At 52.5% G+C, this 272,474-nt stretch overlaps 17 protein-coding genes, 4 long non-coding RNA genes, 1 other non-coding gene and 3 pseudogenes across 110 annotated transcripts; 15 read left to right on the top strand and 10 right to left on the bottom strand.

Moving 5' to 3' along the window:
• Positions 1-28,196: 28,196 nt before the first annotated feature.
• Positions 28,197-37,289, top strand: LOC147341038 (medium-wave-sensitive opsin 1). Its single transcript, XM_086389514.1, has 6 exons — positions 28,197-28,295; positions 28,716-29,012; positions 31,227-31,395; positions 32,760-32,925; positions 34,125-34,364; positions 37,179-37,289. The coding sequence occupies exons 1-6, from the start codon at positions 28,199-28,201 to the stop codon at positions 37,287-37,289; spliced, it is 1,080 nt and encodes a 359-aa protein (XP_086245640.1). The 5' UTR covers positions 28,197-28,198.
• A 256-nt stretch (positions 37,290-37,545) lies between these two features.
• Positions 37,546-45,148, bottom strand: TEX28 (testis expressed 28). Its single transcript, XM_086389513.1, has 3 exons — positions 44,409-45,148; positions 38,349-38,484; positions 37,546-38,065 (listed from the first exon to the last, which is right to left on the bottom strand). The coding sequence occupies exons 1-3, from the start codon at positions 45,146-45,148 to the stop codon at positions 37,712-37,714; spliced, it is 1,230 nt and encodes a 409-aa protein (XP_086245639.1). The 3' UTR covers positions 37,546-37,711.
• On the top strand, positions 39,019-42,453 carry LOC147341037 (small ribosomal subunit protein eS27 pseudogene; annotated as a pseudogene).
• Positions 45,149-53,518: 8,370 nt separating the features above from the next.
• On the top strand, positions 53,519-81,971 carry TKTL1 (transketolase like 1). 2 transcript variants are annotated; one of them, XM_086389511.1, is made up of 14 exons: positions 53,519-53,697; positions 58,146-58,263; positions 62,246-62,343; positions 63,620-63,811; positions 63,892-64,019; positions 65,220-65,413; positions 68,386-68,406; positions 69,138-69,302; positions 72,767-72,923; positions 74,385-74,515; positions 77,170-77,253; positions 79,482-79,578; positions 79,703-79,822; positions 81,054-81,971. In XM_086389511.1, exons 1-14 carry the CDS (start codon positions 53,564-53,566, stop codon positions 81,224-81,226), a joined length of 1,812 nt encoding a protein of 603 aa, XP_086245637.1. In that variant the 5' UTR covers positions 53,519-53,563; the 3' UTR covers positions 81,227-81,971. The 2 variants fall into 2 exon arrangements, with proteins under 2 accessions (XP_086245637.1, XP_086245638.1); XM_086389512.1 differs by lacking the exon at positions 68,386-68,406.
• Positions 81,972-84,830: 2,859 nt separating this feature from the next.
• On the top strand, positions 84,831-92,784 carry LOC147341034 (large ribosomal subunit protein P1 pseudogene; annotated as a pseudogene).
• Positions 92,785-94,409: 1,625 nt separating this feature from the next.
• Positions 94,410-96,691, top strand: LOC147341033 (uncharacterized). Its single transcript, XR_015159791.1, has 3 exons — positions 94,410-94,974; positions 95,165-95,270; positions 96,263-96,691. It is a non-coding gene; the product is annotated as an uncharacterized LOC147341033 (long non-coding RNA).
• A 4,632-nt stretch (positions 96,692-101,323) lies between these two features.
• On the bottom strand, positions 101,324-126,435 carry FLNA (filamin A). 4 transcript variants are annotated; one of them, XM_086389498.1, is made up of 48 exons: positions 126,321-126,435; positions 122,930-123,338; positions 119,627-119,875; positions 119,441-119,538; positions 119,171-119,318; positions 118,610-118,728; positions 118,438-118,515; positions 118,182-118,344; positions 117,905-118,105; positions 117,257-117,394; positions 117,048-117,171; positions 116,798-116,934; positions 116,503-116,696; positions 116,310-116,423; positions 116,074-116,217; positions 115,058-115,181; positions 114,814-114,974; positions 114,637-114,727; positions 114,372-114,541; positions 114,004-114,121; positions 113,650-113,912; positions 112,836-113,433; positions 112,576-112,749; positions 112,327-112,489; positions 112,089-112,249; positions 111,830-112,000; positions 111,329-111,452; positions 111,081-111,237; positions 110,286-110,475; positions 110,106-110,129; positions 107,643-107,890; positions 107,440-107,535; positions 107,154-107,256; positions 106,925-107,065; positions 106,690-106,818; positions 106,335-106,508; positions 106,078-106,239; positions 105,781-105,984; positions 105,552-105,704; positions 105,313-105,435; positions 104,926-105,192; positions 104,657-104,794; positions 104,375-104,490; positions 103,716-103,848; positions 102,812-102,988; positions 102,428-102,646; positions 102,139-102,342; positions 101,324-101,810 (listed from the first exon to the last, which is right to left on the bottom strand). In XM_086389498.1, exons 2-48 carry the CDS (start codon positions 123,300-123,302, stop codon positions 101,623-101,625), a joined length of 7,944 nt encoding a protein of 2,647 aa, XP_086245624.1. In that variant the 5' UTR covers positions 123,303-123,338; positions 126,321-126,435; the 3' UTR covers positions 101,324-101,622. The 4 variants fall into 4 exon arrangements, with proteins under 4 accessions (XP_086245624.1, XP_086245626.1, XP_086245625.1 ...); XM_086389500.1 differs by having other exon boundaries at positions 112,836-113,187; XM_086389499.1 differs by lacking the exon at positions 110,106-110,129.
• LOC147341031 (uncharacterized) lies at positions 125,612-127,498 on the top strand. Its single transcript, XR_015159790.1, has 3 exons — positions 125,612-125,741; positions 126,143-126,825; positions 127,367-127,498. It is a non-coding gene; the product is annotated as an uncharacterized LOC147341031 (long non-coding RNA).
• A 3,885-nt stretch (positions 127,499-131,383) lies between these two features.
• Positions 131,384-133,699, top strand: EMD (emerin). The gene is made up of 6 exons (XM_086389503.1): positions 131,384-131,604; positions 131,703-131,810; positions 131,978-132,055; positions 132,232-132,365; positions 132,841-132,887; positions 132,970-133,699. The coding sequence occupies exons 1-6, from the start codon at positions 131,523-131,525 to the stop codon at positions 133,304-133,306; spliced, it is 786 nt and encodes a 261-aa protein (XP_086245629.1). The 5' UTR covers positions 131,384-131,522; the 3' UTR covers positions 133,307-133,699.
• A 620-nt stretch (positions 133,700-134,319) lies between these two features.
• LOC147341029 (uncharacterized) lies at positions 134,320-142,406 on the bottom strand. Of its 13 annotated transcripts, none has more exons than XM_086389509.1 (5): positions 142,085-142,240; positions 141,858-141,922; positions 141,560-141,665; positions 141,090-141,216; positions 139,681-139,809 (listed from the first exon to the last, which is right to left on the bottom strand). In XM_086389509.1, exons 1-4 carry the CDS (start codon positions 142,097-142,099, stop codon positions 141,136-141,138), a joined length of 267 nt encoding a protein of 88 aa, XP_086245635.1. In that variant the 5' UTR covers positions 142,100-142,240; the 3' UTR covers positions 139,681-139,809; positions 141,090-141,135. The 13 variants fall into 13 exon arrangements, 7 of the variants coding, with proteins under 7 accessions (XP_086245630.1, XP_086245632.1, XP_086245633.1 ...); XR_015159785.1 differs by lacking the exons at positions 139,681-139,809; positions 142,085-142,240 and adding exons at positions 140,160-140,598; positions 142,290-142,406 and having other exon boundaries at positions 141,777-141,922; XR_015159784.1 differs by lacking the exon at positions 139,681-139,809 and adding an exon at positions 140,160-140,598 and having other exon boundaries at positions 141,777-141,922; positions 142,229-142,387.
• A 3,745-nt stretch (positions 142,407-146,151) lies between these two features.
• On the bottom strand, positions 146,152-149,600 carry LOC147341028 (large ribosomal subunit protein P1-like; annotated as a pseudogene).
• A 5,425-nt stretch (positions 149,601-155,025) lies between these two features.
• Positions 155,026-157,390, top strand: RPL10 (ribosomal protein L10). The gene is made up of 6 exons (XM_086389497.1): positions 155,026-155,072; positions 155,814-155,872; positions 155,971-156,078; positions 156,278-156,416; positions 156,942-157,104; positions 157,183-157,390. The coding sequence occupies exons 1-6, from the start codon at positions 155,050-155,052 to the stop codon at positions 157,333-157,335; spliced, it is 645 nt and encodes a 214-aa protein (XP_086245623.1). The 5' UTR covers positions 155,026-155,049; the 3' UTR covers positions 157,336-157,390.
• On the top strand, positions 156,762-156,896 carry LOC147341027 (small nucleolar RNA SNORA70). Its single transcript, XR_015159993.1, has one exon. It is a non-coding gene; the product is annotated as a small nucleolar RNA SNORA70 (small nucleolar RNA).
• A 706-nt stretch (positions 157,391-158,096) lies between the features above and the next one.
• On the bottom strand, positions 158,097-165,821 carry DNASE1L1 (deoxyribonuclease 1 like 1). Its single transcript, XM_086389496.1, has 8 exons — positions 165,682-165,821; positions 161,839-162,038; positions 161,390-161,478; positions 161,219-161,305; positions 160,067-160,167; positions 159,795-159,907; positions 159,465-159,713; positions 158,097-159,376 (listed from the first exon to the last, which is right to left on the bottom strand). Exons 3-8 carry the CDS (start codon positions 161,455-161,457, stop codon positions 159,230-159,232), a joined length of 765 nt encoding a protein of 254 aa, XP_086245622.1. The 5' UTR covers positions 161,458-161,478; positions 161,839-162,038; positions 165,682-165,821; the 3' UTR covers positions 158,097-159,229.
• Positions 165,822-165,868: 47 nt separating this feature from the next.
• Positions 165,869-166,560, top strand: LOC147341024 (uncharacterized). Its single transcript, XR_015159781.1, has 2 exons — positions 165,869-166,197; positions 166,415-166,560. It is a non-coding gene; the product is annotated as an uncharacterized LOC147341024 (long non-coding RNA).
• Positions 166,561-169,189: 2,629 nt separating this feature from the next.
• TAFAZZIN (tafazzin, phospholipid-lysophospholipid transacylase) lies at positions 169,190-177,472 on the top strand. Of its 50 annotated transcripts, none has more exons than XR_015159763.1 (13): positions 169,190-169,608; positions 169,765-169,924; positions 171,072-171,220; positions 171,367-171,452; positions 174,083-174,223; positions 174,681-174,774; positions 175,434-175,514; positions 175,622-175,663; positions 175,895-175,957; positions 176,118-176,170; positions 176,525-176,602; positions 176,715-176,813; positions 177,003-177,472. XR_015159763.1 is itself a non-coding variant. In XM_086389477.1 (11 exons), the coding sequence occupies exons 7-11, from the start codon at positions 175,457-175,459 to the stop codon at positions 177,209-177,211; spliced, it is 738 nt and encodes a 245-aa protein (XP_086245603.1). In that variant the 5' UTR covers positions 169,190-169,231; positions 169,765-169,893; positions 171,072-171,117; positions 171,367-171,452; positions 174,083-174,223; positions 174,681-174,774; positions 175,434-175,456; the 3' UTR covers positions 177,212-177,472. The 50 variants fall into 50 exon arrangements, 29 of the variants coding, with proteins under 29 accessions (XP_086245603.1, XP_086245597.1, XP_086245598.1 ...); XR_015159764.1 differs by having other exon boundaries at positions 176,982-177,472; XR_015159777.1 differs by lacking the exon at positions 171,072-171,220 and having other exon boundaries at positions 169,765-169,893.
• Positions 177,473-187,243: 9,771 nt separating this feature from the next.
• LOC147341022 (uncharacterized) lies at positions 187,244-192,530 on the bottom strand. 9 transcript variants are annotated; one of them, XR_015159756.1, is made up of 5 exons: positions 192,460-192,530; positions 191,893-192,091; positions 191,130-191,280; positions 189,847-189,948; positions 187,868-188,334 (listed from the first exon to the last, which is right to left on the bottom strand). It is a non-coding gene; the product is annotated as an uncharacterized LOC147341022 (long non-coding RNA). The 9 variants fall into 9 exon arrangements; XR_015159751.1 differs by lacking the exon at positions 187,868-188,334 and adding an exon at positions 188,876-189,141 and having other exon boundaries at positions 189,847-189,999; XR_015159753.1 differs by lacking the exon at positions 187,868-188,334 and adding an exon at positions 188,876-189,141.
• A 205-nt stretch (positions 192,531-192,735) lies between these two features.
• ATP6AP1 (ATPase H+ transporting accessory protein 1) lies at positions 192,736-200,526 on the top strand. The gene is made up of 10 exons (XM_086389460.1): positions 192,736-192,905; positions 193,125-193,251; positions 196,044-196,118; positions 196,385-196,578; positions 197,099-197,139; positions 197,881-197,966; positions 198,332-198,573; positions 199,053-199,100; positions 199,194-199,425; positions 199,638-200,526. The coding sequence occupies exons 1-10, from the start codon at positions 192,754-192,756 to the stop codon at positions 199,845-199,847; spliced, it is 1,407 nt and encodes a 468-aa protein (XP_086245586.1). The 5' UTR covers positions 192,736-192,753; the 3' UTR covers positions 199,848-200,526.
• A 614-nt stretch (positions 200,527-201,140) lies between these two features.
• GDI1 (GDP dissociation inhibitor 1) lies at positions 201,141-206,956 on the top strand. The gene is made up of 11 exons (XM_086389462.1): positions 201,141-201,271; positions 202,343-202,450; positions 202,608-202,707; positions 202,856-202,990; positions 203,458-203,656; positions 203,922-204,053; positions 204,581-204,680; positions 205,033-205,204; positions 205,508-205,652; positions 205,778-205,832; positions 205,923-206,956. Exons 1-11 carry the CDS (start codon positions 201,227-201,229, stop codon positions 206,073-206,075), a joined length of 1,344 nt encoding a protein of 447 aa, XP_086245588.1. The 5' UTR covers positions 201,141-201,226; the 3' UTR covers positions 206,076-206,956.
• A 780-nt stretch (positions 206,957-207,736) lies between these two features.
• FAM50A (family with sequence similarity 50 member A) lies at positions 207,737-213,516 on the top strand. Its single transcript, XM_086389459.1, has 13 exons — positions 207,737-207,944; positions 208,993-209,077; positions 209,176-209,275; positions 209,527-209,672; positions 211,282-211,358; positions 211,464-211,530; positions 211,671-211,732; positions 211,964-212,040; positions 212,317-212,371; positions 212,576-212,624; positions 212,718-212,788; positions 212,877-212,987; positions 213,097-213,516. Exons 1-13 carry the CDS (start codon positions 207,834-207,836, stop codon positions 213,103-213,105), a joined length of 1,020 nt encoding a protein of 339 aa, XP_086245585.1. The 5' UTR covers positions 207,737-207,833; the 3' UTR covers positions 213,106-213,516.
• Positions 213,517-221,117: 7,601 nt separating this feature from the next.
• Positions 221,118-237,463, top strand: PLXNA3 (plexin A3). Of its 5 annotated transcripts, none has more exons than XM_086389456.1 (33): positions 221,118-221,262; positions 223,030-223,650; positions 224,013-224,552; positions 225,149-225,331; positions 227,174-227,302; positions 227,373-227,473; positions 227,751-227,874; positions 227,959-228,115; positions 228,193-228,292; positions 228,445-228,559; positions 228,677-228,877; positions 229,055-229,151; positions 229,284-229,474; positions 229,554-229,699; positions 229,789-229,909; positions 230,014-230,150; positions 230,238-230,408; positions 230,786-230,879; positions 230,970-231,209; positions 231,288-231,431; positions 231,511-231,745; positions 231,832-231,974; positions 232,077-232,333; positions 232,440-232,506; positions 232,588-232,746; positions 232,841-233,000; positions 233,098-233,201; positions 233,398-233,494; positions 233,692-233,882; positions 234,187-234,356; positions 234,882-235,094; positions 235,303-235,453; positions 236,434-237,463. In XM_086389456.1, exons 2-33 carry the CDS (start codon positions 223,057-223,059, stop codon positions 236,527-236,529), a joined length of 5,628 nt encoding a protein of 1,875 aa, XP_086245582.1. In that variant the 5' UTR covers positions 221,118-221,262; positions 223,030-223,056; the 3' UTR covers positions 236,530-237,463. The 5 variants fall into 5 exon arrangements, with proteins under 5 accessions (XP_086245582.1, XP_086245580.1, XP_086245581.1 ...); XM_086389454.1 differs by having other exon boundaries at positions 221,142-221,262; positions 232,600-232,746; XM_086389453.1 differs by lacking the exon at positions 221,118-221,262 and adding an exon at positions 221,710-221,730.
• A 745-nt stretch (positions 237,464-238,208) lies between these two features.
• Positions 238,209-239,808, bottom strand: LAGE3 (L antigen family member 3). Its single transcript, XM_086389458.1, has 3 exons — positions 239,576-239,808; positions 239,123-239,251; positions 238,209-238,962 (listed from the first exon to the last, which is right to left on the bottom strand). Exons 1-3 carry the CDS (start codon positions 239,797-239,799, stop codon positions 238,848-238,850), a joined length of 468 nt encoding a protein of 155 aa, XP_086245584.1. The 5' UTR covers positions 239,800-239,808; the 3' UTR covers positions 238,209-238,847.
• Positions 239,809-247,907: 8,099 nt separating this feature from the next.
• On the bottom strand, positions 247,908-250,582 carry UBL4A (ubiquitin like 4A). 3 transcript variants are annotated; one of them, XM_086389444.1, is made up of 6 exons: positions 250,448-250,582; positions 250,189-250,294; positions 249,740-249,954; positions 249,526-249,632; positions 249,027-249,107; positions 247,908-248,073 (listed from the first exon to the last, which is right to left on the bottom strand). In XM_086389444.1, the coding sequence occupies exons 1-6, from the start codon at positions 250,493-250,495 to the stop codon at positions 247,962-247,964; spliced, it is 669 nt and encodes a 222-aa protein (XP_086245570.1). In that variant the 5' UTR covers positions 250,496-250,582; the 3' UTR covers positions 247,908-247,961. The 3 variants fall into 3 exon arrangements, 2 of the variants coding, with proteins under 2 accessions (XP_086245570.1, XP_086245568.1); XR_015159748.1 differs by lacking the exon at positions 249,027-249,107 and having other exon boundaries at positions 249,348-249,632; XM_086389442.1 differs by lacking the exon at positions 249,027-249,107.
• Positions 250,583-251,154: 572 nt separating this feature from the next.
• SLC10A3 (solute carrier family 10 member 3) lies at positions 251,155-254,920 on the bottom strand. Of its 4 annotated transcripts, none has more exons than XM_086389413.1 (2): positions 254,169-254,920; positions 251,155-253,055 (listed from the first exon to the last, which is right to left on the bottom strand). In XM_086389413.1, exons 1-2 carry the CDS (start codon positions 254,341-254,343, stop codon positions 251,398-251,400), a joined length of 1,833 nt encoding a protein of 610 aa, XP_086245539.1. In that variant the 5' UTR covers positions 254,344-254,920; the 3' UTR covers positions 251,155-251,397. The 4 variants fall into 4 exon arrangements, with proteins under 4 accessions (XP_086245539.1, XP_086245542.1, XP_086245541.1 ...); XM_086389416.1 differs by having other exon boundaries at positions 251,155-252,970; XM_086389415.1 differs by having other exon boundaries at positions 251,155-252,943.
• Positions 254,921-259,265: 4,345 nt separating this feature from the next.
• On the bottom strand, positions 259,266-267,705 carry FAM3A (FAM3 metabolism regulating signaling molecule A). Of its 7 annotated transcripts, none has more exons than XM_086389447.1 (10): positions 267,530-267,705; positions 267,054-267,196; positions 265,116-265,223; positions 264,505-264,528; positions 262,292-262,415; positions 262,148-262,206; positions 261,699-261,749; positions 261,038-261,122; positions 260,835-260,961; positions 259,266-259,898 (listed from the first exon to the last, which is right to left on the bottom strand). In XM_086389447.1, the coding sequence occupies exons 3-10, from the start codon at positions 265,207-265,209 to the stop codon at positions 259,803-259,805; spliced, it is 660 nt and encodes a 219-aa protein (XP_086245573.1). In that variant the 5' UTR covers positions 265,210-265,223; positions 267,054-267,196; positions 267,530-267,705; the 3' UTR covers positions 259,266-259,802. The 7 variants fall into 7 exon arrangements, 6 of the variants coding, with proteins under 6 accessions (XP_086245573.1, XP_086245572.1, XP_086245574.1 ...); XM_086389446.1 differs by having other exon boundaries at positions 267,124-267,196; XR_015159749.1 differs by lacking the exon at positions 261,038-261,122 and having other exon boundaries at positions 267,124-267,196.
• Between the last annotated feature and the right edge of the window lie 4,769 nt (positions 267,706-272,474).

Genomic DNA, 272,474 nt, shown 5'->3' with positions numbered 1-272,474 from the left:
TTATATTTCTCCCGGCAATCTTGATTCCAGCTTGTGCTTCTTCCAGCCCAGCGTTTTTCATGATGTACTCTGCATGTAAGTTAAATAAGCATGGTGACAATATACAGCCTTGACGTACTCCTTTCCTAATTTGGAACCAGTCCGTTTTTCCATGTCCAGTTCTAACTGTTGTTTCTTGACCTGCATATAGATTTCTCAGGAAGCAGGTCAGGCAGTCTGGTATTCCCATCTCTTTAAGAATTTTCCCCAGTTAGATGTGATCCATGCAGTCAAAGAAGTCAATGAAATAGTCAATGAAGTAGAAGTAGATGTTTTTCTGAAATTCTCTTGCTTTTTTCTATGATCCAACGGATGTTGACAGTTCAATCTCTGGTTCCTCTGCCTTTTCTAAATCCAGCTTGAACATCTGGAATTTCACAGTTCACATACTGTTGAAGCCTAGCTTGGAGAATTTAGAACATTACTTTGCTAATGTGTGAGATGTGTGCAATTGTACAGTAGTTTGAACATTCTTTGGCATTACCTTTCTTTGGGATTGGAGTGAAAACTGAGCTTTCTCAGCCCAGAATCCACAGCTGAGTTTTCCAAATTTGCTAGCATATTGAGTGCAGCACTTTCACAGCATCACCTTTTAGGATTTGAAATAGCTCAGCTAGAATTCCATCACCTCCACTAGTTTTGTTCATAGTGATGCCTCCCCAGGCCCACTTGACTCCAGGATGTCTGGCTCTAGATTAGTGGTCACACCATCATGGTTATCTGGGTCATTAAGAACTTTTTGTATAGTTCTTCTGTGTATTCTTGCCAGCTCTTCTTAATCTCTTCTGCTTCTGTTAGGTCCATACTATTTCTGTCCTTTGTTGCACCCATATTTGCATGAAATGTTCCCTTGGTATCTCTAATTTTCTTGAAGAGATCTCTAGTCTTTCCCATTCTATTGTTTTCCTCTATTCCTTTGCACTGATCACTTAGGAAGCCTTTCTTATCTCTCCTTGCTGTTCTTTGGAACTCTGCATTCAGATGGATATATCTTTCCTTTTCTCCTTTGCCTTTCACTTCTCTTCTATTCTTAGCTTTTTGTAAGGCCTCCTCAGACAACCATTGTACCTTTTTGCATTTCTTTTTCTTGGGGATGATCTTGATGACTGCCTCCTGTACAGTATCACGAACCTCCACCCATAGTTCTTCAGGCACTCTGTCTATCAGATCTAATGCATTGAATCTGTTTGTCACTTACACTGTATAATCATAAGGGATTTGATTTAGGTCATACCTGAATGGTCTAGTGGTTTTCCCTACTTTCTTCAATTTAAGTCTGAATTTTGCAATAAAGAGTTCATGATCAGAGGCACAGTCAATTCCAGTCTTGTTTTTGCTGACTGTATAGAGCTTCTCCATCTTCAGCTGCAAAGAGTATAATCAACCTGACTTCGGTATTGACCATCTGGTGACGTCCATGTGTAGAGTCATCTCTTGTGTTGTTGGAAGAGGGTGTTTGTTATGACCAGTGCGTTCTCCTGGCAAAACTCTGTTAGCCTTTGCCCTGCTTCATTCCAAGGCCAAAGTTGCCTGTTACTCCAGGTATCTCTTGACTTCCTACTTTTGCATTCCAGTTCCCCATGATGAAAAGGACATATTTTGGGGGTGTTAGTTCTCGAACGTCTTGTAGGTCTTCACAGAACCATTGAACTTCAGCTTTTTTTGGCATTAGTGGTTGGGGCATTGACTTGGATTACTGTGAAATTGAGTAGTTTGGCTTGGAAACGAACAGAGATCATTCTGTCGCTTTTGAGATTGCACCTAGTACTGTATTTCAGACTCTTGTTGACTATGAGGGCTACTCCATTTCTTCTAAGGGATTCTTGCCCTTAGATTTGCCCATCCTGGTCCATTTTAGTTCACTGATTCCTAAAATGTCAGTGTTCACTCTTGCCATCTCCTGTTGGACCACTTCCAATTTACTTTGATTCATGGATCTAACATTCCAGGTTCCTATGCAACATTGTTCTTTACAGCATCGGACTTTACTTCCATCACGAGTCATATCCACAACTGGGCGTTTTTTTTCACTTTGGCTCTGTCTCTTCATTCTTTCTGGAGTTATTTCTTCACTGATCTGCAGTAATATATTGGGCACCTACCGACCTGGGAAGTTCATCTTTCAGTGTCTTATCTTTTTGGCTTTTCATACTATTCATGCTCAAGACAAGAATACTGGAGTGGTTTGCCATTCCGTTCTCCAGTGGACCACATTTTGTCAGAACTCTCCACCATGACCCATCTTGGGTGGCCCTACACGGCATGGCTCATAGTTTCATTGAGTTAGACAAGGCTGTGATCCATGTGATCAGCTTGGTTAGCTTTCTGTGATTGTGATTTTCATTCTGTCTGCCATCTGATGGAGAAGGATAAGAGGCCTGTGGAAGCTTCCTGATGGGAGGGACTCACTGTTGTGGAATCTGGGTCTTCAATAATAATAATTACATAATTATCATTAAACAATATAGTCAAATAATAATTAAACAATTTAGTCAACAATCAAGTAGTAAACTTGATTGAACAACATTGGGCTATAGCTCTTCCTGAAAGATAAGGAAGTCAGCCCACTGGAAATTTCTCCCACCTCTTCTCCCTCTAACCCAGATTTCTTTTTCCGAATTAGTATTTCTGTAAAGTCACCCTTCCAGACACTGATGTTGCATTTGGTGCAACAGCTCCTGATCTTCATGGACTTCATACTCACCGTCCTTCTACAGAGTGTTTCCTTTCAGATAATCGCTCATTTCCAGAATGGGCTGATTAAACCTGAAGCAGTTACAAAGATGCCCCTGGTCCCCCTCCACCCTGTGGGCTCACCACTCCCATCCAGTTCACCCCTTAGATGTACCAGTTCATTTAAACAGCGTGTGCCTTGGCTGCACTCTTCAGAGAAGTGTGCACTCTCAGCTTCCCCCTTTCATAAATTAATAGAAAAAGCAACATTAGTGTCTGACAAAGGAGAATTCAGAGAATATGAATTGGGACCCCAAAAGTATCATTTTATGTCAATGAGGAGAGTACTTTGCCATCAAGAAGTCACTGTGAAGACTCTTTATGAGCAGCCCTTCACTGAAGCAGTTTCCCTGGTGGCTGGTGATTCCCTGGGATTTCCTGGTGGCTCAGCTGCTAAAGCATCTGCCCACAATGCGGGAGAGCTGGGTTCGATCCCTGGGTTGGGAATATCCCCTGGAGAAGGAAATGGCAACCCTCTCCAGTACTCTTGCCTTGAAAATTCCATGGATGGAGGAGCCATGGGCTCCACTTGAGCCACAGTCCATCGGGTCCAAAGAGTTGGACACAACTGAGCGACTTCACTTTCTTTCTTTTCACTGAAGCAGAGAAAGCACAATTTGCTGGAAATGCTTGATGAAGAAATGGGCAGGAATATAACAGCATTTTTCTTGGGGTGAGACAGAGAAAAGGCTTTGAGTTGGTGTTCATATTCTTTTAAAGGTTGATACAGTGGGTCCAGGCAGCAACAGGGGACAGGGCCCCAGGAAAATAAAGTGCCTTCCCTTCTCGGGTCCTAGAGACAGGATACTTGACCTGTGGGGCCACATGGGGAAACCCCAGGGTGGTCAGAAGTCAGACGAAGCTGTAGGTTAAGGCTGTTATTGGGGTCTCTGAGGGCAAGGCGGGACAGGATGAATAGCTGTGAACAGGGTGAAGACGAATGGCTGCTTTGGCTAGTCTTGGTGAGCTTTGGACTGAGGGTGGGGGTCTCTAGTCGCCTGGCAGCTGGCTTTGGGATGATGAGGGTGGAGGAATATTGCCTCCCAGGCTGTCGAAACAGATGCACGAGGCCTGGCACTAAATTGGTTTGCACATCTAAGACATACACCTGTCTGGGCCCTTTGCTATCTCAGGGAATTGGATGGCTCAGGGAAGGGCCATGTTTCCCCAGCCAGGATGTCAAAACTCCGTAATTTACAGAAACGTTATAAATATTTACAATAGCACACAGTCGGCTAAAACTCTCCTCCATGACATAGATATGGGCCTAACAGGGTAGACTACCGGAAGACATGTTTTCCTGGTTCCCAGGAGAAATTGACAAAAAGAGATCCCAGAGTATGCTTCAAAGGAAATTGGAAGCAATCACTTGAGTGTCCTGGGCTTGGAGAAGTCCTCCCCACCCACAGCTCCTACAATTGCCACTGCTGTGCTACTGTCCTGCTCCACACCTGGGCTCTGCACTTACTCCAGGTACCACCTCTTCCCAATGTTAGAGGACCGAGACACATGCTGAGTTTCATCCCCCCACCCAAAGGTACGTGCCACGGGGGCAAGGCTGCACCTTGTTCTGCACCCACCCTTGGCATTCAAACGTCAGTTGTTCCAACAGAGAAGCTCCCAAGACACACGTGCTTGTCTATTGCCTTTGCTATCCAGAGCAGGAAGGAAATAGCATCTTTGTCATATCATCACGGTAGGGTCCAGGCTCCCCAGAGATGGGAAGCTGGATAGAGCTGTGGTCTGGCCTCTGCTTCTCAGGGAGCTCCCTTTCAGAGATGCCAGTAGGCACGGTCACGAGTGACTACTGGGAAACAGGGCTCCCTGGTTGGGCACCTGGCAGGGCTGGGGTGGAGACCCAGGACCGCACGTGTCTGTCTTTTACATTTTTTTCCCCATCCAGGGTGGTGGCCTCCAGCCCCAGGACCTGGAGTTAGGCCTGACCCTCCTCCCGGGGCTCCTCCCCCATCAGTGCTTTGTTTCCCTATAGCTCTTGCCTTCTTCTGTTGGATTGACCTTCAGATCCCTGAGACGAGTAGGCAGGAGGGACATTTACGAGAACTTGCTGTGTCTGATGACATCTCTATCCTGCCTATTGGGCTACTTACACAGTTTGAGGTTGGAAATGATTCTACTCCGGCATCTAGAAGAATTTGTGCCTTAGCTCTGGTTTCAAGGGTTGCCCTTCTGAATCTTGAGTCTTTCTCGTGACTTCTGGACCCTCTCTCTGTAAACATGTTGACTCTTCCCTTTGTCCTCAGTGCTCTGAATAAAGCATCGGGGATGTTGCTTTGGCTAGTCTTGGCGAGGCCTGATTCCCCAGAGAAGACACTTGTAGACCCTGCCTAGGGGCCCCAATCTGGGTATAGAAGAAAAAGACCCTTGCCCTGTCCAGGTAGAATTTCACAACCCATTGACCCCTTGCTTGATCCTCTGACTTTGTTGTTGGCTAAGTCAGTTTCCACTCACCCACATGTTTTTTTTTTTCCTTTCTTTTTTATTTATTTATTTTAATTGGAAGCTAATTACTTTACAATATTGTAGTGCTTTTTGCCCTTCATTCACATGAATAAGCCACGGGTGTACATGTGTTCCCCATCTTGACCCTCCCTCCCACCTCCCTCCCCATCCCATCCCTCAGGGTCATCCCAGTGTACCAGCCCTGAGCGCCCTTTCTCATGCATTGAACCTGGACTGGCGATCTATTTCACATATGATAATATACATGTTTCAATGCTATTCTCTCAAATCATCCCACCCTCGCCTTCTCCCACAAAGTCCAAAAGTCTGTTCTTTACATTTGTGTCTCTTTTGCTGTCTTGCATATAGGGTCATCGTTATCATCTTTCTAAATTCCATATATATGTGTTAGTATACTGTATTATCACTCACATGTTTTCTCAGCTCACAAAATGTTGTTGCTGGGCCCTCAGACTCTGCCCTCCAGTTTTGTGGAGATTCATTGTTTTTTTTTTTTTCTCTCAAAAGTCTCTGGACTGTAGTTTACTGAAGGGCAGAATTAGATACAGACGTGCAGTCTGCTCTCTCAATCTGAAATTAAACTCTGTGCATTTTTATGTTCAGAGCGGCTTTATTGTAACAGTTCCAACTGGAAACATCTCAAACGTCCTTCAGAGTATGAATGAGAAGCCGACTGTGGTCTGTCACACAAGGGAATCCTGCTCAACAACAAAGAGGAAGGAAATACTGAAAGATGCAGCCACCTGGGTGAACCTCCAAGTAATCGTGCTGAGTGAAAGAAGCCAAGAGGAAAAAAAAAAAAAAGAGTCTATATTGTGAGTCCATTGATATGTTAATAAAACTCTAGAAAATGCAGAGAACAAACATACAGTGATAGAAAGCAGAGGCGGATTGTCCAGGGATTGGAGTGCTGCAGGGAGGGGATTTAGAGGGGGTGCAAGGAACTTTCGAAGTGATGGCTACACTCATCTTGATTGTGGTGCTTTCCCGGGTGTATATATGTGCCAAAATGTGCCATGTTGTCACTTTAAACAATATGCTTTTCATATGTAAGTTATACTTCAATAAAGCTACTTGAAATAAAGCATGGGAAATATGTTTTACACTGTAAAGAGCAATTCTGCAGTGAACACCTGGGTCAACACTTGGCGGCTCAGTCAGCCCTCTTTCCACATCTTGTCTTCATTTTTGCAATCATCACGTCCTCATTCTTCTTTAGACTGTTGCCTGCTAAAGAAGCTTCCCAAACAAAAGTTTCCCTTGGCCTATTTTGGGACTTTATGTGGATGGCATAATGCAGTATAGGTTAGTTTGTGTGTCTCTTCTTTCACTCGCCGTAATGTTTATGCGATTCACCCATGTTATTCAACCCAGCTATACTTAAATAATTGTCATTCCAATATGATCTTTCTATGTCTGAATACAGCACAGTTGATTTCTCTGTTCTACTGCTGATGGGCACTTACGTGCTTTCCAGTTTTTGCCCATGACAAGAGGCAAACGTTCTGTGAAAGTTCATCTTGGAGCCTGTGCCCAGCATGTCTCTCCACTGGGCACAGACAGTCACCGAGGGGAGACACCTGTACCAAGTTACGGTCCCAGCAGCGGTGTCAGAGCACTCCTGACACTTGGTGTCCCTTGCCCACTTGGCATTACTGTCAGAGCTGGGATTGTTCGTTCTTGCCCACCTGGTGCATAATTAATGGTATCTTCTTGTGGGTTTTCTGTCTTTCTTCCCCTCTGAAGAAGCAGAGGAATCTCAGGAAAAGACACCAGGGCAGGAGGGTGGGAGAAGCTTTGGGGGCCAGCGTGAGGTTGGAACCTTCACATGGGAGGTTCCCTTAGCCTGCCAACTCACACCCAGGAGTGCCTGAGCTCCTATGCATCCAATCAAGACCCCTATTTGGGGCACAGTTGTAGTAGGGGGGACTCTTGTCCTCATCGGAGTCCTCCTGGACAGTCTCCAGCCCACCAGAGAGTTCAAGAAGATACTTCTCCTGGGTTAGGACGAGGCTTTCTCTTCCATATGCATACCAGTGGGAAGAGTTTCCTGTGAAAGTTACCTGCTTCCAGAGGAAATGAACAAGCAAAGACACCGAGGTACTCAAAACCCCAGAGAACCCCTGTTCTGGTTGGTCTCAAAGAATCTCAGGACGCAAACCTTTGGAAGTGGAAGCTTCCACACCCGCAAGGCTATAAAAGTCCTGCTCCCTCGAGGTGAGGACACAGAAGAAACCGTGGGCTGGCTAAGAGCACTGGCAGGGTCCAGGCCACGTGCACACTCACAGCTCACCCCCAAGGGCTGGGCCTCTGAGCAAAAACCTCAGAGGAAGCTCCTGAGGTGGCTTTCCCGACAAGGACCAACGAAACGGAAAGAGACTGTTCTAAATCATCTACCGTCCGGCATTGCCATCAAGCAGGCTGGCAAGAAAACAGCTTTACTTATCATTCTATTCCCTCAAAAGAAAATCATGTATTCACAATTACTGTCCTATAAAGACGCGGTCAGTGTGCAGCCAAAACGAAGTGAGAAAAAGTTAACACCGTCCGCTCAAGTTGAAGTGATCATACAACAAAAACAGAATTTTGCGGGCTTTTGTTGTTTTGTGGTAGTAGCCAACTGCTTGAAATGTGTAATTTGTTGGCATTTCTGGTTGGTAAACCTATTCAGATCCTTAAGTGAATTCAAGAAGTTGATCTTGTGGGGACCACACCACATCATGTTTTTTTCTGTGCACAAGACAATTTCTAAATGCTCCAAAAGGAAAATAGAAACATTAATCAGTAAGATCATAGAATTTGAGGTGATTATATTCTAATAAGTTTTCAAAATCTATACCTAAACATATAAAACCAACTAGGCTCTTATAGTAAAAGTCTAAGCAGTAGGGTTTCCTCAATATGTGCTTTCTCTCTCTAAAAAAAGTTTTTGGAGGAGAGAAAATGGAAAACTGGATTTTTTTTTTCTGTAATTGTTGAAATATCCTGGTTGCTAAGTTACAGGATAAGGGAAAGGAAACACATATTACTATCAGGCCAAATGTTAACAGAGACCAAGAAGCTTCAGGAACCCCTTCCATATTAAACACACTTACCAATATGTCAAGGGCTTTAACAACATAAGAGAGATAAACGGGGCAGTGACCTTTGAGCCAAATTGGAATGGGAAAGCCAAGAGGTTTGCCTGCTCCACACACCTCCAGGGGCAATGACCAGGCTCCAACACTTGGGAGTCTTCTCAAGTTCCCACCAGTCATGGGATTCTAAGGCCATTTAACTGGGTGGCCTCAGGTTGCAAAGGCCCCAGTCACTGCATTCATCTCCAAATGACACAACCCTGTTTTAATCTTGTGATTAAAATGTTTGGACCCATGTATCAAGTCGTGACCTTACTTCTACTCCACTTGACAAAATAAAGCCAAGGGAATAATCTCAAACTCCTAGCTCCTTCAGTATTTCTATGCAAAGTAAATTCTTGAATAAATTGTTTTGTTAATTTTCATTTAAAAGATAGCTCTGTCTTCTCCCTAATTTTATCACAATACAAAATACCATGAAAACACTACATTTGGGTTTTTGCAAGATTTGAGATGTATTTATTAATTTTTTACAAGAAACTATTAAATGTAACTTCCTAAACTCCTGAGAGTTATCCTATAGATCAGATATGTTAGGACTTCTTAGACTAAATAGCTATGGTTCTGTAAATGTAAACACATGAGTTGAACTTAATTGAGTTAAAATAATGTGTTTTTTAACAATTGATCCTTTTAAATTTCCAACAATAGCAGTAATTATGTAACCCTACAAAGGTACTCTATTTTGTACAGTTAGTGATTCATTCATGAACTATGATTGTAGTTTGCTTCTATCTTGACCCACTATAATTTCTAAGGTTCCCTAATCCATTGACTTTGAGACCTTGGGTGAATAATAAATTGAGGTAATCAGCAAGTAATCTTTACCTGGACAATCTCCAAAGGAATTAAAATTCATAGAGACAGAGAATACAGAAGGACATGATCACTTTTTGCTGATACATTCTTGTCTGTGTATAAACAAAACTCCCTTCATGACACTCAAATTCAGAAAATTACTGTAGTATAAACATTGCTTTGAGCTCAGCACAGTGGTTTTCATTATACTCAAAACCTTAAAATCTTAATGGTTTAAAGACATTGCCACTGGAACATCTTTCACTGTCACTGTTTGTAAGTGTCAATTTGCATAATACATATAAAGTGTAATAAGTCAGTAAATGTTTTAAAAGCTTATGTATAATACAGTAGAGAAGCCTGAGCACGCAGAAGAGAAAGGGTCTTTAAGTAATCGATATCTTTTCAGCACAGGTATTCTACCGAGAGAGTGGAGTTTTTTGCATTGCCATGCTAGGCACTGAGAGCTCAAAATTCTGCTAGCAGAGGTGCTGTCCTGCTGCTCCTGGGTATGGTTATTTCAGAACTGAGGCCAATTATAAGTAAAGAAACAAGCAAACAGAACAAATAGCAAAGGACCATCCTTCACAGAGGAGCTAAAATTCTTACTGGTTATCGTGTTACTTTCTCCTGTGTGTTGTTATCAAATATTGTGACTCTGGTTACCCTGTCAAGGCCACGGGCATTTCTGGTTCCAGGGCGCCTGCTGTGCTCTTATCCAGCGATTGACCAGTCTCCTCTGACAGGGCCTGGAGAACAGCAAGGTTTGCCCCTTTGCCTGGCTTGAGTGACTCACCATACAGCACATGTGGGTAACGCAGGAGGCAGTGGGGGGGCGGGGTCCAGGAGAAATGAAGCCTGATCAGAATGCACCATATGTATATTCCTATGCCCATTTTGTTAATTGCTTTGGATTTGTTTTTGTAGGTCTTTTTTGCCTCTTCATTTGTTCTCTTGTGATTTGATGTCTATCTTTAGTGATATGTTTGGATTCATCTTTATTGTCTGTATATCTATTATAGATTTTTGTTTTGCAGTTACCATGAGGTTTTTGTACAACAATCTATATATATCTATATGTTATTGTTCTATCACATACATATATATCAGGGAAGCCCTATAAAAGTGAAAGTCACTCAGTTGTGTCCAACTCTTTGCAATCCCATGGACTATACAGAATCCTGTGAGATTCTCCAGGCCAGAATACTGGCCTGGAGAGTGGGTAGCTCTTCCCTTCTCCAGGGGCTCTTCCCAACCCAGGGATCAAACCCAGGTCTCCTGCACTGCAGGCAGATTCTTTACTAGCTGAGCCACCAGGGAAGCCCCTAAGTTGCTGATCTCTTAATTTCAAATGCATTTTAAAGACCCTGCATTTGTACTCATGAGTACTGGTTTTGATGTCATATTTTATGTCTGATTGTTTTGTGTATCCCTTAACTGCTTAAGACTTCCCTGGTGGCTCAGACGGTAAAGCATCTGCCTATAATGCGGGAGACCCGGGTTCAATCCCTGGATTGGGAAGATCTCCTAGGGAAGGAAATGGCAACCCACTTCAGTATTCTTGCCTGGAAAATCCCATAGATGGAGGAGCCTGGTAGGCTACAGTCCATGGTGTCACAGAGTCAGACACTACTGAGGGACTTCACTTTCTTTCACTTTAACTGCTTATTATGGATACGGATGATTTTACTACTATTGTCTTCTAACCTCCTACTAACTTTGTGTGTAGATGATTTCCTACCTTTCTGGTGTGTTTGCTTCTACCAGTGAGATTTTCCGTTTTGTCATCTTCTTGTTTCTGATTGTGGCCTTTTCTTTCTCACCTAAAGAAGTTCCTTTAACATCTGTCATAAAGCTGGTTGGTTGATGCTGAATCCTTTTAGCTTTTGATTTCTCCATCAAACCTGAACAAGAGCCTTGCTGGGTAGAGTATTCCTGGTTATAGGTTTTCCCCTTTGATCACTTTAAATATATCGTGCCACTCCCTTTCTGGCCTTCAGAGTTCCTGCTGAAAAATCAGCTGATAGCCTTTTGGGAGTTCCCTTGTATAGTATTTATTTTCCCTTGCTGCTTTTCATATTCTGTCTTTAATTTTTGTCATTTTGATTACAGTGTCTCTTGGTGTGTTTTTCCTTGGGTTTATCCTGCCTGGGACTCTCTGTGCTTCCTGGACTTGGGTACCTATTTCCTTTCCTAGGTTAGGGAAGTTTTTAGCTATTATCTCTTTAAATTTTTTCTCAGTCCCTTTCTCTCTCTCCTTCTTCTGCAATCCCCACAATGTGAATAGTAGTGTGCTTGATTTTCTCCCAGAGGTCTCTTAAACTGTCCTCATTTCTTTTCATTCTCTTTTCTGTTTGGTGGCAGTGATTTCCACTACATTACCTTAAATGTAAATGGACTAAACGCTCCAACCAAAACACACAGACTAACTGAATAGACAGAAAAACAGGACCATGTATATGCTGCCTACAAGAGACTCACTTTAAATCTAAAGATACATACAGAGTGAAAATAAAGGGATGGGAAAAGGTATTCTATGCAAATGGAAATCAAAAGAAAGCCAGAGTAGCAATACTTACATCAGACAAAGTGGGCTTGAAAATAAAGACTGTCATGAGAGATAAAGAAGGACACTACATAGTGATCAAAAGATCAATCCAAGCGGAAAGACATAATGACCATAAATATATATGCAGCCAACATAGAAGTACCATAATACACAAGGCAAACATTAACAGACGTAAAAAGGGAAATTGATACACCACAATAATAGTGGAGGATTTTATATTTTTGAAAATATCTAAATTATTATATACATAAATAAATTATGTCTTTAATAAAAAGACATGGGTTTGATCCCTGGGTTGGGAAGATCCCCTGGAGAAGGGAAAAGCTACTCACTCCAGTATTCTGGCCTGGAGAATTCTATGGACTCTATAGTCCATGGGGTTGCAAAGAGTTGGACACGACTGAGCAACTTTCACTTCACTTCAAAAAGGAATAAAATACTGCTTCATGCTACATTTTGGATGAATCTCAAAAGCATGATGCTCAGCGAAAGAAGCCAGACACAAAAGGCCACATATTGCATGATTCCAGTTAAATGGAATGTCCAGAACAGGCAAATCCATAGAGATGGAAAGTAAAATGGGAGGTTGCCAAGGGTTGAGGGGAGCAGGGAATGGCGAGTGACTGTTAACAGGCACTAGATTTCTGTTTGGGATGATGAAAGTGTTCTGGAATTAGACAGCAGTGATAGTTGTACAGCACTGTGAAGGTACTAAATGCCACTGAATTGTACACTTTCAGATGGTTAATTTTATGTTATATAAATTGCTCTTCAATAAAAACACTTAAAATATGTTTTGGCAATTGCCTAACTTCTTATAAAAATTTTTAAGATAAATTTTTAAATGCTCCTATTTTCATGCAAGAGCTGAGATAAGCAGTCAGCACAATGACTTTTATACCTGCTGAGAGATCATGCTCTGCTAAGTTGCTCAGTTGTGTCCCACTCTTTTGGGACTCCTGTTAGCTGTAGCCCACCAGGCTCCTCTGTCCATGGGACTTCCCAGGCAAGAATACTGGAGTGGGTAGCCATTCCCTTCTCCAGGGCATCTTCCCGACCCAGGGATCAAACCCGTGTCTCTTACATCTCCTGCATGGGCAGGTGGGTTCTTTACCATTAGTGCCACCTGGGAAGCCCATGGAGCATATTCCAAGGTTTAAAATTCCTTTGCTTATTAACAGTCTTAGGGATACACAAAATAGATTGTCAGGCCCAAGGTGGCTGGAAACACATGGCCCCACAAGACAGTATCATGTTGGGTATCCTGGCCAACTTTGAACAGTGTCTTCCTGGGTCTTGGGTTTTCTCTCAGATGTGGGCATGGGCAGCACTTCTCAGTGGATGGGCAGAGATGACCCCTGCAGTGGCTCCCATTCTGCACATCCTCCTGCAATACACCGGGACCACTCCTCCTCCCAAAAAGAGGCAGAGTCTCTTTCCCCTTCTCCTGACCAGGTCTGGCCCTGATACTTTCTTGACTAAAAGACTGTGGCAGAAGTCATACGGGGTGGCTTCCAGGCCTAAGCAGAAGAGACTTTGCAGTTTCTGTACTTACCCTCTTGGAATCCAATCCCATGGGGAAAAAAAGTTTGGGCTATTTTTCCTGAGAGGCCCCACATAGAGAAGACCCTGGAGAATGAGATGCCACGTGGAAGAGAATAATAAAACCCAGCGCAGCCAGAACCAACTGCCAGACATGGGACTGAGGCCATCTAGAATGCTTGGGCCTCCTTGGCTATGCACCCAGCTGAATCAAGTCACAAGAGGGATCCCAGCCAATACCATGTGGATGAAAGAACACCCCCCAGAGCTCAGCCAATACATCAACTCAGAAATAACAAATCACTGTGATTTCAGGGTAGCTCGGTAAGCACTAGAGAGCAGATAACACCTGAATCCAGCCCAAATCATCCAATGTATGTAAACTCCTGAGAACAACCAGAAACCATGTGATGAGCCCATGTCAAGCAAGAGGGGACAAAAGCTCAAGATTGCTAGGATCAACCCTGACCAGAAGCAAATGACTTCCTGAGGTGGGCTGCTGGCCAAAGACCCATGAGCAAGATGTAATTATCAAAAACGATCAGGGAACAAGTGAAATTGATGAGGAAGAACCAGTTGTCATAATCTGTCCTGGCATTTGGAGGGATTATCCTTGGTGTCCCTTTTGCTAATAGTCACACACTGAAACCTTTTCTTCTCGCTCTTTCTCTCATTCTCAATTAATAAGAGGTTACACCTGTGCAGATTGTACTTCACAGCCCATTGACAACAGGATCACGTTAGATTTCCCTGATGTCACCATGTGAACAGGAAGTACTACCATGGAGAAAATGTTCCAGAAAACCCGAAGATGATAACTATAGAGCCAGGTGCAGATTCACTGGATCCAATGTGGATTCAAAAGCCCACAATTGTCTTTTGATAGAGGAATTAGTCTTTTGATAGTGTATTAACCTTGACTTTTATCCATTTATATCTCTCTTACCCTTCTGACCCTGGACCCCTGCCTAAAGACATATCCTTCTCATATGCAAAATATTATTTATTTCATCCTGACAGCTCCCAAAGTCTTAACTGGTCCCAGCGCTGACTCAAAAGTCTGGAGTCCAAAGGTGAAGTGAAGTGAAAGTCACTCAGTCACGTCCAACTCTTTGGGACCCCATGGACTATAAGAATTCTCCAGGCCAGAATACTGGAGTGTGTAGCCTTTCCCTTCTCCAGGGGATCTTCCCAAACCAGGGATCAAACCCAGGTCTCCTGCATTGCAGGCAGAGTCTTTACCAGCTGAGCCACAAGGGAAGCCCAAGAATACTGGAGTGGGTAGCTTTTCCCTTCTCCAGAGGATCTTCCTGACCCAGGAATCGAACTGGGGTCTCCTGCATTGCAAGCGGATTCTGTACCAACTGAGCTACCAAAGCCACATGTAAATAGCATCTAAATGAGCTGTGTGTCAGACTCGATATCCAATTTGTCCCAAGGCAAACTCCTCTCCAGCTGGAAACTGCTAAAGGAAGCAAGTTCTGTGCTTCCAAAGTACAACCACAGGACAGGTAGAGGCTGGACACTGCCATTTCAAAAGGGAGACACCAGAAGGAAAGATCCGACAGGTCAAGAAGGTCTGGCAAAACATCAAACGCAAAGCCTCGAGTACCAGCTTCTTGACCCCAGTGTTCTGCCCACCAGATCCAGCCGAGCGGGAGCCCAGACTTCCAGACTTGCTGCAGGGTCCCTGTCCCCAGGGCTTAGCTGGGCACAGTCCACGCAGCAACTCTAATTGACCAGGGTCGGGTGCCCGCAGCTCTTCCGGGCTCCAGTCACATGCCCGTGGCGCAGCCAGTCTGAGGGCTCTGGAGATGCACCCAGTCCCACAGCTGCATTGGGTATATTCCCCAGGCTGAGGCCCTCTGCCTTGGTCTCTGGCCTGCCCCACCAGTTGGATGGAGATCATCTGGCCTGACAAAACCCAGACAATACCCTGCCCCCCCACCCCGCTGGCCTTGGATTGGAGCAGGTAGTGCTGAGATCCCTGAGTAGCCTTTGGGGTCCACCCCGGGTCTTAAAGAATCGTCACACTGTCCCATCTCATAAACTCTGAGAAGTCCCACGGCCTCCCTTCACTCCTTCCTGTCTCCGTCCCCTTCAGTTCCAGCTGGGGTGGCCACAGTCAAGCCAGTCTGCTCATCAAACGCTCGCTCAGCCACGCCTTTAGTACTCTCTGCAGAACACGTGTTCCCATTTTTTTGCACTATGGGAAGGCTGAGAATTTTCCAAAATGTTAAGTTCTGCTTCCCTTTGGATGAGTCATTCCATCTTTAAGTCATTTCTCTGTTTTCAGATTGGACAGTGAGCTTTCAAAGGAAGGCAAGCTGCACCTTCACCAAACATCCAATTTCACGCTCACACATTTGACCTTCTACAAAACACTAGAAGAGCATGAACCCGGGGTAGCCAAGTTCTTTGCCGTTTTCTAACAGAGAGGGCCTTTCTTCCTCACTTCTGTTCTTCAACCTCATCAGAATGACCTTTACCATCCACACCTTTACTAACATTCTTCTCACAACCCCTTAGGCCTTCCCTGGGAAGACCGAGGTTCTCCTCTTTAACTTCTGGGTCCTTGTCAGACTCACCTCCAAACTCTTCCAGCCTCTACTCCCAACAGGGTTCCAAAGCTGCTTCCACATTTTTAAGTATTTGTTACAGCAGCACCCCAACTATTCGTTAGCAATTTCCTGTCTTAGTCTGTTCAGGCCCCTGTGACAAAATACCATAGGCTGGAAGAGCTTATGAACCACAAACAGTGATTTCGCTCACTGATTTCCAGCACTAGGGGCTGGAAGTCAGAGATGAGGATATGAGCATGGTCAAGTGGGGGCCCTCTTTGGAATTTCAGACTTCTGGCTTTCTTCAGAAGGCAAAAGTATCATCACATGGCAAAAGTCTCTCTCAGACTTTTTTTTTTATGAGGGCATAGTCTCATTCACAAGGGTTCTGCCCTTATGATTTAATCAGTGTCCAAAGGCCTCACCTCCTAATACCAGCACATGGGCCAAAGTCAGCAAAGAACTTGACCAAAGGCAGTTGCCAAGGGTGTGCTGGGCCTCTTCCCAAGGGCCACCGGGCTTCAGAGGAAAGCAGTCATTTGCATCGGTCCATCCAAGGTGAGCCTCTGGATAAACTGAATTCATAATCACAACCTCACCAGAAATGTCACTTATAAGGTAAAGGGCAACTGATCAGATTCAGACATCCAGACTTAGAGAAGAAAGCTCAAATAGACCGGGCAGAAAATGGCCTGGGGCATCTCCTAAGATGTGGAAGTTCACAGCCTCACAGAGGAGCAAACAAGTCACTTCCCCAGAGAAATAGTGGCACCTTCCATTTGGCTCCCTGAATCAAAGACAGTAAAAACCTTTCCAGAACAATGAAAACAAAGCAGCAATCTCTCATTGAAGTGTGAATAAAAGGCAGAACAGACAAAAGGAACACACACAGTAACAGATAACATGAATACACACAATAAAACCACAGAGACCTGAGCTACAGCAAACAGTACTGTTAAAACGGCTTCTCCCTAGGCTTCTGTTTGGAATTTCATTCGTAACCAGGGTGGACAGTAAAAGGGAGTCATATTGCATACGCACATCTTGTTGATAATTTAATTGCATAAATATTGGGTAAGCTTTTGTCTGATTTCCACTGTTTGTGATAGTGAAAATGTTTTAAAATTTTAACTGGGCCACAAATGAGATTCGTGATCTCAATACCAAAAGAACAAGGAAGACTGTGCTAATGTACTAATGCCACTGACGTGTACACGGAGAAATGGTTATGATGGTAAATTCTGTCATGTGTGTTTTACCACAATTTTAAAACTGATTTTTTTTAATGAGAAAAAAAAAGACGAGATTTCTGGGTGCAGGGAGGAGTAGGGAGCAGCAAAACACCCGAACTCCTCTACTTTTAAAAGCGCAGAAACCCCCGCCACCCCCCAGTTCACACTCGTGGAACCAGGAGGCACAGACAACGGGCAAATGGAAGAATCTGTCGGACCAGAAGCCACGAGGGCGTGGCAGGGCAGCAGGGCGGCAGGAAGGGTCCCAGGCGTCCCCGGAGCGCACCAACCGGGATCCAGCCCCTCCGGAGCCGGCCCGATGCCGCGCGGGGAGCTCGGTGCGCGGACCCGAGGGGGCGCAGGACCGAACCTGAGCGGGGGTTGGAGGTGCAGAGGGCGGAAGCGACCCAGGCGGCCGCGCGCCAAGGCCTAGCCGCGGGGAGTGGCACAGCGGCGCCAGGAGAGGGCGCCCGAGAGCCGGCGCCGGGCCCAGAGCAGATCCCTTCCAGGACCCGCCTCCCGCCCCCGCCCCGGAGACCCCGCCCCTCGCCCCCATGGGGTCCCCGCACCGAGAGATAGGGGTTAGAAAAGCCAAGTCGATCCCACCCAGCGAAGCATTTTTGCACGCCAGTGCGGACTCGGAGGCTGGTACACATGCCACGGCTGTCAGCGGTTCCGTTCGATGCTCAAAGGGTCAGCGGTGTGGCCGCGGGCAGCCCCTCCCACGCCTTCCCGCCGGTTCCCCCAAGCTCAGCGCCCCATCGCTGCACGAGCTGGCGTTGGGGTTCCCCCTCCCACGGGACGTTCCTGCGAGATCAGACGCTTCCCCTGGGCCTCAGGTGGGCAGGGGCGGCTCCCACAAACCCCAGGCTCTGGCCCAACGCAGCTTCGAGCTCAGCCAGATGCCTGGTTGGCCTCTTTGCAGTGGTCGCAACCCGGACACCAACACTTTCGAAGGGACAGCGCCGCCCGCCGTCACAGACCCACAGAGATCTCAGTGCCAGCCATGTAATGACTACTTCGTGTTCTTTTTAGTCGCAGGGGAGTGGCTGAGCACTTCTCCCTTGATGGGGTACGCTGTTGCCAAAAGTCATAACAGGGGTGTTATGTCGTTGATGGCGTCATGAAGAATATATATATATTTTCATTTGTATTTGCATCACACACTTAAGCTCATCATTTCTTTTTTTTTTTTTTTTCATTCTTCCAATTTTATTTTATTTTTAAACTTTACATAATTGTATTAGTTTTGCCAAATATCAAAATGAATCCGCCACAGGTATACATGTGTTCCCCATCCCGAACCCTCCTCCCTCCTCCCTCCCCATACCATCCCTCTGGGCCGTCCCAGTGCACCAGCCCCAAGCATCCAGCATCATGCATCGAACCTGGACTGGCAACTCGTTTCCTACATGATATTTTACATGTTTCATTGCCATTCTCCCAAATCTTCCCACCCTCTCCCTCTCCCACAGAGTCCATAAGACTGTTCTATACATCAGTGTCTCTTTTGCTGTCTCGTACACCGGGTTATTGTTACCATCTTTCTAAATTCCATATATGTGCGTTAGTATACTGTATTTATGTTTTTCCTTCTGGCTTACTTCACTCTGTATAATAGGCTCCAGTTTCATCCACCTCATTAGAACTGATTCAAATGTATTCTTTTTAATGGCTGAGTAATACTCCATTGTGTATATGTACCACAGCTTTCTTATCCATTCATCTGCTGATGGACATCTAGGTTGCTTCCATGTCTTGGCTATTATAAACAATGCTGCGATGAACATTGGGGTACACGTGTCTCTTTCCCTTCTGGTTTCCTCAGTGTGTATGTCCAGCAGTGGGGTTGCTGGATCATAAGGCAGTTCTATTTCCAGTTTTTTAAGGAGTCTCCACACTGTTCTCCATAGTGGCTGTACTAGTTTGCATTCCCACCAACAGTGTAAGAGAGTTCCCTTTTCTCCACACCCTCTCCAGCATTTATTATTTGTAGACTTTTGGATCGCAGCCATTCTGACTGGTGTGAAATGGTACCTCATAGTGGTTTTGATTTGCATTTCTCTGATAATGAGTGATGTTGAGCATCTTTTCATGTGTTTGTTAGCCATCTGTATGTCTTTTTTGGAGAAATGTCTATTTAGTTCTTTGGCCCATTTTTTGATTGGGTCGTTTATTTTTCTGGAGTTGAGCTGTAGGAGTTGCTTGTATATTTTTGAGATTAGTTGTTTGTCGGTTGCTTCATTTGCTATTATTTTCTCCCATTCTGAAGGCTGTCTTTTCACCTTGCTAATAGTTTCCTTTGATGTGCAGAAGCTTTTAAGGTTAATTAGGTCCCATTTGTTTATTTTTGCTTTTATTTCCAATATTCTGGGAGGTGGGTCATAGAGGATCCTGCTGTGATGTATGTCGGAGAGTGTTTTGCCTATGTTCTCCTCTAGGAGTTTTATAGTTTCTGGTCTTACGTTTAGATCTTTAATCCATTTTGAGTTTATTTTTGTGTATGGTGTTAGAAAGTGGTCCAGTTTCATTCTTTTACAAGTGGTTGACCAGATTTCCCAGCACCACTTGTTAAAGAGATTGTCTTTAATCCATTGTATATTCTTGCCTCCTTTGTCAAAGATAAGGTGTCCATATGTGCGTGGATTTATCTCTGGGAAGCTCATCATTTCTAAATGTACAGTTCAGTAATGTTACATTTGGTGCAACCAGGGGCCATGAAACACTAACTCTACATCTGCCCTCCCCCAGCCCCTAGCCCCCCACCCTCCTACATTCTATCCCTGTGACTTTGACTACTCTAGGAATCTCATTTAAAAATGGAATCATGTCCTTTTGTAACTGGCTTTGGAGAATATGTCTTTTTCAAGGCTCTTTATATTCCAAACTAAATAGTTTAATTACAGTGGAAATTGCAGTTTAAGGCTTGCCTGTGAACTGGATTATAAGTATAGATCAGATTGGAAATAAAACACTTTTCTCTCCAAGTAAAAAGGAGAAAAATAAAATTTCAAATACAAGGAAGAAGAAACAAAGAAAGAAAAAGCAACAAAATCCCAACAGGTTTTTTGGAGTTAAATTCCATAACATTGGAAATAAACAAAGCTGTGTGTTTCTCCTCAGTGGCAGTCACAGCGAGCAGAATTGGGGGACAGAGGCATGGCAACTTTTAATCCATTCAAATTTCAGATATTTGCACCCAAACTTTTTAGGTATCCCTTGTTAATTCTGTTGTTGGGGTGGGAATAAAGACCTATGGATGAGCTGCAAAGGTGTGGGAATTACTGATGAAGGTGATACCAAAAAAGTCCTCCTCCAGCCAAAAATCAACTGAAGCCTTGTAGGGATGAGGAACAGAACAGAGGCAGTCCTAGTGGGGAGCTTTGAAGTTAGGGCTTCAGTGTCTTTATAGATACAGAGCTCTTCAGATTCCCTGTTTTCCTCTCAGGCTCATTTGGTTAATTTGTGTTTCTCTAGGAGTCTGTCCATTTCATCTAAATTTTCACATCCGTTGGGATCAAATTGTCAGCATGTCCGTCCTCTGGGTAACATCTGTGGGTTGAGATGGTGGCTTCTTGTCATTGCTCAGTTGGATTCCTGCCACTCAGACCTTCCCTCCACCAGCCACACCCCCACCGCCTTGACTTCTGGACTGTGGACCACTCCATCTTGGGCTTACTCAGTTCCCAAGCCTTGGAGCTGGCTTTGACTCCTCCCTTCCTTCACCGGCTTCCACCGCAGCCACTCAGAGACTCTGCAAGCCCTGCCTGTTGGTTGCCTTGACACTCTATCACCTGGATGCCCACAGGGCCTGTTACACAATACCCCTGCTACCTCCCTGGCCCCTAACACTCTCAGAACATCGACCAGAGGGAGTGTGTCATCATCTAAATCATTTTAGATGAAAGTGATTTTCACTTTCACTCCAAAAATCATAACATGCTCTGTATTTCATTCACAGTGAAAGCTAGCATGCTGAAAATGGCCTCCGAGACACACAGAGACACTGGCCCTCATTCCCTCTGTGATCTTCCATTTCCTAGGCCCCACTAGTTCACTCTGCTCCAGCTGCCCTGGTCTCCTTACTGTGCCTCTAACATACCAGGCACGCTCCTGCCCCAGGGCCTTTGCACTACTTCCGGGCTCTCTCCTGGGATGCCCTCCTCAGATCTCCACATGGCCCCCTCCCTCCTTTGAGACTTTGCTCACATGTCCCTTTCCCAAGAGAGTCCCACCATGATGCCCTATGAAAATGGACATCCATTCTCTCCCCACTCTCTACATTCCATTTGTTCTCTTTTTTATTTTAATTTTAATTTTTTTCCATTTGTTCTCTTGTTCCCGTCCTCCATCCTGCTTGACACAGCTTATTTCTTGCATCTAATGTTCATGTTGTATTGTTCCTGCCCTCAACGAGCAGGGCAGCTGCAAGAGGACTCTGTTTGTTCACCCAGAGCTGAGAACAGGGCCTGGCCACAAAACGCGCTTGCTGGGTAGCTGTGGAATGAACGGCTAGAACTTTTCAAGAGGATGACCTCATTCAGGCGTTACACCAAGTAAATGTTCTCCCTATGTTTCCAACGAGGACATGCACTCTAGAGATGGTGGCTGACTTGCTCAAGGTCCTGGAGGGTAGCCACAGAAAACAGATGCATTAGGAATGTGGGCCCGAGGTAAGCGTTTGCAGACTAGACTGATGAGGAACTTTTAGCTGGTTTGGGGTGAGGAAAATCTGATGGTTATCAGTTCTGAGATCTGCTGGAGAAGGGATAGGCTACCCACTGCAGTGTTCTTGGGCTTCCCTGGTGGCTCAAATGGTAAAGAATCTGCCTGCAATGCGGGAGACCTGGGTTCGATCCCTGGGTTGGGAAGATCCCCTGGAGAAGGGAAAGGCTACCCACTCCAGTATTCTGGCCTGGAAAATTCCATGGACTGTATAGTCCATGGGGTCGCAAAGAATCAGACACGACTGAGTGACTTTGACTTCACTCCACTATCAGGTCTGAGTGGAGCCATCGGGACTTGGTGGAATGGTCACAGAAATGGGGAAACAGCCCGCCCTTGTCTTTAGACTTCATATCCAAGGTCCCTGTTTACAGATATCTAAAGAGCTTAAGTTGGAAGAACTTTTCAACAGAAACAAAAATGGAAATGGAGTTATATTTCATCACATAAAAATCAAAATTCAATGTATATAAATCTTTGCCAAACACAAAGGCAATGGATGATCCTTGAAAATACTGTGCTAAGTGAGAGAAGGCAGACACAAGGACAGACCCCATATGACTCCACTTGTATGAGGTGCCTAGAGTTGTCAGACCCTAGACAGAGAGAGGGGGACGGGGGAGGGGGTGTTGGTGTCTAATGGGGACAGAGTTTCCACTGGGGAACATGGACAGTTCTGGGAATGGCCAGTGGGGATGGCCACACAGCCACATGAACGTACTTAATGCCATCAAACTGGACACTTAGAAATGGTCAAGATGCTAAATTTGATGTCATGTATATTTTATCACAGTTTTTTTTTAAAAAAAAAAAGGCCAAAGGCAAACGGCCAAAGGATTCCTTGCCATGTTGTGGTGGTGGCCACGGACTCTTCATGACTAAGCCCCTGGTCTACTGGCCAGAGCCAAGAGCGGAATCAAGGTGACAGCTCCCGAGGCTGCTAATCAGCACCCTGCATCGAGTCACTTCTCCATAGTCGGATTAGAGACAAGTCTGGCATCTCCTCTTCTAGCCTGGCCAGAGGGGCCCCAAGTGGGGCAAGGGCGGGAGGCCCAGGGCCCCGTGGAGGGCCTCGCCTTGGCCCAGGAGCCCCAATTTCCCCAAGCACTCAAGCCTCCTGCCTTGGCCCCTTCTCCTTCCTCCCAGGCCTCCTTCTCCAGCTGCTGCTCATTCACATTTTGGCCCCACCCTCCTGGTCTCCAGCTCCCTCCCAAGAACCCCGCCCCTTCTTTCCACCTTGGGTCTCATGCAGGACCCCAGTGAGCTTTCGCCAGGCCTCGGGGAGCACACGTGTGCACCCAAGTGCTAGAGGACTTTCCAGGGCAGTAATCTGCTTTTGGCTAAAACGGGACTTGATCTTCTGTTAGCCCTAATCATCAATTAGCACCCCCACTCTGCAGACGGTCGGTGAGGGGTTGTACAGGACTCACTGCTATCACCTCTGCTCCCTCTCCCCCTTCCCCAGGGTCTGGGGGCAGCAGGTGGGATGGATCAGCTCTGAGGCTCTGGCTGGAGGCTCCCCAGGCATGTCTGGATGTCCGGCTGAGATGGCACTTCACATTCACAAAGGGCTTCCCAATGGCATAGCAGCCCTGGGAGCACCCTCTCCCCCATCCAACTGGCAGCCCCCTGAGAGGGTGGGATGGGTGGGGGCAGGCAGGATGGGTCTTCTTCCTTTAGACAGAAGGTGAACCTGGCCTGAGATGGTGGGATCATCCCACCCAAGACCACCCAGCCTGTCCATGGCCTTGCTAGCAACAGGCAGTACTGCAGCCAGCACTCAGAGGGAGCACAGCTCTCACATTCTCTGATGTGCTGATTCTTTGACATGGGTGGGGACAGGCAGATTGAGCCCCCTGCAATCTAGGCCCGAGAGAAAAGCATGGCCTTGGAAGTTGGAAGAACCTGGGGTGGCGTTCTTGGGATCTGAGCTCGTTACATCAAGTGCCGTCGAACACACTCTGTTCATGCCGTGAACAAAAGCCCTGTCAGTTCTTTTGGGCATGTACTCAGGACAATTGCTGAGTCACATGGTAATTCTATTTTTCAATCTTTGGAATTGCCCAACTGTTTTCCACAGTCACTGTACCATCACCATCTAATTTTAGAATTATTTCATCACTGCCCAAGGCATCTCTTTCTCTAAGGAATCCCTCTCCATGCCCCTCCTCCCAGCCCCTGGCACCCACCAATCTGCTGTTTCTGTGGGCTTGTCTATTCTGGGCCTTCCACCATCTGAGATCGTTTGTGTCTGCTCCTTTCAGTTCACATCATCTTTTCGAGGTTCCTTCATGTTGTAACATGTGTCCCGATTTCATCCCTTGTTATGACTTTATAATATTCCAGTACGTGGATATACCACATTTGGTTGGGTGTCTATTCACCTGTTGATTTGACTTTGGGTCAGTTTGACCTCTTGTGAATGATGCTGCCCTGAGCGTGTGTATATGCCTTCTTGTGTGGAGACAGGCAAGGCTGGAGAATTGAGCGATTTCTAGGTAACTGGTGCCCCTGCCAAGTGCTCAGCCAGTGGCAGCCATACAGCAGTGGGTGCAATGGGACAGCGGAGGCAGCCTGTCTGGAACATTCTGCAGAGAGGTTCGCTTTTGAAGGCACGTCTAGAGGAAGTCCTAGTCAAGGGTAGTCCAAGGAAAGTTGTGAGTTCAGGGAAGGAGAGTTGGACAGGTGGGGCCTGTGGGCACCTTTGGGGGCTTCAGGATGGCTTCTAGGGGTCCTGGATGAGCTCCCTGGTGACCAGGGGAGCTGCAGCTCTTGGGGAGCAAGGTAGGAGGGGCAGGGAGAGCCGGATGGATGGTGGGATGTCCATCCCTTCCTGGGGAAGGAGTCCCAGTGGTCCAACTCGTATCCATCTGGGCCCCCAATGTGGCCTGACCCTCCAGAAGGCTCCAGGTCCTGGCCCAAGGCCCCCAAAGTTGCTTGGAGAGGAGCCGCTGTGAAAAGCAGGGCTGGGCTCTGGACTGAAAAGCCTGCTGCTTGGGCCTGCCTGGCCTAGAGCAGGTGCTGGACGGTAGAAAGGAAGAGAGGACAGGGAAACAGAAGCGAGGGCCTGCAGCAGCCCCCGCAGCACCCTGGCTTGGAGTTTGGCTCCCAGCAAATCCCTCTGAGCCACCCCCGTGGGCTCACCCAGGAGCCAGCAGGCCCAGCACTGGGGGAGGAGGAAGTCTAAGTCCCAGGCCCAATTAAGAGATCAGATGGTGAAGGGTTTGGGGGCTTTTAAGGTGAGGAGGCCTGGGCTGATCCCACAGGCTGGTATAAAGTGCTGTGGCCCCCCGGGCAGTGCCAGGGCTGGCGGGCATCAGGGACAGGGCTTTGCAGAGCCATGGCCCACGCGTGGGGCCCCCAAAGGCTTGCAGGTGGGCAGCCGCAGGCCAACTTTGAGGAGAGCACCCAGGGGAGCATCTTTACCTACACCAACAGCAACTCCACCAGAGGTGAGCAAGCAGGCTGGGTTGGACTGGCTGGAACAGCCCTCAGGGGACACAGGCCCAAGTGGCTGCGAACAGGGTGCTGGCTGGCCACCCATCCAGCCCAGAGAGCCTCTGTACCCCTTTGCTCCCCTTAGCTTTTATGATGCCATGAATGGGGGGGGGTACTTTCTGAATACAGAAAGAAAGAAAGAAAGTGAAGTCACTCAGTCATGTCCAACTCTTTGTGACCCCATGGACTGTAGCCCACACCAGGCTCCTCTGTCCATGGGATTCTCCAGGCAAGACTTACAGGAGTGGGTTGCCATTTCCTCCTTCAGGGGATCTTCCTGACCCAGGGATCGAACCCAGGTCTCCTGCATTGCAGGCAGACACTTTATCATCTGAGCCACCAGGGAAGCCCCTAAGGACACCATCATATCGAATGTGCATTTTTAAACCACATTGGCTTCACAGAGCCTCTGAGAATCCCCGTCCTAGACTGCTAGTGAGCGCTCATTGCCCTCAACCCCATTGCGTCTATGCAGGGGCTCTCTTCCTGGGGAGGGAACCCGGGCCTAACTCATCTTTGCGTCTCCCAAAGCCAAACGGAAATGGCCAGCAGGAGCAGGAGGCTCGGGTGGCCCAGAGCGGGGTGAGTGCCTTTGAGAGCCTAAGGATAGAAGAGACCACGGCGGTCGTCTTGTCCAAGCTCACCCTGGAGCCCTTGGCCCCTGGCGGCATGTGCTAGGGAAGAAGTTAGCTCGGCTCCTGAGGAAAGGTGCTTCAGCCGCACCAGACAGTAGAAAACTCTGTTGAGGCAGCTGGCATTCAGCCCTGGGCATGGCCCAGTCACAAGGTTTTGTCTGTCAGCCCGTCAGAGAGCTGAAGATGCCAATGACCCCCGGCCCCTAACTCCGCAGGTCCCTCCTTCCAACTGAAGACCTTCAGTTCCTTCAAATATGTCTCAGTTCAGTGCAGTTCAGTTGCTCAGTCCTGTCCGACTCTTTGCGACCCCATGGACTGCAGCACACCAGGCCTCCCTGTCCATCACCAACTCCCGGAGTTCACTCAGACTCATGTCCATTGAGTTGGTGATGCCATCCAGCCATCTCACCCTCTGTCATCCCCTTCTCCTCCCACCTTCAATCTTTCCCAGAATCAGGGTCTTTTCCAATGAGTCCATTCTTCCCATCAGGTGGCCAAAGGATTGGAGCTTCAGCTTCAGCATCAGTCCTACCAATGAATATTCAGGACTGATTTCCTTTAGGATGGACTGGTTGGATCTCCTTGCAGTCCAAGGGAAAAATGTCTCACTTGCCACAATTTCCAGAAGTCACACTGGCTCCTTGACACCCAGAGCAGGACCAGCAATAGGGTTCCCAAGCCAAACTGGTGGAGAACCGTGAAGTTCACATTGACCTGATGGTTTCCACCCCAGAATGTCCCTGATGGAGATCCAACAACGCTCTTCCTGGAGGCACCTGGGGCTTTGTCAATGCCCCAGATTTCCTTATTGTAAAAATTTTTTTTTTTTACAAAAATTCATGTGTCTAGCAAAATAGAAGGAGAGGATAATGGCACTGGGTACCCATCACTTGTCCCCTCCACTAGGGTGTCCGTCACTTCTCTTATTTCCTCTCTATCCTGCCCACTAACCACTCCTGCCAATTTCTGGAAGCAGATCCAAAACATCACATCGTTTCCTCTGTAAGTCTTCAGAAGGTAGCTCTAAGAAGAAAGGACTCTTTAAAAACATAAATGCAAAGTCATACTTTTAGAAGTTTTCCCTCAATGTCCTTGAAATTTATTTGTTGAAGAAAATGAGTTGATTGTTCCTGGACTGACCCATGCCCTTCTGCCCAACCCCCCTCCCCATCATCCTGTTTCCATCACTTAGTGGTTGAGTAATCTGCTAAAATGGTGGTGGCAGAAAGGTCCTTCCAACAAAGAAAGGTGTAGACCCACTGTCATAATAAAGGGGAGTTACTCCTCATTCTGTGTGTGTTGCTCCAGCTGCCATGACAAAGCACCACAGACTGGGTGGCTTAAGCAAAAGAAATTGATCATCTCCCAGTTCAGGAGGCCAGTGATCACGGGCTCGACAGGGTTGGCTCCTCCCGGTGGCTCTGAGGGACACTCTGTTCCAGGTCCCTCCTCTGGGTTATGGTGAGTGAGTGAAGTCGCTCAGTCATGTTTGACTCTTTGCAACTCCATGGACGGTGGCTACCAGGCTTCTCCATCCATGGGATTTTCCAGGCAAGAGTACCACAGTGGACTGCCATTTCCTTCTCCAGGGGATCTTCCCAACCCAGGGATCGAACCCAGGTCTCCTGCATTGCAGGCATATTCTTTACCAGCTGAGCCACCAGGGAAGCCCAAGAACACTGGCGTGGGTAGCCTATCCCTTCTACAGCAGAGGTCAGAGCTGATAACCATCAGATTTTCCTCACCCATCCAGGTGGCTAATCCCCCAAACCAGCCACCAGGGAACACCACCAGGGTTATGGTAGTCTCTGGTAATCCGTAGTATCCCTCCCCCAGTTTATGGTAGTCTCCAGCGATCCGTGGTATCCCTTCCCTGGGTTATAGTAGTCTCTGGTAATCCACGGTATCCCTCCCCCAGGTTATAATAATCTCTGGTAATCCATGGTATCCCTTGGCTATTGAAACACCACCCCGATCCTTACTTTCATTTTCACACGGCCATCTTCTCCTGAATGCATCTGTGTCCAAATTTTGCATTTTTGTAAGGACACAAGTCCTATTGGACTAGGCCCAGCCTAGCAACGTCATCAAAACTTGATCATCTCTGTACAAACCCTTTCTCTAAATAAGGTCACATTCTGAGGGAGTGGGGGTTATGATTCCCACATGCCTTTTTTTGGAAGGGACACAATCCAATCCATAGCAAAGGCCTTCAATCATTCATTCTTGGGGTACTAACTGTACATGCATGAGACACAGTCCAGTGAGGAAGACAGGACACGCACATGCACAGCTCCGATATGGAGTTAAATCTCAGCTGGGGAATCTGGAAAGGGTCCTGGAAGGTAAGGGCACAGAGCCAGACTGGATGGTATGAACCAGCTGAGGACCCGGGTATGAGGGAGACCATGAGCAAAGATCTGATGACAGAATGATGTGCAGGGCACACAGGCAACAGCACCAGGGTGCCAAGGGGCTTTCAGCGGAGCAGGAGCCAGCCAACCACACTCCAGGAGTGGGTGGGCAACTCAGACCAGGGAGCAATACCTGGCATGGATGATGCTTTGTTAAGTTCAAGGATGCCCATGCAGGTGTTTCCAGCAGGTCGTGGCCTTGGGTCTGAGAGACAGAATTGAGGGAAGGTTGCCTGCAGATGAACAAAGCTAAGGGGAAAGACCAGTTGCAAAGGCGAGGGCAGGTGTGGCCGTACAGGTGATGAAGCAGCTGCCCGAGTCCTCTGCTCACTCTGTACCTCCTGCCTCAAGATCCCTTTGAAGGCCCCAATTACCACATCGCTCCCAGATGGGTGTACCACCTCACCAGCGCCTGGATGGTCTTCGTGGTCATCGCGTCTGTCTTCACTAATGGGCTCGTGCTGGCAGCCACCATGAGGTTCAAGAAGCTCCGCCACCCTCTCAACTGGATCCTGGTCAACTTGGCCATTGCTGACCTGGCAGAGACCATCATCGCCAGCACCATCAGCGTTGTGAACCAGATGTATGGCTACTTTGTGCTGGGCCACCCCTTGTGTGTTGTGGAGGGCTACACTGTCTCCTTGTGTGGTAAGTCACCTGGGGGCCTGGGTTTGGGGGAGACCCAGCCTGCTGCACGTAACGGAGACCGTCATGTGGGCAAAATCACCAGAGGCAGCTGTGGGACGCAGGCTCAGCACATCTTTGAAGGGGGATGGACCTGCTGGGGAAGTTGGGCTGGGACCATTAGAGGTGTCTGCTCTGAAATAGACCTGACCTGGTGACATTCAGTTTGAGACCATATAGCTGGCATGGGCGGAGACAGACAGATCCACATAATCCCAGAACAGGGTGGCACAGGAGGCCTCTGGGCACCCCAAACGAGACTCCCACTCAAATCTGGGACACGTGCCCTTTCAGCTCACCTGTGTCAGTTTTTCCCTGGCAAGGAAGCAATTCCCAGGAGAGCTCCTGAGATATTGAAACTAGATCCTATGTCCCTTTCCCCAGCCCAATCGCTCACTTCTACATGGCTCGTGGCTCTGCTGAGATCTCCATTGGCTGCCAAGCCCCCGTGTTCGTTGCTCTGTGCTGTCGGGCATCTGGATAGTGAGAATATGGTGCCGTCAGTCCTTAGAGGACCGGGACCTGGAGGAGGCCGTGAGGGAGCTGGATGTTGGGTCAGAAGGACGCGAGGGCACTCACGCCAAGTGGGCGAGGAGGGTGGGGTGCCAACAGCTAGGCTGGTTGGGTGGCCGGAGGCTGGGTGGGCAGACAAGGGACGGAGGAGGCCCAGGATGGCAGGCTGAGATGGGGATGAGGGGATCGGAGGGGGAGACCGAGAGGAGGCTCGCCAATAGCTGGGAGGATGTGAGGAAACCAGGGCTGGCTGGCATCCACCACATGCTGAGCACTAGGCAAGGCTGGGGCATGCTGGGAGGCCAGGTCTGCTTGCCAGGGGCCTATGAAGAAGAGGACATGGACCCCTCGGGGGCACACACCCCCAGGAGAGAAGCAAGGGCTGCAGGGTTGCAGCTTGGCATCCACCGAAGATGACAAGGAGTCCAAGGGCCCCAGTGCTCAGCACGTGCACCCTGTCTCCAGGCCTCCAGCCATCAAAGCAGCAAAGGCTCGCAGCTGCCTCCCCCCAGTTTTAAGTCCCATGGCCACCTGCTCACATGCCTGGGTCCTTGGCACCCACATCTATGTTGGGTTTGTCTCACTGCCCTACAGTGATCTCCAATTTGGATTCTCAAGAGATGAGCCATAGAAAGACAATAGGATTAGCGGGGCAGGTGAGAGGGGACCTGGTCAGTGACCTGAGCCACTGGCGGTGTCACCTCTGCTCACTGACCTAACCAAGTTCAAACCCTGTGGACACCATGGGTAGCTCGTGCCAGGGCCCCCGAGTGGCTCCTCCATCCCGTCCATCCCACCTCTGTAACTGCTCAAGGTCTGCTCTCAGGTCACCAGTTTGGGGGGCCATAGAGTCCCAAGGAAGCCAATGATACTGAAATACGGTTATTGAAGTATGAAACATGACTTAATGACACAGTCCCTCATTCAAAGTGTTCATATTAAAAGTAGTTTGTAGAAGTATTCAGGACACCACTCCATGAAAGTATCAACTGTATCTGGCTGGAGAGCCCCTGAAAGGTCAACGTGGTAATGAATATAGTTGTCTTGGCAAATGCCTAGCACCTCTGTAAAGTGACAAGCCACAGGTGCTGCTAACGCTACTGCACTCGTGTTGGGAGTAAGGGAGGCCAAGTGTCCAGCAGACGTTGGTGGAAATGAACACATTGTTGCCCCATCCCAGCTCATGGAGCCCTGAATTCCACACACAGATTGCTGCCAGGTAGGCCGTGCTGAGAGGCCTGGGCTGAGGGCAGGCATGCCCACGGCTGGAGTGTGCCAGTCACCAGACACATCCTGTTTCCTGGCCTTGGCTGGGACAGTGGCACCTCAGTGTGGCCTCAGGGGTGTACGTGGCCATCAGGACTTGCATTGACAGTATCACGAGAAAGGCTGGTGGCCAGATAAAAGAGAGATGAGAAGCGAGGTGGGCCATGAGGCTGAACCAGAGCGGGCAAAGGGAGGCGGCTGCATGCACATCAGGGAAGGAACAGGGGACACAGGTGTTAGAGAAAGAAACTGACCAAGAGACCTGCTCCATGCACCCGAAAACACTTTTTGGAGAATCAGGTTTTGCAGGTAGGTGGGGGGGGGGGCGTGGGGGCGTTCTCCCTCTTGATCTTGTGAAGTGTTGACTCAAAGCCCTCCTATGTCTGCTCTGCCCCAAAGGGATCACCGGTCTCTGGTCCTTGGCCATCATCTCCTGGGAGAGGTGGATGGTGGTCTGCAAGCCCTTTGGCAACGTCAGATTTGATGCCAAGTTGGCCATCACAGGCATCGCCTTCTCCTGGATCTGGGCTGCTGTGTGGACGGCTCCGCCCATCTTTGGTTGGAGTAGGTGAGGAGGCGGGGGTGCCAGGAAGACAATGTGTGTAGAACAGGGCAAGGAGGGTCAAACTCGTCATTCACTTTGAGACCTTGGGGCAAATCACTATCTGTCTCTGGGCCTCTGTGGCCCCAGGAGTGAAGTGGAAGTAGACCTGACTCCTCCTGAGGGCCCTTCAAGCAGGCCAGGTCTGCAGCTGTATGACTCTGCCTGGCTGCCACGTGGGCACAGGCCCTCCAAGCCTCAGCAAAGGTCTGTTTCTCCCAGACAGGAGCAGCTCATGAGAGCTCAGAGAGGAACACTGCAGGCTCAGGCCATGGGCACACTGGATCACTGGGCACACAGAGTCTTACCCATTCTGTCCCAGGCCTCTTTCTTGCACCTGCTAAGGGGCCCCCTTTGCAGAGGCTCCTTGGGTCGCAGCTCACCAGTGTCCTCATCAGGTGGATTCTTTGGGAAAAGACCCGAATTTCCAAGGAAGCGGCTCTGATATTTGAGTGGGCAGGATGGGACAAGGCTGCTGCATTTCTGTCTTCTGGTGCAAGCTGGTGAACAAGTTCTTTCTTCGGGAAGCTTCCATCGTCATGGAGGCGAGGCTCTGTCTGTCACCCTCCTCATACCCCCATGCCCGCAATAGCTGGGATTGTTGAACACATGTTCATGTAATCCTCAGGGGCTCACAGCTGTTCTTAAGGCAAGAGGGTGCCCCACCTCCCCTTTGTAAAAAGAGAATGTGATGGGAATGATGAAAATGTTGTAGAACCAGATTGGTGATGGATGCACAACATCGTGAATGCACCAAACCTCCTAATTATGTGTAAAGAACAAAAGAAAGTAAAGTCACTCAGTCGTGTCCGACTCTTTGTGACCCCATGGACTGTAGCACACCAGGTGCCTCCATCCATGGAATTTTCTAGGCAAGAGTACTGGAGTGGGTTGCCATTTCCTTCTACAGGGGATCTTCCTGACCCAGGGTCTTCCTGACCCTTCCTGAACCTGGGTCTCCCGCATTGAGGGCAAATGCTTTACCGTCTGAGCCACCTATGTGTGTTTTACCACCAAAAAAAAAAAAAAAAAGAGGGGAAAATGAGATCAGAGATGGAGAAGGATTTACAGAAATCCTACCAAAGGCCCTCCTTTGAGGGGTGGTGATGAAAATGTCCTGGAAGCAGACAGGCGGCAGTTGCCCCATACCGTGTATGTCCTAGATGGCCCTGAACTGTTCACTGCAAAAAAAGTCAATTTGGGTAATGTGAATTTCACCACAATAATAATAAAAAAAAAGCCCAACAACCCTCAATCAAGTCATTGGGGTGCCAGGGTGGAGATCCTGGTCCCTGCCCATTTCAGCACGGGCTTCTGGCCCTTTTCTGCAGGTACTGGCCCCACGGCCTGAAGACTTCATGTGGCCCCGATGTGTTCAGCGGCAGCTCCTACCCAGGGGTGCAGTCGTACATGATCGTTCTCATGATCACGTGTTGCTTCATCCCACTCAGCGTCATCATCCTCTGCTACCTGCAAGTGTGGCTGGCCATCCGAGCGGTGAGCGCCTCACCCTCCTGGCTTCCCTCCTGCCTGCTGGATCATGCAGGCAGAGGGGAGCCACAGAGGACCGCACAGTCTGCTCTCTTGCCTCCAAACCAGACGTGAGGCTCCCTTGGCCCTGCCTGTACAGGGTGGGCAGGGATGACCCCCCTCTCTTCGTGGAGGGACCCAGAGCTGACCCCGGGGAGGGGGGTGGGGAGGAAAGCTAGCCACAGACAGCCAGATCCCAAAGTAAAACCTGCAAAGCAAGGGGTGTTTTCAAAAGGCTGCCACCCAAGGGCTCCCTTCAGGGGGCTGTCCAAGGGGTGCATTCACACCCTCCTCCCTGAGAAGCTGGTCCCCTCCCCTGCCACAGGGGTGCAGGAAATCAGAGCAAGGCAGGAGAAGGGCTTCTGAGAACTCTGCACTCCCCCGAGTTGCCCGAAACACCACACAGAAGTCGCGTCTTTGTCAATCAGCTTGGCCTGAAGGTGCCTCCGGGGCCTGGCACGCAGAGTCCGAGGCCTCTGGGGTGGTGACTTTCCTCTACAAAGCAGCTTGTGCCCACAATCGGCTCAGCACAGGCTGTCGCGGCTCTTTGTGGAGGGGAGGCCATCACGGCTGAGATAAGCTCCCCTCCCCCTGCCTTCAGCCTGTGATTTGCTCCCCCTTTTCGCTGCCCACCTCCACCCCCCATTGGCAGTCAGGGGTCAGAAGCAACCTAGCTGACCTCCACGGGTAGCCACACACAACTTGGGCCGGGCGAGTCATGAGCTGTGGAATCCGGGCTACAGGACACACACCCCAGCCATCAATCACCCTTGAGACCTGACCATGGGGCAGGGCGGTGGGGGCGGGGGGACACAATCTGATAGGGGACTAGGGGAGGCTGGAAACAGCCTCATTAGCTCCTTCCCCGCCTCCTGATGGGAACCAAGCGAAGCCAAGTGCATGGCAGGTGTTAGCCAAGTTCCGCTCAAAGCCTCTAAGAGCTCCCACAAGACCAGCCCTGGCCAGGCCAAGCACTCCCTTAGGTGGGAGTACTGGAGTGGGTGGCCATTTCCTTCTCCAGGGGATCTTCCCAACCCAGGGATCGAACCTGGGTCTCCCGCATTGTAGGCAGACACTTTACCATCTGAGCCACCAGGGAAGTCAGCAGCAGGGAATCTCCTGAGATACCCCTCACGGTCCCCAGGATGATTCTCCATCTCCCCCAGGTGGCAAAGCAGCAGAAAGAATCTGAGTCCACCCAGAAGGCGGAGAAGGAGGTAACCCGCATGGTGATGGTGATGATCTTCGCCTACTGTCTCTGCTGGGGGCCCTACACCTTCTTTGCCTGCTTTGCTGCTGCACACCCCGGCTACGCCTTCCACCCTCTGGTGGCTGCCCTGCCAGCCTACTTTGCCAAAAGTGCCACTATCTACAACCCCATTATCTATGTCTTCATGAACCGCCAGGTAAGGCACACAGTTGGCAGAGCAAACTGCAGATAGACCCTGGAAGAGCCCAGTGATGGCTCCCACCAGGAAGTGTGTCTGCAGGAAGCCTGAAAATGACCTCCGGGAAAATAACCCTGGGAGGCTTGGCACCAGTGACCCAGCCCCAGACAGCCGTCCCTCTGGATCCTTTTATGTTCTGGGCCTGACAGTGGGCACTTCCTGCAGGGCACTATGTGTGCATGCCCATCTCAATGGCTGGCCTTAGCTGAGCCTGGAGCTCAGACACCCTAGGATTACCAGAATGCATCTAGCATACAAAGTACCCTGGGCATGTGCGTCTTGATTTCATAGACACAACTCTTCTCGCGAACTTAATCTTTCCATATTCAAACCCCAATTCTGACAAGGACACAGAGGCCCTTCTTGCCTGTGCTGACTTTTGGCCTTCTTAACTTTGTGGGTCAGTCCAGGCAGGACATGCTGTGGTCTTGCCAGATGGCAGCCATCAGAAGCTGGCATATTGAGCCTCAGCACTAAACTGCCCATGACTCCCAGACTTCCTGCAAAATTACAGGTGACCATCATCTCTGAAGGGCCATTTGCCTTATTCTTCCTTGAATCCATCATGTCCACTCCACTAAGGTGTTGAGTAGATGTGATGTGGCTTGATAATCAGAAAGGTCTGCAGGTCAGAATACAACTCTTCCAGGGGCCTCGCATCTCACCATGGTAATGTTTAGGTTATCGAGTATAACCAACACCACTATGGAGTCCCAAGGACTTCACACCAAGAGCAGAGCTCACCCCTCGGCCCCCATTTCCTGTCTTTCCCATGGGTCTCTTCTGAGGTTTAGCTTTAACTTGCAGAATCCTAGGCCATCTTTGTCTTTTCTTGAGCTTTTCCACTCTCCCCTCTGGAACTCTCCCTCTTCTACCGCTGTCTGCATTCCCAGATTCTCCAGGCTTTCAAACTTTGCTTTCACCCTTTCCACACTGTTATCCCTTCCTGTTGCATTCAGAGAGAATTTTCTGGAATGGAGCTCCACAAGGACATGAAATGTTGCTCTTTTGATTCAATGCAGATACCCCAAAGACACATGGGTTCAGCGTGGGTGCTCAGTATGTAGATGCTGAATGCATGGCCAATGGATCCCTCAGCCTCGTCTGCTGGGTCTTCAGCTGAGTCTGTTCTGCTGCTCAGCCCAATTCTGGTGTTACTGACTTCAACAATTATGTTTTTGCTAGAGTTTTGATATTGGAGGTAGTCAAGAACAGGCCCCAAATATATAGGAAATGCCTCTGCTTTGTATTCTCAAAGCATTGTTGTTAACTCAGTCATGAGATATAATCTGGGAAATGCATACATCCCATTAGGGGTTCAGTAGCAAAGAGCAGAGGGCTTCCCTGGTAGCTCAGCTGGTAAAGAATCTGCCTGCAATGTGGGAGACCCCAGTTCAATTCCTGGGTCAGGAAGATCCCCTGGAGAAGGGATAGGCTACCCACTCCAGTATTCTTGGGCTTCCCTGATGGCTCAGACAGTAAAGAATCCGCCTGCAGTGCAGGAGAACTGGGTTCGATTTCTGGATTGGGAAGATCCCCTGAAGGGGCTCATGGCAACCCATTCTAGTATTCTGGCCTGGAGAATCCCCATGGACAGAGGAGCCTGGCGGGCTACAGTCAACGGGGTCGCCAAGAGTCGGACACAAATGAGCGACTAAGCACAGCACAGCACAGATCAGAGTCTTCCTGATGCCAGAAGACTCTTGGTTGAAGAGATGAGGTGGGCTCTTGCCTACCTAATCCTTACCTGGCCCCTTGTTGACAGACCAGAAACAAGACAACAGTCACTTTCCTTTTCACTAGAATGCCTCTGAGACTCTCCCAGACATTGGCTCCTTAGCTGGGATCATCTTTCGTCACTGTATATGTTTCGTGGGGCTGTCATAACAAAGTACCACAAGCTAGGAGTGTTCAAACAACAGAAATCTATTCTCTCTTGGTTTGAGATCGGGGTGTGGGCAGGGTTGGTTCTTTCTCCTAGGTCCTGACAGGTACCCATAACCTCTGGTGTTCCTCGAGTTGGAGATGAGTCCCTGTGATCTCTGCCCTTTACCTTCACATGGTGTTCTTCTGTGTCTGAATCCAAATTGCCTTCTTTTCCTGAGGACATCTGTTATTGGATGAGGCCCCACCCTACTCCAATATGACCTCATGATAATATGCACCTTAATCACATCTCTAAAGACTTATTTCCAAATAAGATCACAGTTACAGGCTCCAAGGATTAGGACTTGAACATATCTTTGTAGGAACACAATTTGGCCCACAGTAGTCACCATCAACTGGTCAATTAGATAACTCAGATAACTGAATAGTCAGGGATAGACTATCCACCTGTGCAAGGAGTAACTGGAGCCTTCCTCCATTCTCCTCGTAGATTCTGAATGTTTAAGCCGTCAGTTCAGTTCAGTTGCTCAGTCCTGTCCTACTCTTTGTGACCCCATGGACTGCAACACACCAGGCCTCCCTGTCCATCACCAACTGCCAGACTTCACTCAAACTCATGTCCATTGAGTTGGTGATGCCATCCAACCATCTCATCACCTGTCGTCCCCTTCTCCTGCCTTCGATCTTTCCCACCATCAGGGTCTTTTCCAATGAGTCAGTTCTTCTCATCAGGTAGCCAAAATATTGGAGTTTCAGCTTCAGGCCTCCTAAGCCATCAAGGTGACACATAAGGACTGCTATCCTCACAGGGCCCCTCCGTTGCATTTAGCCTAGCACACTGGCCCTACCTGCTCTGCTATTCAATAACCCTTTCTGTCCTGCCAGTTTCGAAACTGCATCTTGCAACTTTTTGGGAAGAAGGTGGACGACAGCTCTGAACTCTCCAGTGTTTCCAAAACAGAGGCGTCATCTGTTTCTTCGGTGTCACCTGCATGAGTCTCTGCCAGCCCCGAAAATGAAAATGCCTGCCTCTCACCTGAAAATGGAAAATGGAACCTGTCCCCACCTCCAGGGCTTTGGCCCCCATCCACCCCACCTCCCCACCCTTGCTTCTCCATCCCTGTGAAATAATCGTAGTTTCTCTTTGCCAAAAACAACCATGTCACAGGGGCTGCCACGGCCATTTGGGGGCAACCGAGCCTCTGGGCATTGGGTCACTGGGTCACGGGAGGGCACGCAGGGTAGAGAAGGGTGCAGTACTCCAGAGATGTTCATCTTTTATAAGCCTCCTGTCTGCAGGTGGGAAAGAGAAGTGTGAAGCAGGTGGGCATCACCGGGCTGCCAGGGATGAACCAGGAAAGGCAGAGCTGAGCAGTGGCCATCTGGAGAGGTGGGAGGAGCTAGCAAAGCCAGGCCCTTTAAGGCCCCTTGGGTGGAGGCCGAGAGGCCCTGGCAAACCATCTCCACCTGGAGGGGACCCAGGCCTGCCACTCTGGGGCAGAGATGGCGTGCCACTTCTGCCAGGCCAGGGTGCTGAGCCCAAGGAGCAGGAGCATGGTGCATGTGTGCAGGCGCAAGTGCAGCAGCAGGGGGCAGGCACAAGTGCCGGACAGCAGGACCAGGAGCACCGTGGCCAGCGTCAGCAGCAGGCTCGTCAAGTGGCACAGGATGTCCTGGGGCCAGCTCTGTGGGCGTTCTGTCAGCCCCAGCTGAGTCACCTGCTGCAGAGCCTTGAGCTTGCCCATGCGATTCTTGAAGGTATCCATGACCTCCTGCAGGAGGAAGACCATGAAGCTGGGACCCTGCGTCCCTGCTGCCCAGGAGCCAGAGAGTCGCAGATTGTGCCCAAGTTCCCAGATTGGCTAAGCCGGCCCCGGCCCCAGGAGAGGGCAGCGTGATCATAAAGACCAGGCGCTGCAGGGCACAGTGCCAGGCACGATCCCTTCCCTGGGCTCCGGGGGTGTCAGAGCAGACTCCCTCATCTTCTGCTGGCCTGGTCCCTATCACCACCTCCTTATCAGCCATTTCTCACAAAGGTCCCCCAGGGCTGCTCACCCAGATCTCCTTGGCTCTCTCACAGGACAGGTAGACGATTCTCTCCTTGGTGCAGGCCAGGTTCTGTTTGAGGTGGTAAATCTCGTCCACGTGCCCCTGTAGGTGCCCATTCACCTGTCCTTCCAGCAGCACTTGTCTTGGGAGCAAAAGACAGTGACAGGCCCTGAGCAACCCTGCTCAAAGCCACACTAGATGTGGCTTCAGAACACGCCTTCCTCCTCTCTCCTCAAGCTGCAGTCGAACCCTGACTCCTCCTCCAGGTCGGTCTCAGAACACCCCAGATGCACATCAGCCAGCCACACACACATACACACACACCAATATTCATGAATCTTTTATATATATAGTTACTCTTTTGTAATGGCTTTACAAAAATAGCAATATATGAGAAGTAGAAATAGAGATCTAAACTGCCTGTGTATGCCATTAAATTCCATATATATATATATATATATATATATATATATATATATATACACACACCCCCACCCCAGTGTTTCGTGTGCAGTAGCTCTTCCCTAAAAATCATCTGTTGATTATCAGGATGGAACAGTCTCAAAACTCCACATAACTGTATGACTCCATGGGTAGGAAATGTCCAGCATAAGCCAATCCGTAAAGACAGAGGAGGCTGGGGGAGGGAGGAGATGGGGAGTGACTGCTAGCGGGGATGGAGCTTCTGCTGGGAGGGGTGACAGGGCCCCGGACTGAGACAGTGGCGACTATGGCGCGGCTTTGTGAATGTGAGAAAAACAGTTTAAATGGGTGAATTGTATGGGATGTCAATTATATCTCAATAAAGCTGTTATTAAAACAGAAACCAAAATTGGATTGTGGTAACGGTTACACTGCTGCTGCTGCTAAGTCGCTTCAGTTGTGTCCGACTCTGTGCGACCCCATAGACGGCAGCTCACCAGGCTGCCCCGTCCCTGGGATTCTCCAGGCAAGAACACTGGAGTGGGTTGCCATTTCAACTAAGTAAATTTACTAAAGCTCATTGAAACATACGGTTAAAATGGTACATTTTATGGCATGTAAGTAATATCTCAGTAGACCTATCAAAAAAAAAACCACACAACATCACTACCTGTTGTTTACAGCCACATATTTAAGTAGCAAAAGTCTAAAAATATGTCTGGAAAAGCTAAGCGCCTAACAAGGATAGCAAGTGGGCAGAAGGGGGGAAGGTGAAGGGGAGAGTTTCAAGCAACTCATCTTTTAAGCTTTTATTTCTTAAATAAAATTTGAATATGTTAAGATTTGAGAAAGCTGGGGGTGGACAGATAACCTTGACCAAGTTATTCTCTGCTTTCCCTGGGTTTAGAATATTTCATGATGTCAAAAAACACTTTGAGGTCCCTCATTTGGGCACCAGCAAGGATGGGCCGGAAAGACACAGGCCAGGCAGCTTCCAGCTCTTTAAGGAAAACTGAGGAAGGCCTGACCAGAGCCAGGGTGACAATGCTGGATACCAGCGGGGGCCTGGAGTCCTGCAGAGAAGCAGAGGCAGGGATAGGAACTGGGAAGTGAGAAGTTCAGTTAGGTCCTGTTCAGGGACTTGACTGGCACGCCGTGGAGATGGTCCCCAGGCAGCTGAGAAGCTGAGACACTCATTTGTGGAAGCCAGTTCATCAAGAGTCAGTTCATGATGGTATTTCAAGGAATAGTCCATCAATCTCTGCCCTGTTCCCTGTTGACAAGAGATTGGTCTGACAACCTGACTAAGACTACCACCACAGAGAAGGGGAGAGAGTGGGGTGTCCACCCTGAAAGCAGATTCCCCCATGTCTGTCCTTCCATTCACATATGGGATGGAGCTGCAAGGACATTCAAGATATCTACCAGGTTCAAGTATATATTCATGAACATGTTCTTCATGAAGACAAAATTAGCAAGCAGATTCTTCATTAATGTATTTCTAAGAACAAATGACTATACTCTTACACACATTCTTGCAGAGACTGTTGAATAAGACAATATTAACATGTAAGGCTGTTCCCTCCATCTCCCCTTATCAGTGGGGCCACAGCAAGATCCTAGCTTGTGACACATCCCTCCCTTGGTCAAGGACTCCTCTCTGTCTGGCTCCTACAGCCACGGAGGTAGAAGCACCACCGTGCAAAATGCTCTTATGAGGGCAAAATGATGGTCAATCAAAACGCCCCTCAAATTCTTCCAAAGCTGTTAAGGCCACCCTGTCTGATAAAAATGGCCTCATACATCATTGCTGCTGCAGAAAAGTATATTCTTGTTCATAGCTGAGGATGGGCTTTGACAAACTGAGCTAGAACCTAACAGCCTGAAACATAGAGAAGTCTGAGATGGAGAGACTGAGGTGGGAAGGATGAAGCGGGCCAGATGGGGTAACCTGGTAGAGACAGAGCAACTCCTCCAAGCTCACGTGGTATATCACACACATCCTTAGAAGTGGAGGCAGCAGCAATGGTCACACACAGAGGAAAAGGGCATGTGAAGACAGAGCACAGGGAAGGGGAAGGTGCTGGCCTGGAAGACTGCAGTGACAAGGCCACAAGCTAAGGAAGCCAGCAGCCCCCGGAAGCTGGGAGAGGCTAGGAACAGATTTGCCCTTCCAGAAGGGATGCAGCCCTACCCACACGCTGACTTTGACTTCACTGTGCTGACCTCCAGAACTGAGAGAATCCATCTCTGTTGTTTGAAGCCACTAAGTTTGAGATACTTTGTTAGGACGGCCAGACGAAAGCCCTCCAACTGCATCTGGTGGGGAGAGAACAGGGACGCGGCTAAACAGCCCACCACACATGGCATGGCCTCCTACAACAGAGAATCACCTGGTCAAAAATGCCAGTAGTTTTGAGGTTGAAAAAAAAACTGCACTTTGGTGACACCATCTAGAGTTCCCTTCCACTAGGTGACACCTGAGTTTAGGAGCCTGAAACTTCTAAGACTGACCATACCACCAAATATTGGCAAGAGTGTGCAGCAACTCAAAGTCTCACAGACTCCTAATGGGAGTGTAAAATGGTACAATCATGCAGGAGACCTGGGTTGGGAAGGTTGATTCCTGGTTGGGAAGATCTTCTGGAGGAGGGCATGGCAACCCACTCTAGTATCCTTGCCTAGAGAATCCCATGGACAGAGGAGCCTGGAGGGCTACAGTCCATGGGGTTGCCAAGAGTTGGACATGACTGAGCGACTAAGCACAGCACATGCTGGAAAAGTTTCTTTAGATGTTGATTTGGCAATTTCACATACAAAAGCATATGTTCACAAAAAGACACGCATAGTGTTCACAGTAGCTCTACTCCTCACAGCCCCAACTGGTAGCAAATGAATGGGTCAATGCACTGCATTCACATCACAGAGCACTGCTGAACAAGAAGGAATGAGCCACTCCTGTGTGCAATGTGGATAAATCTCAAAATCATTACATTACGTGAAAGAAGACACAAAGTCTGATATAACATATGCTTCCATTTACATGAAATGTACCAGAACAGACAAATCCAGAGAGATGGAAAACAGATTGGTGGTTACCAGGGGCTGAGGGAAGGCAAATGGGGAGTGGCAGTGTCTCTTTCCAGAGTGATGAAAACGTTGCTGCTGCTGCTGCTGCTGCTGCTGCTGCTAAGTCGCTTCAGTCATGTTCAACTCTGTGCGACCCCATAGACGGCAGCCCACCAGGCTCCCCCGTCCCTGGGATTTTCCAGGCAAGAGTACTGGAGTGGGGTGCCATTGCCTTCTCCGATGAAAACGTTGGGGAACTATTATTGATAGATGTACTTTTCATTGCACAATACCGTGAATGCACTGAATGCCATTGTACACTTTAAAATCAGCAATTTAAGCCTTTCCAGCAGTAACAACCTCCCTATGAGAACATGCCTCTTAAAAGGATCTCCCTCATCTCTCTCCAGAAGACAATAGGAAACACAAGAAGAAGCATCTGGTGCAGAGCCTCAATTCCTATTTCATGGATGTGAAATGCCCAGGGTGTTATAAAATCATCACTGTCTTTAGCCATGCACAAACGGTAGTTTTGTGTGTTGGCTGCTCTACTGTCTTCCGCCAGCTTACAGGAGGAAAAGCCAGGCTTACAGAAGGCTACTCCTGCAGACGGAAGTAGCACTAAAAGTAACCTGTATCAAGAAGAATGGGAAACCATCCCCATAAACATGTTTTGGATAAAAAAATAAAATAAAATTAATAACTTTATGTTTTGTCAATTTTGTCTCAATTGAAAAATAAAATAGCCCTCTTGAAAGCAAATACATATAACCTGTGAGAAGTGTCACAGAACTCTCCAGTTTGAAACCTCAGTCTGTGACATACCAGAGAAGACGTGACAATTGCAGGGGCCTGGGTAGTGCCCAGCTGTGGACACCGGGTGACACTTCATTGAGCTGAACATATGCCCTTGTGCCTGAGACTCTGTTTCCCCATCTGTAAAGTGGGCGCTGAATGGTACAGGTGATCAATGCTACACGCTCCCTGTTGTCACTATGACTGCGTTGTCTTCTTCAGCCCATTCACCATTTCTCTCAAGAAATCTGAGTCCTATGGACCTGCTTTTTTGTTTTTAATGTATACTAATCAAGGTAGGCTAACTGCTATAGCCAATGACCAGAACATCTTGGTGGCTGAAGACGATGCCAGTTTATTTCACAGTTCACTCGTGGTGGTGTTGGTATGAGGAAGGTGCTGACTTAGAAGCGCAACCTTGCACAATTCCCACAGAGTTTTGTGAGGAGGTAGTTTGCTCTGCTCCCCAGTACAGCTGGCAGACACTAATATGCTGTGGGTTAAGAACTTTCTAGAGCACCACAGTCCCATTGGCCTAGGCAGTATGGAAACATACAAGGAAATGCACAACTGTCCTGAGTTCTGGTCTTGCTTTACATAAATCCAACCTTGAAAAGAGGACTATAAAGAAGGCTGAGCACCGAAGAATTGATGCTTTTGAACTGTGGTGCTGGAGAAGACTCTTGAGAGTCCCTTGGACTGCAAGGAGATCCAACCAGTCCATCCTAAAAGAGATCAGTCCTAAATATTCACTGGAAGGACTGATGATGAACCTGAAGCTCCAATACTTTGGCCACCTGATGCCAAGAACTGACTCATTGGAAAAGACCCTGATGCTGGGAAAGATTGAAGGCAGGAGGAGAAGGGGACGACAGAGGATGAGATGGTTGGATGACGTCACCAACTAGATGGACTTGAGTTTGAGCAAGCTCCAGGAGATGCTGAAGGACAGGGAAGCCTGGTGTGCTGCAGTTCATGGAGTTGCAAAGAGTTGGATGCAACAGCGATGGAACAACTACAATAACCTTGAAAAAGTCACCCCCCAAAAAAACCTGAATTGTGACTGGCTGCCTTACTTGACAGCAGGTTGCCCCTTCATACTCCTTTAACTGCCCTTCAGGGATTGGTCCAGCAGTGTCAGTGCAGGTAGGATTTCCCTATGCAAACAGAGGATGACTGCAGGGCTCAGAGGAGGGAGCTTGGCACCTATGAGGGTGGCTAGCACCCCAAGAAGGGCTCAGTAGAAATGGGGATGTCCTTGAGAGATTGAGTTTGCCTTTTTTTTCCTATTAGTGGACCCTAGTCTGGTCTTGAAAGTAAAAGTGAAAGTGTCAAGTTGCTCAGTCGTATTGGACTCTGTGACCCCATGGACTGTAGCCCATCAGGTCGTCTGTCCATGGGATTTCCCAGGCAAGAATACTGGAGTGGTTTGCCGTGCCCTTCTCCAGGGGATCTTCCCAAACCCAGGGATCAAACCCAGGTCACCCATATTGCAGGCCGTTTCTTTACTGTCTGAGCCACCAGGGAAGCCTCTTGGATGAATAAAATCAACCCACCGCACCAGGGGCTGAGGAGGAGAGAAAGCATTCCCTGGAAGGCAGTAATTTTTAGAACATATCACCCACGTGGGAGCTTATGCCTCAACTTAGCCATGAGCCCAGTTGATGGGGTCAGGGCAGACAAGGCAATTCCACTCATGTATCATCTGCCACTCCAAGAGGAACACTGATACCACCCCCGCCCTCCCCAGAGCCCAGGTGGCCAGGAGCTCCGCCTCACCTGGACTTTTCCTTCTGAAGGGACTCCAGCAATGCTTGCAGGTCAGTCAGATACTGCTCCCTGAGGCTCTGGTAGGACCCCTGCAGGCTCAAGTGGACCATCTTCACCTCTCTCAGCTCCTCCTTCATCTTCTGCCCCAGCAGGGCTCGTGGCTGGGCCCCACACTTGCTCTCCAAGGACCTCTGCTGCTGGCAGGCTGGGAAATGAGCCTGGAGAGGGACGTGTCTGATAACAGTGGACAGGTCGCTGGATGAGCAGTCTTCTCCACCTGGCCAGGGGGGCTCTGTACACAGAACCTTTTCACGGGGCTGCTTGCAGTTGTTGTCCAGGCTGCTTTTGGTCCCCAGCACTAAGTCCTTGGGCCTGCAGCCCTCCTCTAGCTCCTGCAGCTGCTGATGACACTGGCGGAGCCTTCGCTCAATCTGGGCGATGGTGGCAGAGGTTCGCTGGTTCACCTTCTCAAAGGCTTGCCGGATGTGGGGGGCCTGGTGCCGGTCGGCCTTGGATACCAGTTTGAGGTAGCCCACTGTGTTCTCATCGCGGCTGGCCTTCTCCACCCTCAGCTGCTCTGAGAGGTAGAGGATACAGTGCTTGATGCTGTCCTGTATGTTCCGGGTCAGCTCCCCATCTGAAAGGCTGGAGTGGCCACTGGGGCCATCCTCGCTGGATGACAGGGATCTGCAGGAGGGGACACTGGAGGAGAGGATGGTAGTTGGGCCCTTGGTGTATTCTGTCTGCATTGGGAGATAAGAATCACAAAACGGGTACTTCCATAAGAGGCAAACAATTGGAGAATCAGACTCATTGCTCCACCCTAAACAATACTTCCAGGTGTGAGCAGGTATTTACATGCCCTACATGCACTTCCATGTACATGCCTTCCATGTACTTACATGTGCAAAAACATGTGTGAGTACATGCAACACAGACTGGACATGCTTTATGGGCATGGCATACCTCACTGTGATCTCCAGGTGGCTAGCACACCCTCCACATCTGCCCTGTCTGTTCCTGAACTTCTCTTCAAAGATTTACCAGCTGTGAATCTCATTTTATAGAGAACTGTTATTGTGAAGCATGGAATAAACTCATTTCCCTCAACTCATACAGCTTGCTATATTGCTACTGCCAGGTGGACAGAAGGGAGAGGCATGGAGATTTGCAGCCTAACAGGTTGATTCCTTCACCTAATCATTCTTTGAACACATATTCCTGAGTCTGCCATGTGGAACAGAAGGCAGACACATTCTGTACTCTCATAGAGCTGACCATGCAGGGTGGATGGTTCTACTGTAACACAAAGGAGTCTCTTACATGGAAAGGGATAATAGTAAGCACACTGCCTTGGAGACAGAGCCCAGTTCAAATCCTGACACCACCACTCTGAGACCTTGAGCACTCAGAGGGTCAGATTTCTCACTTCTAAAATAAAATTGGCCATAACAGCATAACTGGAACACAGGAGACCAGGGCAGAGTAGACAGTGATGAACTAGGAGAGATAGGTATGATCAGGACAGGTGGAGCCTCTGTTCTGTCCCTACTTTTTAACTAAAAACACCTTCATGAATGTGTTTGATCTGAAAATGCTCTCCCAGTGGAGAGCCAGGAGTGATTATATTGTAATAGATATTTTGGTTCCGTGTATTTTATTCTATGCAAATTATACCTTAATCTTAAAAAAGAAATGTGATACCACTATGCACCGAGCAGAGTGGCAAAATTTAGACTAACAGTAATAAATCTCAGACAGGATATGAAACAACAGGAACCCTCCATCACTCCTGGTGGGAGAGTAAATGGTGTAAAACTTTGGGGAAAGCATTTGGTAATATCATGAAGTTGAAGACATGCATGCTGAATGGCCCAGGTACGCTCATGGCTTAGATGGTAAAGAATCTGCCTGCAATGCAGGAGACCCAGGTTTGATCCTTGGGTGGGGAAGATCCCCTGGAGAAAGGAATGGCAACCCACTCCAGCATTTCTGCCTGGAAAATTCCATGGATAGAGGAGCCTGGCAAGCTACAGGCCATGGGACCACCGCAAAGAGTCAGACACGACTGAGCGACTAACACACTAATGCTGAATGGCCTGGCAATTACATACTTAGATATACCCTTGAGAGGCAGGTACAATAATACTCCCAATAATCAACTGCTAGAAACAACCCACCTGGTCTATAGATCAAAGAATATGTAAGTGAACTGTAATATATTCAGTAATATACTACAGCAATGGCACTTCCCAGGTGGCACTAGTGGTAAAGAACCCACCTACCAATGTAGGAGACATAAGAGACATGAGTTCGATCCCTGGGTCGGGAAGATTCTCTGGAGGAGGGAATGGCAACCCACTACAGTATTCTTGCCTGGAGAATCCTATGGACAGAGGAGCCTGGCAGGCCGCAGTCCATGGGGTTACAAACAGTTGGACACGACTGAAGCAACTTGGCACGCACCCACGCATACAGCAATAAAAATAAACTACAGTCTTGAAAACATGAATGAACAAGTATAATGTTAAACAAAAGGAGTCAAACGCAGAAGAATCCATACAATATATGGCTCTATTCATATAAAGTTCAGTTCAGTTCAGTCACTCAGTCATGTCCGATTCTTTGCAACCCCATGTACTGTAGCATGCCAGGCTTCCCTGTCTATCACTAACTCCCAGATTTACTCAAACTCATGTCCACTGAGTCAGTGATGCCATCCAACCATCTCATCCTCTGTTTTCCCCGTCTCCTCCCACTTCATATCAAGTTCAAAAGCAGATAAAATGAAATGATGTTGTTCAGGGATGCATACAGAGGAAGTAAAGTTATAAAGAAACACATGGGCTTTAGTAGCATAATCATCAGGATAGTGGTTCCTGAAATTTCCACTAGAGCGAGAGAAGGAGATTGTGATTGGGAGAAACATGTGGAAGCTAGGGTGCTTGATCTGGGTGGCAGCTAAATGTGTGTTTACATTATCACTACTTCCTAAACTAAATGTTGAGGTTTTTGCACCTTTATATGCATATGCCAAATTTCACAATTTTTAAAAGTTTTTAAATGTTCAACACATGGCTTTAATAGTGGATTAGAAATGGCTTGAGAAACAATTAATAAATTGTAAAACAGAGCTAAAGAAAGCATCCAGAATGTAGCACAGAGGCACAAAGAAATAGAAAAACTGAAAATACCGAAAAATAGGACACACTGAAGACAGAATGAGAAAGTCTAACAAAAAAGTAACTGCCATGCCACAGGGAGAGGACAGCCTCAGGTAACAGCAAGACTTTAAGAGATAGTCACTAAGAACTTTCCAAAATTGATGAAAAACATAAATCCAAAAATCCAAGAAGCCCAAGATAAACCAAACAGGATAAAACACAAATATATACAAATCTAGACACAGATCTTAGAAGCAGCCAGATTTAAAAAGCTGATTACCTTTAAAACCATGACTTTTAGACTGAAAGCTGCCTTCTCAGTAGCATCAATGAAATCCAGAAGAGAGTTGAATAATATCTTCAATACACTGACAGAGTAACTGTCAAAGAGAAAAAAAATAGGTCACATTCAAAGAATCAGAAGCGAGAATGTTTTCCGACTTTTCAGTGAAGCACTAAGAATTAGAAAACATTGAAGCAATGCCTTCAAAATGTGGAGGGGAAACAATTTTCTCACCTAGAAGTCTACAACCAAACTGTCAATTTTCAGGTTAGACTAAAGATTTTTCCAGCATGAAAGAACTCAAATAGTTTACTTCCTCTGCATTCTTTTTTTTTTTTTTTTTCTGGAAGCTACTAGAGAAGATGTGCCACTAAAACCAGAGAAAAACCTAAGAAAGAAGTAGAGATGGGATCCATGAAACCGGGGTCTCAAGCCCAAAAAAAGTCAAGTGCAATCTCCAGGATGATGGAAGGGGAGACCAAGCTGGATGTGTGCCTGGAGGGCAAGTCAAAAGGCTCCAGGAAAGAGTGCTCCAAGTGAATGAAATCAATGGCATACTGTAGGACATCTTTCAGCAGCTTGCAAGGAGAGAGAGCCAGTTTGGGAAAGTACTGCCCTATGGTAAGTAGTAGAGAACAAGCAACACGGGGGTGGGGAGAAACAGTGTTAACTCTAAAGAAAACAAACTATCAAGACAGGGGACTTCCCTAGTGGTCCAGTGGCCAAGACTCCACACTCCCAATGCAGGGGGCCTCGGTTTGAGCCCTGGTCAGGGAACTAGACGCCCCCCCATACTGCAACTATTGACCCTGCAGAGTCAAATAAATAAATATTTTTTAAAATATATCAAGAGAGAAAGGAAAAATAATCAGGGTTGTCATAGACTTGATAATGTGAACACCAAGGAATGACCTAATGCAGATCATTGTATACTGTCTTGGGAGGATGGGGGTGGTGGAAGAGCTACATCATCATCTTTTATTCTAAGAATAGTCAGTAATTCCTAAAATCTAAAGAAATAGCACTATAAACAAGTTATTTAGAGAGTTGGAAGTAAATGCCAAAAGATACAGCTAAAAGGGATGAATATAGTTGATTCTGGGGAATAGATGGATGAATGTGGGTCAAGCAACAGATTGCTATTTTTGTAATAAACCTTATAGGGGAACCCTTTTCCTCTTTGAACCAGGGGTTGGCAAACTCTGGGCTGGTTTTGTACATGGATGAGCTAAGTATGGTTTTTACATTTAAATGGTTGAAAAAAATCAAAAGAAGGACATTTTCTGGCATGTGAAAATGATGTGAGGTTCAAATTTCAGTGTCCGAAGTGTTATTAGCACACAGCCACACTGGTTCACTTATATATAGTCTCTGACCAACTTTGTGTCATAACAAAGGTCCAGTTGAGCAGCTAAAACAAAGAACATGTGGCCTCAAATATTTACTATCTGGCCCTTTATAGAAACAGTTTGCTGATCCCTGCTTTAAACTATGTTCATACATACCACTAAATAAATGAAAGAACTAAGTATTTTTAAAGGAAGTAGGTAATACAGAAAATTAAAATTTGCTAATGACTTGTTCTATTGGGGAATTTTATAGATATCATATAAAACTCAAAATTGAGGTGACCTAAATTGGAAGGAAATCAAAAAAAAAGAGAGAATATAGGTATATATGTAGCTGGTTCACTTCACCGTACAGCATAACCTAACACCACACTGTAAAGCAACTATACCCCAATAAAAATTATTTAATTAACTCATTGACTACACTAAAGCCTTTGACTGTGTGGATCACAACAAACTGTGGGAAATTCTTAAAGAGATGGGAATACCAGACCACCTTACCTACCTCCTGAGAAACCTATATGCAGGTCAGAAAGTAACAGAACAGGACATGGATCAACAGACTGGTTCAAAATCAGGAAAGGAGTATTTCAAGGCTTTATATTGTCACCCTGCTTATTTAACTTTTATACAGAGTACCTCATGTAAAATGCCACACTGGATGAATCACAAGCTGGAATCAAGATTGCCAAGAGAAATACCAATAACCTGAGATATGCAGACGACACCACCCTAATGGCAGAAAGTTAAGAGGAACTAAAGAGCCTCTTGATGAAACTGAAAGAGGAGAGTGAAAAAGCTGGCTTAAAACTCAACATTCCAAAAACTAAGATCATGGCATCCGGTCCCATCACTACATGGCAAACAGATGGGGAAACAATGGAAACAGTAACAGACTTTATTTTGGGGGGCTCCAAAATCACTGCAGATGGTGACTGTAGCCATGAAATTAAAAGATGCTTGCTCCTTGTAAGAAAAGGTATGACCAATCTAGACAGCATATTAAAAAGCAGAGACATCACTTTTCTGACAAAGGTCCATACAGTCAAAGCTATGGTTTTTCCAGTAGTCATGTATGGATGTGAGAGTTGGACCATAAAGAAAGCTGAGCACCAAGGAATTGATGCTTTTGAACTGTGGTGTTGGAGAAGATTCTTGAGTGAGATCAAACAAGCCACTCCTAAAGGAAATCAATCCCGAATATTCATTGGAAGGACTGAAGCTGAAGCTCCAATACTTCGGCCACCTGATGTGAACAACTGACTCACTGGAAAAAGACCCTGATGCTGGGAAAGATTGAAGGCAGGAGGAGAAGGGGACGACAGAGGATGAGATGGTTGGATGGCATCACCGACTCAATGGGCATGAGTTTGAGCAAGCTCCGGTAGCTGGTGATGGACAGGGAGGCCTAGCATGCTGTAGTCCATGGGATTGCAAAGAGTCAGATATGACTGAGCAGCTGAAATGAACTGAACTGAACTGAGGGAGGCCTGGAATGCTACAGTCCATAGGGTACAAAGAGTCGGACACAACTGAGTGACTGAACAACAAAATGTAATTAGGAAAACTCAAAATTGAGAGAAGAATAGGTTGGTGAAAAAAAAATGCAAGGCCACTAGTGGAAAAAAGAGACAGGTACATAACATCCAAATAACCAAGGGAAGAAAGAAAGGAACTTGATTAATTCAAAAAGCAGAAGGAAAGGAGGAACAAAAATAAATGGGATACCAGAGTAAATATAAAATAGGATGGCAATAAGATGTGATTATCAGTGACTGTATATCATGTTCTCAAGACTAACACTCCATACTGTAAATATGTCAGTCCTCTACTTATTAATATATGAAAAATAAGTGAAAGTTACAGTCAGCCATGTCTGACTCTTTGTGACTCCATGGACTATACAGTCCACGGAATTCTCCAGGCCAGAATACTGGAGTGGGTAGCCTTTCCCTTCTCCAGCATTAATGTATAAATTTAATAAAATCCCAATTTAAAACCCAATGGGACTGTCTTATGAATCTTAGATTAGCTAATACCAAAATTTACTTGGAAGAGAAAATGAAAAACAGTAGCTAAGAAATTTTAAGAAAAATAAATAGTCTTGGGATATTATATGTGGCTATATATAAAATAAATTAAGTTAGAGTGCTACTTTACATTACAGAGACATCAGTGTCCCAACAAAGATCCATATAGTCAAAGCTATGATTTTTCTAGTAGTCATATACGGATGTGAGAGTTGGACCATAAAGAAGGCTGAGCACCAAAGAATTGATGCTTTCAAACTGTGGTGCCGGAACAGACTCTTAAGAGTCCCTTGGACAGCAAGGAGATCAAACCACTCAACCATAAAGGAAATCAACACTGAATAGTCATTGGAAGGACTGATGCTGAAGCTGAAGCCCCAATACTTCGCCCACCTGATGTGAAGAGCCAACTCATTAGAAAAAGACCCTGATGCTGGGGAAGACTGAGGGCAGAGGGAGAAGGGGGCGACAGAGGATGAGATGGTTGGATGGCATCACCAAGTCAATGGACACGAGTTTGAGCAAACTCCAGGAGATAGTGAAGAACAGGGAAGCCTGGCATATTGTGACTCATGGGGTCAAAAACAGCTGGACACGACTTAGTGACTAAACAACAACAGTAAGAAAGCCGAGACAGCATAGAGTACTAAACATAAAAATGAAACTAAAAAGGTATCAGAAGGACACAATAGGAAATGTTTTTGTAATCTTTGTGTGGAGAACATCTTTCTGAACAAGTCTCAAGCCAAAATGCCATAAAGGAAAAGATTTACATATTGTAAATGTACTACATTAATTTTTTTTTAAATCTATAAACCTTCTTATAGTGAAAGAAGTATAAAATTAAAAAGAAGCAACATTTCAGCTTGGTTCAAAACTTGCTCCTTAAAAATGAAGTATCTCCTGATAAACTTATTCAGCTCAGTTCAGTCGCTCAGTCGTGTCCGCCTCTTTGCAACCCCGTGGACTGCAGCAGCATGCCAGGCTTCCCTGTCCGTCACCAACTCCCTGAGCCTGCTCACATAAACTCATTAGGTGTTGCCAAAAAAAAAGTATCTCCATTAATATTTTTAAAAAGCAACAGATTAAAAGATCTGCAATACCTGTAAGAGACAAAGGACTAATCAACATAATATTTTTTAAATTCCTACGAATTAGGAAGCTAAAAATAATTTACCAAACATAAGAACAGTAAAGGGTTGTAACAGTCAATTCAGAAAGGATGAACTACGAATGCCAGTAAACGTACAAAAAAATGTACAACTGCAAGTAAATCAGGCAGACATGAAACGAATGATTAAAAACGGTTTTCTTATCCATCAGAAGGCTGGACATTAAAAATATAAACAATATTCATTGTTGACGGGGACCTGGGGAAAGGTGCACTCACATAACTGCGAATAGAATGACACAGAGGTTCTGGGTTTCACTGCGCCATTATCACTGCACGAAGCCTTTAACCCAGCAAGGACGTGGGTCCCTGGCCGCCTTTAGGGCCATTGTGGGAGCTCTCGGGAGAGCGGCAGGTTTGAACTAAGTGGCTGAAATAAGGGTGTGTTGGTGCAGAGAAGGTGCCAGGGGGACCACGAAAGAGCACCTCAGAGTCACAGGGACGAGCTCCGTGGCCTTGCTGATTGGGGCTTTCAGAAAGATGTAAAGTTAACGGGAGTCCCTTTGAGTCGTTGGACGCACAGCAGCTCAACGGTTTGGTGGGGTTTGAAGTACAGAAGTTTCTAGAAAAAGAAACGAGGTCCGTGCAGAAACGCCTTGCTGCCTTAAGACGCTCAGACCGCTTCACCTTTTGTGAACCGCGTTCCCCACCCCCGCTCCCCCTCGCCACCGCCGGACATTGGGCTTCTGTGGGGCTGGAGAGGGGGCAGCTGCCAACTGGAAAATTCCAGCGTGGCTTTTATCATAGTGTGAGAAAATGCACAAAACAAACTTAACCACTGTAACTCTTTTAAAGCTTGTGAAAGCACAGGTACTCCGTTATTCCAGTCAGCACGTATCGCAACCATCGCATCATCTAGTTCCAAAAATTGATTATCACCCCCCCCACCCCCCGCAAAGTAGACTCTGGTGCTGGTGCGGAGGAAGCTCTCTTTGAGTTGACAGGACAAGCGCAGATACAAAGGACTAATCTCAAGGTATCTCGAATAATGTGCAATATATGAAAGACAAATATTCAAAATCCGCGGGATTGGAGGGCGCGCGGAGGGAGCGGCGCGCGGAGGGAGCGGCGCGCGGAGGGAGCGGCGCGCGGAGGGAGCGGCGCGTTTGTACACCGCGCAGCACACTCCGCTGTATTTGCTCCTCAGACGCGGGCGTGTTCGCAGCTATGGCCGACGCTGAGGCGAGCGCCACGATGGCGGACGAAGCCAAACCTGACTCGAAGACTTTGCAGATTCTGCGGGACATGGCCAATCGCCTGCGCATCCATTCTATCAGGGCCACCTGCGCCTCGAGTTCTGGGTAAGGCGCCCTCGTCGAAGCTCGGGTCGTTGAGCGGCTCGCCCTGCGGGACGCCTGTGGAGAGAGTTGAGGGAGCTGTCGGGGGGCGGGGAGGGCTCGGTTGTGGAGGCCCCGTTTCATGCTCTCCGGGTTTGGCTGCCATATGCTCCGGCAGCCACCCCTCTCGGGCCCGTGGCCGGCCGACAGTGGCGGCCCGGGGCCTCCGGTCTCTCAGGTTAACGGAGAAGAGCCCGGACGCGACGGGCGGAGCGCGTGGCCCGGGCGGCTAGCATGGGAGCGGGAGCGGCCTGGCGCTGTTTGTGTGAGGAGTTGTCCTCGTCGCCAAGGCCTCGAACCCAGTAGATGGAGTTTGGAGAAATAAAGCTTAAAAGAAAGTGATGGGGGAGTAAGAATCCGAGCAAAGGGGAAACTGTTGCTTCTGCTGGTATTTTGTCGAAGATGTTTACGTCAATATTCATAAGAGATATTGCAGTTAGTTTTCTTGGAAGATATTTGTCTGCCTTTAGCATCGGTATAAGGGCTGTTCTGGCCCAGAGTGAGTTTTAACGTGTTCTCTTCAGGGTTTTTTTTTTTTTTTTTCCCTGGAAGAGTTGGAAGAGGATTGAGGATTCGGCAGTGAGGCCATCAGGTTCAAAGTTTTTCTTTGTCATGGAGCTTTTCCACTACTGATACAACTTCCGTATTGTAGATTTACTCAGATTTTCTCTTTGTGATTTAGTCTTCTTCGATTTTGTTTCTAGAAATTTCTAGGTTAAACGATTTATTGCCATACAATTGTTCGCAGTACTTGATAGTGCTTTTTATGTCTGTTGAATTGGTGGTTATAGCCTTACTTTCATTCCTGACATGAAATTAGTAATTTCGAATCTGATTTAGTACATTTAGTAATTTTCTTTTTCATTTATTCTAGTTAAAGGTTTGTTAATTTTGTTAATCTATTCAAAGAACCAACTTCTGTTTTGGTTCATTTTCTACATTGTTTTCCTAGTCTATTTGTTTCTGCTCTAGTATTTTATTACTTTTTCCATTTTAGTAGCTTTGATTTAGTTCTGCGTTTTTCAGTACGTTGTGAACTTAAGGGCTTCCCCTGGTGACTGCGACCGTAAAGAGCCTGCCTGCAATGCGCGAGACCCAGGTTAGATCCCTGGATCCGGAGGATCCTGTGGAGAAGGAAATGGCCTCCCACTCCAATATTCTTGCCTGGAAAATCCCATGGATGGAGGAGCCTGGCGGGCTACAGTCCATGGGGTCGCAAAAAGTCGGACAGGACTGAGCGAGCTCACTTTCTTTCACTGTGCACTTAGGTTTGTTTGTTTGTTTAGTTGTTTGTTTGTTTTTTTCCCTTGAGAGACTTTTTATTTATCTATTTATCGGCCTCACCGTGCAGCTTGCAAGATCTTACTTGCCGGACTGGGGATCGAACCAGGGCCCAGGGTAATGAAAGCGCCGAGTTCCAACGACTGCACCGCCAGGGGATTCCCAGAGATAGTTCTTTTTTAATGCAATCATTTATAGCTGTAAACTTCTCTCATCACTGCTTTTGCCACATCCCACAAATTTTGGTATAATGTGTATTTCATTTGTCTCTAAAAGTTCATCAGCTTTTCTTGCAATTTTTTCTTTGACCTATTCATTTAAGTACACTGTGGAGAATTTTTGTTGTTTTCTTTTAAAATTGAATTATAGTTGACTTGCAATATTAATGTCAGGTGTACAATACAGTGATTCAATATTTTTACAGATTATACTGCATATAAAGTTATTTTAAGAGTGTGTTGCCTAATTCCCACAAATGTGTAAGCTTTATCATTTTCCTTCTATTATTGACTTCTAACTTGACCCTGTCATGGAGATGTGTGTGGTTCTGGTTTTTTTTTTACACTTACATTTTGCTCCCTTCACCTTCTAAATTAATAATGGTTTACATTTTCTCAAGAGATCTCTAACAGGAGTATCCACTTAAGGGATACTTGAAAGCCAAGAGGTTTAACTCTCCATTTTCTGTATTGTGAAATTTGAAAGGGGAGATTAGTAATACCCATGAGCTGCACTTAAAATCTTACTCTTCTGACTTTTGGGGCATGGCAGGGCTCTATAGTGCCTGCCTGGACGCCCATGAAAGCTGCTTTTTTAAGAGCAAGGGTTGTTTCATTCTGTAAGGGCCTCAAGTTACTCCACCATGAGAAACTTCTCAGTCTGACCATTTACTTCCTAAAAGAAACTCACTTTAGGTAGTAGAATGCATTTTATTCATTGGGGTTTTTTAAAATTTTCTTTCCCAGTGTTATTGAGATGTAATTGAGCACACGGGGCTTCCCTGGTGGCTCAGCAGTAAAGAATATGCCTGCCAATGCAGGAGATGAGGGTTTGATCCATGGAGAAGGAAATAGCAACCCACTCAAGTATTCTTGCCTAGGAAATCCCATGGACAGAGGAGCCTGGCAGACTATAGTCCATGGGGTCACTCAGAGTGGGACACGACCTAGCAACTAAACAATTGAGCACACAGCATTAATATATTAGCATAATAATTTGATTTAAATATATTGTAAAATGATGACCACAGGTTTATTTACCATCCACCATCTCATAGATATAACGGAAAAGAAAAATGTTTTTTCCTTGTAATGAAAACTCTTAGGATCTACTCTTTCAACAACTAAAGTATATATCATACAGCAGTGTTAACTACAGTCATTTAGTTGTGTTTTACTTCCCATATCTGGAAGTTTGTAGCTTTTGACAACTTTATCCAATTCCAGCTCCCCCCAACCCCCACCTCTGGTAACCACAAATCCTATGATCTTCTATGAGTTCGGACGTTTGGTGTGGGTTTTTTGTTTGTTTTTAGAGTCTACATATAAGTGAGATAATACAATATTTGTTTTTCTCTGAGTTATTTCAGTTAGCATAATGTTCTCAGGGTCCATCTATGTTGTCACAAATGACAGAATTTCCTTTTTATGAGTGAATTATATTACATCATATATATATGTACCACATCTCGTTTATCCGCTCATCTTTTTTTAAAGAAATACTATATTTTATGTATTTATTTAGTTTTGGTGGCTCAGCATGTGGGATCATAGTTTCCTAACCAGGGAAATCCGCATTCATCTATCGGTGGACACTTAGGTTGTTTCCATGGCTTGGCTACTATAAATAATGCTGCTGTGAATGTAGGGGTGTAGATATCTGTTCCACATAGTGTTTTCATTTCCTTCAGATACATTCCCAGTAGTTGAATTGCTGGGTCATAAGGTAGGTTGTTTTTTTTGTTTGTTTTTTAAGATCCTCTTATTGTTTTCTATAGTGGCTGTTCTGGTTTACATTCCCACTGACAGTGCACAGGATTCCCTTTTATCCACATCCTTGCTAGCATTTGTTAGTTCACCTTTTTGATGATAGCCATTCTTACGAGTGTGAGGGGATATCTCATTGTGATTTTGACTTGCAATTTCCCTGATGATCAGTGATATTCAGTACCTTTTCATATGCATATTGGCTGTCTATTTTCTCTGGGAAAATGCCTATTCAGATCCATTGCCCATTTTTAATAGAATTTTTTGTTGTTTTGTTATGAAATTGTGTGAGCTTTTTATATATTTTGTATGTAAACACCTTATCGGATATGTGATTTGCAAATACTTTTGTCCCATTCAGGAGGTTGCCTCTGCATTTTGTTGATGGTTTCCTTTGCCGTCAAGAATTTGACTCAGTCCCACTTGGTTTATGTTTGTTGTTGTTTTATTGTTTTTGTTGCTTTTTTTGCTTTTGCTTTTAGTGTCAGATTCAAAAAATCCTCACCAAGACTCAGGTCGGTGCTTAGTGCCTATGTTTTCTTCTAGGATTTTTATGGTTTCCAGTGTTACATTTAAGTCTTAATCTATTTCAAGTTAATTTTTGTGAGTGGTATAAGATAGAGGTCCAGTTTCATGTTTTCACATGTGAATATCCAGTTTTTCCCTTACCGTTTGTTGAAGAGACTTGTTCTTTCTGCATTGAGTATTCTTGGCTCCCTTGTCAAAAGTTAGTTGACCACATAGGTGTGGGTTTATTTCTGCTTTGTGGAATTTCTGATTAATGATATCACAAATGAATTCAAGTGAAGTAACACTCAAATGTTTACAGAGTCATCAAGTGAACCTCCTCAAGTATGTCGGTGCTCCACTGATAGAAGGAGTCTAGTCTATGAGGCCTTGCTCTCTTCTGGGAGAGGAGTTGTGAGATTACTGGGCCTTAAAGCATTCTTAAAAGCTGTGAGCTTGGAGCGGGGGCCACTGAGTGCCTTAGAATCCCTTTCCCTTGACTGGATTCTTCTGGGGCTGGAAGAAATGACTGCTGCTTTTGGTTTGAGGAGACCATGTGTTGAAAGGCCTCCTTGTGCACTGTGTGTGTCCCTGGTGAGTCACTTGCCTGTGAGAAATGACCTGTGCCATGTCTTCCAGCCACCCCACATCATGCAGCAGTGCTGCTGAGATCATGTCTGTGCTGTTCTTCCACGTCATGAGGTATAAACAAGCGGACCCGAAGAACCCAGACAATGACCGTTTCATCCTCTCCAAGGTAAGCTGGCACAGGAACCTAGGGCCAGTTCAGATACTTGGTTCTTAAACTCATTTTAAAAGCCACCGTGTGTCAACAAGGCCTGAGATGGCCTCTGTTTATTGTTTTGGTTCTTCCCTCTTTGCTTCATGTCTTCATCTGTTTAGGTTGGGGTAACAAAACACCAGAGACTAGGTGGCTTATAAACAATAGAAATTTATTTCTCACAGTTCTGGGGGCCAGAAGTCTAAAATCAAGGCACTAACATGGTTGTGTTCTTGTGAGGGCCATCTTCCCAGTTACAGACTTCTCATTGTATCGTGCAGTGGAAGGAGAAACGGTTTCCCTTTTTATAAGGGCACTGACCCCACTCCTGAGTATTCTGCCCTCATGACCTAATCACTCCCCAAAGACCCCCACCTCCTTATACCATCACCTTCAGCTTCAGATTTTCAACATAAGAGATTTGGAAGGAGGGGCACAAACATTGAGACCATGGCAACTCATAAAGATCTAAAAGGTGTTCTAGCAGAAACTGCATAGTGGGAAGGATGACTTGCAGCAACTGGCAGCCCCTGTTTTCCTTTGGTACTTCACCTTAATTGATCTGGCACTAAGGCCCCCCTACCCAGAGTCATGCTCCTCCCATCCTGTGCCACCTGGGTAGAGGAGGGCAACATTGAGCTTGATTTGAAGGTACATCCTGCTCTGATCAGTCAGCTTTCTCTTCCATTTTTCTGCAGATCACCAGTAGGGAGTTTCTCATGAGTCTAGATATGGTAACCAGGTACCTCATGACATTGGAGGACAGGAAAGAAAAGGAATGTTAAAAACAAGATCAACCTAGGAGAACAAGCAGCTCTTTGATGCTATCTGAAGGTTTGCTGTGTTCTGAGCAAAGCATTCAGAACTTAACTGGTAGAACATCGTGTGCAAACAGAAACCCCAGATCTAGGCAGTGGAAAGTAAAGAGAAGGCAGAGTACGGGCAGAGAACCTGGAGCTGTAGTTAATGACCCTTGTCTTGGTGTCTAAAATGTAATCTCAAGTGAGGTTTGCCCAAGGATGAATTAAAGATGTGTAGAGGAAGAGAGATAAAGCAGACGAGTGCAATTAGTAATAGCTAATAAAATCTAGGTAAAGAATATGGGGAACTTCATTGTGTTCTTTTTACAACATTTCTGTAAGTTTAGATTTCCTTTATCATAAAAAGTGAATAGCTATAGATATATAAAGTATGACTGTTTAGAGCTCTAGTTTGGTTTTGGGGTTTTTTGTTTATTGGTTTTGGGTGGGGGGAGAGTGGCTGCAGCATTCAGAATCTTACTTCCCTGACCAGGGATTGAACCCACACCCTGAGCAGTGGAAGCGTAGAGTCTCAACTACTCGACCACCAGGGAAGTCCCTAGAGCTCTAGTTTTTAAAAAAAGGAAAGAGGGACTTCCCTGGTGGTCCAGTGGGTAAGACTCTGTGCTTCCACTGCAGGGGACTCAAGTTTGATCTCTGGTTGGGGAAATAGGATACCCCGTGCCATGGGACACAGGCAAATAGAAAGAGAGAGATGTGGGAATTCCCTGCAGTCCAGTGGTTAAGATTTGGTGTTTCCACTGCCAGGGGTGCAGGTTCGATCCCTAGTCCAGGAGATGGCTGCAAGCAGGACAGCATGGGCCCCCCAAAAATGCCTAGATTCTCTCATAACCACTGCTGTCATATAATCAGAGTCATTAGCCTTAGAGGTATAGAGTGACTTTCTGGCATGCAGTCATAGGCTGGACACTGGTTAGCTACCAATATTTGTGTGTGTGTCAGATTTATGCAGCAGATAAAGTTAGAAGAAAAGAGAAAACACTCAGGAGCATAGTCCATCTTGGCTCTGGTCGGGAATAGAGTAAATGGACTTGCTAGAGGCCAAGAAGCCAGGATCTTCATAATCCATGCTCCCAGGGCACAAGTGTCTACGCAGACAACTACAGATGGAGGCCACCTGCTAAGGCCTGGCCATGGCGCTGACTGAAGCGCTCAGATTCCCTTGGAGCCCTCATGGTGCTCATGATCCCTCCATCCACCACCCCGGCCTTAGTTTTTGTTTCACAAACTCTTTTGCTTTCTTCAGCGAAGCAGGCATGGGAAGTAACCAAAAAGCCTGTTTGTAAACTTGTTCTTGAAGTGTGCTTTGTGTCAGAACAAAGATGAGAAATGCTACCTGGAAGAGAAGACTTTCTTTTCTGGGTGCCCTTGGCACACTGAGTGCATCTTTATTTTTGGCCTTGGGCCGCCTCAGTTGTGTGTCCCCACGTGGTTTAGGAATTCTTGGAAAAGAAAAGGGAACCCATGGGAAGGGTGCTTCCACCACAGCAGACGTTGTGCTGATGCCCCGCCAGTCTCCTCAATCAATCCTACAGCCTCTTGCTGCCTGAGGGGGATTTCATCACCATCATACCCAGAAAGCAAAGCCTTGCGGGGGTGGTCTTACTCAATTCCCACATTAAACCTGGGGGAAGTGGAGTTGGCCTGAGCATAGAGCCCAGGCTTGGTCCAAGGGCATGCAAGGCACCTGGGAACCAGAGTTTGTTACAGGAGTAAACTAGGAGCTGTGGGGAAGAAGACAGAAAGGTTGTCCGGAGGGATTTCAGTGGGACAGTTGTCAGAGCTAGAGGTGCAAAACAGAAAAAGAGTGAGGGCACGAAGCACATGGAGGAAGGTCAGGAGCCCCAGGAGGAGCAGAACCATAGGGTGGATCAAGACAGGAGAGGGATTAGAGAACTCACAAGTACCATTCAGCCATCCTGTAGTGACAACACTAACCAGTCTATGCTTGAATGAAGCTGACATCTGAATGGAGGGAGGGGACAGAGAAGAAACTAACCCAGAAATAGCTAGCATGCCAGAGGGGCCAAGAATCCTAAATCCAAAGGAAGTGGAGGGGCAGGAAGTACTAGGTGAAAGAGATGGTCCAGGAAGGTCTTGGTTTTGACATTTGAGCTGAGAGTTGAAAGGAGTGAGCTGTGCCCCTACCTAGGCATAAGCACTGGGCACTCTGAGGGTAGAGGAAGGCACAAATGCTGAAGCCCTGAGTCAGGTGTGTGCCTGGTGCATTCAGAAGACAGCCAGGACACCAGGCACCTGGGGCAGCGGGGGAGAGAGTGGGAGGTGATGGGGGTCACTGCAAGAACCTGAGCTTTGTTTGACATTAGATGGCAAGACCTTGGACAGTTCTCCACGGCAATTGAGAAGCGGGCTTAGGTTTTAACATGCTCCGCCTGGTGGCTGTGTTGAGAATTGACTGTGGAACAGGGAAGTGGGGAGGCCACTGCAGCGACAGAGGAGAGAGAGGTTTGTGGACAGGAAGAGATGGTAGCAGTGGAAGCATTGACTAAGTTTGGTGTCTCTTTAGAAGCTTGGGAGTGGGGCCTCAGTGCAGCAAACCTTTGACACCACCTTCTCTCCATGGGACAGTGACAGCCTGTGTGTACAAGCAGTGTGGGGGGAAACAGTGGAGTGGTGCTGGAAAGGGATTTATTTCTAGCATGACCTTTTACATAACCCCTTCCCAAATCTCAGTTGACTTGAGTTTTACAAACCAGGGAAATAGAAGTCCTTAGTGTTTCTGATTCCTGTTTAAGAGCCTGTGTTCTTCAAAAACATTGAACATCTGGTTTGTATATGGCTAGATGAAAGGCCTTGCGAAAATGGCAAGGCTCATGCTTAGATGTTTTTTTTCTGGTTTGCTCTTGGGCTCTGCTTAGGCTGCCGTGTGGAGAAGATGCCCTCTTCTATGTTGTCAGAGCTGCAGTCAACCTCACCAGCTGCATAGATTCCCTGTGATTTCCTTGTCTTTGTAATATTGATCTGAGACTTGGGGTGCGTGTGGGTGTGGGGAAGAGTAATTCCCTTGCATTGTGGGAGGGGCCGCTGTGATGAGTAACCTTTGTTTGGAAGTTGGTCTGATACTCATGCCCTGCAGGTGCACCTAACCTAGGTTCATTTGGTCCCTTCTCCTACAGAGACTCTCATTTGTTGATGTGGCAACTGGATGGCTGGGACAAGGACTGGGGGCTGCGTGTGGGATGGCGTATACTGGCAAGTACTTTGACAAGGCCAGGTAAGACACTTACTCAGAAACCATTTAACTCTCCAACTATCCCACCCCTGGCACTTTGGCTTTGTTTATCATTTATTAGTTTGGAAATACAGTGATTTAAAAGTTCAGGTCACCAAGTATTCAAGCAATAAAAAGAAATTGTATTTCAGGAAACTGTTCTGGCATCTCTGGTTGGGTTCTAAGTGCTGCCTGCAGTATAGAAACTAGTTTGTTAGGATTGAAGTCTTTACCAAGATAGATATCTTCCTGTTTCCCATCTCTCAGTGAGCTTCACTATACAGTGAACAGATGTTGTGTTCGCCTTTCCATTTGGGACCCCTGTATGTTAATAATCAAAGGTCTCTTTTTGGAATGGTTCCACCTTCCGAAAGACTGATTCATGCCTTTATTATAAGGGTGTGTGTCTGGGTGCTGCTGATATAGAGCAGCAAAATGGGATGTCCCTGTTGTGTGGTAAGTCGCTCTTTAACAATTTCACTTACAGCATTTTTCTGTGCCAGCAGTGGAGAAAGCACAATAAAGTGCTTCCAGAGGAGCCACCTGGGCTGGAACCTGGGACTGAGGGGCCACAGACTCAGGTGCCCTGGGGGAACCATAGGACTAGAACATACACTCCATGGCGTGCTTTCTCTACTGCTGGGGCAGTTGCCCTGCTCCATTTCCCATAAGACTGTTGACCTTTTTCATCTCTCCTTTTTGCCTCTATTAGTCCCTGTTGTGTGGTTAATCACTTTTTTAAAAGTTCACTTACACCCTGGGGTCTGCATTATATTTTATTGGTATAAACATTTCATGTTTCTGCTGCAGAAGAGTTTAATATTTACAACAACATATGCTCCTGAAGTAGAATGTTTTGATTGTTATGATTATTATAAATAAATTTGTAAGATCAGAAATAGAAGGTGGATGTGCTTTAAAAAGAAGCTTACCAAGAAACTGTATATGTGAATGTTTGGGTGTTTAAGGGCCTTCTCTCCATTCCCTCTTGTTTATTGGACCTGGAGAAGTTGAAGAAGAACCTGGAAATAGTGTTTGCAGCTAGAATGAGAGAACTAGCCAAAGGTGCAGCCCATCTCATGAAGCCCAAGCTTTTAAAGCTGAGATTCCTCAGTTGTTGAGTTTGGGCAGCTTTGATAAGGGAAATTGTCTCATAGGAACCTGCTGATCTGAAGCACCTGCTTCATTCTCTTCCTCCGTTTCTCTTTGTGAAATGTACTTGTTCGAATGGCTCAGAGGAGCCCCAGGCAGGGTCCTAACCTCTCTTGACTTGCCCCAGCTACCGGGTGTTCTGCCTCGTGGGAGATGTCGAGTCTTGGGAAGGCTCCGTCTGGGAGGCCCTGGCCTTTGCATCCCACTACAGTCTGGACAATCTTGTGGCCATCTTTGATGTGAATCGCCTGACCCACAGCACCACTTTGCCTCTCGAGCACTCCATAGATGTCTATCAGAAGCGCTGCGAAGCCTTTGGGTAATTTTCCTATTTGGTGTCACCTTCTTTCTGGTCCTTCCCCCTTCGCCTTATAACCTGACTGCTGCTTCTGTTGACAGGTGGAATACTTTGGTAGTGGATGGCCGTGACGTGGAGGCACTGTGCCAGGTGTTCTGGCAGGCAGCTCAAATGAAGAACAAGCCCACAGCTGTGGTTGCCAAGACCTTCAAGGGCCGGGGCATTCCAAGTAAGGAAGTGTTGATTTTATGCTTAGAGTTGTCAGCCCCTGCACAGCACATGAGGCAGAAGGAGGCTGAGGCTCGCTGAGCAGACAGACAGCTGACTTCACGCACAGTGATTACACTTCTGACATGTGCCAGATGCTCTCGCTCTCTTTGATGCTTGTAGATAGCAGATCTGGTCAGGGCTGGGGAGGGGAAACCCAGACGCCCAGCAAGTGAGCACAAGGGAGCGGCTGGGAGGATAGTCCATCAGTTATCGGACCAGCAGGGAACCATCTCCACGGGGCATACTGAGTCAGAGAGGGTGTGTGAGCAGATACATAAATAGGAATGTATGCACATGCATGCGATGGCCTGTGCCCACGCTACCTGGGAGGACACACAGGCCGCTAGTAAAGTGGCCCCTCTGGGAAAGGCAGCTGCGGAACTGACGGGAGGAGGGGGGTTGAAAGTTGTAACTTCTTGCAGATTTCAAAGCGGACAACTAAAGTTGTTCATCTCCAGTATAAATAGTTGCAGTGGGAGTGATTTCTGGTGTGTTCTTAATACTAACTTTTTAGAAGAAAACTATTCTCTGATTTCTCCTCAAAATAGTCTTCTGGTATACTCAGTTCAATAAATGACTACTTGCCCAATTTGCTCCTGTAATAAACCTGGGTATTTCTTTGCCTCCACCTCTCCTTTATGTGCCCCCCACACACACCCCCACTCTGTCATCCATTCTAATTGATTCTGCTCCTAACATATGTCTCAAGTCTGTTCACTCCTCTCCACCTCTCTTGCCCAAGCCTGGTCTTCTCTCCCTCACTTCAGACTCCTCAAGCCAATCCTCATATGGCTGCCTTGGTGATCTTTCTACAACATGGATCTTATCAGTTACCTCTCCCATTTCCAAACCCTTCAGGAGTTTCCCATCTTGCTTTGGGCAAAACTCAAACTCTTTGTACCCACAGGATCCTCCCTGCCTGTCTCCAGCCTCGTCTCCCTCACCATTCCCTCCATTCACCAGCACATTGGCCAGTGGCCCCCTTAAGAGCCTCTCGGCCTTTGTCCAGGCTGTCTCCTGCCACCGCAGTACCATGTCAGGCCCCCTGTGCCAGGTTTTTACTCTGTGGCTGACATCTTTCCCTTTCAAATGTTTTTCAGATGACTAAACAGGGGCTCGTGAGTTACAGAATAAATGTCTTTTATCCATTGGGTTACAGGTGTTGAAGATGCAGAAAATTGGCACGGAAAGCCAATGCCAAAAGAAAGAGCAGATGCAATTATCAAATTAATTGAGAGCCAGATAGAGACCAACAAGAGTCTCGAACCAAAAGCCCCTATTGAAGACTCGCCTCAAATCAACATCTCAGTTATAGAAATGACCTCTCCACCTGATTATGAAATCAGTGATGTGGTAGGCAAACTGTTTTTTCTCTGCTTTTGCTAAATACAGAGGACTCTTGTTTACTCTGATTTCCCCAAATGAACCAATTCTTAGGTGGTGTGGCATTTAGCTAAAGGTTATAAACAACAAAGATGGATTTACCTTGTCTTTTAACTATTTTGATATTTATTCTTTGATTTCAAACCTAACTCGGGTCTGAACTTTCTTACCAGTCAGTCACTACTTACTTGCGTCCAGTGCTGTGCAGCTTTTGCTTGCTTCCTAAATTCAGTCTGTGGTCTGGCAGACCATTGTGCATGAAACTCCATGATTCTATGTAAACTTGAAGGACAGGGGCCTAGCTGGATTGATGTTTTGGGCTTAATCCCTGGATTACACAAGGAAGAGCACCAGTTCACTGAAGGCCAGTTCTTCAAAAAGGAAACAAATTAGGCATGAAACCCTGATTAACCCTTTCTGTTTTTATCATGATTTTTGTGTCCTGCCTTCTGGTGTATTACAGCAGATTCAAAATAGGCAGGCTCTTCACAACCTAAGGAAACAAGGTGGTGAGCCTGGGAGAAAGGAAATTTTTCTGACCCTTGTTTGTTTTCCTTATTTATTTGGGGACATTTTGAGTGTTACTTACGTTTTCTTAGCCTGGTAATATGGATTAATAATAAATGAATTGACTTTGAGAAATTAGAAAGCAAATTTAAAAGCAGAAGAAAGCTATTAATAAAAAGCACATATTAACAGAAGGTACTTTGGTAATATGTGTTAACACCAACTGTTCACACCCTTCAAAGTAGAAGTGCAACTCACAGGTATTTATCCTACAGAAATACCTGTGCAAGTGTGCAGAATAGAATAAATGTTGATTCCAGCATTGATTATGGTGAAGTGTTTATGTCTAGAAAATATGTTAGATTATTGGAACTTTTTGTTTCAAGTGTATATATTAATAGGAGAAATTAAGGACACAGGCCAGTTGATTAAAAAGTTAGTAAATTAAAGAACAAAAAGTCACATTAATAACCAAATCTAGGAGTTGGCTCTCTGAATTACTAAACAGTAGACAAGCCATTATCTAGTCTACTTAAAGAGATAAAAACTATAAATGAATAAAATTAGTTACTAGAGGAGATAAACACAAATTGAGAGAACATTCAGAGAATTTTGAGAAAACTACGCTAATTGGTTTGAAAACCTATTTTAAAAATGGACCTTCTTAAGGAATACATAAAATACCAAAGTTAAGTAAAAATACACAAAATGCTTAAGTAGGTCAGGGACTTCCCTGGCGATCCAGTGGTTAAGACCACACTCCCAAAGCAGGGAGCGTGGATTTGATTCCTAGTCAGGGAACTAAGGTGCTGCATGCTGCACAGTATGGCCACAAATAAAAATTTTTAAAAACACTTGAGATCAACAGCCATTAGGAAAATTTGAGAAAACTGTCTAGGAATTATACCTCCAAAGTACCAGGCTCAGTTAGTTACAAGAGTGATTTAATTTTAACCTTCAAGGGATAGATTAATTCCTCTGCTATTTCAAACCTTCTTGAATATGGAGAAGGTCATTTATGAAGCCAAAATGTTATAAAGCTAGCCCAAAGGAAGAAACTACAGGCCAGCCTCACTTAGGAATATTGATTTAAAAATTCTAAATAAGACATTGCAAAGAGTTGGACACGACTGAGTAACTGAACTGAACTAATGGAACTGAAATAAGACATTCACCAGCCTCAATTTCTTTAGTGCCTTAAAAGAAGTATCAGAATCAGTGAAATTCAAATTAGTAATGCAAATCATTCACCACTATTAAGAGAGGAGAAATTGTGGTCATTCACAATAAAAGACTCCATCCTGACAATGAGAAGGCAAGCCTGTTTGCAGGTGGTAGAGTTGTATGTCTGGAAAACTCAAAAGAGAATAGAAATCAGAATGAGTAAGAAAGGAAATAAGAAAATATGTTAGAAATAAGAGTCCAGAAAGAGAGCTTGTAGCTAAACTAATATATAATAAGGATTGATTGTTTTCTCGTATTAATACAATTGAGAGATTATTCCTTTTTACAATAGCAATAAAAAGTAAAATAACTATGAATAAATGTATACGGTCTATATTATATTAAGGTACTTACAAAACTATACCTTTAAAAGCTCACGTGCTCTGTGAGTAGACCATTCTCAAAAGGATACTTCACAACCCTATCATTTCCCTACCTCTGGAGAGAGGAACTGGGAGAGCAGGAGGAAGATGGCCTCTTCATTCAATATCCTTTCATAACTTGACTTTTGTACTCATCTATGTGAAGTGCCTGTTTTAAAAAAATATTTTTTAAGAGTGTTTAAATGAATGAACAAAGATAAATAAATGAAGAGGCAAACCTTATTTTTTTAATAACAGCTTTATTGAGGTAAAATTTTCTCTACAATATACCCATTTGAAGTGTATAATCCAGTGGTTTTTAGCATATGACAGAGTTGTGCAACTATTACCACACTGAATCTTACAGCATTTCAGTCATCCCATAGAGAAACACTATATTCACAAACATTACTCTCCATTCCCACCCAGCCCCTAGTAACTGCTAATTTACTTTCTGTGTCTGTGGATTTGCCTAATCCAGACATTTCATATAAATGAGATCATCTAATAGGTAAACTTTATGAGTCTGCTATTTATCCATTCATCTGTTGCTGCATATTTGGGTTATTTCTACCTTTTGGCTATTGTGAATAATGCTGCAATGAACATTAGTGTACAGCTTTTTGTGTATTTGTATTTTTCTCTTGGGTAATTACCTAGGAGTAGAGTTGCTGGATCATAATTGTAATTCTGTGTTTAACTCTTTGAGGGAATATCAGATCTGGGGGGTTTTTAATAGAAAAAATACAGTGAATATGTCAGTTCTCCCCCAGATTAATCCATGGGTTCAGTCCAGTCTCAAACAGTATGCTAATGGAATTATTTATTATTTGTATAATGATTCTGAAGTTCTCCGTTTTAACATTTACAGTGAGTATTATCATTTTTAAAAAATACTTATTTTTGTCTGTGCTGTATCTTCATTACACATGGCCTTTCTCTAGTTGTGGAGAGCAGGGACTACTCTCTAGTTGTGTTGTGCGGCTTCTCACACTGTGACTTCTCTAGTTGTAGAGCATGGGCTCTTGGGCACATGGGCTTCAGTAGTTGTGGTGCATGGGCTCAGTTGTTGCACAGCTGTGGAATCTCCCGGGAGCAGGGATTGAGCCAGTGTCCCCTGCATTGCAGGGCAGATTCTTAACCACTGGACCACCAGGGAAGCCCCTGTTACCAGCTTTATAATTAAAATAAGTCACAGAGGCATTTGCATGTTGGGAAATTTAAGTTTTTAATCAACTGTAAGAATGAGACAAGAATAAATTTATCTTTGGGAAATTGATACTCAAGTGAGCCAAGTATGGATGTAAGATTGGCTAGCAATCCTGTTGTTTTGGATTTTTTTCCCTTTTGGTCGCATGTGTGGCATGTGGGATCTTAGTTCCCTGATCAGGGCTTAAACCTGTGCCCCTGCATTGGGAGCGCAGAGTTTTAACCACTTGACCACCAGGGAAGTCTCAGCAGTCCTTTTTTATTACCCCAAAGGAGATTATTGGTGAATTACAAATTTGCTTTGTTCATTAAGGAGGATGACAATTCATAATTCTACCAAATTTCACCTTCCTTCTAAATGCATTCTAAGAAACTCTCCTGTTGACTTTCAGATAGCTACTCGGAAAGCATGTGGTTTGGCTCTGGCCAAGCTAGGCCATGCAAACGACAGAGTTATTGTGCTGGATGGTGATACCAAGAACTCCACCTTCTCTGACATATTCAAGAGAGAACACCCTGAGCGCTTCATCGAGTGTTTTATTGCTGAGCAAAACATGGTACGTGTGCTAGGAACATCACTTTGAGTCATCTCATTGACAAATGGTGACCCACTCAAGGAGGCCTGCCCCCCTTACAGTTTTTCTTTCCACTTATAAAGGTAAAGGAAGTGGAGGGAAAAAGTCTCCGGGGAAACAAGTAGAGAGCAGTCAGGAAGAGTGTGAGGGGTGGCTTCCAGGATTGCTGGGCCAGGCACGGTTAGATGGCTCCATACTCTCTCCAAAGAGTCTGTAAGCTGCAGCCATCTGACTTCAGGGCTCCTAATCTGAAGAATGCCTAGCTCCCTAGTAGCTCTAGGTGGCCCCTGGGATGTTGTAGGATTGCCTGGCTGTGGCCAGTAGGTACAGAACCTCAAGGAATTGTGGTCTGTCTCTCCACCTTGTATTATGGGGCCTAATATATCCTAGATATTTCAGTGTTCGTGCAAGTAAATGCCTTGACTTCTAAAGCTCTGCACCAGTGCAGAGGATAGCACACATTTACCCTCACATCACAGAGGTCAGAAACAGCACTGGCCAGAAATCTATGGGCCAGCAGGCCTCACGTGACCAGAGATATTTTGTTTGGAACAAATAGTATTTACAAATATTTTAAGTTAGTTGCCAGCTTTTTAAGGTCAGGAAATTTTTATATGGAATCCAGATTTCTGGATTTTTCTTAAATAATGGGAAGATCTGGCAACACTGGAACAACATTCCCTCCTTCCTGCCACCAGTTGACTGGAGTCAAGCAGGGGCCCTGTTTAAATGGGCATCCACAGCCATCTCGCCATGTCCCTGCCTCCTGCTGGCCTGCTCCTTTGTTCATGGTGCTTCCCTGGCCCTATCAGTGTTGGAATCTAAGCCCCTCTGTTCAGTAAAGCAGGTCACTGCAATTGTAAGGATATGAGCATTTTTCAGTGGGTCTCATTAACCTATTTCCATTTTGAATGGAAAAAAAAATACAACTCATATTTTTCTGAATTGAGCCTCAAAAAGTTTGCTTCCCTAGGCATTGATTCTTTCAACCAGCAACTGAAAAAAAAAAAAAACTAGTAAAGAAGCAGCCACCAAGTGAGTAGTGTCCTGTGCTGCCAGATAAAACTGGTGGCTACAGGGAGAGCATGACTAGGGCCAATCAGGAGCAAGCTCTCAGAAGAGGTGACATTTAAACTGAGACTTAAGTGACAAGGAGTCTGTCACACGCAGATCCAGGGACAGCATTCCCAGCAGAGCGCCCAGCTAGCTCTCCTGCATGCCCAGATTGGAGCTGTTCAGGGAGCAGGAGGAAGGGCCCGAGACTCTGGTATGGAGAAGAGCTTGTTGAGGGAAGTGGGGGAGTGGCAGGAGATGACAGCTTGGACCAGGACAGTAGCTGTGGGGTTGGGGAGATGCAGACTCATGCAGGGTAGATGACCGGGTGGAACCAAGGCTGGCAATAGGGCATAGGCCAGAGCACCTGGGAGACAGACAAGACTGGGGCAGGAATGGGTTTTGGGGGCACAGGAGCTCTCGGTGAGCCCTGAGGGGTTAGACTACCTCTTAGACTGGGGGTAGGGGTGCCAGGTAGGTCAGGATAGATCATTTATCTCCAAATGTGTTTGCTTTCCAAACCACTGAATGTCTTTTTCTAAGTAGATCTAAAAGCTTTAAGTTAACATCTAAATTTTTCGTTAAATTTTTTAAGTTCGCATCTAAATATATCCTTGGTATCTAGATTTAACTGATGCCGAGGATGTAACTTCCCATATATTGTAATTTGTGACAGTTGAATACTTAAATCATCCAGTTACACAAAGGCTTTCTTTGTCAGAAATTAAATGTTTTTCTGCTTGAACTCTTAATTCCATTCTACTTCTTACTCATGAAAGCCTTTTACTGATAATTCTGCAATAAACTATGCATATACATTGATGGTTTTTAAAATTTGTTTCCTACATCCACAGGCCTTAGAGCATTACCATTTTTTTCTTCTGGATTGAGCTATGGCTATAATTTTTAGCTTGTGTAGCAGTAGTTAAGTACATTTAGAGCTAGAATGAGGTAAGATTCAGAACAAAATCTATTTGTATTTAAATGATGTAAGTGCCAGAAAACCTTATTCAAGTAAATATGGTGCTGGAAAGAGTAAGAATTTTGTTGCGTCAACGTCATTCAGTTCATTTGAATCCTGTCCCAGCTGTAAGCCAAAAATCATACACAGTGATCTTTCATGTCCAGTTGTTTGTGGAAAATTATTTGTAAAGGATTGGCACTTCAGTTAGATTCTTTTTCAGTTTTGTTAGAAGAATTGGAAAACCCCTGACTTACGGAAGGATTTGTTGTCTAGTCTTTTGAGCTTTTTAGTTTTTCAAGGCTGCTGTGATTATTTCAAATTATTCTTTCTGTTTCTGGAGCTCTTACATTCCAGGATGTTGCCCCACTGAAGGAGCAACCCAAGGTGGGTGAGAGTATACCTTTTGGCAGTTAGTTGCTGGGAGGTGATTATCAGGGAGACAGTGGGAAGGAGGCCCTGGGCCCTTTCCCTAGCAGGCAGATGTGGGAGTCAAGGATCTTGATGTTGAGACCAGCCATAGCCATGCACCCTTTGAAAGGTCTTTGTTTACCTCCGAGATACTCATCTTCTAGTTTGAAGGCCACCAGGGTGTGTGAGCCTGGCTTTGCAGGAGAGGTGAGCAATAGAGAGACAGAGGAGACCTTAGCATCATGCAGATCAGAGTGACACCGTGGGACCCCATGCTGGTTCCCTGTGAAGGGGGCAGATGAGGAGGAGTGTGGCACTTAGTCCAGGCGCACCTCCTGGCAGATCCAGCTGGGGAGGGAGCAGCAACATCCAGTGAGGCAGGTGGTCCCTAGTGCTGGATGCACCTCAGAGGTCAGATGTGATGCAGAGGAACTCAGGTGACCTTTTACATTTGGCCCCTTCCAGGTCCCTCAAGGGGATGGTGGCCTAGATGAAGGAGAACGTGCAGAAAGTGGGAAATGAGAGAGTGTGCAAGGTTTTCCTGGGAAGGAGAACATGGACGAAGGGCAGGATCTGGAGCAGGAGTGCAAGGGGAAAGTGAGGGAGAAACTGAGGTGATGTGGGAAGGGAGGGGACAACTGCACGGTCAGAGAGCCCCTTGAGAAAACAGGAGAAAGATGAGATTCAGCAGGGTGGGGAGAGGGGACAGAGGCAGGGGACGAGGAGAGTGGGAAGGAGACCCACAAGGACTGCAGGGCAGCCTTGAGTGTCCCGAGGTTCCCCAGCTTGGATTTGAAGGAATAGGGCCAGCACTTCAGTTCCTCTCATTTCTGGCAGTGTTCAGGGGACATGGTGAATTTGCCAGGTTTGGGATTTTCCCAGGTAGGTGAGTGGAGGGAGGGTGTGGCGAGGTGAGGGGGTACGAAGGATAGGTGATCCTGAGAAGCATACACTCTACACTGGGAAACAGGAGGGGAAGTGGGCTCCAAGAGTATTCTGATTCACCTTCTTTGTGATGCAGGTGAGCGTGGCACTGGGATGTGTCACCCGTGGTCGCACCGTGGCTTTTGCTTGCACCTTCGCTGCCTTTTTAACCCGAGCATTTGATCAGATCCGGATGGGAGCCATCTCGCAAACCAACATCAATCTTATTGGGTCCCACTGTGGGGTGTCCATAGGTATGAGTTCTCAATGCCTTCGTCTTAATTGCCCCCCTCCTTTACAGAGAAAGATCAGTGTGTGAGCAGTTGAACTGCCCAACATAGAGTTCCGTGATACTAGTTTGATTATTTGTAACCTGTTTTTTTAAAAAGGCCATATTGTGTTTTAGAAGTTCCAGAAACTGGGTAACTTTTTAGCTGATCTTCTGGTATTACTGTAAAGTGCCTATTGTTTCAGTCATTGAGAAATACTTACCCTGAGTGCCTCTTCTGTGTCAAGCCACATACTGGGTAGTGATTTGGCCACTCTGGCATCACAGAATTCTTTCCTGCTGTTTGGTCGCCTCAGTCTGAGTTGGGACAAACAGCCTGCCAGGGCTCTGCTGGGATAAGCAGCCTGGTCAGGTAGAATGGGAAGCCTCAAGGAGCTCAACATCAGGGCATTAACTGTGGATGGGAAATGGGGGAGCCAGGAGGAGGATGGAGGTGTCCATTAGCACTGGATGGAAAATGGAACAAACCTGCAAGAGCCTGAGCAAAGACGTCAACATCACTGACGAAGGAGTCCCAAACTGCATGAAAAGCAAAACGCCAGTGCCCAGTGGTTTCTTGCCTAGGAAACATCTGGGAGTTGTGTTTGTGGAGGATAGCAATGGGGACTATAGAAAGATGGGGCACCTGACACGCCTGTGGCAGGGCAGGTCATCAAGGTAGATGTGACTGACAGCTGACCCTTGCTGCCAGAAGGCTGGAGGGGAGGGCTGGAACTGCACGTCTGGGTGTTGTCCCAGGGACTTCAGGGAGAGCTCAACTGGCAAAGGAGACTATGGGTGAGCCAGATTTAACGGAAGAGAGGAGGGCCTGCACAGGGGCCTCTCCTGGGGCTGGGTGCAAAGTCAGTTTTAAAGTCAGCCAAGTGGAAAAGTGGTTCTAAGTCCAACCCAGAAGAACTGGAGTTCTTTGGAGAGACAACAGTCCCAGGCCAGGCAGTGTCCATGGTGACAGTCTCCTTTCTAGCTGGAAGAGCTCGGACATCCTGGTGTACATTGGGTTACATGAAGTCCCTGAGTTCCAACAGTACCCCCAGGGCACCCCGAAGGTATGTTCTATAACGCTCAGCTACTTTAAAGGCCATGAGAAATGAGAGACCACTCGAGTCTGAAAACTTTCATCTCTTGATGGAAAAGAGCAGAGAAGAAACAACAGAGTCTGGAGGGACCCTCCTCAGAGAAGAGGACAGGGGCAGAGACCTGGTACTTGGAAGAGAGCACGGGTAACCTAGGGCAGCAGTACCAGTCACACTGAGTGCCAGATGCTGGCGAGGCTCGAGGCCAAGAAGTGGCTTCTGCTGTGTTGCTTGCAATGTCCATAGTGACTGCTGGGATTGTGGCCCCCATGGTAGGCAGCACAGTTGCTCATCCAGTGGAGGGCAGGCTCCTACTGGGGTCTCTTTGTTGGGCTATGGTTTTGCTTTCTCAGGTGAAGATGGCCCCTCCCAGATGGCCCTGGAAGACCTAGCCATGTTCCGAGCCATTCCAAACTGCACGATTTTCTATCCAAGTGATGCCATCTCGACAGAGCATGCTATTTTCCTGGCGGCCAATATCAAGGTATTTCTTAGAAAGCACTGGTGCAGACAAAAAATGTGTCTGGGCTCTGCTGCTAGTTTGGTTCTGATGGTTTGATATTACTTTTCTCATCACAAAGGTAATAGATATTTGTTACAGGTAATTTGGTGGCTCAGAGGTTAAATGGCACCCCACTCCAGTACTCTTGCCTGGAAAATCCCATGGACGGAGGAGCCTGGAAGGCTGCAGTCCATGGGGTCGCTGAGGGTTGGACACGACTGAGTGACTAACACACACACACACACACACACACACACACACACACGTAATTTGATCGCAGGCTTTTTTTGGCTGCACTGGGTCTTTGTTGCTGCACAGGTTTACTCTAGTTGTGGCAAATGGGGCCTACTTTCTAGTTGTGGTGTGCAGGATTTTCATTGTGATGGCTTCTCTTGTTGCAGAGCATGGGCTCTAGGGTGCACACGGGCTTCAGTAGTTGTGGCACATGGGCTTAGTCTCTCTGTGGCATGTGGGATCCTCCTGGTCCAGGGATCTAACCGTTGTCACCTGCACTGGCAGGCAAATTCTTAACCGCTGGACCACCAGGGAAGTCCTGTAGGATTCCCTTTAAATATAGAGCCATTACCCCAAAAAGGGTAATGGAAGCACGTAGAACATGAACACATTTGCATTGTAAAAAAGCAGTGCAGAACAAGGTCAAATTCCCAGCGACCTGTATGGGGTGGGACTTAGGTCAAGAAGAGGGGGAAACGGGGGGGGCTCTGGGACTCAGAGTCCTTGGCAGAGCCATGGGAGTGGGCTCCAGTGACAAGCCACCAGGTGCGGGTGTTAGACACAGCCTGTGTGACTGCCACCTCGTGATAGCCAGAAAGCTGGAGTTGTCAGCTGCAACTGCACATGAACCCTAGAATCCCCAGCCCTGGGGCCCACCCTCCTCAAAAACTGCTTAGAAGGGTAAGAGTCTGACTTCTGCCCTGCCTGCCCCTCCTGAAGTCTCACCCAGGGGCATCAGTTGGACACAACCTGGCTCCTGGCCAGAACCCAGCTGCAGGGGCTTCCCTGATGGCTCAGCGGGTAAAGAATCTGCCTGCAGTACAGGAGACACAGAACCCTGAAGCTGCAGGAAAAGTTAGGGAACAGAATCTTTACCTTTCCAAACTCTCCAGCTAGCAGTCACTGGACTCACCTCACCACTACCACCCCCCAGCTCTGCACACAACCCTGTGCACAGTTGAGATGGGTCATGCAACACACAGGTTCCATTCCTGGCATTTCCAACGTGTGTGACACATGAGTTTCTTTGACTTTTTTTTCTTTATTTTTTAACCTAAGTGAGCTCACACATGGTTCTGTACTTTTCTACTTGGTGTATCCTGGACATTGTCTGCACATACAGCACAAGCTCATGTGTGTTGCAGTATCTTATTTGTGGAAAGTTCAAAAGAAACATCAGAATAGAGGTTGCTTCTTGGGTGGGAGAGAGGCATGAGGGAACTTTCTGGGCAAGTACAAATGATCTCCAAACTGAGGAGACAGATACATGGTGTATAACTTGTCAGAATTCAGGGTGTGCTCCACTTAAGTAAATTTTACCTCCTAAAAATGTACTGAACAGAAGTAGTTCATAGTGTGTAAATGAACAAAAGGAAGCAGTGTTTCTAAATTAATGTATTAGTTTATCGTGTGTGATTTCAACAATTGGGTTCTCTGGTGGCACAGAGAATTCGCCATTTCCCCCTATCGGGATCTTCCCAATCCAGGAATTAAACCTGGGTCTCTTAGGTCTCCTGCACTGGGAGGCGGGTTCTTTACCACTAATGCCACATGGGAAGCCCCGTAGACAGAGGAGCCTGGTGGGCTACACAGTCCATGGGGTCACAGAGTTCAACATGACTTAGCATGCATGCACACAAATTAACAAATACTCTATAGATATTTGAGTATTTGTTTATAGTTCTATTTATATGTTCAAGGTGATGATGATGAAAAGAATTGACATCTTCTCATTGGAAGATGAGTAATTTTATGTTCTGGTATCTAAGGTATTTCTTTTTTTTTATTTTTTTTAAATTTTATTTTATTTTTAAACTTTACATAATTGTATTAGTTTTGCCAAACATCAAAATGAATCCGCCACAGGTATACATGTGTTCCCCATCCTGAACCCTCCTCCCTCCTCCCTCCCTGTACCATCCCTCTGGGTCGTCCCAGTGCTCTAGCCCCAAGCATCCGGTATCGTGCATCGAACCTGGACTGGCATCTCGTTTTAAGGTATTTCTAAGAATGAAGTATTATACACTGTTGCGACAAAAATTGTTTACCGTTATGTTTTAGGGTTTCTATTCAAGGTAAGTAAGAGCTCGTGCCCCGAGTTTACATTCTATTGAGACAGATCGGTGTGTATCTGAGGAAGCTTTCCCAAAGGGGTGAGCATGATAGCATGGAGAGCTTGTCACTGGGCATCCAGCAGCTTCCCTCACAGGCTTCTGCCTCCTGATCAGTAACACCTGACCTGTTGCCAGTGGTTAGAGACAGTTATCCCTCGCTCCAGAATGCACATTTTGTTTTTCGTACTAAGAATTGTTCAGTACTTCCCAGCTTCTTTTTAAGGTTTATTAGTTGGAAATTTAGTTTTATTTTCTAAACTGTGGCTCTGGTATTCATTTACACCCTAGGGGATGTGCTACATTCGAACCAGTCGGCCAGAAACTGCAATTATTTACACCCCACAAGAAAGCTTTCAGATTGGACAGGCCAAGGTAAGGCCTTAAGTTCTCCTGTATCTTCCAGTATTAGTTTGTGTTGGGAGCGCTGTTGTTTACAGCCAGAGTCAGGGGCCCCAACAGTTGAGGCTTCATTCTTCATTTGTTCTAGTTTTTTAAAAAAATCATATTTGCCTGCTTTTCTTCAGAAAGTAATATTCTGCCAGTGTCAGCCTAAACTTAACTTTTCTCCTTTCTGAAAGGAGTCTCTGTTGAACCCTTAAAGATAAATAACTTGAAGACTCTTGAGTTGCTTGGCTGTACGTTACCACAGACAACGTCAAGCTAAAAAAATGATAGAACCCATTTCAAATGAGTAGTAGATCTGTTAGGTTCTTGTTTTGCCCATTGGAGGCCAGGAATATAACAAACATGAACCGTCTTGCCTCTGGCCATCGTGTGGCCCTGAGGTTGGTTTTGTGGGATGTGGCCACAACCTTCAGGCCTGCTGGGTGCTTCCTATCTCCTGTGTCCTTGAGAAAGCCTTGGAAGCACAGATAGTTAGCAGCCATATTTTTTTTTTGCTAATGAATTAAATTTTTATTTTTTATTTATTTATTTTTTTGTACCCCAATGTTCATCGCAGCCATGTTTTGAAGATAAGGGCCAAAGAAGGGTAAGCAGCAAGCCCAGTCAGCAGCCTGCTGTCTGTGGGCCTGCCTTTCAGAGTTGTGCGTGCAGAAAGCCAATAGCATCTATGGAGAAAATACATGATTGTCCACCACCTAGAGGGCAGGCCTTAAGACGTTTGGGCATGTTTTCTTCCTGACTTTTTCTAGGTGTATATCTTAGTTGAGATCATGCTGTGTAGGACTGTTTTATGTCCTGCCTTTTATCTTATAAGCCTTTTAGAATACTCTTCTTAAGTATGTAAAAGAATGATAGTCACTCTTAAAGGAGCAATACATGACTTCCAACTTGATTGATAAGGACTAGGCTGCACCAGAATTCACAGTGGTAGTGTGCTCAGAATGAATAAATGAGCCCTGAATAGCTTTAGTGCCACAGGAGAGCAGGTATATTCAGAACAGTTCCAGCCCCCCATAGTTTCATTCCACTGAATGGAAAAGCTGAACTATTCACTTCAGTGTGAAGTACAGGTGCTATTGTTACATGGACTCCCACTCAAGGCCATCTGTTTGCCTCTGGGGGTGGCAGGGAGGGTGTCTCGCTGACAGTCATGTGGTTTTCAGAGTTTTCACATCTCTCTTGTCTTTTTTTCCCCATGATGTTTGTCCTATCCTGACAAAATGAAGTAAATTTCCTGATGTGAGTTAAATTATGTGTGACGATATGCATGGCATGAGTAATTCAAGGCTGGGTTTGCAAAGGGGCATATAGGGGTGTGTGTGTATATTTACATATACACATAAAAAGGCTAGGACATTCTTAAAGGATGGGGCAAGTGGTTTAAAGCCCTAAATATCTAGTCAGCAGTGGTGCTTATGCTACAGGGAAACCTATAGAGAGGAATGCAATGCAGACTAATTCCAGATGCCTTTGGTTGGGTGACTTTGAAAGAAACAAACCAATGGAAAACAGAGCAGAGAACCCTGTCTGCTTACAGACTAGCAAATGGTTGGGAACATGGGCTTTGAATTCATACGGGTCTGGCTGTTGGTCTCAACCCTGCCCTGGGCGAGTTCCTCCTGTTCTCAGGTTTGCTTTCCTCAGTCACAGAATGGGCCCACTAATGCATGGGCATCACAGGGCACTTGGGCATGCAGGGTGCTTGGCACAGAGCACCCCAAGATGCTCTCAAATAGCCCTCATTAGCACATTCATCATCAGAGTCCAATCTGCATGGATACCTCCAGAAAGAGGTCTAAGCAGTCCAGAGGTGGTGCCTTTTCAGATCCCTTGGTGGGGGTGAGTCCACACTGGAGCAAATGGGCTGTGGAATTTGCTTCTGGCCTTCTGCCTTTCACATTCCAGTTGGAAATCCACTTGCTTTGGTAAAGGGTCATTTTGCATACATACTGTAAAAGAACTTAGTGATTTGGCATTGTGAATCATGAGGAAAGGTAGACAAATTTGTTAAATAAACATGAAGTGGGGCTTATTAAAGAGAGCAGTCCTTATTGGTCAGTGTGCTGACTCAGCCTTTCGTATAGTGAACTATGAAGCACTGAAATTGGTAGGCTCGGGAGAGCAGACTGTCCTCCACTTTGAGATTGATTCTGTGTAGTAAGCGCAGCATTTTTGTTTTGTGGGTGCAACACCAGGTCATCCGTCAAAGTGTGAACGACAAGATTACGGTTGTCGGAGCTGGAATTACTTTGCACGAAGCCTTAGCTGCCGCTGATGATCTTTCCAAGCAAGGTCAGTTGGGGGTTGCTGAACACTGAAGTTTGGGCTGGAAGAGGTTGGGCTGCCTGTCTGCCCCAATGCATCTTTTTAGTCTAAGTCTGCTTGATACACTAAGCTGGTTATTGCTATTTTCCAGGTATTTCTCTCCGTGTCATTGACCTGTTTACTGTTAAACCTCTGGATGCTGCCACCATCATCTCCAATGCAAAAGCCACAGGTGGCCAGATTATCACAGTGGAGGATCACTACCCAGAAGGTGTGTGCAAGCCTTAGGGGGGACCATTTTGAAAGTCTGCTTTGGTGGAACATGTTTTGTTTTCCTTGACCAGAAGTATGCCATGACCACGGGCAGTCCCTCCAGCTGACCACTCACCCTGTATTACTTTCTCTTTGTAAGGGTGTGGGTGTAGGGTCTCTTGCCCATCTACACTAGCCAAGGGAGGTCCCATGTCCATCCTTGTCGATGTGTTTCAGCACAGTGTGCCCTGCCTGGTCCTTGGCTGGCTCAGTGGCAGTACAGAGGAATGTCTAACTTGGCATTGTGGCGGGATGGATCATAAGAAGCTTCACAGTTGCTCTTGTGTATTGACTGATTCATAGTTTGCCCCCTGCAAAAAATGCAGACAGTACCTTGCAAGCAGAGAACACAGCAAATGCAGGAAGTGTGACCAGCGAGAGGGGGCTGAGCAGTGTTCGGCCTGGGAAGGTCAGGTAGGGCAGAGGAGCGAGTGGGGAGCTTCATGTGTTCATGTGTCAGGGGCTCCAGAGCAAGCCCATGGTCTGCAGGGAAGCACTCTCCAAGGAAGGGGCACACACTGGGACCCCCAGGGGCAGAAGACACGGGTCAGGGGTGAAGACCCCCATGCCTTTGGTTCCCTCCCTCCTTTGGGGGGCCCCCAGCATGCTCCCTTAACTGGCAGCAACAGATGCCCCCCTGGAGACCTAGGGAACCCACTCGAGACTCATTGCCGTGAGTAGTATTAAGGGCTGATGGCTGCCAGGCACATGCCAAACTTCCCGACTCCCAGAGGAAAGCAGGTGAGCCCCATAAGTCACCCTGTGGTGCCAACAGCTGAGGCACAGAGACCACTCTTAGCAGTAGGGAAAGTGTCTCATTGATGTCAAGGACTCATACCAGCCTGCCTGGGCGCCACCCCCAGGCCAGCCTTGCATGCTGGCCTTTCTGAAGTCAGAAGCTAATTCTTGGGCTCCTGACAGGTTTGAGAATCTGAGCTCCACAGATCCTTGTGTCCATGGAGCCCCAGTGGAGATAACCCCTGCCATAAGTGGGGCTGGGAGCAATTTGAAGACTTGTACTTTTGAATGAGAACTCTTCTGGACAGTTAGGGAACAGTTGTTTATAAATCAGTGCCTAGTGAGAAACTTTTCTCCCTGGGAACCACCACATTCAAAGGTCTCTACATGATGGGGTTTTGAGGCTGACTAGCTGCTTCCAGAACATACCCTAATATCCCTTGCTTCTTCAGGTGGTATCGGGGAGGCCGTCTCTGCAGCCGTCTCCATGGAGCCTGACATCGTGGTCCATCAGCTGGCAGTGTCAGGGATCCCTCGGAGCGGGAAGCCCAGTGACCTGCTGGATATGTTTGGAATCAGTTCCAAACACATCATATGGGCTGTGGAACGAATTTTAATGAAATAGCTTAGCTGTTGGCTTTGACCAACAGACTGGCCTGTTTACCTTACCTTACGTTTATGCTTGTTGCCAAATGATTACTTAAATCTATGCTATTGTGCTTTATTCTTTTTAAAAATAATGCAAGTTAACTGCTTTCTTGTTAAGCCATAACTACATATAACACGTATAACTCTTACCTTTGAATCATTAAAGTGGATTATAAGATAAAGTCTGAAGTGACAGAATAGCTAACAAAACAACCACCTGATAGCAAGTTTTCTGATGAGACTAGAGATAACTGGGGTAGAGACCAATATAAGGTAACAGTTTCTTAAATGTGTGCATTTTCCTCATAAGTAAAAGAAAAAAATGTGAATTGTAGACTGCAGTCGCCCAAGTTGGGCAGTATTATACCACCATGCTGCCCACTGATGGCCCATGCATGAGGTCAGGTGCTACTATCCTACCTGCAGCCTTCCAGGTACTGTGTGACTGCAGTTGATGTGGAATTTCCTCTGGTGTTTGCCTTCATCCCTCTCCCATGCAGAGGCTGTGGAGCAGCAGTGAAAGCTCTTAGGATGTGCTGTACTGTTTGAAGTGACTGTTCTGTGAAGAGAGGACACGACTAGGTCTGACCTCCACACTCTGCTCTCTGGTCAGATCTCAGGAATGTCTTATTTACTCAGTGACCAAACCAAACTGTTAGCTCAATTGTACTCATCTACTGAGGATATTAAAGTTGACATTAATAAAGCAATGAAGAACTGGCTAGCTGTTTTGCTCTGTGCCTTGGATGTGTGATTTTGTTTCTCCTTGATAAAATCCTAAATAAGGAAGAAGCTGTTCTTTAAACCAGGAGAGAGATCCATGTCCCCAACAAGCCCTGGAAAGGGTAGTGGGCAGGAGGTGTACCACTAGAGGACAGTATTCAGCCTGAAAAGCCAGCCCTGAGCCAACTCCTTATTTTAGGTCAGAGCATTTAAACCATGTGGTTGGAATACAAGAGAATACCTGCCAGATAAATGAAGGATAGACCGGAGCTTCAAAACTAAAGTTGGCTGGATGTATCTGGAATGTCGTGGTCCTTATTTCTGTCATTCTCACTAACTGGTCATCAAGGGGTTTTTGTTCTAGAATGTGTGGTAGAGATGGAAGAACCAGTCTGCCACTGAGTTATTTGCAGAGCCTAGTCTTTCTGTTCCTGGCTTTTTAACTCACTAAGCTGGTTCCCTGGCCTGTAAAATTAGCATGATAGTATGCTTATTTCATAAAACTTCAAAAATTTTAAAAATAGTTGATGTAATTGATAGAAAATATATCAAATGTATCAAAATACAAAAATATTAAAAATACCAGGGACTTCCCTGATGGTCCAGTGGCTAAGACTGCACTCCCAATGCAAAGGGCCTGGGTTAAATCCCTGGTTGGGGAGCTAGAGCCCACATGCTGCAGTGCTGCAAGTAAGTCCTGGTGCAGGCAAGTAAATATTAAATAGTTGACATTTTTCTATAAAAATAACAGTTGATTACAGGGTCATATAGAAAATTGATAAAATGCAAATAATCAAAATTTTACCTCACTTAACTGGACATCTCACATTCCATGCAGTTCACCCATTGAAAGAATACAAGTTAGTGGTACTTAGCATACTCAGAGTTCTGTAACCATCACTGTGGTTCATTTTAGGACATTTGTATCACTCCAGAGAGAACTGCACCCCTGAGTAGTCCCCATTCACTGTCCCAGCCCCTGGTAACCACTCGTGTGTTTACTGTTTCTAGGGTTTTAACATATTCTGGACATTTTGTATGAATGGAATCACAGTATGTGACCTTTTTGTCTCCTAGCTTCTTAGCATAATGTATTTCAGGTTCATCTACATTAGAGCATGTTACAGAATTTCATTCTTTTTTATGGCCACAAAATAGTCCATCCTATGTATAGACTGTTTTGTCCATCGGTTTGTAGAAATCTGGATTTTTACTTTTTGTCTATTGTGAATAATGCTACGAACATTCCTTTTCAAGTTTGTGGATTATAGTTTTACTTACATTGCTACTGCTAAGTTGCTTCAGTCGTGTCCAACTCTGTGCGACCCCATAGATGGCAGCCCACCAGGCTCCTCTGTTCATGGGATTCTCTAGGCAAGAACACTGGAGTGGGTAGCCATTTCCTCCTCCAATGCATGAAAGTGAAAAGTGAAAGTGAAGTTGCTCAGTCGTGTCCAACACTTAGCGACCCCGTGGACTGCAGCCTACCAGCCTCCTCTGTCCGTGGGATTTTCCAGGCAAGAGTACTGTAGTGGGGTGCCATTGCCTTCTCCATTACTTGGTGTATATTGGGTGTATATATATTGGTGTATTATTGGGTGTATATAAAGCTAGGAGTTGCTGGGTCATGTGATAATTGTTTACTCTTTTGAATGTGTGTGTGTGTGGTTAAAGTAGATTCACCAGGGGTGAATGAAACTGACCATAATGATAACCATGACATCTGTAAAGCACTCTAAGGTAAAGCTGTTATGAACACACAAGCTAGGATGTGTGACCAGGCACTGTGCACCACACCAGCTTGTATTTAGATGTATAATGCCTGATTTGGTGATGTTCACAACAACAGTGCAGCAATGCACTGTTGAAGCCTAAATGGAGTTCCAAATACAATCCATGATAAAAACTCCATTCCAAAAGCCTGAGTTCAGGCCCCCACAGGAGTTGGGCAAGAACAGAAGAGCTGACTTTAGGAATAGGGGCTGGGAGGAGAGAGGATCATGTAGGGATGGGAGTGGCCCAGCTATACCTCCAGGGTGCAGAGTAGCTGAGGTGATAAGGGACAGGAATGCTGTCAACTGCTCTAGGTGCTTAAGTGTCTGAATGTCCCTTGATCTAGAGCCACAGACTCGGGTGACCCTGACGCATGATTCTAATCCACAGGTTGCCTACTTGTGTATGTAAAGGTGAACTAAAGTCACCCGTTTTGGCCTCAGTTTCATTTCTCAAAGGGGATGACAGTGCTGAGGGTGGGGACAGCTTCTCCCATAGGGCTGTGGCCAGGATTTTAGAAATGCCATATAAATGTCCCCACTGAAGGCTACCCTAGCTTGTGGCGCGTTCGTACTCCCCAGCAGTGGCCTCCAGTACGCACGCATGCACGCCCCAGCCACTTTCCAGCCTCTCTAGGATCGCCCAGGGCTCAGCAGAGAATCGGCCCCGCCTTCTCCCTCTCTGGCCAACCCTCTCCTCGGCAGCCTTGGCTGCTCCAACCTCCCCCACCTCCAACCCGCCTGTACCTACCCACCATTTGGCCACTGCCTGGCGAAGGCCTGCACCCCACCCGCCCCGCCGGCTCTCCGCACACCTTGCGCCCGCCTGCCCGGGGCCGACCAATCCGCGCAGCCTGGGCCATGTCATTGGGTTTTGTCCGGTCACTCACTGAGCCTTAGCCAATCAGCATCACAGGCACTGCCCTCGGGGGGTGGGGCCGCCCTGAAAGGGGTGAATATGATGGCGTGAGGCTGCAGCCTCGACCCCCGAAGCAGAGAGAGGCCTGCGGCGGCCTAGGTCCCCAGAAACAAACCGAATGACAGTGCTCCCAACCGAGAGCTGACGGCCCGCAGAGAGCAAGAGGTATGGCCCGAGAGAAGAGGAAGCTGAGGTTGGTTGAGGTAGTGGTGGACGGGCGGGGCCGGGGCATAGTGGCAGATATGCGTGAAGGTGCACAAAAGGCTGGTGGCAAAGGTGTGCAGCACAGCCCTCCTGGACATAAAAGGACAGAGAAAGTGATTCCACGTGGACAGTTGGGGTCTGGGAGCGGAGTCCTCCAGTTGGAGCACGCCCACCTACAGACATGCCTCCCCAAGGACAGCTTTACCAGCCACCAGAGAGAAGACAGGTACATTCTATCTCCCTACTGTGGCACAATACCTTGCTGGGCCATGCACAGGATGAGAAACGGGGTGCCTGACACTCAGTAATCCTGAAATGATCCCTACAGGGTTCCCTGCTTACTGAGAAGAACAGACAGAAAACTTGCAGGCCACTCAAGCAAGAAGGGAAGAGTGTAGTGGAGAGGTGCAGAGATGAAAGATGCCCCCACCCTCACTGTATCCCTGTCCCCTGGATCATGCAGTAATCGGACCCCACTTAGGGGTCTTAAAGGGCTTCCCTTTTGGCTCAGCTGGTAAAGAATACTCCTGCAATGCGGGAGATCTGGGTTTGATCCCTGGGCCAGGAAGATCGCCGGGAGAAGGGAAACGCTACCCACTCCAGTATTCTGGCCTGGATAATTCCATGGACAATATAGTCCGTGGGGTCGCAAAGAATTGGACACGACTAAGCGACTTTGACTTCACTCACTTCACTGTGGGTCTCGTGGCAACAGGACATGGTGGCAGAGGGTCTGGAGGACAATTGGTGTCCCCTTGCAAGGCATTGGCACCAGGTGAGGTAATGACACAGTCCGCAAAGGACAGAACACCAGCATCCCAGACACAGCTGGGCAAGCTACTTCCATCAGCAAGGGAGGCTCTGGGGGACGGGGGGCTTGCCGATTGTCAGCTTCCACTGAGGGCAACCAAATATCCCAAGTCTCAGTTTTAAGGCCCCACTCATCCACGCAGTGGAAGGCCACACAGGCGCTGGCCTGAAGCCCGATTCTGTGGGAGGTTGCTGAGGTGACCGCGCCCGGACCGGCCACTCGAGGAGCCCCTCGGATGGCTAGGGAGCCCGCACCCACACGAAGACAATTACCTGTGGTGAGCTGAGTGCCAGGCTGTGACAGTGCAGGAGTGGCTGAGAGGATCTACCCCACGCCCGAGGCCAGGGGCGGTGGCCAGGAGGAGCTACCCCACGTCCAAGGAGCGGTGGCTGTGCAGGCGCAGGAGGGCCTAGAGGAGCTACTTCATGTTCAAGGTCAGGAGGGGCGGTAGTGAGGAGATACCCCTCATCCAAGGTAAGGAGCAGTGGCTGTGCTTTGCTGGAGCAGCTGTGAAGAGATACCCCACGTCCAAGGTAAGAGAAACCCAAGTAAGACAGTAGATGTTGCAAGAGGGCATCAGAGGGCAGACACACTGAAACCATACTCACAGAAAACTAGTCAATCTAATCACATGGACCACAGCCTTGTCTAACTCAATGAAACTAAGCCATGCCCATGGGGCAACCCAAGACGGGTGGGTCATGGTGGAGAGGTCTGACAGAATGTGGTCCACTGGAGAAGGGAATGGCAAACCACTTCAGTATTCTTGCCTTGAGAACCCCATGAACAGTATGAAAAGGCAAAATGATAGGATACTGAAAGAGAAACTCCCCAGGTCAGTAGGTGCCCAATATGCTACTGGAGATCAGTGGAGAAATAACTCCAGAAAGAATGAAGGGATGGAGCCAAAGCAAAAACAATACCAGTTGTGGATGTGACTGGTGATAGAAGCAAGGTCCGATGCTGTAAAGAGCAATATTGCATAGGAACCTGGAATGTTAGGTCCATGAATCAAGGCAAATTGGAAGTGGTCAAACAGATGGCAAGAGTGAATATTGACATTCTAGGAATCAGCGAACTAAAATGTACTGGAATGGGTGAATTTAACTCAGATGACCATTATATCTACTACTGTGGGCAGGAATCCCTTAGAAGAAATGGAGTAGCCATCATGGTCAACAAAAGAGTCCGAAATGCAGTACTTGGATGCAATCTCAAAAACGACGGAATGATCTCTGTTCATTTCCAAGGCAAACCATTCAATGTCACAGTAATCCAAGCCTGTGCCCCAACCAGTAACATTGAAGAAGCTGAAGTTAAATGGCTAATGAAGACCTACAAGACCTTTTAGAACTAATACCCCCAAAAGATGTCCTTTTCATTATAGGGGACTGGAATGCAAAAGTAGTAAGTCAAGAAACACCTGGAGTAACAGGCAAATTTGGCCTTGGAATACGGAATGAAGCAGGGCAAAGGCTAATAGAGTTTTGCCAAGAGAATACACTGGTCATAGCAAACACCCTCTTCCAACAACACAAGAGCAGACTCTACACATGGACGTCACCAGATGGTCAACACCAAAATCAGACTGATTATATTCTTTGCAACCAAAGATGGAGAAGCTCTATACAGTCAGCAAAAACAAGATGGGGAGCTGTCTGTGGCTCAGATCATGAACTCCTTATTTCCAAATTCAGACTGAAATTGAAGAAAGTAGGGAAAACCACTAGACCATTCAGGTATGACCTAAACCAAATCCCTTATGATTATACAGTGGAAGTGACAAATAGATTTAAGGGACTAGATCTGATAGATAGAGTGCCTGATGAACTATGGACGGAGGTTCGTGACATTGTACAGGAGACAGAGATCAAGACCTTCGCCATGGAAAAGAAATGCAAAAAAAGCAAAATGGCTGTCTGGGGAGGCTTTACAAATAGCTGTGAAAAGAAGAGAAGTGAAAAGCAAAGGAGAAAAGGAAAGATATAAGCATCTGAATGCAGAGTTCCAAAGAATAGCAAGAAGAGATAAGAAAGCCTTCTTCAGCGATCAATGAAAAGAAATAGAGGAAAACAACAGAATGGGAAAGACTAGGGATCTCTTCAAGAAAATCAGAGATACCAAAGGAACATTTCATGCAAAGATGGGCTCGATAAAGGACAGAAATGGTATGGACCTAACAGAAGCAGAAGATATTAAGAAGAGATGGCAAGAATACACAGAAGAACTATACAAAAAAGATCTTCACGACCCAGATAATCACGATGGTGTGATCACTCACCTAGAGCCAGACATCCTGGAATGTGAAGTCCAGTGGGCCTTAGAAAGCATCACTACGAACAAAGCTAGTGGAGGTGATGGAATTCCAGTTGAGCTATTCCAAATCCTGAAAGATGATGCTGTGAAAGTGCTGCACTCAATATGCCAGCAAATTTGGAAAACTCAGCAGTGGCCACAGGACTGGAAAAGGTCAGTTTTCATTCCAATCCCAAAGAAAGGCAATGCCAAAGAATGCTCAAACTACCGCACAATTGCACTCTCTCACACGCTAGTAAAGTAATGCTCAAATTCTCCAAGCCAGGCTTCAGCAGTACGTGAATGGTGAACTTCCAGATGTTCAAGCTGGTTTTAGAAAAAGCAGAGGAATTTTTATCTCTGGTTAAGAGATCAAATTGCCAACATCTTCTGGATCATAGAAAAAGCAAGAGAGTTCCAGAAAAACATCTATTTCTGCTTTATTGACTATGCCAAAGCCTTTGACTGTGTGGGTCACAATAAACTATGGAAAATTCTGAAAGAGATGGGAACACTAGACCATCTGACCTGCCTCTTGAGAAACCTATATGCAGGTCAGGAAGCAACAGTTAGAACTGGACATGGAACGACAGACTGGTTCCAAATAGGAAAAGGAGTACGGCAAGGCTGTATATTGTCACCCTGCTCATTTAACTTACATGCAGAGTACATCATGAGAAACGCTGGGCTGGAAGAAGCACAAGCTGGAATCAAGATTTCCGGGAGAAATATCAATAACCTCAGATATGCAGATGACAGCACCCTTATGGCAGAAAATGAAGAGGAACTAAAAAGCCTCTTGATAAAAGTGAAAGAGAAGAGTGAAAAAGTTGGCTTCAAGCTCAACATTCAGAAAACTAAGATCATGGCATCTGGTCCCATCACTTCATGGGAAATAGATGGGGAAACAAGGGAAACAGTGTCAGATTTTATTTTTCTGGGCTCCAAAATCACTGCAGATGGTGACTGCAGCCATGAAATTAAAAGATGCTTACTCCTTGGAAGGAAAGTTATGACCAACCTAGATAGCATATTGAAAAGCAGAGACATTACTTTGCCAACAAAGGTCCGTCTAGTCAAGACTATGCTTTTTCCAGTAGTCATGTATGGATGTGAGAGTTGAACTGTGAAGAAAACTGAGCGCCGAAGAATTGATGCTTTTGAACTGTGGTGTTGGAGAAGACTCTTGAGAGTCCCTTGGGGAGATCAGTCCTGGGTGTTCATTGGAAGGAATGATGCTAAAGCTGAAACTCCAGTACTTTGGCCACCTCATGCGAAGAGTTGACTCATTGGAAAAGACTCTGATGCTGGGAGGGATTGGGGGCAGGAGGAGAAGGGGACGACAGAGGATGAGATGGCTAGATGGCATCACCAACTCGATGGACGTGAGTTTGAGTGCAGGAGTTGGTGATGGACAGGGAGGCCTGGTGTGCTGCAATTCATGGGGTTGCAAAGAGTCAGACAGGACTGAACAACTGAACTGAACTGAACTGACATCCACGCGGTGCCCCTGCCTTTCACCTAGGAAATGCAGAGAGGCTGGAAATTCAAGCAACCTGTGGATTCTGCAACTTACATGGTAGGATGCTGTGTTTGATTTCCAGCCCCGTCAACCCTGCAGGCACAGGGGAATTTGCAGGCTGCCATGGAAGAGCTGTGGCTGTCATCCTGTGACCTGAGCCGAGAGCTAAGGCAGGTGTCCTTGTCAGTTTCCTCCCAGGGACACTGCAGCCTTGGTTCCCGGCATTCCCTCCGTAACAGTTCAGGGTAGCAGCCGCTCTGGCTCCTCAGGCACTTGCTGCCCTTGGCCCTTCACCCCAGTCGAGCACAGGGACAGCATGGTGACTGCTGAGACCCCTGAAGGTCATGAGAGCCTCAAACACAGGTGGTCACTCAGGAGTGGCTCTGAGGGCTGAAGGCATGCAGCGAGTACAGGAAGCAGCTGCCACCCCAGACCCAGGGCAAGAAGGGAAGGGGTTGACGTCATTGGAAGCCCAGAAGCCAGGATGAGGGGCCACGAAGACTGGCCCATCTCTCCTCAGGGTCACTGCCTTGTCATCTTCCGAGTCATCTACCTGTGGTTTGATTCATCAGCTGAGATTTTTATTTCAAAGACTGGTTTTGTTTCTAATGTCTAAAGTTCTTTTTTTGTTTTCAAATCCACCTAGACTTTTAGAATTCATCTTATCTTTTTGATTCTTTCTTGTGTATCTACTTTTTAAAGTTAATTTTTAATTGGAGGATAATTGCTTTACAATACTGTGTCGTACATCAACATGGATCAGCCATAGGTATACATATGTCCCCCTCCCTCTTGAACCTCCCTCCCACCTCCCACCGTGTGTGTCTCTTTTGGTGTCTTGGAGGCCAGTGAAGATTGGGGGAGTTGCAGTAGCCTTTTATCACAGGAATGCAGATGACTGGTAAATATCCATGAGAACCGCTCCCTGATCTCATGAGAATTCAAAGGTACTCTCTGTTTCAAAGTCCTCCTGATTAGGCACAAGAGTACAGGTGTTTCTCTTTCTCACCTCCTTCCTTTATGGACTGGTCCAAGGCCCAGGGATAGTCACTGGGACTCACCTCTGATGCCTTCAGGACAAGCTGATGTGTGATATGATGCCCCAGGAACCTCCTTGGGAGCCAGATGGAAAGCGTAGGCTGCGAAAGAGCTTCCCTGAGAGCTCAGTTGGTAAAGAATCCACCTGCAATGCAGGAGACCTCAGTTTGATTCCTGGGTCGGGAAGATCCTCTAGAGAAGGGACAGGCTACCGAATCCAGTATTCTTGGGCTTCCCTAGTGGCTCAGGTGGTAAAGAATCCGCCTGCAATGTGGGAGACCGGGGTTTGATCCCTGGGTTGGGAAGATCCCTGGGAGAAGGGAAGAGCTACCCACTCTAGTATTCTGGCCCAGAGAATTCTGTGGACTGTACAGTCCATGGGGTCGCAAAGAGTTGGACACGACTAAGAGACTTTCACTTCACTTCACATCCTGCAAAAGGAGGTAGACTTAGAGGCCAGTGTCCTTATCCACCCCTCCCTCTGCTAGCTAGAGATTCAGAACAAGCTGCTCAAGTCTTCGTGTCCTCATTTGCTCATCTGGAGAAGGGGGTGACATGCTACCAACTTTCTAGGGCCTCCGCGAGGCTGGGATGGGTGAATCCAGGCCCATAGCAGACAGTCCCAGCCCTTACAGAAAATTATATCATCTGGCCTCTGACAGTGACACCCTGGGGATATAACAGGGCCACTCCTCTCTCTGAGGGACCTGCCAGCGTTCCATGAGGATGGGTGGTGTCTTCAACGTGAGATCACAGACCGGTCTTTAGCTGGCCCTCTGGGAGTCCTGAGTGGGAAGCCAGAGGTGAGGCGTCCCTTCTGGGAGCATTCACTCTGCCAGGAGCCCAGCAGTACAACCACAGTGCGGGGGGGTTTGGGGGGAGCCTCCCTCAGCCAGTGGTTTGCTGAAGCCCCACTGTCTGTGGCAGAGGGATGGAAGCCCCTGCTTGCAGATGATGGGGACCGGTCTTCTCACTCAGACGCATGCTGGGATGGACCCAGTTCCTTTTACAGCCTTGTCCCTCCTTCGTACCATGCAGGTGACCTTTCAAGAGCACTGGTTGTAGGTGGATTCTCGGTTCTTATCTGTGCTTTCCCCATGGATCTCGCTTGCTCACCGGTGGGCCACCTATGCATTTAAATATTATAAAACACTCTTCTCTGTACACGTTTCCTTGTCTTTTCCCCAACTGACCTGGCATCCCACGGGTGCAGGGGCTGGGTGTCTGATGGGCACTGGCCCCAGTCCCGGCCTACCTAGCCTGAGATCATAGGACACCCCCCCCACACACACACACACAGTAGTGGGGCCAGCAGACAGCAAGAATCAGCCAGCCTGGGTCCACGAAGCATTGGGTGTGGGAACTCGGAAATTCTGCCCCGAGTCACATGACTCTCCTCACTTGAGGCAGGACAACTTTGTGCCCAAGATACACAACCCAGAAATCATCAATCCAGAGTGTAATAATTTGGTCACATAAAATTGTGTAACTTCTTGACAGCCGAAACCAGCCAGCCTAGTCTTTTGAGACAAGAGACAGGAATCCCACAGCGGTACAGTGGTTAAGACTCCATGCTTCCACTGCAGGGGGCGGGCTCGAGTCAATTCTTGGTCTGGGAACTAAGATCTGGCATGCCATGCTGCGCAGCCAAAAAAGAGAGATCCTTTCTTCTGCGGCCCCTAAGGTGCTCGGTCCTTCTGAAAAGCCAAGGCTGTTTTGGCGTGAGGCCCTCACTTCATCTGGCAACTGGCACCGAGCCAGCAGCCCCACCGAGCACTCGCCCGCACTGTGGCCTCTGTCTTGGAACTTCTTTGCACCTACTCGGCCCTCATTCTGCCTAGTGAGGTGATGGTCACAGAGGATAAGATCAGTGCCCTCGTTAAAGCAGCCAGTGTAAATGTTGACTCTTTCTGGCCAGGCTTGTTTGTAAAGGCTTTGGCCAGTGTCAGCATCGGCAGCTTCATCTGCCATGTGGGGGCTGGTGGACCTGTCCCGACAAGTGGTGCTGCGCCACCATAAGGTCCTGCCCCCTCCACCACTGCTGCCCCAGCTGAGAAGAAAGTAGAACAAAGTAAAAAGAATCTGAAGACTCTGATGATGACATGAGCTTTGCTCTTTTTGACTAAACCTCTGTAGTAACTTCCCTGGTGGCTCAGATGGTAAAGTGTCTGCCTACAATATGGGAGACCCGGGTTCGATCCCTGGGTCAGGAAGATCTCCTGGAGAAGGAAATGGCAACCCTCTCCAGTACTCTTGCCTGGAAAATCCCATGGATGGAGGATCCTGGTAGGCTACAGTCCATGGAGTCGCAAAAAATCGGACACAACTGAGCAATTTCACTCACTTTAGTAACACATTCAATAAAAAGCTGAGCTCTTTAGAGAGAGACTGAGAGAAAATCTCTGCAACATATGGAACACAGGGCTAACAGCCCTGCTATATGCCGATCGGGGTCTTTTGGGGAGGCAACTGCTTAGTATCAATAAACATGGTAAATACCCATAGGTTTTGACCTGGCAGTTCCACTTAAAGATAATTATCCTAGCAGGAGATTTACACATCTTCAGAGCTGCTAACAAACAAATAAGAAGAACAATGGAAAAGGTAACACATGAGTTGGGGATTCCTTATGTAAATTATAGCACATGTGCTCCCTCCAGTACCTTGTGGCCAGAGATGACATGAGCTAGACTTTGTGTACTGAGAAGGAAGACTTTTGCAGATATATTACTGCTAGTTAAAATCACACTGAATATACAGGGTGTGTGTTTTTTTTAACCTGAGTGAGGAACTATGTAGGTGATCCCATAGAAGAATATAGTTAGAGGTGAGAAACAGAATTGTTAACAGTCTTGCCTAAAACAATGTTTTGTAAAAATCTTCAATTATGTGCTTTAAAAATATCCAGGGTGGTAAGGTAAAATGGTCCAGCCACAGTGGAATGCAAATTGGCAGTTTCTTCTAAGGCTAATCGTCCACTTCCTTAGGACACAGCACTTGCACTGCTGGGCATTCATGCCAAAGAAACGGAAAATTCTGACCACAGGAAATCCTGGATACAAATGTTCAAAGCAGATTTTTTCTAGAAACCTAAAAGTGGAAACAGGCAACAGTGGGTGAAGGCTTGAACAACTGTGGCTGACCCACACCAAGGAAGAAGGCTAGCAATACAAACTGACTGCTGAAACCAACTATTGATTGAGATGGATGGATCTCAAGGGCAGTGTGTGATTAAAAAAAGCACACCCCGTTATCAAATTGCATGCTTTCATTAATGTACTGACGTGTGTGTGTGTGTGTATGGCGAGGTATCCTGCATCCCAGCTCCCCATCCAGGACTCAAACCCAGGCCACCAGCAGTGGGAGTGTGGTGTCCTAAACACTGGCTCGCGCGCACACACGCACGGAGAACCCTGAGCAGCTTTCTGATGATACCAATGCCATCTCTTGGTGTGAGGGCCCACTGGCTACGCAACACGCTGATGCTGGGGCAACAACGGGAGGGGCATTTCCCTGTAACTTCCCGTGAACTTAATTCCTTCAGAATACAAGCTCACACCATAGGCACACCGCAGGGCTTGGCGTATACACATCGGATTACTCTGTACGTAATCCGTACGCGGACAGTCTGGATCTCCCCGCGGGAAAGTCCAGGGGCCCACAGCACGCCCGACTACGGACTGAGGAAAACGAGACCGACCAGACCGCTGGGCGGAAGGCGGAACTCACGCGACCGGCCTGCTCTGATTGGGCCACAGAGCTGCCCGTCAGAAAGAGGGACAGGCTTGCTTGGAGCTGGAGGGCGGGTCTTCTCAGGAGTCGAGTATGGTCATTGGTGAAGCCAGCCGGAAGAGGTGGGCAGGAAGGCGGTACGCCACGGCTTCCGGTGGGCGGCCTGAGGAGGGGAGCGAGAGGCGACGGCCGCGGGGACGCTCAGGGCGGGGCTCGAAGCACGGAAACGGCCCCTCGCTTCGTGTCCCCCCCCCCCCATCTCGGTGCACAGAAGCCTGCCCTCTGGGTCCTGGGCGGGGTCAAAGCCCCGCAGTTAGCTGGGTTGTGCGTCTTTTCCTGGGGAGAGGGCGAAGAGACGCCTCCCCAGAGTCCAGGGCCCTGGAGACCTTGGGGATTCCGTCGGGGCCCCACCCCCCACTCCCGGCTGGACCCCCCCCCTGCTGTACTGAGGGCGTCTGGCCCTCGAGATGGCCCAGGACAGTGTATTAGGGGCGCCCAAGGACCGTGTGAGCGGGGAGGGTGGGCGGCAACCCCGCCAATATGCCAAAGGGCAGGGTCAGGGGGTCTCCGCTTGGCCCCGCCCTCCAGTCCTGGCGTCTGAGGGCGGCCTTGCCTCGCGCTTCGGATGCCTTCCACCCTCCCAGGGTCTCGAATCTGGCCGCCTCCAGCCGCCCCCACCCATTGCCAGGCCCACCGTGTTCCACAGCCCGTGAGTGTGACTGGGATGATTCTCTGTGAAGCCCGGATCCTGCCCCCTTCCCCCCGCCCCACACGGAGTAACAAGGGAGAGGTGGGCAGAGCTGAGCCCAGTGCCCAGAAACGTGGAGTCGGCCAGGGGTGCCATGCTTCTGGAGGTGGGGAGGGCCCAAAGTAACAGTCTTCCCCCTGTCACTCGACAGGTGTGGCCCGCTGGGAGGGAATCTTGCCCAGGCACTCCTGTTCTCCAGGGCCGCCTATGGTTGCAGCCCTCAGTGCCTGCTGCCTGCCTTTTCCCTGGAGGTCAAGGTGAGTGAACCCAGCAGGGAGAGAAAGCTCCTGGCTTCACTAGCAGTGGATGTGATCAGAAACCATCCATCGTAAAAAAAAGAAAAGAAAGAAAGAAACTATCCATCCTGACGCTGGTTCTCACGCTGGAAGGGTCGTGAGAACACCTGGAGGGCTCAACTCAAAGCCGGGCCGCAGGGCCCCGCCCTAGAATCTCTGATCTTGCACATCTGGGGTGGGGCTTCAGCATTTGTGACTCCCACAAGCTCCCAGTGCTGCTGCCGCTGCTGGTCCAGAAACCCCACAGCAGTGCGGCTCTAGAGGCCTGAGACTCCTAGGTGTGTGCCCCCTGCCCTTCTCCTGGACTGGTTCTCTGCAGGGTCCCCGCAGGGCGGGGAAAAGCCAGGAGGCTGGTGGCTCTCGCGAGATCTGGGGCTTCCCATTGAGCAGTCCTCACCCTTCCCTGCCTGAAGCTGAAGGAGGGGGCTGTCCACAGCCCAGGCAGGATCAGGTGTCAGGTTTGTTGAGTTGCTCAACAGCTCCTCACTTGGGCTGATAACATCTGGACACGTAGGAGGGTGGGGCGAGATCAGATCCTGTGCCTGGGTGTGGGGATGGAGGAACTATCTGATGAGGCAGAGGAAAAAGGCCTACATGCTGAGGTCAGGGATGGGAAAGGAACATCGGCCCTAGGACCAAGTGTGGGTCTGGGGGAGCATGGAGACCCGAAGAGCTTCCCAGGTGGTGCTAGTGGCAAAGAACCCACCTTCCGATGCAGGAGATGTAAGGAGATGCGGGTTCAATCCTTGAGTTGGGAAGACCCGTGGAGGAGGGCATGGCAACCCACTGCAGGATTCTTGCCTGGAGAATCCCATGGACAGAGGAGCCGGTGGGCTACAGTCCACGGGGTTGTGAAGAGTCGGACATGACTGAAGCGACTTAGCACACACGCGCGGAGAGCAGCAAGGGGGTTGTCTGCCCAGGAACTGCCCTGACAGTTGTCTGGTCTGCAGGTGTGGTCAGCCTTCTCTCGCTGGTGGGAAGCCACTGCCTTTCCTGCCACACGTTCCTCACCAAGAGGATCTCCCAGCTCCTGGGTGATGCTGCCCAGACCTCCTCAATACCCAGCACCACCACCCACTTTGGCCAGACTTTGCCGAGGCTTGTCTGTCTTTGGCTCCAGGATGGCCCGCCATCCAGTTGGAGCCACAGATGAAAAGCAATGCCAGTGTCCAGCTGCCCCATGTGCCCAGAACCAGCAGCTCTGGAACCCCAGCCCCCGAGTACATTCTTGCAGTGGGATCATTTCGGGGGAGGGGGGTGGCACTTTGGTTGGCATTTTCCAAGGCCCTCTCCTGCACCCTTTTCCTTTGGGTCACTGGTCTTTTCTTATTGACTGGTTCAAGTTCTCTATACATTAATGATATGAGCCCTGAGTCACATCTTGGTACTATTTTTTGGCCCATTTTGTCACTTGTCTCTTGACTTTGTGGTTTGGGGTTTGCGTTTGACTAGGCAGACGATCTTAGAGTTTGTGTCATCAGACTTTCCAGGGTCTTCCTATTGGTTTCTGGGGTTTCTTGTCGGTTTGTTTGCTGCCAATTGACTTACGGTGATCTTCTCTATTTAAAGTCATCGTGTATAAATTACCCATTGCTGAATAACAAGGGTAAAAACCTGCCTGTCAACACAGGAGACAGAAGAGATGTGGGTTGCGAAGATCCCCTGGAGAAGGAAATGGCAACCCACTCTAGTACTCTTGCCTGGAGAATCCCATGGACAGAGGAGCCTGGCAGGCTACAGTCCATGGGGTCGCAAGGAGTCGGACACGACTGAAGTGACTTAGCATGCAACCATGTGTAGCAAATTACCCCAGATGTAGTGTAGTCCCTTAAAACAACCAGCACTGGTAATCTCCCAGGTGTCTGAAGGACAGAATTCTAGAAGGCCTGGCTGGGGCTTCTGGCCTGGGGTCCATCACAGGCTGCAGTCAAGGCTTCTCTGGGGCCACAGCCCTCTGGTCTGCCTGGGGTGTTGGGGTGGGAGATGGGTAGGCTCTGCTTCTGGAGGGTTCACGAGGCTGCGGCAGGGGATGGTCCCTCCCCACCAGGCCTCTCCACCGGGCTGCTCGAGTCAGGCCTTCCCCAGATCCAGTGATTTCAGAGAGACAGCGCAGCCCCGAGATGGAAGCCACAGTGTTTGTCTCATAACTCATCTCGAGGTGACACTCCCTCACCTCTGCTGTGATTTTATGGGTCACACTGGTCACCCTGTGGAGAAGAGAATGGTACCCACGTGGGCCTAGGTTCTTCACATTCGTGCCGCATGAGAAGGCTCCAAGGAGTGTCCCTGCCCCTGAGCCCAGGTGTGGGACTCCCGGGCTGCCCAGGCCCCTCAGGAATGTGTCCTTTGTGGAAGCAGGGGTGGCGGGTTGCAGCCCGGAACCGAGCCAGGCCAGGCGTGTGTTGTATAGGCAGAGTGGCTTTTCACCTTGAAATGGTTGCAGACCAAACACACAGAAAGCCAGAGAAACAGAGATCGTGTGATGATCCCAGCATGGCCCACAGAGCCCGCGGCGTGTGCCCTCTGCCCCTCCGCCCAGGAGTCTGCAGCCCGAAGGGCCATCCCAGCCAGTGGTGCAGCCCTGAGCACAGGCGCAGAAGCTTTCTCACCCTGGCAGCCTGTGCATGCCACGGCTGTGCAAGTGCACACTCAGGCCTGGGCCCCGTGCTCTCTGACCTCCGAGGTGTCCCCACCCTGTGGTCAGCCCTGCCTGCACCCCCTCCTTCCCAGGGGGCCCCCGTTGAGGGGGTGAAGGCTGATGAGCCCCTTTTCTTCAATGGCTGTGCCTGGTATCCCTGGGCTGGGCTGGTGCCAGCCTGGGGTGGCAGCTGAGTGTCCCTTTGGCCCCAGGAAGATGCTCCCGCTGTGCCCATGGGGGATGTGCCTGCTGCCCCACCTCCTGGCTGGGACTGAGATGGGACTTCCCGGTGACACGCTTGGTGGCTGTGAATGTGTCATGCAGCTTCTGTGGGTGGTGAGGGCTCCTCCTGTTGCCTCTTGCTTCTGGGCAGCGCTGGGGCCCTTGGCGACAGCTCCTGGCCCTGTCTGTGGCCACCACACTCTTCTCGAGCCTGATGACCATGGCCTCAGGAGAGCTGGGCTCTCTGTCTCCGTCCCCGGGCAGGAGCTGAGGCTGAGGCTGAGCTTGCAGGGCTCGTCCTCAGGGATCGTGGCCGTGACTCATGGGGACACCCCTCGGCCAGGATGTGGGGCCGCCGCAGGGTCCTGGGGTCCCCTGGAGAGGCTCAAGCCCCCTGCAGTCCCACACTCTTGGGCCCGCTGACTGTTCCCCTAAGTAGAGCTGCCTTGCAGCCCCTGAGCCCTGGGCACAAGGACCGACAAGGGGCCTCTGCCCTGCCATCTTTGCCCTCAGGGCTGCCTTCCTCAAGCATGCCCTCAGGCCCAGGGCTGCGTGGGCACTGTCCTCCCTCTCCTGCTGCCCAGGCGCTGTGGCTTGTGGAGCTCCTGCAGGTACCCACCTGGTGGACGGGCACAGTCTGGGCAGCGACCCGGCCCTGCCCCCCTGTCCGCCTGCCTCGGGCTTCACCCTTGTCCTCATCCTCCGCCCACTGGGCATGATGGTGCCTGACCTTTGGAGCTCAGGCATCTGGAGCAGCGCATCCTCTGCTGGTGCTGGGTCCAGGAGCAGTCCCCCTCATTCAGCCCCGCTCCCCAGGCTGTGGCCTCCCTGGGCTCATGGGGACCTTGCAGACGTCTGTGGCGAGTGGTGGAGCTGGCTGAGGCCAGCCTGACCTCTGAGCAGCATAGCGTGCCCCTGCCGGGTGCATAAGTCCTCCTGGGGGTGTCCATGGGCTGTGGAGGAGGCTGCTGTAGGTGGCGGGCCTTGTCCTCTGGGGACCTGTCCACAGCTGGGACATGGAGCTGGATGATAGACACACACAGCTTGGACATGGAACTGGATGATACACACAGACATGCAGATGCACACACACTCGAGTTCCTGGCGGCCAGTATCCATTACTCATGTTTGCTGACTGTGACTCGTCCACAGCTGGGACCTGGAGCTGGATCACACACACACACACACACACACACACACACACTCGAGTTCCTGGCGGCCAGCGGCCATCACTCCTCACATTCACTGACCTTGACTTATCGGCTGCTCCCCCTTTGGCTCACTGCCTCCATCAGGGTTCCAGCGGGGTGCCCGTCAGTGCCCTGGCCCTGCGCCCTGGAGTGGGGTGTGGCTGCCCAGACCAGGGGCCGTGCGGGACCTCCAAGGGTCTCTAGAGCTGTCACCGTCATTGAAATGCCGAGGCTCTCTCTCTGTGGGTGGCCGTCCCATCCTGAGGGGCGCTGTGCCCTTCACTTCATCTAGGTCCGGCCCACCCTCCTGGGGGAGCAGGCACCAGGGAGAGTGGGGGGTGGGGGGGGCCGGCTGTGGTGTTGGAGTGGTCAGCTCCCCCGTCCCCCTGACTCAGAGTAGACAGGACCTGTAGGATGTGGGGGCCACTCCCCACAGGGTGACCAGACACCCCCTCCCCAGGCTTAGTAGGGAAGAAGAGCCCCGGCGGGCGTCTGTGGCTGGACCCCTCCTCTGCTCCTGGGGACCAGGTCTCAGGCCGCTTGCCCCCAGCAGATGGGCTCCTGGTGCCATCTGTGTGTCCCCCTCTCCAGAAGCCCTCCAGAGGTGGCACCCTGTCTCACTCCCTCCTAACCCTGCCTGGTCAAGGCTCTAGCCTGGTCTGGGCCGTGGTCTCTCCTTGGGGCTGTCCTCAGGGTTGTTCCCCCTGCAGGTTCCAGCTTCTCCCCTTGCCGCCCTGTAGCCCTCATGACCGCCCGGGTGCAATGTGGCATCCAGGGAGGGGATAGGTCTCCTGGTTACACTCTCTTCTGGGGCCATTCTCCCTCCAGGGGCCCCCACCAAGCAGGCTTTGGAACACAGGATGGCAGGGAGGACTGTCTGCTCTTGGCAGGCTGGTCCAGGCAGGAGAATCTGGGTGAGTCTGGGTAGGGGAGTGGTGCCTGGTGAGCCGACAGAGGTGAGAAGGGGCTGATTGGGGGTGGGTCCCCTTCCCTGCCCCCACCCCAGAGTGGGACTTCTCCAGGCTTGCATCTGCCTCTTTTTGCCACCTTGTCCAGCTGAGCAGCTTCTAGAAGTGTTTCGTGTAGACCAGTGGCTGTACGCACTCTGCCTGCTCCCTCCATGGCAGAAGGGGCTGGGGGCTGGGTGAGCCCTTGATCTGGTCCTGTTCCTCTCTTTTCCTGAGCTCACGCTCATCACTGGGGTGGCTGAGAAGCAACTGCCGTGAACCCTGGGCTCATGCTGGCCCAGAAGGTGCTTCCAGAAAGGGGTATGGCTTCCAGGTGCCCCGTTGAGAGAGGAAGCCTGAAAGCTGAAGCCTTGGCTGGCTTTAACAGCCTTCCTGACCTGCAGACCCGGGGCGGGTTGTGTGCAGGTGGGAATTCTGAACAGCGATTCAGAACAGCACGCCAACGGGCTGAGATTGCCCTACCCTGCCGAGGGCACAGCCCACCCAGGCACACGAGGCCAGACAGGTGCGGGCTTGGAAGGACCTAGTGGATAGGCAGATGGTGGCTATGGGGCAGGGCTTTGAAGGTGTCCACCTGCTGCCACCTGCATGGCTTGGAGACAGCCCCTTACCAGGGGCTGGTGGCACATTTAAGATGCCTGGGTCATGGCCAGGAATCTCCTGGGATTTGGCCTTCTGTTTACCTGGCCCTCCCACCTGGCACGCAACCTCCTGTAGCCTGGCCAAGGCCTGGCCTTCCCCTGGGACAGCATCTGTTCCTGGTATGATCTGGGACAAGGACAACCATGTCAGGCTCGGTTCTCGGGGCACTAGACACCCCCTGGCCTGCATGGATCGGAACCCAGGGAGGCAGAGAGGAGGCGGAGTCCCCAGGTGCCCTCCAGGTGCTCAGGCAGCAGAGGGGGCTGGAGCAGAAGATCCCACAGCCTGTGGTCCGGGCCCGCACCTCCAGCCACCCTGTCAGCCCTCTTTGCCACAAAGCTTGAGTCATGCTCAGGAGAACGGAAGCAGAACTTTTATTCCTCTTGGCTAGGAGAGAGAACTAGCGGGCAGGTGTGCATGGCCCCCCCCTTCACCCCTTCCAGAACCAAAGAAGACAGGCAGGCTGCCTCTGCTCGCCTCTCTCCTTTGCCCACGTGGAGGCAGGTGAGCGCAGCACAGGGCAGGGTCAGGCTGCAGTGATGGGGTGGCCAGGGCTGGCCGGGGCTGGGGCAGGTGCTGCTTGGGTGGCGAGGGGCAGGCGCAGGGGCACTTCTCGTCCTGGGAGCTGGTGACTGGCAGGCGCACAGCACTCAGGGCACCAGGACTCGGTAGGGGCTGCCCGGGATGTGCTCGTCACCCCACTTGACCACCAGCGTGTACTCCCCCTTGTCCTTGAGCAGGTAGGACACACTGTAGAGCCTGCTGCCCACGTGTTTCACCAGGATCTCTTCACAGGGCGTCCGGGGCCCATGCACGCCCACCAGCAGCATGTTGTTGCCTGGGAGTGGGGGCCAGGGCTTCACTGCCATGCCCCAAGCCCCGTCCCATCAGTGGTGACTGCAGCGACCCGCTTTGTTCCTGCCCTGGGTCCTCCCCACCTTGCCTGTCTTGGAGTGACAGCCCTTCTTAAAAACAGCCAGCACCCCGTCCACCCAGAACAACCAAAGAACCTGCAGTTTCTCCAGGGCCCTGGAGGGCAGAGGAGCTAGCAGGGGGGCCCAGAAGGCCCCCAAAGAGGCCTTCCCACCCACTCTTTCCCAGGCATGGCCTCTCTGCTTTTCTCTCCAGCCTCCCATTTTTGGAAGGGCTGGGGCCCGCACACCCACCTGCTTTGCTGCAGTCCACCGTGAAGCTGCTCTTCTGGCCCATGTAGGCCTTGCTCAGCCCCACGCCTTTGGCCAGCACCTTGCTGGCATCAGTGGGACCCGGGCCTGGGGCACTGTGCTGGGGGATGGTGGCAGTCTTGGTCAGGGAGTCCACAAACACAGATGATGTCTCATGGAGGCTGTGGTTGCTGACGAGGCGGTGACCTGCAGGGCAGAGCAGTGGACAGCCAAGAGGTGGCAGGAGTGCCCGGCAATGGGGTGTGTAGCAGCCATCTGGCACCAGGCTCACCTGTGACTCTGGCCTTGAAGGGGCTGCCCGCAATGTGGTAGGGGCCGCCGTACTTGATGGAGATGAGGTAGCTGCCAGGTGCCATGGGAGTGTAGGTGACGCGGTAGCCCTCGGGGCACTCTTGGCAATCCATCTTCACCTTGGAAGGCCCGTCGATGGTGACTGAGAGGGCACCAGCGCCCGCATTGCTGGTGTTCACGATAAACTCAGCTGGGCTCCCTGAGGGCACGGGAAGGTAGGTACAGCTGGCCTGGCCCGTTGCCCCACCCCCACCCCCCAACAGAGTCTTGTCACCTCCACATGCCACCTGTTGTCACCGAGAGCTTGGAGGAGGGAACCCTAGTCGTTGTGTTCACACACCAGAAGCTGCCCACGCTGACCTACCTGTGATGCCGCCTTCCAAGCCAGCTCCATAAGCAGACACCAGGCCTGGGTCCCCTCCATGCCCAGGCTCCCCAACTCGGATCTTGAAGGGGCTCCCCGGGATGTGGGTGCCGTTGAACTTGACATCAATCAGGTAGATGCCATTCTCCCGTGGGATAAAGCGCACAGCGTACTTATCTGAGGAACAGAGAAGTAGGTGGTGGGCCTGGAGTCCCTCCTCCAAACTGAGCAAGTGGCACGTGCCCACCAGTGTGAGTCCAGCAGGTCTCAGGGCCCAGTTAGCTTCTTCTGGGAACTGTGCTGGGCACCTTAACCCTACTGCACAGAAATCTTGAAGCCCGAGGGACGAAGCTTTAGATGCCCAAGCTACTGATAGATGCCCAAGCTAGCTTTAATTGCTGCAGCATTTGGACTGAAGTCTTTTGTAAGCAAAACACCTGCCTCAATGCCTCCTTAGAAAGGCTACCCTGAATGCCATATCCACCACATGCTAACTGGGGCCCAGAGATAGGCAGGAACTTGCTCGAGGTCACACAGCCAGCAAGCGGCAGGACTCAGCCGTGGACTAGTCAAATTGAGCAGCTCCTCCCACCCCCAAGCCTTTCCGTGAGTTCCAGGCCCTGGCAGGCCCAACTGCTAGACTTGGGGGTCTCTCTTGTAAGAGATGGCAGGATCATGCCTCCAGAAGGCTTTGTCCTTTCTAGCAGCATGGCCACTGAGCCCAGTCCCCAAGGGCTTGGGTCCCAAGTAGGGGGCGGGAGGCCCAGGCCCTCTCTCGGCTGCTTGCAGATTGTGTCTTGCTTTACACTCTCAGCCTGCTTCCAGCCAGCAGGGCCGGCCCGGGGAGGCCCACTGCTCCCAGCAGTGCCCGGGTGGATGGCTGGATGGCCAGGCAGAGCCTCACCTTGGTCGATCTCGGTGACATAGCACTCCTCCAGGGCTCCTGAGGGGCTGTGCACCTTGGCATCGATTGCCCCCTTGGCCCCATTCAGGCTGACTGCAAAAGAGGCTGGCTGGTTGACCTTTAGCCCTGACTCCTGGAAGCACAGCAGATGTGGTTAGGATAGCGGAGGCTGGGGGTGGTGGGCAAGGGGAGGCTGGGCCCAGAAGCAGGAGGCCCAGGGGGAGGCACTTACCCATCTGGCGTCCAAGTGGGTTTAAAGAGGGAGAGCCAGTGCTTCTCGAGGGGCAGCAAGCTCCAGGCACACACCCCAAAACCCTAGCCCCACACGCTCCAGGCACACAGCGGGCAGGCAGGAAGCGGGGCGGCCCCCGGCCTGCAAGCAGCACTCAGCAGCCCTGGCAGGCGGCTGTCCCTCTTTAAACCTCAGCCCTAGTGCTCAAGGGGCACAGGCTTCTGTTCAAAGCCTTTAGACCTGAGACACGAGAAAAACTCCACGCGGCCGTCAGGGGTGCGTCCTGCCGACCCAGGCGTGGGCTGTTCCCGGCCAGAGCAGAAGCAGCCCGGCGCCCTGAGCTGGGCTGGCTGGGTCCCTGGACATAGGGGCTCTGGTCTGGCCGGGTGCAGGAGCCCCAGGCGGGCGGTTTCTCTCAGTGCCTCACCTGAAGACTAGAAACAGTAAGGCGGCGGGCGTCACCAGACGGAGAAGCCACAGGCACCACGAAAGGGCTATCGGGGATGTGCTCCTCGTTGAACTTGACTGACACCTCATAGTCACCTGGATGGGGAGCGAGAACAAGACGGCCATGCATGCCTTCCCCTGACAGCCCAAGAGGCCCTGGGACCTCAGGGTGTTGTGGGGGAGAAGGCAGGGCTGTCTGTGTAGACCCGGACGGGCACCCACCCCAAGGGGAAGCCTGCTGGCCCCAGCCAGACTGTAGTACCTGGCTCCTGGACCACGTAAGCCACGCCACAGGAGCCATCCTTGCGGTCCTCGAAGGAGATCTCGGCCTTGCTGGGGCCCTCGACAGCAATGGCCAGGCCCCCCGCGCCAGCTTCCCGGGTCCAAATGCTGAACTCGGCTGCAGGAAAGCAGAATGTGTCCTGATGAAGGGCTGTGCTCCCCCCAACCAGCAGGGGCTGCTGGAGACTTCCTCCCTCCCACTGCACCCCCAGCCAGGACCAGCCAGAGCCCCAAAGGAAGCAGGCCTACCTGGCACTCCAGCTTCAGCCCTTTCCAGGCCAGGGCCCCCGGCACGGACCTTGTGGGCTCCCCCTTCCCCCAGGGGCCCCACGGTGAACTGGAAAGGGCTCCCGGGCACGTGCTGGCCCTTGTACTTGACGCTGACCGTGTGCATGCCCATCTCAGCTGGCACAAAGCGGATGCAATAGGTATGGTTCTCCCCTTCCACAATCTCGGCCTCGTGGCTCTTGCCTGATGGGCTAGTCACCTGGGCTGTCATGTCCTGGATGCTAATTTCTGCAGGTGGGGGAACAGGCAGGTGAGTGGGAGACCCAGGCCACGCCTCTCTGTCCGGGGGCCCCGCAGGGCTGGTGCTTAGGCCTCCCTGGGACCCGCCCGGGCGGCCACGGCTCCCACCTGGGATCTTGAGGCTGAGGTCACAGTGACTGCCAACATTAGCCACCGATGGGGCCCGTCGCCTGCGCGTGATGCTCTCTTTCACACGCCCCTCGCCTGTCACCTTCACGGAGAAGGGGCTGCCTGCAGGAAGAAGGCACAACCCACACCCCAGACAGGTTACCCTCTGCTCGGGGCCCCCGGGGTGTGGCACGGAGAGTTGCCCAGCAGTGGGGGAGGCACATGGGTGCTGTACCCACCAGGCACGTGCTGGTCAGCAAACTTGATGTTGATGATATAGTTGCCAGGCTCCGTGGGGCAGTAGGTGACCCTGCATGTGCCATCCTCCAGGTCCTCTGTGTTGATGTCTACTTTGCTGGGACCCTCGATGGACAGGCTGAGCCCCCCATAGCCTGTGGGCGAGACAACCCTGAGCCGGGGGGCCAAGTATGATGGTCTGACCCCAGCTCCCAGATCCCTACCACCTACCTGCATCACGTGTATCAATGATAAACTCTGCTGGCTCAAAGGTGTGGCCTTCGTGGAGGCCCTGGCCCGAGACCCGCACACGGCTGGCATCCCCGATCTCCGATTGGCTGATCACCACCGGAATGGGGCTGCTTGCCACATGCTGCCCATTCTTCTTCACGTGCACCAGGTGTTCCCCTGTCTCCTTGGGCACGAATGAGATCCCTGGGCACAGGGCGGGGCTGTCAGCCAGAGAAAGATATACAACCCCCCCCACCTTCCCTCCCTCCCGTAAGGCCCTGCTGCCCAGCCTCTTACCCACGTGGCCGTTGCGCAGCCGCTTCAGCAGACAGGGTTCTTCCCGGCCCGAGGGGGGCACCACTGTGGCGGTCAGCAGGCTGAGGTCCGTCTCCGAGATGTTGATGGGGATGTCGGCGGCAGAGCCCACCTTCAGGTGGGACATGCGCATGGAGTCGTCACCTGGCAGGGGTCAGTCACTGTGTGTCCAGGCACCGGGAGGGAGACTGTCCCCACGCCAGCTGCCTCCTTTGTCACCGCTGCAGGCCGTCCCCTACCTGTGACCCTGGCAGTGAAGGGGCTGCCCGGGATATGCTGTTCGTTGTACTTGACCAGGATGCTGTAGTCACCAGGTAACACGGGCAGGTAGGAGACACTGCACGTCCCATCCTGGTTGTCGGTGCAGCTGATCTCTGCTTTGGAGGGGCCCTCAATGGCCAGGGACAAGCCCCCTGGAGAGAGTTGTGAATGAGGGTACGAACTGTGCCCGGGAACACTGCACCAACCGTGCAAGCGGAGGCCGGGGGTGGGGTGGGGAGCCCAGTTTGGGGAGCATCTCCCGTGTCCAGACCCCCCACCAGATGACGGCATCCCGCCCCAATCAGGCAGGTCAGGATGAGAGCTGCTGCTCACCCTCGCCCGCATCCTTGGTGTTGACGGTGAAGATAGCGGGCTTATTCACCACCCCATGGGTGAGGCCTGGCCCATAGGCTGTGACATGGCCACAGTTGACATAATCCACGTAGAACTGTAGGGGGCTGCCTGCAGCAGGAAGAGGGACCACATGGACCGGGGCCTCCCATCATCCCCCAGTCTGTCCCACAGCCCGCCCCCCTGGGAGGTGGTCCGGCATGCTGAGTGGACGTACCTGGGATGTGCATGTTGTCATAGCGGATATCCATCTCGTGCAGGCCGGCTTCACTGGGGGCGTAGCGCACAGTCACAGTGCCATCCTTGTTGTCGGTGATGGCGGGCTGTGCCACCTTGCCCGAGGGCATCCGCACCTCCCCTGCAGGGCAGGGGGGGCCTGGGTCAGGGCAGTCCATGGGCACCCTCCAGCCTCTGTGGCTCCCTAGCCCCTTCCCAGCTGCACTCACCAGTGACCTCGCCCTTCTTGATGGTGAAGGGGATGACAAGGTCAAAGGGCCTCAGGCTGCTCACATCTAGCCCGTTGACCCCCACCAGGGGCCTTTCTGGGGCCTGCGGGGGGCGGAGACACAGAAGGCCTGAGTGAGGAACTGGAGGGAAAAGGAGTCCCAAGTGGCAGGCTCCAGGGTCCCTCCTCGCAGATAGCGGAACAGGACCTCACGGGACACCCAGCCGGCCCATCCCCAAGTGTCCCCGAGGGCAGGGCAAGCTGGGAGGTGGCAGGGCAAGCCATACCCAGGTCTGCTGGCCCCCCTGGGCGTAGGTATATGGTGGTGCCAGCTGCTGAGGCCGTAATGAGGGCTGTGCCGTGGGCTGGTCTCCAGCCAGAGCCTGCAGAGCAAGGCACAGAGCTTGAGGCTGTCCAAACCCATGAGCCCCGTGAGGGCGGTGAGCCAGGTCCCTGCCCGGACCCCACCCCAGCCCCGGACCCTCCTGACCGTCACTTGGAAGGGACTGTTGGGCACGTGTTCACCACCGAAGCGCACGCAGATGACGTATTTGCCGGGCTGGGGAGCCGTGTAGAAGATGTCAAAGGTGCCATCCTCATTCTCGACCACGTCCACGTCCACCTCAGAGCCATCGGGGGTGCACACAGTACAGGTGACCTTGCCTTTGCCCGCTGCCTTGGTGTCCACAGTGATCACAGTCTCCTCCCCGATCTGGATGGTAGGGCCGATGCCAGCACCTGGTGGGGCAGGGTGGGTCCCCGAAGCGGGGGCCGGGGCATGAGCTCGGTGCTCAGGCCGCGGCCATCCACGTGTCAGCCGCCCAGGCCTCTTACTGCCAACCACCAAGCACAGCCAGGCCTCCCGCCCCCCAAGCTGGAATGGTGAGTGATTTCTCAGAAGGCAGGAAAGGTTCCCCTGAACCACCTCAAGCCCGGGAGTCCTGTCTCGGGGCGTATCCCCGCCACATGGGAAAAGCCCAATGGGTGGCACCCAGGAGTCTGAGAAGAAGAAGGGCCTGGAAAGCCCCGAAGCCACTGCCGGGGCCTAAGCATTTGCTGCCATCTCCCCTGCCAACTTGGCTTCAGCCAGTGGTGCCCTGGACCATGCTGACTGACAGCTGAGCCCCGGGCTGCCTTCACCCCTGTGGCCATGCCCTGGCCCTCAGTGCTGTGTGCGGACGCGGTGAGGCGGAGTCCTGCTGCAGCGTGGGGCATGTGACACTTGTTCCCCACCCCTGGGGCCTGAAGGTGCAATTGGAGTTTCCTGACAACTGAGAAGGCTCGCTCGACCGGAGGCTTGCAGAGAAGGGGCAGCCGGGCACGGCCTGGTGCAGGCAGGGAGCCGGGAGCAGGGAAGCAGGGAGGCAGGGGGGTTAGCACCCAGGCAGTGCAGCGCAGCAGAGGGGCCAGCGCCCAGGGGGCAGGGGGGCAGGGGGCCCAAGCCAGAACCATGGCTGCAAGGCGGTGAGAGCAGAGGGGAGGGACAGTGACGTTATGATCTGGGCTCAGCCATGGAGGCTCGGGGGGCTGGGGACCATGAGGCCTGGCAGCGAGTGCTTTCTGGAGCCCGGCCCCTGCCAGGGAAGCAGCTGGCAACACCGAACCCACCCTGGGGCCAAGTTCAAGGGGGTCCCCAGCCAGCCACTTGGCCGGCCCCTGAGCTGTCCTGTCCGCCAAGGGCGCCCACTTTGTGGGGCTCCAGAACTCTATGCCTGGACCCCCACCACCCACCCCGCCCTGGGAGGCCTCACCTCGCACACAGCCACACCTGCTCTCCCTGGCTTGGAACCTGGACCCACCATCTAGCAAGTGGCCTGGGCCCAAACCTCAGTTGGCCCCAACTACCTGCGCTCCCTGCCCAGCACCCAGCTCTTCAGCAGGTCTGGGCTGCTCCATCCTTGAAGCCCCCCACCCCTGCAATTTGGTTCTCCCCTCAAGCCCCACCCACCCACCAGCAGCCTAGCCCAAGCCAGCCTTGCAACTGATACCGAAGTGACTTCAGTTCCCCAACTGGGCTCTTTGCCTCCGCTGGCACATGGCGGCCAAGGTAAACCAAGACGGCTCTCTCAGCCCCAGTCTTGACCCTGCCCCTGGTCCCCAAGGTCCTACCCCCTGGCCCAGGCACACAGGCCTGTCATCTCAGACCCTGAGGCCCCCTGGACAGAGTCATCGAACCCCTGCCACCCTCTAGCTTTCTCCAGGGCCACCTTGGCCAAGGTCCAGGCCTCCAGCCTCCAGAGGCTCCCATGTGCTTGTGGCCTCTTGCTGGCATCCCTGGCTGGGGTGAGCCTCCCCTCCCAGGTCTGGTTGGGGACCATCTGAATAACGTCACTGCTGGGAGGGGCAGGGAGGGAGGGAGGCGGGAAGAGGGTGGGCCACTGAGTGCACTTTGGCACTCTGAGGCTGGGCCGGGCCCCACCATGCTGGCCGCCCAAGCAGTCAATGCTGGTGCTATGGCACTACCAGCCAGCCCCACCCACTCATGCACTGGCACCTCCCCCGGCCTGGGACGCGGAGGCCCCTGGGAGGTGGGGACAGGGGTCTGTGGATCCGGCTGGGGCTGGGGACTCCCGCTGCTTGGGGGAGACCCTGGACTCAGAAGGAGGAAGTGAAAAGAGACCGGGCCTGCTGCCCGCCCCCGAGACTGCCCCAGGGCGCCAAGATCCCCAGACCCCAGAGCCCCCAGGGGGGTGCCTCTAGGGATGCACCTCGCCCCAAAGCTCACAGCTGCAACCCGACTTCTCAGGTGGAAAAACAGAGGCCCAGAGAGGGGGAGGGCCGGAGCACTCATGCCCAGCTCCAGAGGCCTCCCTGGGCCCTAACCCTCCAGTTCCTCCCCTCTGTCCCTGCCAAGAGCTGCAGCTGGAACTGTCCTGGGAATCAGCCGGAAGAGGAAAGGAAGCTGCCCTCTGGGCAGAAGGGGCATTGGGAGTGGCCCCAGCAAGCAGCTTACCTAGCCCGTGACCTCCGATTGACACTGAGGTGAGAGGGCAGAGAGCAAGGAGAAAGGTCAGGTGAGTCACTCAAGGGGGCGGCCCCCACTCCCACACGCCGCCCCAAGCAGCGAGCCCTTGCACACAGGCACACCCAAGCCCCGTGCTGAGCGCCGTGGCTGCTGGCACGCTGGGCTCACCTGTGACGGTGCACTTGCTGGCATCTCCCGTGGGCACGGCGCGGACACGGTATGGGGAGAAGGGGATCTCGTCACCACCATACTTTATGAGGATAGTGTAGCGGCCTGTCACGTCTGGCACGTAGGCCACTGTGTACGTGCCGTCGTGGTTGTCTTGGATGTGTGTCTTCTTGGGCTTGCCCTCCGGGTCCTGTGTAGCAGAGCACAGAGTAGAACAGTTGGTCCAAGCTCACCCTGGCCCAGGATTCCCTCAGGCCCTCTCAGAGGACCAAGTGTCAAGCACTGCTGCTGCAGGGTCAGCCACCATGGCCCAAAATGGCTGCCTGCATCCACCACTGTCCTTTACTTACTTCCCCACGGGCAAGGTCCAAAAGGGAAGCCCCCAGTGACAGGCACGGCCAGGAAACTTGGCACCTATCCTGCTTTATCCCCACAAACACTTCTCAGCCCCAGTCCTCTACCCCAGGGCCAGCCCCAGCAGTAGGACAAGCTCCTCTGAAAGATCCCAGAGTCCCAGCCTTATACCTGGCCCTGGAGAATGTTACAGGCAAAATAGTTGAGGCACTAAGGGCTTTGGTGACATCAGAAGTGAGCAAGTATGTGTGTAGGGGAAGCCTGGGTCTGTGACCACCATCCTAGAGGCGGGGGCCAGGCTCCCAGGTGAGACCAGAGACCCAGACTGGCTCATCTGCCCCAGGCTGTGGACCTCAGGCCCGGGTCCCTCCCCTCCCCACCTGCCATGGACCCAGAGCTGCAAAACAGCAGGGCCAGGTGGCCCCCACATGGCCCACTCACCGTGATCTGGACAGCCAGCAGGCCCTCCCCAGCGTCCTTGGCATCAATAGTGAACTCCACAGGCAGGCTGGCAGGCACACCCGTGGTGTTGAGCCCTGGGCCACTGGCCTTGACCTTGCTGGCATCATGTGTAGGCAGCACCTTAACCTTGAAGGGGCTGTCGGGCCAGGATGTTGTGGGTGGTTAGGATGGCTCTTGGTGCCCAGGCCAGTGCCCCCTCCCCTAAGACAGAGGGCCCTGCTCCTTACCTGCGGGGTACCTCTTCGTCTCCATACAGCACTGAGATGCTGTAGGGCCCCTCACGGCTGGGCACATAGTTCACAGTCTGGGTGCCATCGGCATTGTCCACCACGTCCACCGGCTCCACCAGGCCTGACCCCAGTCCCAGAGACAGAGTCTCAGCTGGTGCTCTGGGTTCCTAGGCCCACTACACTAAAAAGCCGGATCTGAGCCATGTATACTCAGCCCCCACCCAGGCCTAGCCCTGCCCATCCCCAGGAACAGCCCTGAGCCTCTGTGACATGACACTAATCTGGGTACCACCTGGGCCCTTGCCCTCTCTCCTGCCCACCTCTGCTCAGTGGTCTATGTCCTTTTGGTCCCCTTCACCAGGTCACTGGCTCTGGTGTCACCTGCGGCTCCTCCGTCAACTGCCTGCCCACCTGCGTCCCACCCCAAGGTGTGCGAGACCCCCTCCCTCAGGGGACCAGGCCCTCCTGACCTGACCCCCACACCCCAGACACACTCACCTTTGGGCCCCTGCACTTTGACCTGCAGTGGGGCCATGCCAGCCTTGCTCGTGTCCACCTGGAAGGACTGAGGTAGGTTGGCACGGACCATGCCCGGGCTCAGGCCAGGCCCAGAGCATTTGACCTTGGACGCGTCTGTCACATCGTGCACAGGGACCTTGAAAGGACTGCCTGTGGGGGCCGAGAGGTGGCATTTCTGAGACAGGCTGGAGGGCAGGCAGGTGGCCCCAGCCAGGCCCCAGCTGACCTGATTCCTCACCTGGCACTTGGTGGCCGCCGTAAGTGACGTTAAGGCTGTAGGTGCCGGCCTCGTAGGGGACATACTCAACCGAGCAGCTGCCATCCTTGTTGTCCATGCAGGACATCTTGGCCTCAGAGGGGCCCTCAACAGCCAAGCCCAGGCCCCCTGTGCCAGCTCCCCTAGTCCAAACAGACAGCTCGTTATCCCGTGACTTCTAATGCCCACCGCGGCCCCTGCTTGTGGGGCTCTTGCCCACCTGGTCTCCACAGTGAACTTGTTGGGCTTGTTGGTGGTGCCGCTTTGGATGCCTGGCCCATGGACACGCACTCGGGAGGGGTCGCAGCCTTCAGTCACTGGCACCTGGAAGGGGCTGCTGGGCACAGGACTGCCGTCGTAGGTCACGTCCACAGAGTGGAGTCCTGCAGGAAGGCGGGCTGACTTAGAAGGGGCCCAGACTGCCCTGCCCCTTCACCCCCCACAGTCCCTCTGGCACCCCGACACGCACCCTCCTCATATGGCGTGTACTCCACTTTGTATGTGCCATCACCACAGTCCTGCACATAGGTCTCAGTCAGGTTGCCCGAGGGGTTGGCCACGCGAGCCTTGACGTGGGGCCCTCCAGTCTGCGTCAGAGCCCGGGCATCCACGCTGAACTCGGTGGTGGCTTCTCGGAAGACACCTGTGGGGGAGGGGATGTGAAGAGGAAGACGGGGGCTCCAGACACCCCAGTTCCCCCACCCCATGTCCCACGGCAGAGCCTCGCACCTTGACCCTCAATCCCGGGCCCATAGCACTGGATGCCCGAGGTATCCACTGCGGGCTCCACCTGCAGCTTGCTTGGGAAGTTGGGCACAGGCTGGCCGCCGTACTTGATGGTGACGGTGTAGGCTCCAGGGCACAGGGGGATGTAGGTGATGGTGTGCGTGCCGTCACCGTGGTCCTGGATGTGCACCTCGGCCGGCAGCCCTGCCTCGGAGCGGATCTCGATGGTCAGCTCCGCACTGCCCGCACTCGAGCAGTCCACATGGAACTGGCCGGCCTCCCCAGCCGTGGCCCGCTCCAGCCCGGGGCCTGAGCACTTGACCTTGGACGGGTCGAAGCAGGGAACCACGTGGGCCTTGAATGGGGAGCCGGGGATGTGGGTGTCAGCGAAGAGGATGTTGATGTTGTAGTCCCCAGGCTCAGTGGGCACATAGGACACAGAGCACGTGCCATCCCCGTTGTCCAGGCATTCGAGCTGAGCTTCACAAGGGCCTTCGACCGTCAGGCCCAGGCCGCCTGTGCCGGCACCCTTTGTGTCGATCGTGAAGCGGGCAGGAGACCCTGCACTGCCCCCCTGCAGCCCTGGCCCGAAGGCTTTCACCTAGGGGAGGAGGGGCGGGTCAGGAGCCCAAGCTGCACCAGCTCTCTGACCCTTGACCCTCAGACCCCAGCCTGACTCCATCTGTCTCTCTTCTTGTTCTGGCTTCCCTCCCCTACCAGGCGGGCACAGGCCCGAGCAGGGCCCTCGCTCAGAAGGACCAAGAGGAGGAGTAAGGTCCAAAGCAGACATGGGCTGTGGCCCCGGCACCCCCCTTACCTTGCTAGGCTTGGTGGGCGGCACGGCTTCCAGGGAAAAGGGGCTGCCAGGCACAGGTACGCCATCATAGGTCACCTCAACCTCATAGGGCCCCTCTTCACGGGGCACAAAGCGCACCACGCTGTTGTCAGCCCCGAGGCCTGGCTCCACCTTGCAGGGAACCGCTGCCCCTGAAGGGCCCACGATCTTCGACAGCACTTTGCCCTGGCCACCGGCGCCCTTGGACTTGACCGTGAACTCCTGGTCTTTGCCAACATCCACCTCTGTTGAAGCGATGGGGGGAAGACAGGACTGTGAGGCCGCTCAGACAGCCTGGGCATCGCCAGCGGCTGTGCCAGGGCCCCAGCAACTTACTTTCTCCCAGGCCGGACACCTTAATCTTGCTGAGGTCCAGGCTTGGAGACACCCCCACTGAGAAGGGGCTTTTGGGAATAGCATCACCTCCGTAAGTGACATTGATGCCCACTGGGCCCTGGGAGGGGTACAGAAGACAGGGTCAGAGGTCATGGCTGAGCGCCCCTGGCCCGTGCCTTCCCAACTCGGGCATGGGGGTTGGGGACACTGCACCCCCCAACTGCTGTGCCCACTCTGTCCCAGGTGAGAAACCAGAGTGGGCACAAAGTCTCTTGGAGCCAGCCACCCAGCCCACCATGTGAAGGGGCCCACAGGCTCAGCATGTGTACGGACAGGTGTGGCCACAGGGGGTCAAGAGAGCTGGCTACCTGCTGCACAGGCGTGTACTTGACGGTATAGGTGTTGTCATGATGGTCAATGATGTCCACGTCACGCACTGCATCCCCTTTGGCCGGCCCCGAGAACTGGACATCCAGCTTGCCTTTGCCGGCAGCTTTGGTGTTGACCGTGAAGTGGGTGGGTTTGCTAAGCTCGACCCCTGAGGAGACACAGCAACCATCTAGGGGCTCCTGCATGCGCATACACATACCCTGTTCGGGGCCCCGACCTCCCTACGCGGGGGGCCGTCCTCACCGGTGCGACTGAGGCCGGGACCTTCTGCCTTAACCTTGCTGGCATCATGGGAAGGCTCCACTTTGACCCGGATGGGGCTGGTGGGCGTAGCCTGCAAGGGGTGGGAGGAGAAGGGCTGAGAGGCGAGCAGCAACCCAACACTCAGCCATCTTTGGGGGCCAGGAGCAGCACACCCACCTGGTCAGCAAAGAGCACCATGATGGTGTAGCTGCCAGCTCCGCGGGGGGTGTACTTGACCGTGAAGGTGTCGTTGTCGTTGCGGATGATGTCGAAGTCGATGTCGGCCTCGGCAGGGCCCACCACACCCGGGGCACACTTGATGCCGATGCTGACATCACCTGCAATGGAGGAGGGCATGGGGCTGGGGACCTCACAGGGACGCTGCACCCACCGGCCACCCACTCCCAAGGCAGGGCATTACCCTGGCCAGCCTCCGTGCAGTCCACAGTGAAGTAGGTGGGCTCGTGAGCCTTGAGTCCTGTCTTTGCCACTCCTGGGCCGTACACCTTGACCTTGTTCGGGTGGCTGCCGGCACCCACATTCACCTGCAGGGCACAGGGGCAAGTGCAGGGTCACAACCAGCCCAGAGGACAGGCAGAGGCTTTCTGACCCACCGCCGTTGGGCACGCAGAGTGGTGCCACCACCCTTGGAAATCATTTGGTGGCCCCTCAAACACAAGCAGATTTCCCTGGTGGCTCAGACAGTAAAGTGTCTGCCTACAATGCTGGAGACCCGGGATCGATCCCTGGGTCGGGAAGATCTCTGGAGAAGGAAATGGCAACCCACTCCAGTATTATTGCCTGGAAAATTCCATGGACAGAGGAACCTGGTGGGCTACAGTCTGTGGGGTTGCAAAGAGTTGGACATGACTGAGCGACTTTCCTTTCCTTTTCTTTTCCGAACACAAGCAACCATATGATGCTGCAATTCCATTTTTTGGTGTCTATCCACCGAGAGACATGAGATCACTCGTCCCCTCTAGTCCCCTCTAACACCCATTCTGGACCATTCATAGCACAGCTCCTGCCAACCAGAAGGTGAAAAAACTCCCAAATGTCCATCAACAAATGACTGGAAACAGAAAACGTGGTCTATCCACGCAATGGTGTATCATCCAGCCATTGAAAGGCAAGAAGCAATGACTCACGGTATACAGGCCACAGGGGATACGAGTCCATCCCCACCCAGCCAGAAAGCAGAGACAGGAGAGGCTGCTTAGGCCAGGGCAGGGGGCCTTTGGAGGGTTGCCGACTTTCTTTAGGGGGTGGTGAAAACGGCCTCATCTTCCGTCATGGTAATGGCTTCACAACTCAGAACTCACCCAAAACCACCAAGTTGGATACTGGAAAGGGGTTGACTGTATGGCGTGCAAGTTTCATCAAACAGAGCTGTATCAAATGAAGCAGGGGCCCCAGGGAAGTGGGCTAAAGGCTCACCCGGAAGGGGCTGTTGGGGATGCTGACACCTCCCCAGGACACCATGGCCGTGTGCTTCACTGGCTTCCGGGGCACATAGGAGCAGCTGTAAGTGCCATTGCCATTGTCCTTGACCGTTGCCTCCACTGGGCAGCCCTCATTGTCCTGCAAAGTGGGCAGGAGCAAGAGGCCTCCTGGTCACTGCCTGGTCAGTGGGCACCTGCCCAGCCCACTCCTGGCACGGGGGAGCACCTCACCTGGACTTGGACCTTGAGAGGAGCCTTCCCGCCGTGCTTGGCATCCACTGTGAACTCTGCTGACTTGTTCACAGCCACGCCGGTCTTCTCCAATCCAGGCCCACGTGCCTTCACCTGATGGGAGGCCACCCAGTTCTCAGGGCAGAGTGCCGGCCCCCTCAGGCTCCCCCACCCAGTGGCACATGCTCTTTACCCTGTCTGGATGGAAATCCTGGGGCGCGTCGCGGATGTCGGCCATGAAGGGGCTGAGACGGATGTCCTCACTGTTGCACAGCACGTGCACCGCGTACTCACCAGCCTCCTGTGGCCAGTAGCGCACATCGCAGGAGCCATCGCCCTTGTCGTCACACTCGATCTTAGCCTGCGATGGGCCCTCCACCGAGAAGCCTGACAACAGCCGCCAGCTCATGAGGGCCCTGGATCCCCGGGAGGGTGGCCCTTGCTAGCCTCTGCCCCCGGAATACCCCCAATTGTAGCCACCTACTCACCCAGGGTGCCCACGTCGTCGCCAATGGCCTCCACGACAAAGTCTGCAGACTTGCCGACAACACCGCCCTCCAGCCCAGGGCCCCATGCCCGCACCTTCTGATTGCCGCACTCAGTGCCCACTTTCACCTCGAAGGGACTGCAAGGAGAGAGCCACCCAGGGAGTGCTGAAGGGCCCATCCTGGAAGGATGAGCCTAAGCCCTGCAGGGGAGGAGGCGTGCCACCTCTAAAGCGCTCATCCAGGGCCTCACCTGCGCCCAATATTTTGGCCACCCCACGTGATCGTGACAGTGTATGTGCCGGGGATCATGGGGTAATACTCGAAACCATAGACACCATCGCCCAGGTCCTTCTGCTTCACACGCTCTTCACCCTCTGTCAGAGACAAGGGGAAGCCTCAGGCCTGCTGAGCAGTGGCCAGGGGCTGGCATCACCCTACCCCAGCCACAAGCCAACTTACTGGGGCCCTTTACGGTGACCTTCAGCTCTCCGCTGCCCGCCCCCTTTGTGTACACTTTGAAGTCGGCCGTCTCCTTCACTCGCACACCCTTGGGCTGGAGACCCCGGCCGACAGCGCGGCAGGCACCTGGGTTACAAGCTGTGAGCAGAGGACTGGTTGAGCTGCTGGGAGCTAGTGCAGGGCGACCCCCTCCCTTGTCTCCCACCGGACTGGGCCGGTGGGCTGCCCGGGATGGTGAAGGCCATGTAAGAAAGAACCGGAAGAGACCGTGACCCAAGGACCTGGGGCCCAGGCCCAGACATGGTAGGCCTCCTTCCCTGTGCTCCATCCACACCAGCTCCCCCCGCAGACCCCACACCCAGCCCACCCACCCCCAACCCCCTAGGAAGACAGATCCAAGTACCGTTGACCCTGTGGGCAGAGCAGAGAGCAGCAGGTTTCTAGACAGCTGGAGCGAGCTCTTCCGAAGGTGAAAGCGTGGAGAGAGAGAGAGGGAGAAGGCGGGAGGAGGAGGAGGAGGCCCCAACAGTGGAAGCACAGATGTCCCGAGAGCCGGGGCAGGGCTGCAGCAGCACTTGCCTGGCTGCCCCCATCCAAGACCGCCCAGCTGGAGCTGTGCCCTGTGGAAGGCAGCTGGGGCTGGCCTACCTTGACCCACAGTGACTGTGTAGGGGCTGCGAGGGATGGGCACCCCGGCGAAAGTGACGTGCACCATGTGGACGCCCTCCACACTGGGCTGGTAGCTGCAGCGATACGTGCTGTCGCCCCGGGCCTCCAGCTGAGGCTCCACGGTACCCTTCTGGCCTGCTGGGTCCTGGATCACCACCTCCACCTCACCCATGCCCGCACCTGCTGGGAAGCAGCGGCTCAGCTTCCAGCCTCTCGTCCTCCCATGAGCCCGCTGGCCTCAGCACCCTCCACTCACCCGCCGTGAAGATCTCAAAGTAGGTGGTCTTGTTGGCAATGTTGCCGCTGGGCTCCAGGCCAGGGCCCTGGGCAGTCACTTTGCTGGCGTCTCCCTGGGACTTGTCCACGTACACCTCGAAGGGGCTCTTGGCAATGTGCTGGCCGGCAAAGAGCACGGTGACCTGTTCCCAGGAGGGGCAGGCCGTGAGGCCAGGGTTGGGGTCCCCCCTAGCCACAGCTTTTGCTCCCAGCCTCCCCTCAGGCTGAGGGCTCACCTTGTGAGTCCCCGTCACCTCGGGGACATACCAGACAGAGAAGGTACGGTTCTTGTCGTTATTGGCGGTCACCTTGGCCTAGGGTGGGAAGGAGCCCGTGAGTCTTCGTTCGGAGCAGCCCCGGGCACACGGAGGCCTGGTAATGCGAGGGCCTACCTGCAGGCTGCCTTACCTCCTCCTGGTGCCCAGCCGGGTCCTCCACGTATACCAGCACCTCTCCCTGCCCGGCGCTTCTGGTCTCCACCGTGAACTCTGCCCTCTTCTTTACCATGTTGCCTGTAGGCTCAATGCCTGCCCGGGAAGTGTGAGGAAGCCACGGGTTGGCCTCAGGGCCACCCCCTCACCTGCACGGGCTCAGCACCCCTCCCTATTCCCTTCTGAACTGGTCTCTCGTGGGACAGGCCTGGGCCTGTTTTCTAGAACGCTCGCTCAAGCGTGCCGGGGCTCAGGCTCCCGTCAGATAACCTGGCTGGGTCTCAAGTTCACTTACAGCAAAGTGGATGGGTCCTTACTCCCTAAACACACTCTGCCTTGGGTGGGTGTGACGTGGGGAACATCCAGCCAGTGGCTGCTTTTGATCAGCCCTGACCCACTCCTGTCTGACTTGCGGAGAGCAGTCAATAACCCTGCGGCCACGTGATGGAAGACTCCCAAGGAGCTGACATTTCTCAGAGGACGCGGCCCCACGGGGAGAAGGTGACCTCGCAGGAGCACTCCTGCCTGGCTCCCTCACCTGGCCCATAGGCTCGGGCTTTCTTCGGGTTGAGTTTGGGCCGCAGGGGAGCCCCTGGTTTCAGCTTGGCCTTGGGGAACTGGGACAGGTAGGTCATGACGGAGTGCTCATCCACGTTGGGGTCCACAATCTCCTCGGGGGTGATCACCTTCACAGACAGAGGGAGGAGCCAGTGGGCCTCCAAGCCTGGGGCTCCTGGGACACTCCACCTCTCCCCATGGGGATCTTGGCCCCCAAGCAGACCCCGCTGGCCAGGGTAGGGGGGCATACCTGAGGGATGCCCAGCCAGTCATCAGCTTGTTGCATGGCTTCCCGTGCATTGTTCACGGGCTTGCTGGCATCCCAGGAATCCCAGTCGGGGCACAGGCCTGCAGATGGAGGAAAGTCGTCTGTCTAGGGACCACGGGACCTCGCCAGAGGCTGTCCCCTTCACCCTCAACACCCGACACCCCTCACCCGGGGCACAGCTGTCGACCAGGGCGCCCAGGGCTCTGCCGCTCTGCCAGTCACGGCTGAAGTTGGTGATGGGCAGCTGTGGCAGCTTGTTCTGGATCCAGCCCAGCAGCCTCTGCTTGGGGGTCTGCTTCTTGGCCTCCTCGTCCTCCTCCTCATCCCACATGGGCATGGAGATGGAGTAGTGCAGGATCAGGGTCCAGATGAGGCCCAGGATCAACTTGAGGTTCCCGTCCACGATGGCCTTACTGTCTGCAAGGGCAACGAGTGGCAGCGCTGGGTGGGCACGGCCAACCCGGTGGGGGGGCCTGGGCACAGGCACAGACACATGCGCACACACGGCTTCGGGGGTGGGGTGTGGAAGCACACACACGGAACAGCAGGCCACTCCCAGGCACTGGCGAGTGTGGGAGACAGCACGCCCGAGGGAGGAGGAGGCCTCCATGAGGCAGGGTGGGGTGCAGGTGCCTGTGGGACCATCAAGGAGGTTCAAGGGTAAAACCCTTCCAGACGTGCAGTGCCAATACAGCACAATCAGGGGGGCTGCCAGAAGCCCTGAGGCCATGGGGGCCCAGAGAACAGACAGGCGACAGACCCAGGCTGTCGATCGGGGCCCCTGGGGCCCCGATCCCCAAAGACGGTTCCAGAGAGAGAGAGAGTGGGTGAGTGCTTTGCAGCCACCCAGGCCCCTCTCCAGAGGTCTCCAAGGAAGGGGCAGGGGAAACAGCTGGACCCTGGGGCCTTGATGCCAGGGCCCCTGGGCGGGCGCTGGGGAAGAGGAAGCCAAGCGGGGGTTGGGTTGGGAAATACAACTGCTGGCCCAGGGTGGGGGCGTGAATGACTGAGGCTGGGGAAGTTGGGCAAGGACCCTTTGGGTGGAGGGTGTGAACCCCTGCCGGCCCCCACTTCCTTTGTACTCACCCCTCCCCCGACAGAGCCAGGCTGGGGGTTGGGCCATTGGCCTGGTGTAGGGGAGGGGCTGAACACTGGCCCCAAGGAACCGGCGGTCTGGCCCTGACTCACTGGGGCCCAGCAGGGATGGCCTGCCAGCCGGGATGCCGAGCAGGACACATTCCAGGGGCCCCCTCACCCAGCCCGGGGGGGTGGGGCTGGGGTGGGGCCCGCCAGCCTGGGTTGGGTGCCCAGGGCCCCTCGCTTGGCGGGGGGTTGTGGGTGGGGTCCCAGAGTCCCGCTGTCTCAGCAGTAGGCTCAGCCACTGCCCGCCCTCCTCATCACTTAACAGGCCGCTGGGCTGCAGGCGGGTGGCCACCAAGCTCACCACAGGGGAAGTGGTTAGGGCAGGCACCCTGCACCCCATCACCATGGCAACCCCTCAGGGCCCCACCCAAGGCCCTTCTGGGTGTCAGTCTCAAGCTCTTGGGGACTGGGGCGTAGGGCTGGGCCTAAGAACACAGGAGGGCCGCTTATCTTTGGAATCCCTGCTGATGGGTTCCACTCACCCACTCCCCAATAATCAGGAGAAAATGCTTGTCCAGCAAGTCAACTGGGGGGTGGGGACCAGGCAGCCTCTGAACCCAGCAAGCTGCACCTCGAAGACCAGCTCAACACCACTCAGCAGAGTGGCCTCCCAGTTCTCAATGGGGGGCTCATCCCAGTCCTACACCACTGCCCCGCACTATTGCCAAGCGGCAGGACAGGGGGTCTCAGGCTCGGAGAAGACCAAGTACACGGGAGCACTTGCACTTTCCCACCAGGTTCCCATCCCCAGAACCCTGAGCCTGGAACCAGAGCCTCGGGAGGCCTGAGGTCCACCCAGACCCACGAGGGGACACACAAGGCCAAGCTCACCGGTCCTCCCGGGGCTGGGCCCTCCCCCTGGTCCATAGGAGGCTGGCCCAGGCCGTCCCATCCAACTCACAAAAGAGGGCGGGAAGGACTGGGCTAAGAGTTGAGAGACTGACTGGTTGGATGGCCCCGCCCCATCCCACCCCCTTTCCCCAGCCCCGGGCCAGCCTGCCCCCTCCTTCCCCTAATCACTGCTGCTTTCCAACATTTTTTTGCCTTATATGGCAAAGCTCTGGGAACTAGGCCTGCTCCAGCCAGCTCACAAGAGGAGGAGAAGAAGGGCGGGGGGGGGGGGGGGGGGGGGGGGGGGGGAGACCCCCCCCCAGACAACTGGGGTGTGGCTCGCCTCCCCACATCCGGTTGCCCCCCCCCCCAAGGCTCAAAGATGACTCAGCTTGGCTAGACTGAGTATGGGACTGGGGGGTGGGCCTCGGCCTAGACTTGCATTCCAGAAAAAGAGGTGGGGCCCTTGAGACCTGCTCAGAGTGATTGGGGGCACCTGAGTCTTGGTCCCTCACTTTCTCAGGCTCAGCGTGGACCAGGCCAGGGCTGCAGGGGCTGCTGGAAGTTCTCTTTGAATGCTGAAGAAAATAAAGCTGGTGCCCCTTCATTCCGTGTCTCACATCGCCGCCCCGCCCCCCCGCTCCAGGGCAAAGTCACCAGTTCTGGTGCCAATCCCTGTGTGGCTCCCATCTCGAGAGGTGCCTGGGAATGATGCGGTAGGCCTGGTCAGTGCCAGCCTCACCAGCCCAGTGACACGGACAGTGGGCTGGCAGTGAGCCCAGCACATGTTGGAGTACCTCCCAGGGAACTCCTGTATTCTAGATGCAGAAAAGCAAGTCCTACATAGAAGCAAGAGTTTGGCCCACAATCAACAGTAACTGGGTGTCTAAGCGACTACAAGCCAGCACCCAAACCTATCTCAGGTGCTGTTTGGCTAGCTATGGTCCTTTCTGGGCCCCGAGTTCCCAAAAGGAGATCTAAACTTGGAGCAATCTTCAGTTGAGGGGTCCTAGACAATGGAACCCACAAGCTCCAAGCCTCTGTTTAGGAACCACAACGGTGTTCGGAGGCCCAAGAGCCGTCTCCCAACTGCTATAGGAGGTGGAGAGTCCTGGCCTCCCCCTCGTTAGAGATGGGGCGCTGGGCGTACGGCCAGAGCTTGGCTAGTGCCCGCCGCACCGCCTTCCCACTCCCCCCCACCCCGTCCCGGCCCTCTCCCACCACGGGCGCAGCGGCAGGGGCGCGGCCTGTGGAGGATGTGAGCTCAGCCTGGGCGTGGGCCAGCCGGGGACCGGCGGGCGGGGGCGCGTAGCGGTCCGCACGCACCGCTGGCTTGCGAGCCTTTGTTCTCGAGGCCCGCACGCAGCTGGGTGGCCCCCGGGGCAGCGCCGCAGCTTAAGGGGATGTCTGCAAGGGGTCGGCTCAGGGAAGAGGGGAGGACGCGCGGAAACCCCCACCCTCGCCCCGCCAGCGCCACCGGGCGTCCGGCGCCCTCACCGATGGACACGAGCTTGATGCTCTCGCGGTCCAGGAACTCGAGCGCCACCGACACGTTCTCAAGCTGCATCTGGCGGAAGGTGGGCCTCTGGTTGTGCTTGCGGTGCATCTTCTTCTGGCTGAGCACCTCGAGCAGCGCGATAAGCCGCAGCCCGTCGCTCAGGTCCGTCTGCAGGTTGGCGATGCGCTTGCTCACGCACTTGAGGTGCTCGTTGCACCAGCGCGTGAACGTGTTCTGCTGGATCTTCTTCCACGGCGCATCCTCCGCCAGGTCCTTCTCGGTGGCCGGCATCTCGGCGTCTCGTGTGTCGGCACCGATGCCCAGAACCGCGCCCGCAGCGCTCTGGCCCGCCCGAGAGTGGGAGCTACTCATTTTGAGGCGCGAGGAGCCGATGGGCGGTGCTGCAGCCTAGACGAGGGGACGGCCCTTTAATTAAAGTCGCAGGCACCTCAGCGAGCGCAGGGCGAGGCAGACAGCTGAGGTTGCGCTGCGGTGAGAGCGAGCCCTTTAAATGCTGATGGAGGAGGGGCCAGGAGGCGGGGCCGCGGCGGGGTGGAGCTTTGGGGCCGCACCCGCCCCGCCCCTCCCCACCCGTTGGAATGCCCCCCTGAGTACCCCCGCCCCGGCTCTTTGACCCGACCCCCAGGCTCCGGGAAGGGTCGTAGGGCCCCGGAGCAGGCGAGGCTGCGAGGAAATGCTGAGGTCTCCCTCCCGCGCTGTAGGAAACGCTGCAGCGATGAAAGGCTGAGCAACGTCTAGAGCGGGGGACCGCTTGGCCTGCAGCGGGCACACCATACAAGGGACTTTCCTTCCCCAAGGCCCCTGCGGGGGGTGGCTCGCCCTCCGTGAGTCACGTGGACTCCGCTCGGTCCCCGCCGCCCCCTCTCCCCCAACCTCCGACGCTCGGGGGTCCCTGGCCGCGTCCCAGCCGGCCGCCTCGCCGGCAGCCAAGAGAAAGGGCCCGATCCGAAGGGGCGAGCCCTTGGAGAGCGCGGGTCCGGACTAGGCTCTGCTGCCCGCGCCGGGCGCGCGTGCGCCACGCCAGGGAAGCTCGTAGCCGCCCGACCCTAAGCCGCCCCCCAGACCCCCAGACCCCCTGCCCCAGCACGCCTTCCCGCTCTGCAGGATCCTGGCCTGCGCTCGCCGGTTCCCACCGCCTCCCTCCCTCCCCTCTGCACCCCAGAGGAAATGGGGCACTGGGCCAGGAGGCCATCAGCGCTCCAGGAGCCAGCAGCCTTGGAAGGGGCCCGGGCATGCCAATGGGCACTGGCACGGGGCGCCCTGTGATGCGATGCATGCAGAGATGGCGGGTGCCTGCCTCACCCACCGGCAGTCCACCCGAGGCGCGAGGGGCTTCCCCTCCATGGCTGGGATGGCCCCTGAACCCAGCGTGACCCAGAAGGCTGCCAGAGGGAACTGCCCCGGGCTTCCGATAATGTGCTCTGAGCACCTGGGTCTCAGTGGGCTTCAGGGTCGTGGGAGTGCAGAGGGAGCCTCCCGGGCAGGGGGGCCAGGGGACTGAGGGGGGCAAACCATGAAAGGCAGCCGGGGCCTGCCATGGAGCCAGGACTGGGCACTGGGGACCTATTCACTCAAAATACATTTTCTTGTAGATAACTGGAGACTATGGGGGGGGGGCGGTCACTGTGGGGATACTAAGACCAGCAAAGGCACAGAGGCAAGAGGCCTGTCGGGGACAGTCACTGCCACCCTCTTCAGTCTGGAGAAGCCAGCCTACCCGTGGCTTCGTCCCCAGAGTGGACTCACTTCCCTCGGTCCTGTGTACTTTCCCTCTGCAGGATGTTCCCTTCTTCACATCTTTTTTTTTTTTTTTTCCAGAAAAGCATGTCTCTGTCCCTCCTGCTTGGTACTTAGATCGAGCTTCCGACTAGCAGTACCTAAGTTCTCTGCTAAAGACCAGTGGGAAAGGAGCCCCTAGGTCAGCATGCCCAAATAAGGCCGACTCTCACAGCCCTGGGGACTGTGTCACCCACAGTAGGGCTGCAGTCAGCACCTGGCCTCCAGCATGCTCTCTTTGGGGCTGCCTGGCACCCCACACTGGTTTTTGCTCACCAGTGACATTTTTCAGTCTAAAGGCCTGACCACTTTAGACACACCTGTGCAAAACTCCACACCACAGTGTCTGGGGACTGGGATGGAGATGGGAGGGACAGCGGTAGAGGGGGACCCATGCAGACTCCTTCCTAGCAGGCCCCATCCAAGCAGAGATGAGAGCCATCCTTCTGTTCCCCTTGCCCCCCTGAAGAGCCAGTCCCCCAAGGAGAGAATCATACTGAGAATTCATTGTCACTCGACAAGTGCCATCCAGTTGGGTTATCTGTGTTCATTTCTTAATCTGCAGAGAGCAGGGAAACTGAGTCAGCGTCAGTAACTAGCAGCCAACTCCAGCAGAAAGGGGGACAGAAGCCTTGGCTGCCAGCCTTAGGCTTCTTCCCTATTTGGGGGGTGATAAGAGATGGGGCTGTAACGAGTTCTTGTCCCCAGGGGACACAGTATCACCACCAGGTGGCGCCCCATCCCAAAGCCCCCAGATCGGGCAGTCCCTGGAAGCCGAAATACAGCTCTTTCATATTTTCCCTTATTTGGAGTCGATTTCTTGGATGTTGTTAGACACACCCCGCCTCCCACCCCCACTCCTGCCCTCAGACCCCAAGCCAGGCCCTCCCACGGCTGGTGAAAGAGAGGCACAGGGTGGCAGGAGAGGCTGCCCAAGCCCAGGTGTGGCAGGCAGGCTGACAGCGCTCCAGTGCTGAATTCCCACCTTGACTGCACTGCTAGGAGCCCGTGCAGGTGGGTCTCCCAGAGGCCGTCACCTACTCCTCCTGGCCCAGGAATCGGGGCGGGGGGGGGGGGGGCGCTGGCCTTCACATCCTACCTGGTAGTGAACATCCAGTTCAGAGCCAACCTGGGACAGGGCCCAGCCTCGAATCTAGCCTGGCCAACCCCGTGTGCCCTTGCCCCAGTGGAGCGCAGCGGCCCGGAAGCCAGCCCCGCACCCCTACCCAAAGCAGCCACTGCCCAGAGCACTGATGTCAGGGAGGAACCGATGGTCGACCTCCCTCCTGGGGGCATATTGGCTGCAGTGTCTTTCCAGGTGGCCTCTCGCCCTGACCCCACACAACGTCCTGCTCTCAGAGCCCTGCCTTCCCGGACAGTCATGCAGTGACCTGTCCCCCGGTTCACCCTCCCAGGGCGCCCCCGTGGCTGTTGGGCTCTCACACTGCGGGGCCAGACCCGGATTCCCCAGGAAACCAGGGAAGGCGGCTGCAACACCACACCCCGGCTTGCACCTGGCCCCGGGCACCCCCCCACCAACGCCGTGAGCTGCCCGCCAACCGCTCCGCTGGGTGCCCGCCGCAGACGCCTCACCTGCTCTCCCTGCGGGCGGCCGGCGGCCGCGGGGTGGCGCCTGGCCGGTCTTCGAGCCCGCGCCGGGCGCCTCGGGGCTCTGCTGGCGTCCGCTGCGCGCCGGGCGCCTCCACGCGAATGGGCCGCTGCCGCCCGCCTTCTTGTTGGCCGCACCCCCGCCCCGCACCCGGCCCGACCCGGCCCGGCGAAAAAGCCTTAATTGGTAAAAATCACCCAGGAACGGGGCGGGGGGGCGGGGGGGACCCGCGGGGGCGCGCCGTGAGCTCAGGCGCCCGGGCAGCCGGCGACGCCCCCCCCACCCCCGTTGAGATGAGCTCACCCTCTGCCGACGGGGAGGGGCGGCCCGGAGGGTCTGCAGAACCCACGTCTCAGCCCAGCAGCAAAGGCCACCTCCTCCAGGGAGCTGCCCAGTCTTGCGCTGCCTCCCCACCTTTACCCCAAGCCTGAGGCTGATCGGGAAAGTTGGAGTCTACCTTGGAGTGGGAAGTGCAACAGGCCCTAGCAGGTATGCACTGAGCGCCTCCCACCTGAAAGTCTGCACGGGGGCAGGGACCTGAGCCCCAAGACAAGCCAACCAATGTCCCGGGCTGGCATGGGTTTGGCCCCTGCCCAGTGCCAGGCCTGGCCTGGAAGCAAGCAACAGAAACGGACTGAATTCTCAGCAGCACGGTTAGCTGCAGTCCTGAGGGCTGGGCATGGACGGTGGGGTGCAGCCGAGGAGCCAAGTTTCCGGGGAACTAGGTGGGCACAGCCACACCCTGGCACTGCCAGGATCCCTCTTCCTCTTCTGCGTGCCCATTTCCTGGTATTAACAGCTTCGTATTCAGCTCAAATGTCACTTCCTCGGGGAAAGCCACACAAAGCAGTGTCTTCTCACTGTGACCACAACCCTCAAGAAGAACTGCATCTTACATCCTGAGCCAATACTTGCAGGCACACACGCAGATCGACACAAATGGCTGAAATAAACGTTCCACCAAGTGAGACTGTCCCTTACCACCTGAAAAGAACTCTGATCTTTCTTCTTTTCTTCTACTTCATTAAAGGAGAAAAAGCAAAGAAGGGAGCTGCTGCTACTGCTAAGTCGCTTCAGTCGTGTCCAACTCTGTGTGACCCATAGACGGCAGCCCACCAGGCTCTGCTGTCCCTGGGATTCTCCAGGCAAGAACACTGGAGTGGGTTGCCATTTCCTTCTCCAAAAAGAAGGGAGGGAGGGAGGCAAAAAGGGAGAAGCAGGAAGGAACAGGGGGGAGGAAGGGAGAAGTGTGCTGTCACCTGCTAACGTGGTTTGATATCTACAGCTGCACACTAACAGGAAGGCACTGATTGCCCTCCAGGCTTCTCCGCAGCCACTGCTGCCCTTGTTGGCAATGACCTCTCCTCCTTGACCCCAGGTGAGATCGCCTAGCAGTGGCCTCGGTCTCTGTTTCTCCCCGCCCCATCTAGTGGGATCCACCCCTCCGCCTCTCACGGCAGTGGGTTATCCTCCCTTGATAGATGAGCAGCCTGAGTTTAGGTCCACAAGGTAGCTCATGGCCAAGGCTATCCTTCAAGGAGGGACACCCACCTGCCAGAGTTATTGCAATGGGAATCAGTGGTGCAATAGCTGGGGTAGCAGACAGGAAGTGATGGCTTCATGGCTGGATCTCAGGACCCCCCCGCCACCTCCGTTTTAATCCTCTCTTTACTCTCTCTCCCTCCACACCCCTGAGACACATGCAACTCAGAGTCTCTACTTTTCCAGGTCTGGGGGGAATGAAGGTTTATACAGCACCAGCTCTTCCCTGGTGAAAGATTTTAACAAAGGCTTTTGCTCCTTGTGTTGATGGAGAAGGAAATGACAATCCACTCCAGTATTCTTGCCTGGAAAATCCCATGGACGGAGGAGCCTGGCGGGCTACAGTCCATGGGGTCACAAGAGTTGGACACGACTTAGCAACTAAACCACCACCTTGTGTTGAAGATTCCACAAAAGCACTAAAAGCAGCTCCATTCCTGCTACCATGCCGACTGTCCCAAGGCAGACTGATGTGTCCTAGGACTGGAACACAAGGTGTCATCTGAGAGGCTTTTGGTTGGCTAACCAGTCCCTGCTATATATTGATTGTGACAACCTTCCACATGGTCATTTTCACACTAGTCACCATCTTACAACTTTTGTTACCATCTGAGCCATGTTTTAAAGCATTCGACTGCCAGGCAAAACCCAGAGGATCTTTAACATCCTTGAAGGGAAAAAGTAAGCTTTGTATTGTACCAAAGGACTTAGGTTCTGATCTTAAAACATTAATCACTCAGTGAATAATCGTCTCCTTGGACCTGTTGAGAAATGTATTCATGTTGATATTACTTTTCCTTACAATTTTTTGATGTTGCTAGGATCAGAAGTTACATAATCTATTGCTTAGAATCCTAGTCCTTAAAGGAGAAACTGTCTTCTTGTTACTGACTTGGAATTGGTGGCTTCCAAGCCCTTTTTGCCCCAGCTACAGTTGCAGAGAAATGCCTCCTTTTAACTCTGCCCGGGAGAAGGCAATGGCACCCCACTCCAGTACTCTTGCCTGGAAAATCCCATGGACGGAGGAGCCTGATAGGCTGCAGTTCATGGGGTCGCTGAGGGTCTGACACGACTGATGGACTTCACTTTCACTTTTCACTTTCATGCATTGGAGAAGGAAATGGCAACCCACTCCAGTGTTCTTGCCTGGAGAATCCCAGGGACGGGGGAGCCTGGTAGGCTGCAGTTCATGGGGTTGCTGAGGGTCGGACATGACTGATTGACTTCACTTTCACTTTTCACTTTCATGCATTGGAGAAGGAAATGGCAACCCACTCCAGTGTTCTTGCCTGGAGAATCCCAGGGACGGGGGAGCCTGGTGGGCTGCCATCTATGGGATCACACAGAGTCGGACACGACTGAAGTGACTTAGCAGTAGCAGTAGCAGCAACTCTGCCCACTCTTCCCAGGAAGACTCCCCTCAAGGCCCCAGATTTCCACTACCAGCTCCTCTGCTGACTCGGAATCCCCAGTGGGCCACGCTGTCCAGGTTATGACCCCGAGGGCTAGGTACTGGCTAGGGGAACATCCATGAATGAATTGCTGCACTGGGTGCCCCTGCATAAGTCCCCTCCTTCTCTGGGCCCCTAATTTCTCCTCAATGTGATGGTGGCGGTGCCAAGGGCCTCTCAGCTCTGATGGTCAAGGGCTTGCCTGGTTTCTGGTGGTTTGATACAGGTCTGCCTGCAGTGGGGCTGGCATAGGGTTCCAGGTGGGCTCGTGTGCAGGAGACTATCACAGGTCAGCCATGTGGTGCCATCTGTGGTGGGACCTCATAGTGGGGCAACTGGGGGAGAGGGAAATAAAAGGCAGAGGGCCAAGGCAGGTGCCGGGGAGGGGGTGCTCCCAGAGGAGAAGGCAAACTTAGAATTCCTTGACCTCATAAGGAAACGGCTTGGGTCTGTATGGGGCGGGGGTTGGCAAGGGGAGGCCGGCCTCCGGGACAGGGGCCAGCACTGCAAAAGAAGGCTTGAAGAGGTGCTGGGGAATCTGATCTGGCCCAAACTCCAAATTCCGTGAAGCTGGCTCTGAGGAGCCCAGAGCCCAAATGCCATCTCCCTCCCTGCTCGGAGATAAGCAGCAAGACCCTTGCCCTGCCTGGGGCATTGCCCCTCATCCGACCATGCATATGTGGGGCCCTCATATTTTGGGAGATGGAGAAAGCCTCATCTCTAAAACCTGGCCAACAGCAACCTTGTGGAGGGGCTTCGTATGTGGTTAAACCAGGACCCCATCTTCTCTCCACCCCATGAACGAACTTTCGCTGAGACCAAGGCTGTGATCCTCACCAACTGGGCAAGTCTACCAGCCTTCATCCCAGTTCCGGGAGAGGCACTTCAGTTTCCCCTCATTCCATTGGCTGGCTTTGTTAGAACGTGACTGTCATCTCCTTCCTAATTTCAGGGTCTTTCCTGACCAAGGCTCTCACCAACTCCCTGTGACAGGCCCCCCGCTGCCTTCCATGGTTTGCCCCCCTCAGTCCCCTGGCCCCCCTGCCCGGGAGGCCCCCTCTGCGCTCCCACGGCCCTGAAGCCCACTGAGACCCAGGTGCTCAGAGCACATTATCGGAAGCCCGGGGCAGTTCCCTCTGGCAGCCTTCTGGGTCACGCTGGGTTCAGGGGCCATCCCAGCCATGGAGGGGAAGCCCCTCGCGCCTCGGGTGGACTGCCGGTGGGTAAAGCAGGCACCCGCCATCTCTGCATGCATCGCATCACAGGGCGCCCCGTGCCAATGCCCATTGGCATGCCCGGGCCCCTTCCAAGGCTGCTGGCTCCTGGAGCGCTGGTGGCCTCCTAGCCCAGTGCCCCATTTCCTCTGAGGTGCAGGGGGGAGGGAGGGAGGTGGTGGGAACCGGCGGGCGCAGGCCAGGGTCCCGCAGAGTGGGAAGGCGTGCTGGGGCAGGGGGTCTGGGAGTCTGGGGGGCGGTTTAGGGTCAGGTGGCTACAGGCTTCCTTGGTGTGGCGCGCGCGCCCCAAGCGCGCAACAGCGCCTAGTCTGGACCCGTGCTCTCCAAGGGCTTGCCCCTTCGGATCGGGCCCCTTCTCGCAGCTGCCGGCGATGCGCCTGGCTGGGGCGCGGCCAGGGACCCCCAAGCGCCGGAGCAGAGGGGCAGTTGGGTCCGAGCGGAGTCCACGTGACTCAGGGAGGGCGAGCCCCGCCCAGCGCGCAGCTCCGCCGGGCTCCCACATCCTGGGCAGTTCCTGCTGGTTGCACGGCCACAGGCCCCGCCCCTCCACCCTTCTGACCCGAATAGCCGAGAGGGTGACGTCGCGGCTCGCGGGCCCCGCCCCGCTCCCAAGCCGGGGCGGGTCTAAGCTAGTTCCCGTCGCGCCCAGGCCCCGCCCCTCACTGGGGTCCAGCCCTAAATGCGCTAGCGTGTGACGTCTCTGGGCTCGCGAGCCCCGCCCCTCCCCGCCCGTTCCCAAGGCTCCACCAATCTGCGCTGGCAGCTCTCTGCGAGGCCCGGCCCCCGCTCCGCGCAGCGCGCGCTGCCCGCTGAGACCGCGACTGTGACGCGGGAGTGACGCGCGCGTAGCCGCTCCCGAGGCACTCCTGTTGCCCCCGCCGCGCTCCGAGGCCGTCGTCTCTCGGCCGGTGTTGCAAGGCCCAGGCCTCCCCCAGGCCTCCGCCGCCCGCTGCCCGCCATGGACGACTACGCAGCCCTGTCGGACTCCGAGCTGGCCGCCGTGCTGCGCCAGTACAACATCCCACACGGGCCCGTCGTCGGTACGCGGTGGACGGAGGGCGGGCCCGCTCCCCGCGCTTAGCCCCGCGGCCCCCTCCCGGCCCGCTCCCTGACCGCCCTGTGCCCCGCGTCTGATCAGGTTCCACTCGCAAGCTCTACGAAAAGAAAATCTTCGAGTATGAGTCCCAGAGGCGGAGGCTCTCGCCCCCGAGCTCGTCCGCATCCTCTTTCTCCTATCGGTTCTCGGGTGAGGCTCCCGTCCCAGGGCCCCGCCTGGCCGCCCTTGGGGACACGGTTTGGGGGACGCTAAGGAAGGGGTCGCGGGGGTGTGGCCAGGGCACTGGCTGGAAGGGGCGCGGGGGAAACGGGAGGGGACCCCTGTGGGCCAATGGTCCTAGCCCCTCCCCCATTCAGACTTAGATTCGGCGTCCGTGGACTCGGATATGTATGATCTGCCCAAGAAAGAGGACGCCTTACTTTACCAGAGCAAGGGTAAGGCAAGGGTGGGGTGGGCAGTCTGACACCTTCCTTCCAGTGTCAGCCAGAACCTGAGACCTCAACCCCAAGCGTCCTGCAGGCCCCCCCTCCCAGTGGGATTCAGATTAGGGCCATCGGGCCAGGTGGGGACACCATTGCCCCTTCTGCTACCGCTGCCCCCCCTTCCCAAGGCTATAATGATGACTACTATGAGGAGAGTTACTTGACCACCAGGACTTACGGGGAACCTGAGTCTATGGGCACATCCAAGGGCTTCCGCCAGCCCTCAGCTTCACTCTCAGATGCTGACCCCTTTCACCGCCAGGTGAGCTGAGTTGTCGGGCACCCTGTACTTGGGTACAACCTGAGGGGGTCCTCATGGGGTTTGGATGAGTCAAGGGGACCACTGGGCGCAAATGGTAGTTCAGAAACCTCTAGGGAGAGGTGGGGCCTGCAGACACCTGCCAGGTCAGGGCCTTTGCGAGGCGGGGGGGGGCGGGCTGTCAGAACTGTTTTGACTAATGTGCCCAGGACGTGCCCTAGCTCTGGTCTGGGATCTAGGTTTGAGCTCTTTTTGAGACTACTGGGATAGAAAGTAGGTTTCAGGCAGCTGGAACAAGTGGCACGGCCCTGCAGACATAAGGCTGAGGACCAAGAAGGGGGTCTGGAGGGTGGCAGGGCCCAGGCCTTTAAGCAGTGTTCAGAACAGGCTGGGAAGGGCAGTTTGGACTGAGGGTATGACCTGTCATACCTACATCAACCGTGACAATAGGTATCCTCACTCTGATTCACTTCTGTAGGTCCGTGATGACAATCTTTTCTCTTTGGAAGAGGAAGGCAAGGATCGGTGAGTATTAAGGCGAGCCAGGGGCTGGGGCTGATTCAGGGCTCAGGCTGTCCTGGTCTACCTGCTGCACTCTTTGCCTCAGGGAACGCCTCCTGTATGGCCAGGACAGTGCCTACCAGAACATCGCACACTACCGCCCTATTTCCAACATCTCCAGAAGCTCCCTGGGCCTGTCCTATTATCCCACATCCTCCTCCACCTCGAGTGTGTCCTCATCTTCATCTTCGGCCCCTTCGTGGCTCACCCGCAGAGCCATCCGGCCTGAAAAGCAGGCCCCTGGGGCTGCCGGCCTGGGCCAGGATCGCCAGGTCCCACTCTGGGGCCAGGTGCTGCTGTTCCTGGTCTTTGCTGCCTTCCTGCTCTTTGTTTACTACTTCATGCAGGCCGAGGATGGCAACCCCTTCTGGGCAGAGCCCTAAGGGTCTGACCTCGTACCTTGGAGGCCAGCTCCTCTTGGAAGCCCTGGCTGACTGCCTTATCAGTGTTTGTTGGGGGAGGGGGGTTGGGGCTTTTCTGTGTGTTCTAGCTTGGGGTTACCAGGACAGGGGCAATGTTTGCTGACCCCTGCCCTGTCCTGCCAGGGAGGCAGCAGGCCTGGGCCCTCCGCGGCATGGTGGGCCTGCTTCTGGATCCTCCTGGCCCTGCTTGCCTGTCACCCTTCGGGCCTAGGAGGGCAAGACCCTTCTCCTGGAGAGGAGAACATGGTTTTGGTCATCGCATGCCTCCTATTTGTCGTCACCTCATGGGGGGATTAACCAAAGGCCACCCTGAGTTTGTTTTCGTGGACACAATAAAAGACCATTTATTTTTAATGTGTGGGTTCTTCTCTTTAACATGGGGAGGGGTTGGGCTGCCCCCTGCTAAAGGTTTCCAGGCCTTGGGTCTCCAGAATTGCCATCCAACTTTGTCAGTTCATCCTTTTGTCCTCTGAGCCTGAGATAGGGATCATAGGCTACCCATAGACTCATTTATGTTCTGCTTTTGGTGCATGCTCCCTGACATGTTATCAGAAGCTCTTGTAAGTGCTTATAAAAAATAGTCACACAGAGAGCCCACTGGGAAACGCAGGTGAGGCTGCTTGCACCATGTCAGTTCTGGGTGTTTCAACTGGGACCAGCAGACACCAACCGTGGTGTCCAAGGGCAGAGTGATGGGAAGCAAACGAGGCATCTGCTTGATGGGCTGTTTCTGCTGGAAAGCTGGTTGTCTAATGACAGGGGAAGGCTTTCAGTCCTCTGAATGTTTCATCCCCTTTCAGTAAACCAGTTCCTCACCTGGGTATTACCCACAAGGTTTTCTGCTGTGGGCATTTCACAATTTTCACAGTTTACATGTGATTTTTAACATCTAGTTGGAGAAAGAAATGGTAACCCACTCCAGTATTCTTGCCTGGAGAATCCCATGGACAGAGGAGCCTGGCAGGCTGCAGTCCATGGGGTCGCTAAGAGTCTGACACGACTGAGCGACCATCACTCACTTAACATCAAGTGCTAAGGAAACCTGGGGTAGAATGGCACACTGTGCGCCTGGGCTCCACACTGCCTGTAGAGGGCAGTAAAGTCTGGAGAAGCAAGCACACAAAAGGGAAGCAGAGGCACCCGCCGGGCCACCATTGGGTGGGACCCTGGCACCTCAGCTCTGATGGGCTCCTTCCTACAGGTGGCAGGACTTGGCAGGGCCTGCCCTCTCACCTGCACATGCACCATGGGCTCCTGAGCCTTTGGGGCTCTCTGCTGTCTACAGCTGCTGGGTAAGCTCTGCTCAGGGCCAGGACTGGAACTTTTCTACCAAAGCTCCCGGACATTTCTTTTTACTGCATCCTAGTCTCTGCACTTTTGTGGGGTGGGGTGGGTGTTTTCTTAAAAGCAACAGGCTTTTTTTGTGCATTTCAAGTACACCAAAAAGAAATGGCTTCTCATATTCTCACCCCTCCCAGAGCCCCAGCCTCCCTCGTTTGCTGCTAGGCACTCCCACCTGACTCCTGTGGCACCCAGTCCACTGTGGCCGGGACACCCCTGGGCCCCCAGCATCTGTCTCATGCCATCCTAGACCAAGAGCTGAGACACGGATGCTCCGTGGTGGGCAGTGGGCATAGGCAGGAGGTGTGGCCTGCTGATCTGTGACCACAGGGCAGGTGGTCAAATCGGTGAACTGGAGGGGGGTGAACAAGGAGTCCCATCGTCAGGGCATCAGAACTCTGTAGGGGCATGGCGCAACATCTCATTTCAAGTGATCTCAAGTGCTCCTCCTGGGAGTGGCTGTGCAGCAGGAGCCCCACAAGGTCCTGGTGAAGAGGAGGGATTGCAGGGAGGAAGGGGAGAGAGATGGCATGGCCTCTGGACGAAATGGTCCCCTCCGGGCTTCAGACCCTCCATCTGCAGGACCGAGGGGGAGGCTAGATGTGCTTGGCAACCACTGCCATGTCTGAAGGAAGATGGAGTCGCCTCCCAGGTGACATAGTCTCCCCCTTTTATTTCCCATGGGTGACCACATCCATTGATCACCATGCACCAGACGGAGGGTTTCTGAGGGCCTTGCTTCAAAATCACTGCCCCAGGGCTCTGAGATACCTGCCCCCCAGAGAGCTCTCTTGAGGACTCTGGACCTCCCTCCAGACTCCCACCAGGCTTAGCCTTGCTTTCAAGGCCCTGGACCCCCATAAGGGTGCCTGAATGCCTTCAAGTGCTCTGGGCACCCCAGCCCAAAGCTTTGGAGGGCTCCGTGAGCCCCCAAGAGACCTCAATCTTCCAAGTCCCCACCTAGGGCTTTCCAGGGCTCTGAGACCAATCTCCAGGCTCTGCCTGGACCATGGGCTGCAGTGGTACTGGGAGCACAGCAGGGGGCAGCAGCTTCCTAGCGTGCAGGGCACCTCCTGCCATCTTAGGTACCACCAGAGTGGAGTCGGGGGATGGTGGTGGTGGTTGGCAGACATGGAGGAGCTCGGGAGGCCCTGAATGAGGCAACTGAGCTGGTAGCTTCGGACCCTGCCAAACAGCCTGAGCAGCATCCCTGGTGGAGCAGAGAGAGAAGTGCCCAGGAGGTATGGCAAGCAGGAGGAGCTCCTGATGCCACCATTGACATCGGCCGCACCCTCCCCCCGCCTCCTGGTCTAGTGGAAGTAGCAGACAGCATTCCACAATCTAGGACCACTCCCACCTTGACCACTCTACTGGGCTAGTCCCAGCACTGAAGAAGCAGCCATCCAAGAGTGGGTACAAGCCCGTGGGTCCACAAGGATGAACCTCCCCAAGGGACTCAAGAAAAGGAGGGTGTCACTGTTACTGCCCCTGGGGCTGGCCTTTGGCCTTAGGCTCAGCATACCCATGCCCTGGAAACTATCCCCAGCCCCTCCCCAGGGAAGGCAGGAAATCAGTGAAACAAATCAAGTCCTACCCAGAGAAGTCCCCTACCACTGGGGAGAGCCAGGTAGAGAGGTCCTCCCAGAAAGCCCCTTCTCACCTCTGCCGGCCCACCAGGCACCACTCCTCTACCCAGACTCACCCAGATTCTCCTGCCTGCTGCCTGGACCAGCCTGCCAAGAGCAGACAGTCCTCCCTGCCATCAGTCCTCCCTGCCATCCCGTGTCCCAAAGCCTGCTTGATGGGGGACCGGAAGGGGGAATGGCCCCAGAGGAGAGCATAACCAGACCTATCCCCTCCCTGGATGCCACATCACACCTGGGCGGTCATGACGCCCGCGGGGCGGCAAGGGGAGAAGCTGGAACCTGCAGGGGGAACAACCCTGAGGACAGCCCCAAGGAGATGCCACGGGCCAGACCAGGCCAGAGCCTCGACCAGGCAGGGGCAGGAGGGAGTGAGACAGGGTGCCACCTCTGGAGGGCTTCTGGAGAGGGAGACATGCAGATGGCACCAGGAGCTCATCTGCTGGGGGCAAGCGGCCTGAGACCTGGTCCCCAGGAGCAGAGGAGGGGTCCAGCCACAGACGCCCGCCGGGGCCCTTCTTCCCTACTAAGACTGGGGAGGGGGTGTCTGGTCACACTGTGGGGAGCGGCCCCCGCATCCTACAGGTCCTGTCTGCTCTGAGTCAGGGGGACGGGAGAGCTGACCACTCCCACAACAGAGCAGCCCCCCCCCCCGCCCCAGGGAACCCCTGCACCCCACTCTCCCTGGTGCCTGCTCCCCCAGGAGGGTGTGCCGGACCTAGATGAAGTGAGGGGCACAGCGCCCCTCAGGATGGGACGGCCACCCACAGAGAGAGAGCTTCGGCATTTCAATGACGGTGACAAAGCTCTAGAGACCCTTGGAGGTCCCGCACGGCCCCTGGTCTGGGCAGCCACACCACACTCCAGGGCGCAGGGCCAGGGCACTGACGGGCACCCCGCTGGAACCCTGATGGAGGCAGTGAGCCAAAGGGGGAGCAGCCGATAAGTCAAGGTCAGTGAATGTGAGGAGTGATGGACGCTGGCCTCCAGGAACTCGAGTGTGTGTGTGTGTGTGTGTGACCCAGTTCCAGGTCCCAGCTGTGGACGAGTCACAGTCAGCAAACATGAGTAATGGATACTGGCCGCCAGGAACTCGAGTGTGTGTGCATCTGCATGTCTGTGTGTATCATCCAGCTCCACGTCCCAGCTGTGGACAGGTCCCCAGAGGACAAGGCCCGCCACCTACAGCAGCCTCCTCCACAGCCCATGGACACCCCCAGGAGGACTTATGCACCCAGAAGGGGCACGCTGTGCTGCTCAGAGGTCAGGCTGGCCTCAGCCAGCTCCACCACTCGCCACAGACGTCTGCAAGGTCCCCATGAGCCCAGGGAGGCCACAGCCTGGGGAGCGGGGCTGAATGAGGGGGACTGCTCCCGGACCCAGCACCGGCGGAGGCTGGACTACTCCAGATGCCTGAGCTCCAAAGGTCAGGCACCATCATGCCCAGTGGGCGGAGGATGAGGACAAGGGTGAAGCCCGAGGCAGGCGGACAGTGAGGTGGGGCCGGGTCGCTGCCCAGTCTGTGCCCATCCACCAGGCAGGTACCTGCAGGAGCTCCGCGAGGCACAGAGGCCGGGCAGCAGGAGAGGGAGGACAGTGCCCACGCAGCCCTGGGCCTGAGGGCATGCTTGAGGAAGGCAGCCCTGAGGGCGAAGACGGCAGGGCAGAGGCCCCTTGTCGGTCCTTGTGCCCGGGGCTCAGGGGCTGCAAGGCGGCTCTACTTAGGGGAACAGTCAGCAGGCCCAAGAGTGTGGGACCGCTGGGGGGCTCAAGCCTCTCCAGGGGACCCCGGGACCCTGCGGCGGCCCCACATCCTGGCCGAGGGGTGTCCCCATGAGTCAGGGCCACGATCCCTGAGGACAGGCCCCGCAAGCTCAGCCTCAGCCTCAGCTTCTGCCCCGGGACGGAGACAGAGAACCCGGCTCTCCTGAGGCCATAGTCATCAGGCTCGAGAAGAGTGTGGTGGCCACGGACAGGGCCAGGAGCTGTCGCCAAGGGCCCCAGCGCTGCCCAGAAGCAAGAGGCAACAGGAGGAGCCCTCACCACCCACAGAAGCTGCATGACACATTCACAGCCACCAAGCGTGTCACCGGGAAGTCCCATCTCAGTCCCAGCCAGGAGGTGGGGCAGCAGGCACATCCCCCATGAGCACAGCGAGAGTGCCTTCCTGGGACCAAAGGGACACTCAGCTGCCACCCCAGGCTGGCACCAGCCCAGTCCAGGGATACCAGGCACAGCCATTGAAGAAAAGGGGCTCATCAGCCTTCACCCCCTCAACGGGGGCCCCCTGGGAAGGAGGGGTGCGGGCAGGGCTGACCACAGGGTGGGGACACCTCGGAGGTCAGAGAGCACGGGGCCCAGGCCTGAGTGTGCACTTGCACAGCCGTGGCATGCACAGGCTGCCAGAGTGAGAAAGCTTCTGCGCCCGTTCCCAGGACTGAAGCACTGGCTGGGACGGCCCTTCGGGCTGCAGACTCCTGGGCGGAGGGCAGAGGGCACACGCCGCGGGCTCTGTGGGCCATGCTGGGATCATCACACGATCTGTTTCTCTGGCTTTCCGTGTGTTTGGTCTGCAACCATTTCAAGGTGAAAAGCCACTCTCTGCCTGTACAACACATGCCTGGCCTGGCTCAGTTCTGGGCTGCAACCCGCCACCCCTGCTTCCACAAAGGACACATTCCTGAGGGGCCTGGGCAGCCCGGGAGTCCCACACCTGGGCTCAGGGGCAGGGACACTCCTTGGAGCCTTCTCATGCGGCACGAACGTGAAGAACCTAGGCCCACGTGGGTACCGTTCTCTTCTCCACGGGGTGACCAGTGTGACCCATAAAATCACAGCAGTGGTGAGGGAGTGTCACCTCGAGATGAGTTACAAGACAAACACTGTGGCTTCCATCTCGGGGCTGCTCTGTCTCTCTGAGATCGCTGGATCTGGGGAAGGCCTGACCCGAGCAGCCCGGTGGAGAGGCCCGGTGGAGAGGCCCGGTGGGGAGGGACCGTCCCCTGCCGCAGCCCCATGAACCCTCCAGAAGCAGAGCCTACCCCCCTCCCACCCCAACACCCCAGGCAGACCAGAGGGCTGTGGCCCCGGAGAAGCCTTGACTGCAACCTGTGATGGACCCCAGGCCAGAAGCCCCAGCCAGGCCTTCTAGAATTCTGTCCTTCAGACACCTGGGAGATTACCAGTGCTGGTTGTTTTAAGGGACTACACTACATCTGGGGTAATTTGCTACACATGGTTGCATGCTAAGTCACCTCAGTCGTGTCCGACTCCTTGCGACCCCATGGACTGTAGCCTGCCAGGCTCCTCTGTCCATGGGATTCTCCAGGCAAGAGTACTAGAGTGGGTTGCCATTTCCTTCTCCAGGGGATCTTCGCAACCCACATCTCTTCTGTCTCCTGTGTTGACAGGCAGGTTTTTACGCTACCTTCACCTGGGTAGCCCCTTGTTATTCAGCAATGGGTAATTTATACACGATGACTGTAAATAGAGAAGATCACTGTAAGTCAATTGGGAGCAAACAAACTGACAAGAAACCCCAGAAACCAATAGGAAGACCCTGGAAAGTCTGGTGACACAAACTCTAAGATCGTCTGCCTAGTCAAACGCAAACCCCAAACCACAAAGTCAAGAGACAAGTGACAAAGTGGGCCAAAAAATAGTACCAAGATGTGACTCAGGGCTCATATCATTAATGTATAGAGAACTTGAACCAGTCAATAAGAAAAGACCAGTGACCCAAAGGAAAAGGGTGCAGGAGAGGGCCTTGGAAAATGCCAACCAAAGCGCCACCCCACCGCCCTGAAATGACTCCAAGAATGTACTCGGGGGCTGGGGTTCCAGAGCTGCTGGTTCTGGGCACATGGGGCAGCTGGACACTGGCATTGCTTTTCTTTTTTTTTTTAAATAATATTTGTTTTTATTTATTTCTTTGACCGTGCTAGGTCTTAGTTGCAGCATGTGGGATCTACTTCCCTGACCAGGGATCGAACCCCTGGCCCCCTGCTTTGGGAGCATGGAGCCTTAGCCACTGGACCACCAGGGAAATCCCTGGCATTGCTTTTCATCTGTGGCTCCAACTGGATGGCGGGCCATCCTGGAGCCAAAGACAGACAAGCCTAGGCAACGACTGGCCAAAGAAGTGGGTGATGGCGCTGGGTGTTGAGGAGGTCTGGGCAGCATCACCCAGGAGCTGGGAGCTCCTCTTGGTGAGGAACGTGTGGCAGGAAAGGCAGTGGCTTCCCACCAGCGAGAGAAGGCTGACCACACCTGCAGACCAGACAACTGTCAGGGCAGTTCCTGGGCAGACAACCCCCTTGCTGCTCTCCGCGCGTGTGTGCTAAGTCGCTTCAGTCGTGTCTGACTCTTCACAACCCCGTGGACTGTAGCCCACCGGCTCCTCTGTCCATGGGATTCTCCAGGCAAGAATCCTGCAGTGGGTTGCCATGCCCTCCTCCACGGGTCTTCCCAACTCAAGGATTGAACCCACATCTCCTTACATCTCCTGCATCGGAAGGTGGGTTCTTTGCCACTAGCACCACCTGGGAAGCTCTTCGGGTCTCCATGCTCCCCCAGACCCACACTTGGTCCTAGGGCCGATGTTCCTTTCCCATCCCTGACCTCAGCATGTAGGCCTTTTTCCTCTGCCTCATCAGATAGTTCGTCCCCACACCCAGGCACAGGATCTGATCTCGCCCCACCCTCCTACGTGTCCAGATGTTATCAGCCCAAGTGAGGAGCTGTTGAGCAACTCAACAAACCTGACACCTGATCCTGCCTGGGCTGTGGATAGCCCCTCCTTCGGCTTCAGGCAGGGAAGGGTGAGGACTGCTCAATGGGAAGCCCCAGATCTCGCGAGAACCACCAGCCTCGTGGCTTTTCCCAGCCCTGCGGGAGAAGGGCAGGTGGCACACACCTAGGAGTCTCAGGCCTCTAGAGCAGCGCGCTTACTGTGGGGTTTCTAGACCAGCAGCGGCAGCAGCACTGGGAGCTTGTTGGAGTCACAAATGCTCAACCCCCACCTCAGATGTGCAAGATCAGAGATTCTAGGGCGGTGCCCTATGGTCTGGCTTTGAGTGAGCCCTCTAGGTGTTCTCACGACCCTTCCAGCATGAGAACCAGCGTCAGGATGGATGGTTTCTTTTTTTTTTTTTTTTAACGATGGATGGTTTCTGATCACATCCACTGCTAGTGAAGCCAGGAGCTTTCTCTCCCTGCTGGGTTCACTCACCTTGACCTCCAGGGAAGAGGCAGGCAGCAGGCACTGAGGGCTGCAACCATAGGCGGTCCTGGAGAACAGGAGTGCTTGGGCAAGATTCCCTCCCAGCGGGCCACACCTGTCGAGTGACAGGGGGAAGACTGTGTTACTTTGGGCCCTCCCCACCTCCAGAAGCATGGCACCCCTGGCCGACTCCACGTTTCTGGGCACTGGGCTCAGCTCTGCCCACCTCTCCCTTGTTACTCCGTGTGGGGCGGGGGGAAGGGGGCAGGATCCGGGCTTCACAGAGAATCATCCCAGTCACACTCACGGGCTGTGGAACACGGTGGGCCGGGCAATGGGTGGGAGCGGCTGGAGGCGGCCAGATTCGAGACCCTGGGAGGGTGGAAGGCATCAAGACCGCAGGTCAAGGCCGCCCTCAGACGCCAGGACTGGAGGGAGGGGCCAAGCGAAGACCCCCTGACCCTGCCCTTTGGCATATTGGCGGGGTTGCCGCCCACCCTCCCCACTCCCACGGTCCTTGGGCACCCCTAATACACTGTCCTGGGCCATCCGCCCTCAGTACAGCAGGGGGAGTCCTGCCGGGAGCAGGGGGTGGGGCCCCGACGGAATCCCCAAGGTCTCCAGGGCCCTGGGCTCTGGGGAGACGTCTCTTCGCCCTCTCCCCAGTAAAAGACGCACAACCCAGCTAACTGCGGGGCTTTGGCCCCGCCCAGGACCCAGAAGGCAGGCTGCTGTGCACCGAGATGGAGGTGGGGACGCGAAGCTGGGGGCCGTTTCCGTGCTTCGAGCCCCGCCCTGAGCGTCCCCGCGGCAGTCGCCTCTCGCTCCCCTCCTCAGGCCGCCCACCGGAAGCCGTGGCGTACCGCCTTCCTGCCCACCTCTTCCGGCTGGCTTCACCAATGACCATGCTCGATTCCTGAGAAGACCCGCCCTCCAGCTCCAAGCAAGCCTGTCCCTCTTTCTGACGGGCAGCTCTGTGACCCAATCATAGCAGGCCGATCGCGTAAGCTCCGCCTTCCGCCCAGCAGTCTGTCTCTTTTTCCTCAGTCCGTAGTCGGGCGTGCTGTGGGCCCCTGGACTTTCCGGCGGGGAGATCCAGACTGTCCGTGCAGAGTCACGCATAGAGTGATCCGATGTGTATACGCCAAGCCCTGCTGTGTGCCTTTGGTGTGAGCTTGTATTCTGAAGGAATTAAGTTCACGGGAAGTTACAGGGAAATGCCCCTCCCGTTGTTGCCCCAGCATCAGCTTGTTGCGTAGCCAGTGGACCGTCACACCAGGAGATGGCATTGGTACCATCGGAAAGCTGCTCAGGGTTCTCGGTGTGTGTGTGTGCGTGCGCGCCAGTGGTTAGGACACCGCACTCCCACTGCCGGTGGCCTGGGTTCGATTTCTGGTTGGGGAGCTGGGATGCAGCATGCCTCACCATGTGCTCGCTCGTGTGTGCGCACACACACGCACACACACACACACACACAGACGTCAGTACGTTAATGAAACCATGCACTTTGAAACCCGGGATGGGCCTTTGTTCCATCACACCCTGCCCTTAAGATCCATCCATCTCAATCAATAGTTGGTTTCAGCAGTCAGTTCTCAGTTTGTATTGCTAGCCTTCGTTGGTGTGGGTCAGCCACAGTTGTTCAAGCCTTCACCCACTGTTGCCTGTTTCCACTTTTAGGTTTCTAGAAAAAATCTGCTTTGAACATTTGTATCCAGGCTTTCCTGTGGTCAGAATTTTCCGTTTCTTTGGCATGAATGCCCAGCAGTGCAAGTGCTGTGTCCTAAGGAAGTGGACGATTAGCCTTAGAAGAAACTGCCAATTTGCGTTCCACTGTGGCTGGACCATTTTATCTTACCACCCTGGATATTTTTAAAGCACATAATTGAAGATTTTTACAAAACATTGTTTTAGGCAAGACTGTTAACAATTCTGTTTCTCACCTCTAACTATATTCTTCTATGGGATCACCTACATAGTTCCTCACTCAGGTTAAAAATACACACACCCTGTATATTCAGTGTGATTTTTAACTAGCAATAATATATCTGCAAAAGTCTTCCTTCTCAGTACACAAGTCTAGCTCATGTCATCTCTGGCCACAAGGTATTGAACAGAACACATGTACTATAGTTTACATAACAAATCCCCAACAGATGTATTATTACTTTTTCTGTACTTCTTGTTTGTTTGTTAGCACCTCTGAAGATTTGTAAATCTCCCTCCGGATGTTACCTTTAAGTGTAACTACCAGGTCAAAGCCATTTTGCTTTTTTGCATTTCTTTTCCATGGGGATGGTCTTGATGCCTGTCTGGGGAGGCCTTACAAATAGCTGTGAAAAGAAGAGAAGCAAAAAGCAAAGGGGAAAAGGAAAGATATAAGCATCTGAATGCAGAGTTCCGAAGAATAGCAAGAAGAGATAAGAAAGCCTTCTTCAGTGATCAGTGCAAAGAAATAGAGGAAAACAACAGAATGGGAAAAACTAGAGATCTCTTCAAGAAAATTAGAGATACCAAGGGGACATTTCATGCAAAGATGGGCTCGATAAAGGACAGAAATGGTATGGACCTAACAGAAGCAGAAGATATTAAGACCAGGTGGCAAGAATACACAGAAGAACTATACAAAAAAGATCTTCACGACCCAGATAATCACGATGGTGTGATCACTCACCTAGAGCCAGACATCCTGGAATGTGAAGTCAAGTGGGCCTTAGAAAGCATCACTGTGAACAAAGCTAGTGGAGGTGACGGAATTCCAGTTGAGCTATTTCAAATCCTGAAATATGATGCTGTGAAAGTGCTGCACTCAATATGCCAGCAAATTTGGAAAACTCAGCAGTGGCCACAGGACTGGAAAAGGTCAGTTTTCATTCCAATGCCAAAGAAAGGCAATGCCAAAGAATGCTCAAACTACTGCACAATTGCACTCATCTCACACGCTAGCAAAGTCATGCTCAAAATTCTCCAAGCCAGGCTTCAGCAATATGTGAACCGTGAACTTCCTGATGTTCAAGCTGGTTTTAGAAAAGGCAGAGGAACCAGAGATCAAATTGCCAACATCCGCTGGATCATCAAAAAAGCAAGAGAGTTCCAGAAAAACATCTATTTCTGCTTTATTGACTATGCCAAAGCCTTTCACTGTGTGGACCACAATAAACTGTGGAAAATTCTGAAAGAGATGGGAATACCAGACCACCTGACCTGCTTCTTGAGAAACCCCTATGCAGGTCAGGAAGCAACAGTTAGAACTGGACATGGAACAACAGACTGGTTCCAAATAGGAAAAGGAGTTCGTCAAGGCAGTATATTGCCACCCTGCTTATTTAACTTATTTGCAGAGTACATCATGAGAAATGCCAGGCTGGATGGATCACAAGCTGGAATCAAGACTGCTGGGAGAAATATCAATAACCTCAGATATGCAGATGACACCACCCTTATGGCAGAAAATGAAGAGGACCTAAAAAGTCTCTTGATGAAAGTGAAAGAGGAGAGTGAAAAAGTTGGCTTAAAGCTCAACATTCAGAAAACTAAGATCATGGCATCCGGTCCCATCACTTCATGGGAAATAGATGGGAAAACAGTGGAAACCGTGTCAGACTTTATTTTTTTGGGCTCCAAAATCACTGCAGATGGTGACTGCAGCCATGAAATTAAAAGACGCTTACTCCTTGGAAGGAAAGTTATGACCAACCTAGATAGCCTATTCAAAAGCAGAGACATTACTTTGCCAACAAAGGTCTGTCTAGTCAAGGCTATGCTTTTTCCTGTGGTCATGTATGGATGTGAGAGTTGGACTGTGAAGAAGGCTGAGTGCCGAAGAGCTGATGCTTTTGAACTGTGGTGTTGGAGAAGACTCTTGAGAGTCCCTTGGACTGCAAGGAGATCCAACCAGTCCATTCTGAAGGAGATCAGCCCTGGGATTTCTTTGGAAGGAATGATGCTAAAGCTGAAACTCCAGTACTTTGGCCACCTCATTCGAAGAGTTGACTCATTGGAAAAGACTCTGATGCTGGGAGGGATTGAGGGCAGGAGGAGAAGGGGACGACAGAGGATGAGATGGCTGGATGGCATCACTGACTCGATGGACGTGAGTCTGAGTGAACTCCGGGAGTTGGTGATGGACAGGGAGGCCTGGCGTGCTGTGATTCATGGCGTCGTGAAGAGTCGGACACGACTGAGTGACTAAACTGAACTGAACTGAACCAGGTCAAAACCTATGGCCATTTACCATGTTTATTGATACTAAGCAGTTTCCTCCCCAAAAGACCCTGATCGGCATATAGCAGGGCTGTTAGCCCTGTGTTCCACGTGTTGCAGAGATTTTCTCTCAGTCTCTCTCTAAAGAGCTCAGCTTTTTATTGAATGTGTTATTACTAAAGTGAGTGAAGTTGCTCAGTCGTGTCGATTTTTTGCGACTCCATGGACTGTAGCCTACCAGGATCCTCCATCCATGGGATTTTCCAGGCAAGAGTACTGGAGAGGGTTGCCATTTCCTTCTCCAGGGGATCTTCCTGACCCAGGGATCGAACCCGGGTCTCCCACATTGTAGGCAGACACTTTACCATCTGAGCCACCAGGGAAGTTACTACAGAGGTTTAGTCAAAAAGAGCAAAGCTCATGTCATCATCAGAGTCCTCAGATTCTTTTTACTTTGTTCTACTTTCTTCTCCTCAGCTGGGGCTGCAGTGGTGGAGGGGGCAGGACCTTATGGTGGCGCAGTACCAGTTGTCGGGACAAGTCCACCAGCCCCCACATGGCAGATGAAGCTGCCGATGCTGACACTAGCCAAAGCCTTTACAAACAAGGCTGGCCAGAAAGGGTCAACATTTACACTGGCTGCTTTAACGAGGGCACTGATCTTATCCTCTGTGACCATCACCTCACTAGGCAGAATGAGGGCCGAGTAGGTGCAAGGAAGCTCTGAGACAGAGGCCACAGTGTGGGCGAGTGCTCGGTGGGGCTGCTGGCTTGGTGCCAGTCGCCAGATGAAGTGAGGGCCTCACCCCAAAATGGCCTTGGCTTTTCAGAAGGACAGAGCAGCTTAGGGGCCGCGTAAGAAAGGATCTCTCTTTTTTGGCTGCGCAGCATGGCATGCCAGATCTTAGTTCCCAGACCAAGAATTGACTCGAGCCCGCCCCCTGCAGTGGAAGCATGGAGTCTTAACCACTGTACCGCTGTGGGATTCCTGTCTCTTGTCTCAAAAGACTAGGCCGGCTGGTTTCAGAAGTCGAGAAGTTACAAAATTTTATGTGACCAAATTATTACACTCTGGATTGATGATTTCTGGGTTGTGTATCTTGGGCACAAAGTTGTCCTGCCTCAAGTGAGGAGAGTCATGTGACTCGGGGCAGAATTTCTGAGTTCCCACACCCAATGCTTCGTGGACCCAGGCTGGCTGATTCTTGCTGTCTGCTGGCCCCACTACTGTGTGTGTGTGTGTGTGTGTGTGGGTGTCCTATGATCTCAGGCTAGGTAGGCCGGGACTGGGGCCAGTGCCTCTCAGACACCCAGCCTCTGCCCCCGTGGGATGCCAGGTCAGTTGGGGAAAAGACGAGGAAATGCGTACTGAGAAGAGTGTATTATATTATTTAAATGCATACGTGGCCCGCAGGTGAGCAAGCGAGATCCATGGGGAAAGCACAGATAAGAACCGAGAATCCACCTAAAACCAGTGCTCTTGAAAGGTCACCTGCATGGTACGAAGGAAGGACAAGGCTGTAAAAGGAACTGGGTCCATCCCAGCATGCGTCTGAGTGAGAAGACCGGTCCCCATCATCTGCAAGCAGGGGCTTCCATCCCTCTGCCACAGACAGTGGGGCTTCAGCAAACCACTGGCTGAGGGAGGCTCCCCCCACACCCCCAGCACTGTGGTTGTACTGCTGGGGTCCTGACAGAGCGGATGGTCCCAGAAGGGACGCCTAACCCCTGGCTTCCCACTCAGGACTCCCAGAGGGCCAGCTGAAGACCGGTCTGCGATCTCATGTTGAAGACACCACCCATCCTCATGGAACGCTGGCAGGTCCCTCAGAGAGAGGAGTGGCCCTGTTACGTCCCCAGGGCGTTACTGTCAGAGACCAGATGATATAATTTTCGGTAAGGGCTGGGAGTGTCTGCTACGTGCCTGGACTCATCCATCCCAGACATGTGGCGGCTCTAGGAAGTCGGTAGCATGTCACCCCCTTCTCCAGATGAGCAAATGAGGACACGAAGACTTGAGCAGCTTGTTCTAAATCTCTAGCTAGCAGAGGGAAGGGTGGATAGGGACATTGACCCATCCACTGACCTCCTTTTGCAGGCTGTAAAGTGAAGTGAAAGTCATTCAGTTGTGTCCAACTCTTTGTGACCCCATGGACCATACAGTCCATGGAATTATCTGGGCCAGAATACTGGAGTGGGTAGCCTTTCCTTTCACCAAGTGATCTTCCCAACCCAGTGATCAAACCCGGCTCTCCTGCATTGCAGGTGGGATTCTTTACCAGCTGAGCCACCAGGAAAGCCCAAGAATACTGGAGTGGGTAGCCTATCCCTTCTCCAGAGGATCTTCCCGACCCAGGAATCAAACTGAGGTCTCCTGCATTGCAGGTGGATTCTTTACCAACTGAGCTCTCAGGGAAGCCCTTTTGCAGGCTACACTCTCCATTTGGCTCCCAAGGAGGTTCCTGGGGCATTGTATCGCACATCAGCTTGTCTTGAAAGCATTGGAGGTGAGTCCCAGTGAATATCCCTGGGCCTTGGACCAGTTTATAAAGGAAGGAGGTGAGAAAGAGAAACACCTGTACTCTTGTGCCTAATCGGGGGGACTTTGAAACAGACTGACAGTACCTTTGAATTCTCATGAGATCAGGGAGCGGTTCTCATGGATATTTACCAGTCGTCTGCATTCCTGTGATAGAAGGCTACTGCAACTCCCCCAATCTTCACTGGCCTCCAAGACACCAAAAGAGACACACATGGTGGGATGTGGGAGGGAGGTTCAAGAGGGAGGGGGACGTATGTATACCTATGGCTGATTCATGTTGATGTACGACAGAAACCAACGCAGTATTGTAAAGCAATTATCCTCCAATTAAAAATGAACTTTAAAAAGTAGATACACAAGAAGGAATCATAAAGATAAGACGAATTCTAAAAGTCTAGGTGGATTTGAAAACCAACTTTAGACACTAGAAACAAAACCACAGTCTTTGAAATAAAAATTTCAACTGATGAATCAAACCACAGATAGACAGATGACTCAGAAGATGACAAGGCAGTGATGTGGAAGAGAGATGGGCTGGTCTTCGTGGCCCCTCATCCTGGGCGGGCTTCCAATGACATCAACCCCTTCCCTTCTTGCCCTGGGTCTGGGGTGGCAGCTGCTTCCTGTACTCGCTGCGTGCCTTCAGCCCTCTGAGCCATCCCTGAGTGATCACCTGGGCTCAAGGCTCCCATGACCTGTGGGGGTCTCAGCAGTCACCATGCTGCCCCTGCACTCGACTGGGGTGAAGGGCCAAGGGCAGCAAGTGCCCGAGGTGCCAGAGCGGCTGCTATCCTGAACTGTCATGGAGGGAACACCGGGAACCAAGGCTGGGCTGTGCGGTGACTGCAGTGTCCCTGGGAGGAAACTGACAAGGACACCTGCCTTAGCTCTCGGCTCAGGTCACAGGATGACAGCCACAGCTCTTCCATGGCAGCCTGCAAATTCCCCTGTGCCTGCAGGGCTGACGGGGCTGGAAATCAAACACAGCATTCCACCATGTCAGTTGCAGAATCCCCAGGTTGCCTGAATTCCCAGCCTCTCTGCATTTCCTAGGTGAAAGGCACAGTGCTATGTGAACGAGTGGGACCTTGAAACTGAGACTCAGGATATCTGGCTGCCCTCGGTGGAAGCTCACAATTGGCAAGCCCTCAGTCCCCCAGAGCCTCCCTTGCTGATGGAAGTAGCTTGTCCGGTCGTGTCTGGGAGGCTGGTGTTCTGTCCTTTGAGGACTGTGTCATTACCTCACCTGGTGCCGATGCCTTGCAAGGGGACACTGACTGTCCTCCAGACCCTCTGCCACCACATCCTGTTGCCATGAGACTTATAAGTGGGGTCCGATTACTGCATGATTGAGGGGACAGACACAAAGTCTGACACTTCAGGAAATAGCTCATACATCAATAAATATTTCCCAGACTTCACTGCTATCTACCAGCTTAACTTTATTTGGACATTTGTGGTAAGAGCTTCTCAGGGAGTTCGACTCAGTAGGTGAGCTGGGCCAGTCGATGAAGTGGATTAACTGATAGAGGCCTATTTACTAGAGGGTTCTGATTGAAAGCATCAGTATTAGGACATGCAGCTGCTGTGTAGTCTAGCACGCACTTCACATGGGTGGCTGACTGATACTTGGACCTACTGCTGACCTGCATTTCATAGGTTTTGATGCCAGAAGAGCCCTGACAGGAGGTGGAGGAAAGAATACAAAGGCTTCAGTACAGTTCAGTTCAGTCACCCAGTCGTGTCCGACTCTTTGCGACCCCATGGACTGCAGCATGCCAGGCTTCCCTGTCCATCACCAACACCAAGAGTTTGCTCAAGCTCATGTCCATCGAGTTGGTGATGCCATCTAACAATCTCATCCTCTGTCGTCCCTTTCTCCCGCCTTCAATCTTTCTGAGCATCAGGGTCTTTTCTAATGAGTCAGTTCTTTGCATCAGGTGGCCAAAGTACTAGAGCTTCATCTTTAGCATCAGTGCTTCCAATGAATATTCAGGACTGATTTCCTTTAGGATGGGCTGCTTGGATCTCCTTGCAGTCCAAGGGACTCTCAAGAGCCTTCTCCAACACCACAGTTCAAAAGCATCAATTGTTCAGTGCTCAGCCTTCTTTATGGTCCAACTCTCACAACCATACATGACTACTGCAAAAACCATAGCTTTGACTAGATGGACCTTTGTTGGCAAAGTAACATATCTGCTTTATAATATGCTGTCTAGGTTTGTTATAGCTTTTCTTCCAAGGTGCAATCATCTTTGAATTTCATGGCTGCAGTCACAATCTGTAGTGATTTTGGAGCCCTCTAAAATAAATTCTGTCACTGTTTCCATTGTTTCCCCATCTATTTGCCATAAAGTCTTGGGACCAGATGCCATGATCGTTGCTTTTTGAATGTTGAGTTTTAACCAGCTTTTTCACTTTCAACAAGAGGTTTTTCAGTTCCTCTTCGCTTTCTGCCATAAGGGTGGTGTCATCTGCATATCTGAAGTTACTGATATTTCTCCCGGCAATCTGGATTCCAGCTTCTGCTTCATCCAGCCTGGCATTTTGCTTGATGTACTCTGCATAGAAATTAAATAAGCAGGGTGACAATATACAGCCTTGATGCTGGATATTGACAATATATTCCTTTTCCAATTTGGAACTAGTCCATTGTTCTATGTCTGGTTCTAACTGTTGCTTCTTGAACTGCATACAGATTTCTCATGAGGCAGGTAATGTGGTCTGGTATCTCTATCTCTTTTAAAATTTTCCACAATTTGTTGTGATCCACACAGTCAAAGGCTTTAGTGTAGGCAATAAAGCAGAAGTAGATATTTTTCTGGAATTCTCTTGCTTTTTTGATGATCCAGTGGATGTTAGCAATTTGATCTCTGGTTCCTCTACCTTTTCTAAATCCAGCTTGAACATCTGGAAGTTTTCAGTTCACATGCTGTTGAAGCCTAGCTTGGAGAATTTTGAGCATTACTTTGCTAGTATGTGAGATGAATGAAATTGTGCAGTAGGTTGAACATTCTTTGGCATTGCCTTTCTTTGGCATTGGAATGAAAACTGACCTTTTGCAGTGCTGCAGCCCTGCTGAGTTTTCCACATTTGCTGGTGTATTGAATGCAGCACTTTCACAGCATCATCTTTTAGGACTGGAAATAGCTCACCTGGAATTCCATCACCTCCACTAGCTTTGTTCATAGTGATGCTTCCTAAGGCCCACTTCACTTTGTATTCCAGGATGTCTGGCTCTAGGTGAGTGATTGCATCATCATGCTTATCTGGGTCATTAAGACCTTTTTTGTACAGTTCTTCTGTGTATTCCTACCACCACTTCTTAGTCTTCTGCTTCTGTCAGGTCCATACCGCCTCTGTCCTTTATTGTGCCCACCTTGGCATGAAATGTTCCCTTGGTATCTCTGATTTTCTTGAAGAGATCTCTAGTCTTTCCCATCCTATTGCTTTCCTGTTTCCTTGCAGTGATATTGAGGAAGGCTTTCTTACCTCTCTTTGTTATTGTTTCAAACTCTGCATTCAGATGGGTTTATCTTTCCTTTTTTCCTTTGCCTTTCGCTTCTCTTCTTTTCACAGCTATTTGTAAGGCCTCCTCAGACACACATTTTGCCTTTGTGCATTTCTTTTTCTTGGGGATGGTCTCAATCACCGCCTACTGTACAATATCATGAACCTCCATCCATAGTTCTTCAGGCACTCTGTCTATTAGATACAACCCCTTAAATCTATTCATTTGTCACTTGTACTGTATAATTGTAAAGGATTTGTTAGGTCATACCTGAATGGTCTAGTGGTTTTCCCTACTTTCTTCAATTTAAGTCTGAATTTGGCAATAAGGAGTTCATAATCTGAGCCACAGTCAGCTCCGGTCTTGTTTCTGCTGACTGTATAGAGCTTCTCCATCTTTGGCTGCATTGCTAGCAAAGTAATGCTCAAAATTCTCCAAGCTAGGCTTCAACAGCACGTGAACCGAAAACTTCCAGATGTTCAAGCTGGATTTAGAAAAGGTAGAGGAACCAGAGATCAAATTGCTAACATCCACTGGATCATCAAAAAAGTAAGAGAATTCCAGAAAAACATCTACTTCTGCTTTATTGCCTATGCTAAAGCCTTTGTGTGGATCACAGCAAATTGTAGAAAATTGTTAAAGAGATGGAAATACCAGATCATCTTACCTGCCTCCTGAGAAATTTGCATGCCGGACAAGAAGCAACAGTTAGAACCAGACATGGAAAAACAGACTGTTTCTAAATTGGGAAAGGAGTACGTCAAGGCTGTATATTGTCACCTTGCTTATTTAACTTCTATGCAGAGTACTTCGTGTGAAATGCCCGGCTGGTGAAGCAGAAGCTGGAATCCAGATTTCCAGTAGAAATATCAATAACTTTAGATATGCAGATGACACCACCCTTATGTCAGAAAGCCAAGAGGAACTAAAGAGCCTCTTTGTGAATGTGAAAGAGGAGAGTGAAAAAGCTGGCTTAAAACTCATCATTCATAAAACAAAATTAATGGCATCCAGTTCCATCACTTCATGGCAAATAGATGGGATACGTTGGAAATAGTGACAGACTTTATTTTCTTGGGCTCTAAATCACTGCAGATGGTGACTGCAGCCATGAAATTAAGAGACATTTGCTCCTTGGAAAGGAAGCTATGACAAACCTAGACAGCATATTAAAAAGCAGAGACATCACTTTGCGACAAAAGTCCATATTGTCAAAGCTATGGTTTTTGCAGTGGTCATGTATGGATGTGAGAGTGGACCACAAAGAAGGCTGAGCACCGAACAATTGATGCTTTTGAACTGTGGTGCTGGAGAAGACTCTTGAGCGTTCCTTGGAGTCCAAGGAGACCCAACCAGTCAATCCTAAATGAAATCACTCCTGAATATTAATTGGAAGGGGTGATGCTGAAACTGAAGCTCGAATCCTTTCTCCTGATGCGAAGAGCCAACTCATTAGAAAAGACCCTGATGTTGGAAAAACAGGGCAGGAGAAGTGGGTGACAGAGAATTAGATGGTTGGTTAGCATCACTGACTCAGTGAACATGAGTTTGAGCAAACTCTCGGAGACAGTGGAGGACAGAGGAGCCTGGCATGCTGCATCCCATGGGTTTGCAAAGATTCAGACATAAGTAAGTGAACAGTATCAACTGTTCCAGCTCTGCCTGATGTATACTATACAACCCTAAATGTTCTAGTTCTCGGAGCCAAAAACCTGAGTTGAGCTGCCCCCACGGATAGTCATATCTCACCCCATTTCCAGAGGTAAGGCCTCTGGATGGAATGAGAGATCGTGTTTCCTGAGAAGGACCCCGTGCCACAGCTGGAAGTGCACACAACAAATCTTCCCACGCCTTCCTAGAGGACCCATGCACTAAAGTGACAGGTTGCCCTGGAGAAGAGGTGCGTCCCATCTGTCAAGCGACATGGGGACGCCTTCAAGACTTCCTTACTTTCCTGCGTCCTCACCTCTAGAAGGCTGGGCACCTCTGGCAGACGTTTAGATCCCTGGTGGTAGGAGCATTAGCTTTGCACACTTCTCTGGATATTATCCTTGGGTTGGTGGGGGAAGGATCCGTGCTTTATCTGTAAACATTTCAAAGGCACACTCAGGAGGTGCTGGAATTCAGTGGGCAGGGAACAGAAAGAACTACATCGGGGCTGTGTGTGTTTGGGGGCGGGGCGGCGGGGGCGGGGGGGCGGTGAGTACCAGATTCTGGGCCCCGGGAGTGTGGAAGATCCCAGGAGTACTGATCAAGGCAGCTCTCGGGGGCCAGGACTGGGGCGCAGCCCAGGACTGACAGTGTTCCTTTGCCATCTTAAGGGGATCACCAGCTTCCTTTCCCCTTCTCCAAGGCACCCTGCGGAGAACAACGTCTCATTTCTTGCAAGGGACAGGGTAGGCCTAACGGTGCTCAGGTGGGGTCTCCTGAGCTCTGGATCTTGGTGGCGGCTTTTCCTTGGCCTTTCTCGGAGGAAGGCGCAGACCACCTGGGGTCGGCGATGGACCCCTCTCCCGCCCTGGGTCTTCAGAGAAGGGAGACTTGGGTACTGCTCGCGGACAAGTGGGTTCAAGATTCTTCGTTTGGTGGGGGGCGGGGGCAGGGGCGGGCTTCCCGCTCGGCCTCCAGGTCGACAAAGGAATGCAGGCTGAGCCTCCAGCCGGGCGCATCCCCGCCGGGCTCTGGGGCACCGGGGGAGGCAGAGAGGGCTTGTCCCAGGCTCCGCGATGCCCGGGAACATGCGCGCGGCCGCCGTGAACCCCCACTTGAGGGTACTTCTTTCAACTCTAGGAACATAACGTCCTTCACAGTTACGGCAAAGCCTCGGGCAAGAGCTCTACGCCCAAGATGGCCAGCCGGAAGCTGGGTTCTCGCGCCGATGTGGCGAAGCCCCATTCGCCAGCTGGCTGCCCGCGGTTGGGAGCCCAGCCGCCTTCTCGGTCTGCGCATGTGCTCAGCTCCCACCGCACGCAGGCGCAGAGCATCGCTACATCTATGGTCCGGAAGTCTGATAGAGCGTCTACGCGCCCTCGCCTGGACTCTATGGTTCCTACGCGTGAAGATAGGCTGTCTATATAAGACCTGCGCAGGCGTGGGAGCGCCTCTTTCCCTTTGGCACGGTGAGTAGTCGCGGGCTCTGGTTTTGGCTGTGCTCTTGCCATTTCTGTCTCCTAGTTTAATACCTGTGTTCGACTTCTTTTCTGACTTTGTTTCATTGTAGCCACTGAAGATCCTGGTGTCGCCATGGGCCGCCGCCCCGCCCGGTGGTGAGTGCTACTCTATGTTTTTTCGCTGCTGGGAAGCGAGAGGGAGAGCCATTTAACCGTTAAAAGCAACAGTGGGGTGGGGTCTCCCTGGTGCGGCTTTTCTGTCCTGGGGACGGACTCTGCGTATTCCCTGAGACATTCCGGGTCACTTGAGGTCTTCCCCCATTTTGTTGTAGTGGTGGATTGACCCAATTTTGTATACAACGGCCCCAGTATAGGGGTACAAGCGATGTCTACCTTGTATCCCGCTCTCTGGACTTGAAAATTCGCCAGCTTAGTTTCCTCTTGGGGCCTCTGTGTACCATTCCCGTCTTATTTCCAGGCGACGTGTGATGTGGGCGCCTCGGATGCCAAGGGCAATCCCGGAAAAGTGGTTTCAGCTGCCTCGGCCCTACAGGGGGCGCCAGGAGCCCTTCACATGGCTTGGAGGCGAACTTAATGCCACGTGCTCCAAGGTCCATTTAGGTGGATGGGTTGAACTGTGCTATTTTATATTTAAACCGAGAAAGTGCGTTTCAGAATGTGAGCCTTAAAGCAACGTTTAAAGCAACAGGATCGAGGATGGTATTTTATTTTTTAATCTCCTGTCATGGGTAACTTGAGTTTTGGCTACATCTTGCTTTAGCGCCCATTTCCAGTAAATGAGACCAAGCTTGGAGATTAACATGTGTCAAGCTCTCAGCGTGCATGTTGTAGAGCTCGTTTATGAACCCTGGCTAACCTGAGTCGTTTTCCCTGCAGTTACCGGTATTGTAAGAACAAGCCGTACCCAAAGTCTCGCTTCTGCCGAGGTGTCCCTGGTAAGTAGGGGCAAAGCTCCCAAACTGGTTTGGGCCCGGTGACCTAGTTGCTCATGGAACTCCCACACTAAGCAAGGTTGTCTTGTCTTTTTTTCCAGATGCTAAGATTCGCATCTTCGACTTGGGGCGTAAGAAGGCCAAAGTGGATGAGTTCCCACTCTGTGGCCACATGGTGTCAGATGAGTATGAGCAGCTCTCCTCTGAAGGTGAGGCAGGCTTCCTTGTCAATGCTGCCCGGTTCCTTGTGTGTGCGCCCCCCCCACCCCAGCCAAACCTGGAAGTCACTGCACTGAAATGACCAGCTTATTAATCACAAGTGCCCAATCATTAGCCTCTTTGCTAAACTCATCCCACCAAGACAGAGAGCCATGGTTAATGCTTCTGTGGCATTTTGTCTTCCCATAGCCCTGGAGGCTGCCCGTATTTGTGCCAACAAGTACATGGTGAAAAGCTGTGGCAAAGATGGTTTTCACATCCGAGTGCGGCTCCACCCCTTCCATGTCATCCGCATCAACAAGATGTTGTCTTGTGCTGGAGCTGATAGGTGAGCTGGATCCTGAGACCTGTACTTTGGGCTTGATGATTTTGATCAACCAGGGCAGAGAGGTGGCCCCATAGAGATTGACCCACAGCAAAGCCAGGCCAAAGGGCTAGTAAGTGGACCTCAGTGGACACTGAACAACCCAGAGTCCAGAAAGAAGCTCAAAAGGCATCATGGCTCTGGGCAACATAGAGCAAGTTGCTCATGTGGGAATAGCTTCTATTTGCACCTGATGACATAATCTGCAAGCAAGCAGGTGGCTGGGGTAGTCATAGGTCAGTTGGCTTTCAGAGGAGCCCAATGGCACCTTGCAGGGACTCTAGCTAGTCTGTTTTTTGGTTCTCTTCTTCGCAGCCAATTAAGCCGACTGTGCTCTTTTCCCTATGGGGGCCCAGTGTGCAATGGCTGCAGATAGCAGCCTCCTTGGTAGTGTATGCAACCTGTTGCCTGTACAGGTTGCCCTAAGGGACCTTGGAGACAACTCTTTCTAGTGGGCATTCATGACTGGCCTGCTGTTTCCCAATCTAGACTCCAGACAGGTATGCGCGGTGCCTTTGGAAAGCCCCAGGGCACAGTGGCCAGGGTCCACATTGGCCAGGTCATAATGTCCATCCGCACCAAGCTGCAGAACAAGGAACATGTGATTGAAGCCCTCCGCCGGGCCAAGTTCAAGTTCCCTGGCCGCCAGAAGGTAAGGAGCATTGCAGCCTGGGTCTCCCCTTTGCTCCTGGCCTCAGGGCCCATGACTCAGTTGTTTGTCTCTCTGTAGATCCACATCTCTAAGAAGTGGGGATTTACCAAGTTCAACGCGGATGAATTTGAGAACATGGTGGCAGAAAAGCGACTCATCCCAGACGGCTGTGGGGTCAAATACATCCCTAATCGTGGTCCCCTGGACAAATGGCGGGCCCTGCACTCATGAGCATCAGTGCTGTCCCCTCCTTAATCATGCTCACCAATAAATGCTATTTCCTGTCCATCTGTCTTTGCATCTAGATTCATGGGGGGGTGGGGAACTGGAAGCCCCAAGGGTCACTGTCATTTCAGAAGACTGACAAGCCGGCCAGTTGACAGTAAGGCCAGTGAGGTACATGCCTTGACCCCAGGCAGTAGGTTCTGAAGTCCCCACACCTGTACGTGGAGCACTGAGAAGCACACACTCTGGATCATGGAAAAGGGCTTGTGGTCTAATGTTGGCCTCAGGCTGCTGTGGAACCTCACCAGACACAGCCCTGGAGGTGGGGTCGTCCAGTAAGCCCTAGAGTAAACATCTGTCCTGGGCCTAACTGCCTTTTCTTGGGTTTAGAGTTGTTGACAGACCTTGTTGCCATCCCCCATTCTAAGCCTAGCTCACCACCCCTTATAGGACTTAATTCCCAGGGCCACCACACCTGACATCAAGTTGCTAAGGTGGAAATGTTTAGTCTCTTAAGTTCAGTCTGACTCTTGTGACCTTGGAGGCTGTAGCCTGCCAGGCTCCTCTGTCCATGGGATCTCCCAGGCAAAAATACTGGAGGGGGTTGCCATGTCCTCCTCCAGAAGCTATTACCCCTCCAGTGGATTTTCCCAACCCAGGGATCAGACCCAGGTCTCCTGCATTGCAGGCAGATTCTTGACAAGATGAGCCACCCTTGTACCTCAACTAGATATTTCTAAATCACAGATAATTCACAATACAATGGCTCTGATGTCCAGATTTTTAACGAGGTCTGTTTTCTGGAAAAGGAAGGTGGGGAAGAGCTCTGTGCTGACAACACAGTAAATGGGGTCATTTAGTTAACTTTTGTTGTGTGTCCTTTTACCCCGTGAAGTCGTGTCCAACTCTTTGTGACCCCATGGACTATAGCCTACCAGGTTCCTCCATGGGATTTTCCAGGCAAGAATACTGGAGTGGGTTGTTATTTCCTCCTCCAGGAGATCGTCCCAACCCAGGGATTGAACCCAGGTCTCCCACATTGTAGGCAGCTTTACCATCTGAGCCACCAGGGAAGTCTTTACCCCCGTAGGACCACACATTTACAAAATATCTATAATGGTTGCATGATAACTGGTTTCTGTAGATACTTTGTGTGCATCTATAGCCTTGGCGACTTCTAGGCAGTGCTTGACCATACCCTGAATGGTAGGGGCCAAACTGCACTGTGGTTCTGAACATGGACTTGATCAGAGGTGTTATGGGATCTGGTTAAGTTACAATGAGTTTGACCGCTTGCTGTTTTCTTAACGTGTGTATGTCTGTGTATGAACTGCTGATCTCTACCCTTGTATCTCCTGTTGTTTTCTAGTTTGTGTGTGTGTGTGTGTGTGTGTGTGTGTATATATAAACTGCTGATCTCTACCCTTGTATCTCCTGGGGTCTTAATACTGTTTCCTAGGAGTCTTGTGTATGTTAAAGATGGCCTTTTGGCATGTCTGCTACACACATGTAATGTCTGTGTCATCTGGCTTTCTGTTCTTGGAGTGGATGGTTTTGTCAGGATAAAATCCTTTGATCTGTTGTGATTCCCTTCTCTTAGCCCTGCCCTTGAGCCAAGATCACCTCTACTGAGCCCCCTCACCCCCTAACCCAGCCTTTTGTCCTCATTCTTGACACTACCCAGGGGACAAGTGGCATGGGTCCAGCCCCAGGGCCCCACCTGCCTTTTCCACCTTCTGATGCCAGGCAGGCACAGGCCCGACCAGAGGACAAACCCAAAGCGAAGGCACACAGAGGGGTGGCACCAGGGCAGGCTGGGAGCAGGGCAGGGCTTTGAGTCCAGAAGACAGGACAGTCCTCACTTTGGGGCAGCAGGTTAGTTTCAGGCCACCAGGTGGTTTCAGGCCACCAGGCCCAGCTGGGGGGCTAGGAGGGGCAGCAGCAGTGACAGCCATAGAGTGGCCAGGCAGGGGGGCTGGACCCCATGCACTGCCCAGTTCAGCGCCAGGTCCACCTCCACAGGGTAGTGGTCACTGATGTTGAGAGCCTGGGGGCGGGCAGAGGGGAGACAAAGCATCAGTCTCAGGCCCGAGGGGCTTCCCGGGGAGCCCACTGCGGCCTCACCACTGCTTTACCTCCTGCTCAGTGAGCCCAAAGCTCTGGGGGAAGTCGAAGGCGGCCGCGCCACGCAGCAGGCTCTGGAGGTGCTCCCCGTGGAGCACGATGCGGTCATAGGTGCAGTGGGTGCTGGCCCGCACTGTAGTGTCCACGCCGTCGGCGATGGCCCAGTGGAAGCCAGCCTGAGTCCGAAGAACTAGGTCATCCAGGCGCTTTTTGGTCAGCGACGTGCAGTCAGCATTGAAGTCCCCGAGCAGGATCACATCCTGGAGATGCAGGCAGCCATCAGGCCCTGCCGCCTGGCTGCCCTGGCCCTCCTCCCTCCCACAGAATCGGCCCAGCCCTACCTTGGTCTGCCAGCGCCCGGAAGCATCCAGAAACACGTCATACAGGGCATTCAGCTCCGTCTCCACAGCCTTTGGAGTGGTGTGCAGTGGGACCAGCACGAGGCTGGGAAGAACTGCAAGACCCCAGGGACACAGGGCTCCCAGCCACTCCTGGCCCTCCCCAGCCCGGTCCTTGCTGGGTGACCGAGCCCCGCCACCTCCCTGGAAGAACCCTCCAGACCCCACTTACTGCTCCCCCATAGCGGGACCACCCTTCTACCCCCTCCTCTTACCCTTGCTGCGTAAAGAGAACCAGCACACAAAGGGCTCCCGGGTAAAGAGATCATCCTGATCATCGTACATGTAGGAGTCCCGGACCTCTGCCTCATGTGACCTGGTGGACCAGGGACAAGAAGCGGTGGCCCCATGTCACTGCTCTTGGTCTGCAACTGCCAATATCAGAGCTGGCACTCAGGGAGGGGGGCCTGCCACCAGCAGCTCATTTTATGGAAGCACAGCCTTCCAGCCCTTCTTTCTAGAACTTCTTTTAGATTGAGCTAGAATTCACTTACCATAAAGGCACCTTGTTTAACATGCACAGTTCAGTGGCAATGCACAAAGTTGTGCAACCATCACCACCATCAATTTCAGAATATTCTTAGCATGTCAAAGAAACATCACTCATGAGCAGTCTCTGTTCCCCTCCCTTTCAGCCCCTGATCTGTTTTCCATCTCTGCTGAACACGTCATGTGAATGAAATCAAATAATACGTAGTATTCTGTGACTGGTTCTTTCCCTTAGCACATGTGTCTCAGCTTCATCCGGGCTGCAGCGTGGCTGAGACTTCCTCCCTTCTTAGGCCAAATGATACTCCACTGTGTGGAGAGACCACCTTTCATTTACCCATTCATCGGGTGATGGACACTCAGATCAATTTCCACTCTGAGATGGTTAGGAGCGGGGCTGGTGTATGGGCAGGGCTCTGTTCCCCCATCATTTTGGACTGAGTTCTAGATATTATATAATTTCATCTATATAGAGGAGCAGGTCTCCATCTCCAACTGCCACCCTTGCCCTCTCAATCCTGACCCCCTCAGGCTGTCCTCCCAGGGATTGAGGGCTGTTTCCAGAAACTGTGTCTGCCCAGGACTCAAGACAGTTCCCCAGGGAGCTGCAACCAGTCACTCCCAAAGAGGGGGCCACCCTCGCCCTGAGCCCCAGTGGCTTCTGCAGGGGGGAGGCATGGGGTGCCCACATCTATGCTTCGGGAAGGAAGGTGTCCTGCTGGAGGGAAACATGGGCACCAAAGCTATCTGGGGTAGAGGATGGGAAGACCCAGGGATAAAACCTCTGATGAGAAGTACAATGTGAAGGTGAGGGCCACCCTTGGGGCTACTACACGGCACCAAGCGTCCAGGCCTCCTCGGTCTCCGTCTGTGCTCACCGGTAGAGATACACGTACTTCTCCTTGTATGTGCTGCGCCCCAGCAGGAGGCTGCTGTGGGAGGCGTAGGGCCCAGAGTCACCAAATCTGCCAGGAAAGGGGACCTGGGGTCAGCGACCCTGAGGCTCTCAGTGGGGGGCCCTCTGTTAAGACCCACAGAGCCCTCCTCACCGATTGAGTTCTCGAAGTAAGAGGGGGATGGCAGTGTCAGAAGAGTCCACCACCTCCTGCAGCACCATGATGTCACAGCGAGCCAGAATCTGCAGGAAACCAGGAAGGCTAGTCCGACTCAGGGCCAGCTGCCCAGGGAGAAGGGTGGTCTCTCTGGGGACCAGGCAGTGGCGTGGCCATGAGTGTCATAACACGCTGGCTGCAGACCCAAGAGAGCTATGAGGCTAGAAAAGCCCTGGGAGAAGATGGAATGCCATTGCCATCAACACTGCACCCATTTCACGGAGGAGGAGACTGAGGCCGACAGGGAAGGAAGGTGCTGCTCCACATTGCCACACCATGTCTCCTGATGTCCCCCTCTTCTCTGGGACATGCCCCTGGTCAGACAGGGCTAGGGGTTTTGGGTCATGGTCCTCAGGGGCCCAGCTTCCCTGCAGGGATGAACTGACCTTCACTACGGTGTCGAGCACAGGTTCCCTGGCCACCTTGGCAAGTGTCAGCCGCTGCGCATTGAAGGCACAGATGCGAAAGGTCTCAGCCCCACTGGCCAGGAGGAGGAGCAAGAGCAGAGCATGGCCGTGTATGGCCTTCTGGAACCCTCCAGAGGAATGCAGGTTGCCTCAGGTTCAGGTCCCAGTTGCGCACAGTTCTAGTCACAGAAGGACATGGTAATATGCAACAGAGAAAGTGATGCTCATCCTGCTACCCAGAACCAGCTTCCCTGTGCTGCCACCATCACACATGTCCTACCTTTCTTCCCTGAGGACACCTTCCAACATCAGCATGTATGTTGGAAGCTCTTTTTCAGCTTGTTCTTTTTCATTGGGATCAAATACACATAGCATCGAGTTTACCATCTGAACTATTTTTAAGTGCACAGTTCAGTGGCGTGAAGCACCTTCACCTTGTTGTGCAACCATCCCCACCATCCATCCCCAGAACTTCATCATCTCCCCAAACTGAAACTCTGTCCCCATTAAACAATAACCCTCCTTCCCTCCCCCAGCCCATGCCCCCCACCATCCTTACTTTCTGTTTCTAGGAATCTGGCTCCTCTAGGCAACTCATGCAAGTGGAGTCATACAGTAGCTGTCTGTTTGTGACTGTTTGATTTCACTGACCATACTGTCCTCATTTCATCCATGATGTAGCAGGTCTCAGAATGATCTTTTGAAATTCTAAATAACATTCCACTGGATGGATGGAGCACATTTTATCTATTCACCTATCCATAGACACTGGGTTGCTTCCACCTTTTGGCTACTGTCAATGATGCTATTGGGAACACGACTCTACAAATATCTCTTCAAGCTCCTACTTTCAATCCTCTTCATTAAGTACCCAGAAGTGAAATTGCTGGATCATGTAGATTCAAGGGATTAGATCTGATGACAGAGTGCCTGAAGAACTATGGATGGAGGTTCATAACATTGTACAAGAGACGGTGATCAAAACCATCCCCAAGAAAAAGAAATGCAAAAAGGCAAAATGTTTGTCTGAGGAGGCCTTACAAATAGCTGTGAAAAGAAGAAAAGGGAAAGGCAAAGGAGAAAAGGAAAAATATACCCATCTGAACGCAGAGTTCCAAAGAATAGCAAGGAGAGATAAGAAAGCCTTCCTCAGTGATCAATGCTAAGAAATAGAGGAAAACAATAGAATGGGAAAGACTAGAGATCTCTTCAAGAAAATTAGAGATACCAAGGGAACATTTCCTGCAAAGATGGGCACAATAGAGGACAGAAATGGTATGGACCTAACAGAAGCAGAAAATATTAAGAAGAGGTGGCAAGAATACACAGGAAAACTATACAAAAAAGATCTTAAAGACCCAGATAACCATGATGGTATGATCACTCACCTAGAGCCAGACATCCTGGAGTCCAAAGTCAAGTGGGCCTTAGGAAGCATCACTAAAAACAAAGCTAGTGGAGGTGATAGAATTCCAGGTGAGCTATTTCCAATCCTAAAAGATGATGCTGTGAAAGTGCTGCACTCAAAATGCCAGTAAATTTGAAAAACTCAGCAGTGGCCACAGGACTGGAAAAGGTCAGTTTTCAGTTTTCATTCCAATACCAAAGAATGTGCACACTACCACACAATTGCACTCATTTGTCATGCTAGCAAGGTCATGCTCAAAATCCTCCAAACTAGGCTTCAACAGTACATGAACTGAGAACTTACAGATATACAAGCTGGATTTAGAAAAGGCAGAGGAATCAGATATCAAATTGCCAACATCCATTGGGTCACAGAAAAAGCAGAATTCCAGAAAAATATCTATTCCTGCTTCACTGACTATGCTAAAGCCTGTGACTATGTGGATCACAACAAAGTGTGGAAAATTCTTATTTTGGAGAATTCTTAAAGAGATGGGAATATCAGACCACCTTACCTGCCTGCTGAGAAATCTGTGTGCAGGTCAAGAAGCAACAGTTAGAACCGGACATGGAACAATGGACTGGTTCCAGATTGGGAAAGGAGTATGGCAAGGCTGTATATTGTCACCCTACTTATGTAACTTTTATGCAGAGTGCATCATACAAAACGCTGGGCTGGATGAAGCACAAACTGGAATCAAGATTTCCAGGAGAAATGTCAATAACCTCAGATATGCAGATGACACCACCCTAATGGCAGAAAGCGAAGAGGAACTAAAGAGCTTCTTCATGAAAGTGAAAGAGGAGAGTGAAAAGCTGGCTTAAAACTCAGCATTCAAAAAATTAAGATCACGGCATCTGGTCCCATCACTTCATGGCAAATAGATGGGGAAACATGGAAATGGTGACAGATTTTATTTTCTCGGGCTCCAAAATCACTGCAGATGGTGACTGAAGCCATAAAATTCAAAGACACTTGCTCCTTGGAAGAAAAGCTAAGACCAACCTAGACAGCATATTAAAAAGCAGAGACATTACTTTGCCAACAAAGGTCAGTCTAGTCAAAGCTATGGTTTTTTGAGTAGTCATGTACCGATGTGAGAGTTGAACCATAAAGAAGGTTGAGTACTGAAGAATTGATGCTTTTGAACTGTGGTGTTGGAGAAGACTCTTGAGAGTCCCTTTGACTGCAAGGAGATCATACCAGTCAATCCTTAAGGAAATCAGTCCTAAATATTCATTGGAAGGACTGATGCTGAAGCCGAAGCTCCAATACTTTGGCCACCTCATGTAAAGAGTCGACTCATTGGAAAAGACCCTGATGCTGGGAAAGCTTGAAGGCAGGAGGAGAAGGGGACGACAGAGGATGAGATGGCTGGATGGCATCACTGACTCAACAGACATGAGTTTGTTTGAGCAAGCTCTGAGAGATAGTGAAGGACAGGGAAGCCTGGTATGCTGCAGACCATAGGATTGCAAAGAGTTGAACATGACTGAGCAACAACAACAAAATGGTAATTCTCTCTTTTTTTTTTTTGAGGAATGTCATACTATTTTCCACAGTGGCTGCCTCATCTTCCATTCCCACCAGCAGCACACCAGGGTTCAACCTTAGAGTTGATTCTACCTTTTCACCACCATCAGCAACCAGGAGGACCATCATTGTGCATTTCTTTCTCCCCAGCTGCCAGACATGATCTTTAAGACAAACTCCCAGCAGTATAATTGCTGGATTCAAGTTAGCCAGAGTCGTCTTCTTCTCTGCAGCCAAAGCCCACTTCCTGCTGGTGTCACCCTCACACAGCCATGTCAGTCCGTCTACTTCCCTCTGCCGGCTTTTCTCTGTTGCTTCTGTGACCTTCCTCCCTGGGCTCACTTTCTCCCTGGCTGGGTCCCCTGCCTGTTTCTCTCTAGCCACCTGCTAGAGTCACTCATGCTAGTTTGGGCTCCTTCCCCAGTGCCTATTCTGGGATGCCCATGGGTCTTTAGGCAGCCCTGGGCAGGCAAGGGCAAGCTTGGAGGCTCTGGGGCCACAGGCTCCCAGGAGGGCGTAGGGCAAGAAGAACTAGACAGTTTCTCCCCTCGGGGCTTCCCTGATAGCTCAGTTGGTAAAGAATCTGCCTGCAATGCAGAAGACCCTGGTTCGATCCCAGGATCGGGAAGATCCACTGGAGAAGGGATAGGCTACCCATGCCAGTATTCTGGAGAATGCTAGGAGAATTCCATGGACTACCATGGGGTCACAAAGAATCGGACACAACTGAGCGACTTCACTTTCACTTTGGCCTCAGCCCAAAGCTGGGTCTGGTCTCCCAATACCAGCCCTGAGCCCCAGCCCTGGAATTCTCTTCCCGTCTGGCCTTCCCAGGCTGGGCCCACTTTCTCCCTTCCCCTCCGGCCAGAGGGCGCCCATACCTGCGCAGACCAGGTCGTCTCTACAACTTTCTGTGCTGTGGGCTGATCGCGACAGCCCCCAGGGAATCGCAGCGCCGACCAAGACGGAAGGAGACAGCAGAGGAAGACGCCGCCAACAGGCTGACAACCCCGTCGAGGCCGGTTAGCCGGCCTCACCCTTCCGGCGGGCGGGCGCGGCCCTGGCTCCGCCTCGGCGGCGGAAGGGAGGGCAGCCCGCAGGCCTGGGAAGCGCTGACCCGGCCGCCCGCCTTCTCAGCAGACTCCGCCTTCCCCTCCCGCGAGGGACCGGGCGCCGCCGGCGGCGGAGGCTCTGAGGCGCCGGGCGAGCCGTGACTCAGAGCCGGTCCTGGGCCCGACCTGGAGCTCCTGGTGCACCGAGGGGAGCCCCGCGGCGAGCCTGGGCGCCCCCCAACCGCCCCACCCCCCCAGGACAAGAGCCTTCTCTTCAAGTCCTCGGGCCGCGCACTCCTAGGTTCTCTGCATGGCCGCAGGCGAGCGGACGCAGGAACGCGCAGTGTAGGTGGAGCCCAGGGCAGACCGCGAGGAGAGTCCCCGTGGGGGTCGCTGCTGGGACAAGTGGGCGACTCGCGCGGGTTCTGCGGCCCGGCGGTGGGTCCTCACTGGCTGTTTTGTAGTGCGGTCTTCCCCGCAACTACCCACTCATGGATTGGGGGTGGTGATGAGCAGAAGGTTTGAGCATTTTTAAATTTTTTGGCCTCGCCACACCTTGCAGGTACTTATTTCCCGGACCAAGGACGGAACCTGCGCCGAGTCCTAACCACTGGACCGCCAAGAAATTGCTGGGGAAATGTTTTTTAAATACATGAAGTCATGCTGTGCTTTAAAAAATAAAAAATAAAAATATTACTGCTTAAGGAATACAGGGACTCCAAGGGACTCTCAAGAGTCTTCTCCAACACCACAGTTTAAAAAAGCATCAATTCTTCCGCGCTCAGCTTTCTTTATAGTCCAACTCTCACATGCATACATGATTACTGGAAAAACCACAGGTTTGACTAGACGGATCTTTATTGGCAAAGGAATGTCTCTGCTTTTTAATATGCTGTCTAGGTTGGTCATTGCTTTTCTTCCAAGGAGCAAGTGTCTTTTAATTTCATGGCTGCAATCACCATCTGCAGGAATTTTGGAGCCTAAGAAAATAAAGTCTGTCACTGTTTCCATTGTTTCCCCATCTATTTGCCATTTAGTGATGGGACCGGATGCCATGATTTGAGTATTTTGAATGCTGAGTTTTAAGCCAGCTTTTTCACTCTCTTCTTTCACCTTTATCAAGAGGTTCTTTATTTCTTCTTCGCTTTCTGGCATTAGGTGTGGTGTCATCTGCATATCTGAGGTTATTGATATTTCTTGATTCCAGCTTGTGCTTCATCCAGCCTGGTATTTCACATGATGTACTCTGCATAAAAGTTAAATAAATGGGGTAACAATATACAGCTTTGACATACTCCTTTCCCAGTTTGGAACCCGTCCATTGTTCCATGTCCTGTTCTAATTGTTGCTTCTCGATGTGCATACATATTTTTCAGGAGGCAGGTCAGATGGTCTAGTATTCCCATCTCTTGAAGAATTTTCCACAGTTTGTTGTTGTGATCCACGCAGTCAAAGGCTTTGGTGTAGTCAATAAAGCAGAAGTTGATGTTTTTCCGGAACTCTCTTGCTTTTTGTATGATCCCATCAGATGGACATTTGATCTCTGGTTCCTCTCCCTTTTCTAAACCATGCTTAAACATCTGGAAGTTCTCAGTTCATGTACTGTTGAAGCCTCACTTGGAGAATTTTGAGCATTACTTTGCTAGCATGTGAGATGAGTGCAGTTGTGCGGTAGTTCGAACATTCTTTGCCATAGCCTTTCTTTTGGACTGGAATGAAAACTGATCTTTTCCAGTCCTGTGGCCACTGCTGAGTTTTCCAAATTTGCTGGCATATTGAGTGCAGCACTTTCACAGCATCATCTTTTAGGACTGGAAATAGCTCACCTGGAATTCCATCACCTCCACTAGCTTTGTTCGTAGTGATGCTTTCTAAGGCCCACTGGACTTCACATTCCAGGATATCTGGCTCTAGGTGAGTGATCATACCATCGTGGTTATCTGGGTCATTAAGATCTTTTTTGTATAGTTCTTCTGTGTATTCTTGCCACCTCTTCTTAATACCTTCTGCTTCTGTTAGGTCCATACCATTTCTGTCCTCTATTGTGCCCATCTTGGCAGGAAATGTTCCCTTGGTATCTTTAATTTTCTTGAAGGGATCTCTAGTCTTTCCCATTCTATTGTTTTCCTCTATTCCTTTGCATTGATCACTAAGGAAGGCTTTCTTATCTCTCCTTGCTATTCTTTGGAACTCTGCATTCAGATGGGTATATCTTTCCTTTTCTCCTTTGCCTTTTGCCTCTCTTCTTTTCTCAGCTATTTCTAAGGCCTCCTCAGACAAGTATTTTGCCTTTTTGCATTTCTTTTTCTTGGGGATGGTCTTAATCCCTGCCTCCTGTACAATGTCACAAGCCTCCGTCCATAGTTCTTCAGGCACTCTATCAGATCTAATCCCTTGAATCTATTGTCACTTCCACTGTACAATTGTAAGGGATTTGATGTAGGTCCTACCTGATTGGTCTAATGGTTTTCCCTACTTTCTTCAATTTAAGTCTGAATTTTGAAGTGTATGTAGATAATTATGTAAAATTACGTAGTGTAATAACATTACATATGGTACATTCATAAAATAATCTATATAATAAAAATGCTACAAAGTAGTTAATTCCATGTTAGATGAAATTAATGAAAATAAAGGGGACGGAGAAGGCGATGGCACCCCACTCCAGTACTCTTGCCTGGAAAATCCCATGGATGGAGGAGCCTGGTAGGCTGCAGTCCATGGGGTCGTGAAAAGTCAGACACCACTGAGCGACTTCACTTTCACTTTTCACTTTCACGCATTGGAGAAGGAAACGGCAACCCACTCCAGTGTTCTTGCCTGGAGAATCCCAGGGACGGGGTAGCCTGGTGGGCTGCCGTCTCAGGGGTCCCACAGAGTCGGACACGACTGAAGCGACTTAGCAGCAGCAGCAGGCCTTGTGGAACTTTCAGCTCGCCTGAGACCTTATCCGTATGTGGTGATCAGGTGGATGAAGGCAGCTTCTTAATTAATGTGTTCTTGACCTCTCACAAAAAAAGAAAAAAAAAAAAGAAAGGGGAAAAAACTAAAAGGGCTCTGCCAACCCTGACCTTGAGTGGCGTCAGATAAACGTGCCAGGCAGCACGTTAATCACGGAGACTTTTCCAAGGACGAACAAAGCAGACAAAAGGGAAGTGGACTTGGAAGGGGGGGCGGGGCTCGAGCCCCTCCTGCGCCGGAGCGTGGCGGGGCCGTGGCGTGGCGGGGCCAAGCCGCCCGTGAGCCTGTCATCGCTGCCATCCAGCGGCCTGAGCGCGTTTTGCGACAGTCGGCGGTCGAGCCCGGCGCCACCGCAGTCTCGCTTTCCGGCGGGTCCGCGGAGCTCGCGGCTACCGCCGCCATCAGTCCTGGGTCCTGGGTGCGCTCCCGGTTTCTTGGTTCTGGGACGGCTGGTGGGTGGCGCGAGAGCGAGGCCGGGGCTGGGCCCGGTTCAGGCCCGACCTGCGAGGTGATCTTGGTCGAGTGCCCTGTCGCGCCGGGCTGTGGCGCCCGTCCGTGGGCCTGTTTAGTGACTCGGCTCCCGAGCGGTTGAGGACGTAGACCTAGAGCGGCCCCTATAGGCTTGCCACAGGGCAAGGGGAGCGCCGGGCCGCTGGGGCTGTGGCGGAAGCTGGGTCGCGGGGGAGATGCCCCTCCACGTGAAATGGCCGTTCCCCGCGGTGCCGCCGCTCACCTGGACCCTGGCCAGCAGCGTCGTCATGGGCCTGGTGGGCACCTACAGCTGCTTCTGGACCAGTGAGTGGGCCCACAGCCGAGGCAGGGTCGGCCGCGTGGCTCCACGCCCAGCCAGAGTTGGGGTTCGGGGCGCTGGCAGGGGCTGGCTTGGTAGGGGGGAGCCCTGGGCCCCTGGGGAAAGAAGCCAAGATCCCTACCCTGCCCGTCTCCCCTCAGAGTGCATGAACCACCTCACCGTCCACAACAAGGAGGTGCTGTACGAGCTCATCGAGAACCGAGGCCCAGCCACACCCCTCATCACGGTCTCCAATCACCAGTCGTGCATGGATGACCCTCATCTCTGGGGTACACGGGCCAGCGTGCTCGGCTTGGGGAGGCAAGGAGGGAACCTGGGTCAGGGCCAAACAAGCAGAACAAACTCACAGGGCTCTTTGCCCAGCCCTGACACTCCTGTTTAAGGGGTGTCCTGCCCCAGGGATGAAAGTTTATTTTGTGGCCCCTTCAGCATTCTCCTAGGCAGTGTGATTGGGAGAGGGCCTCTGGAATTTGGGGGAAGTGAGATGACCACAGGGCAAGGTCTGACAGCTACTTTACTCTGAGCTATCAGGCCTGCGGGATCCTCCATTCTTTAAACTGTTGATGGTTCGGAAGAGCCTTGGGAATAAATCTGAGGAGCATAGGGTGTCCTGTCAAGGAAGCTCTGGGCTAGGGGCTAGAAGACCTGTGTTCTGGTTCCGGCTTTGCCCCAGACTGGGTTTGTAGCCTTCGACCAGCCTCACTGGGGAGTCTAGAAGTTCTGCTGTGCTGACTTCACAGGGAGTTGCTTAGCTCCAATAACCCAGGTGGCTGGCTACAGGGGTGTCCAGAGCTCCCACTGCTGGACGAGGACAGGGAGCTCATGGGGAGCCGTGTGGTCAATTCAGTCTTTCAGAGCACACACTTGCTGCTGGGCAGAAGATGGCCTGTAGGGTGCCAGAGGCAGATCCCAGGGACCAGGAGGAAGGTTTTAGTGCCATCCAGTCACCTGGACCAGGGTGGTGGCAGTGACAGTGGAGGAATAGTTAAAAGGATGTGCTGTGTGTGCATGCTTAGTCACTTCAGTCTTGTCTGACTCTTTGCGACCCCATGGACTGCAGTGCACCAGGCTCCTCTGTCCATGGGATTCTCTAGGCAAGAATACTGGAGTGGGTTGTCATGCCCTCTTCCAGGGGATCTTCCCCACCCAGGGATCGAACTCCCATCTCCTGCATTGCAAGTGGATTCTTTAATGCTGAGTCAGCAGGGATGGGCAGCATTAGCATATATCAGGGAGGTAGGCAGACCGGATGTGGTGACTACTAAGATATAGGGGGTGGAAGATGGAGGAGCCAGGAGAACTTGGGCGTTCAGCCGAAGGGTCTGGAAGATAGCTCTTTGGGCTATAGGGAAATGTCCTTGTCCCTCATTCCCTGAAACAGGGTGACAGAAAGTGGTGCCCCACTAGGTACAAGCTCAGTTGGGGCATGCAGCCTTCTCTCCTCCAGGGATCCTGAAACTCCGTCATATCTGGAACCTGAAGTTGATGCGTTGGTGAGGAGGAATGGATCCCCACGGTGGGCCCAGCAGGCCTTACCCATCTGCCCAGATTGGCCCTCCTCCTGGCCTGCTCAGGAGGTGGCCTCCAGCAGTCCAGGCAGGGCCTAGGGTGGGACCCCACTGGCCCTCCTGTGCCTCCATTCTGCATTGCCAATGCCATTAGGCAGCACGCTGGTGGGAGGAGGGTGGCAGGGAAGCAGGGTGCAGAGGAAGCCAGGGTGACTGCATCCGTCCCCACTCCAGGACCCCCACAGCTGCAGACATCTGCTTCACCAAGGAGCTGCACTCACACTTCTTCAGCTTGGGCAAGTGTGTGCCCGTGTGCCGAGGTGAGCTGCTCCTCTACGAGGGGCTGTTGGGCTGCTGGGTGCCGGGGACGCTTCTCTGACCCTTCCAGGGGCAGGGAGACTGGTGGCAGTGTCTCTGGTTCAGCTGCACTGGGAGTTGAGGGACTCCAGTGGGACAGGCCACCTGGGTGCCAGAGGCGGCTGCCTCACTCGCATGAGGCCCACCTCCATCATCTGGGAGGAGGGAGCAATGGTTTCTTGGAGAGCACCGATTTCCCTGTGAGTGTCGGAGGACTGGGTGTCCTGGGGCTCTGGCATTGGAGGTCAAGGAGACATTATCCACAGTTGCTTCTCCGGAGGCCGTTGCTAAGAGATGTACTGATGGCCATGTGGTGTCATCAGTCAGTGATGGTGGTGGCACGTGCCAGAGGCTATGAGTTTGTGAAAACAGGCTTCTGTGTCGAGTCATGTGACATGGAGTGATTACTTCGCACCTCTTGAAAGTTTCAAAAGGTCGGGGCCATTCGGATCCCCCTTCTCCAGAAAAAGGGGCTCGGAGAGAGAAAGCTGTGGGGCCAAGATCACAGGGCGAGAGGTGGCCAAGCCTGGATTCAAATCCAGCTTGCTTGTTCCTCTGGGGAAGTGGGATTTTTCCCAGCAGAGTATGAAAGGCAAGGCATCCTAGACCCAGGAAGCACGTAGCAAACCCCGGAAGGGTACGTGACCAAGGCAGAAAATGTAGGTTGCGGGCTGCCTGTGAAGCTTCTAGAACAGTCATGCTAAGAATTTGATGTGCTTTCTTGTGTGGTTAAGAGAGAGAGAGCCCCCGGGCTGCAGTGTACCTGGTGGACAGAATCGGGATTGAGTGGAGGCCGGGACCCTGGTTAGGGGCTGTCATGGTTCCTCTGGTGACAGGCCCTCTGGGGGTCACCACAGAGAGCCAGGGACCACGTGCTTTGGGCTGTGCTTTGGAGGTGGAGTTGCTAGGACTTGTTGATAGATTGCTTGTGGCCGAGGGTGGGGGGCAAGGAGAAGAAAACTCAACGATGACGCTAGGTGATGGCAGGTGCCAGGGAGCCACTGGGAGGATGGGACCAGGAACAAGCAGCAGGATGTTGAGAGACCCTGTCACCCTAGGAGGGAGCAATCCAGAGACAGTGTGATGTGCCATTCTGGAACTCTAAAAATCCTGGGAACTCTGGTGCAAACAAAGTCAGCCACACAGAAATGAGAGCATAGAGGGGGAGAGAAGAGACCAGGACAGCCCCTTACCACAGTGGAGACACAAGCCCCCAGTGCAGCAGGGAGCCAAACAGGGCTCCTGGCTATTGTGGAAGCTTCCCGTGACCCTGGAGAAGCCAATTCCCTGAACTGACAGCCATCGGAGCTGTGGGAGTGGTGGGGAGGGGCCCAGCAAGGGGGGCCACTCCTCCCAGAAGTTGGGGTATCAGGAGGAAGTAACCAGGGGGTGTTCGAGGTCAGGGGAACCTTATTGCTAGTAGTGGAAACAATAATGATGGTTTGGCTCAGTCGGAAAAGAATCTGCCTGCGATGCAGGAGATCCGGGTTCAATCCCTGCATTGGGAAGAGCCTCTGGAGAAGGAAATGGCAACCCACTCCAGTATTCTTTCCCGGAGAATCCCATGAACAGAGGAGCCTGGCAGGCTACAACCCATGGGGTCGCAAGAGTCAGACACGACTTGGCGACTAAACCATCACCATCCAATGAAAAGTTGCAGTGCCCACCCCTCAGGTCTGCAGACTTACTTACTCCCCAGAGACCCCTGCCTGGAACACTCTCTTTTTGCTGCATTTGGAGGCAACTTCATCTCCCCAAAACACAGGCAGAGGCCCCCGTGTCTTGGCAGTTGACCGTGGTATCCATCATGCGCTGCTCTGAGCGATGCTGATGCTGCTCAGGTACTCTGTCTTGAGTCTCAGTCCCTCCTTTCTGTGACCTCAGGGGCCTTCCGTGTCCACTTCTAGCCTTGTTCTTCTTTTTGACCTGTATCTACATTTTAGGGTACAATAAAAACAGCAAGTGCAGTCTTAATCCTAAGCACCTTCTGGTGAGAGAATGCGGGAAGGGACAAGCTGTCAAATGCATTGTTCGTGCAGTAAAGGCCTAACAATTGAAGCAAAGGAAGTATCCAGTATACTTTGCTTCTGTGTTCCAGAAAATTTCCTCCCCACCTCATGCTAGGACGTGAAGTATCAAAGTGATCTTGCACAAGCCATGCAAGTGAGTAGAAATAGCATTTGTAAAAGCTAAACATCCTGAAGGGTTGCTCCCCAAGCATAGAATTTTAAAATTTTGATCGCGAGCTGAAAGGCTGGTTCACACCAGTGGGTTTTTGTCAAGCAGGAGCCTGTGCCTCTGAAGCCCAGCCCTAGCAGGTCATGTGATCCCAAGTAGGGAACCTGCAGCTCTCACTCATGACACCCAGAGAAACTGCAGTGGGTGACTGCTTCCCAACTCCAGCCCCTGAGGGAGCTGCCAGGCCGTTCCCATGTGGATTGGGTTGAGACTCTTAGATCCCTATCTTGCACCTTCCAAAGACTTGGCCTTGCAAAGAACAGGTTGGAAGTCCATTTCTTAGGGCATCTGCCCAGGTAGTCTTACCATCCCTCTGTCTGTGTCTCCCTGTTTATTTTTCTTGGTCATGCCACAGGGCAAGCAAGATCTTACTTCCCTGACCAGGAATGCACCCGCACCCCCTGCAGTGGGTGGTGTGGAATCTCAGCCACTGGGCCACCAGGGAAGCCCCACTCTCCCCCTTTGTGTTGTGGCTCTCTACTCCTCACTTGATGAGGTAAGGATATTTACCCCTCTTTTTCAGCCTCCATCTTTCTCGGTCTCTGTCCACTCTCCAGACAGGCTTGACAAGCAAGGTCAAGGTTTTTACTGCGTGTGGTCACAGATTGTCCCCATGTGACTTCCAAGTCAAGAGCCAGCAGTCGTGTCTGGGTTATTGCTGACCGCTGGGCCACTTGGGGTCAGTGTCACAGTCTCGGGGCATCTCTGAGGCAGTGTTGCCAGCATTGGGGATGGCTCAGCCACAGCATTTTCCGTGTAGCAGATTTGACTTTTCCCCAACTCTCAGTGACACTGTGAGTCAAAGTCACTCGGTCGTGTCCAACTCTTTGCGACCCATGGACTATAAAGTCCATGGAATTCTCCAGGCCAGAATACTGGAGTGGGTAAGCCGTTCCCTTCTCCAGGGGAATCTTCCCAGCCCAGGGATCAAACCCAGGTCTCCCACATTGCAGGCGGATTCTTTACAAGGGCGACTCGAGTTTTCAAGGGGTGCCCTTTGAGGAAGAGGCCAGCAGGAGGGAGGGACGGCAGAGGCTGAGGACTCAGGTGAGGCTCAGAGGCCCCTGAGGGGTGCCTGTGGGAACTGGCCTGGAAGAGACCCTGGGGAAAGGCTTGCTATGCAGAACCCTGGGCCCCAGTGAGACTAGAGATCACAAATAGCCTTGCTTTGCTCCTGCAGCTTCCTCTGGGCCAGCGGCAGCCGCTGGGAGGCTTGCCCCTGGATTAGCTCGTCCCGAGGCTCCAAGAGCCCAACTGTGGAAGCGGGGGCAGGGAGGACAGTAATCGGTTTGGGGGTCCGAGAGGGCACACACTGCAGGTGTCTGACCACAGCCGGAGCTGCTCAGGGGACGCAGCTGTGCTTGGACTGACGGGCAGAAGACGGGGTCATAGATGGGTCGTAAGGAAGTAAGGGAAGTCACTCAGTTGTGGCTGACTCTTTGCGATCCCATGGACTGTAGCCCGCCAGGCTCCTCCATCCATGGAATTTTCTAGGCAAGAGTACTGGAGTGGGTTGCCATTTCCTTCTCCAGGGGATCTTCCCGACTCCGGGATCTTCCCAACCCAGGGATTGAACCCGAGTCTCCTGCGTTGCAAGCAGACGCTTTACCATCTGAGGTGTTCCGTGGACCAGGCCCTGAGGGTGAAGTGGAGGAGGGGGGTCCTGGGACAACCGAGACTGACGGAGGAGACTTTCTCATTGGCAGGAGATGGTGTCTACCAGAAGGGAATGGATTTCATTTTGGAGAAGCTCAACCACGGGGACTGGGTGCATATCTTCCCAGAAGGTCAGTGGCGCTAGCAGGGTTGCAACTCGCTCGAGGATCTGGATGGGACTGCCCTCTACCTCCTCCCAGTGGCCCCTAAGCCGCAACTCCATCCTCTCTCTTGACAGGGAAAGTGAACATGAGCTCCGAGTTCCTCCGCTTCAAGTGGGGTAAGAGCCATTGGTCCTTTCTGGCTGGGTGGGACCCGGGCATGTGGGGCGGATAACTGTGATCATTGCCACAGGAGGGGGACGGGCCCAGACCAAGGCCTGCCTGGAAGAGGAGATGGCCCAGGGCAGCTGCTTTGAATGGGGTTGCAGGAAGGGCAGGAGCGGCCCTGTCCACAGGCTGGCACCAAAACGCCGCTCATGCCAATGTTTCTGCCTCTTCCCCCCGGGCAGGAATAGGTCGCCTGATTGCCGAATGTCATCTCAATCCGATCATCCTGCCCCTGTGGCATGTCGGTGAGCCTACCTCTCGGGCCACTGCTGCAGCCCAGGGAGAAGGGCTTTGCACAGTGGTCTTGTGGGGTGGGTCTCCTCTGGGTGGTCGAGGCAGGGTGCCCAGACTGCCCCGCTCCACCTCCGACACCTGCACCCTGGCTCTCTGTCTGCTGTGCCGTAGGAATGAACGACGTCCTTCCTAACAGCCCACCCTACTTCCCCCGCTTTGGGCAGGTAGGTGGGGCCACCGATCATGTCTGTCTGTCTGTCTGTCTGCCCTCTGCCCTGTGACTCCCACGCGGCACCACTGAGCCCAGATTCAAGAGGGGCTGGGCTTGCAGCAGAGGGAACAGAGTGAAGCAGAGATGATGGGCGGTTTCCTGGCACCACGGCCAGGGCAAGGGGAGGATAGGGACGACTTGGGCATGGACCCCAGGACTGGCAGGGCCCTTGGATGTCACTGAGCCCAGTCACCCCATTTTAAAGAGGGAGGGTGGACCCAAGGGGGTACTCAGCATCTTAGCACTGGGGTTGTGGGCACCCCGCCCCCCGCTCCTGTCAATCCACTGGCGGCTGGTCTCCCCGCAGAAAATCACCGTGCTGATTGGCAAGCCCTTCAGTGCCAGGCCTGTGCTCGAACGGCTGCGGGCAGAGAACAAGTCAGCGGTGAGTTTCTCCCTGGGGCTGTCCTCGCCCGTCCCAGTGCCCTTGGCTTCCCCAGGCACCCCGGGTGAAGCTCCCTAAGGACTGCGTGGCAGCCCCAGTCCTTCGCCCTCAGGTGGAGATGCGCAAAGCCCTGACGGACTTCATCCAAGAGGAATTCCAGCGCCTGAAGAGCCAGGCGGAGCAGCTCCACAACCACCTGCAAGCCAGATAGGTGCCATCCCGCCTAGACCTGGGTCCAGCTGCCTTTTGGACTGGGAGGGGGGGCGAGGCCTGGGCCAGACACAGCTCTGGGACCCCTCCCAGCTCTCTCAGTGCCGCCTTTGGGTGCTGGGCTGGGGATGGACTGATGCTTGGAGCTCAGATATGGTCTTTTTGACAGATTGGTGCATAACCTTTCCAGGGTTCCCCCTCCGAGTGGGCGAGCATTGCAGCGCCTCTGGTTCTGCCACTGAAAGAAGGCTCTCAGCTGCTCCTCGCACTTGGCCACGCAGGGAGGAAAGACCTTTAGGCAGGGGCCCTGAGCTCTCTCACCTGCAAGCTGTTTGCTCCCAGAGCTGGGGACTGGAAAGAGGGCCTGATCCAGCTGGGCACTGGAAGGAGGAGCCCTGATCTCACCGCTTCCTCAGGGATAGCCATCAGCCATGTCTTTCTTCTGCCTGTGCTCCCTGCAGGCATGGGAGCCTCAGGCAGGGCCCAGCCCTGGGCTGCAAGTGGAAGAGCTGCCCTTTTCTATAAGGGGAGCCCAGTCCAATGGGGCCTAAGACCCGGACCCTCGCTGGGGCCCACTGTTCTTTCTGCCTCCCTGGCATCACTTGAATCCCCTGGTTGTCTTATAAACTATTAATAAAGGATTTGTGTTGTGCTCTTTTACCTCTGACCTCTCTGTAGGGGTGGGGCTTGGAGGTGACCCTCTGGACCAGAAGGCTGGCCCCTGAGAGCTCTGGGCACTTCAACAGCACTTAACTGGATGGGCTCTCAGTGGGCACCAGCCACTGAAGACTTCCATCCTTGTCTGAAATCCCCACGCAGCCTGACAACAGTAGGGCTTCATCTCATTCTGCAAATGGTGCAGTGTGAGGTTAATGGACTTGATTCAGAAACTAAAGTTTGCAAGGTAGGGAGAACCAAGTAGCAATTCAGTCCTCAGGCTGGTTCCCAAGGCAGAGGTGGTCTCTGAAGCTCCCAGTGAGCCGCCGCGAACTACACGTGCTGTGATGAGAAGTGGGAAGGGGGACAACTTGACTGAGTTTGGGGCTCTGGGTGGGAGAAAAGGTAGGAGGATCCAGGGTGGTGGCACTCCTGGCAGAAGGGAAATCCTCTTGAGAGAAAAGCCAGCTCTGTTTAGGGCTCCAGTTTGTCCACAGGTGGTGGTTCAGTTGTTAAGTTGTGTCTGACACTGTGACCCCATGGACTGCAGCACACTAGGCTTCCCTGTCCTTCACTGTCTCCCAGAATTTGCTCAAATTCATGTCCACTGAGTCAGTAATGCTATCCAACCATCTCACCATCTGCCACTCTCTTCTCCAGTCCTCAATCTTTCCCAGCATCAGGGTCTTTTCCAAAGAGTCGGCTCTTTGCATCAGGTGGCCAAAGTATTGGAACTTCAGCTTTAGCATCAGTCCATCCAATGAGTATTCAGGGTTGGTTTCCTTTAGGATTGACTGTTTCCTTTACTTTTTCCTTTACTTTTCCTTGACTACTTTTCCTTTAGGATTGACTATTTACTTTTTCCTTCACTTTTCCCTGACTTTTTTCCTTTAGGATCAAGTCCCTTGATCTTGCAGTCCAAGGGACTTTCAAGAGTCTTCTCCAGCACCACAATTCGAAAGCATCAGTTCTTCAGTGCTCAGCCTTCTTTGTGGTCCAACTTTCACATCTATGTATGACAACTGGAAAAACCACAGCTTTGACTATACAGACCTTTGTTGGCAAAGTGATGTCTCTGCTTTTTAATATGCTGTCTAGGTTGGTCATAGCTTTCCTTCCAAGGAGCAAGGATCTTTTAATTTCATGGCTGCAGTCACCATCTGCAGTGATTTTGGAGCCCCCCAAAATAAAGTCTGTCACTGCTTCCACGTTTTCTCCTATTTACCATGAAGTGATGGGACTAGGTGCCGTGATCTTAGTTTTTTGAATGTTGAGTTTTAAGCCAGTTTTTTCATTCTCTTTCACCCTCATGAAGAGGCTCTTTAGTTCCTCTTCACTTTCTGCCATTAGTGAAGTTCATTCACTCAGTTGGGTCTGACTCTTTGTGACCCCATGAACTGCAGCACGCCAGGCCTCCCTGTCCATCACCAACTCCCGGAGTTTACTCAAACTCTTGTCCATTGAGTCGGTAATGCCATCCAACCATCTCATCCTCTGCCGTCCCCTTCTCCTCCTGCCCTCAATCTTTCCCAGCATCAGGGTCTTTTCCAATGAGTCAGCTCTTCACATAAGGTGGCCAAAGTATTGGAGTTTCAGCTTCAATATCAGTCCTCCCAATGAACACACAGGACTGATCTGCTTTAGAATGGACTGGTTGGATCTCCTTGCAGTCCAAGGGACTCTCAAGAGTCTTCTCCAATACCACAGCTCAAAAGCATCAATTCTTCGGTGCTCAGCTTTCTTTATAGTCCAACTCTCACATCCATACATGACTACTGGAAAAACTATAGCCTTGACTAGACAGACCTTTGTGGACAAAGTAATGTCTTTGCTTTTTAATATGCTGTCTAGGTTGGTCATAACTTCCTTCCATAAGTCACCATCTGCAGTGATTTTAGAGCCCAAAAATATAAAGTCAGCCACTGTTTCCACTGTTTCCCCATCTATTTGCCATGAAGTGATGGGACTGGATACCATGATCTTAGTTTTCTGAATGTTGAGCTTTAAGCCAACTTTCTCACTCTCTTCTTTCACTTTCATCAAGAGTTTCTTTAGTTCTTCACTTTCTGTCATAAGGGTGGTGTCATCTGCATATCTGAGGTTAGCCATTAGTGACAGTTGGACCCTAAAGAAGGCTGAGCACCGAAGAATTGATGTCTTCAAGTTGTGGAGCTGGGAAGACTCTTCAGAGTTCCTTGGTCTTTGAGGAGATCAAGCCAGTCAATCTTAAAGGAAATCAACCCTGAATAGTCATTGAAAGGAATGATGTTGAAGCTGAAACTCCAATACATTGGCCACCTGATGTGAAGAGCCAACTCTCTGGAAAAGACCCTGATGCTGGGAAAAATTGAGGGCAGGAGGAGAAGGGGGTGACAGAAGATGAGATGGTTGGTTAGTACCACCAACTGAATGGACACGAGTTTTAAGAAACTCCAGGAGATAATGAAGGATAGGGAAGCCTGGCATGCTGTGGTCTATAGGGTTGCAAAGAGTTGGACATGACTTAGCAACTGAACAACAACAAGGGGAAAAAACATAAACCCTTGTAAACATTAAAAAAAAAAAGAACATAAACTCTTATGGCTCAGCTGGTAAAGAATCCACCTGCAACGTGAGAGACCTGGGTTGAATCCCTGGGTTGGGAAGATCACCTGGAAAGGGGAAAGGCTACCCTTTCTGGCCTGGAGAATCCCATGGACTGTATAGTCCATGGGGTCACCAACAGTCGGACACGACTGAGCAACTTTCACTTGTAGGAAAAAACAGACTGTCAGCCAGTTTGCATCTGCATAGGTCCAAATGTAACATCCCTTTTTCACGTATATATTTTATATTCATTTTGACAGACATCAACTATTTCATGAAGAGTTCCGATTTGATACCCTACATAAATGTTCCATTTTTCCACATGGTTGTGTTTTAAATTATTTATTAAATTAATTTTTGGTTGCACTGAGTCTTCATTGCTGCCAGAGCAGGTGGTTACTCTCTAGTGGTGGTGCATAAATTTCTCACTGTGGTGTTTTCTCTTGTTGTGGAGCACAGGCTCTTAGTGCATGACCTTCAGTTGTGGCTCAGTAGTTATGTCACATGGGCCTAGTTACTCTGCTGCACGTGGGATCTTCCCAGACCAGGCATCGAACCTGTGTCGCCTGCATTGGCAGGTGGATTCCTATCCACCATACCACCAAGGAAGTCTCGTTCAGTCTCAGAAAACTTGGAACAAAATGAGGTGAAAGTCAGCTTTTGGTTTTTCTATGTGGAGAGTCCTAATAGCAGAGAATAATGACAGTGTTGTTTCCTTCTTTACAAGTATTCTACTTTTGATTTCATTTGTCTAACTGCTTTGGTACCACTTCTAGCTTCTGGAACTGAAAGAATACCTGAAAGAATTTATACCCAAATTTTTGGAAACAAGGTTTTAGAAAGTTTCCCAGTTATAAGATCAACATGTATAAAAATCAGTTGTATTTACATACATTCACCAGCAATAAAAAAATTAGAAAGTATAGTTTAAGACACCATTTACAAAAATTACAAGGTAACTAGGAATCTCACAAAAGATGTGAAAGATCTACATAAGGAAAATCATAACATTTTATAGAAAGGTATTAAAGAAGACCCAAGTAAATGGAGAGTGATCCCATGCTCATGAGTAGGAATACTTGATATAGTAAATATGTCAGTTCTCCAGAATTAATCTACAGAATTACTCACAACAGCAAAAAGGAAACTCAAGGGTCCATCAACAGTTGAATGGGTAAATAAACTGGGGTCATACAAGGGAATATTATTCTCCATAAAAAGAAAGGAAATTCTGACATTGTGGCTGCATTGTGAATGAACCTTGAAAACATTACACTAAGCGAAATATGTCAAACACAAAAGACTACATGTAGTATATGATTCCATACATATGAGATCCCTAGAGTAGTCAAATTCATAGAGACAAAAAGTAGAATGGGTGACAGGGACTGGGGGAGGAGGGAATATATATATAGTGTTTAGTGAAGATAGTTTTAGTTTGTGGTAGATGAGAATGTTCTGGCAACGGATGGAGGTGATGGTTGTAGAACAATGTGAATGTGCTTCATGCCCCAGAACTGGACAGTTAAAAATGGTTACAATGGTAAAGTTTTATATCACTATTTTATCACAATAAATCTTTTAAATAAAAAATGGCTAAAAGGTAGACTTTGTTATATACATTTTACCACAACTTTAAGTAATCTAGCCAATATAATGAATTGATTTTAAAATCAATATGGACACACAATAGCCCAAGAAGAGCCTCTTGAAAAAAGGACATGGTGGGAGGATTTGCCTTTTTGGGTATCAAAGTTTATTGTGAAGTTATAATAATTCAGACAGGGTGGTACTCGAGAGACAAATTGATTAGTGGAATGGAACAGGGATCCAAAAACTGACCCACAGCTGTAAGCACACTTAATATAGAGCAAAATTGGTATTCCAAGACAGTGGGTAAAGGACATTCATCTCAAACAGTACTGGGACAATTGCAGCTCTCTTAAAGACACTTGATCCTTGCCTCACAACATACATGAAGAAAGTGAAAGGGTTAGTCACTCCGTCGTGTCCAACTCTTTGTGACCCCATGGACTGTAGCCTGCCAGGCTCCTGTGTCCATGGAATTCTCCAGGTTAGAATACTGGAGTGGGTTGCCATGCCCTTCTTCAGGGAATCTTCCCAACCCAAGGATTGAACCTGCATCTCTTGCATCTCCTGCATTGGCTGGTGGGCTCTTTACCACTCACACCACCTGGGAAGCCCCACAACGTACATGAATGCATGGAAAACAAAGACAACTTCTAGAAGATAACGTAGGCAAATATTTCCATAATCTAGGGGCAGGGAAAGGTTTCTTAAAGAGGATATTAAAAACATGAGGGATTCCCTGGTGACTCAGTGGTAAAGAATCTGCTTGCAATGCAAGAGACGCAGGAGATGCAGGTTTGATCCCTGGGTTGGGAAGATCCCCTAGAGGAGGAAACGGCAACCCAGTCCAGTATTCTCGCTGGAAATATGCCATGGACAGAGGAGCCTCACAGGCTACAGTCCATGGGGTCACAAAGAGTAGGACATGACTGAGGAACTGAGCACACACACAAAAAACATGAACCATCAAGAAAATGGTACATATCCCACATTGAAGGTCAGGAAGGGCGGCGGTGAGGAGATACCCCTCGTCCAAGGTAAGGAGCAATGGCTGCACTTTGCTGGAGCATCCATGAAGAGATACCCCACGCCCAAGGTAAGAGAAACCCAAATAAGATGGTAGGTGTTGCAAGAGGGCATCAGAGGGCAAACACACTGAAACCATACTCACAGAAAACTAGTCAATCTAATCACACTAGGACCACAGCCTTGTCTAACTCAATGAAACTAAGCCATGCCCATGGGGCAACCCAAGACAGGTGGGTCATGGTGGAGAAGTCTGACAGAATGTGGTCCACTGGAGAAGGGAATGGCAAACCACTTCAGTATTCTTGCCTTGAGAACCCCATGAACAGTATGAAAAGGCAAAATGATAGGATACTGAAAGAGAAACTCCCCAGGTCAGTAGGTGCCCAATATGCTACTGGAGATCAGTGGAGAAATAACTCCAGAAAGAACAAAGCGATGGAGCCAAAGCAAAAACAATACCCAGCTGTGGATGTGACTGGTGATAGAAGCAAGGTCCGATGCTGTAAAGAGCAATATTGCATAGGAACCTGGAATGTCAGGTCCATGAATCAAGGCAAATTGGAAGTGGTCAAACAAGAGATGGCAAGAGTGAACGTCAACATTCTAGGAATCAGCGAACTGAAATGGACTGGAATGGGTGAATTTAACTCAGATGACCATTATATCTACTACTGCGGGCAGGAATCCCTCAGAAGAAATGAAGTGGCCATCATGGTCAACAAAAGAGTCCAAAATGCAGTACTTGGATGCAATCTCAAAAACGACAGAATGATCTCTGTTCGTTTCCAAGGCAAACCATTCAATATCACAGTAATCCAAGTCTATGCCCCAACCAGTAACGCTGATGAAGCTGAAGCTGAACGGTTCGATGAAGACCTACAAGACCTTTTAGAACTAACACCCAAAAAAGATGTCCTTTTCATTATAGGGGACTGGAATGCAAAAGTAGGAAGTCAAGAAACACCTGGAGTAACAGGCAAATTTGGCCTTGGAATACGGAATGAAGCAGGGCAAAGACTAATAGAGTTTTGCCAAGAAAATGCACTGGTCATAACAAACACCCTCTTCCAACAACACAAGAGAAGACTCTACATGTGGACATCACCAGATGTTCAACACCAAAATCAGATTGATTATATTCTTTGCAGCCAAAGATGGAGAAGCTCTATACAGTCAGCAAAAACAAGACTGGGAGCTGACTGTGGCTCAGATCATGAACTCCTTATTGCCAAATTCAGACTGAAATTGAAGAAAGTAGGGAAAACCACTAGACCATTCAGGTATGACCTAAATCAAATCCCTTATGATTATACAGTGGAAGTGAGAAATAGATTTAAGGGCCTAGATCTGATAGATAGAGTGCCTGATGAACTATGGAATGAGGTTTGTGACATTGTACAGAACAGGGATCAAGACCATTCCCATAGAAGAGAAATGCAAAAAAGCAAAATGGCTGTCTGGGGAGGCCTTACAAATAGCTGTGAAAAGAAGAGAAGCGAAAAGCAAAGGAGAAAAGGAAAGATATAAGCATCTGAATGCAGAGTTCCAAAGAATAGCAAGAAGAGATAAGAAAGCCTTCTTCAGCGATCAATGAAAAGAAATAGAGGAAAACAACAGAATGGGAAAGACTAGGGATCTCTTCAAGAAAATCAGAGATACCAAAGGAACATTTCATGCAAAGATGGGCTCGATAAAGGACAGAAATGGTATGGACCTAACAGAAGCAGAAGATATTAAGAAGAGATGGCAAGAATACACAGAAGAACTGTACAAAAAAGATCTTCACAACCCAGATAATCACGATGGTGTGATCACTCACCTAGAGCCAGACATCCTGGAATGTGAAGTCAAGTGGGCCTTAGAAAGCATCACTACGAACAAAGCTAGTGGAGGTGATGGAATTCCAGTTGAGCTATTCCAAATCCTGAAAGATGATGCTGTGAAAGTGCTGCACTCAATATGCCAGCAAATTTGGAAAACTCATCAGTGGCCACAGGACTGGAAAAGGTCAGTTTTCATTCCAATCCCAAAGAAAGGCAATGCCAAAGAATGCTCAAACTACCGCACAATTGCACTCATCTCAAACGCTAGTAAAGTCATGCTCAAAATTCTCCAAGCCAGGCTTCAGCAATATGTGAACCGTGAACTTCCTGATGTTCAAGCTGGTTTTAGAAAAGGCAGAGGAACCAGAGATCAAATTGCCAACATCCTCTGGATCATAGAAAAAGCAAGAGAGTTCCAGAAAAACATCTATTTCTGCTTTATTGACTATGCCAAAGCCTTTGACTGTGTGGATCACAATAAACTGTGGAAAATTCTGAAAGAGATGGGAATACCAGACCACCTGATCTGCCTCTTGAGAAATTTGTATGCAGGTCAGGAAGCAACAGTTAGAACTGGACATGGAACAACAGACTGGTTCCAAATAGGAAAAGGAGTTCGTCAAGGCTGTATATTGTCACCCTGTTTATTTAACTTATATGCAGAGTACATCATGAGAAATGCTGGACTGGAAAAAACACAAACTGGAATCAAGATTGCCGGGAGAAATATCAATAACCTCAGATATGCAGATGACACCACCCTTATGGCAGAACGTGAAGAGGAACTAAAAAGCCTCTTGATGAAAGTGAAAGTGGAGAGTGAAAAAGTTGGCTTAAAGCTCAACATTCAGAAAATGAAGATCATGGCATCCGGTCCCACCACTTCATGGGAAATAGATGGGGTAACAGTGGAAACAGTGTCAGACTTTATTTTTCTGGGCTCCAAAATCACTGCAGATGGTGACTGCAGCCATGAAATTAAAAGACGCTTACTCCTTGGAAGGAAAGTTATGACCAACCTAGATAGCCTATTCAAAAGCAGAGACATTACTTTGCCAACAAAGGTTCGTCTAGTCAAGGCTATGGTTTTTCCTGTGGTCATGTATGGATGTGAGAGTTGGACTGTGAAGAAGGCTGAGCGCCAAAGAATTGATGCTTTTGAACTGTGGTGTTGGAGAAGACTCTTGAGAGTCCCTTGGACTGCAAGGAGATCCAACCAGTCCATTCTGAAGGAGATCAGCCCTGGGATTTCTTTGGAAGGAATGATGCTAAAGCTGAAACTCCAGTACTTTGGCCACCTCATGCGAAGAGTTGACTCATTGGAAAAGACTCCGATGCTGGGAGGGATTGGGGGCAGGAGGAGAAGGGGATGACAAAGGATGAGATGGCTGGATGGCATCACTGACTCGATGGACTTGAGTCTGAGTGAACTCCGGGAGTTGGTGATGGACAGGGAGGCCTGGCGTGCTGTGATTCATGGGGTCGTAAAGAGTCGGACACGCCTGAGCGACTGATCTGATCTCATCTTACTACAGTAAAATTAAGACATTCTGTTCATCAGAAGACATCATGAAGAAAGTGCAAGGGTGGGGGGGCTTCCTTGGTGGCTCAGTGAGTGGTAAGGAATCTGCCTGCAATGCAGGAAACTTGGGTCTGATCCCTGGGTTGGGAAGAGCCCCTGGAGAAGGGAAAGGCTACCCATCCTAGTATCCTGGTCTGGAGAATCTCACAAATAAATCACTATTTACCCAGTCCAGTATTCTGGCCTGGAGAATTCCATGGACTGTATAGTCCATGGAGTCATAAAGAGTCAGACATGACTGAGTGCCTTTCACTTCACTTCATCCACTATTTATCTATGGAGAATCCCATGGATAAATCACTAAGATGAAGATAAGCAATCCATAGAAAAATGGGAAGATTGGTGTGAGCAGGTATTTTATTGAAGAGGAAACTCAATGGCAGAGCTGAAAACATATATACTGTAAGAACTTCCTGTAATTGCATTAACAAAGCACAATAAACTGAAGTGTTAGTTGCTCAGTTGTGTCCAACTCTTTGCAACCCCATGAACTATAGACCGCCAGGCTCCTCTGTCCATGAAATTCTCTAGGCCAGAATACTGGAGTGGGTTGCCATTCCCTTCTGCAGGGGATCTTCCCAACACAGAGATTGAACCTGGGTCTCACACACTGCAGGCAGATTCTTTAGTGTTTGAGCCATCACAGAAGCCTGGACATGAATTTGCGGGGGACACTATTCAACCCAGTATATGCTAAGTTGCTTCAGTCGTGTCAGACTCTTTGCAACCCTATGGATTGTAGCCGGCCAGGCTTCATCTGTTCATGGGATTCTCCAGGCAAGAAAACTGGAGTGGGTTGCCATTTCCTGTTCCAGAGGATCTTCCTGACCCAGGGATTGAACTTGTGTCTCTTACGTCTCCTGCTTTGGCTGGTGGGTTCTTTACCACTAGCACCACCTGGGAAGCCCATTCAACCCAGTGTATATACCCTATGACCTGAGATACACACACACACACACACACACACACACACACCCCTATGGAAATACACATACATGTGCACCATTAGGCAAATATATGTTTGCAGCAACACTAGCTGTGGTAGCTAAAGTGGGAAAATACTCAAATATCCCTCAACAGAAGGGCTCAATGACTGGCAGAATATCTGTCCAGAGGAACAGCAGTCATGTGGCTATTAGGCAATGACTCACATTAACCTCCCAATTTTGAGCACAGAATCTAGACACAAATATAATACTGAATAATTCCACTTATACAAAGTCCCAATGAAGACAAAACAAAACCATTGTATTGAGAGATGCCTGCTTATCTGGTTCCATGGTCAGGATGTCTGTCCAAACTCATATATTGAAATCTAATGCCCTAATGGTATTTATTAGGAGGTGGGGGCCTGGGAGAGGTGCTCAGGTCATGAGCTCATGAAGGTGAAGTCCTCAAGATGGGATGAGTGTCTTCATCAAAGAGGCTCCAGTTTCTTCAGTCCTCCTACCCAGTGAGGATACAATGAGAAGTCTGCAACCTGGGAAGAAGACCCTCCCCCACGCTGATGGTACCTTGATCTCTGACGGCAAGCCTTGGTGAGCAATAAACTTTCGCTGTTTCTAAGTGCCACTGTCCGTGACACTTTGTCCCAGCACCCCAAACAGGCTGATACAATTGGTAAAGTTATGAAAAGCCAAGAGATGACCCCAAAAATCAGGTGCATGCTCACTGGTGGAAGGGAGAAGGAAGTGATGGGAGGGGGATGAGGATGTAGACATTTGAATTCTCGACTTGGGCGATGCCAAGGCAAAGTTTGCTTTGCTAAGTCATTGAGCTGGACATCTGGATTTCTCAACTTTTCTTTTTCAGTCACACAAGGACTGTGTGGGGGAAAGCAAGCCTGGGAGGACTGTGTGACGCCTGGGTGAGCGGGCTCAGGGTGTGGACTCCACTTTGCGGAGCACTCCAGGTGACAGGGGCTGCAGGAGTGAGGTGGTGGCCCCCTTCACCTGTCTCACAGCAAGTACAGCATGGAGCTCAGGGTTTTGTAAGCAACGTTCCATTGCCGAGTCACTTGTGGTGAGGGTGCTGAAAGATTCCCACAGGGGGCCTGTGGGTCTCCTGATACCCTGACCCTGCCACTTGCAGTGTGTCTCCTGGCCGGCAATGGGCAAGGAGGGGTGCTCCTAAACGGAAGGAGACGGAATCATTGTGAACAAGAGGACCGTCGACCATGGCCCCGGAGACATCTTGCATCTGTAGGTCATTAAGAGCCTCCCGGCAAACCAAGGGACAGTAAGAAGCACCAGCATCTGCCAAGGGAAGAGGAAAACCAGGCATTGGCTTTACTCCATGAGGATGCTCTGATGCTCCCTGTGTCCCCTGTGTGGGTCTATGAGCAGAATGATGCCATTTTGTCAAGCTCAAGTATCAGCAGACTGAGCACAAGACTGTTCAGGGGGGCATCCTGAAGTGGTCAACCTCTAAGAGAAAAAGGAATGATAAACAGCAAACTTAGGCTAGCAATTACTTCCAGGGGGCAGGGAGGGGCAGGAGAAAGGGATTTGGGGAGAACAATTTTTGCCCAGGACCTGGCAGCACTCTGTGAAGTCTGGGGCGGGTGATGGGGGCTCCTTTTATTATCTATTTCACATGCAATAATGTGATGTGTGTAACGTAAAGGTGATGCGTGTCTACACAACATAGGTAATCCACGCAGCACACAGATATTACACTGATTTGGCGATGTGTCCAATACTGTATTAAAAGAAGACACAGGGATGGTGAGGGCCCAGGTGGGTTTTCATGAATAAATGCTTTCACCCCCAAAACGAAGCCACAGACAGAAGGTACTCATGGGTGCTGTCAATATTTATTGAAGGACTCAGCTTAGATGTCACCTTGCGGTTGAAGCAGACTTAGGTGTGCCCCCTCTGTGTGCCTCCCTCCTGGCCCTGTGTGTCTCCCTTTTGAACATCCATCACCCTGGGCTGGGACCCCTCATGTCCCGTCTCCTGCAGATCAGATTGGGAACTTGAGGGGCAGAGTCTGAGTCCGACTCAGTGCCCGGCCCACAGCCACTGCTTCCAGAGGATTACCACTCCAGGGACCTGTGGGAACTGAGCAAAGAAGAAAAGCATCTGTGGGCCTCTGTAATGACGGGGAGCAGGAGACTGCTGGCCCACAAGGTCACACCTTTTGAGAAAATCTTTCCCTTCAAACTTGGACTTCAGTGATGCTGTGATGCCCTGTTTGGGCGCGGGGGGGGGATCCCTGTTTTTTTTCCCTTGGGGCACCAGGCTGAGCAGGATTGACAGACCAGGGGGATGCAACTGAGCCACCGGGCAGAGAGCGAGAGCAAGGACAGGGAAGGACTCGAGCATGTGGACTCTGGTCTCTCCCTTCCCCATCTGCTGGCGACCCTGGCTCTGATCTCTCACTTCAGATGCTCCCAGGGCCCCGGCCACCACGCCACCTGCTCGAACATCAGCCCCACATCAGTGCTGAGGCAGCGACCTCTGCAGTCTCTCTGGCTTTTTCCTCTGCCTCTCCATCACCTGGTCCAGCCCCATCACCTTCCTCCCAGACAAGGGCAGCAGCCTCTTGCTGGTCTCTGCTGCCACTCTCCCCACCTCATCTGTTCTGCTTCCACAGCCAAATCAGCCCTTTTAAACACAACTTAGATCATGGCCCTAAGCCTTCCAACCTCTCCTGGTCTTCTGGGGACACAGTGAGCTCCAGCAAAAACCTCTCCCTGAAGCTGACTCAGACGTTGCCACTGAGGGGCCCCACAAACAATCCAAAATTAACTGTCCCCAACTTACCTTATCTCCTAGTCCCCAACTCAGACGGATCCAAGAGCCACCTCCAGTCTCTGTCTTCCTCAACAATGGCAAGCCCACCTCCTTTCTTCAGTTCAACTGCCACTGTCATAGTTGAAGCCACATAGTTGAAGTGACAACCATGATTACAATCTCCTAAGCAGTTGATAAGTAGAGGTGATCAGTGGTCTGTCAGCTCTGTGGGGCTAGGAGGGGAGTCACATAGATTGAATTCTGCCAAGGAGATGGTATTTGAGGGGCAGGGATGGCAGCAGCAGTGGCTGGACACTGTCCTGATGTCCAGTCCCAAGTACCCACATCTTTGTAACCACAAACGGTGCTGCAAAAGCTCTCTTTATGTGCACTTGGCTGAGTATTTCTATTGAAAGTGAAAGTGAAGTCACTCAGTCGTGTCTGACTCTTTATGATCCCATGGACTGTAGCCTGCAAGGCTCCTCTGTCCATGGGATTTTCCAGGCAAGAACACTGGAGTGGGTTGCCATTTCCTTCTCCAGGGGATATTCCTGACCCAGGTATCAAACCCAGGTCTCCCACACTGCAGGCAGACTCTTCACCATCTGAGCCACCAGGGAAGCCCATTTCTATTGAATGGATCCCTAAGAGGGAAACCGCTTAGTTACAGGTCATACAGATTTCAGTTTGTTAGATGCTGCCAAATTATCCTCTAAAAACAGTTCGACCAGTTGATATTTTCACCACCGTGTAGGCAAGACTATTTCCCAACATCCTTGCTGGCAACGGGCATGATCAAACTTTTATCTCCCCATATTTTTTATTATGAAAAATTGCAAACATATAGTGTTTTAGTTTCCCAGGGCTGCTATAAGAGATTACCACAAACGGGCAGGCTTCAACCAACAGAAATTTATTCTCTCCCAGTTCTGGAGGCTAGAAGTCCAAAGTCAAGGTGTAAACAGGGCTGTGTTCCCTCTGAAAGCTCTAGGGAAGAATTTCTCCTTGTGTATTTGTTTCTGGTGGTTCCAGGAGCTCCTCAGTTTGTGGCTGCAAAACTCTGTCTCTACCATCGATTGGCCTTCCCTGTGTGTCTGTGTCAAAACTTCTCTCTTCTTAGGAGGATACTAGTCATTGGATTTAGGGCCCGCCCTACTCCAGCATGACCTTATTTGGATCACATCTGCAAAGATCTAATTTCCAAATGAAGTGACATTTACAAGTTCTGGATAGACATGAATTTTAGGGGGATACTCTTCAACCCAGTACATGTATCAATGTTAAAAAAAACAAAACAGCACCCATTTACTTACCCACTAGATTCCAATGGTCGCCAATATGAGAAATCAAAAATGGCACAGACAGAGACTTCCTCAGTGGTCCAGCAGTGGTCCAGAAGACTCCATGCTTCCAATGCAGGGGATTTGGGTTTGATCCCCGGTTGGGGAACTAATACACCACCTGCTGCATGGTATGGCAAAAAAAAAAAAAAAGAGGCATATAGCTAAAAAACATGACATTTTGATTCCACTTTTTTGACTTAGTATGAATAGATTGCTAGATTTCTTTTTTTTATTTCTAGATTCTAATTAAAAAAATAGATGTGCAACAAGCAACAAAGGTTTACTGTATACCATAGGTAACTATAGTCAATATTTTGTCAATATCACTAATGGAATACCTATAATGGAAAATTATCTGAAATATCTATAATGGAAAATAACCTAACAATAATAGATGTGTCTATTATAAAAATAACATATGTGTATAAGAACCACGTAGCTGTGCACCTGAAACATTCTAAGTGTTTTGTATGTGCTTTTGTAAACACACACACAATATATATATATATATATATATTAAGAAAAAAAAAAAGAGGCACAGAGAAAGATGAAAGTCTCCCAATTCATTTGAGGTGGTGTCTCACATCTTCTGGCTCTAGTTGTCTCTTTCCTCTCCTGAAGGCAAACTTCGAGAAAGGAACAATCAATGCTGCGTCTCCACTTCCTCACAATGACATCACTTTTAGCAAACTGGTGTTGCGAAGTACAAGAAAGTGTTCTGTCTTCATCTTACCTGCTTCCTGGTAGCAGTCGAGACTGACGTTGTTAATCATGGCGTCCTTGAAACTTCCCAGGGTTTTCCCCCTCCTCCTTGATGCTCCTCTCTGATCTCTCTTCTGATCCTCCTCCCTGCCCCTAGCAAGTGCTGGTGTTTCTCTGGACGCTCTCCTGGGCATCCTCTTCTTTCCTTACCTGTATAAGGGAGGGTCCAACTGCGGGAAAAAGAAAGCCCTCTTGCTATTCTAAGCATTCAGTTCAGTCGCTCAGTCGGGTCCGATTCTTTGCGACCCCATGGACTGCAGCACGCCAGGCCTCCCTATCCATCACCAACTCCCGGAGTTTACTCAAACTCATGTCCATCGAGTCGGTGATGCCATCCAACCATCTCATCCTCTGTCGTCCCCTTCTCCTCCCGCCTTCAGTCTTTCCCAGCATCAGGGTCTTTTCCAAAGGACTCAGTTCTTCGCATCAGGTGGCCAAATAACTGACTCATTGGAAAAGACCCTGATGCTTAAGTTTTAAAACAGGGAGACGGTAAGCCGTGAGTGCGGGGACAAGCGGAGCCCAACCCGCCCAGTACCTTCTGCTGGGTCCCACCCACCAGCATCCGCAGATTGGCAGGCGCGCTGTGGGAACCAAAGGAGCTCTGCCCCGCCCCCTTAACCATTTGTAGCGTGCGCGCCCGGAGAGACGTACAGCCAACCAGCGAAAAGGAGCAGCTGTGAGTGACAGCCACATCGTTCAATCACCTGAGAGTCTGGAGAGCCGTCTTGCGCCCGGACCAATGGCAGCTCAAGGCGGACTTTGGGCGGGGGCGTCGGTCACCTGATCCGCGGCGGCCGCGGTGGGTCCTGGCAGTACAGGCCGAGAGGTTATGATGGCGGCGACCGCGGCGGCTCAGGTGCGGGCGGGGACGCGGTGGGCTCCAGCGCTCTGCCGGATGCCATGGCTGCCGCTGATGCTGGTGGCGGCGGCAGCGGCGACGTCGGAGCAGCAGGTGCCGCTGGTGCTGTGGTCGAGTGACCGGTGAGCGGGGCGGGCTGCGCTGCGCGCCGCGGCGGTTGAGGGGCCCTAGCTCGACTCCGGAGCTGTCCTTGGCGGGGGCGGTGAGGCCCAGGGGGGGCTGTCCCTTGTTCGGAGGCCTGTAGCAAGGGCGCTGGCTCTGGGCCCCAGGCATCAAGCTGGGAGCCCACGGGCTTCGGATCTCAAGCCCCCGCTTGATAGCACCTCTCTATCCCCTGCCAGAGGCCTGTGGGCTCCTGCGGCCGACACCCACGAGGGCCATATCACCAGCGACATGCAGCTCTCCACCTACTTAGACCCCGCCCTGGAGCTGGGCCCCCGAAATGTGCTGCTGTTCCTGCAGGACAAGGTGCGCCTTCCCCAACCCTCTCTCCCTACGTCATTCAGGAGACAGCCCCCTCTCCCCCAGGACACTGAGGCCCATTCCCCGAGGGAAGCTGCAGTGACCTTGTCCAAACTGCAGAGAGGTGTGGTTCCTTCCTTAGGAAGGCCTGCGGGAGAATGTTCAGTGGGAATGGTGTGTGCCTGCTAAGTCGCTTCAGTCGTGTCTGATTCTTTGCTACTCTATGGGCTAATAGCCCGCCAGGCTCCTCTGTCCATGGGATTCTCTAGGCAAGAATACTGGAGTGGGTTGCCATGCCCTCCTCCAGGGGATCTTCCAAACCCCACTGATCAAACCTGGGTCTCCTGCATTGGCAGGCAGATTCTTCACAGTCTGAGCCACCAGGGATGCTCCTAGTCAAGAACAGTGGAGTGGGTTGCCATGCCTTCCTCCAAGGGATCTTCCCCACTCAGGGATAGAACCCACATCTCTTTAGGACACCTGGATTGGCAGGCGTTTTTTTTTTTTTTTTTTTAAACACTAGTGCCACCTGGGAAGACAAACAGCTAGCAGAGGATGGTTTCCATCCGTCTACCTCTGGGTTATGGGCACAACACCCTTCCACTGAGCCACTCAGCTGAGCATGGGAATGGTGAGGGCCCAGAAATGGCACCCACTTGATTGGGGGAAATAAGGGGTCAGAGGCCAGATGCTGATTGAGTACCAAACCCTTACCTGACTCACAACAAGGCAAGGATGATGAACCCTGTTTACAGATGAGAAGCCCAAGGATGGCAAGTGACTTGCCCAAGGTCACATAGCTATTGGGTGGCAGAGTTGTGATTCTGACTGTAATGATCGTAAGACAGAATGGAAGAATGATTGATCGCTTACTGAGTGCTTCATTCATACTAGCTGAGCTGATGTCATTATCTTGGTTTTACTGCCTAAGGAGCTAAGGGTTGTAGGATCAGCTGAAGTTCCATGGCTTGTGCAAGTCCCAGGTTATTCCAGCCTGAGTCTGTTGGACACCCCTCCCCCACTGTGATTTTGTGCTCATACCCAGCACACTGTTTACCCTCCCATCTGGGCATTTCTGGCCCTAAAGCAGGTATGCAGACCACAAGAAGATTCTAGGGCAGTGTAGGATTAGTGTTTGTGAGATTATTGAGCTTCTGCTTGTCTCTTCCTCATTGGTGGCCTGTTCGGGTCATTCCCTTTGTGGTCTTGCTCTGTGGGCAGAGGGTGGTAGCTGTGCTGGCCTGTAGTCCTTCCAGGAGGTGGTGAATAATGTAGTCAGACTGGAACTCAGTTCCAGTTCTATTGCTTACTGGCCTTTGGACATGTGAAATACTCTGCAAATACCAGTTTCCACATCTGTAAAAAGACACCACTGACATCAGAGGGCAGTGAGGAGCAATTCTGATAGTCCATGTAAAAGATCTGGCTGGCGCCCCCCCCACCCCCATCTGATGGCATTCACTCATTCATTCATTTGTCAAATATAGACTACCTACTCTGTGACAGGTATTGATTAAGTGCTGGGGACATAGCAATGAGCAGAATCACCCAAGCCCCTACTCCGAAGCAGCTAACACTCTTGTGAGGGTGAGAGGTTTACGTAAATGCTAAGTTGGTATGATATAACGTCAGCACTATAGTCCTTAGATAAGAAGGAAGCAGACTTGGGGACAGAGTGACTGGCAATGCTGTGTAACATAAAGAGGGAGCAGGCAAGTGCTCGCTGAGGAGGTGGTATTGAAGCAGAGATGTAAGCGGAGGTAGAGATGGAGCCATGTGGCTGGGGGAGGAAGGTATGCATTCCTGGCAGAGCAGCAGGTGCAAAGGGTGAGCCTGTGGAAGAGCTGGTGTGGCTGGAGTACAGTGAGTGAGAGAAAGGCTTAGGAGATGGTCAGTTGAGGAGCCTGGAGATGAGGGGGAAAGGGGTTGGTCGCAGTTCTAAAATGTGGCAGGAAGTCTTGGGTGATTTCGAACAGGGAGTGCACACAGGCTTTCTGAATGATAGCCTCGGCACCAGAGAGGCTCAGGATTCCTGCCCAGAAGGGCAAGGAGGCTGGGCAGGTGTGTATACTAAACACGATGACATCAGGGAAGCTGATTAAGATCACCTCTGGGCCTCCCTGGGAAAATACAGAGGAAGCTGGGAGTTGGAACGGAGGGCGAAAGTTGAAGGACATCCATAGGTTGTGGAGATTAGAAGGATGGGGGTCAGGGTGATTGTGGTCCAGAGTGCTCAGAAGCCTTCTGTGGTTGGTCCAGTGTGTTCTGAGATCTTCACCTCTGTCCCCTTCCACCAAAACTGGGGCGGGGAGGGGGGATTTCTCACCCTCCTTTGCAAAGGGTCCTGTGCAGACTGGACAAAGGCGGCTCCAGCTGTTGCAGCTGGCATGTAGGTTCTCTTTTTACTGGGCCTTCCGCCCCGGGGGCATGCAATCAGTGTTCTTAGCTGCTCCCAGCCCCCTCCCCACAGCTTCCCTCTTCTGTCCGAAGTTCCTCTTATCTCCAGGCAGGCCGTTGACTCTTACTCCTGAGGTTATCATGAGTCAGCTGCCCACACATTTTCTCCCAACCCCGTGACTGCCTTCCTTGTCTTCTTGCCCTGCTGAGAGGGTTGCTGGCGGAAAGAAAGAGAACCTTCCACACCCCTACCCCTAAAATGCACCCTCATGCTCCAGATCAAACCTGCCTCTAAATGAGATGTTGCTGGCCCTGCAGAAATGCCCAGGGCCAGTGTCTGCCCCCTGCCCTGGCCCCACATCTGTCCAACCTTCTGAGGCTGTTTCCCTCCCTTTTACTAGCTGAGCATTGAGGACTTCACAGCATATGGTGGCGTGTTTGGAAACAAGCAAGACAGCGCCTTTTCTAACCTGGAGGTAAGAGTCTACACCCAGCCGGTGACCCTGGAGGCCACCCCGTGCCTCCCTCCACCAGCATAATAGGAACTATCCCCTCAGGAACCAGAGACGTTGGCTTGATGGGGAAAGGCCAAGTGTCAGGGCCAGGAGTGTGGTGTGTTTTGTTTCTTACCTGGAGTGAGACCCGGTGTAGGTGTGGCTTGCTACCGAGGTCTGGGTAGCTGGCCGACCCTGGTCCCGTGGCCCCTTGCTAACTCATCTGCCTGTCTCCCCCCTGTTCCCAGAACGCCCTGGACCTGGCCCCCTCCTCTCTGGTGCTTCCTGCTGTTGACTGGTACGCGATCAGCACTCTGACCACTTACCTGCAGGAGAAGCTCGGGGCCAGCCCCCTGCACGTGGACTTGGCCACTCTCCAGGAACTGAAGCTCAATGCCAGCATCCCGGCCTTGCTGCTCATCCGCCTGCCCTACACAGCCAGGTATGGCTGGGCCTCTAGCCTCAGGGCCCAAGTTCTGGGGGCACAACTCTGTCCAGCCAAGCCGTCCTCCATTTAGCACCCTGAGGCCCTCCCAGAAGGCGTCTGTCTGGCCAGAAGAGGCAGGAAGGCCCTCCAGCCGGGTTGGGACTCAGGAGTCAGTGCCCAGCATCAAGCTAGGCCTCTCAGGCCTCCTGAGATGAGCCAGGCATGGGCCTCGCTAGCAGGGAACCAGCCTGCCTAGTGGGGACTGTTCATGGAGAGGTGGCAGGGACGTGACTGGGACTCTGGAGCTGGGGGAGAAGGCACAGGGGATTCCAGGCAGGGCCGCGAGGTGAGCAGAGGTCCTGGGAGGGGGGACTCGTGGTGGTGAGTGTGGCTCTTGGAGGCCCAGCTCGAGTGTTCTAAGTGGCGGGGCTATACCAGGGAATGCCAGGGCCTGGAGGGGCTTCAGGAGGCAGCCCAATGAGTGGCAGAGAGCCATCAGGATTTGGGCAGCTCGAACTTTATGTCTCTTCCCTAGCTCGGGTCTGATGGCACCGAAGGAAGTCCTCATGGGCAATGGTGAGTGGGGTCGGGGAAGGTGCACGGTTTCCATCTTTATCCAGCCCTTGGCCATGCGGAGCTGGCCCAGGTTCCTCAGCCCCTCTCCATTCCCAGGGGGCCTGGCTGCTTCTCCGAGCCCCTGGCAACTGGGCAAGATCCCTAGGCCTCGGCCCAAGCGTTGGATGCCCAGGGGCCTCCTCAGCACAGCCTGGAGCCAACTTCCACCCAGACAGCCTGCACCCTAGGGTCTGGGGGTTTAACACGCCAGCACTGTTTCAAACACCTGTTCTGAGAACTTGTCTCCCTTGCACTAGAGAGGACAGTTCTTCCTCCCAGAAAGGTCACCGGAAACTTGCCATGCTGGATTTGGTGTTTTCGGTAGCTGTCTGTCTTTCCTCTGTCCACGTGGGGGAGGCGGTGACTGGGGCCATGGTATCCCAGGGGAGGCCAGAAGCGGGGGGGATGATGAGAAGTGGCTGTTGAAACGGAAAATGCTACTGGGGGTTGATGGGAGCCGGCTCTTGGAGGGGCTCGGTGTCCCACATGGGGACATACTGGTTGCTAGGGTGAGAAGGGCTTCACAGTGGAGACATCTAGGGGTGCCCGCCTCCACAAGGTGATCTCACAGAGCGCCATCCAGAGAAGGCGCCCAGAGAGGGCATAGAAGGGTACAGCCTGCCTCTCCTGGCTTCTGCTGGGTACAGTGGCTGCGAGGGGCTGCCTCTGACCTGCGTTTCTGTTCTCCCCCTGGCCCCTCAGATGAGGTCATTGGGCAGGTGCTGAGCACACTCAAGTCAGAAGACATCCCCTACACGGCGGCCCTCACGGCGGTCCACCCTTCTAGGGTACGTGCCCATGCCCAGGGCTCCAGGAGGTGTGGTCGGGGAGCCTGGAGGGGGGCTGGTTCCTCTGGGCAGGTGTAGGGGTGGGGGGCATGGATGAGCCACAAAGTCAAGCAACCACTGCCCATCTCACCCCATTAGCCTTATGGGCTGGCATTTTCGGACATGAAGTCCAAGTGTTCTGAAGTTGCAAAGATTAGCAATGTCACAGAGGCTTAGGGGAAAGCTGCTCAAAGGAAGCTTTTGCATATGAGCATCACTGGTGGGACCAGAGATGGTGCTCAGTGGGGAGAGGAAGGGCAGGCTATCTGGTTCAGGGCTCGCCCCAAGGGCTGTTGAGAGAAGGTTTTGTGGGCTCTTGTCTGCAGGTGGCCCGCGATGTAGCCATGGTGACTGGGGGGCTGGGTCGCCAGCTGTTGCAGAGAACGGTGGTGCCGCCTACAATGAATGTCCCCGTGAGTTACAATGACAGTTACGACACCCGGATCCTCTTCTGGGCCCAAAACTTCTCAGTGGCATACGGGGAGCACTGGGAGGACCTGACCTCCCGCACCTTTGGGGTCCAGGACCTCAACCTGACTGGCTCCTTCTGGAACGACTCCGTTGCCAGGTGAGGGCAAAGTGCGTGCCCCTGCCTGGGTCTGTGTTGGGGGGCGTTCAGCGTGAAGACGCAGGTGGTGGTGTAGGGTGGGGCTGCTGCTCAGAGCTCTGCCTGCTCATGCCTTCTCATCCTTAGCTGGGGCCTTGGTTGTTAACAGTTCCTAATCACCCTGGATCCCAGTGCCACCCCCTTGGGCAGCCTCATGGCCCAGCCTGAGCACCTTAAGCAACTCCAAGAGGGAGTCTGGGGGTTCAGGGAACCCAGAGGAAGGAGCCCTCAGCTGGAGGTGGGGCACCTGTGTGCTACCCGGCTCCTGACTTGGAAAGGGATGGGGCCTCAGGTCTCCTATCTGTCAAGCTAGGGTGCTGGTTCTTTAGGTGGCTCTGCGGGAGGACCTGGTGCAGCTCAGGTAGAAGGAGACCTGAGGGCCTTGCTCAGAAGTGTTTTCAAGGCCATTCCAGAGTCTGAAAACCCCTCTTCCTCTGCAGGCTGGTGCTGACATATGACTCACTCTTTGGGACCATGGTGACATTCAAGTGAGTCTGAGAGGCAGGGGCAGGTGGGCTGCTGTGGCTCCAGCCTCTCCAGCTGCCTGACCCCGCTCCGCGGCGCACCCCCCCCCCCCCCAGGTTCATTCTGGCTAACAGCTACTACTCAGTGTCTGCCCGGCACTGGTTTACCTTGGAGAACCTGGAAATCCACAGCAACGGCTCCGTCGCCTACTTCAATGCCTCCCAGGTCACGGGGCCCAGCATTTATTCCTTCCACTGTGAGCATGTCAGCAGTGAAAACGAGGATGGCAACCTCCTTGTGCCTGACACGCAGCCCTCTCTTTGGCAGATGACTTTTCGGGACTTCCAGGTAGGAAGGGAGGAGGGACTGTGCCTGACAGTGGGGGAGCCCTGGCTGGAGGAGGGGTTCGGGGGGAGCAGAGGCCTGTGAAGGGTTTCTGGGTCCTTTCAGGTTTGGGCCTGGGAATGTAGTCCCATCCCCTTGCTGCTCTCTTCCCACCAGCTGGGGAACACTTACCTGGCCTCTCTGGGTGGGGCCATTCGGTGCTTTCTGTCCCTCAGATCCAGGCCTTCAATGTGACAGACAAGAAGTTCTCCTATGCTAGCGACTGTGCAGGCTTCTTCTCCCCGGGTATCTGGATGGGGTTGCTCACCTCCTTGTTCATGCTGTTCATCTTCACCTATGGCCTGCACATGATCCTCAGCCTCAAGACCATGGATCGCTTCGACGACCACAAGGGCCCCACCATCACTTTGACCCAGATCGTGTGATTCCACACCTGCGGGGGGGGGGGGGGTTGAGGGCGTGGCTGGGGTCCAGGTTGTCACCTCCCCATCAGAGGCCCACTGGGCAGGAAGGCTTCTCCCTCTTCCGCCATCCCACGACTCCCTGGCTCCCCCTAGCTTGTCAGGCTACCTGTTCAGCCTGCTGAGGGTCTTCCCTGGGCTGTCCACTCCCCACCACATCTCTCTCCACAAGGTGTATATATTTCTGCATAGACAGTAGACAGATCTCCCAGGCTTGATCATTATAAAGGTAGGGGCCGTTAGTTCTACAAAATCCACCCCGCTTCTCCTTATTTATTCTCATTTCTCCACTTTTGCTCCTTGCTGTTGATAGTGCTTTTGTGTAGCCAGTCCTCCCTTCCCAGGCTCTATGGGGTTCCTTGTAGCAGCCAGGAGCTGTTCCATTCCCTGAGTTTGGGGGGAGTGTGGAAGTACTATTTGTCTGTCCCGCTTAGCTGGCGTTATTGTTTTATTTTTTGGTGATGTGCTAACAATAAGGCGTACACTGGGGTTTATTCCTTTGGCCTAAGAAGGAAGGGACCTCCATGGCAGGTGGGCTGGGTGTGATCACGGGGTTTGGGACCTGTTCCTGTCGGGAGTACCCGGCAGGAGCCCCGGGGTGCTCGTGGTTTTCTTCCAAATAAAATAAAGACGGGTCGCCATGCTTGGGTTTCTTGTCACTCATTTCTGCGCTGGGCACAAGGGAGGATGCGCTTGGCTGAAGGCCGAGAGAGGAGGCCTGAGGATGGAGGGATGGAGGCTGCTTTTCCAGCGACCCAGCGGAGGCCGAGAGGGTCGTTCGCAAACTGGATTTCCCCCGGCCCCCGCCTTAGCGACTAGGGGAGGGCGGGGGCCTTCAGCGCCCGGGAGAGGGAGGCGGGGGAGACGGCCACGACAATAGTCGCCCCCACGTCCCCAGGGGCCCGCCTCGGGCTGCTGCAGCAGTGCGCACCCAGCCGGCGAGACCGCGCCGAGCTTCCCAGGGCGGGGCGCGCGAGGCTCCCGCGCACGGATCCCTGGCGGGTCTCAGCACCGTCTGCCAGGCCGCCCCGCCCCGCCCCGCCCCGCCTCACCGCCGTCTTTTCTAGGCCCTCGGCGAGGCGACGTGGCCAGCCGAATGGCGCGAGCGCTAGAGCCCGGGTCCCAGCAACCCTTCCCGGGAGGCAAGCGGGGACAGCAGGGCCCCTGGTCGGCGCAGCAGCGGCGGAGGGGAGGGGCCGGGACTCTTTGACGTGGCGGAGGGGTCGAGCGGCGCTGATGCGCCGCCATCTTTGGTCCACTGCGGCGGCGGCGGTGGCGGCGGCGGTGGCGGCTGTGGCGGAGGAGGAGGAGGAGCCGACGGGCGCTGACACCGAGGCCTGACCATGGACGAGGAATACGACGTGATTGTGCTGGGGACCGGACTCACCGTAAGTGCGGCCTCCGGGGTCCAGGGCGCCGCCTCTCTTTCTCCCTGGGATGCTGCAGCCCCCGGCCCCATCCTCCCATCAGTGCCTGCGCGGCGCTGTTCGGTCCCCAAAAAGACAGCCCCGTGCCCAACAACCGTGATGCGGCCTCCATCCCTGTCATGGCCGGTCTGCCAAGAAGCGGCCCCTTTTCTGGCTGTCTCTCTTGACCGATTCCCCGGGCCCGACCCCCGGCCCCTACCCAGGACCAACTTAACATCCCCTCTCATTTTGCGCTCATTCTGGCGGAGATGTGGTACAGGGACCTCCAGTCAGGTCGGGGCAGGGGGACTCGCCAGGGTGGGCTTTCATCCTGCCTCCCCAGGTTCTCAGGGGGCCCGAGGACCCAGGGAATGTTCCAGAAGGAGCCGCGGTGGGGACCGTGACCACATTCCCGCTACCCCACCCCGGTTTCCCATGGAGACCTCGGGGCTGAGGCGTATTTGTAGCCTTTGTCCTTGGGCTGGTGACAGTGACTGGTGAGGGTGTTTGCCCTCCCCCGAACCCTGTTGGACTGCTTCCCTGAGAGACGCCTCCCCCACAGTCGGGTGTGGAAGCCCCTACTGTGGCTGGGAAAGCTCAGGGTCAGGGGTTCCTCTTTGAGGAAAGCGGCCCAGGGTGGGGCCTGGGATTTCGGCACCATGCTAAGCCTTTCTTTACTTCCTTTTCGGGTCCTTTGCTTGTCCAGCTAGGCGATCCCTGTGTTTTTATCTGCCTTTTTGTGGGCTTCTACGTGGATAGGTGATTTTCTTGGCATCTTGGTTGCTTGAAGACCATCCATATGGCTGCTGGATATCCTTTTCCTTGTTCACCTTTTTACCCAGCAAGGTTATAAAAGGAAACCGTGGTCAAATGAAGGCGCCCCCCCCACCCAATTTCAGGCAGAGCGACCAGCCATAGATGCAAGGAGCTGTGTGTTGAGGCAGAGGCCCTTCAGGTTGACTCTCCCCTCAGGGTTGGAGTGGGGAACACGGTCAGGGCTGCTGGTGGGAATGTGGGCAGATGGGAGTGCAGTGAACATTGCCCCTCACTCAGGAATGTATCCTGTCGGGTATCATGTCTGTGAACGGGAAGAAGGTGCTGCACATGGACCGGAACCCCTACTATGGGGGCGAGAGCTCCTCCATCACCCCCCTGGAGGAGGTAGGCTGCTCCGGGCCTGGGCCTGTCCCTTGTTAACCTCTTGCATGGGGTGCTGAATGAAGCAGCTCCCCAGGTTTTCTGGGTGGGGGGCGGGGGCGGGAGGGGATTCCTTGAGATGCATCTTTCTGTCTCTCTCTTCCCCTTCCCCTGCCTGCAGCTGTATAAGCGTTTTCAGTTGCTGGAGGGGCCCCCTGAGACAATGGGCCGGGGCCGAGACTGGAACGTTGACTTGATCCCCAAATTCCTCATGGCCAATGGTGAGGGAGACGAAGGAGGTATTGTGGGGGGCAGGGTGATTGGGACAAGCAGAGAAGGGTCAGACTGCAGACCAGGGACAGACAGACCAGCTCGAGCTTGTGAAGGGAGCCATGCTGACCCTGTTGCCTTGCCCACACCACCCCGCAGGGCAGCTCGTGAAGATGCTACTGTATACAGAGGTGACACGCTACCTGGACTTCAAGGTGGTGGAGGGCAGCTTTGTCTACAAGGGGGGCAAGATCTACAAAGTACCATCTACTGAGACTGAAGCCTTGGCTTCCAGTGAGTGTGGGTCCCGTGAGCCAGGGAATCGAAGGGGGGGGTGGAAGAGGGGACAGCTATCGAGAGCAGGGTGGCCCTTGCTGCAGGTCATGTTTCTTGTGCAGTACCAAAAGCCCCTTGCTCTATCATCCCCCTGTGTGCACCCACTGGTTGCTAGGAGGGGAGTCCGAGTGTGAAGGGAATACGGTCTCCTGGACAGATTTCAGCTTTTGACAGGGGCTTCACCTAATCAGTGAAACATCCCCAATGTCAGAGCTGGGAGGGCCCTCAGAGGCTGTCCAGCCAGACTCACTGTTGGTACAGTTGAGGAAACAGGCCAATAAGCACAGAGGGGTTAATTGAAAATCACACAGTGGTCGGCAAGAGAACCCTGCTGGGAGTTAGGGCACCTGCTTGCTCTGCCTGCCTGGCAGGTGGAGAGGTTCACAGCCCGCACCTCAGTGGTGCTTTGCATGTGGCCCTCGCAGACCTGATGGGCATGTTTGAGAAACGGCGCTTCCGCAAGTTCCTGGTGTTCGTGGCAAACTTTGATGAGAACGACCCCAAGACCTTTGAGGGCGTCGACCCCCAGAACACCAGCATGCGTGACGTCTACCGGAAGTTTGACTTGGGCCAGGATGTCATTGACTTCACTGGCCATGCCCTGGCGCTCTACCGCACTGATGAGTGAGGGGAAACTGGCATGGCATATTACCCCTCAGCCGGCCCACACCCTGCCCTCCCCACTCCTGCCTGCTGCTCTCTTGGCTCACCCTGAGTACTTCCCGTACTCAGCTCTGGGCTCACTCACCTGTCACCTTTTCTGTCCCTTCCCTGCGTTTGACCCATGGTCTTTCCCAGGCCTGCAAGGGTGGGAAGGCTGGCCTGATGCCAGGGTGGGGTGCACTGGGCCTTCTGCTCTTGGAGCCTCTTCTGACCCTATTTCCCCCAGCTACCTGGACCAGCCATGTCTTGAGACCATCAACCGCATCAAGTTGTACAGCGAATCCCTGGCTCGGTATGGAAAGAGCCCGTATCTGTACCCACTCTATGGCCTTGGCGAGCTGCCCCAAGGCTTTGCAAGGTGAGGGCGTGGCTTCTGTTGGTTGGCAGTGGAGAAGGCTGAGGCCAACAATGGGAAGGGTCCCCTTGGGCATCTCCACTGTGTTTTGTTACTTTCCCACTGTGGGCTTAGTTTACTTCCCACCATCCTCGGGTGATGGCAGCCCAGTGGGACATTGAAGTGCAGAGATGAAGGACCACAGATAGGGCTCGTTTGGCTCCTAGCTGGAGTCAGATGGCACAAGGACTGGGCCTGTGGCCTTGAAACCTCCGGTCGGATTCTTCAGAGCCATTCATTCTATTCCCTGGGATGTTTCTCTGAGGAGCTACCCTCATAGTAGCCCTTTGCTCGAAATTTCTGGCATTAAGTGTAGAGAGGAGGGCCCCTTCCAGGTTCAGTCTTGAGGTCCTGGCAACAACAAAGCTTGGAAGAGCCCCCAGGTCTCCTGAGCTCTGCCTGCCTGAGGCCACCTTCTCCATGCCCTGTGCTGCCGGGCTGGTCCCCTTGTCTCCCAGGAGGCACCCTCATGGTTCCTCTCCCCACTGTAGATTGAGTGCCATCTACGGGGGGACGTACATGCTGAACAAACCAGTGGACGACATCATCATGGAGAATGGCAAGGTGGTGGGCGTGAAGTCCGAGGGCGAGGTGAGCCTTCCTGCTGCACAGGCGTGCTGGTCTGGGTGGGGCTCGGCCCATCCTTTGAGACCCTCTTCCCGGTCACCTTAGCTCTGCTGGGGCTCCTGCAACTCGGCCAGGCGCCTCAGCCCGGGGACCAGGGCTCCAGAGGAAGACGGTCGTCACTGCTGTCAGCAGACAGCTGTGGATGAGGGCCCAGCTTCCCGAGGTGTGGGAGGAGAATGTACGCTATGGGAGGGGTGATGGTGACAGCTTTGGGGAGTGGCCCGCCTACCAGAGCTGCCAGCCCTCCCTGGGTGTCCTGGCCCTCAGACATGGAGTGGGGGTCAGATAGGGCCAAGGCCTTCTGGTGCTTTCACAGGTGGCCCGCTGCAAGCAGCTGATCTGTGACCCCAGCTATGTTCCTGACCGCGTGCGGAAGGCCGGCCAGGTTATCCGTATCATCTGCATCCTCAGCCACCCGATCAAGAACACCAACGATGCCAACTCCTGCCAAATCATCATCCCCCAGAACCAGGTCAACAGGAAGTCAGGTAGGCCAAGCCCCACATGACTTCCTCCAGTGTGTTCTCTTCTTTGGGGTAGCCCTGTCTCGCTGCCCCCCACCCCCAGCCCGGGGGCTGGCTCTCTGCTCAATCCCTCCATGGAAGAGCAGGGATCCACATCACGGTCCCCATGCCTTGAGGCCCTAGGGAGGGATGCTTCCTTTCCACGAGGGCGGCTGCTGGGATGTGGCCAGCTCTGCAGGGCTGGGGAGGGGCAGGAGGGCCCAAGTTGAGCTTGGCCCCCAGAAGCCTCCCACGTACCCCTGCTAATGGAGCCTTTCTTGTGGGCAGACATCTACGTGTGCATGATCTCCTATGCACACAATGTGGCCGCGCAGGGCAAGTACATTGCCATCGCCAGCACCACAGTGGAGACCACAGATCCCGAAAAGGAGGTTGAGCCGGCCCTGGAGCTGCTGGAGCCCATTGACCAGAAGTGAGGGGCTGAGGGGCTGGGGCTGGAGCTGGGGGGAGGAAGGGAGCCAGGGAGCTGGAGGACGGACATCAGGGAGGGCAAGGCTGATCCTGAGACTTGTTTCAGTCCCTCCATCTGCCCCTCAGGTTTGTGGCCATCAGTGACTTGTACGAGCCCATCGATGATGGTTCCGAGAGCCAGGTAAGCAGCTTGTCTTGGCCCTGGGTCCTGGCTGCTGGCCCAGGGCCCCTGCCCCACTCACCTCGGGCCCTGGGCGCTGGCTGTTTCCAGGTGTTCTGTTCCTGCTCCTACGATGCCACCACACACTTTGAGACAACCTGCAACGACATCAAAGACATCTACAAGCGCATGGCAGGCTCCGCCTTTGACTTTGAGAACATGAAGCGCAAACAGAATGATGTCTTTGGGGAAGCTGACCAGTGATGGCTGACCCCTAGCCCAGCCCCTGGTGCCCTCTCCCCCAACCTGTCTGTTCTCCCTGAAGGCTGGGGAGACGGGTGTGGCTGGGCGTCCCTGTTTCCAACATCTTCTGCTTCCCCTACCACATTCCTGTCATCCACCTCATTGATTCACTGACCAAATCCTTAACCTTAGTGATGGTTTGGGAGATGGGGCGGGGGGTTGGTTAGTATCCTCCTTCTTGGCCCTTCCTTATCCTGGGGAAAGGGGGTTCCTCTCCTTGTGTGTGTATCTTCCCCCCACCCCTAATTCTTCTGCTCTGTTTGGGAAGAACGTGGAGGAAAGCTGATTTCTGCCCCCATTGCTCTTACCCCTACTGTAGTGGCCTTTGGAGATGCCCCCTGCCTCCCCCCACCAACTCTAGTGTGTTGGAAAGAAGGGGCCCTCCCAGCACAAAGTTACATTCCTTTCCCTAGTCCATCCCCGTAATTTATTCTAATTTATTAACTTTGGCCCACCCTGTGTGAGAAAGGAGCCCTGTCCTCTGCAACCTCGCGGTGTGCCCTGGGGCTGTGGAACAGCTACCCTGGCCGGGCCTGCCTGACCCTGGCAACCCTGGCACAACTTGGGAAGGGAGAGGGCTTGGGTGTGGCCTCGTTGGAGGTTGATCTTGTTTTTGTTTCTTGTCTTTGTGTCCGCTGGTACTGGCTGAGAGAGAAATGACGTGTGAACAAAGCAGAAGGAGGTGGGAAAATGGATCCAAATCCCCTGTGCCCTGCCCACCCTATTCCTTCCCATTAGTGGTGGGAAATCCTTATCTTGCAAAGTGAATGTGTCCCTTTCCCCATCCTCTAGTGTATTTCACAGAAAACAAACTCTCCCAATAAAACTGTGTTGAAATCTGAGCCTAGATCTTTAGTTTTTTCTTCTCAAAGCTGTTTTCAGGCCAGGGCCTTGGCTCCCTGGGCTGCCCTGCTCTCTTGCACAGGCTTGGGACTACACGTCGTTTAGCTTTGTTCCCGATGGCTATAAAATGTGAATTCCTTCATCAGGGAATTGCAGAGCTCCTGAACTGAAGGGAGCAGGTCACATCACCCTGCCCAAGGCTACATATCACAGGTCACATCACCCTGCCCAAGGCCACACATTGAGCTAGTACTGACATCCAGGACTCCAACCCTTGGGGGTCAATGTGAGGGAAATGGGAGATGGGTCCAGCTTGCGGTGGGGGTTGAGGTGGCGGAAACAGAGGTACAGGGCCCCTGCCTTCAGGCCAAGAAGGAGGAGGAGGAGGCAGAGGGGACTCAGGCCCAGTCCCGTGGCCTGGGGAAACAGGACTGGGGCCCAGTCCTGGGAGGGGAGTCAAAATCAAGGATGCAGAAGTAACCAGAGGGACTTCAGGCAGGGAGGCAGCAAAGGGACTGAGGGGATCTACCCTTAGACTGAGATCAACACTGAAGACGTGAAGGGTCCGGGGTGGGGGCAGCCTTGGGGTCAACAGAAGGAAGTAGGACTGGGGACCCAGCCTCAGGCCAGGGCTTATTGTGAAACTGATGGGGAAGCTAGAAGAGCGGGATCGTCCAGTCTCCGAGGGCCGGCGGGGCGGGGCCACTAGGGGGCAGGGCGACTGGTGGTCACGTGTCTGGGCGGGGCGGGGCGAGGCGGCTGCGCGATCCCTGGTGGCTGACGTCAAGGCGCGGGCGTCAGCGGACCGAGCCGCCGTCTCCACAGCCGCTCCGGAGCCCTAGCTAGTCCGTCGTCGCCGTCGCCGCCGCCGCCGCCATGGCTCAGTACAAGGGTGCCGCCAGCGAGGCGGGCCGCGCCATGCACCTCATGAAGAAGCGGGAGAAGCAGCGCGAGCAGATGGAGCAGATGAAGCAGAGGATTGCTGAGGTGCTGGCCGGGCCGGGGCCCCTCACAGCAGGCGCTCGAACCGCCGCCCCGACTTCCCGGGACCCCGCGAGAACCTGGGCGGCGGGACTGGAGTGCAGGCGGCGGGTTGGGGTGGGAACATTGCTCGCCAATCTCCAACAAGGGGCGGAAGCAGGCCGGCGACAGTCTGCTCCTCTGTAAAATGGGCCCAAAAGGCTGAGGCGAGCTAGGTTGTGACAAGCCTGCAACAGGAAGGAGCCACATTCAGTGGTTGCATGTGTGGCAATTGGGGCGACCCTCGAGGGTACAGAGCATCCTGTCTCTCTGGCTCCTCAATGCCCGGGTTCAGTGGCTCTCCGGAAGAGCGGGCCCCAACCACTCTGCCGGCCACTGAACCCGGTTCAACTAATACAGGCAGGCGGGAGGGTCCTAGGTGCTAGCGGTTCACTAAGGGCTTCTGTGAGTGGCCGCTGGTGGTGGGCCACCCCACTTAGGTCTTTGGGGGCCTTGGGTCCCGCGACAGCCGGGAAGTGGCTGCATGCTGAGGCCCGACTGCTGCCTCAATTTACACTCAAGCCCCAACCCGGCTGTTGCCCTGTGGCCAGATGGAGGTCCATCTCTCTGTGGAGGTTCATACAGTGGTATGCAGTGGGATGGGGCAAGCCTGGAGCGAGGGGGCCTCATGAGGGAGCCACACTGCTCAGTGAGGGTCTAGGCCCCCATCTGCTCTCCGCTTCCTCTTGTCACTCCTTGCCTTGGGTCTCCAGAGCTTCAGCTCAAGAGCTGGGTGTGAAAAATACCAAAGGCAGGTAGGACCCACGGCTCCAGACTACTGAGTGAGCAGGACATGTGGATGGACCAGAACAGTGCAGGGAAACCACCCCACTTGGCTGCCTGGGCACTTGGAAGAGCCTCTCACAGCCCCGTGGGACCCTCCATCAGGCAAAGGGGCCATGTCTTTCCCAAGGCCACATCATAGTCTAGGGACTCATTTGGGATGAGAACCCAGGTCCCCATTTCCATGGTGGGGTGGCAGGTGGCCATCATCACTGCTCTGCCTCCTGGACAGGAGAACATAATGAAGTCCAACATTGACAAGAAGTTCTCTGCACACTACGACGCTGTGGAGGCTGAGCTCAAGTCCAGCACTGTGGGTATGCAAAGCGTTTGTGCCCCCACTCCTGGCCCAAGGCCCGCTGCGTGGTTCGCTCTGGGTGACCGCCTTTCACCCCCCTGTCTCCTTAACTCTCAGGTCTTGTGACCCTGAACGACATGAAGGCTAAGCAGGAGGCACTGGTGAAGGAGCGGGAGAAGCAACTCGCCAAGAAGGAGCAGTCGAAGGAGCTGCAGCTGTGGGTCCTCCCCTCCAGATGGAGCTTGTGTTTGGGGGCGGGTGAGGCTGTTCCTGCTTGTGGAAGCCGGGAGGTGGGGGTGCCTTTTGATCATCAGAGCGCTGCTGGTGAACTTGAACGGACCCAGGGCGGTAGGACTCTGGGCCTGTGCTGTCTGGGACCTGCCCTGCACTGAGCACACAGGTGGCTCTGGGTCGGAAAATGGGCCTTGGGGGTGTGGACGTGCATGGTAGCCACCCGTGCCTTGGCAGGAAGCTGGAGAAGCTGCGAGAAAAGGAGCGCAAGAAGGAGGCCAAGCGGAAGATCTCCAGCTTGTCCTTCACCCTGGAGGAAGAAGAGGCAGGCGAGGAGGAGGAGGAGATGGTGGCCATGGATGAGGAGGAGCTGGAAAGGGAAGGTGAGGGCAGGCTGGGGATGGGTTCAGCAGGCAGAGCTCTGTCTGGGTCTCGAATGAAGAAGCACATCCACCAACAACCTTGACTGCTCACCACATTTGCGGCCTTGAACCTCAGAAGTTGGGGCAAGAGAGAGAGCCAAGTCTTCACTGTGGCAAAGCTGAGTAGAGGGCTTGCTTTCTGGTGGCAGACTGAGTGGGAACCAGGTATGCAGTCCCTTGGCGGAGGTGTGGGGCTCATATGACTGGGGCACCAAACTGTTAATAATTTCAGTGTAAATTGACACAACCATAGACATTAAGTGGCTGCTAATTGGACAGAGCAGCTCTTGCCCAAGGGAACAGGGGGTAACAGGGAAGACTTGGGAAGGCTGGTGAGCAAGAACCAAGATGTCATGGGGCTCCTGTGTGCCGAGCACACACTTGCAGATGGGCTAGAACCAAGGCAGACGGACAGACACTGGGCACCGTCTCTGTCCTGGTGGGAGTCACACAGGACACCATGCACCCCACTGGGGCCAGAGGAGAGGGGATGATTTGAGTTGGGCCTTCAGGGTGAGGGGAATTTCATTAGCACCCAGAGATGTGGGGAGTTGGGAGGCGTGTAGAGTTGAGAGATGAGTGTGCCCAGAAGTGGAGCCAGCGGGAGTGCACACATTTTAGGCCTAGGGAGGGTGCAGCTGCAGGCCTGGAGGGGGTGGGTGTTTAGAAAGCCTAATGGTCTGGGATCTGTATGGTAGAACTGAGGCAGGGGTTGGCACAGGGACAGCTTTGAGTGGAGCAGCCAGTGGTGTCAGGAGAAAGAGCGAAGAGCCTGCCAGCCTCTTGGGGGAAACCCCGGGATAGTCTTTGTAGTATTTAGTAACGTTAAGTATTTGGTGTCTAAAACGTTCCCATTGGCAGGTCAGTTGCATTGGCTGTTAGCTGCATCTGTGTAGCAGAGGCTACCTTTGGGACAGCACAGGTCTAGAGGGAGGCTTTCAACCTCACTGTGTGTCACTGGGGCTTTATGGGTGCTTCCCCTCCCCATGGAGATTTTGTTTTGGGGGCCTGGCCGTTGGTACCCAGTGTAGAATTTTTAAAAATATTTTTATTTATTTGGCTGTGCTGGATCTTTCTTATAGGATCTGTAGTTGCAGCATGTGAACTCTTAGCTGTGCCATGCAAACTCTTAGTTGTGGCATGTGGAATCTAGTTCCCTGACCAAAGATCGAACCTAGGCCCCTTGCATTGGGAGCACGGAGTTGTAGCCTCTGGACCACCAGGGAAGTCCCCGGTGTGGAATTTTTGTAAGTTGTCCAGGCTCTGGAACCCTTGCCCTGGAGTGTGGACTCATCTTCTAGGTTGGCGGTTCTCAAAGAGTGATCCAGTGACCCTAGGGTCTCTGAGACCCTTTGGAGAGGTCTGCGAGGTCAAAACCATCTTCATCATCCTGTGAAGACATCTTTGGCCTTCTGTACACTTGTTCTTTCACCACTGTGCTGTGGATTTTTTCATAGATCATGTGACATGGCGTGACGTCCTTCTCTGACAGTTGATAGAGTTGATACAGTTGCCCCCCTGAGGCAAGGGCCATCATACTGTTGACTTCTTGTGTCTTCTTTTGCTCCAGAGATCACCACAAAGAAGAAAAAAATGGGGAAGAACCCAGATGTGGACACAAGCTTCTTGCCTGACCGAGACCGGGAGGTAAAGGTGGCGTGACCCTGGCAGAGGCTTTCAGTCAGGAAGCGGGGGCCACGCGTGCCCCCTGAGCAGCCTTGGGCCTCCCTGCTTTGCCTATTTCTCTTCCAGGAGGAGGAGAATCGGCTCCGGGAGGAGCTACGGCAAGAGTGGGAAGCCAAGCAGGAGAAGATTAAGAGTGAGAGTTCCTGGAGTGGGAGGCGTGCAGCCCGGGGCGGGGGCCATGCCTGCTTTCCTGTGAATGCTGCTCTGGGCAGTGCCCTGAGCCCCAGGGATCTGGCAGGGGTCTGGAGGCCAAGCAGCAGGTCTGTCTTGTAGGTGAGGAGATTGAGATCACCTTCAGTTACTGGGATGGCTCTGGGCACCGGCGCACAGTCAAGGTAGGTGATGTGAAGCCTGTGCCCCATTTCCCTTGCTCTTGGGCCCAGCCTTCCATTGGGAAGGAACTGTCAGTCCTGACAAAGCTCACAGACCCTTTGGGATGAGTGGCCTGGGGGGAGCAGGGAAGAGGGCAGTGAGTGTTCCAGGGTGCCTTCCTTCTCGAGGGCCCTCTTCTGGGCTTCCATCCTCCTTTCCCAACCCCTTGGTTTCCTGCATGCCTGTTCACACAGATGAAGAAGGGCAACACGATGCAGCAATTCCTGCAGAAGGCACTCGAGATCCTGCGCAAAGACTTTAGCGAACTCAGGTGGGGCTGTGTGGGCGTGTGAGTACATGTGAACATGTGCACCAGATACTGCAGCCTCAGCCTGGCACCTGGGACCCCAAGTGGCAGCTCCTGCTTGTGGCATACTGGGCACTGCGCTCCTGAGAAAGGAGTTCAGGCCCCTTTTTCCATCCCTCTCCCCATGGGGAGCTGGGGTAGGAAGTGCCTTCCAGACTGGGCTGCCTGCTAGCCTCGCAGGCCTCCTGCACTGGCGCCTGGTATCCTTGACCAGTGGCTTCCTCGTCTTTTCTTCCTCAGATCGGCAGGGGTGGAGCAGCTCATGTACATCAAGGAGGACTTAATCATACCCCACGTTAGTCCCTTCTGTGTCCTTGCGGCCCCAGGCGGTGTGGTAGGGAGGGTCTCAGGCTTTGGCATACCCAGGGAGTTCGAGGGGGCCCTTCCTGCTCTAGATCTTTGGCTTGGGTGGGCAGGGTCGGAGCCGGGCTTGCAGGCAGCTAGCTGTGAGACACCGAAATGAGTCACCCACTGTCACTTTCCTGTGCTTGGCTTGTAGCACCACAGCTTCTACGACTTCATCGTCACCAAGGCTCGAGGGAAAAGTGGTGAGTGCACCCGGCCATGCCCTCCTTCCTGAGCTTGCCCCTGTTGTAGGGTGGCAGCTGAGAGGGGTGGGGTCTGGACCCTTGTCCCTGCAGGGCCCCTCTTCAATTTTGACGTTCATGATGACGTGAGGCTGCTCAGTGACGCCACCGTGGAGAAGGATGAGGTATGTTTGGGGCCCGCCAGGGCAGGGAGGAGGGGGCAGGCATCCAGCAGCCCTGAGCTATAGCATCTGGGCCTCTTCCCGTCCTTAGTCGCACGCAGGCAAGGTGGTGCTGCGGAGCTGGTATGAGAAAAACAAGCACATCTTCCCCGCCAGCCGCTGGGAGCCCTACGACCCCGAGAAGAAGTGGGACAAGTACACGGTATGGAAGCCCTCGAGCGCAGGGTGGAAGCCCAGCCGGGCTGGCAGGCTGGAGGCCCACCCAGCCCCACTCTGCTCACCTCCTCCTCTGTCCTCTCGTCCCGCACCAGATCCGATGACATGGTGGCAGTGTGGCCCCGGCTCCCTGCGGTCCCCTCCTCTGGTCCCCAGGACTCCGGGTGCCCAGCTCCCCGCTCCTGAGATGGGATCGGACCTGCTCAGCCCCTGCCCTGGCGCTGTTGGTTCCTGCCTGTTTCTTTCATGACACTTGGATCACCCGATGTGTGTTTTGTCTAAAAACTTTTTTTGATCGAGCTAAAATTCACATACGATGAAATTCACTGTTGCGACCATGTGAAAGTATACCACACGGGTATTGCGTACATTCACGGTGTTGTGAATCACCCCTGAAGGAGACCCCATGTTCATTAGCAGCCAGCCCCTCACCCCCCTTAGTCTATTTCCTGTCTCTTTGGATTTGCTTATTCTGGAAGTTTCGATTAACAGAATTATACAGTATCTCTGCTTTCTGTGTCTTGCAAGAGTGTGTTTTTCAGGGATTTGAGGGTGGAAGGTGATTGGGTGGAAACGCGAATCCGTGGAGGCAGGAGGGGGCACTTGTGATCCACTGGGGGCCTAGGCAGGCCCAGCTGTCCTTGTAGCCAGCCTGTCCCCACCACAACCCCTATGTGGGTAGGAAGGCCATTCCTCCCTGGGCTGCCCACCCAGGCCCCTCGGTCTCCTTTGTGTCTCCCAGTGGCCCATTCCGTAAGGGCCATAGCTGTCCTGTGGCTCCCAGCTGCCCTGTGTCCCCATCACAACGTTTCTCCCCAGTGCTGACACAGGAAGGCCACTGTGGGTGCCCTGTACCCACCGCTTGCCCACCTCACCCTGGCAAGCTCTGCACACACTGCCCTGGAGCTGGCTGCTCTCATCGCCCCCAGGGGGGCACGCCCTGACTTGAGGGTGTCATTCGTGCCCCACCTCGGTGGCCCCTTCCAACTCCTAATTCCCCCGGACCCAGCTCCAGGAGGCTGAGGAAGGTAAGCTGACCACCTTCTTCACTTTGCCTGCAAAGGGCAGTGGATAGCCCCCAGCCAGTGGTGAACAACATCCCAGCTCTGGGTCTGGCCCCACGTCCCAGGCCAATGGGCAGAACTGATGGTAGTGGTGGGCTCTGCCCAGTGCAGTCTCCCTTGCCCTCCTCGTCTGGCAGGGCCCTGTCAGCCCTGGCCTGGGGAGGCCCATCTGGCAGCTAGGAGCTGTCACTTGGGCTTCCTCACCCTGTGTTTGGGGCAGGGCCATCTGGGGTCACTTGGAGGAGGGAGGAGGGGAGCATAGGCCAGAGCACCTGGGGCACAGCGGGGAGGGGTGGGCAGGCCTGGCCCTAAGCCCTGGATGTGGGGGACAACTCTGAGAAAGTCAATGGGGCCTTTTGTGGGGTTCCAGAAACCTCAGAGAAGGAATCCTCTGGCCTGCACCAACCCTCTCCTGCCCTCTTTGAGAAGCCATCAGAAGAGTGGTTTCCTGCGGAGAGGGAGCCCTTCAGCAGCTCACCCAGGGCTGGATGGTTTCTGAGGGACGCGTGATGCAACGAAAACCTGACGCGGTCAAATAAAATAAAAAAGAAGACATTTCCCAACAGCCTCTGCCTCTGTGCAGCTTGAAGGATTCTTAGTTCTCTGCCCAAGGATTGAACCCACGCTCTCTGTGGTGAAAGCTGAGTCTTAACCACTGGATCACCAGGGAAGGCATAATTAAGTTTCCAGAGAGTGATAGATTTTTCTCCCTACACCCCTCCCATTTTGTAGCATGATCACCGGGTGAGAATCCTGGCTCCCCAGCTTCACCAACACGGTACTGTCATTCCCGAAGAGGGGGGACACTTATGCAACCTGAGATGGCACATGTGGTCTCTCACTGGGGGATTTTTTTTTTCAACTGAGGAGAAATTCACAACAAAAAAAGTAACCATTAACCATTTAAAAATGCACATTTCAGTGGTACTGAGTACATTTCATAATGTTGTGAAGCTATCACCTCTATCTACTCCAAGAATAATTTTAGCACCTCAAAAGGAGAGAAGAGGGGGTAGGGGTAAAAAAAAAAAAGGAGAGAAGAAATGTCTGTTGTTTTAGCTACTCAGTTTGTGGAACTTTGTTTTGACAGCCACAGGAAACAAACACCCCTTACTTAGACAATGGAGAAAAATGAATTTGACATGGGTTGTAGACCTAAAAGTAAAAGCTAAAACTAAAAAAAGCATATAAATGAAACAAGGGAGGAAATCTTTGTAACCTTGCTCTAGGCAATCTGGGCAAAGTTTTCTTGCACAGGATACAAAAAATAATCATAAAAAGAAAAACTGATATATCAGACTTCACAAAAATGCAAACTTTTGCTCTTTAAAAGATATGAAAATGAATACACAAGCCAGTAGATTCGAGAAAAGAAAATATTTTTATGACAGAGGGGTGGTATCCAGAACACATTCACACAGACATACAGAAACTCCTGCAAATCAATAAAAATTAGACAAACATCCCAACTTCTTTGTTGCTGTGCTGCACAGCATGCAGGATCTTAGTTCCCTGACCACAGATCGAACCTGGGTGCCCTGCATTGGGAGCATGGAGTCTTAGCCACTGGACCACCAGGGAAGTCCCTGTAAACAGTGTTTAAACACAGCACTTTTACTTTATACCTTCAGTTTTAAGACAAAAGAAACTAAACAACAAAAGTCCTGCAAGGAAATTCCAGACCCCTCTCAGTAGGTTTATTTGTCCTAGGGACAAATCCTTGACTCTGAAAGTGCTCTCTATGCATTATTGGAGGATCAAGCAAATGAGTCAATACGTCAGTGGTGTTGGGAGCCAGGTCTCCCAATGCTGAAGGGAGATACAAATATACACTGGGGAAAGGCTAGGAAGTTTTGCTGTGGAATTGGAGTGGGGGACATCAGTATGTATGTATTCAGGATTTTTTTTTTTTTTTTAATATAGCCTGTGTGTAGGGGTTTCCCAGGTGGCCCTAGTGGTAAAGAACCCACCTGCCGATGCAGGAGACGTGGGTTCAATCCCTGGGTTGGCAAGATCCCCTGAAGGAGGGCATGGCAACCCACTCCAGTATTCTTGCCTGGAGAATCCCATGGACAGAGGAGCCTGGCTGCCTACAGTCCATACGGTTGTACAGAGTCAGACACGACTGAAGTGACTTAGCACACACAGCACGGGGAACTATTAATAAGATCCTGCATTCCATGTAGTGTGATAAAAAAAAATTAATGGGTTACAATCCATCAAAGAAAATCCACATCCACGAGTCCACACAGATAATGTATATATAGATAGATAAACAGGAGTTCTTTCTGAAAGGATGCCATTGAGTAGGAGGGATCATAAAGGGAGAAAAAGCACTGTTTTGTAACCATCATCTTGAGGTTTGGAACTTAGCAACTATGAAAATGAAAGTCATGTCCAACTCTTTGTGACCCCATGGACTGTAGCCCACTAGGCTCCTCTGTCCATTCTCCAGGGAAGAATACTGGACTGGGTAGCCTTTCCCTTCTCCAGGAGATCTTCCCCACCCAGGGATCGAACCCAGGTCTCCCGCACTGTGGGCAGATTCTTTACCAGCTGAGCCACAAGGGAAGCCCAAGAATACTGGAGTGGCTAGCCTATCCCTTCTCCAGGGGATCTTGCCCACCCAGGAATCGAACCGGGTCTCTTGCATTGCAGGCAGATTCTTTACCAACTGAACTATCAGAGAAGCCCATTGAGAAACTGGTAGTTACCACCTTAACTAAATGCTTAAAGTTAACATCACAGTGAAGGGACAAAACAATAACACTTGCCTCTTGATAAGAAGCACAGAGAGGGCCTGGCAACCTCCCACCACACATAGCCCGAATCTTGCCCTGAGAAAACATCAGACAAATGAAACCTGAGGACGGTCCACCAAATACCTGGCCTGCACTCTTCAAAAATGTCCATGTCATGAAAGGCCAAGAAAAGCAGGAGTTTTCCAGATTAAAGGGGGCCAATGAGACATGAGAATGAAATGCCATGTGGGGTCCTAGACTGGATCCTGGATCAGGAAAAACAAAACTATAAAGGACATCATGGGGACAATTGGTGAAATTTTAACAAGACCTTAGATAAAATATCATCATATCAACATTAACATTTCTGAGTTGAGAGTTATACTATGGTTATGTAAGAGGTTATAATTACTATAGTACAGTAATTATGCTGTGAGTGAGTGAGTAAAAGTCACTCAGTCGTGTCTGACTTTTTGCGACCCCATGGACTATACAGTCTGTGTAATCCTCCAGGCCAGAATACTGGAGTGGGTAGCCTTTCCCTTCTCCAGGGAGTCTTCCCAGCCCAGGGATGGAGCCCAGGTCTCCCGCATTGCAGATGGATTCTTTATGAGCTGAGCCACCAGGGAAGCCAATTATGCTGTAGTTATGAAACACAGAGGGAAGTATTTAGGGGTTAAGGGGTAAGCTGTATGAAACTTAGACATAGTTGAGAAACTATTTTCATTATAATTTTTCAGAATATCAGCCTCATAGGTTTTTTTCTTCTTTTATTTCTTTGTTTTTGGCTGTGCTGGGTCTTTGCTGCTGCACGGGCTTCTCATTGCAGTGGCTTTTCTCTTGTTGTGGAGCACGGGCTCTAGGGTACGTGGTTTACAGTAGTTGTGGCTTCTGAGCTCTAGAGCACAGGCCCAATAGTTGTGGCACATGGGGCTAGTTGCTCTGAGGAATGTGGGATCTTCCCGGACCAGGGATCAAACCCATGTCTCCTGCATTGGCAGGTGGATTCTTTACCACTGGAGCCACCAAGGAAGCCTGAGAAAACATTATTCTAATATATGAAATAAAAATATATGCACCCACAAGAGACAAAGAGAATGAGAAAGCAAATGGAACAAAATATGAACTCTTGGTGAATGTGAGTTAAGGGTACATGGGAGCTTTCTGTACATTTATTATAGCTTTTCTGTAAGTCTGAAATACTTTCAAATTATAAAGTTAAAAAGAAAATGCCCACTTCTATCCAACATTTGACTGGAGAGTGTTCAGTTCAGTTGCTCAGTTGTGTCCGACTCTTTGCGACCCTATGGACTGCAGCACACCAGGCTTCCCTGTCCATCGCCAACTCCCAGAGCTTGCTCAAACTCATGTCCATCGAGTCGGTGATGCCATCCAACCATCTCATCCTCTGTTGTCCCCTTCTCCTTCTGCCTTCAACCTTTCCCAGCATCAGGGTCTTTTCCAATGAGTCAGTTCTTCGCATCAGGTGGTCAAAGGTTTGGAGCTTCAGCTTCAGCATGGGTCCTTCCAATTAATATTCAGGACTGGTTTCCTTTAGGATTGACTGGTTTGATCTCCTTGCAGTCTGAAGGACTCTCAAGAGTCTTTTCCAACACCACAGTTCAAAAGTATCAATTATTTGGCACTCAGACTTCTTTATGGTCAAACTCACACATCTATACATGACTGCTGGAAAAACCATACCTTTGACTATACGGACCTTTGTTGGAAAAATAATGTCTCTACTTTTTAATATGCTGTCTAGATTGGTCATAGCTTTTCTTCCAAGGAGCAAGCGTCTTTGAATTTTATGGCTGCAGTCACCATGTGCAGTGATTTTGGAGCCCAAGAAAATAAAGTCTGTCACTGTGTCCATTGTTTTCCCATCTATTTGCCATGAAGTGATGGGACCAGGTGCCATGATCTTCGTTTTTTGTATGTTGAGTTTTAAGCCAGCTTTTTCACTCTCCTCTTTCACTTTCATAAGAAGCTCTTTAGTTTCTCTTTGATTTCTGCCGTAAGGGTGGTGTCATCTGCATATCTGAGGGTGTGGCCAGGGCAGTATAGCCAGCCAGACAGGAAAGGAAGAAATAAAACTATCTCTATTCTCAGATGATATAATCTTGTATATGCAAATCTTACTACATGTGCTGGAAAAAACAGTAGAGCTAATAAATGAGTTCAGCAAACTTGCAGGAAGAAACATGATTACACAAAAATCAATTGTATTTCTATACCTGAGCAATGATCAATTGTATTTCTATACCTGAGCAATGAACAATTCTGTTTTACAATAGCATTATAAAGAATAAAATACTTAGGAATAAATTAACAATAGAAATAGCAAGACTTCCATATAAAATAGGTACTTCCACATAAAATAGGTAGCCAACAGGAATTTGCTGTATGGTTCAGGAAACTCAAAGGGGGGCTCTGTATCAACCTAGAGGGGTGGGATGGGGAGGGAGATGGGAGGGAGTTTCAAAAGGGAGGGGATATATGTATACCTATGGCTGATTCATGTTGAGGTTTGACCAAAAACAACAAAATTCTGTAAAGCAATTATCCTTCAATAAAAAAATAAAAAGAAAAAAATTCACATAAACCATCAAAAAAAGAAATGCAAGACTTGTACACTGTAAACTAGACAATATCACTGAAAGAAAATAAAGCACACCTGAATAAATGAAAACACGTTTATTTAGTCAGGGTTCTCCAGAGTAACAAAACAGGATACACACACACACACACACACACGATTAATTTTAAGGAATTAGCTCATGTGATTGTAAGGGCTGACAAGGTGGCAAGTCCAAAATTTGCAGGGCAGGTCAGCAGGCTGCAGATTCAAGCAGGACTTCTACATTACAGTCTGGAGGCAGAATATCTCTTTTCCCAGGGAACCTCAGTTTTTGCTTTTAAGGCCTTCAATTGAGTGGACAAGATTCACCCACATTGTGGAGTGTAATTTACTTAAAGTCAACCAATTGTTGATGTTCACCACACCTATGAAATTTCTCCAGAGCAACAGCTAGATGAGTGTTTGATTAAATAATTGCCAACTATAGCCTAGCCAAGTTGAAATTAATACACATGAATTCATCATCACAACATCCCAAGTTCATGGATGGAAAGGATCTTGTTAAGATGGTGTGTGCGTGCATGCTAAGTCACTTCCATTGTGTCTGACTCTTTTCGACCCTATGGACTGTAGCCCACCAGTCCCTCTTGTCCCTCTGTCCATGGAACTCTCCAGGCAAGAATACTGGAGTGGGTTGCCATTTCCTCCTCCACGGTGGTCTACCCAACCCAGAGATCTAACTCACATTTCTTATGTCTCTTGCACTGGCAGGCAGGTTCTTTACCACTAGTACCATCTTGGAAGTCTTGTTAAAATGGCAACATTCTCCGAATTGATTTACAGATTCAATTCAATCCATATTAAACTCCCACTGGCTTTTTTTTTTTTTCCAGAAACTGAAAAGTCCATCCTAAAATTCATACGGGGTGGACTGAGGGCTGGCTAAAGGGTATATAGAGATTTACTTTGGGGGTGATGAGAATGTTTTGGAATCAAACAGGAGGAATGGTTGCCCAACTTTGTGTGAATATATTAAACGTCATTGAATGTTACCCTTTACATGAGGGACTTACATGATAGATGAATTATAGGTCAATAAAGTTGTATAAAAAGAAAAGGAAAAAGGAACCAAGGGACTGAAAATCTCCAATTCAGGGGCACTGGGGAAGGGGCCAGGTGGTAAAGGCCGACAGCCTCAGTACTCGTGGATGTTATCAGATGCAGGCCCTCCGGATTAGTGGACCTTCTCCAGGAGAGTGTCCTGGGTCAGGACCGCGAGTTCCGGGCTGGTGTGTGCCTGTAGGATGGTGACCGGGGTGCGAGGGACGGGTGGTGGTGCTGCGAACCAGCGGCAGGTGGCCTTGGGCGCGCCTCCGAGCGCCCGGGAGGCGTCTGCGCGACCCCGAGGCCCGCGCTCTCCCCGAGCCCGAAGGGGTTGTGGCGCGGGAGCGCGCGGGTCCCTTGGTGGCGGGAGGCGGCGGGCTGAGGGGCGCGCGCCCCGGACGCGGCCATTGCGCGAGAGGAGGGGAGGGGAGGGGAGGGTCGTCTCGCTGCGGGGGGTGGGGGGGAACCCCGGCCGCTCGCCGGGGCCGGAGCTGCGCTGCTGGGCCTCTCCCGTGGCTCGGGGAGAGGCGGTCCCCCACGGCCGCGAGCACTGCCGCTCGGCCCTCTCTGGGCACCCCTGCCCGGCGCGGTGGTACGGTCCGGGTTTAAAAGGCCCCGGCGGCAGCGGGCAGGCCCCAAAGTGTGGGCGGCGGCGGCGCGGGCGCGCGGGGTGCGGCAGCGAGGGCGCGCGAGCGGGGCGGCGTGGGGCTCGAGGGCGCGTCCACGTGGCCGACGGGCGGCCACCCGGACCCGGCGGCGGCGGAGGGACAGGTAGGTGCCTGCCACCCCCCCTCCCCCGCCGCCCGTGCGAGGCCAGCCTGTTCATCCGCCCCGGGGTCGGGCATCCCTGAGGTTCGCCTTGGCCTCCCAGGGGTCGGGCCCTGCCCCTGCCTTCTTGGGCGCCCGCCCGACTGGTCCTTAGTGCTCGGCGCCCCCGCCGCCAGCCCCCTACCCGATGGGGACCCTTTGTGGCGGAGAAGCAGCCCCGGCGCCTCCGTCCACTGGGGGGAGTGGGGCGGCGGAGGGGGGGCGGTGTCCCTGGATGGGGGCAGGGCAACCTGGGCTGGCAGAACTGCGCAGGTCATCGGGGAGCGAGTGCGAGAGCCCCGTCTCTGCCAGGGTCTGCCCGCATCCTCGGGCTCCGCAGGGCTGGCTCAGAGAGGCTCGGTTGGCCCGAGGCTCCCGCTTCCAGGTTGTGCTTTGGAACGGGCATTTGGGCTCCACAGCGTGCCTCTCCAGGTATCCCTCCCGACCGGTCCCGTTCCCCTTCTTAGGCTTGTATTCCTGTGTGCTGCGGAGGAGGTGAGGGTGGCATGACGCCCCCCTTCTGCGCCCTCCTTTCTTCTCTGGCTCTGGCATTCAGGGTCCAGGATGTGGACCTTGACAAAAGAGCCTGGGAGAGCCGAGCTGTCTTGAGCTGAAACTTAGCAGTTCCAAGCTGGGTCTGCTCCTGGTTCTGGCAAATGCAATCCACCCCCACCCCCCTGCCCCATTTCTTCTGGGCTGCCTTGGTTTGGTTCCCCACCACCGCCTCCAAGGTGGGGTAACTTGTGTCTCCCTTGGGGCTTGGGCACCGACAGGGGGGCCCTGAGCCCTGCCCCGTTGGCTGCCACGACACTGCTCTGCTGTCTTGGCTGCCTGAAGCTGGGTGTGGCCTCGGGGTGAAGACCCAGCCAAGCCCAGCACTGCTCCTGGGGTCCCCCGGCCTGTCTCCCCAGAGTCTCAGCTGTGTTAGCCATCCTGCCTCGCCCCTTCACCAGCTACCATCTGGCTTTGGAGGGGGCTGCGTGCACCCCTGCCCTGGGCATCCATCCGGTTGTGCCTGGGCAGAGCCTGATTTCTGTCTGTCTCTGTGCATTGCTGCGGGGGCCGGCACCACTCGGCTTTTGTGTGGCAGCCTATAGACCGGATCGCAGGCTCCTGGTCAGCCGGAAGACAGAGGCCCTTGGGGCAAGGAGGCAGCGGGGGTGCGGAGGGTGGATTGGTGTCCCTGGGTGCTGTTTGGGCTCAGGCTTTGATGCCTCAGACCTCTGATGTCCTGACACTCCAACGTCCCATTTGCGATTGTTTTCCCCCTCCCTTGTCTCCTCCCCGCCCACCCCCCCCAACTAGGGGTGCGAGGCGGCTCTGTGGCCTTGAGTGGCCCGTGGTTGTGTTGCGTCCGTGTGTGGCTGGCCACCCTCGGGCCTGGGATCTGCTGTTTAGCTTCTCCTTCCTGGAGGGCCTCCCACCCTGCCTCTCCCAGCATCTGGCGCCGCGGCCCGCTTGGGTGTGGCCCAGCTGAGGCGAGGCCTCCCGGCTGCTTGCCAGCAGTGGGTGGGGGGTGATTGATGGCCCCCAAGCCTGCCTGTGCTCGTGGCTCCCTCGCGCACCCTGGCGGATGCCCCTCCTCTCTCCCAGCTGGGGCTGCCATCTGGGGCCCTGGTGCAGTGGCAGGTGATCGGCCTCCACCCTCTAGGCCATGGTTCTGGGCTGGCCGGAGGCCCAAGGCCAGGCCAGGGGGTAGGCCTCTGACTGGCCTCCGCTGTCTCTCCCCAGGTTCACCCCCTGGGACTGCCACCAGCCATGCCCACCATCTTCATCCTGCTGTTCCTCCTGGCTGCCGGGCAGGCCCTGGGCAGCCGCGGGCCCTTCCCTGCTTTCTCAGTGACGGACACCTCACTCACCCACCTGGCTGTGCACCGGGTGACTGGGGAAGTGTTTGTGGGCGCCGTGAACCACATCTTCAAGCTGGCGCCCAATCTGACTGAGCTGCGGGTCCACATCACGGGGCCCGTCGAGGACAACGCCCGCTGCTACCCGCCCCCCAGCATGCGTGTGTGCGCCCACCGCCTGGCGCCTGTGGACAATGTGAACAAGCTGCTGCTCATAGACTACGCAGCCCGCCGCCTGGTGGCCTGCGGCAGCATCTGGCAGGGTATCTGCCAGTTCTTGCGGCTGGACGACCTCTTCAAGCTGGGTGAGCCCCACCACCGCAAGGAGCACTACCTGTCGGGGGCCCAGGAGCCGGACTCTATGGCTGGCGTCATCGTGGAGCAGGGCCAGGGGCCCAGCAAGCTGTTTGTAGGCACGGCTGTGGACGGCAAGTCCGAGTACTTCCCCACCCTGAGCTCCCGAAAGCTCATCCGGGATGAGGACGGTGTAGATATGTTCAGTCTGGTGGGTGAGACCCCCCTGGCCGTCAGGCGGCCCCTGCCCTCCCTTCCCTTCACCCTCCTCTGGAGAGCCAGGCCCTGTGCCCTCCTACCTTCATGTGTCCTGCCTCTGCCCCCGGAAGAGACCTGGTTGGTCCTAGATGGGACAAGCTGCTGAGGATGGCAGGGCGGGCCAGGTCACGGCCTGCCCTCTGGAGTCTTTCTGGCCTGGGGTCCTGTGCATGCATGGGCAGGGGGTTGTGATGGAAGCCCCTTGGGGACCCTGTTGTGGGATTGAGGCCAGGGCGAGTAGCAGGGGCCACGGATGGGGAGGCCACAGGTGGACCCTGGCTTTGTCCCAGGCTCTCTCCCCCGTCTGTTCCGTAGGTGTACCAGGACGAGTTCGTCTCCTCGCAGATCAAGATCCCCTCTGACACACTGTCCCTGTACCCGGCCTTCGACATCTACTACGTCTATGGCTTTGTGAGCGCCTCCTTTGTGTACTTCCTGACACTGCAGCTAGACACCCAGCAGACACTGCTGGACACAGCGGGCGAGAAGTTCTTCACGTCCAAGATTGTGCGCATGTGCTCAGGAGACTCCGAGTTCTACTCATACGTGGAGTTCCCCATCGGCTGCTCATGGCATGGTGTGGAGTACCGCCTGGTGCAGAGTGCCCACCTGGCCAAACCTGGCCTGCTGCTGGCCCAGGCCCTGGGCGTGCCAGCCAACGAGGATGTCCTCTTCACCGTCTTCTCTCAGGGCCAGAAGAACCGGGCCAGCCCACCACGGCAGACCATCCTCTGCCTCTTTACCCTCAGCAACATCAATGCGCACATCCGGCGTCGCATCCAGTCCTGCTACCGTGGGGAGGGCACGCTGGCCCTGCCCTGGCTTCTGAACAAGGAGCTGCCCTGTATCAACACTGTGAGCTCCTGCCCACCCCCTACCCCTCTGCCAGGCCCTCTGTCTCTTCCCAGGTCTGCAGGACCAGCCCCGGTGGTCACATAGCAGCCAGTAGGCTGCCGGCCTGTCCCAGGCTGCACAGGCCCGCTCACCTGGGAGATGCTTCCCTGAACCATTTCAGGAGTGATAGCTTAGCCCAGAATTCCCACCCTCTGGTGATCCCCTCCCTGCCTTTGCAGCTTCTCTTTCCTCGCCAGCCTACCTCCCTGCCAGTCCTCTGGGTGGGCACACTCTGTTTGTGGACCACTCCTTTCCTCTTCCTGCCCCTCTGTCCCCACCTGGCTCCTCCAGCTCTATCTTGTGGTGCCCCCTCACATTCTGCATCAGTGGCAGCCTCCTAGGCCTTGCTGTCTACTCCCCACTCCTGCCTGCTCGCCTTCCCGCAGCTCCTTTCTCATCCCCCCATTTCCTGTGGGGTCCGAGACTAATGGTTGGTTGGTCTTGGCTAGCAAGGAACAAATTCTGGGTCCTCTTCCCTGCCACAATGTGGGATCTCATGGCCGACGTCCAGTGGGTGCCTGTGAGCTGACCCGCGTGCACCCCTCCTGTTTCACCAGCCCATGCAGATAAATGGAAACTTCTGTGGGCTGGTGTTGAACCAGCCACTGGGTGGACTGCACGTAATCGAGGGGCTGCCCCTTCTAGCTGACAGTACCGATGGCATGACCAGCGTGGCCGCCTACACCTACCAGCAGCACTCTGTGGTCTTCATCGGCACTCGCGGTGGCAGTCTCAAGAAGGTGGGCACCAGCCTGTGGGCATCAGGGCAGGCTGAGATGCAGGACAAGGGGTGGGGACAAGACTGTGCAGGCAAGCCCTGTGTTCACCTGCAGCACCCACGCTCACTGGTGCCACTGCCTGCTGTGGCCTGAACCACTGACTTCCTGTGGCAGACCCAGGCCTCTGTCCTTATCTCTGGGCTTCCCTGCCAGGAGAGCAGGAGCCATTGTTGCTGGGTCCTCCTTGAATGAAAAAGGAAAGGAAAGGAAAGTTAGTCGCATAGTCGGGTCCAGCTCTGCAATTCCACAGACTGTAGCCCACCAGGTCCTCTGTCCATGGTATTCTCCAGACGAGAGTACTAGAATGGGTTGCCGTTCCCTTCTCCAGGGCATCTTCCTAACCCAGGGATTGAACCTGGGTCTCCTGCATTGCAGGCAGATTCTTTACCAACTGAGCTACTAGGGAAGCCTCCTTGAATGAATGAGGGAACAAATGTGAACCTGACTGCCTTTGCCATCTTGTCCCCTCATAGGCCCAGGGGTTGCTTCTGTTTCAGGGCTGGGAGCTCTGAGGTTTTCTAAAGGGACAAGGAGTCAGACCAGCTACCAGCTTCTTCTCGTGCTCACCTGGGAGATGCGGGCTGTTCCTAGAAGGTCTGGAGTGGCCAGGGAAATCTTGGGGGCCTAGTCTACTCCCCTCCGGGTCCTTTTTTTGCATTTCTCACAGCTTTATTGGGGTATAACTCCCATGTCGCACTCCCACCCTCATATAAAGCATCTCTCTGATTTGGGTACATTTGCAGAGTTACACTGCCATGAACACTCTTTCGTTCTAGGGTATTGCCATCATCCCGAAAATCCCTTCCCCTATAAATCTCACCTTTTCCCCATGCCCAAACTCTATAGTTACAGTTCAGTCACTCAGTCGTGTCTGACTCTTTGTGACCCCATGGACTGTAGCACACCAGGCCTCCCTGTCCATCACCAACTCCTAGAGTTTATTCAAACTCATGTCCGTTGAGTTGGTGATGCCATCCAGCCATCTCATCCTCTGTCGCCCCCTTCTCCTCCTACCTTCAATCTTTCCCAGCATCAGGGTCTTTTCCAATGAGTCAGTTCTTCGCATTAGGTGGAAAAAGGATTGGAGTTTCAGCTTCAGTATCAGTCCTCCCAATGAATATTCAGGACTGATTTCCTTTAGGATGGACTGGTTTGATCTCTTTTCAGTCCAAGGGACTCTCAAGAGTCTTCTCCAATACCACAGCTCAAAAGCATTAATTCTTTGGCTCTCAGCTTTCTTTATGGTCCAACTCTCACATCCATACATGACTACTGGAAAAACCATAGCTTTGACTAGACGGATCTTTGTTGGCAAAGTAACCTCTCTGCTTTTTAATACGCTGTCTAGGTTGGTCATAGCTTTTCTTCCAAGGAGCAAGCATCTTTTAATTGCACGGCTGTAGTCACCATCTTCAGTGATTTTAGAGCCTAAGAAAATAAAGTCTGTCACTGTTTCCAGTGTTTCCCCATCTATTTCCTATGAAGTGATGGGACCAGGTGCCATGATCTTCGTTTTTTGAATATTGAGATCTAAGCCAGCCTTTTCACTCTCCTCTTTCACTTTCATCAAGAGGCTCTTTAGTTCTTCTTTGCTTTCTACCATAAGTATGGTCATTTCTCTCTGTGCCCTGTGAGCCTTTTTGGACCAGCTGTGACACCCCCAAGAGCCTCCAGGGGGCAGCCTTGGTGTTATCCTTCCCCGTCTGTCTATGATGGGACAAGGCTGGGCCCCTGGCAGCAGAAGAGCCTGCCCGGGTATGTGGGCTGCTGCTGTGGCGTCAGGTGGCTGGTCTTGTGGCCCAGGTGCGGGTTGACAGCTCTCAGGAGGCTCACCTGTACGAGACGGTGCCCGTGGTGGATGGCAGCCCCATACTCCGTGACCTGCTCTTCAGCCCTGACCACCGGCACATCTACCTGCTGAGTGAGAAGCAGGTGGGCCCGGGGCAAGTGGCAGGGTGGGCTGGGGGCAGGGCGCAGCATGTGCTAACTCGGCTGTGCCCAGGTGAGCCAGCTCCCGGTGGAGACCTGCGAGCAATACCTGAGCTGCGCGGCCTGCCTGGGCTCGGGGGACCCGCACTGTGGCTGGTGCGTGCTACAACACAGGTGAGGACCTGCCCAGCTCTGCCCATGGCTGGGGGCCGTGGTGCCCGCCCTCTCCCACGTGCCCACCCCACCAGCTGTGCCCTTGTAGCCTCCCTCCCTTCCGACTTTATCCTGCTAATGAGCAGAACCTCTGGCCCAAGTGACGTCTCTCAGGCCCTCGGGGATGAAGCCGAGGCATGCGGTTGCCTGGCACCGTATGCTGGGCTGGCTGCCCCCTCGTCACCCCTTCCTGGCCCCCAGGGCAGCTGTGGGATGGGCCTGGCCTGACCCCACACAGGTGCTGCCGCCAAGGGGCCTGTCCAGGTGCTGTGGCCCCATATGGCTTCGCTGAGGCGCTCAGCAAGTGTGTCCAGGTGCATGTCTGGCCCAACAACGTGTCGGTGACATCACCTGGTGTGCAGGTGAGGGGCGTGGCAGGGACATGGCAGGGGTGTGGTGCCCACATGCTGCAGTGGACCCTCCTCCAAGCCCTCGGCTTCCTGCAGCTGACCGTGGCCATGAGCAACGTGCCAGACCTCAGTGTGGGCGTGAGCTGTGCCTTTGAGGAGGTGACCCAGAGCGAGGCCATCCTGCTGCCCTCTGGGGAGTTACGCTGCCCCTCGCCTTCCCTCCAGGAGCTCCGGGCTCTTACCCGGGGGCACGGTCAGTGGACGGGGCTGGGGGGGGCGGGGGATGCTGTCTGTCCATGGCTCACATGGGGTGCCGCGGGCTCACTGCAGGGGCCACCCGCACCGTGCGGCTGCAGCTGCTCTCCAAGGAGACCGGTGTGAGGTTTGCTGGGGCCGACTTCGTCTTCTACAACTGCAGTGTCCTCCAGTCGTGAGTAGTAGCTGGCCTGCCCCCGGTCCCATCTATGTGGCTCGCAGTGACGTGGGCACCTTTTTCCTTTGGCTTCCCGTGTGGCCCACACGGGGGACAGTGAAGGGCCTGGTTTGGTCTCTTCCATGATTTCTGAAGCCTCTCCCCTCCAGGTGCATGTCCTGCGTCAGCAGCCCTTACCCCTGCCAGTGGTGTAAGTACCGCCACGTGTGTACCAGCCAGCCCCATGACTGTTCCTTCCAGGAAGGCAGGGTGCGCAACCCTGAGGTGAGGTGGGCATCATGCACGAGGGGGCCGGGCTCCCTGCAGGCTGGCCCCTGGCTTTGCTGCCCTCCATCTTGGGGTTTTCTTGGAGCCTCTTCAACGCGGGGGTTCTCCCCTCAGGGCTGCCCTGAGATCCTGCCCAGCGGGGACCTCCTGATCCCGGTAGGCGTTGTGCAGCCCCTCACCCTGCGGGCCAAGAACCTGCCACAGCCTCAGTCAGGGCAGAAGAACTACGAGTGCGTGGTCCGGGTGCAGGGCCGGCATCAGCGGGTGCCTGCCGTGCGCTTCAACAGCAGCAGCGTGCAGTGTCAGAACGCCTCGGTGAGGCCCACCCTGCCTATCTCGGGGATCCGGGCTGTGCCCAGCAGACTCTTCGGGAAGCCTAAGCTCATCCTGGCAGAGGACTTTCTGAGTCTCCTGCTGGGGATTCCTGAGCTAGGGTTGCAGGGGGGTGGTCTGCACACCTTCACGAGGGTCACACAGGTCCTTCTCCCCCAGTATTCCTATGAAGGTGATGAGTATGGTGACACCGAGCTGGACTTCTCCGTGGTCTGGGATGGCGATTTCCCCATCGACAAGCCTGCTACCTTCCGAGGTGAGCTGCGGGATGGGGCTGAGGACCTCACTTCCTGGGGCAGCATAGGCATGAGCTGGGGCCAGGGTCCCGCAGGGGGACCTTTCATCAGGGCCTGTAACTGCTCCCCAGTGATGCCCTCTGTGCCCACAGCCCTCTTGTACAAGTGCTGGGCGCAGCGGCCCAGCTGTGGCCTCTGCCTCAAGGCTGACCCCCGCTTCAACTGTGGCTGGTGCATCTCGGAGCACAGGTGCCAGCTGCGGGCCCACTGCCCAGCCCCCAAGACAAACTGGATGCACCCGAACCAGAAGGGCGCTCGCTGCAGCCATCCTCGCATTGCCCAGGTCGGTCTCCCCTCCACCCACTGCCCTCTGGGCACCCGCCAACTCAGCTTACCCTCTCGCCTCCCATCCTGCTCCGCAGATCCACCCAGTCATGGGGCCCAAGGAGGGGGGCACCTGGATCACCATCGTGGGTGAGAACCTGGGCCTCACCTCCCGAGAGGTGGGCCTGCGGGTGGCTGGCGTGCGCTGCAACTCCATCCCCGCTGAGTATATCAGTGCTGAGAGGTGAGTGCAGCCCAGCTGGCGGACACCAGGCCTCATCCCCCACTGGGGGCTGGCCTCCAGGGTCTGACCTTCTCGGACCCTGCCCTCAGGATCGTCTGTGAGATGGAAGAGTCACTGGTACCCAGCCCTCCACCAGGGCCTGCAGAGCTCTGTGTCGGCGACTGTTCGGCTGACTTCCGCACGCAGTCTGAGCAGCTCTACACCTTTGTGGTGGGTGGGGTGCCTACCCGTTTCCTCTCCCATCGCTTCTTGCCGGTAGCGTGCGGCCTGGCCAACCCCCCTCGCCCCGCCCCTTAGGACATCTTCTCCCATAGACGCCTACGTTTGACCGTGTGAGTCCCAGTCGGGGCCCGGCCTCCGGGGGCACGAGGCTCACCATCTCTGGAAGGGCTCTGGACGCCGGCAGCAGGGTCATGGTCACCGTGAGAGATGGCGAGTGCCAGTTCGTCAGGTGGGTTGTTCGGAAGCTGGGGCCTCAGGCCAGCAAACGGCGGGCAGCCCTGGGCCACTCTCTCCAAGTCCCCACTTGCTGATGCAGGAGGGATGCTGAAGCCATCGTGTGCATCTCGCCTGTCTCCACCCTGGGCCCGAGCCAAGCCCCCATCATGCTGGCCATTGACCGCGCGAACATCTCCAGTCCTGGTGTTGTCTACACTTACACCCAGGACCCCACTGTCACACGCCTCGAGCCCATGTGGAGCATCATCAAGTAAGAGGGGACGCTGGGGACCAGGTCTCTGAGTGCCTGGTATCAAGTTCCACCCCCTCTGAGCCTGAGCCCTCCTCAGCAGAGGGGAGCCTGGTTCCTCCATGACCACACGGCACTTGGCACCTACTGGGTGACCCAGGTTTAGGGAGGCTCCAGGGCCGCTGGATTGGGAAGATCCCCTGGAGAAGGGAAAGGCTACCCACTCTAGTATTCTGGCCTGGAGAATTCCATGGACTATATAGTCCATGGGGTCACAAAGAGTCGGACATGACTGAGTGACTTTCACTTCACTTCCACTTCCAATGGGGAAAGCAGAGAGAGGGCCATGCTTGGGGCAGTTGGGGAGGAGCCCTGAAGTCCCTCACTCCTGTCCCTAGTGGAAGCACTGCCATTACCGTGAGTGGGACCCACTTGCTGACGGTCCAGGAGCCCCGGGTCCGGGCGAAGTACCGAGGCATTGAGACCACCAATGTGAGTGCCAGCTGCGCCCCCCCCACCCCACCCCTGCCTCCCTGCCCGCTGTGGCCTCAAGTGCTGGACTGCTTGCCTTTGTCCCCGCAGACATGCCAGGTGATCAATGACACTGCCATGCTGTGTAAAGCCCCTGGCATCTTCCTGGGGCAGCCCCAGCCACAGGCCCAGGGCGAGCACCCAGATGAGTTTGGCTTCCTGCTGGACCACGTGCAGACTGCCCGCTCCCTCAACCGGTCCTCCTTCACCTACTACCCTGACCCCAGCTTTGAGCCTCTTGGGCCCTCTGGGGTCCTGGACATCAAACCAGGCTCCCACGTAGTGCTAAAGGTGCCGCTGGGGCAGGAGCAAAGGGCAGTATGGCTGGGGTAGTGGGGAGCCCTGGCTGACTGGGTTGTCTGTGTGCAGGGCAAGAATCTGATCCCCGTGGCAGCTGGCAGCTCCCGCCTCAACTACACGGTACTGATAGGGGGCCAGCCATGCGCGCTAACCGTCTCCGACACGCAACTTCTCTGCGACTCCCCCAGCCAGACGGGCCGGCAGCCTGTCATGGTGGGTATGGGGCAGGGAGGTGGCCAGGGCAGCCTGGGGCAGGCATGGGGCTCGCTTCACCGTGTGCCCGTCCCTGCAGGTGCTGGTGGGTGGTCTGGAGTTCTGGCTGGGCACCCTGCACATCACAGCCGAGCGTGCCCTGACCCTGCCAGCCGTGGTGGGGCTGGCGGTAGGGGGCAGCCTCCTGCTGCTGGCCATCACTGCCGTGTTGGTTGCCTACAAACGTAAGACTCAGGATGCCGACCGCACGCTTAAGCGGCTCCAGTTCCAGATGGACAATTTGGAGTCCCGGGTGGCCCTGGAGTGCAAGGAAGGTGCCTGTGTGGAGGTGGGGCGCGGGGCAGGCCGCAGGGGCTCCCCGCTCCTGCCCTGCTCACTCTGCCCCACTGGCCCTCCCCAGCCTTCGCTGAGCTGCAGACAGACATCAATGAGTTGACGAACCACATGGACGGCGTGCAGATCCCTTTCCTAGACTACCGGACCTATGCTGTGCGAGTGCTCTTCCCAGGGATCGAGGCCCACCCAGTGCTTAAGGAGCTGGATGTGAGTCCCACCCCGCCCCGTACACTCCCCCCACCATTGTCTGCCCCTGCCGTGTCATTTGCAGGGTCACCTCTGCTCTCTGAGACACCCTGTCTCCTACAGACCCCCCCCCACGTTGAGAAGGCCCTGCGTCTTTTCGGGCAGCTGCTGCACAGCCGCGCCTTCGTGCTCACTTTCATCCACACCCTGGAGGCCCAGAGCAGCTTCTCCATGCGTGACCGGGGCACCGTGGCCTCCCTCACCATGGTGGCCCTGCAGAGCCGCCTTGACTATGCCACAGGCCTGCTTAAGCAGCTGTTGGTGGACCTCATCGAGAAGAACCTTGAGAGCAAGAACCACCCGAAGCTGCTTCTGCGCAGGTACTGGGTCCCCCCTCCCCCAGCCCTGGGCCAGCCCTGCCCCGGCCAGTCCCCACCCCTAGGGAGGCCCTTACCGGCCAGGACCCCAGCGCCCCTTTCTCTCCAGGACTGAGTCAGTGGCTGAGAAGATGCTCACCAACTGGTTCACCTTCCTGCTGCATAAGTTTCTGAAGGTGTGCATCCTCACAGGGCAGGTGGTGGGGGCCGTAGGGTGGGGAAGCTGCCAGCTGGCTGGCAGGCAACTGTATGCCCAGCCCTGCCTGCAGGAGTGCGCGGGGGAGCCGCTCTTCTTGCTGTACTGTGCCATCAAGCAGCAGATGGAGAAAGGCCCCATCGATGCCATCACAGGCGAGGCACGGTACTCGCTGAGTGAGGACAAGCTCATCCGGCAGCAGATCGACTATAAGACACTGGTGTGTGGTGTGGGGGGGTGGTCAGGTGGATAGGGTGTCAGGTCTGCGGGGAAGCCTCACCCAGGACCCACCCTGTGGCCCCCCACCCACTCAGACCCTGCACTGTGTGTGCCCGGAGAGCGAGGGCAGTGCTCAGGTGCCCGTGAAGGTGCTCAACTGTGACAGTATCACCCAGGCCAAAGACAAGCTGCTCGATGCTGTGTACAAGGGCATTCCTTACTCCCAGCGCCCCAAAGCTGAGGACATGGACCTAGGTGAGGCCCCTGCCCTCTCCTCCCGGCCCCTCCGCACCTCCTGGTACTATGGCTGTTGTTCATGCTCCCCCCCTACTGAGCTGTTTGTGGCCTGCAGAGTGGCGCCAGGGCCGCATGGCCCGTGTCATCCTCCAGGATGAGGACATCACCACCAAGATCGAGTGTGACTGGAAGAGGGTCAACTCGCTGGCCCACTACCAGGTGAGGAGCTGGAGGGCCACCCATGACCAGTGCTCCTGTGAGGCCGTGGTCCCGCGCTGGCCCCTCCCCTCCGTCACCCCCACAATACAGGCCCTTCTCTGGGAGCTGTGGGAGCTGCCCCACATACCCCCACAGGGTCAGCCCCTTGGCTTCTCAGCCTCTTGCATTGCCCCCTCTCTGTCCCTGGCATCTGCAGGTGACAGACGGTTCCTTGGTGGCGCTGGTGCCCAAACAAGTGTCAGCCTATAACATGGCCAACTCCTTCACCTTCACCCGTTCCCTCAGCCGCTACGGTAAGTGTCTTCGGTGTGGTGGTGTCTGCTGGCCTCGTGGCCTTTGAGGCTGTGTTGGCCGTGGTCCCCAGACCCTGCTCTCAGGAGGTCTGGGCTCTTTAGAGCCTAGAAGTGCAGGGCTTCTGGGATAGAGGGGGCATGAGCCATGGTGATGGCTGGGCTACTGGCCTAAGGGGGCACACCATCCCCTGCCCCAGAGAGCTTGCTTCGCACGGCCAGCAGCCCCGACAGCCTCCGCTCTCGGGCGCCAATGATCACCCCGGACCAGGAGACAGGCACCAAGCTGTGGCACCTGGTGAAGAACCATGACCACGCCGACCACCGAGAGGGTGACCGTGGCAGCAAGATGGTCTCAGAGATCTACCTGACACGGCTGCTGGCCACCAAGGTGCGCCTGCCCTGTGCCATCCTGGCCTGAGTGTGGGTCCCTTCTGTCCTGGACTTGGCCCTCAGACTGGCCCCAGCTGCCTGGGGTAGGGGCCACTGGATTGTTTCCATGCCAAGGGACTGTCTTAAGGCCTTTGCTATGGAAACTATCACCCTGAGGTCAAGGCCAGGTCTATCTGAGGGGTGTTGTTAGCCGGGCAGAGAAGCCCTGCTCACTGTCAGGCCTCCCCATCCCCATCTGTCCTGGTGTGGGAACATTCCCCCTTGGCTCCCTGTCAGCTGGTGCCCTTGCTGTGCCACTGCAGGGCACACTGCAGAAGTTCGTGGATGACCTCTTCGAAACTGTGTTCAGCACGGCACACCGCGGCTCGGCCCTGCCACTGGCCATTAAGTACATGTTTGACTTCCTGGACGAGCAGGCCGACCAGCGGCAGATCATTGATCCTGATGTGCGCCACACCTGGAAGAGCAACTGGTACCACCGTGCGCTGGCCCTCCAGGGCTGGGTGGGAAGAGGAGGCTTGGCTGGTACTTGGGGACCTCGGTCAGGGTGACAGTGGGGGCTGGGGGCTGGACTGCTCATCCCAGCAGGAGAGGACAGTGGCCTGGCATTGATGGTGCCACCGAGTAGGGAGAGCAAGTGTCTGTCACTCTGCCAGGGGTTTGGGCGGCTGGGATGCAGATAGTGTTCCCTGCACTCAGAGGTGCCCTTGACTGTCTGGGCCTGGCTGCTCACCTGGTGATACTGCTGGCACAGTGCAGAGATGCTGGAAGCCTGGTCCAGGGGGTGAATGTGTGTGTGGGAGGAACATTGAAATCACCAAGGCCAGAATGCCATTTCCTCTTACTTCTCACTGCTTGAAGTGAGGCTGAAAATTAAAGAAAAGGCTGCTAACTCTCAGTGTGTCATCTTGCCACCTGTGGGCCTGTGGAGGTGAGCAGACAGGAGGATGTGGCACAGGGAAACTGGGGAGCTGTGGGCCTTTGTCCCTCTGTCTAGCCTGCCCCTGCGCTTCTGGGTGAACGTGATCAAGAACCCGCAGTTCGTGTTCGACATCCACAAGAGCAGCATCACGGACGCCTGCTTGTCAGTGGTGGCCCAGACCTTCATGGACTCCTGCTCCACGTCGGAGCACCGCCTGGGCAAGGACTCGCCCTCCAACAAGCTGCTCTACGCCAAGGACATCCCCAACTACAAGAGCTGGGTGGAGAGGTGGGCCCCAGTGTGTGGGGGTGGGGGGCCTGGACACCCACAGAACATGGCTACTGGGTGAGAGTGTAGAAGCTGGCCCTGCCTAGGCTGGCTCATGTTAATGAAGGGCCAGCTTCAGGAAGAAAGCCCAGAGGCTGGCCTGGCAGCCAGGACAAGGGCTTTGACTTTTGCAGCAGCTGCCAGCATGACTTCTTCGGGATCCCATTAGGTACTACCGGGACATAACCAAGATGGCATCCATCAGTGACCAGGACATGGATGCATATCTGGTGGAGCAGTCCCGTCTCCACGCAAGTGACTTCAATGTCCTGAGTGCGCTCAGTGAGCTCTATTTCTACGTCACCAAGTACCGTCAGGAGGTGCGTGCCACCCCCGCAGGCCCGTTGAGTTTGAGAATGCAGCCAGTGGCAAAAGCAGGGGCGTGATGGGAGTCAGGGAGACCAACTCTTGGATTACTCACAATTCCTCCCACAAACAAGCCCTCAGGATGGCACACGTGATGCTCTCTGTAGATGTGGGGAGGTGAGACACCCAGAAAAGAAGCTACTGGCTGAAGCACCAAGTTCTGGTTGGGAGAAAGTAAAGGGCCAGGAATGCAGGGTAGGGCCAGAGGTGGGCAGGGTCAGGCCACCTGCCTGATTTGTGACTGGAGCCTCAGTAGACAGGGAAGCCAGAGGGTGGGCTTCAGGATTGGGCTCCTGGTTGGAGATGAGAACTGGTAAACCTCAGCTGGATACAGGCCTGAGAGCCCTGAGCCTGGATGAGCTCACCAAGGGGGTCCTCGGGCAGCTAGAGACAGAGCTGTGGCCCAGGCACTGAGCCCTGGGGCCCTGGGACACTCTGATGTGGCAGAGCAGAAGGGGAGGTGGCTGTGGAGTCTGAGGAGGGTTGGGAGGGACACCCCCACCCCCAAGTGCCACACGGGCCCGGAACACATGCGTGAAGAACCCCCACCAGGTGTCAGGAGGAGTGATGGGCTATTGGGTGCTGCCCATGGTCAATGGAGATGAGGCCCGAGAAGGCCTGCTGCTTTGGATGGGAAAGGTCTAGAGGGGGATTGGGGGTCTGCAGGGGACGGGAAAGGGGAGCTTCGAGTCCACATCACTCTTGGACGGGGCTGCATGCTGGCCGTGGAGAGGAGGGACGAGAGTTGTGCGGTTGGAGGAGGATTTGGGGTCGAAGAGGGGCTGTTTGGAGGCCATGTGCCCAGGGTCCTGGCCAGCAGGGAGGGACACCCTGAGGCCTGAGGGAGGGGCAAGCTTGCCCCAAGGAGCAGGGGGCTTGGCTGGGAGGAACAGCCCGCCGTCCCTGAGAGGCCAGCTCGGGGCCTGCTTCCCAGGTTCTTAGCGCTCTGGACCGAGATGCCTCTTGTCGGAAACACAAGCTGCGCCAGAAGCTGGAGCAGATCATCGGCCTTGTGTCCAGCAACAGCTAAGGGTGGCCGACCCGGAGAAAGGCACGTCTCAGTCCTGAGCCAGTCTCCCGTCCAGGGGGCGTCTCGGGCCTGGGTCCTGGGCTGAGCCCCGGATCAGGTGGCACCGGGCCGAGACACCCCCAGCATAGCCCGGGGCCCTTCATTAGTGCCTTGCTTTGGGCCCTGCATGGGGAGGGGGCGACCGGACCAAGCCCCCCACCACAGCAGCAGCAATACCCCCACCCTCCCTCTGCCCTCCTGCCCAGTCTGGTGATTGCCCCTGACCTCCTTGCTATTTATGCCTCGACCACCTATTTATTTAATTTATCTCCACTCACCCTTTCCATATGTAAATACAGCCCCTCCTGCCCCAGATGTCCCAATCTCACTCACCTCCTCTCCTTGAGTCCTCCCAGCTCCCCTTGGGACAGGGTCAGCCTTGGCCTCACCTCTGGCCCTGCCCCTTCCCCTGGCTGCCCCCGCCCATCTTCAGGAGAGGGCCTGGACACCAGCAGCACTCGGGGTGGGCAAGGCACCAAAGGTGCCCTCAGACTATGGCTCTGCGGCTGACACAGAAGCCTGTCTAGACTTCTCAGGCTGGGCCTGGGCCTCCTCCCAGGCTGTGTTCTCTGAAGCCTGGAGAGCTTGAATCAGGCTCCTGCCAGGGCCAGATCTGGGCCTGGGGGCACCGGACTCTCCTCCTCCGGGCCTTGCTGCCAAACTCCGTCTGCGGGGTCTGCGCGCCCCAGACCACTCACCCCCCGCTGCCCTGCCCTGTGCACGCCTCGAGGGGCAGAGGTGGCAGTGCCTTACTCCTTTGTTCTTCTGCCTCCTTGGAGGAACCCAGCCCCGGTCCATGCTCCTACAAACTCGATTTGCCCCCCTTTTTTTTTCTGCATGAGGTTTTCTTTGACCCTGTCATCTTTTTTTTCCTAATTAAATGTTGGGAAATGGAGTTGGCATGTGGCTTTGTTCTCAGGGCAGGTGGAAGCAGGTGGGGAGACTGTCGGACTCTGCCTGAGCTGGATGCCATCTGTGGGAGGAAGGGTGACTCCTTGTGGGGTTTCTGAGGATCTGAGGTGGTCCAGGATGGCCATGTCCAATCCATCGAGGCCGGGTGGCTACACCTTCAAGACACGTTCAGAAGCCACTTCCTTCTCCCCATCTCCACTGCCCCTGTGTGGTCCAAGCTGCCCTTGTCTCTTGCCTGGATGCCAGTCTCCCCATTTCTGCCCTGGCTACCTTCAGCCTCTTCTCACCATGGGAGGCACCGGGACCCTGTTAATAAACATGGTGGCCCTCGTCCCCACTCTCTTCAAAATGGTCCAGAGCTTCATGGCCACCAAACACCTTCATGTCTGCCAACTCTGTACTGTCCCGAGTGCATTGCAGTCATTGTGCCCCTGTGCAGTGCTGAGTCCCTCAATCGTGTCTGACTCTTTGCGACTCCATGGACTCCCACCAGGCTCCTCTGTCCATGGGATTCCCCAGGCAAGAATAATGGAGTGGGTTGCTATTTTCTCCTCCAGGGGATCTTCTGGACCCAGGGATCAAACCCTCATCTCTTGTGCCTCCCACACTGGCAGGTGGATTCTTTACTGCTACACCACCTGGGAAGCCCCCAATGGTGACACTAATGTGGGAAAACCAGAATTCTGGTGGGAGGGTATTTTATGGAGAGTAATTTCACATACTTTAGATTGAGAGCTTTAAATATTTAATTAATTCTACTTCTTATAATCTTAATCATTCATGCAAAGATCTATATACAAGCATTCCACTGAATCATTACCTATAATATGGCAAAGACTGAAAATAGTTTAAACATTCAATAATGATTTTGAAGAACATTTAGAAAAAAGTTCATGTTAGATGAGAAATACCAAGAAAAATGCTAAACTTGCACAATATCAAATATTATTGTTACACGTTTACTATATAACTATAAAACTCAGAAAATACTCCAAAATATTGATAGTAGCTAATACTGAATGAGAGACAGGACCTATCCTCCTCCATTTCTTAGATGATCTTCACTTACACTGTACTACTTGACTATCTGAATCACATAACCCTCCAATCTAAGGACAAAGGCAAGAATTTTGAAGGTGCTATAGTTGAAAATAAACTCATCATAGGTCAATTTTATTTTCAGTAGTTAAGCATTTAAGCACCAAACAATGCAAGTGGACCTTGAGCACCCAAGGGCCATTATAGGCAAAAGATGAGGCCCCCATAATAACTCGGCAACTAGTGCAGGAATCACTGCCCTAGGAAGGATCACTGTCTAGGAAGGGCCACCAGGTCAGACCTTAACCCCCCCTTTCCCCAGCCCTGGCTTAGCGGGCAACAGAGGGCCCAAAGCGCTGCATGGTTCGCATCACCAGAGAAAGCTGGTCCAGAAAGTTGACAATGGAGATTCGAAGGAGGCGGCAATCTTCAGCTCTCCAGCAGCTGAAAGTGACAGAAAAAGAGAATCAAGGTGGAGATAGGCGCAGCACACTGCGTCACCTCCATAAACACAGCCCTTGAGTGTGTCCAAATAGAGCGCCCCTGGAGAGAGACGAGCTTGGTCACCTGCTACCACTTCCAACCAGCCCCTTTTCCAACTTACACCACCAGGACACTGCCGCTCACTGTGAGCTCCTTCCCAACCGCTCCACGGTGAGGTTCGACATCTGGGGCCAGGGACCCACGGGCAATCTCTGCCTCCAAGGCGGACGGGAAAGGCACGCTTAGGGTGCTGATGGAGACGCGGTTAAGGTACCACCCACAAGGATTTGGAGCTCTGGGTCCTGTCTCAGGACCTCTTCCAGCCCCTCCGGGCCACTCGTAGCCCTAATCCAGCCCAACTACCCCGTTGCCCCGTGATCCCATTTCTGCCCCCGACTCACGCCACCCCGGCCCATCCCCGCTTCCAGTCTCCCTTCAGCTTTCTATTCTCTGCCCGCCCCAAGCGCCCTGGCCATTCCACCCCTCAGCAGCCCCTGAGCCGCCGGTCCGTTTGTCCCACCTCCCACCGCAGGCAGCCCCCAGCCCTATCTGCACTGCCCTTCGAGTAGGATACAATACGCATGGTCGGCTTCCCGGCCGTTGGGCCGGGGACCACGGGTCTCCGCCCAGCCCTGAAGAGTGCTGGGCCGGCGCGACACCCGGAGCTCCGTGGTCTGCAGCGGAAGCAGCACCCGCGCTGCGGGGGCCGCCCCGGCCACCCCCGACACCCCGCCGGCCCCGGCTTTCGGCGCCACCCGCCAGGCTGCCTGCGCCTACGTCCCAACCCGTCTCCTGCATGGCTGCCGTGCTCCGCCTCCAACTCCACCCACGGGTTCCGGGCCTTGGCGTCGCCCGCCCACTCCGCGAGCGGCTGAAAAACTGCTGCTCCTTCCTGAAGCGCCGCCCCCGCCCCGCGCGCCTGCGCAAACAGGTCCGGTGGAGCCGGCCGGCCGATGGGGTCTCCGTTGGCCGCAGGGAAATGAGCCTCCCTTCCACAGTTCGGGGCTTCCCTTGTAGCTCAGTGGGTAAAGAATCTGCCTGCCATGCAAGAGATCCGGGTTTGATCCCTGGGTCAGGAAGATCCCCTGGAGGAGGAAATGGTAACCCACTCCAGTATTTCTGCTTGGAGAACCCCATGGACAGAGGAGCCTGGGGGGCTACAGTCCGTGGGGTCGCAAGAGTCAGACACGACTTAGTGACTAAACCACAGAGTCGGGCACGACTGAGGGACTAACTCTTTCTTTCCCACAGCTCGGGCCGTTCGCAAACTTTATTATTATTTTTTTTATTATTTTTTTTCAACCATATTTTTATTTTTTTATTTTTTTTAAATTTTATTTTATTTTTAAACTTTACAATATTGTATTAGTTTTGCCAAATATCGAATTGAATCCGCCACAGGTATACCCGCGTTCCCCATCCTGAACCCTCCTCCCTCCTCCCTCCCCTACCCTCCCTCTGGGTCTTCCCAGTGCACCAGCCCCAAGCATCCAGTACCGTGCATCGAACCTGGACTGGCGACTCGTTTCATACATGATATTATACATGTTTCAATGCTATTCTCCCAAATCTCCCCACCCTCTCCCTCTCCCTCTCCCACAGAGTCCATAAGACTGATCTATACATCGGTGTCTCTTTTGCTGTCTCGTACACAGGGTTATTGTTACCATCTTTCTAAATTCCATATATATGCATTAGTATACTGTATTGGTGTTTTTCTTTCTGGCTTACTTCACTTAAACTTTATGACTCGATTTTAACTTCCCTTTTCTGTTCTGCAAGTTTTTGACAGTAACCTTGTACGGCATTTTTAATCAAAAATAAGTTTTTAAAGTGACATGAAATTTCTGATGGTGATAGGCCTGTTAGTTTCTTGTTTTCCTCCTTTGTAATCATAAGGAAGGGCATAAAGGTGAAGTAGGTTATCAAAGCCTGTTGGATCACCCCTCAAAATCCATCCTGAATCAGCCTACCCTCTCCCCCTTCATTGCTAGTCTCCACCGGTGGCCACCCTATCTCCCTGAACTTGAAAAGCTTTATTTTTTCGCATATAGTTTAATTGTTTTTGGCTGTGCTGGATCTTCCTTGCTGTGAGGGCTTTTCTCTAGTTGCAGCAAGCAGGCTCATTGCAGTGGCTTCTCTTGTTGGCAGAGCTCGGGCTCTAGGGCGTGTGGGCTCTAGAGCACAGTCTCAGTAGTTGTGCCTGGCTTAGTTGTTCCCAGGCATGTGGGATCTTCCTGGATCAGAGCTTCCAAGTCTCCTGCACTGGCAGGCGGATTCTCTACCACTGGGGCTTCCCTGGTGGCTCAGATGGTAAAGAATCTGCCTGCAGTGCAGGAGACCTGGGTTCGATCCCTTGGTGGGGAAGATCCCTTGGAGAAGGGAATGTCTACCCACTTCAGTATTCTTGCCTGGAGAATTCCATGGACAGAGGAGCCTGGAGTGGGACACGACGGAGTGACTACTACTTTCACTTTTTTTTTCTTCACCAGGGGAGCCCCTTGAACAGCTTTCTGACTAGTTTTCTTCTATGCTTGCTCCTCTACATCCTGTTCTCCACAGTAGAATCAGTTCTTAATTTTTAATATATATCACATCATATCATGTCTCTGCTTAAAGTACTACAACAGTTTCCTGTTGTCTTTGAAACCAAAGACAAACTCCTTCCTGTAGCTTCTAAAAGTCCTGTGTGACCCGGCTCAGGGTTCCTCCACCTGCTTGCTTCCCTACTCTGTGGAGCCTCTAGGGACTTCTCTCTGCTCCTGACCAAGGGTGGCCTGCCCCCATCCCTTTGCACTTACTTTTTCTTTTTGGAAGACTGTATCCAGACTTTCCGTTGCTGACTCCTTCTTGTCATTAAGATCTAGTCTCCGGTGTCAACTCCCAGAGGCCTTTGGGATCACCAATCTAACATACTACCCCCAGGCGCCCTTCATCACATTTGCCCATTTCAGGTTGCTGCATTTCTAATAATCTGAAATTGTAAGTTTGTTCACTTCTATACTGTCATTGTATTGTCTCTGATACTTTTCTGTGTAGTGTATGCACTAGGTGGTTTGTTTCTTGTTGGATGAAACAACATTCTGTATGCTCAGTCGTGTCTGACTCTGCGACCCCATGGACTGCAGCACGCCAGATGTCCTTCACCATCTCCTGGAGTTTGCTCAAACTCATGTCCATTGAGTAGGTGATGTCATCCAACCATCTTATCCTCTGTCGCTCCCTCCTCATCCCCTCAAAAACTCAGACAGTGTCTTGGGCCTAGGAATGCCACATGTACCAGTTAATTCACAGATATGAAACAACATGTACACAAAATTACTTCAGTTCAGTTCAGTTGCTCAGTCGTGTCCAACTCTTTGCAACCCCATGGACTGCAGCATGCCAGGCCTCCCTGTCCATCACCAACTCTCAGAGTTTACTCAAATTCATGTCCGTTGGGTTGGTGATGCTATCCAACCACCTCATCCTTTGTTACTTAGCGTAATATAAATAGTAATAGAAAACTATTGGACATGGACTTGGTGTCCACGTCCATTGGAGTTCCCTGGTGGTCCAGTGGTTAAGAATCCACCTGCCAATGCAGGGGACATGGGTTCAATGCCTGGTATAAGAAGATTTCACATGCTGTGGGGCAACTAAGCCCATCCTCCACAACTACTGAGCCCCTGTGCCACAACTACTGAAGCCCACACACCCTAGAACCCATGCTCCACAACAAGAAAAGCCACGGTGATGAGAAAGCCTTGCACTGCAACTAGAGAAAGCCCACATGGAGCAACAAAGACCCAGCACAGCCCAAAATTTTAAAAAAGAAAAAAACAACTGGACAAAACACATATGTCCATCAGGATGGAGTTGGTGAAATCACTTGTGGTTCATTCATACAATAGTCCTCAGTTCAGTTCAGTTCAGATGCTCAGTCGTGTCCGACTCTTTGCGACCCCATGAATCGCAGCACGCCAGACCTCCCTGGCCATCACCAACTCCCGGAGTTCACCCAAACTCATGTGCATCGAGTCTGTGATGCCATCCAGCTATCTCATCCTCTGTTGTCTCCTTCTCCTCCTGCCCCCAATCCCTCCCAGCATCAGAGTCTTTTCCAATGAGTCAACTCTTCGCATGAGGTGGACAAAGTACTGGAGTTTCAGCTTCAGCATCACTCCTTCCAAAGAAATCCCAGGGCTGATCTCCTTCAGAATGGACTGGTTGGATCTCCTTGCAGTCCAAGGGACTCTCAAGAGTCTTCTCCAACACCACAGTTCAAAAGCATCAATTCTTTGGCGCTCAGCCTTCTTCACAGTCCAACTCTCACATCCATACATGACCACAGGAAAAACCATAGCCTTGACTAGACAAACCTTTGTTGGCAAAGTAATGTCTCTGCTTTTGAATAGGCTATCTAGGTTGGTCATAACTTTCCTTCCAAGGAGTAAGCGTCTTTTAATTTCATGGCTGCAGTCACCATCTGCAGTGATTTTGGAGCCCAGAAAAATAAAGTCTGACACTGTTTCCACTGTTACCCCATCTATTTCCCATGAAGTGGTGGGACCGGATGCCATGATCTTCATTTTCTGAATGTTGAGCTTTAAGCCAACTTTTTCACTCTCCACTTTCACTTTCATCAAGAGGCTTTTTAGTTCCTCTTCACGTTCTGCCATAAGGGTGGTGTCATCTGCATATCTGAGGTTATTCATATTTCTCCCGGCAATCTTGATTCCAGCTTGTGTTTCTTCCAGTCCAGCATTTCTCATGATGTACTCTGCATATAAGTTAAATAAGCAGGGTGACAATATACAGCCTTAACATACTCCTTTTTTTATTTGGAACAAGTCTGTTGTTCCATGTCCATTTCTAACTGTTGCTTCCTGACCTGTATACAGATTTCTCAAGAGGCAGATCAGGTGATCTGGTATTCCCATCTCTTTCAGAATTTTCCACAGTTTATTGTGATCCACACAGTCAAAGGCTTTGGCATAGTCAATAAAGCAGAAATAGATGTTTTTCTGGAACTCTCTTGCTTTTTTGATGATCCAGCGGATGTTGGCAATTTGCTCTCTGATTCCTCTGCCTTTTCTAAAACCAGCTTGAACATCTGGAAGTTCACGGTTCACATATTGCTGAAGCCTGGCTTGGAGAATTTTGAGCATTACTTTACTAGCGTGTGAGATGAGTGCAATTGTGCGGTAGTTTGAGCATTCTTTAGCATTGCCTTTCTTTGGGATTGGAATGAAAACCGACCTTTTCCAGTCCTGTGGCCACTGATGAGTTTTCCAAATTTGCTGGCATATTGAGTGCAGCACTTTCACAGCATCATCTTTCAGGATTTGAAATAGCTCAACTGGAATTCCATCACCTCCACTAGCTTTGTTCGTAGTGATGCTTTCTAAGGCCCACTGGACTTCACATTCCAGGATATCTGGCTCTAGGTGAGTGATCACACCATCATGATTATCTGGGTTGTGAAGATCTTTTTTGTACAGTTCTTCTGTGTATTCTTGTCACCTCTTCTTAATATCTTCTGCTTCTGTTAGGTCCATACCATTTCTGTCCTTTATCGAGCCCATCTTTTCATGAAATGTTCCCTTGGTATGTCTAATTTTCTTGAAGAGATCTCTAGTCTTTCCCATTCTGTTGTTTTCCTCTATTTCTTTGCATTGATCACTGAAGAAGGCTTTCTTATCTCTTCCTGCTATTCTTTGGAACTCTGCATTCAGATGCTTATATCTTTCCTTTTCTCCTTTGCTTTTCCCTTCTCTTCTTTTCACAGCTATTTGTAAGGCCTCCCCAGACAGCCATTTTGCTTTTTTTGCATTTCTTTTCCATGAGGATGGTCTTGATCCCTGTCTCCTGTACAATGTCACGAACCTTATTCCATAGTTCATCAGGCACTCTGTCTATCAGATCTAGTCCCTTATATCTATTTCTCACTTCCACTGTATAATCATAAGGGATTTGATTTAGGTCATACCTGAATGGTCTAGTGGTTTTCCCTACTTTCTTCAATTTCAGTCTGAATTTGGCAATAAGGAGTTCATGATCTGAGCCACAGTCAGGTCTCAGTCTTGTTTTTGTTGACTGTATAGAGCTTCTCCAATTATTAAAAAAAAAAAAAATAGATTGCCTAGTTTTGTCCAGTGAAAGTCTAGAAGCAATGACACTCCAGTAGCAAAGAATGTTCCCTGTACCCAGAACTTGGTTCTCAACACCAGTCTCCACTAAAAGGAACCAGAGCTCCTTGGAGAAATGGAAGATTCTAGGTATGGGTCAGGGAAAAATACAAGAGGAGCCTGGAGCACCTTGTAGTGTCAGAAAGGAAAGATATGTTTGAAAAGGAAAAGGATGGGGCATGTTAAAGAGACGTGGGAGCCAACTGGAAAGAACCAAAGCTAGAACAATTTCAGCACCCAAAAGATTATTAAACCTTTTGGAGAGGAGGCACCAGGGAAGGTAATATATAGGCAGACATTATGTATATATTTCAATCTGGAGGGGATGCACACATGGGTGTACTCACTTTGAAATTCTGTTGAGCTGTATGTTGATGATTTATGCCCATTACTGTATGCATGCTACAATGCAGTAAAAACTGTCCCCAAAATGACACTTAGACAACTTAGATTCTAAGTTGTTGAATAAAAAAAGTGTCCACCATCACAACTAAGAAAAGACAGCAGGGACAAGGGAAAGCTCTTTGTAGAGAAATGCCAATTAATAATTGTAGAAAGCAAGAAAGCACAAGAAAATCAACATTTTGCAGCCACCAGTGCAATTCATCCAGTTGAACTGATCCAAATGGGGAGCATCCTTGGGTGGTAAGACCATGAGATGAAGGTTGTTGGGAAAGAGAAAGTCCCTGGATCTCAAGGTATCACCCAGATAACTTGTGTGTTAGGAAGGGAGAAGGCAGCTTTACCAGGGAGAGACTGAATGATCACACTGAGCCTCCCTCACACTGCGTGGGGAGGGACACAGCCTGCCCTGGGTGGCCGCTCTCCTCAGAAGGCCTAAGCTGAATCTAACCAGCAAGGAGGGAGGCAAATCCAGATCCTGGGACTTGCTATGAGGCCAGTGTCCTGGACTCTTCCAAAAGCATTGCTGCCTGATGGCACGTGGACAAGGGAGAGTTAGGAGAGGCGAAGGTGGCCTCCCACTTCCTGTCATCAAAAGCCTGACCCAGTGGTGTTGCCTTTCACCTTGGGCACATTCTTTCCCAGCTGAGCCACCAGGGAAGCCCAAGAATACTGGAGTGTGTAGCCTGTCCCTTCTCCAGCAGATCTTCCCGATCTAAGAACTTAACCGGGGTCTCCTGCATTGCAGGCGGATCCTTTACCAATTGAACTATCAGGGAAGCCCAGAGCTAGGGGAAGTAGAAGGAAAAGTTGGAGAGGGCAGGCAGAAGAGGTGGCCCGGGGCAGGTCCCCAGTAGCTCCAGGAGGCCGCTCTGGCTCGGCCCTGGAAGGGGACAGGGGGACAGGAGTGAGCAGGCTTTCCAAGGCCCAGGGCACAGAGGCTGCCATGGCCTTCGCACCTCCTGCTGGCAGGGCCTGACCCATCCTGAGCAGCACTTGTCAGACCTACTGGACTTGGCAAGGCTGGCTTTTTTCCAGGCCTGTGTGGAAAGCAATGTGCCAGCAAATTGTGCACACAGCTGATCTTTGCCTGGGCGTTTTCCAGCTCAGTGAGCTCCACCCCAAAGGAAACACTGCTTTCCTCTGAGCCTGCCCCTCTGTCAGTGTGCCCATGGCAAGTGGCACCACAGGCATCTTATTCCAGGTGCTGGACCGTTGCTGTCTGTGGCCACTTCAGCTGGGCGTTTCACTCGCCCTGCCATCTCCTAGTGGGGCTGTTTCAAGGACCCTCCATGAGGAGGAGAGAGTGGTTTCAGGCCAGGGGATGGGGGGTAATGCGAGGGGTCAGTGCCCACCTCTGGGGCAGACACTTGGCTCAAGGGGCACAGTGCTGGCCATAAACATTCCAGCCCCTGTGGAAAGATATTGCAGCATTTGGAGCCTGCAGGGTACATGGGGCCACACCCCCTCCCAGAAACTAAGGAAAAAGGCAGGGCACAGCCCGTGGCCATTCTATCCTCTAGCGATAGCACAAGGCCTAGACCAGAGCCTCCGTGGCCCCTTCCCACCTGGGCCTCCCATCTCTCATCCCAGCACCTCTTCCCTGTCTCCCCCCTCCACCCCTGTAGCTACACACTCCTGCCCAGACAAGCTTCTGGAACCGGGGGTCTCCAGTCACTGGCAAGACCTTTCCTCCTCTCCACCATGCAGCAGCTTCTTGCCCTAAAACATCGCCAATGACCTTCTTGTTAGCTTGAGAGGAGGCTGCCCTCTCTTTTGCTTCTTGGCAGCACTATACACTCTGCACCCTGGCTGGAGGGGCCTTCCTGGCCTCTGACACCAAGCTCTCCCTGTGGCCTTGCATCTGTGGAGGCGCCTTGGCCTCTGTAGTTTCTCCAGTTGGTGAAGTCCCCCCCAGGTCCAGTGCTCTCCCCTTTCTTCAGTCATGCTCTCTGGGAAGTAATTTCATGCATCCTTGCAGTGTCTGGGACATTGTGTCCGCAGGCCCTCCAGAATGTCGTGGAAAGCTGCACAGGGCTGCGGAATCGGCCCGTTGGTCCTGTCATCAAGGCACCTGCTATACACCCAGGAGACACCACTCCTGTCTCCATGGGCAGCCTGAGTTCCTCAATGACTTCCTGCACCCAGCAGATGGCTCCTAGCCACTACAGGGTCATCACTGCCCAGTCAGGAGGCACATAAGACTCACCAGCTGTCTCTTGTGTCTGTTGACAAGACTACATCAGCCCTCCCTGAGGACCCGGCCTTCCTGAGAGTTGCCCTCTCCCTTCCACAGCCCACCCAAGCCCCTGACAAAATGATGGAGGCACCCAGTTCTGAGCATCCAAAAGGGACAACGTTTATTTGTTGGGGCAGCTGAGGAGGAAGCTATGCTAGAGGACGGGAAGGTGCTCCATGCTGGCTGTGACCGAGGGGTTCGGTGGAAGCTGCAGGCAGCCATCTTCTGATCCTGAGGTAGAGGCCTGGGATGAAGCAGACACTGCAGAGTGCAGAGGGGAGGTAGGAAGAAACTGGGTATTTGGGGAAATCGTTTATCTGCTGCCAATACCCCTGGACTTTTACAAACCAATTCCAATTCGCAAACCAATACCTTTCCTTTATTGCTTAAACCAATATCCTGTAATGGTTAAATCAATGATGGGGAAACCAAAAGCAGTTCAGCTAATAGAGTTCCTTTCAGGTTAAAGTCTCACATGCACCTCTAGTGTGACTGAAAAGGTCAATATAAAATTTCCTGACTGCAAAGAAATGAGAGCGTAGGGAAGTCTATCACATGGGCCCTGCGGCAGTGCATGCCCAGCTCCTGGGTGGAACCATGGACTTCCACCTGCTCTTCAAAGCCTTTGGCCCTCAAGCCACTGTCCGTCCTCCCGACCTGGGGACCCAGCACTTACCCCATGAGGCTCAGGCCAGAGGGTGGCCCAGATGCCCTCCTCCAAGGAGCAGGTGCCTAGATGATCTCTACGGCCCACCCACCAGCTTCTGCCCCCACCCAGGTTCCCTCTCAGTGAGTGGTGTACACAGTGGGAGGCCCTGTCCACATGTGGCAGAGGATGGGCAAAGGGTACAGGGGCCTGCTCGAGTCACCTCAAGACTGTCACCTGTCATCTCTAAAGGTCATGGACCACTTGTGTCTGGAGGAGACAAGCAGAAGGGGGTGCCCAGAGAAAAGCTGTGACACTAAGGGCCAGGACATTCCGTCTTTGGGCCACGCTTGGCCTTCACTCAGCATTTGGTCTCAGTTTGTATCTGGGACACAGGGGTAGGATGCCTACAGACTCCTGAACCCAGGCTTTGGAGCTAAAGGAAACTGAGAGAGTCTCAAGAGCAGCCCTCACTGGGCAGAGTCGAATGCTGGGGACCAACGAGGCACAGGGACTTGCCTAGGGTCACTCCTCAGAGCCGGGTGACATCCTAGACTCCCCAGCCCACCTTCCCTTTGAGTGCATACTGGTTGCAGCTTCTAAGGGGGCCCAAGGCTGGCCGTCACCTGACCTCTTGCCAATGCTGGATCTGCCAAGGATGAGGTGACAGGATTGGGCATCAGGGGCTAGCTGCTTCCCCTTCCAGGCCTGGAAAAGGTATTGCTTGAGGGTTTCTCCTCAGTGGGCTAAACCTGGAATGTCCATGGCCACCCCTCAGAACCCATTTGAACGACCCTTTTCTCCCTCTCACCCTGAAGCACTTCTGGAAGCTAGCTGGACTCAGAATCTGGCTCCTTGCCTTGCCCGCTAGGAGCCTCGGCTGTCTCACCTTTTGTGCAACATGTGGGAGCCAATGAGTGGGGCCTGGCACCTAACATGAGCCAGATACAGGTACCCGGGTACCCGCCAGGCAGTATTATGAGTCAAGTTGCAATACAAGAAGACATTTAATGCTACATGCAGCTTGTGGCCTGGCCAGGCTCCTCCCCACACTCCGAGAATCCTACTTGGAGAACCCCTTCTCCATAGCTTCAGTCGCTTCGGGGTGCAGGAAGCGGCCAGCCAAGCGTTCAATGTCATCCAGCGTCAGGCGGCTCAGGGACCGCTCATAATCCTGAAGAGAGAAAACCAGAAGGATTCAGGGGTGCGGCTTGGGGCGGGGGGCCCGCTGGGACAGAGGCAGGTGGGCAGGACGCAGAGGTCCTGGGCCACGCTTCTCACCCTCTGGAGTTGATCCAGGACTCTGCTGGCATCGGCGGCGCTGAAGTGCTGGGCCAGAACTCTGGAAATGAGCGTCCAGGCGGCGGGCTGTGGGGCCGGGGCCTCGGCCGTTTTCCGCGCGGTGCTTTCTTCCAGCAACACCTTCTCCAGAGGTTTGACCACTAGGTTGAGCTTGGAATTCGGCCCGATGCTGTAATCGGAGAGTCTTTTCCCATCTGTCAGAGAGAGAGAGAGAGAAACTGATGGAGCTGTGGCCCACGGTCGCACTGCCCACGGCGCTGCGAGGCCTCGGGGAGCCCAGGCGAAGCGCTGCGGTGGCCTCCCGGGGTGGGGGTGGGGGGTCACCTAGCCAGAGCCCCCTCCACCTACACTGCTGCCCGGGCCTGGGCTGGACGCCCCGTCCCCTGGCTTCCCGCGGGTCTCCCCCGGAGTCCCCTCTCCCTGGTTACCTGCCAGGGCCTTGCCCTTGAACAGCAGCCGCTGCTGGCGGACCGGGATGTTCAGCTTCTCGGAGACCAGATGTTTCAGCGTGGACACCAGCTCGTCCTCCGACACCTGTCCCGGCCGAGAAAGGTGGGCGGGGGGTGAGGCCGCGGCCCGCGCGGAGGGCGGCTCTCCCGAGGTGGCCAGCCCGCCGGGTCCGTCCCCGCCCGCGGCTCGATCCCGCACCGGCGGGGCTGACCGCGCAACCCAGCCCAGCGATGCTACCTGAAGGCTGCACTCGCGGCCCTGGAGTGCCTTCACCGTCAGCTGCATGGCGGCCGCCGAGGCGTCCACTCGGGCCGGCGCGCACCTCAACGGCCCGCCGCCGCGCGCCGCCGCGCGCCGCCGCCCCGGGCGCGCGCCGGAACCGCCCGCCGCCGCCGGAAGCCTCGCGAGGGGCGCGCCCGGCGTCGCGGCCCCTCCCCGCGGCGTCGCAGGCCCCTCCCCCCATAACCTGGACGGTCCTCCGCGGACCCCGGGGCGACGGAACCCGGAAGCCCGCGGAGAGGGGAAAAAGGTGGAGGGACGAGCTGGGCCCGGGGAGACGGCGGGCCGGGAGTTCGCGCGCCACCGCCCGCGGGCAGAGCAGGTCAACGCTGATGCCCGTTCCATCCCCTGCCTCTCAGGAGCCCGCAGAAGGCCCGGCTCTGCCGAGCCCGCTTCGCCACCCGCCGGCCTCCTTTTTAGTCCACCTGTGGAAAAGCAACTGAGCTTGGGATCTGGCCGGGGAGTCAGGCCTCTGTCCTTCCCACTGCTCCTTCTAGAACAGATACACAGCTCTGAGGTGATGCAGGGGCGAGGAGGGCTAAATCTGGCCAGAGGTCACTCTGTCGCCCAAGCCAGCCCTCCACCCTGGCCCACGCCTACCTAGCCACACCACATCTTTCCTTCCCCGACCCGCAGGCCTCAGAGGGCAAAGACAGCAAGGGACCCAAGCTTGCTTCTGTTTTATTGAAATATATTTTCTGGGCAGTGCCCGTCTACAGAATTCAGCATGGCCTCTTTGGCACTGAAAGCTGGAGAATAAAAAACGAGTAAAAAAAATAAGCCTGGGTTTTTTTTTTCTGAGTGCATAGTGCATGAGAACTAAAGGCCTTTGGTACACAAGAATGGTGGGGACAGTTGGTGGAGGTTGGGGGCTAGGGGTGCCTGGTGAAAGCTTGACCCAGGGGGCCTCAGGGAACGGCGCACACGCTGCTATAGATAAAGTGGCCAATTACTAAGGCCAGCATCTCCGAGGTGCCGCTAAGTGCCACAAGGAAAGGGGCCTGGGAGGCGTAGTCAGCCTGGAGGCGGCGGAGGGACAGCTGCAGCATGGCCAAGGCCAGCAGGCTGTTCTGCACCCCAACCTCGATGCTGACAGTCCGCCGCTGTGCCACTGGCAGCTTCAGGCACGTGGCCAGGCCGTAGCCCACCAGGAGGCCGACCAGGGGCACCGTGAAGCCCACCAACACGATGGGCAGCCTGACGCCTGCCAGGATGAAGACCCCCATGCGGTAGGCCAGGAAGAGGCCACCCAGGAGCAGCACAAAGCTGAAGGGCTTGATGACATGTAGCAGCAGCTGCGAGAACTTGGGGAGCTTGGACTTGATTACCACGCCTGCTGCAATGGGGATGGCAATGAACAGCAGGGTCCCCAGGATCTTGGAAACGGGCACATGGAGTGTTTCATGGATGCTGAGCAGGCGACTGTAGATGGCTGAGGACAGCGGCAGGAAGCCAGTGGCAGCCACCGTTGAGATGAAAGTCATAGAGATGGCCAGAGTGACGTCCCCTCCAAGGAGGAGGCTGAAGAGGTAGCTCCCCCCGCCGCCGGGCGACGAGCAAGTGATGATGAGGCCCAGAGCCAGGGCCTTGGGCAGCATGAAGACCTTAGCCATCAGAAAAGCATAGAAGGGCATGACTAGAAACTGGCCCAGAAGGCCGAGCAGCATGGGCTGGGGGTTCTGCAAGAGCCCCTTCAGCACCTCGAGCTCCACTTTGCACCCAAATGAACACTTATTGACGAAGATAAGAGGCAGGAGCAAGTAGAGGATTGGGTTCTCTGAGAAGTGGACTAGGTCAGTGCCGAGGGTGATGGGGGTATCTTCAGCTGGTGAGACCTTGATGCAGAAATCTCTCCGTTCCTCGATCAGCCTGGGCGGGGCCTCACGGGGGTCCGTGAGCTGGATGTGGAGTGGGGCTATCCCAGGCAGGCCCGAGCGGATGCTTACCACGAAGCTGCCGCCGCTGCCCAAGGCTATAGAACTCACATTCTTGATGGTCAGCACCTCTGGGTCCAGGGAGGTGACCCTCAGCATGGGGCTGGGTCCCGTCCCATTGCCCTGGCCTGGGTACTGGCTTGTGATCACAATGATGCCCTCGCTCTCTTCTGGGAACTCAAACTCCATCACAGAGCCATCTCCAATGCTCAGGTAGCGGCCCCTGGTCAGAGGCATGGGATGGCCCAGAGCTGGGCTGAGACTGGCACTGGCTGTTCCCCGGGCCCCCCACAGCAGGCTGACAAGCAGCAGGGTGGCTCTGAGCATGCTTTGGGGGCCCGTGCAACCAGTGCCCCCTTCTGGGCCAGGCCACTGCAGGGAGTGGCCTTCACCACTCCTAAACACCATGGCTCCTCTGTGGCTTAGGAGACCAGCCTTGCTGGTGCTGTTTGGTGGTCCTGAGAAGGGTCCATGGGCGAGGTCTGGTGCTGGGCTGCCTTTCTTGATGGTAGAGCTCTTTCTGAGAAGAGAAGGGACATGGTGGTGGCTGTTGAGGGTGAGCAGCTGTGAGCCCAGGAGCATGACCGAGAAGCCCACTGGTGGGAGACTCAGCAGGGTCCCTTTTTGCAAGCCTGGGGATGGAAAGGGAATGCCTAGTGCTGGCCCTTGAGTGCCATTTGGGTATCCCTTCCCCAGTCACAACTGCCTCAAACTTCCCCAGAAGGGCCAGCGACAGGTATGACTTTGCCTTCAGCCTGCTGATTGGGGCTGATTTCCACAATTCAGAGATGGCCTGACAACAGGGGATCAGCCATGATCAGCCACCAGGGACAGACAGCCCCAATCTTGTCACCACTAGCCTGTGCCGCACTTGCTTTGAGGCACAGTTGCGGCAGTACCACAACCAGGAGGAAATCTCTGCAGGACAGCCCAGGGATGCCCAGGAAGCAGGCCCGATGACAGCAAGCCAGCTCACGGCATCTGAGTGTCATCTGACCAGCAGAGAGCAGCCGGCAAAGTGGTGTGGGCAGCGGGTGACCCCGGGGCCAAAGGCCCCATGTGCTGGTGTTCACCACTGCTATGTGAATGGTGGTGCTGTGTGTGGCCATCTGGCCTACCTACCTGCTGACAGGGGCAAGATGTAGGTTCTGGGAGGAAGCAGGTCCCCCTCTCCCCAGGGAAGTTGCCAGAAGGGGCAGCAGAAAGGGATCAGATAGGCCCACGTGTCTACTGAGAGGTTTCTCCCCTTTCTGTCAGAGCTCTCACTCCCCTGGCAGGCCCAAAATTGGAGCTCCTAGAGCCACTGTGCCATCTGAGAGGCTCTGCTCAGAGTTCAGGGACTCCTCTCATGCCCACGTGGACCCCTACCAGAGCCTAGAACTACCCTTGAGGAGTGTTTCTAGAGGGATGGGCTGCCTCAAGGGGAAAGAAGGACGTTTGCCTCTTTCCACTTGTCAATTTGGGCAGCCCACACCCTACTCTCCTGCAGGAACTGGGGCAACCAAGATGAGGACACAGTAATTCTTCATCCTTACTGTTGACTGACTCATGCCTGGCATTGTCCGAGTCTTGGAAGAGGCCCCTGTGTCTCTAGATCCTATCGGGGATAGTCTCATTTGAGACTGGAGAGCAGTGGAAGTAGGTGGTGGAGGGCTGGTTCAGCAGAAGGCTCATCCCTGGGAAAGTCATCCTCTACCACCCTGGGATGCCATAGCCTCTCCTGGCTTGGCATTTGGGTTACTTACCCTGGAGGCCTTGATTCAGCCTTGGGTCCCACCGCTGAAGAGGGAGGCAGGAAAACCAGAGGGAGCAGGAGAAGTACAGTGGAGGGGACTCACAGGGAAGAAACGAAGGCACCTGGGACTGAAGCCACCGGTCTGGTGTGAACCAGTTCAGAAGGCAGAGGAGGTGAATGGCCATGCACCCCGTCGTTCCAGTACCACTGGTGGCTTTGAGTCACTGTGTGGGGGATCTGGCCCAGATCCCACCATTTCTTCTTGAGGTGCCAGGAGAGTTTGGGCAGATACGCCCCAAGACGAGGGAGGGAACCCCGGGTCAGCAGGTTTTCCCACACTGGCCGAGTGTTCGGTGTCGGTGCAGTTGGCAGTGTTGACCCGGGGCTCCTCCCTACCTGGGAGTCCGGAAGTAGTCGGACAGGGCAGATCAGAGCTCGGGCAGAAATTGGGGAGGGAGAGGAGGAGGGGCGCCCTGCAGCCGGCAGGCCGACGATACGCCCGGGCGGCCCCGGGATCCCTCACGCCACTCCCGGTCCCCGCGGCTGCATGAACGCCCGGCGGCGAGCCTTCTCCGCGGCGCCCGGCCGCCACAGCAAGCAAGGGAGGAAACTGGCCGGAGCCAGAGCCGCCTTCCGCCCGCCCTTCTGGCCTGAGGCTCTCACCTGCCTCGGCGGCCCGGAAACTCGGCGCGGGAGCCAGCGCCTGCCGGGCCGGCGGACGCCCACGAGCACTGCCAGCCGGGGCTCCGCCCCGAGCCCGACAAAGCACCGCCTCCGCCTCCGCCCCACGCTTCCGCCCCGCCTACCCCACGGCGGCGCCCTTACCTCTCACCGTCGGGGCGGGCCTAGACCGGATGTGACGTAACACGGGAGCGACGAGTCTGCGCGCGCGCGCGCGCCGGTCTGGCTGCCTTCCGGGTCGTGGTGGGTCGGTGCTGGGTGCTATCTCGTGTGGCTAGTGAGACGCTTATACCAGTCTTCTGTGGTCGCTGCCGGGGCGACCCGCACCGGTAGGCATCCCAGTCCTTCCCAACCACGCTGCGACCTCTAGGGGCAGTGGGACGCATGCTTAGCCCTTATCCAAGCTAGGACGCCCGGGAGCTGCTGCTTAGTGGTGGGACCCGGGAATCAGGGTTTCTGTCACGTGCCTTCTCTGGGCGCTAGCCCTGTGGCCAGAGGGCCGACTCTCACGGATCCAGACTCTGGGACCTAGTCTCGGCCATGTTCCACCTTCCTACGTTCAAGCAATGACCGAGCGCCTATTTCCACCCTGTGTAAGATCAGTGGATTTTTGAACGTTTCAAAACTATTTGGGGCCACCAGCAGGGTCCGGAGGTTTCAAAACTATTTGGGGCCACCAGCAAGGTCCTAAGGTTTCACGGAGAAGGAGTGCAAACACATGGCATAAGGAAGGGCAAAAAAGTGGTGAAGGTGTAGAACGTGGATGTGAGAAGACAGTGAACAAGTGTAGAATCAAAGGAGCTTTGTATGGTCCCAAAGGTTGCTGGGCAACCGCAGTCAGGGAGTGGGACAATAGCTACCCACTGTTCTGGAAGAACTTCTTGTCAGGGCTGTGATGGAGGCCAGTGGTGCCCAAAGTTGCAGGTTCTTGCCCCAAGAAGGTTTTTAAGACACATCGTAGAGAATGTCCAAAAAGACCTGTAGCATATCTATTTTTATTTATTTTCCCAATAAATAATAACTGTAATCATCTAAATAAAAACCTATTGATTTTAATTTAGCCTTATTTATTGAGAACTGTATTTGTGTATGTGTGTTATAAAGTTCAGATTAGTACATTCATGTGATGTGTAAGCAGATAGACACACATGGTGGGGGTGCACACTCAAGAGGGTTTATGTCAGTGATCAAGAAACATTCAGAGCTGTAGCTCTAGGCTGTTCTTTAGTCTCAGTTAAGACATAAGCCTTTTGTGTGTGTGTGGACTTAGTATCCCAGAAAGTCTGTACTGTCCCTCTCAAATGGGGTTGAGAGGTCCTGATGGAAGCAGGCTGGCACAGGTGAGAGGGCACATGTTAGGTTGAAGACTGCAAGTTTGCAAAGGAGCAGTGGTGCTGTCATTGTCTGAGGATGGGGTAAAAGTGGCCAGAGGGAGAAGGGGGATGGATCAGCTGAACACTGGGGATGGAAAACCTAAACAATGTGTTCACCCTTGAGGAACCCTTCGTTTTTCTATTCCCAACTGGATGAGAATTGGTGTCAGGGGTCAAGGAGAATAAATGTAGTTAGAAGGCTGCTCCCCGTTATCGTTAGTCTCTCCAGCCTTCCCTGAAAAGCCAGAGGGGGCTGGTGGGGTGTCTGATCTGAAGGAATTTGGAGGCCTTCCCTCCAGGAAAAAGGGGTGGCTAAATTAAAATCATGGGGTCACAAATAGTTGGACACGACTTAGTGACTGAACAACAACAACAAAAAAACAAGAATGTTTGTAGTTAGTTTTGAGGATTAATAATTTACCCCAGAAGAAGGAAGGTCTCTATGAGTCAGTCAAGGATATCTAGTTCCAAAGAAGTCATCTGGACCAAGAAAACAGATGGAACACATGATAGTTACAGCTAAAAGAACATCAGGGCACTTCAGATGGGAGACCCACCACCATCTCACTAACAGGGCACAGTGATGACCCTGAGAGGTGGACTTACCTCCTGCTCTCCACGCAGTGGCCTCCAGGAAGACTGTGATAAATAAGCAGGCATGGAAGGCATATTCTATACAAGCATGAATATGGGATGCATTTGGTATTTACTGGGAAATGTGACAACTGGCGTTTTTACAAGCCCAGCTACAGGTTGTGGTGCCTGAGTTTTCTTTAGAGGGCCATCTCTCTTCCACTCTCGGTACACAGGTTTGCATGTAGAGGACCCCAATGCTGGCCTCTGAGGGTGCATGACACAGAGGTAGCCAATCAGAGCCACAAAGATTGAGGCAAAGATAAACCCATAATCCAATCTGGGCCAATGAGAGGTAGTTCCCTAGGGACTGGGAAGATGGGACTTCTTTCTTGCTGGGGTTGCTCCCCCTGCCTGGGAAGTCAGCACATTTGAAAAAGACATGAATACAAAAGAAAGGGGAGCCGACATATGAGAGCCCTGAGGACATAACTGGAGCTGGACTCACCCTTAGGCATTGGGGGTCTGTTACAGGAAAATTCAGCCTCCCTTTGCTATCGTGGCTTTATTTTCACATGTGCCAGTTGAGTTGGGACCCTGGCTCTTGTAACTGTAACTGAGGATGTCTTAACTCCTGAGGGTAGGCCTGGGGGACAAAACCCTGGTGGAGGAGGACCACTGGGTGTAAAAAGACGGCCCTCTACTTTGGGAAGTCTGGCAGGCTGCACACCACCCACTGTCAGCGTCCTGGCCTGTGTTGGGCCATGTGGGGGATAAAGCTGGCCTGCTGCTTCCATCTGTGTGAATCCAGCATAAGCAATGAAGGTCTGGGGCAGGTCAGCTGGCATAGTGGTTGATAAGAGGCACCTCCCAGCCTTGCAGTTCATCCCTTGACCAAGGTGCATTTCATTTCGGGCGAGTCACTAACTTTGTGGGGCCCTATTTAGCTGGCTTCTAACCTCCCAGCCCCAGGGAAGCTTTCCTAAGTATACCAGGGACCATTTTTCCTCTCTAAACAGGGGTCACAGCAGCACTTGCTCACTGGGGTTGCTGTGACGACTGAGCAGGGAATACATGCAGATGAATCACTGGCCACATGTTGATCCTTGTGGCAGCCCCAATGGATACATCCAGATCCATCAGACTATTCTCTCTACTTTGGAGGATGTTGGAAACGTCCATAATAGAAGGTTAAAAAAATATGAATAACATAGATGATACTATAATGGTAAGTACTCAGTTATTGCATCTTCCCTTGTAGCTCACTTGGTAAAGAATCTGCCTGCAATGCAGGAAACCTGGGTTTGATTTCCTGGGTCAGAAAGATTCGCTGGAGAAGGAAATGGCAACCCACTCCAGTATCCTTGCCTGGAGAATCCCATGGACAGAGGAGCCTAGCAGGCTATAGTCCATGGGGTCGGAAGAGTCAGACATGACTTAGTGACTCAACCATCACTTGTTGTTATGAACACTTGTCAAACAGAGTGCACGACACCAAGAGGGAACCCCAAAGTCCACCCTGGGTTTTGGGTGGTGATGATGTTTCAGTGGAGGCTGGGTATAAGGGAACTCTGGACTTTCTGCTCAACTTTGCTGGGAACCTAAAACTCTAAAAAACAAAGTCAATGTAAAAACGAAAACATCTCAAGTTCTTGGCACGGGGTCAGGCTGGTCTTCAGCTCGTGTGATCACCATCTCCCAGGCAAGAAATTCAGGCTGCCCTCACGTCTGCAACTCCCTGACCCTTTATGGCTGTGATTGTGGCCCCACAGCCACAGCCTCTCCTCCTGGGCCATCCCAGGACTCTCTCTCTTCTGTGCCTCCTTAAATACCTTCATTTTCTGATGATGCACTCACACTCTGGCAGCACTTAACCCCTCGAGGGGGACTCAAACGTCCACTGCCCTCCACCACGGTACCTTCAACGTGACCTGGCTGGTGCCCAACTGATTCCTCTACCTGGGAAGTCCAAACTGCCTTCCCTCCTTTTCCTGACACCAGGCCATTTCTGTGCCACTTTGTATACTTTTCCAGCAAAACTCCTTATCGTTTCTTGCTGGTTCTCACCCAATGCAGGGAAATAGAGCTGTGATCTCTGAGAAGTGCCAAATAGCCTCCCTACCTTGATCTCTCGTGCCCTGATTTCAAAGGGATCTAAAGCTGAGTGCTGCGGGGAGATGTACCAGCTCTTGAGGGAGCCGGGGCAGGAGGGGGAAGCCTCCTGGGTTGATTTGAATCCCCACTCCTATCCCTACAGGCCTGTGTCCAAGGGATTCAGCCAGTTTCCAGCAGCCAGAATCAGCTTTCCAGGCAAGGCTACAGGGATGCCCACTGGGCAGAGGGGCCTGTGGATGACATGCACCCTGGAGACACAGGCCACTACAAAGGGTGTGGAGGCGAGTCGGTTGAGCCTCGGGGACGTGTCCCTCCCCCAGGACACCAACACCCCTGACTCACCCCGCTGAACACACTTCATCCTATTGGGGGCCACCAGTTTATTAAGAGGTCATGGAGAAGGCAGGCCCTCTGACAAACCACAGGGGCGACCACCTGCCACTCCATCAGGCCGCAACTTCAGCACGCAGCTGGCCCGGCTCCAAGGTGGCCGCCCCTCCCTGGAGGTGGCCAGGTGGCCCAGCACGACAAATCATGCTGGAAACAGGCCTGGCCCATGGAGCTGCGAGGCACTCTGTGATGCAGAGGTTCTGGAAGGTGCCCAAACCTTCTAGGCAGCCACTACCAAACCTGGGGCTGCAGGTGCTTGGGACTCGCCTGGTTGGGGGTTGACTAGGGGAGCAGCTTTCGGAAAAGGAGACAGGTACCTTGGGGTTCCCCCCAGACACAAAGTGCAATGGGTCCGCTGGGCAGCCCCCACTACTGGTCACTGTCTGGTCGCTGGTCACCACCTCAAAGCCCTGACGTGCTGGGCGTGGGGTCGGGGCCTCAGCCCTGTGCTGGCGCCTCGTCAGGGGCTGGGCACACGCAGTCTTGCTCAGTTTCATCTGCGAGCCTGGCCCCTAACTGGCTGCGGGCCTCCTGGGAATGCAGCCCTCCATTTCCAGCGCCTCGGGCCAGCCTTCATACTTATTGGTGTGCTTGCTATTCTTCATGTGCTGTGGGATAGAAGAAGGCATGGACTCATCCTCAGCCACCGGGGCCAGACAGACCCTCCATCCTCTTGGGCTGGGGTCAACCAAGCGGGCATTCTCTGGGCACCCAGCCCCGTCTGCCAGTGCCTCAGTGTTTTCAGCTAAAGATGGTGGCAGCTGTCCCCTTACAGCTGGAGGGGGTCAGGTTCTCAGAACTCTGGTGGGCCTGGCCCATGCTGGGAAGGGAAGGACGGGGTGTGTCCCAGCCCCCACCTCGCCCACAGGGAGCCCATGAAAGCTGTGCCAAGAGTGAGGCCCAAAGGGACATTTCTTGTCTGGGAGTCAAGCTGCTTTTTTGGCAGCTGGAGCCTTCCAGAAACCACTGGAATGGCCTGTTTGCCTTGCCCTGTTGCGGGGAGCAGGGTTTGGGGGCAGGGGGCCTCCCAATGAGGGCAGCTGGGGAGCAGGGTGTACAGGTTAAACTGGGGTCCTGGGTTTGGCAGGGATGGGACATCACTGAGAATCTTTTGGGGGTGGGGGTGGTGCTGTACCACGTGGCATGAGGGGTCTCAGTTCCCTGACCAAGGATAGAACCCATGCCCCTTGCCCCTTGCCCCTGGCAGTGGAAGCATGGAATCTTAACCAAACGACTGACAAGATGTCTGGCAAGCATCTTGAAGATGTATAGCAGGGAGGTGTCTTAACTGTGACTCTTGCTCATGTGAAAGCTTTGCCATTCAAAGGTTCTTTAGGGGGAAATCCAGACAAGAGAGAGAAGATCAAAGTTACTGCCCTCCTCGTGCAGAGCCAGGACCACCGTGGGGTGGGGGGCAGGTGTGCTGGGCAGAATTCAGGGAAGGCTGTGGCATGAACAGAAGGGGACCTTGGAGGATGCAGGCCAGAGGGGCGGGCAGACTGCCCTGGGCCAGGCAGTGGGGGTTCCAGGCTTTGTGTCCATACCTGCTCAAAGGGGCTCTTATTCTGCACACCCTTGGCCCCCACAAACACCCAGCTGTCCCGGAAGGCCAGGTCCTTGACGTTCTTGCTGCCCAGATCACTGAAAAGCTTCCGAGTCTCTTCATTCATCCTGCCGCACAGAAGGAAAAGAGGTGAGCTGTGACCCTAGATGGATGAGGCCTCGGCCGGCCTCAGCCATCACTTACTTGGTGGCTGGGTCGTCGTAGGAAGCCACAAACACTAGGGTGCCTTCGTGAAGCGGCCGGATGAACTTCAGCAGGTCGTTGACATCTGGGGGGACAGGTCCCATGGAGCACTGGCCACCTCTGAGCACCCCTCCCTCACCAACCCGTTCTCCAAACGAGGAAATTAAAGCAGGGAGTGAGTGGGCCAGGGATTCATGCCAAGCCAGTCGCCAAATGAGTTTAGGAACCAAATAAGAAGAAATAGAAGAGTTTAGGAAACAAGTAAGGAAAGAAAGAAAAAGGGAAGTCGCTCAGTCATGGCCGACTCTTTGCGACCCCATGGACTGTCGCCCACCAGGTTCCTCCGTCCATGGGATTTCTCCAGGCAAGGGTACTGGAGTGGATTGCCATTTCCCTTATCCAGGGGATCTTCCCGACCTAGGGATTGAACCCAGGTCTCCCACATTGCAGGCAGATGCTTTACCATCTGAGCTACCAGGGAATCCCAGAAAACAAGAAGCCAGGGCCAAAGCCCTGATTGTACACCGGTCCTTCTCCCCACCTTTTCTGAAGGCGAGGGAGCACTTGAGCTGCCCGGGAGAACCTAGAGGGAACAGCGTTCAGGGCAAAGGAGCTGTCATTCCACCCACAGTCAGAAAGTAGTAGTGGCAGCCTGACTCACCTCCTGCCCACATGTCGAAGGCGCGGGCCTCGATGAGGTCTCCATTTACCCCTGGGTAGGGGGAAGAATTGGGCGCTGCTGCAGGAGCTGCCAGAGTGATGCCACCCGGAGCCCCCAGATCAGCAGCCCTTCCAGAAGCTCCCCCCAATACCCCCAACATGTGAATGCCTACCACCGTGCTGCTGGTTCACATGCCAGGACACACCCAAAGCTGCCAGGCATTGGCAGCCCTCCAGGGGCTCCCCAGGCAGCAGCCTCCCATCCCTGGAAAGTTCGAGATCTTCACTGCTACCCTGCTCTTGTCCATCGGGTCACTTCTGTGGAACCTTCAGCTCCCACACGCTGCCCCCTACCACCCCAGGCCCCCCGGGAATTCCCGGAGTGGGCATGTGGACAGAGGGTGGCAGGCTGCCAATCGGCTTTGCATCTCTGCTCCATGGGGAACTCACCATTCACCAGGGCAATGTTCAGTCCCCGGCCCACGTTGTCCTTGACACTGCTCATGAGCCTGGAAGCGGGTCAAAGCTTTCCAATGGCCCATCAACGGCATGCAGCCCCTGCTTCCCTCCCTGCCCCCATCCCGAGAGGCTCACATCCTGTCTTCCAGGCAGATCTTGGGTCCAATGACGTTGGCAGCGCCGCTGACCACACGGAAGGCCAGATGCTCCTCGGGGCACGGCTGGGGCAGACCACATTTGTACTTCCTGGCTCGCGGCTCTGTGGGGACAACCAGCGTGACTCCTGGGCCTGGCCCTGGGGGCACTGGACACCTGAGAGGGGGTGGTCAGGCCCAGCCCATAGGGACAAATGAGTGATCACAGACCAGGGGACTGGCGTGCAGAGGAGACATGGCTCAGGTTGAGGTCAGGGACCCTCAGGGAGGCTCTTTGGCCACTGGTGGGAGAACAGAGGATAGTAGGAGAGCCGCCAGGAGGATGGTGTGTTACGAGGTGAACTGTGTTCCCACAGAAGAGGCTCTGAAACCCTAGGACCTCAAAACGTGACCTTCAGTGGAAACAGGGTTACTGACATTATAATTCATTTAGAGGCGATCACCCTGGAATAGGGTGGGCCCTAAATCTAATGACTGGAGAAGGAAATGGCCACCCGCTACAGTACTCTTGCCTGGAAAATCCCATGGACAGAGGAGCCTGGCAGGCTACAGTCCATGGGGTCACGAAGAGTTAGACACGACTGAACGACTTCACTAATCACCTTAAATCTAATGATGTGTGGTCTTAGAAGACAGAAGACACAGACGTGGAGGAGAAGGCCATGTGAAAATGGGCGCTGAGACAGAAGGGATGAAATCACAAGCCAGGGGCCACCTGGGGCTACCAGAAGCTGGAAGATGCCAGAAGGAGCCTCCCCTGGAGCCTCTGGGATGAGAGTAGCCTTTCAGTACCTAGATCTCAGACTTGGAGCTTCTGGAACAGAAAGAATATCCTTCTACTGTTTAAGCCACCCAGTTTCTGCCACTTTGGTATGGCCACCCCAGGAAATGGATACAGAGTTTGAGACCAGGAAGTGGGGTGCTACTGTAATAAATCCCCCAAAATGTGGAAATGGCTTTCCAACCGGGTAATGGGTAGAGGCTGTAGGATTCTGAGGTACTTCTTAGAAAAGGTCTAGATTGCCTTGAAGAGACTGTTAGTAGACATACAGCCATTGGAGGTAATTCTGCTAAGGGCTCAGAAAGAAGAGAGAACAGTAGAGAAAGCTTCTACCCTCATGGAGAAATCACACATCACTGTGCCCAGAATGTCACTAGAAATGTGAATGCTAAAGGTGCTTCTGGTAAGCTCTCAGACAGAAATGAGGAATGTGTTCTGGGACACTGGCCAAAAGGCCACCCTTGTCATCAGGTGGCAAGGAACTTGGCCAAATTGTGTTCTAGTGTTTTGTGGAAGGTACAACTCGTGAAGGCTGAACTTGGAGATTTCTAAGCAGAGTGTTGAGGATTTCTCCTTGTTGCTCACAATAACATGGGAGGGAAGACAGGCCAGTTAAGCATGAAAGAACCAGAATGTGAAGGTCTGGAAAATTCTCAGCCTAACCATATTGCAAAAAAAAAAAAAAAAAAAAAAATGAGAGGGGCAGGTTCAGGAGACAACACCCAGGGTGTGGCTGGACAACTGTTTGTTAAGAGCTAGACGGGTGACTTGTAGACCCACTCAGCTGTGTCAGCAGAAGCCAGGAGAGAGAGATGACGTTATCCAGGAATGATCTGGAGGACTCTCTTGTCTATAGCTTAGACCCTCATGAATTCCAAAGGAGATAAACAAGGTTTTTTGAGACTTGTATACAAGTAGGAACATTTCCAGGCTGGACTGAGAGAGACAGACAAAGGATGGAAGGGAGGAAGGAGAATTCCAAGGGCAGGTCAATAGTTGCAGAGGCCACAGTTGGCTTGGACCCAAAGGGAGGGTAAGATCGCCCCCTATATTCCAGAGCCCCACCAACCTTCACCCCCTCAAAGGCCCAGGGATTCTTCTTAGGCTTTGAAATGTAATGGATCTGCCCTGCTGGGATTTGGACTTGCTTGAGACTGATGACCTCTTTATTCCTTACAATTCCTCCCTTTCAGAATGGCAATGTCCATCCTATGCCTGGCCCCCTAGGTATTCTGGAAGGAGGTAACTTGTTCTCTGGACTCCCAGCATGCAAGCAGTTCCAGTGGGCTATAGTATGGGGAGGGGTAAATGGAGAAGAGAAACCCTAGTGGGCTGGGTACAAGCACAGCTGTCACAAAGGTGGTCAGAGGGATAGGTACACTGCAGGAGCCGTGAGGTGAGAGGAACCTTACCTGCAGTCACTGAGTTCTCTTGGCCTGTGGGTACAGAGAGTTGTTTCTGTTAGTAGGGCAGCCTGGTCCTGTACCAGGAAGTCAACATGGAGGACAAGCCAGGATCAGGGGCCAGGGGCTATGCCAGGCTGACCCTGGCACATACATTCCTGGGCAAGTCTAAACATTCACATGCAAAACTCTCTGTTTCAGGAAAGGGTAGATGGGACTTGTGAAAAGTCCTTAGAGATGAGGTGTCCCCAGCAAGAAGGGGTCGAGTTCCCTCCCCATCTCAGAACCCAGTGGAAAGCCTCCAGGGACCAACGAGGGCATCATCCCCAAGATTCAGCTGAAGCTCCCCTGCCCTCCCACTCAGGCCCCAGTGACTCCAACTGAACTGAATGGATTCTAATGAGTGGGGATTGGTGTGTCCAGCCAAAGCAACTGGGTGGTAAGGGTCAGGCTGTGGGGGACACCAAGAGGCAGACCAGCGAGGACAGCTCCCGGTGTCCTGCCAGGAGGAAACAGACAAACCAGACCGCTGCCAGACCCGTCCTGAGCCTCAGCCCGCAGGTCCGGTTGCCTGCCGCCAGCGACCCTTGTAGCAGGGTGAGGGAAAGTCCCACACTCACTGGCGAAGAGTTGCTGGATCCAAGGAAAGCCAAGGCCACTGAGGAGGATGCTGACTACAATCCAGGTGACAGCCACGGTGATGACCAGGGCCATGATGCGAAGGGGGCCTGGAGGCAGGACAGACATGAGCGAGGCCACCTCTGAGGGCAGCGAGCTCCCGGACGACCCCAGGCCTTCTCAAGAGCGGATCTCCTCATCCGCTGGGGAGGAAGGGATGGGAGAACAGGAGTGGGGGGTACCTGTGGCCGCCCACCAGGCACGAGAAGCGGATCAGCTCCTGGTGGGTGAAGGAGGAAAGGCCGCTGCACCTGGAAGGCTCTTGGCTTGGTTCTCCCTGGCGTTGTGGAGGGGCCTTCAGAGCCCCTGCTGGAGAGGGCTTTACCCACCTCCCATGCTGACAGAGGAGCCACCTAACCCCTGAGGTCCCCATGCATTTGAGTCCCCGCCACCCTGCCCCTCCTTTCTCCTGCAATGATGGAGGAGAAGGCTCTTACCCCTTTAGAAGGCCAGGCAGGCCTCCCTTCCCCTGCTGTGAGCTGGGTGCCCAGCTTTCCACCCTGGCTGGAGTTCTTGGAATAGCTCACTCTGTCTCACTCTTGGTCTTCTATAGTCAACATCTCCTGTCCTCTGAAGACGCAGGAGGACAGTCCTTGGGGATCATGTCCCCAGCTGGCCGCTGGCCTCCATCTGCTCCCTTCCCCTCCTCTCAGGCCCCTCCAGAGTCGCATATGCTGGTTCTTCCCTCCTTGCATAGACTTCCCTCCTGGTCCCTCTGTCTTCTGATCTCCTCCTCTCTGCCCGGGCCTCCATCAGCCCCGTAGGACAGCCTGTCGCCAAGGCCCCCAGCCTGGGACCTTCTTGGGGTCAGCACCCCGGGGTTACCTGTGGGCCCTCGTTGTCTCCAGGCTGAAGCCCTCCCACAGAAACCCTTCTGGGCTGGCACCCTGGAAGCCCATAGGATGCTCCTCACCCTTCTTGTCCTCTGAGACTCTGCCCTGAAGACCTGGGCTTGTCCTGGTTTCTGTCCCACATGGCCTTCTCACCTCCTTCCATGGACTCTTCCCGGATTATGTCAACCATTCTCCTTGTCCTTAACATTTATCTCTGGCTCTGTCCTGTCTTCTGAGCCATATCTATATAGCCAACTGCTACTTTACTATTTCTATTTGGATATTTCACAGGTGTCTCAAACTAAATATTAAAACAGAACTCATCTTCTCTATTCTACCCCAAATAAGCAAACTATTCTTCTGGTATTTTGTCTTTCAGCAAATGATCCCTCCATTCATACAGTGCAGCAAGTGAAAACATTGCAGAATGACACTGGGGAATCCCCAAATCCTGTGTCCATACCCTTCTCTCACTCTTCCCTCCTGCCTCAACTGTCTGTATAAGTGCCCTCCTCTGCTCCCAGCCTTGAACTGACATTCACAGAGCAGTGACTCTTATTTTCCCAGCCCAGCCCTGACCACTCTTGAGGCCACATCTTCCCAGCCAGTTCCTCATGGGCCAGCTTCCCTGGGATACATTCATAGTGCTGCAACCTTTTCCACTAGGAAGTCCACCCCAAAACTGATGGGACCCCAAGCCCACTTTGTCTCAACTGTCCAGGCAACAGCAGAACTGGCAGTGGGTTCCCATCTGAGCCCAGGGCCACTTTGATCAGCTTCTTGTCTAAGACCACCACATCTCCCTGTCCACCCAGCTGCTGCACTCCTTGGGGCGTCTCTCACATAGCTCTTTTTCCAAAGAGTGGCCAGTCACCCCGTTTGGGAGAAACAGACTATCATACCCCTCTTCTCACGACTGAAAGAGCTGGGAGCTGAAGTCCTCAGAAGTGAAAGGATTTGCTCAAGGTCATAGAATGAGTGTTTCTGCAAAACCCAACAAACCCAGTGGTCCCACCACTCCCGCCCTCCCCGCCCTTCCAGACAGACCTCTGGGCAGCTGGGCCTCCAGCCGAGTCTGCTTTCCAAGACTCTCCCTTTCACGGTGGAAGCCACCCACCTGCCAACCTCATGTCCACTTCTCTCGTTGGGCTGGGGCAGCCAGCAGGTGCAGCCTTTGGGGACCCTGCGCTCTGGGGAGGGGGGCAACAAAGCAGAACAAGCAGGTTTGGGTGGGGGTCAGGGACGACCTCTTGGTGGGCCCCAGTTATGGTGCGGGCGTTATCGGTGCGCCGATTTGCTGGTCTAAGTCCCTGGCCAGGCCCCTTGGGGACGTGGAGAGAAGCCCGGCTGGGACTGGAGGGGACGCGGGAACCAGGCGGGTCACGATCGAGCACCCGGGAGCCGCTGGGGCTGGGAAGTGGAAGTGGTTCTCCCAGATGCGGGTCCCTCCCGCGGGAGGCCCCCCCTCCCACCTCTCCGGGCATGGAGGCCGGCGACGCGGGCCGGGCCAGCCAGAGACTTGCCTGACGCTGCGGGGAGGGATGCGAGCCGGATCGAAGGCAGCGTCGTGAGGCCACCCGCCTCGCTCTACTTGGCGAGGCCAGGGAGCTGCGCGGGGCAGCTCGAGAGGCCCAGCAATGGCGACTTGGGGCGAGAGCACGGCCGCAGCTGCCACCGCCGTCACCGGCTAGCTCTGGGCAGCGGGCTACCGGGTAGGAGGGGCCCGAATTTGCCCCGCCCCCGACGCGCTCTCCGGCAGAGCCCCCGGGCCGGGCTCCGGGGGGAGGGGCCACGCTCGGTCCCGCCCCTGACGTCTCCTCTTGAGACTTCGCTCAGCGGGGAGAGCCCCGCCTTCCGAGGCTTTGAGGGCGGGGCTACGCTCCTGCCGGGCGCTCAGATCCGAACCCTACAAACGGGCGGCGGGATCCCGGGGCGTAATGAGAAATTCTTTCAACGTTTAAATCTGTACGTTTTCGTAACACGGAGTAACAGAGGCGTGTCCGGGGAAATAGCGGGATGCGATGATCCAGGAGCCAGCAGGCTCAGCCTTGAGCGGCCTCCCCGCTCACCAGTCTGTTTTCCAGAGAGCGGCACGCTCACACGCGCTTACTTCCTGCCTGCTCCCCCAGCCTCCTTCAGGAAGGCACCCCGGACACCGCCCGGGGCACCCTCATCACCGCTCCCCCCCCCCCCCCCCGGGGCTGGGAGAGCTGGGGCCACCCTGTAGCCTGAACCCATTGGTCTGGGACGTCTGCAGCCCGGCGGCGTGAGAACCACTGAAACATCCATGCCCTTTGACCCAATGACCTCACTTATGGGAAAATTCCCTAAGGAAAGAACCAAAAATACCAGAGAAAGTTGATAGAGCTAGGCCGTGACAGAGCTCTGGTTAGCATCCAGGAACTTCTACAATGGCATCCACAACACTCCCCCCCCCCCCACCCCTTCTCCCTACAAGATCAAGGTGATGTTTCAGGCCCCTGCTGCAGCTGTCAGCGATTAGTATTTGGGATCACATAGTACTGACTATTTGCTATCTGTAAGATCATGGCATCCGATCCCATCACTTCATGGCAAATAGATGGGGAAACAATGGAAACGGCGATAGACTTTATTTTCCTGGGCTCCAAAATCACTGCAAATGTTGACTGCAGCTATGAAATTCAAAGACGCTGGCTCCTTGGAAGAAAAGCTATCACAAACCTAGACTAGTATTAAAAAGCAGAGACATCACTTTGCCAGCAAAGGTCCATCTAGTCAAAGTTATGGTTTTTCCAGTAGTCACGTATGGATGTTAGAGTTGGACTATAAAAAAAGCTGAGCACCAAAGAATTGATGCTTTTGAACTGTGGTGCTGGAGAAGACTCTTGAGAGTCCCTTGGACTGCGGGGAGATCAAACCAGAAAATCCTAAAGGACATTAGTCCTAAATATTCATTGGAAGGACTGATGCTGAAGCTGAAGCTCCACTACTTTGGCCACCTGATGTGGAGAACTGACTCACTGGAAAAGACCCTGATGTTGGGACATTGAATGCAGGAGGATAAGGGGACAACAGAGGATGAGATGGTTGGATGGCATCACCGACTCAATGGAGTTTGAGCAACCTCCGGGAGATGGTGAAGGACAGGGAAACCTGGGATGCTGCAGTCCATGGGGTTGCAAAGAGTCAGATATGACTGACTGGACAACAACACCTGTCTGTGAGTACCAAGCCCTGGGCACCATGCCCTCCCTCAGTGGTCTTTCCTGCAATGCTGGGTGTTGTGGTGCCCAATAGATGAAGCTGGTGGCTGGTCCCTCCCTGGAGCTGCCAGCCAGGCACCAGGCAGCAGGGAGACTGCTAGTGCTTAGAGGACACTGTTTACGTCTTTCTCAGAGCAGACATTTTGGAAACGCTGGTTTAATGAGTCCTCCTGAGGGCCCAATGACACATTCATCAACCCCAGGGAAACCACACTGGTGCAGGGCCAGAGGCCCAGGACTCCTCCCCAGTCTTCTGTGCTTCAGTGGGCGGCTTTGTTTCTCTGGGAATATTTTTCGACGGGGACTTAAGAGAGGATGAGACCCTCGCAAGTCACGCGCCCCAGTGCAGAATGTCTCCTCTGGGCCCTCCTGCTCATCCGCAGGGCAGCTCCCACAGCCGCAGTGCTAGTTCCCGGTGTTTGCTTGGCTCCTCGTGCCAACTGTGGGCACCCAGAACCCGTGCTCTCAGCCAATCCCTCATTGCCTTCTCTGTGCAGACGCTGCATGCGGAGTTGTCAAGTGACAGGGCTCACGGGGACCTCTGTGCTCATGCCCTTGTGCTGGCATCTCCTGCCTCTACTCCCCAGTAGGCACCCGGAGCTGAGGTGACAGGTGCCTGTTCTTACACGGGACCTCTTGCCTGGACCCTAGATTAGGCAACTGGGTTGCCAGTGACAGTTGAATGCCCTCACCCAATGCCACCTCTGCCACTGCCAGAGTAGGTACAAAGGTGTGACTCAGTGAGGCCCTAAGGACTATTCAGAGATGAGGGGACCAGTGACTGTCCTTACAGGGTCCCCCCCTTCAATCTTGTGCCTCCTTGTAGGCACCTGGAATGGAGGTGACAGTTGAATGCTCTTAACCGGAACCAGTAAAGGAGAAAGGGAAAGATATACTCAATTGAACGCAGAGTTCCAAAGAATAGCAAGGACAGGTAAGAAAGGCTTCTTAAGTGAACAATGCAAAGAAAGAGAAAAACAATAGAATGGGAAAGACTAGAAATCTCTTCAAAAAATTAGAGACACCAAGGGAACATTTCATGCAAAGATGGGCACAATAAAAGAGGCGGTATGGACCTAACAGAAGCAGAAGATATTAAGAAGAGGTAGCAAGAATACACAGAAGAACTATACAAAAAGGTCTTAGTGACCCAGATAACCACGATGGTGTGATCACTCACCTAGAGCCAGACATCCTTGAGTGTGAAGTCAAGTGGGCCTTAGGAAGCATGACAATGAACAAAGTGAGTGGAGGTGATGGAATCCCAGTTGAGCTGTTTCAAATCCTAAAAGATGATGCTGTGAAAGTGCTGCACTCAATGTGCCAGTAAATTTGGAAAACTCAGCAGTGGCCACAGGACTGAAAAAGGTCAGTTTTCATTCCAATCACAAAGAAAGGCAATGCCAAAGAATGCTCAAACTACCGCACAATTGCTCTCATTTGATATGCTAGCAAAGTAATGTTCAAAATCCTTCAAGCTAGGTTTCAATAGTATGTGAACTTAGAACTTCCAGATGTACAAGCTGGATTTAGAAGAGGCAGAGGAACCAGAGATCAAATTGCCAACATCTTTTGGATCATAGAAAAAGCCAATTTCAGAAAAACATCTACTTCTGCTTCATTGACTATGCTAAAGCCTCTGACTGTATGGATCACAACAAACTGGAAAATTCTTAAAGAGATGGGAATACCAGACCACCTGACCTGCCTCTTGAGAAACCTGTATGCAGGTCAGGAAGCAACAGTTAGAACTGGACATGGAACAACAGACTGGTTCCAAATAGGAAAAGGAGTATGTCAAGGCAGTATATTGCCACCCTGCTTATTTAACTTATTTGCAGAGTACATCATGAGAAATGCCAGGCTGGATGGATCACAAGCTGGAATCAAGACTGCTGGGAGAAATATCAATAACCTCAGATATGCAGATGACACCACTCTTATGGCAGGAAGAGAAGAGGAACTAAAGAGCCTCTTGATGAGGCTGGAAGAGAAGAGTGAAAAAGCTGGCTTAAAACAACATTCAAAAAACTAAGATCATGGTATCTGGTCCCATCACTTCATGGCAAATGGATGGGGAAACAATGCAAACAGGGACCAACAATTTTCTTGGGCTCCACAATCACTACAGATGGTGCCTGCAGCCATGAAGTTAAAAGACGCTTGCTCTTTGGAAGAAAAGCTATGACAAAACTAAACAGAGTATTAAAAAGCAGAGACATCACTTTGCTGACTAAGTTCCATCTAGTCAAAGCTATGGTTTTTGCAGTAATCATGTACAGATGTGAGACTTGGACAATAACAAAGGCTGAGTGCCAAAGAATTGATGCTTTCAAACTGTGGTGCTGGAGAACACTCTTGAGAATCCCTTGGACAGCAAGGAGATCAAAGCAGTGCATCCTAAAGGAAATCAACCCTGAATACTCATTGGAAGGACTCATGCTGAAGCTGAAGCTCCAATACTTTGGCCACCTGATGCAAAGAGCCTTTTCTCATTGGAAAAGACCCTGATGCTAGGATAGACTGAGGACAGGAGAAGGGGACGACAGAGGATGAGATGGTTGGATGGCATCACCGACTCAATGGACACGAGTTTGAGTAAACTCCGGGAGATGGTGAAGGACAGGGAAGCCTGGCGTGCTGCAGTCCATGCATTCTCAAGGAGTTGGGCATGCCTGAGTGAATGAACAACAACCAGGACCTCATGCCTCTTTTGCATTGCAAGCTCCTAGAGCTGAGATTACAGCTACTGTCCTTCTCAGGTCCTTCATGTCTGTCCTTCATTGGCACTGGGCATCCGGTGATAGTTGAGCATCCTCACCAGGGCCCTCTCATCTCTGCCACAGGGTAGCACCAAGATCTGAGCTGTCCACTAACTTCTCTAGCCTGGGCCCTCTGTCATGGTGGGGACACTCAGAGAGGATCAGCTTGGGGGTCCCCACCCTGCCCTCCCTGCTCCCACGTAGTCATCACATGTTGGGAGTCCAGGAAGAGCTTAGTCTCTCCTCCATTTCCGGTTCCTGGCCCTACATGGATCCTCCACGCTGTTAAGTGTCCCACTCAGTGATGCCATGCCAGAAGGCTTTCCAAGGGGCTTGGGATGACTCTCCCCAGAACTCAGCTCTACTGGGTCCCCCAAAGTCTGTAGGTGTCTGTGGAGCTGTGTGAGGGGTCCCTGAGCACAAAGACCCCAGCGGGGTCAAGAAAGGCTCTTTTGTTTCTT

Source organism: Bos grunniens, chromosome X (genome assembly GCF_055505025.1).
Source record: "Bos grunniens cultivar Pamir isolate PY7600 chromosome X, Bosgru_T2T1.0, whole genome shotgun sequence".
Lineage (NCBI taxonomy): Eukaryota > Metazoa > Chordata > Mammalia > Artiodactyla > Bovidae > Bos > Bos grunniens.
Note: the sequence above shows the minus strand (reverse complement) of the source record. Positions and strands in the feature narration are given on the sequence as shown.

What these genes read in the sequence shown, in the direction of transcription:
- FAM3A (XM_086389445.1), bottom strand. Translation starts at nt 265,546, where the DNA reads ATGGGGACCTCAGGGGTTAGGTGGCTCCTCTGTCAGCATGGGAGGTGG. An exon ending in GATCCAGCAACTCTTCGCCA is followed by an intron (nt 264,529 to 265,115) that starts GTGAGTGTGGGA and finishes CTGTACCCACAG; the next exon opens with GCCAAGAGAACTCAGTGACT. An exon ending in CTTCGACATGTGGGCAGGAG is followed by an intron (nt 260,962 to 261,698) that starts GTGAGTCAGGCT and finishes TCTGTGCGGCAG; the next exon opens with GATGAATGAAGAGACTCGGA.
- GDI1 (XM_086389462.1), top strand. Translation starts at nt 201,227, where the DNA reads ATGGACGAGGAATACGACGTGATTGTGCTGGGGACCGGACTCACC. An exon ending in GCGTGAAGTCCGAGGGCGAG is followed by an intron (nt 204,681 to 205,032) that starts GTGAGCCTTCCT and finishes GTGCTTTCACAG; the next exon opens with GTGGCCCGCTGCAAGCAGCT. An exon ending in CCAGGTCAACAGGAAGTCAG is followed by an intron (nt 205,205 to 205,507) that starts GTAGGCCAAGCC and finishes TCTTGTGGGCAG; the next exon opens with ACATCTACGTGTGCATGATC.
- RPL10 (XM_086389497.1), top strand. Translation starts at nt 155,050, where the DNA reads ATGGGCCGCCGCCCCGCCCGGTG. An exon ending in GGCCGCCGCCCCGCCCGGTG is followed by an intron (nt 155,073 to 155,813) that starts GTGAGTGCTACT and finishes TTTTCCCTGCAG; the next exon opens with TTACCGGTATTGTAAGAACA. An exon ending in CTTCTGCCGAGGTGTCCCTG is followed by an intron (nt 155,873 to 155,970) that starts GTAAGTAGGGGC and finishes CTTTTTTTCCAG; the next exon opens with ATGCTAAGATTCGCATCTTC.
- EMD (XM_086389503.1), top strand. Translation starts at nt 131,523, where the DNA reads ATGGACGACTACGCAGCCCTGTCGGACTCCGAGCTGGCCGCCGTGCTG. An exon ending in CCCACACGGGCCCGTCGTCG is followed by an intron (nt 131,605 to 131,702) that starts GTACGCGGTGGA and finishes GCGTCTGATCAG; the next exon opens with GTTCCACTCGCAAGCTCTAC. An exon ending in TTTCTCCTATCGGTTCTCGG is followed by an intron (nt 131,811 to 131,977) that starts GTGAGGCTCCCG and finishes TCCCCCATTCAG; the next exon opens with ACTTAGATTCGGCGTCCGTG.
- LOC147341029 (XM_086389504.1), bottom strand. An exon ending in CCCACCGTGTTCCACAGCCC is followed by an intron (nt 141,666 to 141,857) that starts GTGAGTGTGACT and finishes GTCACTCGACAG; the next exon opens with GTGTGGCCCGCTGGGAGGGA. An exon ending in CCTCTTCCCTGGAGGTCAAG is followed by an intron (nt 135,172 to 141,559) that starts GTGAGTGAACCC and finishes CCTCTTCACCAG; the next exon opens with GACCTTGTGGGGCTCCTGCT.
- PLXNA3 (XM_086389456.1), top strand. Translation starts at nt 223,057, where the DNA reads ATGCCCACCATCTTCATCCTGCTGTTCCTCCTGGCTGCCGGGCAGGCC. An exon ending in GCAGGGTGCGCAACCCTGAG is followed by an intron (nt 228,560 to 228,676) that starts GTGAGGTGGGCA and finishes TTCTCCCCTCAG; the next exon opens with GGCTGCCCTGAGATCCTGCC. An exon ending in CCCATGTGGAGCATCATCAA is followed by an intron (nt 230,409 to 230,785) that starts GTAAGAGGGGAC and finishes TCCTGTCCCTAG; the next exon opens with TGGAAGCACTGCCATTACCG.
- FAM50A (XM_086389459.1), top strand. Translation starts at nt 207,834, where the DNA reads ATGGCTCAGTACAAGGGTGCCGCCAGCGAGGCGGGCCGCGCCATGCAC. An exon ending in TGAAGCAGAGGATTGCTGAG is followed by an intron (nt 207,945 to 208,992) that starts GTGCTGGCCGGG and finishes CCTCCTGGACAG; the next exon opens with GAGAACATAATGAAGTCCAA. An exon ending in CAAGGCTCGAGGGAAAAGTG is followed by an intron (nt 212,625 to 212,717) that starts GTGAGTGCACCC and finishes TTGTCCCTGCAG; the next exon opens with GGCCCCTCTTCAATTTTGAC.
- LAGE3 (XM_086389458.1), bottom strand. Translation starts at nt 239,799, where the DNA reads ATGCAGGAGACGGGTTGGGACGTAGGCGCAGGCAGCCTGGCGGGTGGC. An exon ending in GGAAGCCGACCATGCGTATT is followed by an intron (nt 239,252 to 239,575) that starts GTATCCTACTCG and finishes CGTCTCCATCAG; the next exon opens with CACCCTAAGCGTGCCTTTCC. An exon ending in AGCGGCAGTGTCCTGGTGGT is followed by an intron (nt 238,963 to 239,122) that starts GTAAGTTGGAAA and finishes TGTCACTTTCAG; the next exon opens with CTGCTGGAGAGCTGAAGATT.
- LOC147341038 (XM_086389514.1), top strand. Translation starts at nt 28,199, where the DNA reads ATGAGACACAGTCCAGTGAGGAAGACAGGACACGCACATGCACAGCTC. An exon ending in CTACACTGTCTCCTTGTGTG is followed by an intron (nt 29,013 to 31,226) that starts GTAAGTCACCTG and finishes TCTGCCCCAAAG; the next exon opens with GGATCACCGGTCTCTGGTCC. An exon ending in ATGTCTTCATGAACCGCCAG is followed by an intron (nt 34,365 to 37,178) that starts GTAAGGCACACA and finishes CTGTCCTGCCAG; the next exon opens with TTTCGAAACTGCATCTTGCA.
- SLC10A3 (XM_086389413.1), bottom strand. Translation starts at nt 254,343, where the DNA reads ATGGCCATTCACCTCCTCTGCCTTCTGAACTGGTTCACACCAGACCGG. An exon ending in GCTGAATCAAGGCCTCCAGG is followed by an intron (nt 253,056 to 254,168) that starts GTAAGTAACCCA and finishes TTCCATCCCCAG; the next exon opens with GCTTGCAAAAAGGGACCCTG.
- TAFAZZIN (XM_086389463.1), top strand. Translation starts at nt 169,500, where the DNA reads ATGCCCCTCCACGTGAAATGGCCGTTCCCCGCGGTGCCGCCGCTCACC. An exon ending in AACCTGAAGTTGATGCGTTG is followed by an intron (nt 171,118 to 171,366) that starts GTGAGGAGGAAT and finishes TCCCCACTCCAG; the next exon opens with GACCCCCACAGCTGCAGACA. An exon ending in GGGCAGAGAACAAGTCAGCG is followed by an intron (nt 176,603 to 176,714) that starts GTGAGTTTCTCC and finishes CTTCGCCCTCAG; the next exon opens with GTGGAGATGCGCAAAGCCCT.
- ATP6AP1 (XM_086389460.1), top strand. Translation starts at nt 192,754, where the DNA reads ATGATGGCGGCGACCGCGGCGGCTCAGGTGCGGGCGGGGACGCGGTGG. An exon ending in TGGAACGACTCCGTTGCCAG is followed by an intron (nt 198,574 to 199,052) that starts GTGAGGGCAAAG and finishes CTTCCTCTGCAG; the next exon opens with GCTGGTGCTGACATATGACT. An exon ending in GGGACCATGGTGACATTCAA is followed by an intron (nt 199,101 to 199,193) that starts GTGAGTCTGAGA and finishes CCCCCCCCCCAG; the next exon opens with GTTCATTCTGGCTAACAGCT.
- FLNA (XM_086389498.1), bottom strand. Translation starts at nt 123,302, where the DNA reads ATGAGTAGCTCCCACTCTCGGGCGGGCCAGAGCGCTGCGGGCGCGGTT. An exon ending in TCCCCAACAGCCCCTTCCGG is followed by an intron (nt 115,182 to 116,073) that starts GTGAGCCTTTAG and finishes TGTGCCCTGCAG; the next exon opens with GTGAATGTGGGTGCCGGCAG. An exon ending in CTTGGAAGGCGGCATCACAG is followed by an intron (nt 102,647 to 102,811) that starts GTAGGTCAGCGT and finishes CCGTGCCCTCAG; the next exon opens with GGAGCCCAGCTGAGTTTATC.
- UBL4A (XM_086389444.1), bottom strand. Translation starts at nt 250,495, where the DNA reads ATGCAGCTGACGGTGAAGGCACTCCAGGGCCGCGAGTGCAGCCTTCAG. An exon ending in CAAGGGCAAGGCCCTGGCAG is followed by an intron (nt 249,955 to 250,188) that starts GTAACCAGGGAG and finishes TCTCTCTGACAG; the next exon opens with ATGGGAAAAGACTCTCCGAT. An exon ending in TCCTGGATCAACTCCAGAGG is followed by an intron (nt 249,633 to 249,739) that starts GTGAGAAGCGTG and finishes TTCTCTCTTCAG; the next exon opens with GATTATGAGCGGTCCCTGAG.
- TKTL1 (XM_086389511.1), top strand. Translation starts at nt 53,564, where the DNA reads ATGGCCGACGCTGAGGCGAGCGCCACGATGGCGGACGAAGCCAAACCT. An exon ending in TCCTGGCGGCCAATATCAAG is followed by an intron (nt 74,516 to 77,169) that starts GTATTTCTTAGA and finishes TTTACACCCTAG; the next exon opens with GGGATGTGCTACATTCGAAC. An exon ending in GGAGGATCACTACCCAGAAG is followed by an intron (nt 79,823 to 81,053) that starts GTGTGTGCAAGC and finishes TTGCTTCTTCAG; the next exon opens with GTGGTATCGGGGAGGCCGTC.
- TEX28 (XM_086389513.1), bottom strand. Translation starts at nt 45,148, where the DNA reads ATGCAGACAGAATACACCAAGGGCCCAACTACCATCCTCTCCTCCAGT. An exon ending in CTTCAGAAGGAAAAGTCCAG is followed by an intron (nt 38,485 to 44,408) that starts GTGAGGCGGAGC and finishes TTTGCTCCCAAG; the next exon opens with ACAAGTGCTGCTGGAAGGAC. An exon ending in AGAGAGCCAAGGAGATCTGG is followed by an intron (nt 38,066 to 38,348) that starts GTGAGCAGCCCT and finishes TTCCTCCTGCAG; the next exon opens with GAGGTCATGGATACCTTCAA.
- DNASE1L1 (XM_086389496.1), bottom strand. Translation starts at nt 161,457, where the DNA reads ATGGTGCTGCAGGAGGTGGTGGACTCTTCTGACACTGCCATCCCCCTC. An exon ending in TTACTTCGAGAACTCAATCG is followed by an intron (nt 161,306 to 161,389) that starts GTGAGGAGGGCT and finishes CTTTCCTGGCAG; the next exon opens with ATTTGGTGACTCTGGGCCCT. An exon ending in TTGGGCTCACTGAGCAGGAG is followed by an intron (nt 159,377 to 159,464) that starts GTAAAGCAGTGG and finishes GCCCGCCCCCAG; the next exon opens with GCTCTCAACATCAGTGACCA.